At 46.0% G+C, this 287,303-nt stretch overlaps 2 protein-coding genes, 1 long non-coding RNA gene and 2 other non-coding genes across 5 annotated transcripts; 3 read left to right on the top strand and 2 right to left on the bottom strand.

The window, feature by feature from the left end:
* Positions 1-35,592: 35,592 nt before the first annotated feature.
* Positions 35,593-38,382, top strand: LOC143172126 (uncharacterized). Its single transcript, XR_012997300.1, has 2 exons — positions 35,593-35,682; positions 38,195-38,382. It is a non-coding gene; the product is annotated as an uncharacterized LOC143172126 (long non-coding RNA).
* Positions 38,383-40,290: 1,908 nt separating this feature from the next.
* LOC143172124 (small conductance calcium-activated potassium channel protein 2-like) lies at positions 40,291-79,751 on the bottom strand. Its single transcript, XM_076361380.1, is given in 4 exon segments — positions 40,291-40,713; positions 78,002-78,097; positions 78,720-79,613; positions 79,615-79,751. Coding segments are annotated over 4 exon segments (1,536 nt in total). The 5' UTR covers positions 79,738-79,751.
* Positions 79,752-81,380: 1,629 nt separating this feature from the next.
* TRNAK-CUU (transfer RNA lysine (anticodon CUU)) lies at positions 81,381-81,453 on the top strand. The gene has a single exon. It is a non-coding gene; the product is annotated as a tRNA-Lys (tRNA).
* Positions 81,454-123,279: 41,826 nt separating this feature from the next.
* TRNAK-CUU (transfer RNA lysine (anticodon CUU)) lies at positions 123,280-123,352 on the bottom strand. The gene has a single exon. It is a non-coding gene; the product is annotated as a tRNA-Lys (tRNA).
* A 1,643-nt stretch (positions 123,353-124,995) lies between these two features.
* LOC143172075 (small conductance calcium-activated potassium channel protein 2-like) lies at positions 124,996-272,979 on the top strand. The gene is given in 9 exon segments (XM_076361317.1): positions 124,996-125,121; positions 125,123-126,016; positions 126,639-126,734; positions 156,642-157,060; positions 198,015-198,156; positions 242,267-242,377; positions 243,910-244,037; positions 249,555-249,624; positions 272,682-272,979. Coding segments are annotated over 9 exon segments (2,271 nt in total). The 3' UTR covers positions 272,967-272,979.
* The last annotated feature ends 14,324 nt before the right edge of the window (positions 272,980-287,303 follow it).

Raw genomic sequence — 287,303 nt, 5'->3', positions numbered from 1 at the left:
AGCAATGGCGGTAGCGCCTCTGTGGTAACATATTTAAGAAGGGGAAAAAAACCTGCTGCGCAACAGCAGCCAGAAGAGAGGAGTGAGAATATGTGAGAGAAACAACTCTGCAGACACCAAGGTCAGTGAAGAAGGAGGGGGAGGAGGTGCTCCAGGAGCCGGAGCAGAGATTCCCCTGCAGCCCGTGGTGAAGACCATGGTGAAGCAGGCTGTCCCCCTGCAGCCCATGGAGGTCCACGGTGGAGCAGATATCCACCTGCAGCCCATGGAGGACCCCACGCCGGAGCAGGTGGATACACCCCAAGGAGGCTGTGTCCCTGTGGAGAGCCCGTGTTGGAGTAGGCTCCTGGCAGGACCTGTGGCCCCGTGGGGCACCCACGCTGGAGCATTCTGTTCCTGAAGGACTGCACCCCATGGAAAGGACCCATACTGGAGCAGCTCATGAAGAACTGCAGCCCATGGGAAGGACCCACGTTGGAGAAGTTCGTGAAGAACTGTCTCCCATGAGTGGGACCCCACAGTGGAGCAGGGGAAGAGAGTGAGGAGGAAGTAGTGACAGAGACAACGTGTGATGAACTGACCACAACCTCCATTCCCCGTCCCCCTGTGCTGCTCGGGGGGAGGAGGTAGAGAAGTAGAGAGTGAAGTTGAGCCCGGGAAGAAGGGAGGGGTGGGGGGAAGGTGTTTTAAGATTTGGTTTTATTTCTCATTATCCTGCTCTGTGATTAATTGGCAATAACTTAAATTAATTTCCCCGAGTCGAGTCTGTTTTGCCTGTGATGGCAATTGCTGAGTGATTTCCCTGTCCTTATCTCAACCTACGAGCCTTTTATCGTATTTTTCTCCCCTGTCCAGCTGAGGAGGGGGAGAGATAGAGCAGCTTGGTGGGCACCTGGCATTCAGCCATGGTCAACCCACCACACTTTCCCTTGCTCTCTCTCACTCTCTCTCACTTTCTCACACTCCCACTCTCTTGTGCGTGCTCCCTCACTCTTTTGCGCTAGCGCGCTGTCATTCACTTTTCCACTCTCACTTTCTCATGCTTGCTTTCACTGCCACTTTCTCTTTCGATGCTCTCTCTTGCTTTCTCTCTATCACATATTCACTTTCTCATGCTTGCTCTCTCTCATGCTGTCCTGGTTTCGGCAGGGATAGAGTTAATTTCTTTCTAGTAGCTGGTACAGTGTTTTGGATTTAGGATGAGAACAAAGTTGATAACGCACCGATGTTTTAGTTGTTGCTAGATAATGCTAACACTAGCCAAGGACTTTTTAGTTTCCCATGCTCTACCGACTGAGAAGGCTGGAGGTGCACAAGAAGCTGGGAGGGGGCACAGCCAAACTGACCAAAGGGACATTCCATACCATGTGACGTCATGTGCAGTACATAAACTGGGGAAAGCTGGCCGGGGGGACCGCTGCTCGGGTCTGGGCATCGGTCGATGGGTGGTGAGCAATTGTACTGTGCATCATTGCTTTGTGTATTATTATTATTATCATCATATTATTATTATTATTATTATTTTATTTCAATTATTAAACTGTTTTTATCTCAACCCACGACTTTTTCTCACTTGTGCTCTTCCCATTCTCTCCCCCATCCCACCGGGTGGGGGGGTGTGAGAGAGCGGCTGCATGGTGCTTAATTTCCGACTGAGGTTAAACCACGACAGTCCTTTTTGGCGCCCAATGTAGGGCACGAAGGGTTTGAGATAATAACAGATTAACAGGAGTGTATTAAGGAACTTATATCTGTTAATAGTTGTGGGTCACAATGTTGGTTTCTCTGTTCTCGATAGTGATTTGTATAATCTGCATCGTGCTCTTTTCCCTGCTGTACATGTTAAAGATTGGTGTTGGGTTTTGCAGTTTGCTGTGGTCTGCAGTGAGTAGTGATGTCTCGCTTGTGAGGTTTGTTTTTAGAACATTGACCTTGACGTTAGTGTGGTATGTAAACTTCGCAATGAAGCCGTTACTGTACCATGGATACCATTTCGTGGAGACAACTAGCAATTGCAGTAACTTTTCTGAGAGTTTTTTTATGGAGGAAATGCAGAATGGCAGTGTCACTACCTTCTTCTATGATGTTTCCTCCTTCATTACAGTAACTTCTCAGAATTTTGAACATCCTTGGGCAGTTAAGATACTTCTATTAATACTTCTTGGGAATATTGTTTCGGTGTTGTCTAAAGTTGGTAAGCAATTTAAGAATATCATCCAGAGATCTGCCCCAAGGCTGCATAGTTATGAGTGGCAGGGTGTGTGGGACAAGATGGGCAAGTACCTAGGCCAATGGGCACCCCCAGTGTTTTGGAACTTCACCCCTGAGCAAGTGCAGAATCCAGAAAAGTTAGTAGAATATTTGGACAAAGTATGCTGTCACCCTGGCAACTCCAGAGAGATGCAGATCATTGCAACGTGCTGGGGCCTGGCCCATGCCTACCAAGCCCTGTTCAACACCATTCAGTACCCTCAAAGGGAAGAGAAGGTCTCTGGCTCTGACAATAAAACAACACGCACTGCGGCCACTCAGACCCCGGCGACATGCACTGCAGCCACTCCAACCCCAGCGACAGGTCCTGCGGCCACTCAGACCCCGGCGACATGCACTGCAACCAATCCAACCCCGGCAACAGGCCCTGCAGCCACTCCAACCCCGGCGACAGTCACCCCTGTAGACAAGAAGAAATCTTGGAAGCGGAAGTCGGCTCGTTTAGTAAGGGAGGAAGAACCTTCTTCTAAAAGGGGGCTGGAGGAAGAAGTGGACGAGACAGACGACCCTGGAGAAGGGCCATCACGAGAACAACAGGAGGAGAGCCGGCCGCTGATCAGGGAGGAAGAAGAGGAAGAACTCATAAACAAGGCAGTGACCACCCGATCTCTATCCCTGAGTGAGCTGCGAGATATACGAAAAGATTTCAGCGGTCATCCAGGCGAGCACATTGTCACCTGGCTGCTCCGATGCTGGGATAATGGGGCCAGTAGCCTGGAATTAGAGGGTAGGGAAGCCAAGCAGCTGGGATCCCTTTCCAGGGAAGGGGGCATTGACAAAGCGATTGGAAAAGGGACACGAGTCCTCAGCCTTTGGAGGCGACTCTTGTCAAGCGTGAAGGAAAGGTATCCCTTCAAGGAAGATGTCATATGTCGCCCAGGCAAGTGGACCACCATGGAGAAGGGTATCCAGTTTCTGAGAGAATTAGCTGTGCTGGAGGTGATTTATGATGACCTGAACAATGAACAGCTATCCAAAGATCCAGACGAAGTCAAGTGCACAAGACCCATGTGGCGGAAGTTTATAAGGAGCTCACCATCGTCATACGCCAATTCATTGGCAGTGATGACCTGGAAAGATGGAGAGGAACAAACAGTGGATGAATTGGCTGGTCAGCTCCGGCAATATGAGGAAAGTCTTTCTTCCTCCCCCATCTCGGCTGTGGAGAAACTGTCCGAAAAACTGTCCCGGGAGTACAGAGTAGAAGGGCTGATCTTACTCCTGATTTTAATGAAGAGACTTCTGACTCGTACATACAAGACATGAGAAATGAGTACTGTGATGAGGACTAGAGGGGCCCTGCCTCCAGCCAGGGGGAGGAAAGGGACAACCGGGTTTACTGGACTGTGTGGATTCGGTGGCCTGGCACATCAGCCCCACAGAAGTATAAGGCTCTGGTAGACACCGGTGCACAGTGTACCCTAATGCCATCAAGCTATATAGGGGCAGAACCCATCTGTATTTCTGGGGTGACGGGGGGATCCCAACAGCTAACTGTATTGGAAGCCGAAGTGAGTCTAACTGGGAATGGGTGGCAGAAGCACCCCATTGTGACTGGCCCAGATGCTCCGTGCATCCTTGGCATAGGCTACCTCAGGAGAGGGTATTTCAAGGACCCAAAAGGGTACCAGTGGCCCTTTGGTATAGCTGCCTTGGAGATGGAGGAAATTAAACAGCTGTCCACCTTGCCTGGTCTCTCGGAGGACCCCTCTGTTGTGGGGTTGCTGAAGGTCAAAGACCAACAGGTGCCAATCGCTACCACCACGGTGCACCGGCAGCAATATCGCACCAACCGAGACTCCCTGATTCCCATCCATAAGCTGATTCGTCGACTGGAGATCCAAGGAGTGGTCAGCAAGACTCGCTCACCCTTTAACAGTCCCATATGTCCAGTGCGGAAGTCTAATGGAGAGTGGAGACTTACAGTAGACTATCGTGGCCTAAATGAAGTCACGCCACCGCTGAGTGCTGCTGTGCCAGACATGCTAGAACTTCAGTACGAACTGGAGTCAAAGGCAGCCAAGTGGTATGCCACAATTGATATCGCTAATGCGTTCTTCTCAATCCCTTTGGCAGCAGAGTGCAGGCCACAGTTTGCTTTCACTTGGAGGGGCGTTCAGTACACCTGGAACCGACTGCCCCAGGGGTGGAAACACAGCCCCACCATTTGCCATGGACTGATCCAGACTGCACTGGAACAGGGTGAGGCTCCAGAACATCTGCAATACATTGATGATATCATCGTGTGGGGCAACACAGCAGGAGAAGTTTTTGAGAAAGGGAAGGAAATAGTCCAAATCATGCTGAAGGCCGGTTTTGCCATAAAACAAAGTGAGGTCAAGGGACCTGCACAGGTTATCCATTTTTTAGGAATAAAATGGCAAGATGGACGTCGTCAGATCCCAATGGATGTGATCAACAAAATAACAGCCATGTCTCCACCAACTAGCAAAAAGGAAACACAAGCTTTCTTAGGCGTCGTGGGTTTTTGGAGAATGCATAATCCAAATTACAGTCTGATCGTAAACCCTCTTATCAAGTGACCCGAAAGAAGAACGATTTCAAATGGGGCCCTGAGCAACGACAAGCTTTTGAACAAATTAAAGAGGAGATAGTTCATGCAGTAGCCCTGGGGCCAGTCCAGCCAGGGCAAGATGTAAAAAATGCGGTCTACACCGCAGCCGGGGAGAATGGCCCTACCTGGAGCCTCTGGCAGAAAGCACCTGGGGAGACTCGAGGTCGTCCCCTAGGGTTTTGGAGTCGGGGATACAGAGGATCCGAGGCCCGCTATACTCCAACTGAAAAAGAGATATTGGCAGCCTATAAAGGGGTTCGAGCTGCTTCGGAAGTGATCGGCACTGAAGCACAGCTCCTCCTGGCACCCCGACTGACGGTGCTGGGCTGGATGTTCAGAGGGAGGGTCCCCTGTACACATCATGCAACTGATGCTACGTGGAGTAAGTGGGTCGCACTGATCACACAACGGGCTCGAATAGGAAACCCCAGTCGCCCAGGAATCCTGGAAGTGATCATGGATTGGCCAGAGGGCAAAGATTTTGGAATATCGCCAGAGGAGGAGGTGACGCGTGCTGAGGAGGCCCTACTGTATAATAAACTACCAGAAAATGAGAAGCCATATGCTCTGTTCACTGATGGGTCCTGTCGTATTGTGGGAAAGAATCGGAGGTGGAAAGCTGCTGTACTGACTCATGGATGGTGGCAAATGCCCTGTGGGGGTGGTTGCAGCAATGGAAGCAGAGCAACTGGCAGCGCAGAGGCAAACCCATCTGGGCTGCCGCATTGTGGCAAGATATTGCTGCCCGGGTGGAGAACCTGGTTGTAAAAGTCCGTCACGTAGATGCTCACGTACCCAAGAGTCAGGCCACTGAAGAATATCAAAACAACCAGCAGGTGGATCAGGCTGCTAAGATTGAAGTGGCTCAGGGGGATCTGGACTGGCCACATAAGGGTGAATTGTTTATAGCTCGGTGGGCCCATGACACCTCAGGGTGCCATCAAGGAAGAGATGCAACATACAGATGGGCTCGTGATCGAGGGGTGGACTTGACCACGGACACTATTGCGCAGGTTATCCATGAATGCGAAACATGCGCTGCGATCAAGGAAGCCAATTGGTTAAAGTCTCTCTGGTATGGAGGACGATGGCTGAAATATAAACATGGGGAGGCCTGGCAGATTGATTATCTCACACTCCCACAAACCTGCCAAGGCAAGCGCCACGTGCTTACAATGGTGGCGGCAACCACTGGATGGCTGGAAACATATCCCGTGCCCCATGCCACTGCCCGGAACACTATCCTGGGCCTTGAAAAGCAAGTCCTATGGCGACATGGCACCCCAGAAAGAATTGAGTCAGACAACGGGACTCATTTCCGAAACAACCTCATGGACACCTGGGCCAAAGAGCACGGCATTGAGTGGGTATATCACATCCCCTGTCATGCACCAGCCTCCGGGAAAATTGAACGATACAATGGACTGTTAAAGACTACGCTGAGAGCAATGGGTGGCGGGACGTTCAAACATTGGGATACGCATTTCGCAAAGGCCACCTGGTTAGTCAACACGAGGGGATCTGCCAATCGAGCTGGCCCTGCCCAGTCAGAACTTTTACGTACTGTAGATGGGAATAAAGTCCCTGTAGTGCACATAAAAAATATGCTGGGGAAGACAGTCTGGGTTATTCCTGCCTCGGGCAGAGGCAAACCAATGATCTGAATTATGTGATGTTAAGTACTAATTATAGTTATAATAGTTATGCTAATAATACACAGATATACTAATCATACTAATAATATTATATGCCATACTAATGTTATTACAATAAGAATCACCCAGACTAATGAAGAATAACTTCAGTGAAACCAAGCAAAGCACAGTGATGATGGTACCAGAACTGACTTCAACATGAAACAATCCAACACTGCAAACCATCTCCATTTTTCCTGCCCTGGAAGATTATTATGACAGATGGAGCCCGAAGTCATGGACTAAATGAACTCACCGAACGTTTTAGAGGGATGGCCCACAGACTAAGGGAATGATATCTCTGTGTGTGTGTGTGTGTGTGTGTGTGTGTGTGTATTAAAAAAAAAAAGAAAGGGGGTGGTGATTAATGAAAATGTACTGGAAAATATGAGACGAGCATGACGCAGATGGTATAGAATAAGGGGTGGATATTGTCCTGGTTTCAGCAGGGATAGAGTTAATTTCCTTCCTAGTAGCTGGTACAGGGCTGTGTTTTGGATTTAGGATGAGAACAAAGTTGATAACGCACTGATGTTTTAGTTGTTGCTAGGTAATGCTTACACTAGCCTAGGACTTTTCAGCTTCCCATGCTCTACCGACTGAGAAGGCTGGAGGTGCACAAGAAGCTGGGAGGGGGCACAGCCAAACTGGCCAAAGGTACATTCCATACCATGTGACGTCATGCGCAGTACATAAACTGGGGAAAGCTGGCCGAGGGGGCCGCTGCTCGGGGAGTGGCTGGGCATCGGTTGGCGGGTGGTGAGCAATTGCACTGTGCATCACTTGCTTTGTTGTTTATTATTATTATTATTATTATTATTATTATTATTATTATTATCATATTATTATTATTATCATTTTATTTCAATTATTAAACTGTTTTTATCTCAACCCACGAGTTTTTCTCACTTGTGCTCTTCTAATTCTCTCCCCCATCCCACTGGGGGTGGGGGGCGCCAGCGGCTGCGTGGTGCTTAGTTGCCGACTGAGATTAAACCACGACACATGCTTTCTCGCTGTCTCACTTTCTCGCACTCGCTTTCTTGCTCTCTCTCCCACTCTTGCTTTCCCTCTTGGTCTTGCTCTCTCTCAATCTCTTTCTCTCTCTCGTGCTCTTGCTTTCACTTATGAACACGCATTCGCTTTCCCGCTCTTGCACCCGCTCTCACTCTCGGTCTCTCTTGCTCTCTCTTGCTTCTTCTCACTCCTCGCTCTTGCTCACTCTCGCTCACTGTCTTGCGCTCACTTTCTCTCTCTTGCTCTCTGACTCTCGTGCTCACGCCTTTACTCCCACTCTCTTGCTCTCTCGCTCATGTTCTGTTGCTCTCACCCTCTCATCTGCAGTCTCACCCACACTCGCTTTCTCTCACTAAAGCTTGCTCTTGCTTTTTCGTTTGCTTTCCTTCATTGCTCTCACTCTGTCTTTCCCTTTCTTTTGCTTTCTCAGGCATTCTCACACTTTCTCACACTCTCACGCTCTCTCATGCTTTTACTCTCACGCAAGATCACACTTGCTTTCCTTTGATTTCTGTTTCTCCGGCTTGCACTCACACATGCTTGCTTCCTTGCTTGTGCTCACTTGTTCGTACATTACCACTTGTGTTTTCCCTCACAATCTTGCTCTTCTTGCTTTTGTGCTCTCTCCTGCACACTTTCTTGTACTCTTGCTCACTCTCGCTTGATTTCTCTCGCTCTCTCTTGCTCTTGCGTTCTCACACTCTAATTTTCTCTTGCTTTCTGCCTCTTGCTCTCTCATGTTCGCTCTCCAGCGCTCGCTTTAATGTACTCACACTTGCTTTCTCGCTACCACTTTCTCATGCTCGCACTTTCTCACTCGCAAGCTCATTTTCTTGCTTTCTTGATTTCTTGTGCTCTCACTATGTTGCTCTTTCTCTTGCTTGCTCTATTGCACTTGCTTTCTAGCTCACTGTCACTTTTTCTCATGCTTTCTCATTCATGCTCTTGTTTGCTTTCTCACGCTCTCACTTTTTCACGCTCAATTTCTCACTTTAATGTTTTCTTGCTTAATCACTTTTGTGCTTGCTTTCTTGCTCTCTCTCACCTCGCAATCACCTTTGTTGCCTCCTCTGGATGCATTCGAGTACCTTAACATCCTGAAAACCAGGTAGGGCCACCTAGAGCAAATTACCCAGGACTGTGTCGAGATGACTTTTGAATATCTCCCCAAGGAGGGAGACTCCACAACCTCTCAGGGCAACCTGTGCCAGTGCTCAGTCACCTTCACAGGAAAAAAGGGTTTCCTGATGTTCAGATGGAACCTCCCGTGTTTCCATTTGTGCCCATTGCCTCTTGTCCCGTCGCTGGGCACCAGTGAAAAGAGCCTGGCTCCATCTTCTTTGCACCCTCCCTTCAGGTGTTTAGATACATTGATGAGATGCCCCTCTGAGCCTTCTCTTCTCTAGGCTAAACAGTCCCAGCTCTTTCAGCCTTTCCTCATAGGAGAGATGCTCCAGTCCCTTCATCATCTTTGTGGTCCTTCATTGGACTCTCTCCAGTATGTCCATGTCTCTTGTACTGAGGAGCCCAGAACTGGACACGGGACTCCAGATGTGGCCTCACCAGTGCTGAGTAGATCCCTCGAATTGCTGGCAACACTCCTCCTAAGGGAGCCCAGGATACCATTAGTCGTCTTTGCTGCAAGGGCACATTGCTGGCTCATGTTCAACTCGGTGTCCACCAGGACAAGGCCGGACCCAGTATTGACCCCTGGGGTACACCGCTAGTTACTGGCCTCCAACTAGACTTCGTGCCACTGATCACCATGCTCTGGGCCCAGGCGTTCAGCTAATTTTCAGTCCACCTTACTGTCTGCTCATACAGCCCATACTTCAGCAGCTTCTCTATGAGGATCTTCTGGAAGACAGTGTCAAAGGCCTTACTGGAGTCGAGGTAGACAATGTCCACTCCTCTCCCCTCATCTACCAGGCTAGTTATTTCACCTCGAAGGATATATCTCAAAAGATATCGAGTTGGTCAAGTATGATTTCCCCTTGGTGAATCCATGCTGACTACTTGTGCCTGCTCGTGCTCTCTCTCGTGTGCTTTCTTGCCCACACACTCTTGCTTTACCACTCTCGCTCTCTTTCTTTCTCGCTGTGGTGGGTTGACTTTGGCTGGCTGCCAGGTGCCCACCAAGCTGCTCTCTCACTCCCCCGCCTCAGCAGGACAGGGGGTGAAAATAAGATGAAAAAAAGCTCGTGGGTCAAGATAAGGACAGAGAGATCGCTCACCAATTACCGTCACAGGCAAAAAAGATTCGACTTGGGGAAGATTAATTTAATTTATTGCCAATTAAAAAAAGAGTAGAATAGTGAGAAAGACAGACAAAACTAAAAACATCTTCCCTCCCTGCTCCCGCTTCTTCCCAGGCTCAACTTCACTCCTTCATTCCTGACTCTTCTACCTCCTCCCAACCGAGTGGAGCAGGGGGATGGGGAAACAGTTTTTTTTTTTTTTCTTTGATCCAAGCTATTGAAAAGACCTTTTTCATTAAAACTATGTATGATTTGGAAAACAGAATTCATACACATTGCATTTGATATGACTGATCCAATGAAAAAGAAAGAAACAAGTTAAATATGAATAAAAGGAAGCACCATTATTAACATATAGTATTTCCTGACACTATCACAGGAGACCTAGATTTTAGGAGGATTCAAAACTGAATTGAGTTATATGCATAACAAGAACAACCAAGGTTGCAGTAGCAAGATAAAAATGTATAAAAGATATTAATCTTAAGGTTTCATAGCACAAGGCAAATACTAAATTTCAGGGATTAGGATGAATTTTTGCCTATAGGCAGCTATGACGTATCTGTTAATCTGTTTGTGACTCACATCTGATTTAAAGCAGAAATAATGATAAAAATGAATGATATAAACCTCTACCTTTAAAAGCAGAAGGAGTTAGTTGCAAAGTTATACCTCATGGCAGGGCAGCAACATGCCAAGCATTGTCTTTAAAATCTTTAAAATCCAGCACTGCAGACAAAGCCTGAAAGGCATGAATCCTTCAAAGTGGTAAAAGAGGAAGCTGGAATAAGCAAGCAGGAACAACCAGTGTAGGCCCATGACTGGATACGACTCTATGTCTAGACTTGGGAGCCAGAATGCACTTCTGAGTTTCTGAATCTGAGCCTGAGCCCTGGTCACATCCCACCCCCACAACAGAGCAAGAGCCAGGCCTATGCCACCGACACACGCATATGCACACGCGCGCACACACACCCACCCCCACCCCCACCCCCCGTGCTAATGGAAACCCTTGCAGCCAGCCAGGTAGAAGCCTCAAGGTCCTCACTGCACACAGATTCTGGCACAGCCAGCACAACATAAATGGCTTTTGGGACCAGAGAACTTGATTCAAGAGGAGAAATATCCGTTTTCATAACTTGGCAGGCACAAAAGGGAAAAATGAATGCTATAACCTGTCCTTAAAGGGAATGTGTATACAAAAAATGGTAGAGGAAGGTGTTTTTCCTATTGAGATGGACAAATGAGTAAGAAGGAAGAAGCCAGTTTTTCAAGTCCAAAAGGTTTTCTGTTCCGTGTATTAAGACCTGAGAGCTTCAGAACAATTATGTTCTTCATGGAGCTTATTTACCCTATATTGCTTTTTCCTTAAAGTAATTTCTGGGAATTTTATATGAACTGTCTCAAAGAGGAAAAAAATAACAAAAACAGAACCCTCAAACCCAGAAAAAAAATCTCAAAATATTCTTCGCAGCTGTTGTTCAAATCACCAAATCACCAAATTCTCTTACCCTGTAAATCAGCAGAAAAGAAAAAGGATCAGGTTAATTGTTGCTAAACACGACTCATTTAAATCAAAAACACACAAGAGAAATAGAAAACAAAGTAAAGCCAGTAAGAATACCTCTTTCTCTCTCTCAGAGACTATAGCTGGGACTAACAATAATAGCGTCATTAAGGTTACATGACTGAATTTTCCCATTTCAGAAAACATATTAATTATCCTTTGTTCAAAACTTTGACAAATGTTAATTATTTGGGCTATTTTTTTTTTCTATTCAGACAATGTTTTTTTCCCGGTAGATCTAGCTTCCATAAGGAAGCTATGGACCAGGCTCAGGGATGCAGCTTTTACCAGCTCTGTTGAAATTCATTTATATTTGGTGTTATTCTTTGTGTCCAATAAAAACAGAAACAGTTGTCATATGTTCCATAGAGTTGCCCTAGATTTTAAAAACCCAACTGCCTAGCCTTTCCCAACTCCTATAAAGATGTCCAGACTGTACAGAGTAACTAAACATGCTTGTGCTGGGTTGACCTTGGCTGGCCACCAGGTGCCTACCAAGCCACTCTATCACTCCCCTGCCTCAGCAGGACACAGGGGAGAAAATACGATGAAAAGCTCGGGGGTCGAGATAAGGACAGGGAGATCACTTACCAGTTATCATCACAGACAAAACAGACTCGACTTGGGGAAGACTAATTTAATTTATTGCCAATTAAAAATACAGTAGAACAGTGAGAAACAAAGACAAAACTAAAAACACCCCCCCACACACCCCTCCCTTCTTCCCAGGCTCAACTTTACTCCTAACTCCTCTACCTTCTTAACCCACCGAGCAGCACAGGGGGGATGGGGAATAGGGGTTGCGGTCAGTCCATAACACTTCATCTCTGTCACTGCTTCCTCCTCACGCTCTTCCCCTGCTCCAGCGTGGGGTCCCTCCCACGGGATACAGTCCTTCAGGAACAGACTGCTCCAGCGTGGGTCCCCCACGGGGCCACAGTCCTGACAGAAAACCTGCTCCTGCATGGGCTCCTTTCCACGGGCTGCCGTTCCTGCCAGGAGCCCGCTCCGGCGTAGGCTCTCCACAAGGTAACAGCTTCCTTCAGGGCACATCCACCTGCCCCGGCGTGGGGTCCTCCACGGGCTGCAGGGTGGATATCTGCTCCACCATGGACCTCCATGGGCTGCAGGGGGACAACCTGTGTCACCATGGTCTTCTCCACGGGCTGCAGGGGAATCTCTGCTCCGGCGCCTGGAGCACCTCCTCCCCTCTTTCTTCACCAACCTTGGTGCCTGCAGGGCTGTTTCTCTCACATTTTTTCTCACTCCTCTCTCCCAGCTGCTGTTGTGCAGCTTTTTTTACCCTTTCTTAAATATGTCATCACAGAGGCGCTACCAACGCCACTGATTGGCTCAGCTTTGGCCAGCGGCGGCTCTGTCTTGGAGCTGGCTGGAACTGGCTCTGTCCGACATGGGGGCAGCCCCTGATCTCTTCTCACAGAAGCCACCCCTGCAGCTCCCCACCCCCCGCTACTAAAGCCTTGCCATGTAAACCCAGTACAGTGCTCTATACCACTCTGGTCTGGCAAACTCAGACTCCAGTGATTGTTTTCAGTTGTTTGAGCAAAAGCATCAATAGGCACCAAAACAGTAAGGACTGGAGCAATCTTAATTCCTCCTCTTTGGGCACGTGTATTATGATGCACTAACTCCATGATCATATGCTAGCTACTTTTTACCCTTCCAAAAACCACGCTATTAAGTTTTTCAGTGCAAAGTACAGCTCTGCACCAGGGATGGACAACAGTAGCACAAAATACTTTACTTTCATACAGTTTCCTGCCTCATTTTTTGGAAATGAAAAATCAGATTTTAATTTTTCATAGCGCTCTGACAGACTTGCTGCATGAAGTTAGCCACATGTGCTACAGCTCTTTGTTGTTGTTGTCTTCACATTCTAAGCTTTCAGATCCATACTTCAGAGTTTGAGTTGCCGAAGACCTGGATCCTCAAAGCTGCAACTAAAAACCAATGAACTTAAAGTTCTCTGTCATGGCAAGTATGTTTCAAAATAAGAAGCTATGTTTCTTAAATTAGACATGCAAAAGTTGCATAGCAAAAAAATTCTTCACTTGGCCAAAAATACTGGCATTGCCCAAAGCACCAAAATAGCCTTTCAAATGCCTCAGTATCCATAAACCAATCAACATGGATGGAAAAATTCATAGAGAACAACTAACTGATCAGGCTTCCTACAACACACAGGAAAATGAGCTGTTGATACCTTTTTTTTTCTTCTAGCAGCTCAACAATCAGATCATTCACCATGGATAGCAAACTTGTTTTAAGTCTCTTCTCAAGCACAAAGCTGATTCAGCTCAACATCTCCATCTTACTGTCCTAGCTATTAGGATACAGGTTGTGAAATCACCTCAGACTTTCTTTTTGAAGCTATTTCAACTTTAAATTCAATTAAAAATGGAGAGAGCATGACTCTCCAATACAGTGGACAGAGATATTGCCTAAAAGGATCAGGGCCAGAGTTGGGGAAGGGGACATGTCAATTCTAATCCTTGACAAACCACTCCGAGTAAACAATAGTTCTGCTTTCAAAGCAAAGTTCAGCAAGTAATCGAGAAAGTACAGAGACCACACACACATTGACTAATAGAAATAAAATCCAAAATACCCAAGAGCTGCTCTTTCTGTAGTTCTGTATATCATCTTTATCAAATGAGGTTCAGTAAGAGAAGCTACTGTAAATAGACATTCAGTTAAAAGAATATTCTAATGCATGAATATAAGTGAACCAAACTGAAGTGACATAAGCAACCTTAAAGCAAAATTTTATTTGAGTGTTCTAATTTGTAATTGTATTTTTAAACATATAAATATATGCATATATATTTCCTTTCTGCAGCCATAATTTTGTAACACAGTATAATGTTTGAAATTTGTTGATACAGTAAGAATGAATCTTATTTTTCACAAGATGATTGCTTTAATTTTTCAAAGTTAAAGCTGCATTATTATTGGAATATCAATCATTCAAAATCAAAGGAAGTTCCTTAATGAGCTCTACTGTGATTCATTTGTTATAACACCTCGAATACTGTGTTCAGTTTTGGGCCCCTCACTACAAGAAGGACATTGAGGTGCTGGAGCGCGTCCAGAGAAGGGCAACGAGTCTGGTGAAGGGTCTGGAGAATAAGTCTTATGAGGAGCGGCTGAGGGAACTGGGACTATTTAGTCTGGAGAAGAGGAGGCTGAGGGGAGACCTCATCGCTCTCTACAACTACCTGAAAGGAGGTTGTAGCGAGGTGGGTGTTGGTCTCTTCTCCCAAGTAACTAGCGATAGGACGAGAGGAAACGGCCCCAAGTTGCGCCAGGGGAGGTTTAGATTGGACGTGAGGAAAAATTTCTTTACTGAAAGAGTGGTTAAACATTGGAACAGGCTGCCCAGGGAAGTGGTGGAGTCCCCATCCCTGGAGGTATTTAAAAGACGAGTAGATGAGGCGCTTAGGGACATGGTTTAGTGGGCATGGTGGTGTTGGGTCGACGGTTGGACTCGATGATCTTAGAGGTCTTTTTCAACCTTAATGATTCTATGATTCTATGATTCTATATTCACTAGCAACTACTTCACTCCTAAAATTTTCCTTTATCTTGCATTTTACATTTTCTCTGGAGATACTGTGCTCCTACTTTATACGCAGCCCCCCCCCCCCCCCCAGAAGGAGGAAGGGTTTGTGTTCTGTTTTTTGGTTGTTTGTTTGTTTGTTTGTTTGTTTTTAAAGTTGAGATCATCAACTGGAATCAATTGACATCTAAAGAATCTGAAGTAATTTGCTGAAGAAAAAGTTCAGAAATAGAAGCTTTAGAAATTAGAAACAGAACTAATCATTATGCACTTAAAACTAAGCCGACTACCATTTTTTCTGACATAACATAGCAGAACTAGATAAAGGTTTTTTTTAGTGAAGTACAAGCTCACATTAATAAAATTTGTTCTTTATGCCCAAACTTCTCAAAAATATAAACTTTTTTTTTTAAGAGACGCTATAAGTAGCTGCCGTCTCCAGCACCTCCAGGCCCAGGGATTTGTCCTGTCTGGCTGCTGGAGCCCAGACCAGAGGGTCTCTGCCCCAGGCCAATGGATGCACTTTGCAGGTTCAACCAGTAGTAAAGCTGAGCATGTAGCCCAGAGACACACACGTACACACGAAGGATACACATAGGACATTGACACGGCCAGCTACACAGACTGCCACAGACAAGGCACTGCCTTCAACAGCACCGACATGTAGGGCTCACATAAAACATAAGCATAGACAGCCAAGTCCCCTTCCTCTTCTTTGGATGGTAGAGATGGAAGGTCACTAGTGAAGGCACACACACGACACTCTCCAGATTCACAGCCACTGGCGCTGAGCCCCTCACTTGCCTCACTCGTGCCGGTCCCTCCCAGTAGCTGGCACTTGGGACACACACTGGTCCCATGCTGGGTGCTGGAGACCCTTACTCCCTCCAGCCACTAGCACTGAGACCCCCCACTCGCTCCAGTTGCTGACACCACAGGCCAGGGTGCCTACATCCTTGGCTTGACTCCAGTTGCTGCCACCAAATCCACTCACACTGGTCCCCCCAGTAACTGGCACTCCGGACACAAAGTCTGTAGGATGCATCTGGGTGCTCCTAATGTTGTAAATAGTTGTAAGATAAACTGCTGGATTAATCAAGCATGCGTCAAACATACAAGGCCCAAGCTAACGAGCACATCACATACAAGGCCCAAGCTAACGAGCACATCGTGAGATAGATAAATACTAGCAGAAACCAGACAAGGACAACCAGAACTGTGGCAAACGGCAGTGATGAGCCAATTTGTGACCATATAAGGAGAAGGGCCCAAAGGTTCAAGAAAAGTTCACCTCCTGCAAAGACCACAAGAGACCACCAGAGACCACCAGAGACCACCTAAGACACCTGAAGATGCTCCTAAGGACTCAAAACGCATGCGTGAAAGACTATGCAGATATTATAATTAGTTCTTAGAAATATAATGAATATGTATGAGTATTCCAAGAAATTATTACGAATATGTATATCGAAGAGCCATATAAGGGACGGTTGATGCAACATACGGTGTGCATGCTAGGAGGAGAGATCCCCCATGCACCCGGCCGAATAAAGTAATGCCTGCTCTTTAATACACCCAGTGTTAAGGAGTTTCATTCCCGATGTTCGGTGACACTAAGAGCTATAGCCCCTCCAAGTACTAAAGCCGAGACCCTCGCTCGCTCCAGGTGCTGGCACCACAGGCCTGGGGGCGCCTACACCCCTGGTCTGACTCCAGTTGCTGGCCCCAAATCCACTCATGCCGGTCTCACCATTAGCTGGCACCTCATCCTTACAGCACTCACACACACGGGATAGAGAGTGAGATTACACAGATAGTTAAGAAAGGATTTAATAAGAAGATAGGACAGACTGCAGTGATCAAGCACACGGCTCAGTCAGACAAGCATACTGACCCACCACAGTTTACATGTGACCAGCCCCTTTTATACCCCTTTCTGTCTATTCCTCTGCTGTTCCTCCTTGTTTCCCTTTCCCTGAGGGAAAACTCCTTCATCAGTTTGCATAGTTCCACCGACACCCGCCGTGCCCGCGCCCCCTCCCCCCCCAATATCCGGGACCGGAGGTTTGCATCCTTATCAGTTGCAAAGTCCAGGTTGGCCCTCTTTGAAGTGATGCCTACAGTTTCTTGATAGCCCGTCAATTAGTGTGACTGAAAAGGTTGGTTTCTCGTCTTTGTCCCCATTATGTTTGTCTGTCAGGTCTGTGCCTCCCCCTTTTCCTTACCATCCCATTTGACAAAGACCTCAATCAGATAATCTTACTGAAATAAACATTCTCACGCTCCACATGCCCTTATCAATTAGTGCAACTGACCAGGTTTGGTTCTTGTTATTGTCTCTGTTAAAGTTTGTCAGTCAGCTTTGTGCCTCTATATGTATTGCTTCCCCCTTTTCCTTGTCATCCCATTTGATAAGGTCCTTGGTCAGATAACCTTAAGGGAGCAGATGCTCTCTCATGCACGTACCTTACAAATTTTACCAACATGAACATGTTTGCTAATGAAAAGCACACTGGAAACAGATGACAATATGAAGGCCAAGCCAATATAATTTTCCTTAGAGTTAAAAAACAAAATAATCTACAGATTCATCAAAATGTATGTTCTAGAAACACAGGAGAGTAAAACTATACCCTATATAGTACAGCACTGTGGAAGAAACCATTTTACGAAATCTAGGCAGAATTATTTTTGGCTAACTTTGGGTCTGAGCCAAAGCCTGTGGTCAGTGGAAACAATTTCATTGACTGCCTCAGATTTTGGACTAGGCTCATGCCCCATATCATGGGCAATGCTAGAGCCATGTATTTATCTTAAATCAATGCAAACTATACTTGCTCCTTGAATATATTTTAATGTCTTTTATGAAAAGATGAAAGGTTATATTTAGTTTAATGCTTCCATAAGTCACACTGCTTGAAACTAGACATATTTTACTGAATATTTATGAAGACAATTCCAAACATGAAGTGTGTACTTGAGAGTCATCCAAAAGTTATGCCAGATTTCATTAACAATCTGTTACTAATGTATGGGGACAATTGGTACATTTAATTTTATGAAATATAAGGAAGTATAAAAACATAACTATATATTGCTAGAAAGCAAATGAAGCAAAGAAAGCATTTTTATGCATGAAACATGAGCATGAGGCTGTCAATATTTTTTTAAAAAAACTGTTCTCCCTTTTTCGATTCTGTTCTTTTCATCACACTGATGAGAAGGCTAGAAAAATACTTCAAGGTGAGTTTCCGTGATGGTATGAATCTTAAAAACAAAACAAACCTAGTAGTATTAGTCATTTTACAGCCACATTAACATATAGGATTTAGGATGAGAATAATGTTGATAACACACCGATGTTTTAGTTCTTGCTAAGTCATGCTTACACTAGTCAAGGACTTTTCAGCTTCCCATGCTCTACCGACTGAGAAGGCTGGAGGTGCACAAGAAGCTGGGAGGGGGCACAGCCAGGACAGCTGACCCAAACTGGCCAAAGGGACATTCCATACCATGGGACGTCATGCTCAGTACATAAACTGGGGGAAAGCTGGCCGGGGGGGCCACTGCTCGGGGACTTGCTGGGCATCGGTCGGTGGGTGGTGAGCAATTGCATTGTGCATCATTTGCTTTGTATATTATTATTATCATTATTACATTATTATTATTATTGCTATCATTATTTTATTTCAATTATTAAACTGTTTTTATCTCAACCCACGAGTTATTCTCACTTCTACTCTTCCGATTCTCTCCCCCATCCCACCGGGGTGGGGGGGGAGTGAGCGAGCAGCTGTGTGGTGCTCAGTTGGTTAAACCACGACAGTCCTTTTTGGCACCCAACGTGGGTCACAAAGGGTTTGAGATAATAACAGATTAACCAGAGTGTATTAAGGAATTTATATCTGTTAACATTTGTGGGTCACAACGTTGGTTCCTCTGTTCTCGATATTGATTTGTCTAATCTGCATCATGCTCTTTTCTTTTTTGCTGTACATGTTAGAGATTGGTGTTGGTTTTTGCAGTTTGCTGTGGTCTGCAGTGATGGGTGATGTTTCACTTGGGAGGTTTATTTTTAACACACTGACCTTGGGCGTAAGTTTTTATCTGAGTGTCGTGCTGAAGCCATTACTGTATGACGGATACCACTTCGTGGAGACAACTAGCAATTACAGTTCTTCCTCTGAGAGTTTTTTTCGGAGGAAATACAGGATGGCACTGTCACTACCTTCTTCTATGATGTTTCCTCTTTCATTACAGTAACTTTTCAGCATTTTGAACAGCCTTGGGTCGTTAAGATACTTCCATTGGTACTTCTTAGGAATATTGTTTCGGTGTTGTCTAAAGTTGGTAAGCAATTTAAGAATATCATTCAGAGATCTGCCCCAAGGCTGCATAGTTATGAGTGGCAGGGTGTGTGGGACAAGATGGGCAAGTACCTAGGCCAATGGGCACCCCCAGTGTTTTGGAACTTCACCCCTGAGCAAGTGCAGAATCCTGAAAAGTTAGTAGAATATTTGGACAAAGTATGCTGTCACCCTGGCAACTCCAGAGAGATGCAGATCATTGCAACGTGCTGGGGCCTGGCCCATGCCTACCGAGCCCTGTTCAACACTATTCAGTACCCTCAAAGGGAAGAGAAGGTCTCTGGCTCTGACAGTAAAACGACACGCCCTGCGGCCACTCCGAACCCAGCAACAGGCCCTGTGGCCACTCAGACCCCGGCAACACGCTCTGCGGCTGAAGCAAAAAGCCAACCTGTGCCGGTATCAGTCGACCCTATACACAAGAAGAATTCTTGGAAGCAGAAGTCGGCTCGTTTAGTAAGGGACGAAGAAGAGGAAGAATTCATAACAGAGGCAGTAACCACCCAATCTCTATCCCTGAGTGAGCTGCGAGATATACGAAAAGATTTCAGCCGTCGTCCAGGCGAGCATATTGTCACCTGGCTGCTCCGATGCTGGGATAATGGGGCCAGTAGCCTGGAATTAGAGGGTAGGGAAGCCAAGCAGCTGGGATCCCTTTCTAGGGAAGGGGGCATTGACAAAGCGATTGGAAAAGGGACACGAGTCCTCAGCCTTTGGAGGCGACTCCTGTGAAGCGTGAAGGAAAGGTATCCCTTTAAGGAAGATGTCATATGTCGCCCAAGCAAACGGATCACCATGGAGAAGGGTATCCAGTTCCTGAGGGAATTAGCTGTGCTGGAGGTGATTTATGATGACCTGAACAATGAACAGCTATCCAAAGACCCAGACGAAGTCAAGTGCACACGACCCATGTGGCGGAAGTTTGTAAGGAGCTCACCATCGTGATATGCCAACTCATTGGCAGTGATGACCTGGAAAGATGGAGAGGAACAAACAGTGGATGAATTGGCTGGCCGACTCTGGCAATAAAAAGAAAGTCTCTCTTCCGCCCTCTTCTCAGCTGCGGAGAAACTATCCGAAAAACTGTCCCGGGAGTTCCAGCAACTCAAAGAGGATAGGTCCTACTCGCCACCTGTATGGACCAGTATCTCGGCTATTAGGAGTCAGCGTTCTTTTGCTCAAGAGAGAGAATATAAAGGATACACACCACGGGGCACCCTATGGTTTTACCTGCGTGACCACGGAGAGGACATGAGGAAGTGGGATGAAAAAACTACTGCAGCCCTAGGAGCACGGGTACATGAGTTGCAAGGGAAAAAAATCACAAAAGGGGGTTCTTCCAGGAAAACTGCTGCTCCAGTTTCCAGCGGGCAGTTCCCCAGACAGGGTAGAAGGGCCGATCTTACTTCTGATCTTAATGAAGAAACTTCTGACTCGTACGTACAAGAAATGGGAAATGAGTACTGTGACTAGGATTAGAGGGGCCCTGCCTCCAGCCAGGGGGAGGAAAGGGACAACCGGGTTTACTGGACTGTGTGGATTCGGTGGCTGGGCACATGGCACCCACAGGAGTATAAGGCTCTGGTAGACACCGGTGCACAGTGTACCCTAATGCCATCAAGCTATATAGGGGCAGAACCCATCTGTATTTCTGGGGTGACGGGGGGATCCCAACAGCTAACTGTATTGGAAGCCGAAGTGAGTCTAACTGGGAATGAGTGGCAGAAGCACCCCATTGTGACTGGCCCAGAGGCTCCGTGCATCCTTGGCATAGACTACCTCAGGAGAGGGTATTTCCAGGACCCAAAAGGGTACCGGTGGGCTTTTGGTATAGCTGCCTTGGAGACGGAGGAAATTAAACAGCTTCCACCTTGCCTGGTCTCTCGGAGGACCCCTCTGTTGTGGGGTTGCTGAAGGTCGAAGACCAACAGGTGCCAATCGCTACCACCATGGTGCACCGCCAGCAATATCACACCAATCGAGAATCCTTGATTCCCATCCATAAGCTGATTCGTCGACTGGAGAGCCAAGGAGTGATCAGCAAGACTCGCTCACCCTTTAACAGTCCCATATGGCCAGTGCAGAAGTCTAATGGAGAGTGGAGACTGACAGTAGACTATCGTGGCCCAAATGAAGTCACGCCACCGCTGAGTGCTGCCGTGCCAGACATGCTAGAACTTCAGTACGAACTGGAGTCAAAGGCAGCCAAGTGGTATGCCACAGTTGATATTGCTAATGCGTTTTTCTCAAGCCCTTTGGCAGCAGAGTGCAGGCCACAGTTTGCTTTCACTTGGAGGGGCGTCCAGTACACCTGGAACCGACTGCCCCAGGGGTGGAAACACAGCCCCACCATTTGCCATGGACTGATCCAGACTGCACTGGAACAGGGTGAGGCTCCAGAACATCTGCAATACATTGATGATATCATCGTGTGGGGCAACACAGCAGGAGAAGTTTTTGAGAAAGGGAAGGAAATAGTCCAAATCCTGCTGAAGGCCGGTTTTGCCATAAAGCAAAGTGAGGTCAAGGGACCTGCACAGGAGATCCAATTTTTAGGAATAAAATGGCAAGATGGACGTCGTCAGATCCCAATGGATGTGATCAACAAAAGAACAGCCATGTCTCCACCAACTAGCAAAAAGGAAACACAAGCTTTCTTCGGCGTCGTGGGTTTTTGGAGAATGCACATTCCAAATTACAGGCTGATTGTAAGCCCTCTCTATCAAGTGACCCGAAAGAAGAACGATTTCAAGTGGGGCCCTGAGCAACGACAAGCTTTTGAACAAATTAAACGGGAGATAGTTCATGCAGTAGCCCTGGGGCCAGTCCGGGCAGGACAAGAGGTAAAAAATGTGCTCTATACCGCAGCCGGGGAGAATGGCCCTGCCTGGAGCCTCTGGCAGAAAGCACCAGGGGAGACTCGAGGTCGACCCCTAGGGTTTTGGAGTCGGGGAGACAGAGGATCCGAGGCCCGCTATACTCCAACTGAAAAAGAGATATTAGCAGCCTATGAAGGGGTTCGAGCTGCTTCGGAAGTGATCGGCACTGAAGCACAGCTCCTCCTGGCACCCCGACTGACGGTGCTGGGCTGGATGTTCAGAGGGAGGGTCCCCTGTACACATCATGCAACTGATGCTACGTGGAGTAAGTGGGTCGCACTGATCACACAACGGGCTCGAATAGGAAACCCCAGTCGCCCAGGAATCCTGGAAGTGATCATGGATTGGCCAGAGGGCAAAGATTTTGGAATATCGCCAGAGGAGGAGGTGACGCGTGCTGAGGAGGCCCCAATGTATAATGAACTACCAGAAAATGAGAAGCCATATGCTCTGTTCACCGATGGGTCCTGTCATATTGTGGGAAAGCATCGGAGGTGGAAAGCTGCTGTATGGAGTCCTATGCGACAAGTGGCAGAAACTGCTGAAGGAGAAGGTGAATCGAGCCAATTTGCAGAAGTAAAGGCCATCCAGCTGGCTTTAGACATTGCTGACCGAGAGAAGTGGCCAGTGCTCTATCTCTGTACTGACTCATGGATGGTGGCAAATGCCCTGTGGGGGTGGTTGCAGCAATGGAAGCAGAGCAACTGGCAGCGCAGAGGCAAACCCATCTGGGCTGCCGCATTGTGGCAAGATATTGCTGCCCGGGTGGAGAACCTGGTTGTAAAAGTCCGTCACGTAGATGCTCACATACCTAAGAGTCAGGCGACTGAAAAACATCAAAACAACCAGCAGGTAGATCAGGCTGCTAAGATTGAAGTGGCACAGGTGGATCTGGACTGGCAACATAAGGGTGAATTGTTTATAGCTCGGTGGGCCCATGGCACCTCAGGGTGCCATCAAGGAAGAGATGCAACATACAGATGGGCTCGTGATCGAGGGGTGGACTTGACCACGGACACTATTGCACAGGTTATCCATGAATGCGAAACATGCGCTGCAATCAAGCAAGCCAATCGGTTAAAGCCTCTCTGGTATGGAGGACGATGGCTGAAATATAAATATGGGGAGGCCTGGCAGATCGATTATATCACACTCCCACAAACCTGCCAAGGCAAGCGCCACGTGCTTACAATGGTGGCGGCAACCACCGGATGGCTGGAAACATATCCCGTGCCCCATGCCACTGCCCGGAACACTATCCTGGGCCTTGAAAAGCAAGTCCTATGGCGACATGGCACCCCAGAAAGAATTGAGTCAGACAATGGGACTCATTTCTGAAACAACCTCATGGACACCTGGGCCAAAGAGCATGGCATTGAGTGGGTATATCAGATCCCCTATCATGCACCAGCCTCCGGGAATATCAGAAGATACAATGGACTGTTAAAGACTATGCTGAGAGCAATGGGTGGTGGGACATTCAAAAATTGGGATACACATTTAGCAAAGGCCACCTGGTTAGTCAACACGAGGGGACCTGCCAATCGAGCAGGCCCTGCCCAGTCAGAACTTTTACGTACTGTAGATGGGAATAAAGTCCCTGTAGTTCCCATAAATATATGTTGGGGAAAACAGTTTGGGTTATTCCTGCCTCGGGCAAAGGCAAACCCATCCGTGGGATTACTTTTGCTCAAGGACCTGGGTGCACTTGGTGGATAATGCGGAAGGATGGGGAAGTCCGATGTGTACCTCAAGGGGATTTGATTTTGGGTGAGAACAGCCAATCGTAGTATCATAGAATCATAGAATCATTAAGGTTGGAAGAGACCTTTAAGATCATCGAGTCGAACCGTCGACCCAACACCACCATGCCCACTAAACCATGTCCCTAAGCGCCTCATCTACTCGTCTTTTAAATACCTCCAGGGATGGGGACTCCACCACTTCCCTGGGCAGCCTGTTCCAATGTTTAACCACTCTTTCAGTAAAGAAATTTTTCCTCACGTCCAATCTAAACCTCCCCTGGCGCAACTTGAGGCCATTTCCTCTTGTCCTATCGCTTGTTACTTGGGAGAAGAGACCGACACCCACCTCGCTACAGCCTCCTTTCAGGTAGTTGTAGAGCGCGATGAGGTCTCCCCTCAGCCTCCTCTTCTCCAGACTAAACAGTCCCAGTTCCCTCAGCTGCTCCTCATAAGACTTGTTCTCCAGACCCCTCACCAGCTTCGTTGCCCTTCTCTGGACACGCTCAAGCACCTCAACGTCCTTCTTGTAATGAGGGGCCCAAAACTGAACACAGTAGTCGAGGTGCGGCCTCACCAGTGCCGAGTACAGGGGCACGATCACTTCCCTACTCCTGCTGGCCACACTATTTCTGATACAGGCCAGGATGCCATTGGCCTTCTTGGCCACCTGGGCACACTGCCGGCTCATGTTCAGCCGGCTGTCGACCAACACCCCCAGGACCTTTTCCGCCAGGCAGCTTTCCAGCCACTCTTCCCCAAGCCTGTAGCGTTGCATGGGGCTGTTGTGGCCGAAGTGCAGGACCCGGCACTTGGCCTTGTTGAATCTCATACAGTTGGCCTCGGCCCATCGATCCAGCCTGTCCAGGTCCCTCTGCAGAGCCTTCCTACCCTCGAGCAGATCAACGCTCCCGCCCAACTTGGTGTCGTCTGCAAACTTCCTGAAGGTGCGCTCCATCCCCTCGTCCAGATCATTGATAAAGATATTGAGCAAGACCGGCCCCAAAACTGAGCCCTGGAGAACACCGCTCGTGACCGGCCGCCAACTGGATTTAACTCTATTCACCACAACTCTCTGGGCCCGGCCATCCAGCCAGCTTTTGACCCAGCGCAGAGTACACCTGTCTAAGCCGTGAGCCGCCAGCTTCTCTAGGAGAATGCTGTGGGAGACGGTGTCAAAGGCCTTGCTGAAGTCCAGGTAGACCACATCCACAGCCTTTCCCTCATCCACTAGGCGGGTCACCTGGTCATAGAAGGAGATCAGGTTGGTCAAGCAGGACCTGCCTCTCATGAACCCGTGCTGGCTGGGCCTGATCCCCTGGTTGTCCCGCTCGTGCCTTGTGAGCGCCCTCAAGATGAACCGCTCCATAATCTTCCCCGGCACCGAGGTCAGGCTGACAGGCCTGCAGTTCCCCGGATCCTCCTTCCAGCCCTTGTTGTAGATGGGCATCACATTGGCAAGCCTCCAGTCGTCCGGGACCTCCCCCATTAACCAGGACTGCTGATAAATGATGGAGAGTGGCTTGGCGAGCACCTCCGCCAGCTCCCTCAGCACTCTCGGGTGGATCCCATCCGGCCCCATAGACTTGTGAGCGTCCAGGTGGCGTAGCAGGTCGTTGACTGCTTCCTCTTGGATTATGGGGGGTTCATCCTGCTCGCCGTCCCTGTCTTCCAGCTCGGGGGGCTGAGTACCCTGAGGATAACTGATCTGCCTGTTAAAGACTGAGGCAAAGAAGGCATTAAGTACCTCAGCCTTTTCCTCATCCTCGGTGACAATGTTCCCCCCTGCATCCAATAAAGGATGGAGATTCTCCTTGGCTCTCTTCTAGTCATTAATATATTTGTAAAAACATTTTTTGTTGTCTCTAACGACAGCGGCCAGATTGCGTTCCAGCTGGGCTTTTGCCTTTCTCATTTCCTCTCTGCACGACCTAACGAGATCCCTGTACTCTTCTTGAGTCGCCTGCCCCTTCTTCCACAAGTGGTAAACTCTCCTTTTTTTCCTGAGTCCCAGCAAGAGCTCCCCGTTCAGCCAGGCCGGTCGTCTTCCCCGCCCATTCTTCTTACGGCGTATGGGGACAGCCTGCTCCTGCGCCTTTAAGACTTCCTTCTTGAAGATCGTCCAGCCTTCCTGGACCCTTTTGCCCTTCAGGACTGTCTCCCAAGGGACCCTCTCAACCAGTGTCCTGAACAAGCCAAAGTCCGCCCGCCGGAAGTCCATGGTTGTGGTTTTGCTGGCCCCCCTCCTTACTTCACCGAGAATCGAGAATTCCACCATTTCATGGTCGCTAAGCCCAAGACGGCCTCCGACCACCACATCTCCCACCAGTCCTTCTCTGTTTGTAAACAGCAGGTCGAGCGAGGCACCTCCCCTGGTAGGCTCACTTACCAGCTGTGTCAGGAAGTTGTCTTCCACACACTCCAGGAACCTCCTAGACTGCTTCCTCTCTGCCGTGTTGTATTTCCAGCAGACGTCCGGGAAGTTGAAGTCCCCCACAAGAACAAGGGCTAGCGATTGAGAGACTTCTGCCAGCCGCTTGTAGAACGCTTCATCCGCCTCTTCATCCTGGTTGGGTGGTCTATGACAGACTCCCAGCAGGATATCTGCCTCGTTGGCCTTCCCCCTCATCCTTACCCATAAACACTCGACCTTATCATCATCACAATTGTTGAGCTCTAGACAATCGAAACACTCCCCAACATACAGAGCCACCCCACCGCCTCTCCTTCCTCGCCTGTCCCTTCTGAAGAGTTTATAGCCATCCATTGCAGCACTCCAATCATGAGAGTCACCCCACCATGTTTCTGTGATGGCGACGAAGTCATAGCTATCCCGCTGCACAATGGCTTCCAGCTCCTCCTGTTTGCCGCCCATGCTGCGTGCATTGGTGTAGATGCACTTGAGCTGGGCTATCAATTTCGCCCCCAGCATTGGCATGCCACCCCTAGGCTCATCTCTAGTGAGTAATGACCACTAGCTTATAGGTCGAAGACACCTTATTCCATTAGCAAAAATCCGTAACATTAAAGAAAAAACAAGTCATAGATACACTGCAGAATAAGTTTTGTTTGGGAGAGGAAGAAGAGGATTAGACACAGAACTGAAGATGTGTGTCCCTCTAGTAGAGTTGGGACCACTTTATACATATGTAGTATTTCTGGAACTACAAAACATTCATTACAATAATGGATAGACAAGACAAATTTAAGACAGAAGAAAAACTTTCCTCTGATAGTAGAACTACATTTGAATGTTACCTTTTATAGAATTCAAGAAAAGATGTGAGTAAAGGTCAAATTACTGGAAAAATAGTCTTAGGCCGCTCTAGATTGCAACTTTTGAGTTCAAGAAACTGAGTCATGATTCCCTCAAGGGAGAAGAGCACAAAGACTTCCAACTACATTGATCAGAAATCCCTTAAAAATGTATTAGGATCCAAAGTCTTACTTTTCCACTCCACCCAGCTCCAGTTAATTTCTCCTTTAGGTTTAGGAGCTGTGATCAAACAGAAGTAGGAACAGAGCTGTAGTACAGTCACAAAGCCTTCTGCAAAGGATGGCCCACATTTCCTGAATATCTTCCCCAAAAAATAAGAAAGCATAATGTAAGTGTACAGAATAACCACATTTCCTGCACTTTCACGCCTCCTCTGGACCCCCTCTGTTGGTGTGACCGGTACCCCCTGCTCCTGACCCCTGGTAATATGGTTAGCACATAACTAACGCCATTTTATAAGGCAAACGGCCATTCTCTGTGACTGAGCGGGTCACGTATTAGTCCCCTTTCCCCTCATTATCAGGCCCTGAAGGTCCTGTGAACCAAGTAGGCAAATCAAACAGATTTCTTCTTCTTCCCCTCCTTGTCGGCCTCAAGATTCCTGGGCGCCAGGCCGACTACTCCCCTCCTTACCAGCCTTGAAGGTCCCAGGCACCCGGCCAACCAGGTGGTGGTGATGACCCCGTCACAGAACAGGGAAGCGCAACAGCACACAGAGCACTGTCTATAAAATCAAGCAGTTACAAGTCCTAAGTGGGAACTTGGACCGGAACTGCTGCTGGACAGTGAGACCCGTGACCTCCCGGTGGCCAGGGACGCCTCCACCGTCGTCTGCTTCCTCCAAGGATTGAGTAAGTGACTCGTATTCTTTTATGTGCTTTTGAGTCTAGATTATGATTGTTATATTGATATGGCAAGCCAAGTATTAAGATTTGACCCGATCTGCAGAGGGTCCAGGTGATTAGAAACCATAAGCTAAGTGGTGCTATAAAATTCTGTGCTATGCTACTTATAAAATTGTGCTACACTGATTCTGCTTGTAGAAAGCCTGTGCTATTCTGATCATAAATTCTATGCTATGCTAATCATAAAAACCTGTTAAAAAAATAAAGCTTCAATTGTAACTACAACTTAGTGCCATCATCATTCTGCCAAGGATCCCTAAAAGAACCTGTCTGTCCCCTTGGTGTCGGGTGATAGTTGGGTAAGTTCAAACCATTTTATTATTCAGTATAAGGATACCACACCAAACAATAAAGATTATTATTATATGCATGGAACAGACAAACACAGCTTAAGTGACTTTGTTCAAGGTCACAACATATCTATAGGATGGATTCTCTATCTATCACTTTTAATTTTCTATATTTTTATGAATTTATAAATTATTTGTACACATCTAGCATACTCTGGTCAGTATACTAAAACCTTCACTTCAGTGTTCTATACTATCCATAAAACTATAGCCTGTTACCTGAATGATAGCAAAGTATTAGGGTTGATCCTATTAAAACCATACTAACGTTCTTTGAGTCTACATTTTTTATTTTCCTTCTGAAGAAAATGAAAATGAACTGCTCTACTGTGCAGTTCCTGGTGCAGATTGTTGTGTCTCCAACGGACACCGGAACATCATGCCACAGCATCTGCTTCTTGACTGATTGTCTGTGCAAGATCTCATTTTCTAAAAATCAAGAGAAATCACACGCCTCGCCTTCAGAAATACAATCACTGAAGGTACACTGATTGCATCAGCAGGTCTTCTGCCTCCCAACAAACAAAGAACAAGGAAGGCAGTCAATGCCATCTGCTTGCAAGGAGATGTAACCATTAGAGCAAATACCACTCTAAATGCAGTATTATCAAGAATTATCAAGCAAAAGTTTTGTCAAATGCTGGTATGCTTGGAAAAGGAAGAAAATTAATGCTGCAAGTATTACTGAGCTGAAAAGCCTCTTTGGTGTTAAATTAACTAAATGTAACATCATGTTTTGAATGCCTTGGAAAGAATCAACTGCAAAAGATTCCACTTTCACATCAAAGTTTAAACAGGCAAGGATACAATTTTAGAAGCTCATTAGTCTGAAGGTGTATGATGATTTTCTGAAAAGATGAATGATTAAAAATAAAGTAAAAAGAAAAAGACATTTGGTCACAAATATTTGATCTGAAATCTCACTGTTCAATTTCAGATAATGTTGCATCTCTACGATTATGGATTGTGGGAAGATTTTCAGGCTATTATCTAATGCATTCTTCAAAATACAGGATAACATAAGAGATCACCTTTAACTCAAGGAATTAGAACAGCAGGTAACTTCTTTCTAAGACACAGGTAAGAGAGAACTTGTTTTTTATTAAAGACCATTACTTCATGTAAATCATTTGCAATGTCATTTCCCGCATATGCTACTGGAGACTCATAAATATGCAGCCTAGCCCCTGGTCGACACTTAGGTCACAAAGGAAAACATTTTGGATAATTCTCAGGTCAAGACAATTAAACTAACTGACTACACAACTGATAAATTTAGGTTATTCAGTAACAACAGAGAATGTGTCTGACTGAAAGAAAAGGGACACAGATTAACATCATCCCTTGGTAACTACCAGAAGCAAGCCTGAAGCAGCAAATGGATGGTGTGCTTGCCAAACAGCACCTGCAATAGTGTAAACTCCACATTCTCCTACCACAACCCCACTGCAAACCCAGCAGTTGGCATGCAATGTTTTATAATCACGTTTAAGCTTCCCCCTGAGATGTACCATAGTCAAATATTAAATTTGAAAAGAAGCCATTGAACTTTCTGACACGACTGATTATTAACCAAGATACTTTCCATGTTCTTCCATGCTCTTCTCCAGAGTTGGAAAGAGAGAGCAGCTTCTCTTTAAATCTCATGTCCTGTGCCAGTCCTACTAGAGAGGTGGCAGCAGTAGAAAACAAGCCCAAACAAGGAAAACTAGTGTTCAGCCAACATCCTCCTCTCCCCTCCAACAGCATCAAGCTGCAATGGGACTAATATTTTTCTTCTCTCTTTCACATCAAATCCTTCTGTTGAACACTTACACCAGCAAACCTTCTGTCCTAATGCTTTATCTTTAATCATTCTGTCATTTCTTATTTATGTATAACAATATGTTGTATTGTTTCAAAGACAGCATACACTATGTATTTTACAGGTATTTTCACCTTCTGCAGTTCACAGACTACCTTCTGTGTAATCTTCTGCAAGTCAAAGTTACTTGTAAATATTTAGTGTATTAATGGAAAAAAAAGTCTTTAAAAAACAAATTAAAAAAATCAAATAGCTGTTCTATTTCATAGTAACTGTCAGACATCTCTCCCTCTCCCTCTGATAAACACACCAAGACAATTATAAATTGCTCTTCATGCACACCTGTGGTGGGCTGACCTTGGCTGGTCACCAGGTGCCCACCAAGCCGCTCTATCACTCCCCCTCCTCAGCAGGACATGGGGGAGAAAATACGACGAAAAGCTCGCGGGTCAAGATGAGGACAGGGAGATCACTCAGCAATTACCGTCACGGGCAAAACAGACTTGATTTGGGGAAGATTAATTTAATTTATTGCCAATTAATCACAGAGTAGGATAATGAGAAATAAAAACAAATCTAAAACCACCTTCCCCCCCCTCCCTTCTTCCCAGGCTCAACTTCACTCCTAACTCTTCTACCTCCTCCTCCCCCTCCTTCTTCACTGACCTTGGTATCTGCAGGGTTGTTTTTCTCACATATTCTCACTCCTCTCTCACAGCTGTTGTGCAGTGTTTTTTACCCTTTCTTAAATATGTTATCGCAGAGGCGCTACCAACGTTGCCGATTGGCTCAACTTTGGCCAGCGGCAGGTCCATCTTGCAGCTGGCTGGAACTGGCTCTGTCCGACATGGGGGCAGCTTCTGGCGTCTTTTCACAGAAGCCATCCCTGCAGCCTGCCCCCCCCCCCGCAAAACACCTCGCCACGTAAACCCAATACATGTCAGTAACAGTGGTTGCAGATTTTTTTCTGCCATGCATCCCAATGTCACAGAATCACAGAATGGTTGAGGTTGGAAGGGATCTCTGGTCCAGCCTCCGTGCTCAAGCAGGGCCACCTAGAGCCAGTTGCCCAGGGCCATGTCCAGATGGCTTTTGAATATCTCCAAGGAGGGAGACTCCACAACCTCTCAGGGCAACCTGTTCCAGTGCTCAGTCACCTTCACAGTAAAAAAGTGTTTCCTGATGTTCAGACAGAACCTCCTGTGTTTCCATTTGTGCCCATTGCCTCTTGTCCTGTCACTGGGCACCACTGAAAAGAGCCTGGCTCTGTCATCTTTGCACCCTCCCTTCAGGTGTTTATATACATTGATGAGATCCCCCCTGAGCCTTCTCTTCTCTAGGCTAAACAGTCCCAGCTCTCTCAGCCTTTCCTCATAGGAGAGATGCTCCAGTCCCTTAATCATTTCCTAGCATTACAAAGCATATTTTCAGACATGTACACAATTCCTTACAACTGACACTTAAGTTTGTATCCAAGGCTCATCCCAACCACTTGGCATGATTTGCATGAATACACAGTGGACACAACCATTTTTGCATCCACAGGTTTCGCATCAGCTTCCAAACCAGGCTGTAGCCCTGTGACACTAACATCATCTATTCCTGTTCCTGCTGTCATCCTAGTCAGGTAGCTGGCACTCTGGGGCATAAGAAATATTTTTTTTATCCTTCTTCCCAGTGGTCAGGGACTGGTCTCTTTTGCTGTCTCAGCTTGGCATCAGAAGATATCAGAAATAGTGTGGCCAGTAGGAGTAGGGAAGTGATCGTGCCCCTGTACTCGGCCCTGGTGAGGCCGCACCTCGAATACTGTGTTCAGTTTTGGGCCCCTCACTACAAGAAGGACATCGAGGCGCTGGAGCGTGTCCAGAGAAGGCCAACGAGGCTGGTGAGGGGTCTGGAGAACAAGTCTTATGAGGAGCGGCTGAGGGAACTGGGGTTGTTTAGCCTGGAGAAAAGGAGGCTGAGGGGAGACCTCATCGCTCTCTACAACTACCTGAAAGGAGGTTGTAGCGAGGTGGGTGTCGGTCTCTTCTCCCAAGTAACTAGCGATAGGACAAGAGGAAATGGCCTCAAGTTGCGCCAGGGGAGGTTTAGATTGGATGTAAGGAAAAATTTCTTTACTGAAAGAGCGGTGAAACATTGGAACAGGCTGCCCAGGGAAGTGGTGGAGTCCCCATCCCTGGAGGTATTTAAAAGACGAGTAGATGAGGCGCTTAGGGACATGGTTTAGTGGGCATGGTGGTGTTGGGTCGACGGTTGGACTCGATGATCTTAGAGGTCTTTTCCAACCTCAGTGATTCTATGATTCTATGATATGCTTATGCACTTTGTCCCACATTGGCCACACACACCCCATAAATGAGAGCATAGCGCAGAGACACCTGCTTAGTGCCAGCCCGTTCCAACTCAACCTGATATATGTTCACAGCATAGCATTGTGCATAGTGCTAGTACAGATCTAAAAGGAGTAAAATTGATTGACATTACTAAATGGTGGATTTTAAGGTCCCACCACCCGGCGGATGTGTTCCCCTCTGTGAGTGAATTAAGACTACGGACTCTCACCTCAGCCTTCTCCACTTCAGGCAGCATGTTTCCAAGGAGAAAACAATGCCGAGTTCGGGCATTACTCCTGCCTGGGCAGTGTTCTCAGCACAAGCTGTCAGCACACTCAGCATCAATCGAAACTGAATAGTTAGTCTTAAACTGCTATATCAGCACATGCAAGCATTCATCTTCATCTGAACATCAGGAGCTTTCAGAAGTGTTTAGCTCTTATTCCCCCCCCCCCCCAAAAAAAAAATTATTACATTTATTAGTACTGCAATATATTATATGGAAGTGTTATTCTCCGATACCACTGTGCTAAGCAGCGTGCAACATAGAACAAAGATAGCCCCTGACCCAAAAGCTCGCAACTTAAGTAATCTGAAATAGTTGTCCAATTTATGTTGCAGCAATAGATTCAGTTTTCAATTAACATACTTGGATTCAGTGGACCACTCATGGAAACCCATAGGAATTTTACCAATGGATTTTATTTAATACAGAACAAAGCTTAAAAACAAATATTGGATATCACTGAGATAAACCCACTGTTTTATAGAAAAATAACTACAAGTTAATTCATGTTCTATGTTCTAATTCAGGAATGTTTTTGATTGATCAACCTACGAGCTCTGTACGGGTATAACATCACTGTTATACTAGTATAAACAAAGTTCAAAAAGGTGTCTGGCTTTCAGTGCAGAAATAAAATTGAACCTTTCCGGAAATACTAGTGTCAGAATATTGGAATTCCTGTATTTTGGGCCAAAATGAGAGAGCGCCTTGTCACTTGCAATGAATTTAGAAGGCAAAACATCTTTCCTTCTAACACTTTGTTACTTCTTGTACTGCATTTACGTGGCAAGGTTTTTGGTAGCGGGGCGGGGGAAACCACAGGGGTGGCTTCTCCGAGAAGACACCAGAAGCTGCCCCCACATCAGATAGAGCCAGTTCCAGCCAGCTCCAAGACGGATCTGCCGCTGGCCAAAGCTGAGCCCATCAGCGATGCTGTTGGTGCCTCTCTGATAACATATTTAAGAAAGGGTAAAAAATGCTGCACAGCAGCTGTGAGAGAGAGAAGAGAGAAAATGTGAGAGAAACAACTATGCAGACACCAAGGTCAGTGAAGAAGGAGGGGGAGGAGGTGCTCCAGGTGCCAGAGCAGAGATTCCCCTGTAGACCGTGGAGAAGACCATGGTGAAGCAGGCTGTCCCCCTGCAGCCCATGGAGGACCCCACACCGGAGCAGATATCCACCCTGCAGCCCGTGGAGAGCCCATGCCGAAGCAGGCTCCTGGCAGGAACTGTGACCCTGCGGGGGACCCACGCTGGAGCAGTCTGTTCCTGAAGGACTGCACCCCGTGGAAAGGACCCATGCTGGAGCAGTTCGTGAAGAACTGTAGCCTGTGGGAAGGACCCACAATGGAGCAGTTCATGAAAGACTGTATCCCGTGGGAGGGACCCCACGCTGGAGCAGAGGAACAGCATGAGGAGGAAGGAGTGGCAGAGACAAAGCATTATGAACTGACCGCATCCCCCGTTCCCCAACCCCCCTGTGCTGCTCAGTGGGGGAGGAGGTAGAAGAGTCAGGAGTGAAGTTGAGCCTGGGAAGAAGGGGGTGGGGGGAAGGTGTTTTTAGTTTTGTCTTTGTTTCTCACTGTCCTACTGTATTTTTAATTGGCAATAAATTAAATTAATCTTCCCCAAGTCAAGTCTGTTTTGCCCATGACAGTAATTGCTGAGTGATCTCCCTGTCCTTATGTTGACTCACAAGCTTTTTCGTCGTATTTTCTCCCCCCATCCTGCTGAGGAGGGGGAGTGAGAACGCGGCTGGGTGGGCGCCTGGTGGCCAGCCAAGGTCAACCCACCCCTAGAATGTTCCTTCTGTCCCAGGTATGGGAAATATTTTGAAACTATAATATGTCACTGTTAACATTTTCAGAACATGATTAGTCTTGCCATAACATAATTGAACAACATTGACACTAAGCATCTACTGTAACAAACTGCATTCTACAATTCTGGCAATATTAACAATAAAAGCAGCAATGTCAAGATAATATCTACATTCAGTTTATAAGATAAGCTATTTTTCTCCATAACAAATTGAGAAGTAATGCAATGAATAACTTCCAAAAGTAACCTGACCATAACAGTCAGCTTGCATTTTAACTGCTGATTTATATCAGCTAGCTGTCACAAATAACTCCCCTAAACAGCTTCCAAAGTGGACAAACAGGGAAAGGAAGAGGAAAAACAACATGTCTCTTTCTCGCTTTCTCTATCTTTCGCTAGCCTTTCTCTCTCTCTAGCTTTTTCTCTATCTCGCCTTTTCATTCACTCCCAGTCTCGCACACACATTGTCGCTTTTGCTTTCTCCCTCTCTTGCTCTCTCCCCCCATTTCGCTGCCTCTTCCCTTCTCGCTTTCTTTCTCACTCTCTCTTCCTCTAGCTTTTGCTCTTGCTCTCACACGGTGTGGGATAATAACGGAAGACTGGTGAGGAGGATTGTAAACACGCTCAAGTGACTTGCAGCTGGGGTGTAGAAAAACACATATATCATTCTAATTGTTGTTTATCCTTGTGTGTTTGACAAGTAGAACATCTGTGTTTAGATAACATAGGCCTGTGATAGACTCAGAGGCACCCTGTCAAACGTGCTTGAGATTCCTGCCCTGCTACGGGAAAGATCAAAGCACAGTGGTAAACTATGCCTGTGCGAATCCCTGATAAACAGGCGAAAACAGCAGGTTTGGCGATCCTCCAGCATGGACCGAGCTCCACGGTGCCTGCGTTCCCACTTGTGTGCCTCTGCCCGGGTGCTGCTTCGGGGATCCCCCGGTTGGCGAGGTAACGAAAATAAATTTACTCTTTGCATTTCATCCGTGGTTTTGTGGCTGTTCCTGCGCCCTGCCTGTGCTGACCCACACATTTGGCATAGTTGGCAGGATCCAGGAACAGCCATGCCACGGCCGGCAAAAAAATCAGGGACTGGGGAAGCCACGACGGTGACTCTCCATATTCCAGGATGGCCCACTACTCAGCGCTGGACCCCCATGGCCGCTTTCCTGGCTACATTGGCTCCGCCGGAAGCATGGCCTGAAATAGATGACGGGGCGGTGGTTACCCCCCCCGAGACAATTGAAACGGCTATGCGCAGATTGCCATGGAAAGCGGCATCGGAGTCTTCTCGCAAATTAGCGGGGAGATTGGGATGGTTATTAGTTACCAGTCTTAGAGCTCTTGATCGTGAAGTTATGGCATTACGGAGTAAAATGAGAGAGTTGGAAAGGGAAGTCGGGGCTTTACAAGATACAAAGGCAATCGCACAAGAAGTAATTACTACTCAAGCAGAGCTGTGCCATGGACTGCAAGGTACTGTAGAGCGGTTGGTAGCGCGTATTGCTAATAAACAAGGGGACGTTTGGAGTGATGGCATTTGTCTTCCCAAGTTACCGTTACGCATGATGGAGCCCTGCTTTCCTGGAGATGGCTGAACACCTGCCTGCCGATGGGAAGGAGTGAATGAATTCCTTGTTTTGCTTTGCTTGCATGTGCAGCTTTTGCTTTACCTATTAAACTGCCTTTACCTCAACCCATGAGTTTTCTCACTTTTACCCTTCTGATTCTCTCCCCCATCCCACGGGGGGGGGGGGGTGAGCGAGCGGCTGTGTGGTGCTTAGTTGCCGGCTGGGGTTAAACCACGACAGTCCTTTTTGGCGCCCAACGTGGGGCTTGAAGGGTTCAAGATAACGACAGATTTAATTGGAATGCGCTAGATTGAATTTATAGCTGTTATTGCTGTTTAGCTATTAATTGGCAGGCTCCTGTGCTTGCCATGGGGCTTGCTTGCCTTACTGTATATTAGAGTCTAGTGCTCGTTAGTGGCTGCTTTTTGCTTTCGCTGCTTGCTGCACTGCTTAGCATCTTACTCTGCTGCGCCTGGGAATATTTTGATAACAGCAATGGCAGTGCACCTGGGCTGGCAGATGGCCAGGGCATCGCTGCTGTTTCTGTGCTGCTGTACTGGACAGGTTGGAACTCCAGTGTCAACTCGAGTCGAAGGGACTGTCACCTGTGGATGAGTCCACATGGGAGCAGGACACCCTGAAACGTCTGTGGCCATGGTTATGTCTGTGCCGCAGCAGGTATACCTCTGAAGGGATTGTGGCAGATGACTGGGCCGACATTGGCCCCCTGCCCCCATCGAGGGGGTGGTGATATGTATCCACTGCTGTGGATACAGTGTCAGGACTCTTTTTTGCTAAACCCACCAAATATGCTAATCAACATAACACAACTGAAGCATTAGAACAACTCATTCATCAATACGGACCTCCTCACCAAATACAAAGTGACCAAGGAACACACTTTAGTGGACATAATGTCCAAGATTGGGCTCAAGGGCTAGGGATAGATTGGATATTCCACGTTGCCTACCATCCTCAAGCCAATGGCTTGATTGAAAGAATGAATGGGATGTTGAAGGAACAATTAAAAAAAGCTAACCAGTACTAAAATTTTACAACATTGGAGTTCACGTCTTACTAAAGCAGGTTTTTTGTTAAACAGCCGGAATATTCATAATCAAACACCCTATGATCGTATTACAACACATCCAGTACAAAACATGGTGAGGATTGAAATTCTTCCAGATGGTATCTCTCCCAAAATATTAACTACAGGGGAAATGGAATTGTTTACACCGACTGATTGCGTGGTGGGACTGCGACCTATTAGTCTAGATGTGAAGATTCATATAATAACCCCTGAGAATGCCGTATGGTTCTGTACCCCAACTTCTCCTCTTATTTTACATCCTCTGTTGATATCAGATTCTTGTATTTCAGGTATCTTCAATGAATACCTGTGTCTTATCTAGAGGAGATAGCATTGGAACAGTGTTATTGGTGTCACGAACCCAACATCGAGTTGAAGTTCAATCTGAAAAAGCACAAGCCATAGCTCTTCGATCTGTGTGGGCAATTACCCCACATCAGGTTATCAAACCCAGAGTAATATTAGCTGAAGGAGCTGGAGCAACGGCATATGTATTACTGGAAGGAGATGACACTCCTGTTTTCCTCCCTTATCACAGGTTGGCTCGTCGTGCTTTGTAGTGTTGTACTACAAGCACATGCCCTGGATACATTTCCACAAGATCAACATGTAAATACTTGGATTTGGTTGGCCTCTACTGTAACTAATTCATCTGCCTTTTGTATTGAGGGAGGATTAACAGCTGCAGATCTCTTGACAACGTGTTTCATCAGCGTGCCGACCCCAGTAGCTGTATTACAGAATTATACTGTGCTAAGTGCTTTTGATATTAATGTTCCTCATTGTTATTCTTTCCGAGTAGGTAATGGCTGTACGCCAAGGAACATTACAAAAATCAGTTGGCGGTGGACTATCTCCTTCTTCGACACCATAAACGCTGCTCCGATTTTGAAGGCATGTGTTGCTTCAGCTGATGAATCGGCCAGCGTAGAGGACGACATTCAACATCTCCAGGACTTAATGCATCAAATGAAACAATCTACTGGTGGTGCCTGGCTAGCTGAGTGGTTTAATTCCCTGACAGGATGGGTGGGACACCTGATTCAAAGCATTATTGTAGGGATATGTTTATTTCTTTTTCTATATGTGTTTATTACGTGCCTCTGTAAGTTACCCTGCCCTACACCCCGCAAGCCCAAATGGACACCTGCGCCCTGCCTGTGCCGACTCACACACACGGTTTCTTACTTTTGCTCCATCGCGTTCTCTCTTTTCCTCTCTTGCTCTCTCTCGCTCAGTCTCTTGCTTTTGCCCCTCGCTTTCTCTCTCTCTCTCTCTCGCTCAGTATTTCTCTCTCTCCCACTTTTTTCTCTCTTCAACTCGCTTTGTCTCTTGTGTGCTTTCTCATGCTTTCTCTCTCTCTCACACTCTCGCTTTTGCTGTCTCTCTTGGTTTGTCTGTCTGCTCTCCCTCTCCCCCCCCCTTCTCCCTCCCTTTCTCTTTCTCTCTTCCTATCTTACTCTCCCTCTCTTTCCTTCTCTCTCTCTCTCCCCCCCCCTAACTTTTTATCTTTCTTTTAGTAGCTCTCTTTTCTGTTCCTCTTTTTCTCTCTTTCACTCTCTCTACCTCTCTCTTCCCCCCCCCTCTTTCTCCCCGTTTCTCTTTTTCTCTCCCTTCCCCCTTCTCTTTCTTTCTCTGTCTCTTTCTAACTTTTCCTTTCTCCTTCTTTGTCTCTCTGTTGCTCGCTGTCTTTCTTTCTTTTTTTTTATTTCTCTCCATCTCTTTCTCACCCCCTATTTATCTCTCTTCCCCTCTGTTTCTCTCTCTCTCTCTCTCTCCCCCCCCCCTCCCTCCCCCTGTTCCTCTTTGCCTCTGTTGTGGGTTAACCCCAGTAGGCAGCTAAGCCCCACACAGCCGCTTGCTCAGCCCCCCCCAGTGGGAGGGGGAAGAGAATTGGAAGGGTAAAAGCGCAAAAACGCATGGGTTAAGACAAAGACAGTTTAATAGGGAAAGCAAAAGCTGTACGCACAAGCAAAGCAAAATAGGAATTCATTCACTACTTCCCATCTTACTTTTCCAGGAAAGCAGGGCTCCATCACATGTAACGGTTACTTGGGAAGACAAATGCCATATCTCCAAACTTCCCCCCTTCCTCCTTCTTTCCCCCAGCTTTTATTGCTGAGCATGATGGTATATGGTATGGAATATCCCTTTGGTCAGTTGGGGTCAGCTGTCCTGGCTGTGTCCCCTCCCAATCTCTTGTGCACCCCTCGCTGGGGGTGGGCAGAGTGAGAAACAGAGAAGGTCTTGACGCTGTGTAAGCACTGTTCAGCAATAGCTAAAACATTGGTGTGCTATCAACGCTATTTTGGTCACAAATCCAAAACATAGCCCCATACGAGCTGCTATGAAGAAAATTAACTCTATCCCAGTCAAAACCAGTGCATCACCCTTTCTTGATCTTGCCAACTCCCCAACAACATTTTTTCACTTTTCTTTTTTTGAAGAAACAGGACAATAAAAGTCTAATTGAAAAAAAAAATACATTTTCCATTGGAATTTTCCATAGCTATTTTAGCTATGCTACTCTCAATAAATTTAACTCGCAAACACAATAAATGAAAGCTGTTATCAACACAGAACATCAACAGCTGTAACTGTTGTTAAAAGACATTTTATGGTATCCCACTGTGTTTTAGCAAAGTTAAATGAAAACATTGAAATCGACTTGCAATACTACAATAAATGTTGTAGCACAAACTTCTCTACATAAATGCTTCAGATTAAAAGGCAAAGCACTCCTGACAATCTGTGACAGAGTGAAATCCAACCAGCACTCAACATATCAAAGACCAGGAAGCTCCATTCCATTAAATATTTAGGTCCTTCGAATACAAAACCAAAGAAGCAAAACAAGACAGACAGACTAACCGACCCAACCAACCAAACAGAACAACCTTACCTTTCACAAGCTCGGACAGTCCACGCAGCAATTATCCATAATGAGATACTAAAAACCAACAGTACAGTTCCTGGACATATTGTCATTAAAGTCTTCATAACAAAACGGGTATTGAAGTTTATCTTATTTAATGCTCCAATGCTTCTAGATGATGCATCAGTGAAAAGTTTGCTGTGCAAAAGCATAACTCTGGCAATAAGATACAGCCTTAAGAACATTGGTATAGATAAAATAATATCCACATCAGCTGTTGTTGTGGATGGAGCATAAGAAAAGGCAAGCCGGGCTGTCCATGTGAATGTATAGTTCCCAGGTATGGGATGTATAGCACATACAAGTATTTCCAAGCAGATAAAGAAAATACGCTCATAAGTCATGGCTATTCTCCAGTCATCTGCTCCATTGTCCACCATGAATAACTGAAATGATAAAATATAAGGTTAACTTTAGTATGCCATTAACAAACGTTGTTATAATTCCATTTTAAAATACCATTGTTTTCAGAGCTGCTAATGACCACCAAAACCAAAATAAATATGCCATTTCAGCAAATGACATTACTAAGTCACTACTAAGTGAATGTGATTTTGGTTAAGCCAAAAAGAATGTTTTTGTGCATTATTTTTAAAACTGTATATGAAACTGAATTTCCACATATTATTTACTAAGATTTTTTCATATTTTTGTTTAATTGTCATTTTTGATAAAACAAAACCCTGTGCCAATTTAAACCTCATCCCTTCAAAATCAATTGCTTATTCAAAGTTCATAGAATTAAGAAGAAGTTAAGAAAGGTTTTTCAGGATGAAAAATCTAAATTACAAATTGAAAATACTTTCTGCAGTACAACGTTAAGACTTCTTTAGAGCACATCGACGCTTCAGACAGGAGAGATTATAGCTTCAGTAGAACTATTCAAGCTTTCTTCAAACTTCAGGTACCAATATAGACCAATGCAGGCTGCAAAACCAGCCAAGAAACTACATAAAGACTCTAAAAGATAACTCATAGTGAAAAATCAGTGCAACTGTACCTCAACTACTAGCAATACCTGAACTAGCTGTTTTAAAGCTAGGTTGACCACGTCTAAATGAACTGGAGTCACACCTTCAAAAAACCAAAAATGAAAAGCAGAGGCCTGCAAACACCAGAGTAGCCTAGGCAGCCAGGTGAGGTCTATTAGCTGAAAATTAAATGCACATGTATGTAGGTCCTTGCAGAATCAAAGCCTTCAGTTTACCACCCAGGAACAAAAGTAATAAAACACTTCACACTGTTTAGTAAATGTTGTTCCTGAAGATTTACTAACTAAATACTTAATTGAACAATATTGGTCACTAGTAGAGAGTAGGGATATGCAAGGTAACTTTTCAAAAAAGGAAAATAATCCATAATGACAAAGAACATATAATCTCAGCAACAGGAGAAGACCTTCACACCACTTCACTTCTAGTCTGAATCTAGACAAGGCTGTTCAGTAAATATGTAATCGGAAATAAAAAACTTTTGCAGGATTTTTAAAATTAGATTATTCAAAAACTTAGAAGTAATTTAAGGGGTGAGAAGGTGAAATACACAAAGAATGTCCTTCTGAACGTAAGAAAAGTATTTCCAGCATGCTACACACCGTATACAGGGCCAAACAAGCAATTCCTCATCTGCATTGCTTTTTGTCCCTTTCCATCCGTCAGAAGTTTAGAAATGCAAGCCTGAACTCTCTGTATATGTCCTTTAGAGATCCAAAACCACATTCTACATCTTCCTCCCAACACATTCAGTTTGTCTTCCAGAAAATTGCTCCAGTTCTTTGTTTAAGAAAGTGATAACAATAAATTAACTTTATTGTAGTTGGAGTGACACTAAAAGAAAGAAAGAAGTTAACCACAGTAAGAAACAAACAAAACAAAAAAACCCTACCCAAATTCTTTTATTTTTGGACCTGATTTTTGCTCCTTCGTGTTCCTTCTCTTTATCTTCGGTATAGTACTTACCTCCACTGCAATACTATTAAAGCCAAAGAAACACAGTGTTGAATTAAGCTAAAGAAACACACTCAGTGAATGCAATGTATGCAACATGAGCACATACACTTTCTTTTACCTGTGGTCTTTCTGAAGACTTTGTATGCTAGATATAAAAATGAAATTCATACTGGTAGGAAGGCAAATCTATCTATCTATCTATTTATTACCAAAAGACAGCTGGTTTGCACTTAGCAAATGTACTATTTGATATAAAGGGCCAAACTTTCAAAATACAACGAGGCTCAAGTGCATTTGGTTCTTGTGATTAGCCTGTAAATACTGTCAGTCAGATCACACAAATGGTAAAACAGCTATAAAGAGGGCCAGGTATTGAGAGCACCCAGAATACAGATGTCCTGGTTTTGGCAGGGATAGAGTTAATTTCCTTCCTAGTAGCTGGTACAGTGCTGTGTTTTGGATTTAGGGTGAGAACAATGTTGATAACACACCGATGTTTTAGTTGTTGCTAGGTAGTGCTTACACTAGCCAAGGACTTTTCAGCTTCCCATGCTCTACCGACTGAGAAGGCTGGAGGTGCACAAGAAGCTGGGAGGGGGCACAGCCAGGACAGCTGACCCAAACTGGCCAAAGGGATATTCCATACCATGTGACGTCATGCTCAGTACATAAAGCTGGGGGAAGAAGGGGGGAGGGGAGGGGAGGGGAGGGGGAGGGGGAGGGGGGAAGGAGGGGAGGGGGAGGGGGAGGGGGAGGGGGAGGGGGAGGGGAGGGGGGAAGGAGGGGAGGGGGAGGGGGAGGGGGGAAGGAGGGGAGGGGGAGGGGGAGGGGGAAGGAGGGGGGAGGGGAGGGGGGGGAAGGAGGGGGGGGAAGGAGGGGGGGGGGAGGGGGAGGGGGGAAGGAGGGGAGGGGAGGGGAGGGGGGGAGGGAATGTTATGTTTGGAGTGATGGTGTTTGTCTTCCCAAGTAACCGTTACGCGTGATGGAGCCCTGCTTTCCTGGAGATGGCTGAACACCTGCCTGCCGATGGGAAGTAGTGAATGAATTCCTGGTTTTGCTTTGCTTGCGTGCGCGGCTTTTGCTTTACCTGTTAAACTGTCTTTATCTCAACCCATGAGTTTTCTCACTTTTACCCTTCCGATTCTCTCCCCCATCCCACCGGGGGGGGAGCGAGCGAGCGGCTGCGTGGTGCTTAGTTGCCGACTGAGATTAAACCACGACAACAGATTAATAGTAACCAGTTTAACTGAATATGAGATAGATAATATCAAATCCCTCAAATGTTGTGTGGTTTTCTGAAGGAAAGAATAAATGAATGACACAGCTGACCATTTCAGTTCTCAGATAAATATCAAACACATGTTAAATCAGCAGTGTTTTAAAATGTCTTTTAAAGTTGCAGAATATGCTGGAAAAGCAATGGTCTTTTGTCCTCCCTTTTTACCTACCGTCTTCACAGATTTCAATATGAATACTATATGCAGAAAGGCAATTCAAGAAAAATTATACCTTAAGTATTGATTCGATTCAAAAGATGAGAATAGAAGAATGTTGAGTTAAACTTAGACATCAAAATTTGATCTTACAATTTTCATAAAAGAAAATGATATTTAATCACTTTTTAAAAAACTTTAGGATATCATTATGAAAAATATACTTAAGAACATATTCAGTTGTCAGCAGAAGAAATCCTAATATGCTACAAAGAAAGAAGTTTCTCAGTAGTGCTAAGTGGAATGGGTTATGTTTGCAGGCACAGAAAATCCTTATCAACTTCCCTTGACTTTGGCTAAGCCAATTGCTTCTAAGAAAAATAATATTTGAAAGTGATAATGTCTTCAGTTGTCACATAATGAGATTTAGGAGGTGAAAACACAGAAGGTAGAAAGCACCAGAAGCCACAGAGGACCACAGATCCAGTACAAATATTCCTATTTTAAAAAATAGTAACATTTCAAAATCATATTTATGAGGTAAATTTCCATACAAATCCGTGTCTCTAAATTCAGTCCATGAAATACAGGAATATCAAATATTCTGGAACAAAATAGGCTGTGGATAACAAGTTGGGATGTACTGAAAATAGATAGAAATTAGTACAGGATTTCATGTACATTTTATATGCTTGCAATTATGCAACCTACTAAATGCAATTGTTAATTTTTAATTTGGAAAATGCAGTGGTATTTGCGTGTTCCTGCTTGCTTGGTTGTGTACTTTTACTATTCAGAAAGCAAGGAGGGAAAATGAATGAAGGCGAGAAAGAACAGCTGAACAGCACAATTTAAAGGGGGTGTGTGTATATTTTTTTATATTTTTATATATATATACACACCCTCTCAGCTGCTTTCAGTCAATTCTGTTATAATAACCATGCATTCATTTTATGATACTACTCCCCATTCGAATGGGGAATGGTGCTAGTAATAAAAAGAGAACAAGCTCTTCCTATAAAATCGAGTCCTGCAGCCTATGCAGAAGGCCAAACTCCAGTCAAGGTCAAAGATGTTATGCCTGCTCATAGCTTTCAAATTTCTTATTAATTATTAGTCTAACATTGAAATCTAATTTAAGTTCTTCATCGATGTTCTCTAAAGCTTCTTCAAATACAGAACTACCATCTACCTTTACTAAGCCTGCACCCTGTAAGACAAATTAAAAAAAGTTATTTTCATTTGAAATTATATAATGCATTTCCAACGTGTGGTATGTAACAATAAGACATGAATCTTAAACTATAAACAAACTTGATGTTTCTAACACCACACAGTATAAATGTAAAAATAGATAGCACATCATAGATATTAATGGGTTTTTCTGTATTTACATAACAATTTGTGTTAAATTCATATAACACCAGATTAGAAAAAGAGAAACAAATTCAGAGTAGACAGATTGCACACAACGACAACTTAGATCAGAGACTCCCTGAAGCTACTTAAAAGAAAAGTAGAGAAATTAATTTTGTAAATCATTAGTATATCAAAACAAATTCCTAGCAGGCTATCTGAGGATGCTGGTGAATGCAAAGTACAAGGAAATTGGCCAGTTTCTTTACAATCCCGGTAGAAGAACAAATGTGAAAACAGTATTGCTGCTCTGCTGTAAGGAATAAAAAGGAAGCGATAAACAATGATAAAGTAGCATCAGCTGTACTCCTTGAGGCATTCCTTGCAGAAGGAGAATCAACTGTACTCACAAAGGCATTGTGGCAATTGTTTAATTTAAAAATCCAAATTTTAAATGGTTAAATACTGGAGTTGCTTTACCCTTATAAAAGAACTGATGGAACTATGACACAGACTAGCAAAATATAGCCTCTGTGGCTGCTGTTCTACCAAATTTTTGACCAAACAGTTTTCTATAGCTTCTAGTCCCCAAAATATCACTTATGTAACTAAAAACAGCATTATAGTCCTCAGAGAGGAAGAAGGTATTAAGTACAAATGGTTGAAAATCATATGGTGGTTGGAGATAGACATCTCAAGCTTTTCCCTAACTAGGGGATGAAAAACACCACCTTCCATCATCAGAAGGCATATAATCAAATGGTCTATAAATTATCCAAAGGCCTGTCCTCGATCTTGGAGAGCCTGTAGGAATTCCTGAGGACTCTACATCCTGAATACAGTGCCACAGAGCAGAGAAGTTAGTAAGTTTAAGTCTTATATAAAGCCATGAGGCATCAAACACCTTCTGCATGCAAAGCACAGAAGGCAAAGAATAATGCTTTTCACAAAACTACATGAAAGCCTTGTTATCTTATATTTTCCAGAGTGTTTCCCGCATCCAGAGTTAAGACCAAATTTTCTAGTAGGTCATTAGAAATCAATCCACAAGATCTTGTGGATATAGCTATCTACACGAATGAAACATTCTTAGTGTGTTCAAATGGGGAAGTTAGACTATTCTATCATTCATATATGTATATTGCACATACACCCACCCCTAATTATAAAAATGCCAATTTAAAAGAATGATTGTAAAAGTCTGGTACTTAGTTTCATCATAAAAATGATTTTTTGCATAGTATATTTATTTAAATTTGGTATCTCTATGCAAAATGAGTTTTTCATGGTTATTGATATCTTGCTATACACACTGTGTATGTCAGTGCATGTAAAGAAAATTTCACGTTAATGTGTGCCGGTGGCTAAGTAGGCTTGAAATGCTTCCCTCAAAGACAGCATTAAATCTGACCATCTCAGGAAGAGATGTGTAACTGAGGCTCAGACTACTTATGGTCTTTGTGTACCATATTTTCCAATGTGCAGCATCAAAAACTGCACATTAAAATACACCTGAATAATATACATCATAGTTACTATGACAGGGCACACGCAGAGAGGAACATAGCCACAACCATTTCAATAAACATATATGTGTTACTCAACACACTTATCAGGTTTGTCCATGTCTTTTTTAACCTCTGTCCCTCAGATCATTATCAAAACACTAGCCCAAATACTCTATGAGATAACAAAGAAAGGACACGATCACATAAACTAACATAAGGTTAAATTCTGCCTCCCCATATTTTCCTTCTGTTCTAAATCAGATGCTGACAGTATTCTTTTTTGCTTTCTCTCTCCAAAGATATTCTGAGGCATTGCTCAATATTTTTAAATGCTACAGGCCAGACTTTCAGCTCTATCATTTGTCTCAAACAACTGTGAAATGGCTTAATCCCTGACAGCCTGTGGTGCCAAGGAACCATTACAACACTCAGCAATTGCTGGGACATATGGAATTTCTTTTCAGGTAGTTCTCCCTGTATGTATGTGCTTCAGGGACCCAAAGAGGGTGAGATGCTCCTAAAACTGCCATTCTTTCTTCCCAATAACCTTCTATGCATGTGATAGTGTCAAGAAGTGAAATCCAAGGACTCCAAGGAAGAGAAAAAAGGGATGTTCCTAGATATCCAGATTTCTTCCCCAGTGCTATAGAGAAGAAGAAACTCCTGAGAAAAGCATTATTAAAAAGATATTTCATGAGGCAATCTCCTACTTTAGTTTGGACTCTTGATGGAACAATCACACTCGAGCTTCCTCAGATTTTTAAACAATGGTGAGATATTTACTTATATGAATTTTTATGAGCCTTTGAACCAAATCAGAGGTCCAGAAATAGAAGCCCACCACTTGGGGTTACCATATTCATTTGAGATACTCATTAGACCCATCAGTGACTGAATTAAAGTTACTGAATAAGGAGTTCTTTCAAAGTCAGTGTCCACTAAAGGTATTTCTTCATTTAAATAATATGCTTCATTTAACACTTATTCTATTATATAATATATTCAGACCCCACTCCCTCCAGCAGGGTAAAACACAATGAGAATAAGCTCCTTAAGTTACAACATTTAGAAAACTTCCATCCAGCACCAACAGTTCCCAAAAGCTCCTGTGACTGGGGTTGACAGTCAAAAATGTTCTCCAAGCAGATGCAGAAGGAACATGACTTAGTAAAGCTCTGAATATAGCATAAGTGGAGGAAGATTAATACAGAAAGAACAGTTTAGGTAGGAGTCCTGTTCCTTTCCTTTGCACAAACACACAAAACGGGAAAATGGGACCAGTGCACTAAAGAAGTATTTTTAGTGTTTTATACTATGTATTGTTCTGTTATTTAAAAAAGTAAAGAATAAAAAAGAAAAGGAAATGTATGTTATTACATAACAGATATGTTTACTAGTAAATAGACGGGGTGACCCAGAGCAATCCAGAGTAGCTGCTCCATACAATTGATAGAGGTGGAATGAAAAACATACATAGTTTTAAAACCATACTGTTGTTCCCAGGAATCTAAGGACAGAGCAGGTTATTTGCCTGTAGCAAATCTTTACAAAACATTCCACCAGCTAAGATAACTTAAATACAACTTGTTTAGAACCCGACTTCCATCTGCTGACACTCCACACTACCCACTACCCCTACAGAGTGAGCCTGTTCTGGATCACTCTCACTGCTGAGAGTGCAGCTGGACATTAGCTATGCCAGCTTTATTACACCTGAAAGGGAAAGTGGCAAAGAAATATTGAATGGATTGCTTAGGTTCCCTTTGCACCTTCACAAATACGAACAACAAATGACCACATTGAAAAAATTAGTACAGTACTAAAATATTTCCAAAACAAAAACAACTCTTTAAAAACCTTTTCTGGTCTTGCAGGTGGTCTGCTATAACTAGTGCGCTGTCGTGGTTTAACCTCAGTCGGCAACGAAGCACCACGCAGCCGCTCGCTCACTCCCCCCGCCCCCCAGTGGGATGGGGGAGAGAATTGGAAGAGCACAAGTGAGAAAAACTCGTGGGTTGAGATAAAAACAGCTCAACAATTAAAATAAAATGATGGTAATAATAATATGATAATAATAATAATACACAAAGCAAGTGATGCACAGCACAATTGCTCACCACCCGCCGACCGATGCCCAGCCAGTCCCCGAGCAGCGGTCCCCCCCGGCCAGCTTTCCCCAGTTTATGTACTGAGCATGACGTCACATGGTATGGAATGTCCCTTTGGCCAGTTTGGGTCAGCTGTCCCGGCTGTGCCCCCTCCCAGCTTCTTGTGCACCTCCAGCCTTCTCAGTCAGTAGAGCATGGGAAACTAAAAAGTCCTTGGCTAGTGTAAGCATTACCTAGCAACAACTAAAACATCGGTGCGTTATCAACTTTGTTCTCATCCTAAATCCAAAACACAGCCCTGTACCAGCTACTAGGAAGGAAATTAACTCTGTCCCTGCCGAAACCAGGACAATATCCACCCCTTATTCTATACCATCTGCGTCATGCTCAAGTCTCATATTTTCCAGTACATTTTCATTAATCACCACCCCCCTTTTTTTCTATATATACACACACACACACACACACACACACACAGAGATATCATTCCCTTAGTCTGTGGGCCATCCCTCTAAAACGTTCGGTGAGTTCATTTAGTCCGTGACTTCGGGCTCCATCTGTCCTAATAATCTTCCAGGCCAGGAAAGATGGAGATGGTATGTGGTGTTGGATTGTTTCATGTTGAAGTCAGTTCTGGTACCATCATCACTGTGCTTTGCTTGGTTTCACTGAAGTTATTCTTCATTAGTCTGGGTGATTCTTATTGTAATAACATTAGTATGGCATATAATATTATTAGTATGATTAGTATATCTGTGTATTATTAGCATAACTATTATAACTATAATTAGTACTTAACATCACATAATTCAGATCATTGGCTATTCTCACCCAAAATCAAATCCCTTTGAGGTACACATCGGACTTCCCCATCCTTCCGCATTATCCACCAAGTGCACCCAGGTCCTTGAGCAAAAGCAATCCCACGGATGGGTCTGCCTCTGCCCGAGGCAGGAATAACCCAAACTGTTTTCCCCAGCATATTTTCTTTCATGTGCACTACAGGGACTTTATTCCCATCTACAGTACGTAAAAGTTCTGACTGGGCAGGGCCAGCTCGATTGGCAGATCCCCGAGTGTTGACTAACCAGGTGGCCTTTGCTAAATGCGTATCCCAATGTTTGAATGTCCCGCCACCCATTGCTCTCAGCATAGTCTTTAACAGTCCATTGTATCGTTCAATTTTCCCGGAGGCTGGTGCATGATAGGAGATGTGATATACCCACTCAATGCCGTGCTCTTTGGCCCAGGTGTCCATGAGGTTGTTTCGGAAATGAGTCCCGTTGTCTGACTCAATTCTTTCTGGGGTGCCATGTCGCCATAGGACTTGCTTTTCAAGGCCCAGGATAGTGTTCCGGGCAGTGGCATGGGGCACGGGATATGTTTCCAGCCATCCGGTGGTTGCCTCCACCATTGTAAGCACGTGGCGCTTGCCTTGGCGGGTTTGTGGGAGTGTGATATAATCGATCTGCCAGGCCTCCCCATATTTATATTTCAGCCATCGTCCTCCATACCAGACGGGCTATAACCGCTTGGCTTGCTTGATTGCAGCGCATGTTTCGCATTCATGGATAACCTGCGCAATGTAGTGCGTGGTCAAGTCCACCCCTCGATCACGAGCCCATCTGTATGTTGCATCTCTTCCTTGATGGCACCCTGAGGTGCCATGGGCCCACCGAGCTATAAACAATTCACCCTTATGTTGCCAGTCCAGATCCACCTGAGCCACTTCAATCTTAGCAGCCTGATCCACCTGCTGGTTGTTTTGATGTTCTTCAGTGGCCCGACTCTTAGGTATGTGAGCATCTACGTGACGGACTTTTACAACCAGGTTCTCCACCCGGGCAGCAATATCTTGCCACAATGCGGCAGCCCAGATGGGTTTGCCTCTGCGCTGCCAGTTGCTCTGCTTCCATTGCTGCAACCACGCCCACAGGGCATTTGCCACCATCCATGAGTCAGTACAGAGACAGAGCACTGGCCACTTCTCTCGGTCAGCAATGTCTAAAGCCAGCTGGATGGCCTTTACTTCTGCAAATTGGCTCGATTCACCTTCTCCTTCAGCAGTTTCTGCCACTTGTCGCATAGGACTCCATACAGCAGCTTTCCACCTCCGATGCTTTCCCACAATATGACAGGACCCATCGGTGAACAGGGCATATGGCTTCTCATTTTCTGGTAGTTCATTATACATTGGGGCCTCCTCAGCACGCGTCACCTCCTCCTCTGGCGATATTCCAAAATCTTTGCCCTCTGGCCAATCCATGATCACTTCCAGGATTCCTGGGCGACTGGGGTTTCCTATTCGAGCCCGTTGTGTGATCAGTGCGACCCATTTACTCCACGTAGCATCAGTTGCATGATGTGTACAGGGGACCCTCCCTCTGAACATCCAGCCCAGCACCGGCAGTCGGGGTGCCAGGAGGAGCTGTGCTTCAGTGCCGATCACTTCCGAAGCATCTCGAACCCCTTCATAGGCTGCTAATATCTCTTTTTCAGTTGGAGTATAGCGGGCCTCGGATCCTCTGTATCCCCGACTCCAAAACCCTAGGGGTCGACCTCGAGTCTCCCCTGGTGCTTTCTGCCAGAGGCTCCAGGTAGGGCCGTTCTCCCCGGCTGTGGTGTAGAACACATTTTTTACATCTTGCCCTGGCTGGACTGGCCCCAGGGCTACTGCATGAACTATCTCCTCTTTAATTTGTTCAAAAGCTTGTCGTTGCTCAGGGCCCCATTTGAAATCGTTCTTCTTTCGGGTCACTTGATAGAGAGGGTTTACAATCAGACTGTAATTTGGAATATGCATTCTCCAAAAACCCACGACGCCTAAGAAAGCTTGTGTTTCCTTTTTGCTAGTTGGTGGTGTCGTGGTTTAATCTCAGTCAGCAATTAAGCACCACGCAGCCGCTCGCTCACTCCCCCCAACCCGGTGGGATGGGGGAGAGAATTGGAAGAGCACAAGTTAGAAAGACTCGTGGGTTGAGATAAAAACAGTTTAATAATTGAAATAAAATGATAATAATAATATGATAATAATAATAATAATACACAAAACAAGTGATGCACAGCACAATTGCTCACCACCCGCTGACCGATGCCCAGCCAGTCCCCGAGCAGCGGCCCCCCCGGCCAGCTTTTCCCAGTTTATGTACTGAGCATGACGTCACATGGTATGGAATGTCCCTTTGGCCAGTTTGGCTGTGCCCCCTCCCAGCTTCTTGTGCACCTCCAGCCTCCTCAGTCAGTAGAGCATGGGAAGCTGAAAAGTCCTTGGCTAGTGTAAGCATTACCTAGCAACAACTAAAACATGGGTGTGTTATCAACTTTGTTCTCATCCTAAATCCAAAACACTGTACCAGCTACTAGAAAGGAAATTAACTCTATCCCTGCCGAAACCAGGACAATATCCACCCCTTATTCTATACCATTTGCATCATGCTCAAGTCTCACATTTTCCAGTACATTTTCATTAATCACCACCCCCTTTTATATATATATATACACACATACACAGATATCATTCCCTTCATCTGTGGGCCATCCCTCTAAAATGTTCGGTGAGTTCATTTAGTCCATGACTTCAGGCTCCATCTGTCATAATAATCTTTCAGGGCAGGAAAAAATGGAGATGGTATGTGGTGTTGGATTGTTTCAGGTTGAAGTCAGTTCTGGTACCATCATCACTGTGCTTTGCTTGGTTTCACTGAAGTTATTCTTCATTAATCTGGGTGATTCTTATTATAATAACATTAGTATGGCATATAATATTATTAGTATTATTAGTATATCTGTGTATTATTAGTATAACTATTATAACTATAATTAGTACTTAACATCACATAATTCAGATCATTGGCTATTCTCACCCAAAATCAAATCCCCTTGAGGCACACATCGGACTTCCCCATCCTTCCGCATTATCCACCAAGTGCACCCAGGTCCTTGAGCAAAAGCAATCCCACGGATGGGTCTGCCTCTGCCCGAGGCAGGAATAACCCAGACTGTCTTCCCCAGCATATTTTTTATGGGCACTACAGGGACTTTATTCCCATCTACAGTACGTAAAAGTTCTGACTGGGCAGGGCCTGCTCGATTGGCAGATCCCCGAGTGTTGACTAACCAGGTGGCCTTTGCTAAATGCGTATCCCAATGTTTGAACGTCCCACCACCCATTGCTCTCAGCGTAGTCTTTAACAGTCCATTGTATCGTTCAATTTTCCCGGAGGCTGGTGCATGATAGGGGATGTGATACACCCACTCAATGCCGTGCTCTTTGGCCCAGGTGTCTATGAGGTTGTTTCGGAAATGAGTCCCATTGTCTGACTCAATTCTTTCTGGGGTGCCATGTCGCCATAGGACTTGCTTTTCAAGGCCCAGGATAGTGTTCCGGGCAGTGGCATGGGGTACGGGATATGTTTCCAGCCATCCGGTGGTTGCCTCCACCATTGTAAGCACGTGGCGCTTGCCTTGGCGGGTTTGTGGGAGTGTGATATAATCGATCTGCCAGGCCTCCCCATATTTATATTTCAACCATCGTCCTCCATACCAAAAAGGCTTTAACCGTTTGGCTTGCTTGATTGCAGCACATGTTTCGCATTCATGGATAACCTGGGCTATAGTGTCCATGGTCAAGTCCACCCCTCGATCACGAGCCCATCTGTATGTTGCATCTCTTCCTTGGTGACCTGAGGTGTCATGGGCCCACCGAGCTAGAAATAATTCACCCTTATGTTGCCAGTCCAGATCCACCTGAGCCACTTCAATCTTAGCAGCCTGATCCACCTGCTGGTTGTTTTGATGTTCTTCAGTGGCCCGACTCTTGGGTACGTGAGCATCTACGTGACGGACTTTTACAACCAGGTTCTCCACCCGGGCAGCAATATCTTGCCACAATGCGGCAGCCCAGATGGGTTTGCCTCTGCGCTGCCAGTTGCTCTGCTTCCATTGCTGCAACCACCCCCACAGGGCATTTGCCACCATCCATGAGTCAGTATAGAGATAGAGCACTGGCCACTTTTCTCGATCAGCAATGTCTAAAGCCAGCTGGATGGCCTTTACTTCTGCAAATTGGCTTGATTCACCTTCTCCTTCAGCCGTTTCTACAACTTGTCGCATAGGACTCCATACAGCAGCTTTCCACCTCCGATGCTTTCCCACAAGACGACAGGACCCATCAGTGAACAGGGCATATTGCTTCTCATTTTCTGGTAGTTCATTATACATTGGGGCCTCCTCAGCACGCGTTACCTCCTCCTCTGGCAATATTCCAAAATCTTTGCCCTCTGGCCAATCCATGATCACTTCCAGAATTCCTGGGCGACTGGGGTTTCCTATTCGAGCCCGTTGTGTGATTAGTGCGACCCACTTACTCCATGTAGCATCAGTTGCATGATGTGTACAGGGGACCCTCCCTCTGAACATCCAGCCCAGCACCGGCAGTCGGGGTGCCAGGAGGAGCTGTGCTTCAGTGCCGATCACTTCTGAAGCAGCTCGAACCCCTTCATAGGCTGCTAATATCTCTTTTTCAGTTGGAGTATAGCGGGCCTCGGATCGTCTGTATCCCCGACTCCAAAACCCTAGGGGTCGACCTCGAGTCTCCCCTGGTGCTTTCTGCCAGAGGCTCCAGGTAGGGCCATTCTCCCCGGCTGCGGTATAGAGCACATTTTTTACATCTTGCCCTGCCCGGACTGGCCCCAGGGCTACTGCATGAACTATCTCCCGTTTAATTTGTTCAAAAGCTTGTCGTTGCTCAGGGCCCCATTTGAAATCGTTCTTCTTCCGGGTCACTTGATAGAGAGGGTTTACAATCAGACCGTAATTTGGAATGTGCATTCTCCAAAAACCCACCACGCCTAAGAAAGCTTGTGTTTCTTTTTTGCTAGTTGGTGGAGACATGGCTGTTATTTTGTTGATCACATCTATTGGGATCTGACGACGTCCATCTTGCCATTTTATTCCTAAAAACTGGATCTCCTGTGCAGGTCCCTTGACCTTACTTTGTTTTATGGCAAAACCGGCCTTCAGCAGGATTTGGACTATTTCCTTCCCTTTTTCAAAAACTTCTCCTGCTGTGTTGCCCCACACGATGATATCATCAATGTATTGCAGGTGTTCTGGAGCTCCACCCTGTTCTAATGCAGTCTGGATCAGTCCATGGCAAATGGTAGGGCTGTGTTTCCACCCCTGGGGCAGTCGGTTCCAGGTGTACTGAACGCCCCTCCAAGTGAAAGCAAACTGTGGCCTGCACTCTGCTGCCAAAGGGATTGAGAAAAATGCATTAGCAATATCAATTGTGGCATACCACTTGGCTGCCTTTGATTCCAATTCATATTGAAGTTCTAGCATGTCTGGCACAGCAGCACTCAGCGGTGGCGTGACTTCATTTAGGCCACGATAGTCTACTGTTAGTCTCCACTCTCCATTAGACTTCCGCACTGGCCATATGGGACTGTTAAAGGGTGAGTGGGTCTTGCTGATCACTCCTTGGCTCTCCAGTCGACGAATCAGCTCATGAATGGGAATCAGGGAGTCTCGGTTGGTGCGATATTGCCGCCGGTGCACTGTGGTGGTAGCGATTGGCACTTGTTGGTCTTCGACCTTCAGCAACCCCACAACAGAAGGGTCCTCCGAGAGACCAGGCAAGGTGGACAGCTGTTTAATCTCCTCCGTCTCCAAGGCAGCTATACCAAAAGCCCACCTGTACCCTTTTGGGTCCTTGAAATACCCTCTCCTGAGGTAGTCTATGCCAAGGATGCACGGAGCCTCTGGGCCAGTCACAATGGGGTGCTTCTGCCACCCATTCCCCGTTAGACTCACTTCGACTTCCAATACAGATAGCTGTTGGGATCCCCCCGTCACCCCAGAAATATAGATGGGTTCTGTTCCTATATATCTTGATGGCATTAGGGTACACTGTGCACCAGTGTCTACCAGAGCCTTATACTTCTGTGGGTCTGATGTGCCAGGCCACCGAATCCACACAGTCCAGTAAACCCGGTTGTCCCTTTCCTCCCCCTGGCTGGAGGCAGGGCCCCTCTAATCCTCATCACAGTACTCGTTTCTCATTTCTTGTACGTATGAGTCAGAAGTTTCTTTATTAAGATCAAGAGTAAGATCAGCCCTTCTACTCTCTCTGGGGAACTGCCCGCTGGAAACTGGAGCAGCAATTTTCCTGGAAGAACCTCTTTCTGTGATTGTTTTCCCTTGTAATTCACGTACCCGTGCCCCTAGGGCTGCAGTAGGTTTCCCATCCCACTTCCTCATGTCCTCTCCGTGGTCACGCAGGTAAAACCATAGGGTGCCCCGTGGTGTGTATCCTTTATATTCTCTCTCTTGAGCAAAAGAACGCTTACTTCTAATAGCCGAGATACTGGTCCGTATAGGTGAGGAGTAGGACCTATCCTCTCTGAGTTGCTGGATCTCCCGGGACAGTTTTTCGGACAGTTTCTCCACAGCCGAGACGATGGAGGAAGAAAGACTTTCCTCGTATTGCCGGAGTTGACTAGCCAATTCATCCACTGTTTGTTCCTCTCCATCTTTCCAGGTTATCACTGCCAATGAATTGGCGTATGACGATGGTGCGCTCCTTATAAACTTCCGCCACATGGGTCGTGTGCACTTGACTTCGTCTGGATCTTTGGATAGTTGTTCATTGTTCAGGTCATCATAAATCACCTCCAGCACAGCTAATTCTCTCAGAAACTGGATACCCTTCTCCATGGTGGCCCACTTGCTTGGGCGACATATGACATCTTCCTTAAAGGGATACCTTTCCTTCACGCTTGACAAGAGTCGCCTCCAAAGGCTGAGGATACGTGTCCCTTTTCCAATTGCTTTGTCAATGCCCCCTTCCCTAGAAAGGGATCCCAGCTGCTTGGCTTCCCTACCCTCTAATTCCAGGCTACTGGCCCCATTATCCCAGCATCGGAGCAGCCAGGTGACAATATGCTCACCTGGACGGCGGCTGAAATCTTTTCGTATATCTCGCAGCTCACTCAGGGATAGAGATCGGGTGGTCACTGTCTCGTTTATGAGTTCTTCCTCTTCCTCCTCCCCGATCAGCGGCCGGCTTTCCTCCTCCCGTTCTCGTGATGGTCCTTCTCTAGGGTCATCTGTCTCGTATACTTCTTCCTCCGGTTCCCTTTTAGAAGAAGCTTCTTCCTCCCTTACTAAACGAGCTGACTTCCGCTTCCAAGATTTCTTCTTGTGTACAGGGGCGACTGATACTGGCACAGGCTCGTTCTTTGGTTCAGCCACAGGGCGTGTTGCTGGGGTTGGAGTGGCCGCAGTGCAAGTGCATGTCACCGGAGTCTGAGTGGCCGCAGGGCCTGTTGCTGGGGTTGGAGTGGCCGCAGTGCATGTCGCTGGGGTTGGAGTGGCCGCAGTGCATGTCGCCGGGGTTGGAGTGGCCGCAGTGCAAGTGCATGTCACCGGAGTCTGAGTGGCCGCAGGGCCTGTTGCTGGGGTTGGAGTGGCCGCAGTGCAAGTGCATGTCACCGGAGTCTGAGTGGCCGCAGGGCCTGTTGCCGGGGTTGGAGTGGCCGCAGTGCATGTCGCCGGGGTTGGAGTGGCCGCAGGGCCTGTCGCCGGGGTCTGAGTGGCCGCAGGGCCTGTCGCCGGGGTCTGAGTGGCCGCAGAGCCTGTCGCCGGGGTTGGAGTGGCCGCAGTGCATGTCACCGGGGTTGGAGTGGCCGCAGGGCCTGTCGCCGGGGTTGGAGTGGCCACAGGGCCTGTCGTCGGGGTCTGAGTGGCCGCAGAGCCTGTCGCCGGGGTTGGAGTGGCCGTAGTGCGTGTTGCCCGGGTTTGAGTGGCTGCACGGCCTGTTGCCCGGGTCTGAGTGGCCGCAGTGCGTGTCGTTTTACTGTCAGAGCCAGAGACCTTCTCTTCCCTTTGAGGGTACTGAATGGTGTTGAACAGGGCTCGGTAGGCATGGGCCAGGCCCCAGCACGTTGCAATGAGTTGCATCTCTCTAGAGTTGCCAGGGTGACAGCATACTTTTTCCAAATATTCTACTAACTTTTCAGGATTCTGCACTTGCTCAGGAGTGAAGTTCCAAAACACTGGGGGTGCCCATTGGCCTAGGTACTTGCCCATCTTGTCCCACACACCCTGCCACTCATAATTATTCAGCCTTGGGGCAGATCTCTGGATGATATTCTTAAATTGCTTACCAACTTTAGACAAAACCGAAACAATATTCCCAAGAAGTATTAATAGAAGTATCTTAACTGCCCAAGGATGCTCAAAATACTGAAAAATTACTGTAATGAAGGAGGAAACATCATAGAAGAAGGTAGTGACACTGCCATTCTGTATTTCCTCCGTAAAAAAACTCTCAGAAAAGTTACTGCAATTGCTAGTTGTCTCCACGATATGGTATCCATGTTACAGTAACGGCTTCATTGCGAAGTTTACATACCACAGAAACGTCAAGGTCAATGTTCTAAAAACAAACCTCACAAGCGAGACATTACTATTCACTGCAGACCACAGCAAACTGCAAAACCCAACACCAATCTTTAACATGTACAGCAGGAAAAAGAGCGCGATGCAGATTATACAAATCAATATCGAGAACAGAGAAACCAACATTGTGACCCTCAACTATTAACAGATATAAGTTCCTTAATACACTCCGGTTAATCTGTTATTATCTCAAACCCTTCGTGCCCCACGTTGGGCGCCAAAAAGGACTGTCGTGGTTTAATCTCAGTCAGCAATTAAGCACCACGCAGCCGCTCGCTCACTCCCCCCCACCCGGTGGGATGGGGGAGAGAATTGGAAGAGCACAAGTTAGAAAGACTCGTGGGTTGAGATAAAAACAGTTTAATAATTGAAATAAAATGATAATAATAATATGATAATAATAATAATAATACACAAAACAAGTGATGCACAGCACAATTGCTCACCACCCGCTGACCGATGCCCAGCCAGTCCCCGAGCAGCGGCCCCCCCGGCCAGCTTTTCCCAGTTTATGTACTGAGCATGACGTCACATGGTATGGAATGTCCCTTTGGCCAGTTTGGCTGTGCCCCCTCCCAGCTTCTTGTGCACCTCCAGCCTCCTCAGTCAGTAGAGCATGGGAAGCTGAAAAGTCCTTGGCTAGTGTAAGCATTACCTAGCAACAACTAAAACATGGGTGTGTTATCAACTTTGTTCTCATCCTAAATGCAAAACACTGTACCAGCTACTAGAAAGGAAATTAACTCTATCCCTGCCGAAACCAGGACAGGTAGAGACATGGCTGTTATTTTGTTGATCACATCCATTGGGATCTGACGACGTCCATCTTGCCATTTTATTCCTAAAAATTGGATCTCCTGTGCAGGTCCCTTGACCTCACTTTGCTTTATGGCAAAACCGGCCTTCAGCAGGATTTGGACTATTTCCTTCCCTTTTTCAAAAACTTCTCCTGCTGTGTTGCCCCACACGATGATGTCATCAATGTATTGCAGATGTTCTGGAGCCTCACCCTGTTCCAGTGCAGTCTGGATCAGTCCATGGCAAATGGTGGGGCTGTGTTTCCACCCCTGGGGCAGTCGGTTCCAGGTGTACTGGACGCCCCTCCAAGTGAAAGCAAACTGTGGCCTGCACTCTGCTGCCAAAGGGCTTGAGAAGAACGCATTAGCGATATCAGTTGTGGCATACCACTTGGCTGCCTTTGACTCCAGTTCGTACTGAAGTTCTAGCATGTCTGGCACGGCAGCACTCAGCGGTGGCGTGACTTCATTTAGGCCACGATAGTCTACTGTCAGTCTCCACTCTCCATTAGACTTCCGCACTGGCCACATGGGACTGTTAAAGGGTGAGCGAGTCTTGCTGATCACTCCTTGGCTCTCCAGTCGATGAATCAGCTCATGAATGGGAATCAAGGAGTCTCGGTTGGTGCGATATTGCCGCCGGTGCACCGTGGTGGTAGCGATTGGCACCTGTTGGTCTTCGACCTTCAGCAACCCCACAACAGAGGGGTCCTCCGAGAGACCGGGCAAGGTGGACAGCTGTTTAATTTCTTCCGTCTCCAAGGCAGCTATACCAAAGGGCCACCGGTACCCTTTTGGGTCCTTGAAACACCCTCTCCTGAGGTAGTCTATGCCAAGGATGCACGGAGCCTCTGGGCCAGTCACAATGGGGTGCTTCTGCCACCCATTCCCCGTTAGACTTACTTCGGCTTCCAATACAGTTAGCTGTTGGGATCCCCCCGTCACCCCAGAAATACAGATGGGTTCTGCCCCTATATAGCTTGATGGCATTAGGGTACACTGTGCACCCGTGTCCACTAGAGCCTTATACTCCTGTGGGTGCGATGTGCCAGGCCACCGAATCCACACAGTCCAGTAAACCTGGTTGTCCTTTTCCTCCCCCGGCTGGAGGCAGGGCCCCTCTAGTCCTCATCACAGTACTCATTTCTCATTTCTTGTACGTACGAGTCAGAAGTTTCTTCATTAAGATCAGAAGTGAGATCAGCCCTTCTACTCTCTCTGGGGAACTGCCCGCTGGAAACTGGAGCAGCAATTTTCCTGGGAGAACCCCTTTCTGTGATTGTTTTCCCTTGCAGTTCACGTACCCGTGCCCCTAGGGCTGAGGTAGGTTTCCCATCCCACTTCCTCATGTCCTCTCCGTGGTCACGCAGGTAAAACCATAGGGTGCCCCGTGGTGTGTACCCTTTATATTCTCTCTCGAGCAAAAGAACGCTGACTCCTAATAGCCGAGATACTGGTCCGTACAGGTGGGGAGTAGGACCTATCCTCTCTGAGTTGCTGGAACTCCCAGGACAGTTTTTCCACAGCCGAGATGAGGGAGGAAGAGAGAATTTCCTCATATTGCCGGAGTTGACTAGCCAATTCATCCACTGTTTGTTCCTCTCCATCTTTCCAGGTCATCACTGCCAATGAGTTGGCGTATGACGATGGTGAGCTCCTTATAAACTTCCGCCACATGGGTCATGTGCATTTGGCTTCATCTGGATCTTTGGATAGCTGTTCATTGTCCAGGTCACCATAAATCACCTCCAGCACAGCTAATTCTCTCAGAAACTGGATACCCTTCTCCATGGTGGCCCACTTGCCTGGGCGACTTATGACATCTTCCTTGAAGGGATACCTTTCCTTCACGCTTGACAAGAGTCGCCTCCAAAGGCTGAGGACTCGTGTCCCTTTTCCAATCGCTTTGTCAATGCCCCCTTCCCTGGAAAGGGATCCCAGCTGCTTGGCTTCCCTACCCTCTAATTCCAGGCTACTGGCCCCATTATCCCAGCATCGGAGCAGCCAGGTGACACTATGCTCGCCTGGACGGCGGCTGAAATCTTTTCGTGTATCTCGCAGCTCACTCAAGGATAGAGATCGGGTGGTCACTGCCTTGTTTATGAGTTCTTCCTCTTCTTCCTCCCCGATCAGCGACCGGCTCTCCTCCTCCTGTTCTCATGATGGCCCTTCTCCAGGGTCGTCTGTCTCGTACACTTCTTCCTCCAGCCCCCTTTTAGAAGAAGCTACATCCTCCCTCTACTAAACTAGCCGACTTCCGCTTCCAAGATTTCTTCTTGTGTACAGGGGCGACTGATACCGGCACAAGCTGGTTCTTTGGTTCAGCCGCAGGGCCTGTTGCCGGGGTCTGAGTAGCCACAGTGCCTGTCACCGGGGTCTGAATGGCCGCAGGGCCTGTTGCCGGAGTCTGAGTAGCTGCAGTGCATGTCGCCGGGGTCTGAGTGTTCGCGCGGCCTGTTGCTGGGGTCTGAGTAGCCGTAGAGCATGTTGCTGGGGTCGGAGTGGCCGCAGAGCATGTCACCGGGGTCTGAGTGGCTGCATGGCGTGTCGCTGGGGTCGGAGTGGCTGCAGGGCGTGTTGCCCGGGTCTGAGTGGCCGCAGTGATTGTCGTTTTACTGTCAGAGCCAGAGACCTTCTCTTCCCTTTGAGGGTACTGAATAGTGTTGAACAGGGCTCGGTAGGCATGGGCCAGGCCCCAGCACGTTGCAATGATCTGCATCTCTCTGGAGTTGCCAGGGTGACGGCATACTTTGTCCAAATATTCTACTAACTTTTCAGGATTCTGCACTTGCTCAGGGGTGAAGTTCCAAAACCCTGGGGGTGCCCATTGGCCTAGGTACTTGCCCATCTTGTCCCACACACCCTGCCACTCATGACTATGGAATCCCCATCCCTCGAGGTATTTAAAAGACGAGTAGATGAGGCACTTAGGGACATGGTTTAGTGGGCATGGTGGTGTTGGGTCGACGGTTGGACTCGATGATCTTAGAGGTCTTTTCCAACCTCAATGATTCTATGATTCTATGATTCTATACTAGGAAGGAAATTAACTCTATCCCTGCCGAAACCAGGACATGCACTAATCTTAGCAGTACTGGGATAGAAACATTAGTCAGATTCCAGATTTGGGAATTAATTTAGTTTTGCACTGAAGCAGCAATTCCAAGACTGTGTATGAAGAACATAGTGCATCTTCCCACAAAATATCAGTACTTTTATACAGAACTAATTTTAGAATGCATCTTGTAAGAAACCTAGTGCTCTCTGTCATATTTTTCCCCATTTCAAGTATCTCAGAAATAAAGTAACTCTAATTCTACAATATTCTTGTGGAAGTAAAATTCACTGAGGAGAAGTATCTACATTTCAGTATTTTTATGTTGTTAATTTTAAATTATCATTTTACAGTTCTTGATTTAGGATTTGTTTTTCTTCATTCATCACAAAAATGAATTTGTTCTACAGATCACTGCATGAAGAACTGCCATCTCCCAACACGGCTGCCATCAGCCGCTGTTCCCAATGTGAGAGAAGCCTTACTCTCTTCAGGGAAGATCAGCTTCATTACTACTGGGAAAACTAGAACCAATTAAAAAAAGGATATATTCACTGAAGAAATTGGCAATATTTTTGCAAGGGAATAGGGGAAAGGAAGAAATACTGAATCTGAAGCTAGATAAAATGAGCTAATTTATTCATTCTGCCAAAGGAGTACACCTGTGACTCTAGACTTAAGAACATCTTTTTAAGGAAAGATAAACCTGATGTCCTGATAAACTTCTAACAGCCTCACTAAAAAATGCTCGGAACAAGGGTGCATTTGAATGGACAATGCTAGGTATTGTCAGGCCAACCATTCAGTGGCCTGACCATTAGATACAACCTCCTCCTATGTCCTAAGGGAGGCTGTTGGAAACAAGCATCTTCTACATTTAACTTCAATGCAAAAGGCCTCAGATCCTTTCAGCCACTGTTCATTAGATGCTTGACCAATGTTAAAGGATTTTCTATCCTGCCTTCTGTGTCTTATGCATTACAGTGCTGCTTTTCAGAGACAGTGGGCACCTGTAACTTTTCCTGGGTCAACATGTTCTGCAGATATAATCTATTCAAAAATGTACTGAATGGAAATAAAACTAAATATTTATCAAATAAAACTCCTAAAGTGATAATTTAACAGTTATGATGTCTCTAGATTTCTTATAATCAGCATGCTTTTCTGTTGTATGGAATGTGTATTAAGCTTCACTGGTACAAGGTAATTTTCAAGCCTATACATGAAGCTACTGTATCCTGGACCAAAACTGGCACGTGATGAGATTTGTTGTCGCCTGATCCAAGGCCTATTAAAATAAACAGAAAAATTTCAGTACTTTTCAACAGGTTTTAGATCAGAATAAAATTATCACTCGAGGTTTATTTATTGATTTTCACCTGTTATTCAACAGACTTGCTTTCTGTTCTCTTAATCTTCATTTGTTTTTGCAGCAGCCATCTTAGCTGATGATTCAGCGTACTTAAGCAAAGGCAAGCTAGACTTTTGTTTCTTTTGGCATGGAGTCAACAGAAGAAGAAAGACAATGAGATAAACATGTACCACCACAGTGAAGGCAAAAGGATTACATAGATATAAACAATTTTGCCTGCAGAATACCCATTAGTGCTTGTGATGGGAAACTGTAAGGGAGTTTAACTTCATATTTCTTAGGGAATGCAGGATTTTTTCTGAAGAACTTTCCAATAAGATAATTAAAGCCCCATAAGCAGTGTTTATTAGTATCATGCATTATGGAATTTATTTGCACAATAAATAAGTCAAGAAATGTATTTATTAACATCCACTTATGTTTCCTAGTACTGCCTGTTCCATTTCTTCAAGTTTTCAGGAGACAGGGAAAAGGAGAAAAGACTCTTGAGTCTTCAGCAAGATATTTGGGCTCACATGTGTGATAGTTTTCCATAATGTTAACGAAGACTGAAAATGTTTCATTCCAAATCCATCAGTATCACGTGATTTTCCCACCACTTCAGAACAATCTAGGGACTGAGGGTGCTTTCTCCCTGGAGACCTGGAAAGTGATGGACTGAATTCTAAAAATGAACTCTGCTGTGACAACAATGGCTTAACCTTAACTTTGACGTTTGCATGACTTTCCATAGGAGTTCTACTTGAGCATGAACTGACAGTCCAATTTATAAGTGTTTAGAAATCTCAATTCACATACAAAAAATGAAGATTTCTATTCATTTCTGCCAAATATCAACAATTTTCATTTTTCTGTATGAGTGAGAGCATCTATATCGAGGAAAGAGGGAGAAGAGGTTCAGATTCAGTCCAGAAGAACACAGATTACCATTATTCAAGAAAAGCAATAGAAGGGCAACATTTATTTACAGAAGGGATACCCTAAGTAGTCCAGCACCAAAGCAAAAGTATCCCAGTGGACATAGTCCTCCTACCCTGTGACAGCCATCTTTCAAGAAATACCAGGCTGTGACAGAATACCCAAGAAAGGGGATTAAAGGCATCTTATTAGCAACCTTAGAGAATTTTGGTTTTAATCCTTTGTTTTGAGTAATATAAGGAAGTGCCAGTAAAACTTCAGGAACATTTAAAAAGCATTTCTATCTCCAGCAGTACAAGAGAGAGACAGAGAGGTCTACTTTCTCAGTAAAAGTAGAAAAAAAATGCAGCTTTACCATGTGAACTGTTATCAAAAAGTTTCTTAACTTCCATCTGATTATTAATCTAACAGCAAATTGCATTAGGGAAATGTGGAATGGAACAATAAGTTGTCTAGAAACAACAATTTTAGTCACGTTGTATGCTGCTATTTTAATTATGTAAAATATCATGAAGTAACAAACTGTTTATGCATGAAGTGGGCAATTTATACATTGTAAATTATTATGATAATCGGATGATACTATCTTCTTAGCTCTTCCCTCCTCCACCTCTTCGAAAGTGTATTTCTCAACTGGAACAGTAGTCGGAGAAATACCTGTTCTAGGCTGGGATAACAATGAGCTACATTTTTCCTACCGGTCTTCCAAACTGAATCAACAACCACACAAGCTTAGAGAGCGAGTAATGAATATTTCATAATCTCCCAAGTGTGATGTTTTTAACAACATTACAAGCATGACAACAATGAACCAAAAGGAGAATACACAGATTTGGGGTTGTCACCATACTTGGCTCCAACATCATTACTGTTGTTCATCTGGCTTTTTTCCTGGGAGAGGGAGGGAGGTGAAGGAAGCATTGTTTGTGTTTTTATCCTCTTTTCTGGAAATGATAATGTAGGCTAAGAATTATCATTTAAAACTACCTGGTTTAATTTGATTGTTGTTATAGTCTTAACATTGTCACATTTAATAAATATAATAGCTCCTGAATAACAGGATAACTAATACATTAACTAATAATAATAATACATAATAACACTAATAACTAATAATACAGAATAACTAATAATAACACTAATTGTACTTATACTTATTATTATACTAATAATAACACTCATAGCACAACACTCATAATACAGAATAACTAATACACTGCAATCACTGAAAACCTGTTTGAAGAAAGCATTTTAACATTCCCAATATTTCACAAAACTGCACAGCAGCCAAACAGTTATTTTTGTCTAAATACTGCAGCTATGCCATTCTGGAGACTTTGGTCTGTCAAATGCAGAGCTGTTTCATAGAATACAAAAATGAATCTGTTTTGCTAATAGGTTTAGAATGCAAGGCTAAAAATATGTCGAAAGTTATGCATGTGCCGTCAGGCAGCAGGAGAACTCACCTGGCTGTGCTGCGGGAGGGAAGCTGGGGAGGCTGGCAGCCGCCCTCCCCGCAGCACAGGTTGCTCTGAGCCAAGCCCAGCCCAGCCAAGGGCGCCCCGGATAATGTGCAAGGTGCGGAGCTGTCTGCGGTGCTGAAAAGGAGGCGGAGGACACACACCCCACCCCACCCCACCCCTTATATACTGAAGGTGCTCCTGTTCCTCTACCGCTTACAAACTAAAAAAGAAAAAAAGAAGAAAACAAAAAAAGGAAAAAAAAAAAAGCCCATTTATCTCACATCCATATAATATTCTTGTAAAGAATCCCTATAAGTCTTCTTAAATCTCCCTTCCAACTCCCTTAAAATAGGATGTTCAGCAGGTCTGGGACAAGCAAACTCAGTTTGGTTTAACTGACGAGTTGACTGTTTTCAAAACAGTCAGGTTTTGAATAGGCAAGGTCATTTAAATGGACAGACTACAGTCACCTGCTATACTGTTAGGCACTACCATAGAGTTGCTTGCAGCATGGCTGTTCAGACTTCCTACCAAGAAATCAAGGGCACAGACTACTGAAGAAAAAAGCAGCAGCTGATTTTGGTCAGCAGACATTTTATGTCACCAGGTGCTTCTAAATATTAAATCTGCAAGCACTACTAATTGCTAAACTTTCATCTTATTTCCCAACATATTTTAGTTCATGTTTTGCAGGAAAAATCTATTTTTCTTTCAGGTAGGTTTGCTTCTATCAGACTATGAAACATACCACACTGCAAGCAAAATACATTGCCATTCTGTTCTGTACAACAAAATTTATTGTCTTGATGTATTCCTGCAAATTTACACTATACTTGCTGATAAAGTCTAAGTACCTTTCAGAGAAGAATAAGAAAGGAATGATCAAAGTTGAACAAGATCAGCAAACAGCTGGTGCTCCAGGACACAATCAACCATCTATGGGCATGATTCTACAGACCTGATTCAAGAAATATTCCACTGCACATTGCAGGATATTTGCCTGAATTAAAGGCAAATATTCCTTCAGAAAACAGTCAGTTTTAAAGATTATTTTAAAATCGTTACATTATCGGGCTTACGCAGTATTTTCTTTCACTTGGAGTAGGTTCTGTACATTTCTAAGCTTAAGTATTTTAAGGATACTTCTTGTTTTCAGAGTTAAGGTGTCACATAAATTTAGCACCATAGATGGATGTAAATATTTCTCTGTGTGTTTTTCATCTTATTTTTTAAAAAGTCAAGTGTGCGTATATAAACATACTGTGCCTAAATTAAAAATCTATCAGATATCTAACAGCTAAGGGTGGTACAATGGCCTTTCCTTCCAGTAGTGTACCTGAAAACAAAACTTCCCTTTCATTTTCAAGATGAATGACAGAGCCGCTTGGAGCTGCAGCTTACTCCAGGCTCTGACATGAGTACTGCAGCCTACAGTGTCTCTCAGACAAAAACATAGAGTATTACTGTTTTACAAACAGATATGCTTGTATTCTGTACTGTCAGGCAGTGTTGAAAACTACATGAACCTTGATTAAGTCACATGATTGCACAACTCCTTCCATGTAGTCTCATACATGAAGGAGTTCTTTAAAATGATCAATTAAAAAAAATATCAGAAATAAAACTGAAGTTCTTTAAAAGATTGATTTTTCTGATCCATAACAAATCTCTCTGTCCTGGTTTCGTCTGGGATAGAGTTAATTTCCTTCCTAGTAGCTGGTACAGGGCTGTGTTTTGGATTTAGTAGGAGAATAATGTTGATAACACAGGGATGTTTTAGTTGTTGCTAAGTCATGGTTACACTAGTCAAGGACTTTTCAGCTTCCCATGCTCTACCGACTGAGAAGGCTGGAGGTGCACAAGAAGCTGGGAGGGGGCACAGCCAGGACAGCTGACCCAAACTGGCCAAAGGGATATTCCATACCACGTGACGTCATGCTCAGTACATAAACTGGGGGAAAGCTGGCCGGGGGGGCCGCTGCTCGGGGACTGGCTGGGCATCAGTCGGCGGGTGGTGAGCAATTGCATTGCGCATCACTTGCTTTGTATATTATTATTATTATTATTATTATTTTATTTTATTTCAATTATTAAACTGTTCTTATCTCAACCCATGAGTTTTCTCACTTCTACTCTTCCAATTCTCTCCCCCATCCCACCGGGGAGGGGGGAGTGAGTGAGCGGCTGTGTGGTGCTCAGTTGCCGACTGAGGTTAAACCACGACAGTCCTTTTTGGCGCCCAACGTGGGGCTCAAAGGGTTTGAGATAACAACGGATTAACCAGAGTGCATTAAGGAATTTATATCTGTTAACAGTTGCGGATCACAATGTTGGTTCATCTGTTCTCGATATTGGTTTGTCTAATCTGCGTCATGCTCTTTTTTTTTCCTGTACATGTTAAAGATTGGTGTTGGTTTTTGCAGTTTGCTGTGGTCTGCAGTGACTAGTGATGTTTTGCCTGGGAGGTCTGATATTAAAACACTGACCTTGAGCTTAATCTGGTATTTGAGCTTTGTACTGAAGCCATTACTGTACTTCGGGTACCACTTCGTGGAGACAATTAGCAATTATAGTTCCTCCTCTGAGAGGTTTTTATGGAGGAAATACAGGATGGCACCATCGCTACCTTCTTCTATGATGTTTCCTCCTTCATTACACTAACTTGTAAGTATCTTGAACATCCTTGGGTAGTTAAGATACTTCTATTGGTATCTCTTGGGAATATTGTTTTGCTTTTGTCTAAGGTTAATAAGCAATTTAAGAACATCATCCAGAGATCTGCCCCAAGGCTGCAAAGTTATGAGTGGCAGGGTGTGTGGGACAAGATGGGCAAGTACCTAGGCCAATGGGCACCCCCAGGGTTTTGGAACTTCACCCCTGAGCAAGTGCAGAATCCTGAAAAGTTAGTAGAATATTTGGACAAAGTATGCCGTCACCCTGGCAACTCCAGAGAGATGCAGATCATTGCAACGTGCTGGGGCCTGGCCCATGCCTACCGAGCCCTGTTCAACACTATTCAGTACCCTCAAGGGGAAGAGAAGGTCTCTAGATCTGACGATAAAATGACAGTCACTGCGGCCAATCCAAGCCCGGCGACAGACACTGCGGCCTCTCCAACCTCAGCAACAGGCACTGCGGCCACTCCGACCCCGGCGACAGGCCCTGTGGCTGAACCAAAGAACCAGCCTGTGCCGGTATCAGTCGCCCCTCTACACAAGAAGAAATCTTGGAAGCGGAAGTCGGCTCGTTTAGTAAGGGAAGAAGAACCTTCCTCTAAAAGGGAGCCAGTGGAAGAAGTGGACGAGGCAGACTACCCCAGAGAAGGGCCATCACGAGAACAGGAGGAGGAGAGCCAGCTGCTGCTCGGGGAGGAAGAATAGATTCATAGAATCATAGAATCATAGAATCATTGAGGTTGGAAAAGATCTCTAAGATCATCGAGTCCAACCAGCAACCCAACACCACCACCCACTAAACCATGTCCCTAAGCGCCTCATCTACGTGTCTTTTAAATACCTCCAGGGATGGGGACTCAACCACTTCCCTGGGCAGCCTGTTGCAATGTTTAACCACTCTTTCAGTAAAGAAATTTTTCCTTACATCCAATCTAAACCTCCCCTGGCGCAACTTGGGGCCATTTCCTCTCGTCCTATCGCTAGTTACTTGGGAGAAGAGACTGACACCCACCTCGCTACAGCCTCCTTTCAGGTAGTTGTAGAGCGCGATGAGGTCTCCCCTCAGCCTCCTTTTCTCCAGGCTAAACAACCCCAGTTCCCTCAGCCGCTCCTCATAAGACTTGTTCTCCAGACCCCTCACCAGCCTCGTTGCCCTTCTCTGGACACGCTCCAGCACCTCAATGTCCTTCTTGTCGTGAGGGGCCCAAAACTGAACACACTATTCGAGGTGTGGCCTCACCAGTGCCGAGTACAGGGGCACGATCACTTCCCTACTCCTGCTGGCCACACTATTTCTGATACAGGCCAGGATGCCATTGGCCTTCTTGGCCGCCTGGGCACACTGCCGGCTCATGTTCAGCCGGCTGTCGACCAGCACCCCCAGGTCCTTTTCCGCCAGGCAGCTTTCCAGCCACTCTTCCCCAAGCCCTGTAGCGCTGCATGGGGTTGTTGTGGCCGAAGTGCAGGACCCGGCACTTGGCCTTGTTGAACCTCATACAATTGGTCTGGGCCCATCGATCCAGCCTGTCCAGGTCCCTCTGCAGAGCCTTCCTACCCTCGAGCAGATCAACGCTCCCGCCCAACTTGGTGTCGTCTGCAAACTTCCTGAGGGTGCACTCAATCCCCTCGTCCAGATCATCGATAAAGATATTAAACAAGACCGGCCCCAAAACTGAGCCCTGGGGAACACCGCTCGTGACCGGTCGCCAACTGGATTGAACTCCATTCACCACAACTCTCTGGGCCCGGCCATCCAGCCAGCTTTTGACCCAGCGCAGAGTACACCTGTCTAAGCCGTGAGCCGCCAGCTTCTCTAGGAGAATGCTGTGGGAGACGGTGTCAAAGGCCTTGCTGAAGTCCAGGTAGACCACATCCACAGCCTTTCCCTCATCCACTAGGCGGGTCACCTGGTCATAGAAGGAGATCAGGTTGGTCAAGCAGGACCTGCCTCTCATGAATCCGTGCTGGCTGGGCCTGATCCCCTGGTTGTCCCGCTCATGCCTTGTGAGCGCCCTCAAGATGAACCGCTCCATAATCTTCCCCGGCACCGAGGTCAGGCTGACAGGCCTGTAGTTCCCCGGATCCTCCTTCCGGCCCTTCTTGTAGATGGGCGTCACATTGGCAAGCCTCCAGTCGTCCGGGACCTCCCCCGTCAACCAGGACTGCTGATAAACGATGGAGAGTGGCTTGGCGAGCACCTCCGCCAGCTCCCTCAGCACTCTCGGGTGGATCCCATCCGGCCCCATAGACTTGTGAGCGTCCAGGTGGCGTAGCAGGTCATTGACTGCTTCCTCTTGGATTATGGGGGGTTCATCCTGCTAGCCGTCTCTGTCTTCCAGCTCGGGGGGCCGAGTACCCTGAGGATAACTGGAAGAACTCATAAATGAGGCGGTAACCACCTGATCCCTATCCCTGAGTGAGCTGCGAGATATACGAAAAGATTTCAGCGGTCATCCAGGCGAGCACATTGTCACCTGGCTGCTCCGATGCTGGGATAATGGGGCCAGTAGCCTGGAATTAGAGGGTAGGGAAGCCAAGCAGCTGGGATCCCTTTCTAGGGAAGGGGGCATTGACAAAGCGATTGGAAAAGGGACAGGAGTCCTCAGCCTCTGGAGGCGACTCTTGTCAAGCGTGAAGGAAAGGTATCCCTTCAAGAAAGATGTCATATGTCGCCCAGGCAAGTGGACCACGATCGAGAGAGGTATACAGTTTCTGAGAGAATTAGCTGTGCTGGAGGTGATTTATGGTGACCTGGACAACGAGCAGTTATTCAAAGATGCAGATGAAGTCCAGAGCATGCGACCCATGTGGCGGAATTTTATAAGGAGCGTACCATCGTCATACGCCAACTCATTGGCAGTGATGACCTGGAAAGACGGAGAGGAACAAACAGTGGATGAATTGGCTGGTCAACTCGGGCAATACGAAGAAAGTCTCTCTTCCTCCCCCGTCTCGGCTGCGGAGAAACTGTCCCAGGAGTTCCAGCAACTCAGAGAGGATAGGTCCTACTCCTCACCTGTACGGACCAGTATCTCGGCTATTAGGAGTCAGCGTTCTTTTGCTCGAGAGAGAGAATATAAAGGGTACACACCACGGGGCACCCTATGGTTTTACCTGCGTGACCACGGAGAGGACATGAGGAAGTGGGATGGGAAACCTACCTCAGCCCTAGGGGCACGGGTACGTGAACTGCAAGGGAAAACAATCACAGAAAGAGGTTCTCCCAGGAAAATTGCTGCTCCAGTTTCCAGCGGGCAGTTCCCCAGACAGGGTAGAAGGTTTGATCTTACTCCTGATCTTAATGAAGAAACTTCTGACTCGTATTTACAAGAAGTGAGAAACGAATACTGTGACAAGGACTAGAGGGGCCCTGCCTCCAGCCAGGGGGAGGAAAGGGACAACCGGGTTTACTGGACTGTGTGGATTCGGTGGCCTGGCACATCAGACCCACAGGAGTATAAGGCTCTAGTGGACACTGGTGCACAGTGTACCCTAATGCCATCAAGCTATATAGGGGCAGAACCCATCTGTATTTCTGGGGTGACGGGGGGATCCCAAAAGCTAACTGTATTGGAAGCCGAAGTAAGTCTAATGGGAAATGGGTGGCAGAAGCACACCATTGTGACTGGCCCAGAGGCTCCGTGCATCCTTGGCATAGACTACCTCAGGAGAGGGTGTTTCAAGGACCCAAAAGGGTACCGGTGGCCCTTTGGTATAGCTGCCTTGGAGACGGAGGAAACTAAACAGCTGTCCACCTTGCCTGGTCTCTCGGAGGACCCCTCTGTTGTGGGGTTGCTGAAGGTCGAAGACCAACAGGTGCCAATCGCTACCACCACGGTGCACCGGCGGCAATATCGCACCAACCGAGACTCCCTGATTCCCATTCATGAGCTGATTCGTCGACTGGAGAGCCAAGGAGTGATCAGCAAGACTCGCTCACCCTTTAACAGTCCCATATGGCCAGTGCGGAGGTCTAATGGAGAGTGGAGACTGACAGTAGACTATCGTGGCCTAAATGAAGTCACGCCGCTGCTGAGTGCTGCCGTGCCAGACATGCTAGAACTTCAGTACGAACTGGAGTCAAAGGCAGCCAAGTGGTATGCCACAACTGATATCGCTAATGCGTTCTTCTCAAGCCCTTTGGCAGCAGAGTGCAGGCCACAGTTTGCTTTCACTTGGAGGGGCGTCCAGTACACCTGGAACCGACTGCCCCAGGGGTGGAAACACAGCCCCACCATTTGCCATGGACTGATCCAGACTACACTGGAACAGGGTGAGGCTCCAGGACACCTGCAATACATTGATGACATCATCGTGTGGGGCAACACAGCAGGAGAAGTTTTTGAAAAAGGGAAGGAAATAGTCCAAATCCTGCTGAAGGCCGGTTTTGCCATAAAGCAAAGTGAGGTCAAGGGACCTGCACAGGAGATCCAGTCTTTAGGAATAAAATGGCAAGATGGACGTTGTCAGATCCCAATGGATGTGATCAACAAAATAACAGCCATGTCTCCACCAACTAGCAAAAAGGAAACACAAGCTTTCTTAGGCGTCGTGGGTTTTTGGAGAATGCATATTCCAAATTACAGTCTGATTGTAAACCCTCTCTATCAAGTGACCCGAAAGAAGAACGATTTCAAATGGGGCCCTGAGCAACGACAAGCCTTTGAACAAATTAAAGAGGAGATAGTTCATGCAGTAGCCCTGGGGCCAGTCCGGGCAGGACAAGATGTAAAAAATGTGCTCTATACCGCAGCCGGGGAGTATGGCCCTACCTGGAGCCTCTGGCAGAAAGCACCAGGGGAGACTCGAGGTCGACCCCTAGGGTTTTGGAGTCGGGGAGACAGAGGATCCGAGGCCCGCTATACTCCAACTGAAAAAGAGATATTGGCAGCCTATGAAGGGGTTCGAGCTGCTTCGGAAGTGATCGGCACTGAAGCACAGCTCCTCCTGGCACCACGACTGACGGTGCTGGGCTGGATGTTCAGAGGGAGGGTCCCCTGTACACATCATGCAACTGATGCTACGTGGAGTAAGTGGGTCGCACTGATCACACAACGAGCTCGAATAGGAAACCCCAGTCGCCCAGGAATCCTGGAAGTGATCATGGATTGGCCAGAGGGCAACAATTTTGGAATATCGCCAGAGGAGGAGGTGACGCGTGCTGAAGAGGCCCCACTGTATAATAAACTACCAGAAAATGAGAAGCCATATGCTCTGTTCACTGATGGGTCCTGTCGTATTGTGGGAAAGCATCGGAGGTGGAAAGCTGCTGTATGGAGTCCTATGCGACAAGTGGCAGAAACTGCTGAAGGAGAAGGTGAATCGAGCCAATTTGCAGAAGTAAAGGCCATCCAGCTGGCTTTAGACATTGCTGACCGAGAAAAGTGGCCAGTGCTCTATCTCTGTACTGACTCATGGATGGTGGCAAATGCCCTGTGGGGGTGGTTGCAGCAATGGAAGCAGAGCAACTGGCAGCGCAGAGGCAAACCCATCTGGGCTGCCGCATTGTGGCAAGATATTGCTGCCCGGGTGGAGAACCTGGTTGTAAAAGTCCGTCACGTAGATGCTCACATACCCAAGAGTCGGGCCACTGAAGAACATCAAAACAACCAGCAGGTGGATCAGGCTGCTAAGATTGAAGTGGCTCAGGTGGATCTGGACTGGCAACATAAGGGTGAATTGTTTATAGCTCGGTGGGCCCATGACACCTCAGGGTGCCATCAAGGAAGAGATGCAACATACAGATGGGCTCGTGATCGAGGGGTGGACTTGACCACGGACACTATTGCGCGGGTTATCCATGAATGTGAAACATGCGCTGCGATCAAGCAAGCCAAGCGGTTAAAGCCTCTCTGGTATGGAGGGCGATGGCTGAAATATAAATATGGGGAGGCCTGGCAGATCGATTATATCACACTCCCACAAACCCGCCAAGGCAAGCGCCACGTGCTTACAATGGTGGCGGCAACCACCGGATGGCTGGAAACATATCCCGTGCCCCATGCCACTGCCCGGAACACTATCCTGGGCCTTGAAAAGCAAGTCCTATGGCGACATGGCACCCCAGAAAGAATTGAGTCAGACAACGGGACTCATTTCCGAAACAACCTCATGGACACCTGGGCCAAAGAGTATGGCATCGAGTGGGTGTATCACATCCCCTATCATGCACCAGCCTCCGGGAAAATTGAACGATACAATGGACTGTTAAAGACTACGCTGAGAGCAATGGGTGGCGGGACGTTCAAACATTGGGATACGCATTTCGCAAAGGCCACCTGGTTAGTCAACACGAGGGGATCTGCCAATCGAGCAGGCCCTGCCCAGTCAAAAGTTTTATGTACTGTAGATGGGAATAAAGTCCCTGTAGTGCACATGAAAGAAAATATGCTGGGGAAGACAGTCTGGGTTATTCCTGCCTTGGGCAAAGGCAGACCCATCCGTGGGACTGCTTTTGCTCGAGGACCTGGGTGCACTTGGTGGATAATGCGGAAGGATGGGGAAGTCCGAGGTGTACCTCAAGGGGATTTGATATTGGGTAGGTATAGCCAATGATTTGAGCTGTATGATGTTAATTGCTACGTAATATTATATGCCATATCAACAGTATTACAAAAAGAATCACCCAGATTAATGAAGAATGAACTTTGATGAAACCGAACAAAGCACAGTGATGATGGTACCAAAACTGACTTCAGCATGAAAGAATCCAACACCGCATACCATCTCCATCTTTCCTGGCCTGAAAGATTATTATGACAGATGGAGCCCAAAGTCATGGACTAAATGAACTCAACGGACATTTTAGAGCGATGGCCCACAGGCTAAGGGAATGATATCTGTGTGTATATATATATCAAAAGACAGGAAAAGGCATGGTGATTAATGGGAATGTATTGGAAAGTGGGGGACCCGGGCATCACGTAGATGGTATAGAATAAGGGGTGGATACTGTCCTGGTTTCGTCTGGGATAGAGTTAATTTCCTTCCTAGTAGCTGGTACAGGGCTGTGTTTTGGATTTAGTAGGAGAATAATGTTGATAACACACCGATGTTTTAGTTGTTGCTAAGTCATGCTTACACTAGCCAAGGACTTTTCAGCTTCCCATGCTCTACCGACTGAGAAGGCTGCAGGTGCACAAGAAGCTGGGAGTGGGCACAGCCAGGACAGCTGACCCAAACTGGCCAAAGGGATATTCCATACCATGGGACGTCATGCTCAGTACATAAACTGGGGAAAGCTGGCCGGGGTGACTGCTGCTCGGGGACTGTCTGGGCATCGGTCGGCGGGTGGTGAGCAATTGCATTGTACATCACTTGCTTTGTATATTCTTTTATTGTTGTTGTTATTATTATTTTATTTCAATTATTAAACTGTTCTTATCTCAACCCACAAGTTTTCTCACTTTTACTCTTCCGATTCTATCCCCCATCCCACCGGGGCAGGGGAGAGTGAGCGAATGGCTGTGTGGTGCTCAGTTGCCGGCTGAGGTTAAACCACGACACTCTGAAAGAATGAAAATGTGTATCTAATTAGCTTAAAAAAAATATGCAAATGTTGGAGTAACTACCTACTGTAAGCATATGCATACAGAAACCTATGACTATTTGGTTGTCTTGTGTATTGTTTTCTATTTAAGGTTTCTTGAAAATACATAGAATAATTCAAATACTTACAGAGCTTGGTTTTTTCAGCTTTGTTCTTAGTGCCTCAAGCACCACTGATAGCAAGGTACACTGGAGAACAAGGCTCCCACATCGCAGCAGCTGCATTTATTTATTTTTACACAAATAAAGAAACCTCTTCGTCAGTATTCCAATAGTTTATAGTGATACTCTGTCACCAGATGCTTATTGAGTACAATAATGGTAAACAGCTGCCCATCTTTGATATTAATGCAAAGAAACTGGGTTCTGAGCCAGAAATAGTGTTTTTCATATGTAAGGACTGCAGGACAGGATCCCATTTGGCAAAGAGTCTTCAGTAACGCAATACTTCTCTAGCAGTAGTCTAAGTAGGAGACTATGGTGCCCTTTCATATTAGAACTACAGCATATGTCCTCGTTTCGGCAGGGATAGAGTTAATTTCCTTCCTAGTAGCTGGTACAGTGCTGTGTTTTGGATTTAGGGTGAGAACAATGTTGATAACACACCGATGTTTTAGTTGTTGCTAGGTAGTGCTTACACTAGTCAAGGACTTTTCAGCTTCCCATGCTCTACCGACTGAGAAGGCTGGAGGTGCACAAGAAGCTGGGAGGGGGCACAGCCAGGACAGCTGACCCAAACTGGCCAAAGGGATATTCCATACCATGTGACGTCATGCTCAGCATATAAAGCTGGGGGAAGAAGAAGGAAGGGGGGGAACGTTCGGAGTGATGGTGTTTGTCTTCCCAAGTAACCATTACGCGTGATGGAGCCCTGCTTTCCTGGAGATGGCTGAACACCTGCCTGCCGATGGGAAGTAGTGAATGAATTCCTTGTTTTGCTTTGCTTGCGTGCGCAGCTTTTGCTTTACCCATTAAACTGTCTTTATCTCAACCCACGAGTTTTCTCACTTCTACTCTTCCGATTCTCTCCCCCATCCCACCGGGGGGGGGAGTGAGCGAGCGGCTGTGTGGTGCTTAGTTGCCGGCTGAGGTTAAACCACAACAGCATAGAAGAAGGGTACTATACAATTCTTAATTTCTCTTTTTTGTTAATTGGTACTGCTGAAGAAGACATCTTTGCCCTTGAAAACTGTCATTTCTGCCTGTAGCCCAAGGTATCTCTAATTAGACATAGCAAAAACACCAATGTATCTACAAATAAGGTATTTTTCACTTCAAAACTTTGAAAACTCTCTCTTATATGTTTCAATTTAACTGAAATGTCAAATTGTAATTTCTTGATCAAAAAAAAAAAAGACAACTGAAATTAGAACTAAGTACCTGGGACAGGACATGTGACAGTATTTTTAGACTTACTCTATAGCTTTGATCATTAAATTCCCCCTACCTTTAGCCCTACCTTTCTTGACAGCTTTCCTCTGTCACATTTCCTAGTGGCTGTAATTTCTATGGCATTAAATAAAACAAATCCAACATAAGGTTTCCCCCTCTTTTTAAATATTCTTCTAGTGTATGCTAGTATCTGAAACAGCACAGTGAAGATTACATACCTAGAAGTTACTGATGCCTCTTTCCTAATAATTAGCCCTGCTATCCAGAGAAAATGCACAGCATGACATTTAGTCACTGGGAAATAAAAGACTGTTGCCCTACATCTGCTACAGAAGACAGCAGGTATGTCATAGAGAAAGTGTGCTATAACCTCAGAACTAAGTGATCCTACTAGCATAATCGCAGGTAACAGTCCCTAACAGGCAATGCTTCCTAGCATGAATGTGTCCATGTAGCCTATCTTATTTCTCTCCAGGGATGAAATACATTCACTGAACTTCAGGAAGCACTAAGTGATTATTTTTGTTTTCTGAATCAGCGGGAAGTGCAAAGTGCTTACCACAATAAAGCCTTTAGAAAAACTGACTCTGCAACCACAGATATGTAAACACTCAGCAATTCGTAAAGTGAAACATTACCTGAATTTCCCTTGCATGGTATACAATAATGAGCCCAAGCAGGATAATCGTGGAGAGGCTAATAAGGCATTTTAGAGCGAGGGAATACAGAGACTCCTGCAACAGAAAGACACCACTGTCCGTCAGAGACCCACCCACACGCACGGGACCGTTTCCGCCCCGCCGGGCTCCCCAGCCCCACTGCGAGCAGCGGAGCCCGGACTGGGAGGGGAGGGAGGGTCGCCTCGCCTTACGGTGTCGGGGGGTGCCTCACGGCGGGGCCGGGGGAGGGGGACACCTCGCCTCACGGTTGCGGAACCGCGGGGGGAGCATCTCGTCTCAGGGCGGAGGACCAGTGGGCCCCACACGGCGGTGCCGGGGGGTCAGGGCACCTCTCCTCAGGGCGAGGGACGCCTCACGGCAGGGCCGGGCGAGGGCCGAACAGTCCCGCCGCGCTGGGCTCTAAGAGAAACGAAGTGACGTCGGGGCCGGGCGGCAGCCGCCTTTCCGCGAGGACGGCGGCGCGGGGCGGCTAGACCGCACGGATTTGAACGGCTGACAGAAGAGTGCAGCTGGCTGCGGAGCCGCCTTCCCGCGAGCCGGCCTCGCCCGCGGGCCGGGGCGGACACGGAGCCCGCGGCAGGGGCACGGGACGGGAGGGGACGGGGGGGGTCGTGGGTCGGGCTGCGCCGACGGCGCCGAGAGCGAGAGGAAGGCGGTCCGACGGCGTGGCAAGTACCTTCGTGTAGGCGCCCCAGGACAGCTCTGTCTCGATCACCATGACTACGATGCCGAACATGCCGAAGATGAGCGCGTAGTCGCTGAGGCGCTTGCGCTTCTCGAAGAGCGCCCGGCGGTGCCCCAGCTTGTAGCCGATGTTCTGGTTCTTCTTCTTGCTGGACTTGCCCCCGCCGTTGTTCGTGCCGCCGGAGCCGTAGAGCGCCAGGTTGTTGGAGTTGTTGTGCTCGGGCTTGGAGACCACGATCTCCGGGGCAGCGGCTATGGGGCTGGCGAGCGGCGGCTGGAGCGGCTGAGACTCGGAGTCAAGCTCGTGCAGGTTCCTGCGGGATGAGCTCAGGTTGCTGAGCGGCCGCATGATGCCGCCGTTGTACCTGCAGCTGCTCATGGCTATTTCGGCGAAGGGATTGCTCTCCCGACGCTGCTGGTAGTGGTGGTGGCGAGTGCTGCCGCTGCTGACACTGCTGCTGGGACTGGCTGCCTGCTGCTGCTGCAGGCTATGGCACTGGTGGTACTGGGGGTACTGGTGGGGCTGCCTGGACGAGCCGGCATGGCTGGAGGGGGTGAGCTCGCTGACGTTCAACTGGCTGCCCTGCCGGGAGGAGGCGGAGATGGAGAGCGGCGAGGAGTGAGTCCTGAAGGCGCCCGAGAGGGGCGAAGAAGTGCGGAGCAGCGAGGGCAGGTTAGCCCCCGCTGCCGCAGCGGCCCCATAGTAGGTACAGTTGTTGCACTGGAGGCATGGGCGCTGCTGCTGCTGCTGTGGCTGCTGGAGAAGACTCTGCTTGTCCTGGCCGTGCTGCTGCTGCTCGGAGCGGAAGCCCGGCTGGAACTGCAATGGTGTTTCCATGTCAGAGGCGTTAAAGCCGCAGGAGGACCAAGTGGTGGTGGTGCATGCACCCTGCGCAATGCGTTATGGTCGGCAGGGGAGAGTCCTGCTGCCGCCACGAAGGGCCCATCCCGGTTTCCGTAGAATCCAGCCGCTGCGTCCGATTGGTCGGGCGGACCAAAACAAGGAGCATCTCGTCGGGGGAGACCGGCTGCGGCGTGAGGCGGCGGAGAGATCCCCCATCCGCCCTGCCCCCTCCCGCGCGGGGATCCCGTCTCCCACCACTCCCGCAGGTAAGGGTTACCCTCGCTCTCCGCCCCGCCGCCGGGATGCCCCATGCCACAGAAACCCGGGGGGTCCCGAGGTGGGCGGGGAGAGCGCTCGCTGAGCTCGCTTCCGGGATCCCCCTCTGCGAGGAAAGGGCCGCCGCGGCGGGGCTTCCCGGCCCCGACGCCGCCGCACACATCTGCGCCGTCTCCAGAACATGGGCACTGCGCTGCGCTCCGGAGCTGTCCAGCGACGCCCCGCCGCTTTCCCGGAGCAGCGCCCTCGCTCCGAGGCCCTCGCCGCGGCCCCGGGGAGGAGGCGGCTCTCGGGGCCTGGCGCGGCCGACGCCCAGCACGGAGAGGAGCTGGGCCGGGCTGCGGCCTCAGGCCGTGCTCACAGGCCATCAGAGAGGTCACAGGAGATCTCTCCTCTCCTGAAACTCGGGAGAGCCCAGGGCCCGGGACAGGGCCCAGGGCCCACTGCCTTCCAGGGCCCGCAGGGCCCGGGGTGGCAGTGAGAGCTAACCGCTCAGGGGCCATCCTTTGGCATTTGGTTACATATAGTAATTTCCGATATTTTTCAGACCTATAATAAAGGGGAGGATTTCTTTTGGCCACTCTTTTTCTGAACTAAAAAAGGAAGAAACTAGTCACTGGAAGTTTCATAGGGTTTTAGGTCATCAGCTGAGGATGCAATACAAGGTGATTTATAGGTTAGGGACTTATTCTAATGGGTTACCAGAAGCTTTAACAGTGAAACAGGATCATTTTCATTAAGTAATTGAGTTTTTGTCTGGATCCATTTTCCTGAAAATCTGTTCCACAGCAATCTTTTAAGTTTGTCACCTGCTACCATTTTGCCTCTTCACCTTCCTTTCTCTCCCAAACTCTCACTGAATTATGGCAACTCCCTTAGACAGAGTGTCCTGGTTTCGGCAGGGATAGAGTTAATTTCCTTCCTAATAGCCGAGATACTGGTCCGTACAGGTGAGGAGTAGGACCTATCCTCTCTGAGTTGCTGGATCTCCCGGGACAGTTTCTCCACAGCCGAGACGGGGGAGGAAGAGAGACTTTCCTCATATTGCCGGAGTTGACTAGCCAATTCATCCACTGTTTGTTCCTCTCCATCTTTCCAGGTCATCACTGCCGATGAGTTGGCGTATGACGATGGTGAGCTCCTTATAAACTTCCGCCACATGGGTCGTGTGCACTTGACTTCATCTGGATCTTTGGATAGCTGTTCATTGTCCAGGTCACCATAAATCACCTCCAGCACAGCTAATTCTCTCAGAAACTGGATACCCTTCTCCATGGTGGTCCACTTGCCTGGGCGACATATGACATCTTCCTTGAAGGGATACCTTTCCTTCACGCTTGACAAGAGTCGCCTCCAAAGGCTGAGGACTCGTGTCCCTTTTCCAATCGCTTTGTCAATGCCCCCTTCCCTAGAAAGGGATCCCAGCTGCTTGGCTTCCCTACCCTCTAATTCCAGGCTACTGGCTCCATTATCCCAGCATCGGAGCAGCCAGGTGACAATATGCTCACCTGGACGGCTATGGACAATATGCTCGCCCGGCTAGCTCAGTCAGTAGAGCATGGGACTCTTAATCCCAGGGTCGTGGGTTCGTGCCCCACGTTGGGCACCAAAAAGGACTGTAGTGGTTTAACCTCAGTCGGCAACTGAGCACCACGCAGCCGCTCGCTCACTCCCCCCTCCCCTGGTGGGATGGGGGAGAGAATTGGAAGAGCACAAGTGAGAAAAACTCGTGGGTTGAGATAAAAACAGCTCAACAATTGAAATAAAATGATGATAATAATAATATGATAATAATGATAATACACAAAGCAAGTGATGCACAATGCAATTGCTCACCACCCGCCGACCGATGCCCAGACAGTCCCTGAGCAGTGGCCCCCCCGGCCAGCTTTCCCCAGTTTATGTACTGAGCATGACGTCACATGGTATGGAATGTCCCTTTGGCCACTTTGGCTGTGCCCCCCTCCCAGCTTCTTGTGCACCTGCAGCCTTCTCAGTCGGTAGAGCATGGGAAGCTGAAAAGTCCTTGGCTAGTGTAAGCACTACCTAGCAACAACTAAAACATCGGTGCGTTATCAACTTTGTTCTCATCCTAAATCCAAAACACAGCCCTGTACCAGCTACAAGGAAGGAATTTAACTCTATCCCTGCCGAAACCAGGACACAGAGCAATGTCTGAACCAGATAAAGTCTCTTTTCTGCATTTATTTAAGGAAAGATTCTTTACGGAAAGAGCCGTGAAAAAAGTAAGTGATTTACTTTATAGCTATATAATACCCTGCCGGGCTACTCCCAGGCCCATCACAGGGGCCATCAGTTGATCAAAGGCCCATCTGCACAAGTCCAGAGGAGCACAGGGGCACAAAATACCAGACGGGAACCCAAATCAAGGACTCCCGAGGAATGAACACCTTCTCCGGGCCCCTCCCAGGGCTGTCCCAGCAGAGCCATCAGACCCATTGTTGTCCTGGTTTCGGCTGGGGTAGAGTTAATTTTCTTCCTAGTAGCTGGTACAGGGCTGTGTTTTAGATTCAGGATGAGAACAATGTTGATAACACACCGATGTTTTAGTTGTTGCTAAGTCATGCTTACACTAGCCAAGGACTTTTCAGCTTCCCGTGCTCTACCGACTGAGAAGGCTGGAGGTGCACAAGAAGCTGGGAGGGGGCACAGCCAGGACAGCTGACCCAAACTGGCCAAAGGGCTATTCCATACCACGTGACGTCATGCTCAGTACATAAACTGGGGGAAAGCTGGCCGGGGGGGCCGCTGCTCGGGGACTGGCTGGGCATCGGTCGGCGGGTGGTGAGCAATTGCATTGTGCATCACTTTGTATATTATTATTATTATTATTATTTTATTCTATTTCAATTATTAAACTGTTCTTATCTCAACCCACGAGTTTTCTCACTTCTACTCTTCCGATTCTCTCCCCCATCCCACCGGGGTGGGGAGGAGTGAGCGAGCGGCTGCGTGGTGCTCAGTTGCCGACTGAGGTTAAACCACGACACCATCCCACTGGGGGTGGGGGTGGAGTGAGCAAACGAACGGCTGTGTGGCGTTTAGCTGCCTGCCGGGTTAAACCACAACAGCACCCAAGACCAAAAAGGGAAGCTTTTCATTTTAAGAATGAACACGCTGTTTAACAGAGCTTCAGTTCTTCCAATGTTTGTTTGAAAAAACATGGTGTCATAATTGTTTCTCAGTGGTCCTATTTTGCCTGTGTTTTCAAACACATCTGAATCGCATGGGTCTTATAAAATGAAAATCTTAGGGAACCTATGTTCTTTTCACTGCGTAGATAAAAGTCCTGCACGAATGTACTGTCAGGATATATGTTTTGTGAAGTAATTAAAGATTTAGATATGCTTAGCTTTCATCCTTCCTTCTCTGTTCAATGCCATGTCTTTAATATTTGCTTAAAGATACTTTTAAGTGTCCTCTTTAACAGAAGATAAAGTTCTCAGGATCTAGTTTACCCTGAAAGATTCTTAAGAAATTTGTAAATCTGCATGTTTTATTTAGAAGCCAACAATTTCATCTACTCTGATCATGCAAGATTATTGATCTTTTAAAAATCTTGGTAAACTAAAATATGTGACTGTTGTGTTCTGTATGGGGAAATGATTGCATTTGTTTCATATATATATCAGTCACCAATCCCAATTTTAATATATCTACTGCTGATAGCCTATTTATTTGTAGAACTCGGCAAGGACACTGCTGTTACTGTCTTTTGGATATTTCATCTACTTGCTTGATAGTTTCATTATGCCAATAAACAAATTAATATTCTCATGTTTACCACAAGAAGTCAGACTAATCATACAGCATGTTCTAAAACTAATCAGAGGTTTTATTTAAGTTCCATTGTACAATTGGGAAATCTTATCACAGTTTCAAGGTCTAAAATAGGAATTGGTAACAGTTTGCTTCTTCACAGTGAGAGAGGTAAACCTTCCTCTCTATGACAGTGATAAATGAACCGGAATAGAAAGATGCAATTTAATTTAACATCTCTCCTTTTTAAATATTTTTAAAGTTTACTTTTAAAAATGAGTGTATTAAATTTCAGAAATAAAATAAATTATTGATGTGAATTGAATTGTTATATTCCTCCATATCACAAAGAAATTAGCATGGACAGCTCAGAACTGCTAAGACATTAAGACAAACATCTGTTTTGGTTTGGGTTGTGGTTTTTCTCTACCTTTTCATTAGACACTGGGTGGAACTACTCTTACTGATTGCCATAGGTCCTGCTGCTGCTTTGCCAAAGAGGCTGTTTTTACATATATACATATGTGTGTGTGTGTATGTGTTTGTATAAAGTGAGAGAGAGAGAGAGAATTACTGCAGATCTCATTTGACAATGATTATTATTGGAATTATTATTATTGGAAAACAGATTTTTTTTTTCTGAACCCACTAATTGCAAGCACAAGATAAATACTTAAGCAAACCTATACCAATAGCAGGACAGGAAGTTCAACAGACAGGAAAAATTAGATTTCTGAGAGGAAAAGAAACACTATAAAATATCTGAAGTGACAGCTAATGGCTAGTCATTTTAAAAGCTCACATAACAACATCCAATGAAGATACAATACCTACAGGCTACAATAAAAGGTATTAGAAAGCTGTTTTGGCTCTTATCCTATTACCCCTATTCATGCCAGGCTCCTGTTAAAGTCGCTGAGAATTCTGTGCTCATAAAGATGTCCAAAGATATAGAAAGATAGTTAGAAAAAGGAAACAAAAGAAATGGGAAAAAAAGCAAGGAAATTCCATTCTATAACAGTATTTTGGACTGAAAGCATATTCTGCACAAGATCTAGGAGTTTTTAGAAAGCACTAAAGGAAACAGTCTTGTCCAAGCAAGTATATATATATGCTGAGTATATACACAGAAAGATGCCATTCAGTGAAAGCAGAGTCACAGTAAGAAAAATACATTTCCAAAATAGATTAAAAGAAAAATATTGTCTGTGAGCAAAAAAAGCAACAATGAAACGTTAAAAAGGGGGTAGTATTTAGCGTATTAAAAAAAGGTGCAATTTGATTTTTGGTAAGAGCAAAGATGGTTAAGACCTTGCAGCAGTAACTTGGCTGGGTGTCCAAATATGAATTTCCAAATGATGGTGTATGAAATCCTTTCCACAGTGTTGTACCTGCCAAAATCCTCACTTCCTTCAGGAAGTCCAGGATTTCACTTGGCTTGTTTCCTTCTGTGCTCATCTCTGGGCATTCGGCTAGAAATAAAAAAGGGAATCATTTCAGATTTTCTTCCTGCTTTCCCACTTGAGAATGGACTCTCATGTTCTGGGTGGCACCCATGGCAAGTTGCTCATCAATAGTCAGTCTAAAATCTCCTAAACTGATGTCGTCCAGAGATCAAGGGTGAGGCCAGACTTTCCCTTGTGGGAAAGAGAGGATGAAAACCTTCAGTTACTCTTCCATTGCTCCTGAGTGAATAGAACAAAGCAAGGTGAAGTTATGGAAGTTTACAAACAAAAAACTTTCTGTAACAGAAATGCTATGGTGTCTGTCATAGTATAGTAGAAGAAAGCAAGTGAAAAGCTCAGATAAAACTGTTGTGTATCCAAAATGGGATAATTCATTATCTGTGTTGAAGAATAGCCTCTATACTTCATTTAATAAGAATAAAAGAAATTGTGAGCTTTTCTTTCTAATTAAAGACATGTTCATGGTACAGTGGATAAATGACTCAAACATCAAGGAAGGTGATCTTGAAAATACGGAGGGAGTTAGATGAGAGAAAAAGTAAGTGGCATAGTGGCATTCAGTCAGATATCTTCTGGTGGCTCATCCAAATCTCACCGAAATAGGTGGTTTCTGTAGGTTTTTATATTTACCTTTTTAGAGGGTGAAATATTTTTAACCTAGGAAAAATGACTTTATAGATTATAGAAGCCAGCCCTCCGCCGTAGATGGCCCCAGTTTCATAAAATGTAGGTAGTAGCTGCCTCTTGAAATCGGTTAAACTTCTTGTCATCACTATTCCTATTGAGGGGCTTCTCTAGAAAATTATTCCTATAGTATTGAAGAAAGCAACTGGCCCCCTCCCTGCACCTATTTTCTAACTGGGAAAGCTATTTTTATTAAATACAAAAGCAACCAATGTGTCTAGATATGAAGTAGCTTGAATCCTCCATTTCTGTAATTAATCCAAACTAAAATCTTCAACTGAAACTTTCACAGACTCAAAAGTTCAATTTGTATGCAAGTTGATCACCTCTGTTATTCAAATATAGAACTGACATTTAGTGGTAATTTGGTTTAGAAAAGCTAGATGTTTGTTTAACCTGTCATTACACTTTGCATAGACATATGAGTTATTTGAAGTGTCAAATATACACAGTACCTATCCAAAAAGTCTTTGATTATTTTTTTCTTTTTTTCTGTTTTGTTTCCTTTTATGTGTAATGTGGCTGACACAGGACATCAGGGACTTGCCGGGCTACTTGCATAAACTGCTGATAAGGTTTGAAATAACATTTTGCAATTGGTAGCTCTAACAACTAGCATCTTCTCTGGATAAAACACAGAAGGGAACCCTCTAACATGCTAAATGGTGGGTTACACATTTCTTTTGGCCAAAGAAACCTCGATGTATATACATGATGTGTGCCATAGCTCTTTCAGTTTAGGATTAAAATTAATGTCTTCCAGCTGTTTCATCAGGAATTGAACTGGAGGGTTGTACTAGGTCTGGCTGGGATGGAGTTAACTTTCTTCATAGCAGCCCGTATGGTGCTGTGTTTTGCATTTGCGGCTAAAGCAGTGTTGGTAACACACCACTGTTTTGGCTATTGCTGAACAGTGCTTGCACACTGTCAAGGCTTTCACTCTCTCCCCCCCCCCCAGCAAGTAGGCTGGGGGTGGGCAAGAGGTTGGTAGGGGGCATAGCCAAGACAGCGGACCCCAACTGACCAATATGATGTTGCACTCAGCAATAAAAGCTCAGGGGAAAGAGGAGGATGGGGAGACATTCGTGATTATGGCATTTGTCTTCCCAAGCAACCGTTAAGCGTGATGAGGGCCTGCTCTCCAGGAAGTGGCTGGACATCTGCCTGCCGATGGGAAGTAGTGAATGAATTCCTCTTTTTTATTTGCTTGCGTGAACAGCTTTTGCTTTCCTTATTTAACTGTCATTATCTCAATCCACGAGTCGTCTTGCCTTCTTTCTATTTTCTCCCCATCCCGCAGGAGAGGGGAGTGAGCAAGAGGCAGGGTGGGTGTTTGGCTGCTGGCCAGGGTCAACCCACCACGGGGGTTCAGTGCTGAAAGTACGGACTACTATAGCTTCGGGTAAGAAGCTAAGGATTTTGTAGGAGGGGACCGGTGTGAATGTTCACTGTCTGCTTTATACCAGTTGTGGATCTGGACCACAGCACATTTCATTAAGATATTTCCTAGTTGTACAGTTTGGAAATAACATGACTTTAGAGTGGCTGCTTTAGCAGATCATTAATAATTGGTGAAAAGGCTGCCTCTGTACAATTCGCTGTAACGAAGAGCCAAGTGTCAGTTGCGAACCAAACCTGCTCTATTATAAAGGAAAAGGGCTGTTTCCCTCTCTCCCTGCTTGCTTTCTCTCCTCACCCCCCACATCACCCCTTCCCCTTCCCATATGATTTCCCTGTAAGACTGGGATCTGACTCTGAGGGATCTTCATCGTGCAGTGGCAGGGCTGGGCAGCATGAATTGGGAGCCTGACATGCAGCTGACTCTGCTGGGACCTCCTCTCCCACTTTATTGTTATTCTAGCAGGCCCTAATCAAACTCTCTCTCTCTGCCATTGCTTACATCAGAGATGAAAAATGAACCAGCCTGGGGTTCATATATCATATGGGGATTCTGTTGTCCCTCCTTCTGCAGGTGGCAGGTGTGAGAACTGCTGTCAACTTCAGCGCCTCTGTGAAGTTGAGTTGAGACTCTGGCTGAGTCTCAGTATTGCAAAACTTGAGCTTGATATCTGCTCCTAGGCACAAAAACAGTACGAACCCAGAAGCTGTGGTAGGAAGGCAATTTTGTTGCCACTTGCTCCTTAAATTATTAAAAGGATACCCTCTTTCTGTTGTGTATATATTTCTGAGATAAAACAGCTCTGGAGTAGGCTGTGAGGGATGATGTGGATGAGAGAAAGGGATATCTTATGTGTCTTGTCCTTGCTGTGAACGAGCTGGTGCTCTCTATCAGATGTGCTGTGAGGCACAGAGCATATTTGTGACTGCTACTTGCACAGAAAGTATGTGGCATAGCAGGGCCCTGAAGCTCAACTTCCTGATCACCCTAATTCTTGAACTTCTTTTTAAGAAGATGCCCTCCCTCCAGCCTGCCCTGCTCCCTCACTGGAGGCAGTAGGACAAGCCCTGGTTGGCGAGGCCCATGCCCTGCTGGCCTGGGGATTCTCCCTCTGTGACCCCCAGGGAGCTGTTGGCCCTCGCAGTGCCCTAAAATTACTGATCAGCCTCATCCAGACTTCATTTTGCTGTAGCACACTGTATTGGGTTTATGTGACAAGGTTGGGGGGGGGTGTGTGATGCAGGGGTGGCCTCTGTGAGAAGGCGGCCAGGGGCTGCCCCGTGCCAGACACAGACGGTTCCAGCTGGCTTGGCAACGGACCAACCGCTGGCCAAAGCTGAGCCAATCAGCAAAGCTGGTGGTGCCTCTGTGAAAACATATTTAAGAAAGGGCAAAACGCTGCATGGCAATGTGAGGAGTGATGGGAAAAAAAATGTGAGAAACAACCCTGCGAACACCAAGGTCAGAGAAGAAGGAGAGGGAGGAGGTGCTCCAGGCACTGGAGCAGAGATTCCCCTGCAGCCCGTGGAAGAGACCATGGTGGAACATGTATTCCCTGCAGCCTGTGGAGGACCCCACATCAGAGCAGGTGGATATTCCCTGAAGGAAACTGCAGCCTGTGGACAGGCCATGCTGGAGCAGGCTCTCGTGACAGGAACTGCGGCCCGTGGAGGACCCATGCTGGAGCAGGCTTATACTGAAGGACTGTAGCCCGTGGAGAGGACCCACACTGGAGCAGGGGAAAAGTGTGAGGAGGAAGGCATGGCAGAGAGGAACTGTTACAGATTGTATTAGTAAGCTGTTCAGCTATTAGCAAGTTTTCTGAAAGGTTAGGATGTTATCGCTGTCATAACATCCACCAACATGCAGCAGAGACTGAAGAGGGTGGGGTTTTTTGTCTTCCTAGGTGGCTGTTGTTCAGAGACTGGCTGGGCATTGGTCTGCTTGTGGGAGGTGGTGAGTGATTGTTTTTGCATGGCTTGTTTTGTTTTTTTCTTTCTTTTTCCTTCACTTATTCAACTGTCTTTATCTCAACCCACAAGTTTTCTTGCTTTTGCTCTTCCTATTCTCTCCCCCATCCTGCTGTGGGGGTGAGGGAAGCGAGCAAGTGGCTGTGTGGGTGCTTAGCTGCTGGCCAGGGTCAACCTACCCCACATTCACCCCGGCAACTTGTGTCACTTATTTATATGCTCTAATTGGAATCCCACCGCTGCTGGACCTGTGCTGATTTCTAAGACTTTATGATACCATTCCACAATAGTGGAGGAAGGAGAAGAAATACCAAATAATTATTCCACACAGATAGCACAATTACATATTAGAAGGAGGCATGCTTTACAATTTCTACTTTTGATTTCTTACTCTTCCACTAATCTGCACATCCCTCTGCTCCTCCAGTGCATCACCAATGAAAATGCAGATTTGCTCTAGATCAAAACCATCATGCATTATAAGGGACATTTAGGATAAGCAAAAGATAAGGACACTGGATTGACAGCTCTAAAATTCTGACCAAGATTTTCAAAATGGGGATTGCCTTAGTTCATGGGGGTGGAGCTTAAGAAATAACAAGAGAGAATTGCTGCATGCCTTTCCTCCAGTAAAGGGTCCCTCCTCAAGGGATGGAGTTTTTTCGGGCTAACAAAACTTTATTACTATTAAGCATGTTGAAAATAATGGATGGGACCACAGAACAGCTGGGAAAACCATTTCTTCCCTTAATTCACTTATCCATCCTTTCTGGATGTCTTTACAGAACTTGGAGATCACACAAACTTAATGACTTCCTTTCTTGTCCCTGCTTTTTTTTTTCTCATTATCAGTGGATCCTGCCACCTATGAGGAATGTCTTACCTAGCTAATTGCATCAGCTTTAATACTATTTTGCACAGCCATTGCAGGCGCTCAGCAGGTGACTATTACATCATTCTTAATCTAACTACCTTTTTATTAGTAGTATTCTCACAATTTGGTGCAATTTTGTAAGAGAACTTTAACTCGGTACAATTACTGATATCATAATACATGCAATATTTCTATTTCAGCCTATGCAAAAGCAGAGAGGGACTTGGCGGGGGGGGGGGGGATATCAAGTGTATGACCTTACTTTTAACTTTACAGAATCCAATATCTGAAGAATTTTGACCCATTAAGCCCAGTGAGACAGTGTTACATCTAAATATAAGATCATACCTTGTAAAGTTGGCAGTGTGCAAGTTGAAGATGTTAGCAGCACTTTTCATCTCCATAAAATATATGTAATTTCTGATTCATGTAGCAATTGATTCTAAATAATTAAATTTTATTTGCCCATATTTGAAAAATAAATATTTTTTCCGTTGATACTTTAGCATCAGTGCTTTCATTTTACCATCAAAACATAGTTACCATGGATTTACACTGGCATTGCTGTAGTTGAAAAAGTCATTCTAGCTTGCTTAATAACATGATCCCTTATTAAACTGTAAAACGCGAAAGGTGGACTTTCCTTTTATCACATGACAGATGTATGGTGTGTATAGTTGCTTTCAGATCTTAAATGCACTGTATATAAGGTTCTTACACCTATAGTCAATAGCCCTCCCAATTCAAAACATGTGTGAAGTGTAAGGCTGATTCATTGTGTTTATTGGGGGCTTTTAAATTTGTTTCTACAGTTCTGATTCTCTGAAAGACTCTACAAATTCTACAAAACATTGAAATTCCATGTCACAAGAGTGCATCTGCTTGTTGTTGTCACCATCATGCCTAAATCATACCTAAAGCCCTTTGGATACATTCATATCACATACTAATGTCAATTTATGTTGTGGCCCCATTTGTAGAAATCATATCTCTGAGAAGTTTGCAAAATTCATATACTTACAGAATAAATGGAAGCAGGGGAAGAGATGAAAGCTAATGTCCAGTTTTATGTCACCTGCAGTACCACATTCTACTTGACACACACTTAATTGTATTTGTGTGATTGGTTTTTCAATTTATGAGATGGCTCACTTGGGGAATAAGTTTGGGACAGAGGAATGGAACTGTGACTGAGGGAAGAGCATCTCACTTCTCCCTTCCTAGCTAGGTTGATCTGCCGCACCTCCCCTCCCCTCCCCTCTCCTCCCTTCCCCCTTATCCCTTTTGACGCATTGTCCTGCATATAACAGGGTCTTCTTCACCCCCTTCCTTACTACAGAGGTTATAGGGCACTTACTTTTATGGTGACTGACAGCACCTCCAGTTCAGACAATGGAAGACAGGGAAGAATTATGCTGCTCTTCAACTGTTGTCAAAGTAGGTAGTTATTAAAGCAATCTGTACTTCAAGCTGGCTCTGGTTTCATAAGTTCAGCAACCGAACAACTATTTGAAGTGATATCCCTTTCGTGTGTAACTAATGAGTACAATGGTGGGGAAGCCAGGCAAATATGGGGAAAAATGAGATATTTCCATTTATATGTGGAGAAGGGAAGAGAGGAGAAGAGAGGGAAGTCTCAGAAGGATATAGATGATTTCTCGCTAGCCTCTGTGTAAGAAAGACGACTGAGGAAATGGAACAAAGCTGTCTGTCTTCCCTGCTAGATCACCTACAAGCTCAGGACAAAGGATCTCATCCAAACCCTTCTGAGGTCAGTATTGACTCCTGTAGTTTTTAATTGCATTTGAGAGATCTAGTAGGAGGAACTGTACATGCTGGAAAGTTTTATGGAAATGTTCCTTCCCTGAAGTATAATTCTTCTCGCTTCTCTCCTTTATTCCCTATATTTCCATGTGTCCTGGTTTCGGCAGGGACAGAGTTAATTTCCTTCCTAGTAGCGGGTACAGTGCTGTGTTTTGGATTTAGGATGAGAACAAAGTTGATAACGCACCGATGTTTTAGTTGTTGCTAGGTAATGCTTACACTAGCCAAGGACTTTTTAGTTTCCCATGCTCTACCGACTGAGAAGGCTGGAGGTGCACAAGAAGCTGGGAGGGGGCACAGCCAAACTGGCCAAAGGGACATTCCATACCATGTGACATCATGCTCAGTACATAAACTGGGGGAAAGCTGGCCAGGGGGGGCCGCTGCTCGGGGACTGTCTGGGCATCGGTCGGCAGGTGGTGAGCAATTGTACTGTGCATCACTTGTTTTGTGTATTATTATCATGTTATTATTATCATCATTTTATTTCAATTGTTGAGCTGTTTTTATCTCAACCCACGAGTTTTTCTCACTTCTGCTTTTCCAATTCTCTCCCCCATCCCACCGGGGAAGGGGGAGTGAGCGAGCGGCTGCGTGGTGCTCAGTTGCCGACTGAGGTTAAACCACGACAGTCCTTTTTGGCGCCCAACGTGGGGCACGAAGGGTTTGAGATAATAACAGATTAACCAGAGTGTATTAAGGAACTTATATCTGTTAATGGTTGTGGGTCACAATGTTGGTTTCTCTGTTCTCGATATTGATTTGTATAATCTGCATTGTGCTCCTTTTTTTTCCTGTACATGTTAAAGATTGGTGTTGGTTTTTGCAGTTTGCTGTGGCCTGCAGTGAGTAGTGATGTCTCGCTTGTGAGGTTTGTTTTTAGAACATTGACCTTGACGTTAGTGTGGTATGTAAGTTTCGCAATGAAGCCGTTACTGTACCACGGATACCATTTCGTGGAGACAACTAGCAATTACAGTGACTTTTCTGAGAGTTTTTTTACGGAGGAAATACAGAATGGCAGTGTCACGACCTTCTTCTATGATGTTTCCTCCTTCATTACAGTAACTTTTCAGCATTTTGAACAGCCTTGGGTCGTTAAGATACTTCTATTGGTACTTCTTGGGAATATTGTTTCGGTGTTGTCTAAAGTTGGTAAGAAATTTAAGAATATCATCCAGAGATCTGCCCCAAGGCTGCAAAGTTATGAGTGGCAGGGTGTGTGGGACAAGATGGGCAAGTACCTAGGCCAATGGGCACCCCCAGTGTTTTGGAACTTCACCCCTGAGCAAGTGCAGAATCCTGAAAAGTTAGTAGAATATTTGGACAAAGTATGCCGTCACCCTGGCAACTCCAGAGAGATGCAGATCATTGCAACGTGCTGGGGCCTGGTCCATGCCTACCGAGCCCTGTTCAACACCATTCAGTACCCTCAAAGGGAAGAGAAGGTCTCTGGCTCTGACAGTAAAACGACACGCACTGCGGCCACTCAGACCCAGGCGACGCCCTGCAGCCACTCCGACCCCAGCGACACGCCGTGCAGCCACTCAGACTCCGGCGACAGGCCCTGCGGACACTCAGACCCCGGCGACAGGCCCTGCGGCTGAACCAAAGAACCAGCCTGTGCCGGTATCAGTCGCCCCTGTACACAAGAAGAAATCTTGGAAGCGGAAGTCGGCTCGTTTAGTAAGGGAGGAAGAAGCTTCTTCTAAAAGGGGTCTGGAGGAAGAAGTGTACGAGACAGACGACCCTGGAGAAGGGCCATCATGAGAAGAGGAGGAGGAGAGCCGGCCGCTGATCGGGGAGGAAGAAGAGGAAGAACTCATAAACAAGGCAGTGACCACCCGATCTCTATCCCTGAGTGAGCTGCGAGATACACGAAAAGATTTCAGCCGTCGTCCAGGCGAGCATAGTGTCACCTGGCTGCTCCGATGCTGGGATAATGGGGCCAGTAGCCTGGAATTAGAGGGTAGGGAAGCCAAGCAGCTGGGATCCCTTTCTAGGGAAGGGGGCATTGACAAAGCGATTGGAAAAGGGACACGAGTCCTCAGCCTTTGGAGGCGACTCTTGTCAAGCGTGAAGGAAAGGTATCCCTTCAAGGAAGATGTCATATGTCGCCCAGGCAAGTGGGCCACCATGGAGAAGGGTATCCAGTTTCTGAGAGAATTAGCTGTGCTGGAGGTGATTTATGGTGACCTGAACAATGAACAGCTATCCAAAGATCCAGACGAAGCCAAATGCATGACCCACAAGAGGCTTGTGGGTGATAGGGGATGTGATACACCCAGTCAGTGCCGTGATTCTTGGCCCAGGAGTCTATGAGGTTGTTTTGGAAATGAGTCCCAGCCAATACGGATTTATTGAGACTAATAATGTCAAATCAAGCTAATTTCCTTCTATGATGGGTTAAAAGCCTTGTAGATGGACAAAAGACAGTAGATGCAGTAAGTCTTACTTTGGGAAGGCTGTTGACTGTCTCTGATGACCTTTTTGCAAGTATGTTACAGAAATAGTCTAGGAGGGAGCTATTCATGAGACTAAAGTCTCACTTGCTCTCCAATGCTTCCAAGTATGTGACTCATGCCCAAGAGGCCCCACTGTACAATAAATTACCAGAAAATAAGAAACAATATGCTCTGTTTACTGATGGGTCCTGTCATATTGTGGGAAACCATCAGAAGTGGGAAGCTGCTATATGGAGTCCCACACAACTAATTAAAAAGGGTCCTGGTCCACTCAGAGCCCATTTAATGTCAGCCCCACGTGGGCCCAGCTATTACAAAAAGTAGTTTCTGCTATGCCCGTTCTGTTTTCTTCCCATCTCCCTGAAGATGCAGCTATAGTTACCACCAAACCCCCTTGTGTCCGGGTACTTAAAAATCCCCCTAAGCCTGTGCGAAAGGGCCGTGACCCAAAGCACCCTGAAGTGTGGAAAGCCTGTTTGGCCCTGGGCATTCCCCGACAGGCAATCCACAGAGTCCCATCATCAGTGTTATTGGCTCTTGCCAACAACCCCCACCATGCCACACATCCTCCCACTGGAGGTGAGGGCCCAAGTGCCCCTCCTGCCGTTCCATGAGCTGGAAACCCGGAAACTGGACACCACTCACCACCCCCCAGCTTTGCGTTACCCAGATTTATCAGACATACGATTAACATCATCGGGTGGGCCAGTCAGAATCCACCGATCCCTCTGAGGTGGCATGGAGGGTGTGGCTTATAGGGACTTCCGATCCGGAGGTAGATGTCACCATCAATGGTAAACTGCATTTGCATTGCCTCATTGATACGGGTGCTCAAATTTCTGTCATCAATAGATCACACTGGAGGGGAGCACTTCCCTCACGCTCTGTAGTAGTCCATGGGTTAACAGGACCCGCCTCAGCCCTTCCCGTAGTCACAGTCAAGTGTGACTTCCCTAATGGACGCACGGCCTGAGGATCTGCAGTTTTGGGAGATTCTAACGCCCAAGGTATGTGTATTGGGTCCGGCTGGGTTGGAGTTAACTTTCCTCATAGCAGCCCCAAGTGCAGCCTCATAGCAGTCACACTTGACATCACAGGTTTTGCCGTCCAGCAGCAGTTCCAGTCCAAGTCCCACTTAGGACCTGCAACTGCTTGATTTTATAGACAGTGCTCTGTGTGCTGTTACGCTTCCCTGTTCTTTGACGGGGTCATCAACAACACCTGGTTGGCCAGGTGCCTGGGACCTTCAAGGCCGGTAAGGAGGGAAGAAGTTGGCCTGGCACCCAGGAACCTTGAGGCCGATAGGGAGGGGGAGAAGAAGTCTGCCTGGTGCGCAGGACCTTCAAGGCCTGATGAGGAGGGGAAAGGGGACTGATACGTGACCAGCTCGGTCACAGAGAATGGCCATTTGCCTTATAAAATGGCGTTAGTTATGCTAACCATATTTCCAGGGGTCAGGAGCAGGGGGTACTGGTCACACTTACATTTTAAGAGGAGAAGACAACTGTTGATGGTGTTTAAAAGAAAATGCCTCTCCATCAGGAGCAAGTTCAAGGCTGTGAAAACTGAATAGGAGAGCCATCAGTTAAGTGTTGGTCTTGAGGTAGCATCCCTATCCTCAGTTCGTATTCCTGACTAGCTCAAACTCTGCATACTGACTTTTGTTAACCCCTCTAATTCGTGGGCTTGAATTCTGCGGTAGGGGTCAGGTGCCTAGAAACAAGGTGTGTGGAGGTGTATGTAGCTGTTACATCTACATCTTTCTGAGAATACTGGCTGTAATTACTTATGTGCACCTGGCTGAATACTGGAGTTCTGTCCTTAAAAATAAATTGTCTGCATTATTGAGTACTATGTGACAACTTGAGAACTTGTCACTCTCCACATTGTCTGACATCTGCATTGCAATTTCCCAAGATGGTTGTGCTGGTTTTGGCTGGGATAGAGTTAATTTTCTTCCTAGTAGCTAGTATGGGGCTATGTTTTGGATTTGTGCTGGAAACAGTGTTGATAACACAGGGATGTTTTAGTTGTTGCTAAGTAGTGCTTACACTAGTCAAGGACTTTTCAGCTTCCTATGCTCTGCCAGAGAGGAGGTGCACAAGAAGCTGGGAGGGAGCATAGCCAGGACAGCTGACCCAAACTGGCCAAAGGGGTATTCCATACCATGTGACGTCATGCTCAGTATATAAACTGGGGGGAGTTGGCCGGGGGGCGGCGATCACTGCTCAGGGACGAGCTGGGCATCGGTTGGCGGGTGGTGAGCAATTGCGTTGTGCATCACTTGTTTTGTATATTCTTTTATCATTATTATTATTATTATTATTTTCTCTTCCTTTTCTGTCCTATTAAACTGTCTTTATCTCAACCCACGGGTTTTACTTTTTTTTTCCCAATTCTCTCCCCCATCCCACCGGGGGGGGGGGGGGAGGGGGGAGGGTGAGCGAGCGGCTGTGTGGTACTTAGTTGCTGACTGGGGTTAAACCATGACAATGGTACAGGAAGGTCTCTTACCTTATTTGCTCTACAGTAATGATCACAAATGGGAAAATGGATTCCTACCACAACTATGGGTGGCTTTCTTAACCAGAGGATACCTAATTAGGTTTTTGTGAGACAGAAAACCTAGTTTTATTCAGACCAGCTTGATAACCGATACATTTTTAATATTAAGAAAATTAGTATGAGAAAGAACTTCTAGGACATACTTTATAATAGTTACAGCAGAGACTTCATAATTAAAGCTAGAAGATCTTCCCCATTTTAAACTTGATTTTGACCTTCCAAAAAGATAAAGAATCCAAAATGCTTGCCAGGAGTGAAGAAACCATACTTTCTGTGTACTTCCTGTTTCTGCATCAGACTACTCTAATGTAGTCCCTCTATAGAGAATATATTTTGAATGCGTGACTGTGTAGATAGAATGCAAAAAGTGGTAGATCTTCTTTTGAGAAACGGTCTGGTTCACCTAGCTTTTTTAAGCAGTCTACAGTGTTATATGTATTTTAAAATGTCAATTTGCTAATACAAGAGCTACTAATCTGATGTATTGAGCTTCAGAGATGGATTTTACTCAGCTGAAGTGCAGGAAGTTTAATTCTCTAGAAATGATTTCTGTGAATGGGTTAAGATTTTATGGGCTATGTGAAAAGTGTTAATCCTTTTCTCCTTAAACTTACTTTTTATAATTAAAACTGTCTAGTCTTTTCCTCAAAAACACAATTAATTTTTGGTTGAGTAGCATGGTGTCGTGGTTTAACCTCAGTCGGCAACTAAGCACCACGCAGCCGCTCGCTCACTCTCCCCTCCCCCGGTGGGATGGGGGAGAGAATTGGAAGAGCACAAGTTAGGAAAACTCGTGGGTTGAGATAAAAACAGCTCAACAATTGAAATAAAATGATGATAATAATAACATGATAATAATAATAATACACAAAACAAGTGATGCACAGTACAATTGCTCACCACCCGCCGACCGATGCCAGACAGTCCCCGAGCAGCCGCCCCCCCTGGCCAGCTTTCCCCCAGTTTATGTACTGAGCATGACGTCACATGGTATGGAATGTCCCTTTGGCCAGTTTGGCTGTGCCCCCTCCCAGCTTCTTGTGCACCTGCAGCCTTCTCAGTCGGTAGAGCATGGGAAACTAAAAAGTCCTTGACTAGTGTAAGCATTACCTAGCAACAACTAAAACATCGGTGCGTTATCAACTTTGTTCTCATCCTAAATCCAACACACAGCATTATACCCGCTACTAGGAAGGAAATTAACTCTGTCCCTGCTGAAACCAGGACAATATCCACCCCTTATTCTATGCCATCTGCGTCATGCTCGTCTCATTTTCCAGTACATTTTCATTAATCACCACCACCTTTTTTTATATATATATATATATATACACACAGAGATATCATTCCCTTAGTCTGTGGGCCATCCCTCTAAAACGTTCGGTGAGTTCATTTAGTCCATGACTTCGGGCTCCATCTGTCATAATAATCTTTCAGGGCAGGAAAAATGGAGATGGTGTGCGGTGTTGGATTGTTTCATGTTGAAGTCAGTTCTGGTACCATCATCACTGTGCTTTGCTTGGTTTCACTGAAGTTATTCTTCATTAGTCTGGGTGATTCTTATTGTAATAACATTAGTATGGCATATATTATTAGTATGATTAGTATATCTGTGTATTATTAGTATAACTATTATAACTATAATTAGTACTTAACATCACATAATTCAGATCATTGGCTATTCTCACCCAAAATCAAATCCCCTTGAGGTACACATCGGACTTCCCCATCCTTCCGCATTATCCACCAAGTGCACCCAGGTCCTTGAGCAAAAGCAATCCCACGGATGGGTTTGCCTTTGCCCGAGGCAGGAATAACCCAAACTGTTTTCCCCAACATATTTTTCATGTGCACTACAGGGACTTTATTCCCATCTACAGTACGTAAAAGTTCTGACTGGGCAGGGCCTGCTCGATTGGCAGATCCCCGAGTGTTGACTAACCAGGTGGCCTTTGCGAAATGCGTATCCCAATGTTTGAACGTCCCGCCACCCATTGCTCTCAGCGTAGTCTTTAACAGTCCATTGTATCGTTCGTTTTTCCCGGAGGCTGGTGCATGACAGGGGATGTGATATACCCACTCAATGCCGTGCTCTTTGGCCCAGGTGTCCATGAGGTTGTTTTGGAAATGAGTCCCGTTGTCTGACTCAATTCTTTCTGGGGTGCCATGTCGCCATAGGACTTGCTTTTCAAGGTCCAGGATAGTGTTCCGGGTGGTGGCATGGGGCACGGGATATGTTTCCAGCCATCCGGTGGTTGCCGCCACCATTGTAAGCACGTGGCGCTTGCCTTGGCGGGTTTGTGGGAGTGTGATATAATCGATCTGCCAGGCCTCCCCATAGTTATATTTCAGCCATCGTCCTCCATACCAGAGAGGCTATAACCGCTTGGCTTGCTTGATTGCAGCGCATGTTTCGCATTCATGGATAACCTGCGCAATGTAGTGCGTGGTCAAGTCCACCCCTCGATCACGAGCCCATCTGTATGTTGCATCTCTTCCTTGATGGCACCCTGAGGTGCCATGGGCCCACCGAGCTATAAACAATTCACCCTTATGTTGCCAGTCCAGATCCACCTGAGCCACTTCAATCTTAGCAGCCTGATCCACCTGCTGGTTGTTTTGATGTTCTTCAGTGGCCCGACTGTTAGGTATGTGAGCATCTACGTGACGGACTTTTACAACCAGGTTCTCCACCCGGGCAGCAATATCTTGCCACAATGCGGCAGCCCAGATGGGTTTGCCTCTGCGCTGCCAGTTGCTCTGCTTCCATTGCTGCAACCACCCCCACAGGGCATTTGCCACCATCCATGAGTCAGTACAGAGACAGAGCACTGGCCACTTCTCTCGGTCAGCAATGTCTAAAGCCAGCTGGATGGCTTTCACTTCTGCAAACTGACTCCATTCACCTCCTTCAGGAGTTTCTGTGACTTGTCGCATAGGACTCCATACAGCAGCTTTCCACCTCCGATGCTTTCCCACAATACGACAGGACCCATCGGTGAACAGGGCATATGGCTTCTCATTTTCTGGTAGTTCATTATACATTGGGGCCTCCTCAGCACGCGTCACCTCCTCCTCTGGCGATATTCCAAAGTCTTTGCCCTCTGGCCAATCCATGATCACTTCCAGGATTCCTGGGCGACTGGGGTTTCCTGTTCGAGCCCGTTGTGTGATCAGTGCGACCCATTTACTCCATGTAGCATCAGTTGCATGATGTGTACAGGGGACCCTCCCTCTGAACATCCAGCCCAGCACCGGCAGTCGGGGTGCCAGGAGGAGCTGTGCTTCAGTGCCGATCACTTCCGAAGCAGCTCGAACCCCTTCATAGGCTGCTACTCTTTTTCAGTTGGAGTATAGCGGGCCTCGGATCCTCTGTATCCCCGACTCCAAAACCCTAGGGGTCGACCTCGAGTCTCCCCTGGTGCTTTCTGCCAGAGGCTCTAGGTAGGGCCATTCTCCCCGGCTGCGGTGTAGAGCACATTTTTTACATCTTGCCCTGGCTGGACTGGCCCCAGGGCTACTGCATGAACTCCCTCCTCTTTAATTTGTTCAAAGGCTTGTCGTTGCTCAGGGCCCCACTTGAAATCGTTCTTTCGGGTCACTTGATAGAGAGGGTTTACAATCAGACTGTAATTTGGAATATGCATTCTCCAAAAACCCACGACGCCTAAGAAAGCTTGTGTTTCCTTTTTGCTAGTTGGTGGAGACATGGCTGTTATTTTGTTGATCACATCCATTGGGATCTGACGACGTCCATCTTGCCATTTTATTCCTAAAAATTGGATCTGATGTGCAGGTCCCTTGACCTCACTTTGCTTTATGGCAAAACCGGCCTTCAGCAGGATTTGGACTATTTCCTTCCCTTTTTCAAAAACTTCTCCTGCTGTGTTGCCCCACACGATGATGTCATCAATGTATTGCAAGTGTTCTGGAGCCTCACCCTGTTCCAGTGCAGTCTGGATCAGTCCATGGCAAATGGTGGGGCTGTGTTTCCACCCCTGGGGCAGTCGGTTCCAGGTGTACTGGACGCCCCTCCAAGTGAAAGCAAACTGTGGCCTGCACTCTGCTGCCAAAGGGCTTGAGAAGAACGCATTAGCGATATCAATTGTGGCATACCACTTGGCTGCCTTTGACTCCAGTTCGTACTGAAGTTCTAGCATGTCTGGCACAGCAGCACTCAGCGGTGGCGTGACTTCATTTAGGCCACGATAGTCTACTGTTAGTCTCCACTCTCCATTAGACTCCATTAGACTTCCGCACTGGCCATATGGGACTGTTAAAGGGTGAGCGAGTCTTGCTGATCACTCCTTGGCTCTCCAGTCGACGAATCAGCTCATGAATGGGAATCAGGGAGTCTCGGTTGGTGCGATATTGCCGCCGGTGCACCGTGGTGGTAGCGATTGGCACCTGTTGGTCTTCGACCTTCAGCAACCCCACAACAGAGGGGTCCTCCGAGAGACCAGGCAAGGTGGACAGCTGTTTAGTTTCCTCCGTCTCCAAGGCAGCTATACCAAAGGGCCACCGGTACCCTTTTGGGTCCTTGAAACACCCTCTCCTGAGGTAGTCTATGCCAAGGATGCACGGAGCCTCTGGGCCAGTCACAATGGGGTGCTTCTGCCACCCATTCCCCGTTAGACTTACTTCGGCTTCCAATACAGTTAGCTGTTGGGATCCCCCCGTCACCCCAGAAATACAGATGGGTTCTGCCCCTATATAGCTTGATGGCATTAGGGTACACTGTGCACCCGTGTCTACTAGAGCCTTATACTTCTGTGGGTCTGATGTGCCAGGCCACCGAATCCACACAGTCCAGTAAACCCGGTTGTCCCTTTCCTCCCCCTGGCTGGAGGCAGGGCCCCTCTAATCCTCATAACAGTACTCATTTCTCATTTCTTGTCCGTACGAGTCAGAAGTCTCTTCATTAAGATCAGGAGTAAGATCAGCCCTTCTACCCTGTCTGGGGAACTGCCCGCTGGAAACTGGAGCAGCAATTTTCCTGGGAGAAACCCTTTCTGTGATTGTTTTCCCTTGCAGTTCACGTACCCGTGCCCCTAGGGCTGAGGTAGGTTTCCCATCCCACTTCCTCATGTCCTCTCCGTGGTCACGCAGGTAAAACCATAGGGTGCCCCGTGGTGTGTACCCTTTATATTCTCTCTCTCGAGCAAAAGAACGCTGACTCCTAATAGCCGAGATACTGGTCCGTACAGGTGAGGAGTAGGACCTATCCTCTCTGAGTTGCTGGATCTCCCAGGACAGTTTCTCCACAGCCGAGATGGGGGAGGAAGAGAGACTTTCCTCATATTGCCGGAGTTGGCCAGCCAATTCATCCACTGTTTGTTCCTCTCCGTCTTTCCAGGTCATCACTGCCAATGAGTTGGCGTATGACGATGGTGAGCTCCTTACAAACTTCCGCCACATGGGTCGTGCATTTGGCTTCCTTCCCTTCAAGGAAGATGTCATATGTCGCCCAGGCAAGTGGGCCACCATGGAGAAGGGTATCCAGTTTCTGAGAGAATTAGCTGTGCTGGAGGTGATTTATGGTGACCTGAACAATGAACAACTATCCAAAGATCCAGACGAAGCCAAATGCACGACCCATGTGGCGGACAACAAACAGTGGATGAATTGGCTGGCCAACTCCGGCAATATGAGGAAATTCTCTCTTCCTCCCCCATCTCGGCTGTGGAGAAACTGTCCTGGGAGATCCAGCAACTCAGAGAGGATAGGTCCTACTCCTCACCTGTACGGACCAGTATCTCGGCTATTAGGAGTCAGCGTTCTTTTGCTCGAGAGAGAGAATATAAAGGGTACACACCACGGGGCACCCTATGGTTTTACCTGCGTGACCACGGAGAGGACATGAGGAGGTGGGATGGGAAACCTACCTCAGCCCTAGGGGCACGGGTACGTGAACTGCAAGGGAAAACAATCACAGAAAGGGTTTCTCCCAGGAAAATTGCTGCTCCAGTTTCCAGCGGGCAGTTCCCCAGACAGGGTAGAAGGGCTGATCTTACTCCTGATCTTAATGAAGAGACTTCTGACTCGTACGGACAAGAAATGAGAAATGAGTACTGTTATGAGGATTAGAGGGGCCCTGCCTCCAGCCAGGGGGAGGAAAGGGACAACCGGGTTTACTGGACTGTGTGGATTCGGTGGCCTGGCACATCAGACCCACAGAAGTATAAGGCTCTAGTAGACACGGGTGCACAGTGTACCCTAATGCCATCAAGCTATATAGGGGCAGAACCCATCTGTATTTCTGGGGTGACGGGGGGATCCCAACAGCTAACTGTATTGGAAGCCGAAGTAAGTCTAACGGGGAATGGGTGGCAGAAGCACCCCATTGTGACTGGCCCAGAGGCTCCGTGCATCCTTGGCATAGACTACCTCAGGAGAGGGTGTTTCAAGGACCCAAAAGGGTACCGGTGGCCCTTTGGTATAGCTGCCTTGGAGACGGAGGAAACTAAACAGCTGTCCACCTTGCCTGGTCTCTCGGAGGACCCCTCTGTTGTGGGGTTGCTGAAGGTCGAAGACCAACAGGTGCCAATCGCTACCACCACGGTGCACCGGCGGCAATATCGCACCAACCGAGACTCCCTGATTCCCATTCATGAGCTGATTCGTCGACTGGAGAGCCAAGGAGTGATCAGCAAGACTCGCTCACCCTTTAACAGTCCCATATGGCCAGTGCGGAAGTCTAATGGAGTCTAATGGAGAGTGGAGACTAACAGTAGACTATCGTGGCCTAAATGAAGTCACGCCACCGCTGAGTGCTGCTGTGCCAGACATGCTAGAACTTCAGTACGAACTGGAGTCAAAGGCAGCCAAGTGGTATGCCACAATTGATATCGCTAATGCGTTCTTCTCAAGCCCTTTGGCAGCAGAGTGCAGGCCACAGTTTGCTTTCACTTGGAGGGGCGTCCAGTACACCTGGAACCGACTGCCCCAGGGGTGGAAACACAGCCCCACCATTTGCCATGGACTGATCCAGACTGCACTGGAACAGGGTGAGGCTCCAGAACACTTGCAATACATTGATGACATCATCGTGTGGGGCAACACAGCAGGAGAAGTTTTTGAAAAAGGGAAGGAAATAGTCCAAATCCTGCTGAAGGCCGGTTTTGCCATAAAGCAAAGTGAGGTCAAGGGACCTGCACATCAGATCCAATTTTTAGGAATAAAATGGCAAGATGGACGTCGTCAGATCCCAATGGATGTGATCAACAAAATAACAGCCATGTCTCCACCAACTAGCAAAAAGGAAACACAAGCTTTCTTAGGCGTCGTGGGTTTTTGGAGAATGCATATTCCAAATTACAGTCTGATTGTAAACCCTCTCTATCAAGTGACCCGAAAGAACGATTTCAAGTGGGGCCCTGAGCAACGACAAGCCTTTGAACAAATTAAAGAGGAGGGAGTTCATGCAGTAGCCCTGGGGCCAGTCCGGGCAGGGCAAGATGTAAAAAATGTGCTCTACACCGCAGCCGGGGAGAACGGCCCTGCCTGGAGCCTCTGGCAGAAAGCACCAGGGGAGACTCGAGGTCGACCCCTAGGGTTTTGGAGTCGGGGGTACAGAGGATCCGAGGCCCGCTATACTCCAACTGAAAAAGAGTAGCAGCCTATGAAGGGGTTCGAGCTGCTTCGGAAGTGATCGGCACTGAAGCACAACTCCTACTGGCACCCCGACTGCCGGTGCTAGGCTGGATGTTCAGAGGGAGGGTCCCCTGTACACATCATGCAACTGATGCTACGTGGAGTAAGTGGGTCGCACTGATCACACAACGAGCTCGAACAGGAAACCCCAGTCGCCCAGGAATCCTGGAAGTGATCATGGATTGGCCAGAGGGCAAAGACTTTGGAATATCGCCAGAGGAGGAGGTGACGCGTGCTGAGGAGGCCCCAATGTATAATGAACTACCAGAAAATGAGAAGCCATATGCCCTGTTCACCGATGGGTCCTGTCGTATTGTGGGAAAGCATCGGAGGTGGAAAGCTGCTGTATGGAGTCCTATGCGACAAGTCACAGAAACTGCTGAAGGAGAAGGTGAATCGAGCCAATTTGCAGAAGTAAAGGCCATCCAGCTGGCTTTAGACATTGCTGACCGAGAGAAGTGGCCAGTGCTCTGTCTCTGTACTGACTCATGGATGGTGGCAAATGCCCTGTGGGGGTGGTTGCAGCAATGGAAGCAGAGCAACTGGCAGCGCAGAGGCAAACCCATCTGGGCTGCCGCATTGTGGCAAGATATTGCTGCCCGGGTGGAGAACCTGGTTGTAAAAGTCCGTCACGTAGATGCTCACATACCTAACAGTCGGGCCACTGAAGAACATCAAAACAACCAGCAGGTGGATCAGGCTGCTAAGATTGAAGTGGCTCAGGTGGATCTGGACTGGCAACATAAGGGTGAATTGTTTATAGCTCGGTGGGCCCATGGCACCTCAGGGTGCCATCAAGGAAGAGATGCAACATACAGATGGGCTCGTGATCGAGGGGTGGACTTGACCACGCACTACATTGCGCAGGTTATCCATGAATGCGAAACATGCGCTGCAATCAAGCAAGCCAAGCGGTTATAGCCTCTCTGGTATGGAGGACGATGGCTGAAATATAACTATGGGGAGGCCTGGCAGATCGATTATATCACACTCCCACAAACCCGCCAAGGCAAGCGCCACGTGCTTACAATGGTGGCGGCAACCACTGGATGGCTGGAAACATATCCCGTGCCCCATGCCACTGCCCGGAACACTATCCTGGACCTTGAAAAGCAAGTCCTATGGCGACATGGCACCCCAGAAAGAATTGAGTCAGACAACGGGACTCATTTCCAAAACAACCTCATGGACACCTGGGCCAAAGAGCACGGCATTGAGTGGGTATATCACATCCCCTGTCATGCACCAGCCTACGGGAAAAACGAACGATACAATGGACTGTTAAAGACTACGCTGAGAGCAATGGGTGGCGGGACGTTCAAACATTGGGATACGCATTTCGCAAAGGCCACCTGGTTAGTCAACACTCGGGGATCTGCCAATCGAGCAGGCCCTGCCCAGTCAGAACTTTTACGTACTGTAGATGGGAATAAAGTCCCTGTAGTGCACATGAAAAATATGTTGGGGAAAACAGTTTGGGTTATTCCTGCCTCGGGCAAAGGCAAACCCATCCGTGGGATTGCTTTTGCTCAAGGACCTGGGTGCACTTGGTGGATAATGCGGAAGGATGGGGAAGTCCGATGTGTACCTCAAGGGGATTTGATTTTGGGTGAGAATAGCCAATGATCTGAATTATGTGATGTTAAGTACTAATTATAGTTATAATAGTTATACTAATAATACACAGATATACTAATCATACTAATAATATATGCCATACTAATGTTATTACAATAAGAATCACCCAGACTAATGAAGAATAACTTCAGTGAAACCAAGCAAAGCACAGTGATGATGGTACCAGAACTGACTTCAACATGAAACAATCCAACACCGCACACCATCTCCATTTTTCCTGCCCTGAAAGATTATTATGACAGATGGAGCCCGAAGTCACGGACTAAATGAACTCACCGAACGTTTTAGAGGGATGGCCCACAGACTAAGGGAATGATATCTCTGTGTGTATATATATATATATATATAAAAAAAGGTGGTGGTGATTAATGAAAATGTACTGGAAAATGAGACGAGCATGACGCAGATGGCATAGAATAAGGGGTGGATATTGTCCTGGTTTCAGCAGGGACAGAGTTAATTTCCTTCCTAGTAGCGGGTATAATGCTGTGTGTTGGATTTAGGATGAGAACAAAGTTGATAACGCACCGATGTTTTAGTTGTTGCTAGGTAATGCTTACACTAGTCAAGGACTTTTTAGTTTCCCATGCTCTACCGACTGAGAAGGCTGCAGGTGCACAAGAAGCTGGGAGGGGGCACAGCCAAACTGGCCAAAGGGACATTCCATACCATGTGACGTCATGCTCAGTACATAAACTGGGGGAAAGCTGGCCAGGGGGGGCGGCTGCTCGGGGACTGTCTGGCATCGGTCGGCGGGTGGTGAGCAATTGTACTGTGCATCACTTGTTTTGTGTATTATTATTATTATCATGTTATTATTATCATCATTTTATTTCAATTGTTGAGCTGTTTTTATCTCAACCCACGAGTTTTCCTAACTTGTGCTCTTCCAATTCTCTCCCCCATCCCACCGGGGGAGGGGAGAGTGAGCGAGCGGCTGCGTGGTGCTTAGTTGCCGACTGAGGTTAAACCACGACACCATGCTACTCAACCAAAAATTAATTGTGTTTTTGAGGAAAAGACTAGACAGTTTTAATTATAAAAAGTAAGTTTAAGGAGAAAAGGATTAACACTTTTCACATAGCCCATAAAATCTTAACCCATTCACAGAAATCATTTCTAGAGAATTAAACTTCCTGCACTTCAGCTGAGTAAAATCCATCTCTGAAGCTCAATACATCAGATTAGTAGCTCTTGTATTAGCAAATTGACATTTTAAAATACATATAACACTGTAGACTGCTTAAAAAAGCTAGGTGAACCAGACCGTTTCTCAAAAGAAGATCTACCACTTTTTGCATTCTATCTACACAGTCACGCATTCAAAATATATTCTCTATAGAGGGACTACATTAGAGTAGTCTGATGCAGAAACAGGAAGTACACAGAAAGTATGGTTTCTTCACTCCTGGCAAGCATTTTGGATTCTTTATCTTTTTGGAAGGTCAAAATCAAGTTTAAAATGGGGAAGATCTTCTAGCTTTAATTATGAAGTCTCTGCTGTAACTATTATAAAGTATGTCCTAGAAGTTCTTTCTCATACTAATTTTCTTAATATTAAAAATGTATCGGTTATCAAGCTGGTCTGAATAAAACTAGGTTTTCTGTCTCACAAAAACCTAATTAGGTATCCTCTGGTTAAGAAAGCCACCCATAGTTGTGGTAGGAATCCATTTTCCCATTTGTGATCATTACTGTAGAGCAAATAAGGTAAGAGACCTTCCTGTACCATTGTCATGGTTTAACCCCAGTCAGCAACTAAGTACCACACAGCCGCTCGCTCACCCTCCCCCCTCCCCCCCCCCCCGGTGGGATGGGGGAGAGAATTGGGAAAAAAAAAGTAAAACCCGTGGGTTGAGATAAAGACAGTTTAATAGGACAGAAAAGGAAGAGAAAATAATAATAATAATAATAATGATAAAAGAATATACAAAACAAGTGATGCACAACGCAATTGCTCACCACCCGCCAACCGATGCCCAGCTCGTCCCTGAGCAGTGATCGCCGCCCCCCGGCCAACTCCCCCCAGTTTATATACTGAGCATGACGTCACATGGTATGGAATACCCCTTTGGCCAGTTTGGGTCAGCTGTCCTGGCTATGCTCCCTCCCAGCTTCTTGTGCACCTCCTCTCTGGCAGAGCATAGGAAGCTGAAAAGTCCTTGACTAGTGTAAGCACTACTTAGCAACAACTAAAACATCCCTGTGTTATCAACACTGTTTCCAGCACAAATCCAAAACATAGCCCCATACTAGCTACTAGGAAGAAAATTAACTCTATCCCAGCCAAAACCAGCACAACCATCTTGGGAAATTGCAATGCAGATGTCAGACAATGTGGAGAGTGACAAGTTCTCAAGTTGTCACATAGTACTCAATAATGCAGACAATTTATTTTTAAGGACAGAACTCCAGTATTCAGCCAGGTGCACATAAGTAATTACAGCCAGTATTCTCAGAAAGATGTAGATGTAACAGCTACATACACCTCCACACACCTTGTTTCTAGGCACCTGACCCCTACCGCAGAATTCAAGCCCACGAATTAGAGGGGTTAACAAAAGTCAGTATGCAGAGTTTGAGCTAGTCAGGAATACGAACTGAGGATAGGGATGCTACCTCAAGACCAACACTTAACTGATGGCTCTCCTATTCAGTTTTCACAGCCTTGAACTTGCTCCTGATGGAGAGGCATTTTCTTTTAAACACCATCAACAGTTGTCTTCTCCTCTTAAAATGTAAGTGTGACCAGTACCCCCTGCTCCTGACCCCTGGAAATATGGTTAGCATAACTAACGCCATTTTATAAGGCAAATGGCCATTCTCTGTGACCGAGCTGGTCACGTATCAGTCCCCTTTCCCCTCCTCATCAGGCCTTGAAGGTCCTGCGCACCAGGCAGACTTCTTCTCCCCCTCCCTATCGGCCTCAAGGTTCCTGGGTGCCAGGCCAACTTCTTCCCTCCTTACCGGCCTTGAAGGTCCCAGGCACCTGGCCAACCAGGTGTTGTTGATGACCCCGTCAAAGAACAGGGAAGCGTAACAGCACACAGAGCACTGTCTATAAAATCAAGCAGTTGCAGGTCCTAAGTGGGACTTGGACTGGAACTGCTGCTGGACGGCAAAACCTGTGATGTCAAGTGTGACTGCTATGAGGCTGCACTTGGGGCTGCTATGAGGAAAGTTAACTCCAACCCAGCCGGACCCAATACACATACCTTGGGCGTTAGAATCTCCCAAAACTGCAGATCCTCAGGCCGTGCGTCCATTAGGGAAGTCACACTTGACTGTGACTACGGGAAGGGCTGAGGCGGGTCCTGTTAACCCATGGACTACTACAGAGCGTGAGGGAAGTGCTCCCCTCCAGTGTGATCTATTGATGACAGAAATTTGAGCACCCGTATCAATGAGGCAATGCAAATGCAGTTTACCATTGATGGTGACATCTACCTCCGGATCGGAAGTCCCTATAAGCCACACCCTCCATGCCACCTCAGAGGGATCGGTGGATTCTGACTGGCCCACCCGATGATGTTAATCGTATGTCTGATAAATCTGGGTAACGCAAAGCTGGGGGGTGGTGAGTGGTGTCCAGTTTCCGGGTTTCCAGCTCATGGAACGGCAGGAGGGGCACTTGGGCCCTCACCTCCAGTGGGAGGATGTGTGGCATGGTGGGGGTTGTTGGCAAGAGCCAATAACACTGATGATGGGACTCTGTGGATTGCCTGTCGGGGAATGCCCAGGGCCAAACAGGCTTTCCACACTTCAGGGTGCTTTGGGTCACGGCCCTTTCGCACAGGCTTAGGGGGATTTTTAAGTACCCGGACACAAGGGGGTTTGGTGGTAACTATAGCTGCATCTTCAGGGAGATGGGAAGAAAACAGAACGGGCATAGCAGAAACTACTTTTTGTAATAGCTGGGCCCACGTGGGGCTGACATTAAATGGGCTCTGAGTGGACCAGGACCCTTTTTAATTAGTTGTGTGGGACTCCGTATAGCAGCTTCCCACTTCTGATGGTTTCCCACAATATGACAGGACCCATCAGTAAACAGAGCATATTGTTTCTTATTTTCTGGTAATTTATTGTACAGTGGGGCCTCTTGGGCATGAGTCACATACTTGGAAGCATTGGAGAGCAAGTGAGACTTTAGTCTCATGAATAGCTCCCTCCTAGACTATTTCTGTAACATACTTGCAAAAAGGTCATCAGAGACAGTCAACAGCCTTCCCAAAGTAAGACTTACTGCATCTACTGTCTTTTGTCCATCTACAAGGCTTTTAACCCATCATAGAAGGAAATTAGCTTGATTTGACATTATTAGTCTCAATAAATCCGTATTGGCTGGGACTCATTTCCAAAACAACCTCATAGACTCCTGGGCCAAGAATCACGGCACTGACTGGGTGTATCACATCCCCTATCACCCACAAGCCTCTTGTGGGTCATGCATTTGGCTTCGTCTGGATCTTTGGATAGCTGTTCATTGTTCAGGTCACCATAAATCACCTCCAGCACAGCTAATTCTCTCAGAAACTGGATACCCTTCTCCATGGTGGTCCACTTGCCTGGGCGACATATGACATCTTCCTTGAAGGGATACCTTTCCTTCACGCTTGACAAGAGTCGCCTCCAAAGGCTGAGGACTCGTGTCCCTTTTCCAATCGCTTTGTCAATGCCCCCTTCCCTAGAAAGGGATCCCAGCTGCTTGGCTTCCCTACCCTCTAATTCCAGGCTACTGGCCCCATTATCCCAGCATCGGAGCAGCCAGGTGACACTATGCTCGCCTGGACGACGGCTGAAATCTTTTCGTGTATCTCGCAGCTCACTCAGGGATAGAGATCGGGTGGTCACTGCCTTGTTTATGAGTTCTTCCTCTTCTTCCTCCCCGATCAGCGGTCGGCTCTCCTCCTCCTCTTCTCATGATGGCCCTTCTCCAGGGTCGTCTGTCTCGTACACTTCTTCCTCCAGACCCCTTTTAGAAGAAGCTTCTTCCTCCCTTACTAAACGAGCCGACTTCCGCTTCCAAGATTTCTTCTTGTGTACAGGGGCGACTGATACCGGCACAGGCTGGTTCTTTGGTTCAGCCGCAGGGCCTGTCGCCGGGGTCTGAGTGTCCGCAGGGCCTGTCGCCGGAGTCTGAGTGGCCGCAGGGCCTGTCGCCGGAGTCTGAGTGGCTGCACGGCGTGTCGCTGGGGTCGGAGTGGCTGCAGGGCGTCGCCTGGGTCTGAGTGGCCGCAGTGCGTGTCGTTTTACTGTCAGAGCCAGAGACCTTCTCTTCCCTTTGAGGGTACTGAATGGTGTTGAACAGGGCTCGGTAGGCATGGACCAGGCCCCAGCACGTTGCAATGATCTGCATCTCTCTGGAGTTGCCAGGGTGACGGCATACTTTGTCCAAATATTCTACTAACTTTTCAGGATTCTGCACTTGCTCAGGGGTGAAGTTCCAAAACACTGGGGGTGCCCATTGGCCTAGGTACTTGCCCATCTTGTCCCACACACCCTGCCACTCATAACTTTGCAGCCTTGGGGCAGATCTCTGGATGATATTCTTAAATTTCTTACCAACTTTAGACAACACCGAAACAATATTCCCAAGAAGTACCAATAGAAGTATCTTAACGACCCAAGGCTGTTCAAAATGCTGAAAAGTTACTGTAATGAAGGAGGAAACATCATAGAAGAAGGTCGTGACACTGCCATTCTGTATTTCCTCCGTAAAAAAACTCTCAGAAAAGTCACTGTAATTGCTAGTTGTCTCCACGAAATGGTATCCGTGGTACAGTAACGGCTTCATTGCGAAACTTACATACCACACTAACGTCAAGGTCAATGTTCTAAAAACAAACCTCACAAGCGAGACATCACTACTCACTGCAGGCCACAGCAAACTGCAAAAACCAACACCAATCTTTAACATGTACAGGAAAAAAAAGGAGCACAATGCAGATTATACAAATCAATATCGAGAACAGAGAAACCAACATTGTGACCCACAACCATTAACAGATATAAGTTCCTTAATACACTCTGGTTAATCTGTTATTATCTCAAACCCTTCGTGCCCCACGTTGGGCGCCAAAAAGGACTGTCGTGGTTTAACCTCAGTCGGCAACTGAGCACCACGCAGCCGCTCGCTCACTCCCCCTTCCCCGGTGGGATGGGGGAGAGAATTGGAAAAGCAGAAGTGAGAAAAACTCGTGGGTTGAGATAAAAACAGCTCAACAATTGAAATAAAATGATGATAATAATAACATGATAATAATAATAATACACAAAACAAGTGATGCACAGTACAATTGCTCACCACCTGCCGACCGATGCCCAGACAGTCCCCGAGCAGCGGCCCCCCCTGGCCAGCTTTCCCCCAGTTTATGTACTGAGCATGATGTCACATGGTATGGAATGTCCCTTTGGCCAGTTTGGCTGTGCCCCCTCCCAGCTTCTTGTGCACCTCCAGCCTTCTCAGTCGGTAGAGCATGGGAAACTAAAAAGTCCTTGGCTAGTGTAAGCATTACCTAGCAACAACTAAAACATCGGTGCGTTATCAACTTTGTTCTCATCCTAAATCCAAAACACAGCACTGTACCCGCTACTAGGAAGGAAATTAACTCTGTCCCTGCCGAAACCAGGACACATGGAAATATAGGGAATAAAGGAGAGAAGCGAGAAGAATTATACTTCAGGGAAGGAACATTTCCATAAAACTTTCCAGCATGTACAGTTCCTCCTACTAGATCTCTCAAATGCAATTAAAAACTACAGGAGTCAATACTGACCTCAGAAGGGTTTGGATGAGATCCTTTGTCCTGAGCTTGTAGGTGATCTAGCAGGGAAGACAGACAGCTTTGTTCCATTTCCTCAGTCGTCTTTCTTACACAGAGGCTAGCGAGAAATCATCTATATCCTTCTGAGACTTCCCTCTCTTCTCCTCTCTTCCCTTCTCCACATATAAATGGAAATATCTCATTTTTCCCCATATTTGCCTGGCTTCCCCACCATTGTACTCATTAGTTACACACGAAAGGGATATCACTTCAAATAGTTGTTCGGTTGCTGAACTTATGAAACCAGAGCCAGCTTGAAGTACAGATTGCTTTAATAACTACCTACTTTGACAACAGTTGAAGAGCAGCATAATTCTTCCCTGTCTTCCATTGTCTGAACTGGAGGTGCTGTCAGTCACCATAAAAGTAAGTGCCCTATAACCTCTGTAGTAAGGAAGGGGGTGAAGAAGACCCTGTTATATGCAGGACAATGCGTCAAAAGGGATAAGGGGGAAGGGAGGAGAGGGGAGGGGAGGGGAGGTGCGGCAGATCAACCTAGCTAGGAAGGGAGAAGTGAGATGCTCTTCCCTCAGTCACAGTTCCATTCCTCTGTCCCAAACTTATTCCCCAAGTGAGCCATCTCATAAATTGAAAAACCAATCACACAAATACAATTAAGTGTGTGTCAAGTAGAATGTGGTACTGCAGGTGACATAAAACTGGACATTAGCTTTCATCTCTTCCCCTGCTTCCATTTATTCTGTAAGTATATGAATTTTGCAAACTTCTCAGAGATATGATTTCTACAAATGGGGCCACAACATAAATTGACATTAGTATGTGATATGAATGTATCCAAAGGGCTTTAGGTATGATTTAGGCATGATGGTGACAACAACAAGCAGATGCACTCTTGTGACATGGAATTTCAATGTTTTGTAGAATTTGTAGAGTCTTTCAGAGAATCAGAACTGTAGAAACAAATTTAAAAGCCCCCAATAAACACAATGAATCAGCCTTACACTTCACACATGTTTTGAATTGGGAGGGCTATTGACTATAGGTGTAAGAACCTTATATACAGTGCATTTAAGATCTGAAAGCAACTATACACACCATACATCTGTCATGTGATAAAAGGAAAGTCCACCTTTCGCGTTTTACAGTTTAATAAGGGATCATGTTATTAAGCAAGCTAGAATGACTTTTTCAACTACAGCAATGCCAGTGTAAATCCATGGTAACTATGTTTTGATGGTAAAATGAAAGCACTGATGCTAAAGTATCAACGGAAAAAATATTTATTTTTCAAATATGGGCAAATAAAATTTAATTATTTAGAATCAATTGCTACATGAATCAGAAATTACATATATTTTATGGAGATGAAAAGTGCTGCTAACATCTTCAACTTGCACACTGCCAACTTTACAAGGTATGATCTTATATTTAGATGTAACACTGTCTCACTGGGCTTAATGGGTCAAAATTCTTCAGATATTGGATTCTGTAAAGTTAAAAGTAAGGTCATACACTTGATATCCCCCCCCCCCCCGCCAAGTCCCTCTCTGCTTTTGCATAGGCTGAAATAGAAATATTGCATGTATTATGATATCAGTAATTGTACCGAGTTAAAGTTCTCTTACAAAATTGCACCAAATTGTGAGAATACTACTAATAAAAAGGTAGTTAGATTAAGAATGATGTAATAGTCACCTGCTGAGCGCCTGCAATGGCTGTGCAAAATAGTATTAAAGCTGATGCAATTAGCTAGGTAAGACATTCCTCATAGGTGGCAGGATCCACTGATAATGAGAAAAAAAAAAGCAGGGACAAGAAAGGAAGTCATTAAGTTTGTGTGATCTCCAAGTTCTGTAAAGACATCCAGAAAGGATGGATAAGTGAATTAAGGGAAGAAATGGTTTTCCCAGCTGTTCTGTGGTCCCATCCATTATTTTCAACATGCTTAATAGTAATAAAGTTTTGTTAGCCCGAAAAAACTCCATCCCTTGAGGAGGGACCCTTTACTGGAGGAAAGGCATGCAGCAATTCTCTCTTGTTATTTCTTAAGCTCCACCCCCATGAACTAAGGCAATCCCCATTTTGAAAATCTTGGTCAGAATTTTAGAGCTGTCAATCCAGTGTCCTTATCTTTTGCTTATCCTAAATGTCCCTTATAATGCATGATGGTTTTGATCTAGAGCAAATCTGCATTTTCATTGGTGATGCACTGGAGGAGCAGAGGGATGTGCAGATTAGTGGAAGAGTAAGAAATCAAAAGTAGAAATTGTAAAGCATGCCTCCTTCTAATATGTAATTGTGCTATCTGTGTGGAATAATTATTTGGTATTTCTTCTCCTTCCTCCACTATTGTGGAATGGTATCATAAAGTCTTAGAAATCAGCACAGGTCCAGCAGCGGTGGGATTCCAATTAGAGCATATAAATAAGTGACACAAGTTGCCGGGGTGAATGTGGGGTAGGTTGACCCTGGCCAGCAGCTAAGCACCCACACAGCCACTTGCTCGCTTCCCTCACCCCCACAGCAGGATGGGGGAGAGAATAGGAAGAGCAAAAGCAAGAAAACTTGTGGGTTGAGATAAAGACAGTTGAATAAGTGAAGGAAAAAGAAAGAAAAAAACAAAACAAGCCATGCAAAAACAATCACTCACCACCTCCCACAAGCAGACCAATGCCCAGCCAGTCTCTGAACAACAGCCACCTAGGAAGACAAAAAACCCCACCCTCTTCAGTCTCTGCTGCATGTTGGTGGATGTTATGACAGCGATAACATCCTAACCTTTCAGAAAACTTGCTAATAGCTGAACAGCTTACTAATACAATCTGTAACAGTTCCTCTCTGCCATGCCTTCCTCCTCACACTTTTCCCCTGCTCCAGTGTGGGTCCTCTCCACGGGCTACAGTCCTTCAGTATAAGCCTGCTCCAGCATGGGTCCTCCACGGGCCGCAGTTCCTGTCACGAGAGCCTGCTCCAGCATGGCCTGTCCACAGGCTGCAGTTTCCTTCAGGGAATATCCACCTGCTCTGATGTGGGGTCCTCCACAGGCTGCAGGGAATACATGTTCCACCATGGTCTCTTCCACGGGCTGCAGGGGAATCTCTGCTCCAGTGCCTGGAGCACCTCCTCCCTCTCCTTCTTCTCTGACCTTGGTGTTCGCAGGGTTGTTTCTCACATTTTTTTTCCCATCACTCCTCACATTGCCATGCAGCGTTTTGCCCTTTCTTAAATATGTTTTCACAGAGGCACCACCAGCTTTGCTGATTGGCTCAGCTTTGGCCAGCGGTTGGTCCGTTGCCAAGCCAGCTGGAACCGTCTGTGTCTGGCACGGGGCAGCCCCTGGCCGCCTTCTCACAGAGGCCACCCCTGCATCACACACCCCCCCCCAACCTTGTCACATAAACCCAATACAGTGTGCTACAGCAAAATGAAGTCTGGATGAGGCTGATCAGTAATTTTAGGGCACTGCGAGGGCCAACAGCTCCCTGGGGGTCACAGAGGGAGAATCCCCAGGCCAGCAGGGCATGGGCCTCGCCAACCAGGGCTTGTCCTACTGCCTCCAGTGAGGGAGCAGGGCAGGCTGGAGGGAGGGCATCTTCTTAAAAAGAAGTTCAAGAATTAGGGTGATCAGGAAGTTGAGCTTCAGGGCCCTGCTATGCCACATACTTTCTGTGCAAGTAGCAGTCACAAATATGCTCTGTGCCTCACAGCACATCTGATAGAGAGCACCAGCTCGTTCACAGCAAGGACAAGACACATAAGATATCCCTTTCTCTCATCCACATCATCCCTCACAGCCTACTCCAGAGCTGTTTTATCTCAGAAATATATACACAACAGAAAGAGGGTATCCTTTTAATAATTTAAGGAGCAAGTGGCAACAAAATTGCCTTCCTACCACAGCTTCTGGGTTCGTACTGTTTTTGTGCCTAGGAGCAGATATCAAGCTCAAGTTTTGCAATACTGAGACTCAGCCAGAGTCTCAACTCAACTTCACAGAGGCGCTGAAGTTGACAGCAGTTCTCACACCTGCCACCTGCAGAAGGAGGGACAACAGAATCCCCATATGATATATGAACCCCAGGCTGGTTCATTTTTCATCTCTGATGTAAGCAATGGCAGAGAGAGAGAGTTTGATTAGGGCCTGCTAGAATAACAATAAAGTGGGAGAGGAGGTCCCAGCAGAGTCAGCTGCATGTCAGGCTCCCAATTCATGCTGCCCAGCCCTGCCACTGCACGATGAAGATCCCTCAGAGTCAGATCCCAGTCTTACAGGGAAATCATATGGGAAGGGGAAGGGGTGATGTGGGGGGTGAGGAGAGAAAGCAAGCAGGGAGAGAGGGAAACAGCCCTTTTCCTTTATAATAGAGCAGGTTTGGTTCGCAACTGACACTTGGCTCTTCGTTACAGCGAATTGTACAGAGGCAGCCTTTTCACCAATTATTAATGATCTGCTAAAGCAGCCACTCTAAAGTCATGTTATTTCCAAACTGTACAACTAGGAAATATCTTAATGAAATGTGCTGTGGTCCAGATCCACAACTGGTATAAAGCAGACAGTGAACATTCACACCGGTCCCCTCCTACAAAATCCTTAGCTTCTTACCCGAAGCTATAGTAGTCCGTACTTTCAGCACTGAACCCCCGTGGTGGGTTGACCCTGGCCAGCAGCCAAACACCCACCCTGCCTCTTGCTCACTCCCCTCTCCTGCGGGATGGGGAGAAAATAGAAAGAAGGCAAGACGACTCGTGGATTGAGATAATGACAGTTAAATAAGGAAAGCAAAAGCTGTTCACGCAAGCAAATAAAAAAGAGGAATTCATTCACTACTTCCCATCGGCAGGCAGATGTCCAGCCACTTCCTGGAGAGCAGGCCCTCATCACGCTTAACGGTTGCTTGGGAAGACAAATGCCATAATCACGAATGTCTCCCCATCCTCCTCTTTCCCCTGAGCTTTTATTGCTGAGTGCAACATCATATTGGTCAGTTGGGGTCCGCTGTCTTGGCTATGCCCCCTACCAACCTCTTGCCCACCCCCAGCCTACTTGCTGGGGGGGGGGGAGAGAGTGAAAGCCTTGACAGTGTGCAAGCACTGTTCAGCAATAGCCAAAACAGTGGTGTGTTACCAACACTGCTTTAGCCGCAAATGCAAAACACAGCACCATACGGGCTGCTATGAAGAAAGTTAACTCCATCCCAGCCAGACCTAGTACAACCCTCCAGTTCAATTCCTGATGAAACAGCTGGAAGACATTAATTTTAATCCTAAACTGAAAGAGCTATGGCACACATCATGTATATACATCGAGGTTTCTTTGGCCAAAAGAAATGTGTAACCCACCATTTAGCATGTTAGAGGGTTCCCTTCTGTGTTTTATCCAGAGAAGATGCTAGTTGTTAGAGCTACCAATTGCAAAATGTTATTTCAAACCTTATCAGCAGTTTATGCAAGTAGCCCGGCAAGTCCCTGATGTCCTGTGTCAGCCACATTACACATAAAAGGAAACAAAACAGAAAAAAAGAAAAAAATAATCAAAGACTTTTTGGATAGGTACTGTGTATATTTGACACTTCAAATAACTCATATGTCTATGCAAAGTGTAATGACAGGTTAAACAAACATCTAGCTTTTCTAAACCAAATTACCACTAAATGTCAGTTCTATATTTGAATAACAGAGGTGATCAACTTGCATACAAATTGAACTTTTGAGTCTGTGAAAGTTTCAGTTGAAGATTTTAGTTTGGATTAATTACAGAAATGGAGGATTCAAGCTACTTCATATCTAGACACATTGGTTGCTTTTGTATTTAATAAAAATAGCTTTCCCAGTTAGAAAATAGGTGCAGGGAGGGGGCCAGTTGCTTTCTTCAATACTATAGGAATAATTTTCTAGAGAAGCCCCTCAATAGGAATAGTGATGACAAGAAGTTTAACCGATTTCAAGAGGCAGCTACTACCTACATTTTATGAAACTGGGGCCATCTACGGCGGAGGGCTGGCTTCTATAATCTATAAAGTCATTTTTCCTAGGTTAAAAATATTTCACCCTCTAAAAAGGTAAATATAAAAACCTACAGAAACCACCTATTTCGGTGAGATTTGGATGAGCCACCAGAAGATATCTGACTGAATGCCACTATGCCACTTACTTTTTCTCTCATCTAACTCCCTCCGTATTTTCAAGATCACCTTCCTTGATGTTTGAGTCATTTATCCACTGTACCATGAACATGTCTTTAATTAGAAAGAAAAGCTCACAATTTCTTTTATTCTTATTAAATGAAGTATAGAGGCTATTCTTCAACACAGATAATGAATTATCCCATTTTGGATACACAACAGTTTTATCTGAGCTTTTCACTTGCTTTCTTCTACTATACTATGACAGACACCATAGCATTTCTGTTACAGAAAGTTTTTTGTTTGTAAACTTCCATAACTTCACCTTGCTTTGTTCTATTCACTCAGGAGCAATGGAAGAGTAACTGAAGGTTTTCATCCTCTCTTTCCCACAAGGGAAAGTCTGGCCTCACCCTTGATCTCTGGACGACATCAGTTTAGGAGATTTTAGACTGACTATTGATGAGCAACTTGCCATGGGTGCCACCCAGAACATGAGAGTCCATTCTCAAGTGGGAAAGCAGGAAGAAAATCTGAAATGATTCCCTTTTTTATTTCTAGCCGAATGCCCAGAGATGAGCACAGAAGGAAACAAGCCAAGTGAAATCCTGGACTTCCTGAAGGAAGTGAGGATTTTGGCAGGTACAACACTGTGGAAAGGATTTCATACACCATCATTTGGAAATTCATATTTGGACACCCAGCCAAGTTACTGCTGCAAGGTCTTAACCATCTTTGCTCTTACCAAAAATCAAATTGCACCTTTTTTTAATACGCTAAATACTACCCCCTTTTTAACGTTTCATTGTTGCTTTTTTTGCTCACAGACAATATTTTTCTTTTAATCTATTTTGGAAATGTATTTTTCTTACTGTGACTCTGCTTTCACTGAATGGCATCTTTCTGTGTATATACTCAGCATATATATATACTTGCTTGGACAAGACTGTTTCCTTTAGTGCTTTCTAAAAACTCCTAGATCTTGTGCAGAATATGCTTTCAGTCCAAAATACTGTTATAGAATGGAATTTCCTTGCTTTTTTTCCCATTTCTTTTGTTTCCTTTTTCTAACTATCTTTCTATATCTTTGGACATCTTTATGAGCACAGAATTCTCAGCGACTTTAACAGGAGCCTGGCATGAATAGGGGTAATAGGATAAGAGCCAAAACAGCTTTCTAATACCTTTTATTGTAGCCTGTAGGTATTGTATCTTCATTGGATGTTGTTATGTGAGCTTTTAAAATGACTAGCCATTAGCTGTCACTTCAGATATTTTATAGTGTTTCTTTTCCTCTCAGAAATCTAATTTTTCCTGTCTGTTGAACTTCCTGTCCTGCTATTGGTATAGGTTTGCTTAAGTATTTATCTTGTGCTTGCAATTAGTGGGTTCAGAAAAAAAAAATCTGTTTTCCAATAATAATAATTCCAATAATAATCATTGTCAAATGAGATCTGCAGTAATTCTCTCTCTCTCTCTCACTTTATACAAACACATACACACACACACATATGTATATATGTAAAAACAGCCTCTTTGGCAAAGCAGCAGCAGGACCTATGGCAATCAGTAAGAGTAGTTCCACCCAGTGTCTAATGAAAAGGTAGAGAAAAACCACAACCCAAACCAAAACAGATGTTTGTCTTAATGTCTTAGCAGTTCTGAGCTGTCCATGCTAATTTCTTTGTGATATGGAGGAATATAACAATTCAATTCACATCAATAATTTATTTTATTTCTGAAATTTAATACACTCATTTTTAAAAGTAAACTTTAAAAATATTTAAAAAGGAGAGATGTTAAATTAAATTGCATCTTTCTATTCCGGTTCATTTATCACTGTCATAGAGAGGAAGGTTTACCTCTCTCACTGTGAAGAAGCAAACTGTTACCAATTCCTATTTTAGACCTTGAAACTGTGATAAGATTTCCCAATTGTACAATGGAACTTAAATAAAACCTCTGATTAGTTTTAGAACATGCTGTATGATTAGTCTGACTTCTTGTGGTAAACATGAGAATATTAATTTGTTTATTGGCATAATGAAACTATCAAGCAAGTAGATGAAATATCCAAAAGACAGTAACAGCAGTGTCCTTGCCGAGTTCTACAAATAAATAGGCTATCAGCAGTAGATATATTAAAATTGGGATTGGTGACTGATATATATATGAAACAAATGCAATCATTTCCCCATACAGAACACAACAGTCACATATTTTAGTTTACCAAGATTTTTAAAAGATCAATAATCTTGCATGATCAGAGTAGATGAAATTGTTGGCTTCTAAATAAAACATGCAGATTTACAAATTTCTTAAGAATCTTTCAGGGTAAACTAGATCCTGAGAACTTTATCTTCTGTTAAAGAGGACACTTAAAAGTATCTTTAAGCAAATATTAAAGACATGGCATTGAACAGAGAAGGAAGGATGAAAGCTAAGCATATCTAAATCTTTAATTACTTCACAAAACATATATCCTGACAGTACATTCGTGCAGGACTTTTATCTACGCAGTGAAAAGAACATAGGTTCCCTAAGATTTTCATTTTATAAGACCCATGCGATTCAGATGTGTTTGAAAACACAGGCAAAATAGGACCACTGAGAAACAATTATGACACCATGTTTTTTCAAACAAACATTGGAAGAACTGAAGCTCTGTTAAACAGCGTGTTCATTCTTAAAATGAAAAGCTTCCCTTTTTGGTCTTGGGTGCTGTTGTGGTTTAACCCGGCAGGCAGCTAAACGCCACACAGCCGTTCGTTTGCTCACTCCACCCCCACCCCCAGTGGGATGGTGTCGTGGTTTAACCTCAGTCGGCAACTGAGCACCACGCAGCCGCTCGCTCACTCCTCCCCACCCCGGTGGGATGGGGGAGAGAATCGGAAGAGTAGAAGTGAGAAAACTCGTGGGTTGAGATAAGAACAGTTTAATAATTGAAATAGAATAAAATAATAATAATAATAATAATATACAAAGTGATGCACAATGCAATTGCTCACCACCCGCCGACCGATGCCCAGCCAGTCCCCGAGCAGCGGCCCCCCCGGCCAGCTTTCCCCCAGTTTATGTACTGAGCATGACGTCACGTGGTATGGAATAGCCCTTTGGCCAGTTTGGGTCAGCTGTCCTGGCTGTGCCCCCTCCCAGCTTCTTGTGCACCTCCAGCCTTCTCAGTCGGTAGAGCACGGGAAGCTGAAAAGTCCTTGGCTAGTGTAAGCATGACTTAGCAACAACTAAAACATCGGTGTGTTATCAACATTGTTCTCATCCTGAATCTAAAACACAGCCCTGTACCAGCTACTAGGAAGAAAATTAACTCTACCCCAGCCGAAACCAGGACAACAATGGGTCTGATGGCTCTGCTGGGACAGCCCTGGGAGGGGCCCGGAGAAGGTGTTCATTCCTCGGGAGTCCTTGATTTGGGTTCCCGTCTGGTATTTTGTGCCCCTGTGCTCCTCTGGACTTGTGCAGATGGGCCTTTGATCAACTGATGGCCCCTGTGATGGGCCTGGGAGTAGCCCGGCAGGGTATTATATAGCTATAAAGTAAATCACTTACTTTTTTCACGGCTCTTTCCGTAAAGAATCTTTCCTTAAATAAATGCAGAAAAGAGACTTTATCTGGTTCAGACATTGCTCTGTGTCCTGGTTTCGGCAGGGATAGAGTTAAATTCCTTCCTTGTAGCTGGTACAGGGCTGTGTTTTGGATTTAGGATGAGAACAAAGTTGATAACGCACCGATGTTTTAGTTGTTGCTAGGTAGTGCTTACACTAGCCAAGGACTTTTCAGCTTCCCATGCTCTACCGACTGAGAAGGCTGCAGGTGCACAAGAAGCTGGGAGGGGGGCACAGCCAAAGTGGCCAAAGGGACATTCCATACCATGTGACGTCATGCTCAGTACATAAACTGGGGAAAGCTGGCCGGGGGGGCCACTGCTCAGGGACTGTCTGGGCATCGGTCGGCGGGTGGTGAGCAATTGCATTGTGCATCACTTGCTTTGTGTATTATCATTATTATCATATTATTATTATCATCATTTTATTTCAATTGTTGAGCTGTTTTTATCTCAACCCACGAGTTTTTCTCACTTGTGCTCTTCCAATTCTCTCCCCCATCCCACCAGGGGAGGGGGGAGTGAGCGAGCGGCTGCGTGGTGCTCAGTTGCCGACTGAGGTTAAACCACTACAGTCCTTTTTGGTGCCCAACGTGGGGCACGAACCCACGACCCTGGGATTAAGAGTCCCATGCTCTACTGACTGAGCTAGCCGGGCGAGCATATTGTCCATAGCCGTCCAGGTGAGCATATTGTCACCTGGCTGCTCCGATGCTGGGATAATGGAGCCAGTAGCCTGGAATTAGAGGGTAGGGAAGCCAAGCAGCTGGGATCCCTTTCTAGGGAAGGGGGCATTGACAAAGCGATTGGAAAAGGGACACGAGTCCTCAGCCTTTGGAGGCGACTCTTGTCAAGCGTGAAGGAAAGGTATCCCTTCAAGGAAGATGTCATATGTCGCCCAGGCAAGTGGACCACCATGGAGAAGGGTATCCAGTTTCTGAGAGAATTAGCTGTGCTGGAGGTGATTTATGGTGACCTGGACAATGAACAGCTATCCAAAGATCCAGATGAAGTCAAGTGCACACGACCCATGTGGCGGAAGTTTATAAGGAGCTCACCATCGTCATACGCCAACTCATCGGCAGTGATGACCTGGAAAGATGGAGAGGAACAAACAGTGGATGAATTGGCTAGTCAACTCCGGCAATATGAGGAAAGTCTCTCTTCCTCCCCCGTCTCGGCTGTGGAGAAACTGTCCCGGGAGATCCAGCAACTCAGAGAGGATAGGTCCTACTCCTCACCTGTACGGACCAGTATCTCGGCTATTAGGAAGGAAATTAACTCTATCCCTGCCGAAACCAGGACACTCTGTCTAAGGGAGTTGCCATAATTCAGTGAGAGTTTGGGAGAGAAAGGAAGGTGAAGAGGCAAAATGGTAGCAGGTGACAAACTTAAAAGATTGCTGTGGAACAGATTTTCAGGAAAATGGATCCAGACAAAAACTCAATTACTTAATGAAAATGATCCTGTTTCACTGTTAAAGCTTCTGGTAACCCATTAGAATAAGTCCCTAACCTATAAATCACCTTGTATTGCATCCTCAGCTGATGACCTAAAACCCTATGAAACTTCCAGTGACTAGTTTCTTCCTTTTTTAGTTCAGAAAAAGAGTGGCCAAAAGAAATCCTCCCCTTTATTATAGGTCTGAAAAATATCGGAAATTACTATATGTAACCAAATGCCAAAGGATGGCCCCTGAGCGGTTAGCTCTCACTGCCACCCCGGGCCCTGCGGGCCCTGGAAGGCAGTGGGCCCTGGGCCCTGTCCCGGGCCCTGGGCTCTCCCGAGTTTCAGGAGAGGAGAGATCTCCTGTGACCTCTCTGATGGCCTGTGAGCACGGCCTGAGGCCGCAGCCCGGCCCAGCTCCTCTCCGTGCTGGGCGTCGGCCGCGCCAGGCCCCGAGAGCCGCCTCCTCCCCGGGGCCGCGGCGAGGGCCTCGGAGCGAGGGCGCTGCTCCGGGAAAGCGGCGGGGCGTCGCTGGACAGCTCCGGAGCGCAGCGCAGTGCCCATGTTCTGGAGACGGCGCAGATGTGTGCGGCGGCGTCGGGGCCGGGAAGCCCCGCCGCGGCGGCCCTTTCCTCGCAGAGGGGGATCCCGGAAGCGAGCTCAGCGAGCGCTCTCCCCGCCCACCTCGGGACCCCCCGGGTTTCTGTGGCATGGGGCATCCCGGCGGCGGGGCGGAGAGCGAGGGTAACCCTTACCTGCGGGAGTGGTGGGAGACGGGATCCCCGCGCGGGAGGGGGCAGGGCGGATGGGGGATCTCTCCGCCGCCTCACGCCGCAGCCGGTCTCCCCCGACGAGATGCTCCTTGTTTTGGTCCGCCCGACCAATCGGACGCAGCGGCTGGATTCTACGGAAGCCGGGATGGGCCCTTCGTGGCGGCAGCAGGACTCTCCCCTGCCGACCATAACGCATTGCGCAGGGTGCATGCACCACCACCACTTGGTCCTCCTGCGGCTTTAACGCCTCTGACATGGAAACACCATTGCAGTTCCAGCCGGGCTTCCGCTCCGAGCAGCAGCAGCAGCACGGCCAGGACAAGCAGAGTCTTCTCCAGCAGCCACAGCAGCAGCAGCAGCGCCCATGCCTCCAGTGCAACAACTGTACCTACTATGGGGCCGCTGCGGCAGCGGGGGCTAACCTGCCCTCGCTGCTCCGCACTTCTTCGCCCCTCTCGGGCGCCTTCAGGACTCACTCCTCGCCGCTCTCCATCTCCGCCTCCTCCCGGCAGGGCAGCCAGTTGAACGTCAGCGAGCTCACCCCCTCCAGCCATGCCGGCTCGTCCAGGCAGCCCCACCAGTACCCCCAGTACCACCAGTGCCATAGCCTGCAGCAGCAGCAGGCAGCCAGTCCCAGCAGCAGTGTCAGCAGCGGCAGCACTCGCCACCACCACTACCAGCAGCGTCGGGAGAGCAATCCCTTCGCCGAAATAGCCATGAGCAGCTGCAGGTACAACGGCGGCATCATGCGGCCGCTCAGCAACCTGAGCTCATCCCGCAGGAACCTGCACGAGCTTGACTCCGAGTCTCAGCCGCTCCAGCCGCCGCTCGCCAGCCCCATAGCCGCTGCCCCGGAGATCGTGGTCTCCAAGCCCGAGCACAACAACTCCAACAACCTGGCGCTCTACGGCTCCGGCGGCACGAACAACGGCGGGGGCAAGTCCAGCAAGAAGAAGAACCAGAACATCGGCTACAAGCTGGGGCACCGCCGGGCGCTCTTCGAGAAGCGCAAGCGCCTCAGCGACTACGCGCTCATCTTCGGCATGTTCGGCATCGTAGTCATGGTGATCGAGACAGAGCTGTCCTGGGGCGCCTACACGAAGGTACTTGCCACGCCGTCGGACCGCCTTCCTCTCGCTCTCGGCGCCGTCGGCGCAGCCCGACCCACGACCCCCCCCGTCCCCTCCCGTCCCGTGCCCCTGCCGCGGGCTCCGTGTCCGCCCCGGCCCGCGGGCGAGGCCGGCTCGCGGGAAGGCGGCTCCGCAGCCAGCTGCACTCTTCTGTCAGCCGTTCAAATCCGTGCGGTCTAGCCGCCCCGCGCCGCCGTCCTCGCGGAAAGGCGGCTGCCGCCCGGCCCCGACGTCACTTCGTTTCTCTTAGAGCCCAGCGCGGCGGGACTGTTCGGCCCTCGCCCGGCCCTGCCGTGAGGCGTCCCTCGCCCTGAGGAGAGGTGCCCTGACCCCCCGGCACCGCCGTGTGGGGCCCACTGGTCCTCCGCCCTGAGACGAGATGCTCCCCCCGCGGTTCCGCAACCGTGAGGCGAGGTGTCCCCCTCCCCCGGCCCCGCCGTGAGGCACCCCCCGACACCGTAAGGCGAGGCGACCCTCCCTCCCCTCCCAGTCCGGGCTCCGCTGCTCGCAGTGGGGCTGGGGAGCCCGGCGGGGCGGAAACGGTCCCGTGCGTGTGGGTGGGTCTCTGACGGACAGTGGTGTCTTTCTGTTGCAGGAGTCTCTGTATTCCCTCGCTCTAAAATGCCTTATTAGCCTCTCCACGATTATCCTGCTTGGGCTCATTATTGTATACCATGCAAGGGAAATTCAGGTAATGTTTCACTTTACGAATTGCTGAGTGTTTACATATCTGTGGTTGCAGAGTCAGTTTTTCTAAAGGCTTTATTGTGGTAAGCACTTTGCACTTCCCGCTGATTCAGAAAACAAAAATAATCACTTAGTGCTTCCTGAAGTTCAGTGAATGTATTTCATCCCTGGAGAGAAATAAGATAGGCTACATGGACACATTCATGCTAGGAAGCATTGCCTGTTAGGGACTGTTACCTGCGATTATGCTAGTAGGATCACTTAGTTCTGAGGTTATAGCACACTTTCTCTATGACATACCTGCTGTCTTCTGTAGCAGATGTAGGGCAACAGTCTTTTATTTCCCAGTGACTAAATGTCATGCTGTGCATTTTCTCTGGATAGCAGGGCTAATTATTAGGAAAGAGGCATCAGTAACTTCTAGGTATGTAATCTTCACTGTGCTGTTTCAGATACTAGCATACACTAGAAGAATATTTAAAAAGAGGGGGAAACCTTATGTTGGATTTGTTTTATTTAATGCCATAGAAATTACAGCCACTAGGAAATGTGACAGAGGAAAGCTGTCAAGAAAGGTAGGGCTAAAGGTAGGGGGAATTTAATGATCAAAGCTATAGAGTAAGTCTAAAAATACTGTCACATGTCCTGTCCCAGGTACTTAGTTCTAATTTCAGTTGTCTTTTTTTTTTTTGATCAAGAAATTACAATTTGACATTTCAGTTAAATTGAAACATATAAGAGAGAGTTTTCAAAGTTTTGAAGTGAAAAATACCTTATTTGTAGATACATTGGTGTTTTTGCTATGTCTAATTAGAGATACCTTGGGCTACAGGCAGAAATGACAGTTTTCAAGGGCAAAGATGTCTTCTTCAGCAGTACCAATTAACAAAAAAGAGAAATTAAGAATTGTATAGTACCCTTCTTCTATGCTGTTGTGGTTTAACCTCAGCCGGCAACTAAGCACCACACAGCCGCTCGCTCACTCCCCCCCCCGGTGGGATGGGGGAGAGAATCGGAAGAGTAGAAGTGAGAAAACTCGTGGGTTGAGATAAAGACAGTTTAATGGGTAAAGCAAAAGCTGCGCACGCAAGCAAAGCAAAACAAGGAATTCATTCACTACTTCCCATCGGCAGGCAGGTGTTCAGCCATCTCCAGGAAAGCAGGGCTCCATCACGCGTAATGGTTACTTGGGAAGACAAACACCATCACTCCGAACGTTCCCCCCCTTCCTTCTTCTTCCCCCAGCTTTATATGCTGAGCATGACGTCACATGGTATGGAATATCCCTTTGGCCAGTTTGGGTCAGCTGTCCTGGCTGTGCCCCCTCCCAGCTTCTTGTGCACCTCCAGCCTTCTCAGTCGGTAGAGCATGGGAAGCTGAAAAGTCCTTGACTAGTGTAAGCACTACCTAGCAACAACTAAAACATCGGTGTGTTATCAACATTGTTCTCACCCTAAATCCAAAACACAGCACTGTACCAGCTACTAGGAAGGAAATTAACTCTATCCCTGCCGAAACGAGGACATATGCTGTAGTTCTAATATGAAAGGGCACCATAGTCTCCTACTTAGACTACTGCTAGAGAAGTATTGCGTTACTGAAGACTCTTTGCCAAATGGGATCCTGTCCTGCAGTCCTTACATATGAAAAACACTATTTCTGGCTCAGAACCCAGTTTCTTTGCATTAATATCAAAGATGGGCAGCTGTTTACCATTATTGTACTCAATAAGCATCTGGTGACAGAGTATCACTATAAACTATTGGAATACTGACGAAGAGGTTTCTTTATTTGTGTAAAAATAAATAAATGCAGCTGCTGCGATGTGGGAGCCTTGTTCTCCAGTGTACCTTGCTATCAGTGGTGCTTGAGGCACTAAGAACAAAGCTGAAAAAACCAAGCTCTGTAAGTATTTGAATTATTCTATGTATTTTCAAGAAACCTTAAATAGAAAACAATACACAAGACAACCAAATAGTCATAGGTTTCTGTATGCATATGCTTACAGTAGGTAGTTACTCCAACATTTGCATATTTTTTTTAAGCTAATTAGATACACATTTTCATTCTTTCAGAGTGTCGTGGTTTAACCTCAGCCGGCAACTGAGCACCACACAGCCATTCGCTCACTCTCCCCTGCCCCGGTGGGATGGGGGATAGAATCGGAAGAGTAAAAGTGAGAAAACTTGTGGGTTGAGATAAGAACAGTTTAATAATTGAAATAAAATAATAATAACAACAACAATAAAAGAATATACAAAGCAAGTGATGTACAATGCAATTGCTCACCACCCGCCGACCGATGCCCAGACAGTCCCCGAGCAGCAGTCACCCCGGCCAGCTTTCCCCAGTTTATGTACTGAGCATGACGTCCCATGGTATGGAATATCCCTTTGGCCAGTTTGGGTCAGCTGTCCTGGCTGTGCCCACTCCCAGCTTCTTGTGCACCTGCAGCCTTCTCAGTCGGTAGAGCATGGGAAGCTGAAAAGTCCTTGGCTAGTGTAAGCATGACTTAGCAACAACTAAAACATCGGTGTGTTATCAACATTATTCTCCTACTAAATCCAAAACACAGCCCTGTACCAGCTACTAGGAAGGAAATTAACTCTATCCCAGACGAAACCAGGACAGTATCCACCCCTTATTCTATACCATCTACGTGATGCCCGGGTCCCCCACTTTCCAATACATTCCCATTAATCACCATGCCTTTTCCTGTCTTTTGATATATATATACACACAGATATCATTCCCTTAGCCTGTGGGCCATCGCTCTAAAATGTCCGTTGAGTTCATTTAGTCCATGACTTTGGGCTCCATCTGTCATAATAATCTTTCAGGCCAGGAAAGATGGAGATGGTATGCGGTGTTGGATTCTTTCATGCTGAAGTCAGTTTTGGTACCATCATCACTGTGCTTTGTTCGGTTTCATCAAAGTTCATTCTTCATTAATCTGGGTGATTCTTTTTGTAATACTGTTGATATGGCATATAATATTACGTAGCAATTAACATCATACAGCTCAAATCATTGGCTATACCTACCCAATATCAAATCCCCTTGAGGTACACCTCGGACTTCCCCATCCTTCCGCATTATCCACCAAGTGCACCCAGGTCCTCGAGCAAAAGCAGTCCCACGGATGGGTCTGCCTTTGCCCAAGGCAGGAATAACCCAGACTGTCTTCCCCAGCATATTTTCTTTCATGTGCACTACAGGGACTTTATTCCCATCTACAGTACATAAAACTTTTGACTGGGCAGGGCCTGCTCGATTGGCAGATCCCCTCGTGTTGACTAACCAGGTGGCCTTTGCGAAATGCGTATCCCAATGTTTGAACGTCCCGCCACCCATTGCTCTCAGCGTAGTCTTTAACAGTCCATTGTATCGTTCAATTTTCCCGGAGGCTGGTGCATGATAGGGGATGTGATACACCCACTCGATGCCATACTCTTTGGCCCAGGTGTCCATGAGGTTGTTTCGGAAATGAGTCCCGTTGTCTGACTCAATTCTTTCTGGGGTGCCATGTCGCCATAGGACTTGCTTTTCAAGGCCCAGGATAGTGTTCCGGGCAGTGGCATGGGGCACGGGATATGTTTCCAGCCATCCGGTGGTTGCCGCCACCATTGTAAGCACGTGGCGCTTGCCTTGGCGGGTTTGTGGGAGTGTGATATAATCGATCTGCCAGGCCTCCCCATATTTATATTTCAGCCATCGCCCTCCATACCAGAGAGGCTTTAACCGCTTGGCTTGCTTGATCGCAGCGCATGTTTCACATTCATGGATAACCCGCGCAATAGTGTCCGTGGTCAAGTCCACCCCTCGATCACGAGCCCATCTGTATGTTGCATCTCTTCCTTGATGGCACCCTGAGGTGTCATGGGCCCACCGAGCTATAAACAATTCACCCTTATGTTGCCAGTCCAGATCCACCTGAGCCACTTCAATCTTAGCAGCCTGATCCACCTGCTGGTTGTTTTGATGTTCTTCAGTGGCCCGACTCTTGGGTATGTGAGCATCTACGTGACGGACTTTTACAACCAGGTTCTCCACCCGGGCAGCAATATCTTGCCACAATGCGGCAGCCCAGATGGGTTTGCCTCTGCGCTGCCAGTTGCTCTGCTTCCATTGCTGCAACCACCCCCACAGGGCATTTGCCACCATCCATGAGTCAGTACAGAGATAGAGCACTGGCCACTTTTCTCGGTCAGCAATGTCTAAAGCCAGCTGGATGGCCTTTACTTCTGCAAATTGGCTCGATTCACCTTCTCCTTCAGCAGTTTCTGCCACTTGTCGCATAGGACTCCATACAGCAGCTTTCCACCTCCGATGCTTTCCCACAATACGACAGGACCCATCGGTGAACAGGGCATATGGCTTCTCATTTTCTGGTAGTTCATTATACATTGGGGCCTCTTCAGCACGCGTCACCTCCTCCTCTGGCGATATTCCAAAATCTTTGCCCTCTGGCCAATCCATGATCACTTCCAGGATTCCTGGGCGACTGGGGTTTCCTATTCGAGCTCGTTGTGTGATCAGTGCGACCCACTTACTCCACGTAGCATCAGTTGCATGATGTGTACAGGGGACCCTCCCTCTGAACATCCAGCCCAGCACCGGCAGTCGTGGTGCCAGGAGGAGCTGTGCTTCAGTGCCGATCACTTCCGAAGCAGCTCGAACCCCTTCATAGGCTGCCAATATCTCTTTTTCAGTTGGAGTATAGCGGGCCTCGGATCCTCTGTCTCCCCGACTCCAAAACCCTAGGGGTCGACCTCGAGTCTCCCCTGGTGCTTTCTGCCAGAGGCTCCAGGTAGGGCCATTCTCCCCAGCTGCGGTGTAGAGCACATTTTTTACATCTTGTCCTGCCCGGACTGGCCCCAGGGCTACTGCATGAACTATCTCCTCTTTAATTTGTTCAAAGGCTTGTCGTTGCTCAGGGCCCCATTTGAAATCGTTCTTCTTTCGGGTCACTTGATAGAGAGGGTTTACAATCAGACTGTAATTTGGAATATGCATTCTCCAAAAACCCACGACGCCTAAGAAAGCTTGTGTTTCCTTTTTGCTAGTTGGTGGAGACATGGCTGTTATTTTGTTGATCACATCCATTGGGATCTGACAACGTCCATCTTGCCATTTTATTCCTAAAGACTGGATCTCCTGTGCAGGTCCCTTGACCTCACTTTGCTTTATGGCAAAACCGGCCTTCAGCAGGATTTGGACTATTTCCTTCCCTTTTTCAAAAACTTCTCCTGCTGTGTTGCCCCACACGATGATGTCATCAATGTATTGCAAGTGTTCTGGAGCCTCACCCTGTTCCAGTGCAGTCTGGATCAGTCCATGGCAAATGGTGGGGCTGTGTTTCCACCCCTGGGGCAGTCGGTTCCAGGTGTACTGGACGCCCCTCCAAGTGAAAGCAAACTGTGGCCTGCACTCTGCTGCCAAAGGGCTTGAGAAGAACGCATTAGCGATATCAATTGTGGCATACCACTTGGCTGCCTTTGACTCCAGTTCGTACTGAAGTTCTAGCATGTCTGGCACAGCAGCACTCAGCGGTGGCGTGACTTCATTTAGGCCACGATAGTCTACTGTCAGTCTCCACTCTCCATTAGACCTCCGCACTGGCCATATGGGACTGTTAAAGGGTGAGCGAGTCTTGCTGATCACTCCTTGGCTCTCCAGTCGACGAATCAGCTCATGAATGGGAATCAGGGAGTCTCGGTTGGTGCGATATTGCCGCCGGTGCACTGTTGTGGTAGCGATTGGCACCTGTTGGTCTTCGACCTTCAGCAACCCCACAACAGAGGGGTCCTCCGAGAGACCAGGCAAGGTGGACAGCTGTTTAGTTTCCTCCGTCTCCAAGGCAGCTATACCAAAGGGCCACCGGTACCCTTTTGGGTCCTTGAAACACCCTCTCCTGAGGTAGTCTATGCCAAGGATGCACGGAGCCTCTGGGCCAGTCACAATGGGGTGCTTCTGCCACCCATTTCCCATTAGACTTACTTCGGCTTCCAATACAGTTAGCTTTTGGGATCCCCCCGTCACCCCAGAAATACAGATGGGTTCTGCCCCTATATAGCTTGATGGCATTAGGGTACACTGTGCACCAGTGTCCACTAGAGTCTTATACTTCTGTGGGTCTGATGTGCCAGGCCACCGAATCCACACAGTCCAGTAAACCCGGTTGTCCCTTTCCTCCCCCTGGCTGGAGGCAGGGCCCCTCTAGTCCTTGTCACAGTATTCGTTTCTCACTTCTTGTAAATACGAGTCAGAAGTTTCTTCATTAAGATCAGGAGTAAGATCAAACCTTCTACTCTGTCTGGGGAACTGCCCGCTGGAAACTGGAGCAGCAATTTTCCTGGAAGAACCTCTTTCTGTGATTGTTTTCCCTTGCAGTTCACGTACCCGTGCCCCTAGGGCTGAGGTAGGTTTCCCATCCCACTTCCTCATGTCCTCTCCGTGGTCACGCAGGTAAAACCATAGGGTGCCCCGTGGTGTGTACCCTTTATATTCTCTCTCTCGAGCAAAAGAACGCTGACTCCTAATAGCCGAGATACTGGTCCGTACAGGTGAGGAGTAGGACCTATCCTCTCTGAGTTGCTGGAACTCCTGGGACAGTTTCTCCGCAGCCGAGACGGGGGAGGAAGAGAGACTTTCTTCGTATTGCCCGAGTTGACCAGCCAATTCATCCACTGTTTGTTCCTCTCCGTCTTTCCAGGTCATCACTGCCAATGAGTTGGCGTATGACGATGGTACGCTCCTTATAAAATTCCGCCACATGGGTCGCATGCTCTGGACTTCATCTGCATCTTTGAATAACTGCTCGTTGTCCAGGTCACCATAAATCACCTCCAGCACAGCTAATTCTCTCAGAAACTGTATACCTCTCTCGATCGTGGTCCACTTGCCTGGGCGACATATGACATCTTTCTTGAAGGGATACCTTTCCTTCACGCTTGACAAGAGTCGCCTCCAGAGGCTGAGGACTCCTGTCCCTTTTCCAATCGCTTTGTCAATGCCCCCTTCCCTAGAAAGGGATCCCAGCTGCTTGGCTTCCCTACCCTCTAATTCCAGGCTACTGGCCCCATTATCCCAGCATCGGAGCAGCCAGGTGACAATGTGCTCGCCTGGATGACCGCTGAAATCTTTTCGTATATCTCGCAGCTCACTCAGGGATAGGGATCAGGTGGTTACCGCCTCATTTATGAGTTCTTCCAGTTATCCTCAGGGTACTCGGCCCCCCGAGCTGGAAGACAGAGACGGCTAGCAGGATGAACCCCCCATAATCCAAGAGGAAGCAGTCAATGACCTGCTACGCCACCTGGACGCTCACAAGTCTATGGGGCCGGATGGGATCCACCCGAGAGTGCTGAGGGAGCTGGCGGAGGTGCTCGCCAAGCCACTCTCCATCGTTTATCAGCAGTCCTGGTTGACGGGGGAGGTCCCGGACGACTGGAGGCTTGCCAATGTGACGCCCATCTACAAGAAGGGCCGGAAGGAGGATCCGGGGAACTACAGGCCTGTCAGCCTGACCTCGGTGCCGGGGAAGATTATGGAGCGGTTCATCTTGAGGGCGCTCACAAGGCATGAGCGGGACAACCAGGGGATCAGGCCCAGCCAGCACGGATTCATGAGAGGCAGGTCCTGCTTGACCAACCTGATCTCCTTCTATGACCAGGTGACCCGCCTAGTGGATGAGGGAAAGGCTGTGGATGTGGTCTACCTGGACTTCAGCAAGGCCTTTGACACCGTCTCCCACAGCATTCTCCTAGAGAAGCTGGCGGCTCACGGCTTAGACAGGTGTACTCTGCGCTGGGTCAAAAGCTGGCTGGATGGCCGGGCCCAGAGAGTTGTGGTGAACGGAGTTCAATCCAGTTGGCGACCGGTCACGAGCGGTGTTCCCCAGGGCTCAGTTTTGGGGCCGGTCTTGTTTAATATCTTTATCGATGATCTGGACGAGGGGATTGAGTGCACCCTCAGGAAGTTTGCAGACGACACCAAGTTGGGCGGGAGCGTTGATCTGCTCGAGGGTAGGAAGGCTCTGCAGAGGGACCTGGACAGGCTGGATCGATGGGCCCAGACCAATTGTATGAGGTTCAACAAGGCCAAGTGCCGGGTCCTGCACTTCGGCCACAACAACCCCATGCAGCGCTACAGGGCTTGGGGAAGAGTGGCTGGAAAGCTGCCTGGCGGAAAAGGACCTGGGGGTGCTGGTCGACAGCCGGCTGAACATGAGCCGGCAGTGTGCCCAGGCGGCCAAGAAGGCCAATGGCATCCTGGCCTGTATCAGAAATAGTGTGGCCAGCAGGAGTAGGGAAGTGATCGTGCCCCTGTACTCGGCACTGGTGAGGCCACACCTCGAATAGTGTGTTCAGTTTTGGGCCCCTCACGACAAGAAGGACATTGAGGTGCTGGAGCGTGTCCAGAGAAGGGCAACGAGGCTGGTGAGGGGTCTGGAGAACAAGTCTTATGAGGAGCGGCTGAGGGAACTGGGGTTGTTTAGCCTGGAGAAAAGGAGGCTGAGGGGAGACCTCATCGCGCTCTACAACTACCTGAAAGGAGGCTGTAGCGAGGTGGGTGTCAGTCTCTTCTCCCAAGTAACTAGCGATAGGACGAGAGGAAATGGCCCCAAGTTGCGCCAGGGGAGGTTTAGATTGGATGTAAGGAAAAATTTCTTTACTGAAAGAGTGGTTAAACATTGCAACAGGCTGCCCAGGGAAGTGGTTGAGTCCCCATCCCTGGAGGTATTTAAAAGACACGTAGATGAGGCGCTTAGGGACATGGTTTAGTGGGTGGTGGTGTTGGGTTGCTGGTTGGACTCGATGATCTTAGAGATCTTTTCCAACCTCAATGATTCTATGATTCTATGATTCTATGAATCTATTCTTCCTCCCCGAGCAGCAGCTGGCTCTCCTCCTCCTGTTCTCGTGATGGCCCTTCTCTGGGGTAGTCTGCCTCGTCCACTTCTTCCACTGGCTCCCTTTTAGAGGAAGGTTCTTCTTCCCTTACTAAACGAGCCGACTTCCGCTTCCAAGATTTCTTCTTGTGTAGAGGGGCGACTGATACCGGCACAGGCTGGTTCTTTGGTTCAGCCACAGGGCCTGTCGCCGGGGTCGGAGTGGCCGCAGTGCCTGTTGCTGAGGTTGGAGAGGCCGCAGTGTCTGTCGCCGGGCTTGGATTGGCCGCAGTGACTGTCATTTTATCGTCAGATCTAGAGACCTTCTCTTCCCCTTGAGGGTACTGAATAGTGTTGAACAGGGCTCGGTAGGCATGGGCCAGGCCCCAGCACGTTGCAATGATCTGCATCTCTCTGGAGTTGCCAGGGTGACGGCATACTTTGTCCAAATATTCTACTAACTTTTCAGGATTCTGCACTTGCTCAGGGGTGAAGTTCCAAAACCCTGGGGGTGCCCATTGGCCTAGGTACTTGCCCATCTTGTCCCACACACCCTGCCACTCATAACTTTGCAGCCTTGGGGCAGATCTCTGGATGATGTTCTTAAATTGCTTATTAACCTTAGACAAAAGCAAAACAATATTCCCAAGAGATACCAATAGAAGTATCTTAACTACCCAAGGATGTTCAAGATACTTACAAGTTAGTGTAATGAAGGAGGAAACATCATAGAAGAAGGTAGCGATGGTGCCATCCTGTATTTCCTCCATAAAAACCTCTCAGAGGAGGAACTATAATTGCTAATTGTCTCCACGAAGTGGTACCCGAAGTACAGTAATGGCTTCAGTACAAAGCTCAAATACCAGATTAAGCTCAAGGTCAGTGTTTTAATATCAGACCTCCCAGGCAAAACATCACTAGTCACTGCAGACCACAGCAAACTGCAAAAACCAACACCAATCTTTAACATGTACAGGAAAAAAAAAGAGCATGACGCAGATTAGACAAACCAATATCGAGAACAGATGAACCAACATTGTGATCCGCAACTGTTAACAGATATAAATTCCTTAATGCACTCTGGTTAATCCGTTGTTATCTCAAACCCTTTGAGCCCCACGTTGGGCGCCAAAAAGGACTGTCGTGGTTTAACCTCAGTCGGCAACTGAGCACCACACAGCCGCTCACTCACTCCCCCCTCCCCGGTGGGATGGGGGAGAGAATTGGAAGAGTAGAAGTGAGAAAACTCATGGGTTGAGATAAGAACAGTTTAATAATTGAAATAAAATAAAATAATAATAATAATAATAATAATATACAAAGCAAGTGATGCGCAATGCAATTGCTCACCACCCGCCGACTGATGCCCAGCCAGTCCCCGAGCAGCGGCCCCCCCGGCCAGCTTTCCCCCAGTTTATGTACTGAGCATGACGTCACGTGGTATGGAATATCCCTTTGGCCAGTTTGGGTCAGCTGTCCTGGCTGTGCCCCCTCCCAGCTTCTTGTGCACCTCCAGCCTTCTCAGTCGGTAGAGCATGGGAAGCTGAAAAGTCCTTGACTAGTGTAACCATGACTTAGCAACAACTAAAACATCCCTGTGTTATCAACATTATTCTCCTACTAAATCCAAAACACAGCCCTGTACCAGCTACTAGGAAGGAAATTAACTCTATCCCAGACGAAACCAGGACAGAGAGATTTGTTATGGATCAGAAAAATCAATCTTTTAAAGAACTTCAGTTTTATTTCTGATATTTTTTTTAATTGATCATTTTAAAGAACTCCTTCATGTATGAGACTACATGGAAGGAGTTGTGCAATCATGTGACTTAATCAAGGTTCATGTAGTTTTCAACACTGCCTGACAGTACAGAATACAAGCATATCTGTTTGTAAAACAGTAATACTCTATGTTTTTGTCTGAGAGACACTGTAGGCTGCAGTACTCATGTCAGAGCCTGGAGTAAGCTGCAGCTCCAAGCGGCTCTGTCATTCATCTTGAAAATGAAAGGGAAGTTTTGTTTTCAGGTACACTACTGGAAGGAAAGGCCATTGTACCACCCTTAGCTGTTAGATATCTGATAGATTTTTAATTTAGGCACAGTATGTTTATATACGCACACTTGACTTTTTAAAAAATAAGATGAAAAACACACAGAGAAATATTTACATCCATCTATGGTGCTAAATTTATGTGACACCTTAACTCTGAAAACAAGAAGTATCCTTAAAATACTTAAGCTTAGAAATGTACAGAACCTACTCCAAGTGAAAGAAAATACTGCGTAAGCCCGATAATGTAACGATTTTAAAATAATCTTTAAAACTGACTGTTTTCTGAAGGAATACTTGCCTTTAATTCAGGCAAATATCCTGCAATGTGCAGTGGAATATTTCTTGAATCAGGTCTGTAGAATCATGCCCATAGATGGTTGATTGTGTCCTGGAGCACCAGCTGTTTGCTGATCTTGTTCAACTTTGATCATTCCTTTCTTATTCTTCTCTGAAAGGTACTTAGACTTTATCAGCAAGTATAGTGTAAATTTGCAGGAATACATCAAGACAATAAATTTTGTTGTACAGAACAGAATGGCAATGTATTTTGCTTGCAGTGTGGTATGTTTCATAGTCTGATAGAAGCAAACCTACCTGAAAGAAAAATAGATTTTTCCTGCAAAACATGAACTAAAATATGTTGGGAAATAAGATGAAAGTTTAGCAATTAGTAGTGCTTGCAGATTTAATATTTAGAAGCACCTGGTGACATAAAATGTCTGCTGACCAAAATCAGCTGCTGCTTTTTTCTTCAGTAGTCTGTGCCCTTGATTTCTTGGTAGGAAGTCTGAACAGCCATGCTGCAAGCAACTCTATGGTAGTGCCTAACAGTATAGCAGGTGACTGTAGTCTGTCCATTTAAATGACCTTGCCTATTCAAAACCTGACTGTTTTGAAAACAGTCAACTCGTCAGTTAAACCAAACTGAGTTTGCTTGTCCCAGACCTGCTGAACATCCTATTTTAAGGGAGTTGGAAGGGAGATTTAAGAAGACTTATAGGGATTCTTTACAAGAATATTATATGGATGTGAGATAAATGGGCTTTTTTTTTTTTCCTTTTTTTGTTTTCTTCTTTTTTTCTTTTTTAGTTTGTAAGCGGTAGAGGAACAGGAGCACCTTCAGTATATAAGGGGTGGGGTGGGGTGGGGTGTGTGTCCTCCGCCTCCTTTTCAGCACCGCAGACAGCTCCGCACCTTGCACATTATCCGGGGCGCCCTTGGCTGGGCTGGGCTTGGCTCAGAGCAACCTGTGCTGCGGGGAGGGCGGCTGCCAGCCTCCCCAGCTTCCCTCCCGCAGCACAGCCAGGTGAGTTCTCCTGCTGCCTGACGGCACATGCATAACTTTCGACATATTTTTAGCCTTGCATTCTAAACCTATTAGCAAAACAGATTCATTTTTGTATTCTATGAAACAGCTCTGCATTTGACAGACCAAAGTCTCCAGAATGGCATAGCTGCAGTATTTAGACAAAAATAACTGTTTGGCTGCTGTGCAGTTTTGTGAAATATTGGGAATGTTAAAATGCTTTCTTCAAACAGGTTTTCAGTGATTGCAGTGTATTAGTTATTCTGTATTATGAGTGTTGTGCTATGAGTGTTATTATTAGTATAATAATAAGTATAAGTACAATTAGTGTTATTATTAGTTATTCTGTATTATTAGTTATTAGTGTTATTATGTATTATTATTATTAGTTAATGTATTAGTTATCCTGTTATTCAGGAGCTATTATATTTATTAAATGTGACAATGTTAAGACTATAACAACAATCAAATTAAACCAGGTAGTTTTAAATGATAATTCTTAGCCTACATTATCATTTCCAGAAAAGAGGATAAAAACACAAACAATGCTTCCTTCACCTCCCTCCCTCTCCCAGGAAAAAAGCCAGATGAACAACAGTAATGATGTTGGAGCCAAGTATGGTGACAACCCCAAATCTGTGTATTCTCCTTTTGGTTCATTGTTGTCATGCTTGTAATGTTGTTAAAAACATCACACTTGGGAGATTATGAAATATTCATTACTCGCTCTCTAAGCTTGTGTGGTTGTTGATTCAGTTTGGAAGACCGGTAGGAAAAATGTAGCTCATTGTTATCCCAGCCTAGAACAGGTATTTCTCCGACTACTGTTCCAGTTGAGAAATACACTTTCGAAGAGGTGGAGGAGGGAAGAGCTAAGAAGATAGTATCATCCGATTATCATAATAATTTACAATGTATAAATTGCCCACTTCATGCATAAACAGTTTGTTACTTCATGATATTTTACATAATTAAAATAGCAGCATACAACGTGACTAAAATTGTTGTTTCTAGACAACTTATTGTTCCATTCCACATTTCCCTAATGCAATTTGCTGTTAGATTAATAATCAGATGGAAGTTAAGAAACTTTTTGATAACAGTTCACATGGTAAAGCTGCATTTTTTTTCTACTTTTACTGAGAAAGTAGACCTCTCTGTCTCTCTCTTGTACTGCTGGAGATAGAAATGCTTTTTAAATGTTCCTGAAGTTTTACTGGCACTTCCTTATATTACTCAAAACAAAGGATTAAAACCAAAATTCTCTAAGGTTGCTAATAAGATGCCTTTAATCCCCTTTCTTGGGTATTCTGTCACAGCCTGGTATTTCTTGAAAGATGGCTGTCACAGGGTAGGAGGACTATGTCCACTGGGATACTTTTGCTTTGGTGCTGGACTACTTAGGGTATCCCTTCTGTAAATAAATGTTGCCCTTCTATTGCTTTTCTTGAATAATGGTAATCTGTGTTCTTCTGGACTGAATCTGAACCTCTTCTCCCTCTTTCCTCGATATAGATGCTCTCACTCATACAGAAAAATGAAAATTGTTGATATTTGGCAGAAATGAATAGAAATCTTCATTTTTTGTATGTGAATTGAGATTTCTAAACACTTATAAATTGGACTGTCAGTTCATGCTCAAGTAGAACTCCTATGGAAAGTCATGCAAACGTCAAAGTTAAGGTTAAGCCATTGTTGTCACAGCAGAGTTCATTTTTAGAATTCAGTCCATCACTTTCCAGGTCTCCAGGGAGAAAGCACCCTCAGTCCCTAGATTGTTCTGAAGTGGTGGGAAAATCACGTGATACTGATGGATTTGGAATGAAACATTTTCAGTCTTCGTTAACATTATGGAAAACTATCACACATGTGAGCCCAAATATCTTGCTGAAGACTCAAGAGTCTTTTCTCCTTTTCCCTGTCTCCTGAAAACTTGAAGAAATGGAACAGGCAGTACTAGGAAACATAAGTGGATGTTAATAAATACATTTCTTGACTTATTTATTGTGCAAATAAATTCCATAATGCATGATACTAATAAACACTGCTTATGGGGCTTTAATTATCTTATTGGAAAGTTCTTCAGAAAAAATCCTGCATTCCCTAAGAAATATGAAGTTAAACTCCCTTACAGTTTCCCATCACAAGCACTAATGGGTATTCTGCAGGCAAAATTGTTTATATCTATGTAATCCTTTTGCCTTCACTGTGGTGGTACATGTTTATCTCATTGTCTTTCTTCTTCTGTTGACTCCATGCCAAAAGAAACAAAAGTCTAGCTTGCCTTTGCTTAAGTACGCTGAATCATCAGCTAAGATGGCTGCTGCAAAAACAAATGAAGATTAAGAGAACAGAAAGCAAGTCTGTTGAATAACAGGTGAAAATCAATAAATAAACCTCGAGTGATAATTTTATTCTGATCTAAAACCTGTTGAAAAGTACTGAAATTTTTCTGTTTATTTTAATAGGCCTTGGATCAGGCGACAACAAATCTCATCACGTGCCAGTTTTGGTCCAGGATACAGTAGCTTCATGTATAGGCTTGAAAATTACCTTGTACCAGTGAAGCTTAATACACATTCCATACAACAGAAAAGCATGCTGATTATAAGAAATCTAGAGACATCATAACTGTTAAATTATCACTTTAGGAGTTTTATTTGATAAATATTTAGTTTTATTTCCATTCAGTACATTTTTGAATAGATTATATCTGCAGAACATGTTGACCCAGGAAAAGTTACAGGTGCCCACTGTCTCTGAAAAGCAGCACTGTAATGCATAAGACACAGAAGGCAGGATAGAAAATCCTTTAACATTGGTCAAGCATCTAATGAACAGTGGCTGAAAGGATCTGAGGCCTTTTGCATTGAAGTTAAATGTAGAAGATGCTTGTTTCCAACAGCCTCCCTTAGGACATAGGAGGAGGTTGTATCTAATGGTCAGGCCACTGAATGGTTGGCCTGACAATACCTAGCATTGTCCATTCAAATGCACCCTTGTTCCGAGCATTTTTTAGTGAGGCTGTTAGAAGTTTATCAGGACATCAGGTTTATCTTTCCTTAAAAAGATGTTCTTAAGTCTAGAGTCACAGGTGTACTCCTTTGGCAGAATGAATAAATTAGCTCATTTTATCTAGCTTCAGATTCAGTATTTCTTCCTTTCCCCTATTCCCTTGCAAAAATATTGCCAATTTCTTCAGTGAATATATCCTTTTTTTAATTGGTTCTAGTTTTCCCAGTAGTAATGAAGCTGATCTTCCCTGAAGAGAGTAAGGCTTCTCTCACATTGGGAACAGCGGCTGATGGCAGCCGTGTTGGGAGATGGCAGTTCTTCATGCAGTGATCTGTAGAACAAATTCATTTTTGTGATGAATGAAGAAAAACAAATCCTAAATCAAGAACTGTAAAATGATAATTTAAAATTAACAACATAAAAATACTGAAATGTAGATACTTCTCCTCAGTGAATTTTACTTCCACAAGAATATTGTAGAATTAGAGTTACTTTATTTCTGAGATACTTGAAATGGGGAAAAATATGACAGAGAGCACTAGGTTTCTTACAAGATGCATTCTAAAATTAGTTCTGTATAAAAGTACTGATATTTTGTGGGAAGATGCACTATGTTCTTCATACACAGTCTTGGAATTGCTGCTTCAGTGCAAAACTAAATTAATTCCCAAATCTGGAATCTGACTAATGTTTCTATCCCAGTACTGCTAAGATTAGTGCATGTCCTGGTTTCGGCAGGGATAGAGTTAATTTCCTTCCTAGTATAGAATCATAGAATCATAGAATCATTGAGGTTGGAAAAGACCTCTAAGATCATCGAGTCCAACCGTCGACCCAACACCACCATGCCCACTAAACCATGTCCCTAAGTGCCTCATCTACTCGTCTTTTAAATACCTCGAGGGATGGGGATTCCATAGTCATGAGTGGCAGGGTGTGTGGGACAAGATGGGCAAGTACCTAGGCCAATGGGCACCCCCAGGGTTTTGGAACTTCACCCCTGAGCAAGTGCAGAATCCTGAAAAGTTAGTAGAATATTTGGACAAAGTATGCCGTCACCCTGGCAACTCCAGAGAGATGCAGATCATTGCAACGTGCTGGGGCCTGGCCCATGCCTACCGAGCCCTGTTCAACACTATTCAGTACCCTCAAAGGGAAGAGAAGGTCTCTGGCTCTGACAGTAAAACGACAATCACTGCGGCCACTCAGACCCGGGCAACACGCCCTGCAGCCACTCCGACCCCAGCGACACGCCATGCAGCCACTCAGACCCCGGTGACATGCTCTGCGGCCACTCCGACCCCAGCAACATGCTCTACGGCTACTCAGACCCCAGCAACAGGCCGCGCGAACACTCAGACCCCGGCGACATGCACTGCAGCTACTCAGACTCCGGCAACAGGCCCTGCGGCCATTCAGACCCCGGTGACAGGCACTGTGGCTACTCAGACCCCGGCAACAGGCCCTGCGGCTGAAGCAAAGAACCAGCCTGTGCCGGTATCAGTCGCCCCTGTACACAAGAAGAAATCTTGGAAGCGGAAGTCGGCTAGTTTAGTAGAGGGAGGATGTAGCTTCTTCTAAAAGGGGGCTGGAGGAAGAAGTGTACGAGACAGACGACCCTGGAGAAGGGCCATCATGAGAACAGGAGGAGGAGAGCCGGTCGCTGATCGGGGAGGAAGAAGAGGAAGAACTCATAAACAAGGCAGTGACCACCCGATCTCTATCCTTGAGTGAGCTGCGAGATACACGAAAAGATTTCAGCCGCCGTCCAGGCGAGCATAGTGTCACCTGGCTGCTCCGATGCTGGGATAATGGGGCCAGTAGCCTGGAATTAGAGGGTAGGGAAGCCAAGCAGCTGGGATCCCTTTCCAGGGAAGGGGGCATTGACAAAGCGATTGGAAAAGGGACACGAGTCCTCAGCCTTTGGAGGCGACTCTTGTCAAGCGTGAAGGAAAGGTATCCCTTCAAGGAAGATGTCATAAGTCGCCCAGGCAAGTGGGCCACCATGGAGAAGGGTATCCAGTTTCTGAGAGAATTAGCTGTGCTGGAGGTGATTTATGGTGACCTGGACAATGAACAGCTATCCAAAGATCCAGATGAAGCCAAATGCACATGACCCATGTGGCGGAAGTTTATAAGGAGCTCACCATCGTCATACGCCAACTCATTGGCAGTGATGACCTGGAAAGATGGAGAGGAACAAACAGTGGATGAATTGGCTAGTCAACTCCGGCAATATGAGGAAATTCTCTCTTCCTCCCTCATCTCGGCTGTGGAAAAACTGTCCTGGGAGTTCCAGCAACTCAGAGAGGATAGGTCCTACTCCCCACCTGTACGGACCAGTATCTCGGCTATTAGGAGTCAGCGTTCTTTTGCTCGAGAGAGAATATAAAGGGTACACACCACGGGGCACCCTATGGTTTTACCTGCGTGACCACGGAGAGGACATGAGGAAGTGGGATGGGAAACCTACCTCAGCCCTAGGGGCACGGGTACGTGAACTGCAAGGGAAAACAATCACAGAAAGGGGTTCTTCCAGGAAAATTGCTGCTCCAGTTTCCAGCGGGCAGTTCCCCAGACAGGGTAGAAGGGCCGATCTTACTCCTGATCTTAATGAAGAAACTTCTGACTTGTACGTACAAGAAATGAGAAATGAGTACTGTGATGAGGACTAGAGGGGCCCTGCCTCCAGCCGGGGGAGGAAAAGGACAACTGGGTTTACTGGACTGTGTGGATTCGGTGGCCTGGCACATCGCACCCACAGGAGTATAAGGCTCTAGTGGACACGGGTGCACAGTGTACCCTAAAGCCATCAAGCTATATAGGGGCAGAACCCATCTGTATTTCTGGGGTGACGGGGGGATCCCAACAGCTAACTGTATTGGAAGCTGAAGTAAGTCTAACGGGGAATGGGTGGCAGAAGCACCCCATTGTGACTGGCCCAGAGGCTCCGTGCATCCTTGGCATAGACTACCTCAGGAGAGGGTGTTTCAAGGACCCAAAAGGGTACCGGTGGCCCTTTGGTATAGCTGCCTTGGAGACGGAAGAAATTAAACAGCTGTCCACCTTGCCCGGTCTCTCGGAGGACCCCTCTGTTGTGGGGTTGCTGAAGGTCGAAGACCAACAGGTGCCAATCGCTACCACCACGGTGCACCGGCAGCAATATCGCACCAACCGAGACTCCTTGATTCCCATTCATGAGCTGATTCATCGACTGGAGAGCCAAGGAGTGATCAGCAAGACTCGCTCACCCTTTAACAGTCCCATGTGGCCAGTGCGGAAGTCTAATGGAGAGTGGAGACTGACAGTAGACTATCGTGGCCTAAATGAAGTCACGCCACCGCTGAGTGCTGCCGTGCCAGACATGCTAGAACTTCAGTACGAACTGGAGTCAAAGGCAGCCAAGTGGTATGCCACAATTGATATTGCTAATGCATTCTTCTCAATCCCTTTGGCAGCAGAGTGCAGGCCACAGTTTGCTTTCACTTGGAGGGGCGTCCAGTACACCTGGAACCGACTGCCCCAGGGGTGGAAACACAGCCCCACCATTTGCCATGGACTGATCCAGACTGCACTGGAACAGGGTGAGGCTCCAGGACACCTGCAATACATTGATGACATCATCGTGTGGGGCAACACAGCAGGAGAAGTTTTTGAAAAAGGGAAGGAAATAGTCCAAATCCTGCTGAAGGCCGGTTTTGCCATAAAGCAAAGTGAGGTCAAGGGACCTGCACAGGAGATCCAATTTTTAGGAATAAAATGGCAAGATGGACGTTGTCAGATCCCAATGGATGTGATCAACAAAATAACAGCCATGTCTCCACCAACTAGCAAAAAGGAAACACAAGCTTTCTTAGGCGTCGTGGGTTTTTGGAGAATGCACATTCCAAATTACAGTCTGATTGTAAACCCTCTCTATCAAGTGACCCGAAAGAAGAACGATTTCAAATGGGGCCCTGAGCAACGACAAGCTTTTGAACAAATTAAAGAGGAGATAGTTCATGCAGTAGCCCTGGGGCCAGTCCAGCCAGGGCAAGATGTAAAAACTGTGTTCTACACCACAGCCGGGGAGAACGGCCCTACCTGGAGCCTCTGGCAGAAAGCACCAGGGGAGACTCGAGATCGTCCCCTAGGGTTTTGGAGTCGGGGAGACAGAGGATCCGAGGCCCGCTATACTCCAACTGAAAAAGAGATATTGGCAGCCTATGAAGGGGTTCGAGATGCTTCGGAAGTGATCGGCACTGAAGCACAGCTCCTCCTGGCACCCCGACTGCCGGTGCTGGGCTGGATGTTCAGAGGGAGGGTCCCCTGTACACATCATGCAACTGATGCTACGTGGAGTAAGTGGGTCGCACTGATCACACAACGGGCTCGAATAGGAAACCCCAGTCGCCCAGGAATCCTGGAAGTGATCATGGATTGGCCAGAGGGCAAAGATTTTGGAATATCGCCAGAGGAGGAGGTGACGCGTGCTGAGGAGGCCCCAATGTATAATGAACTACCAGAAAATGAGAAGCCATATGCCCTGTTCACCGATGGGTCCTGTCATATTGTGGGAAAGCATCGGAGGTGGAAAGCTGCTGTATGGAGTCCTATGCGACAAGTGGCAGAAACTGCTGAAGGAGAAGGTGAATCGAGCCAATTTGCAGAAGTAAAGGCCATCCAGCTGGCTTTAGACATTGCTGACCGAGAGAAGTGGCCAGTGCTCTGTCTCTGTACTGACTCATGGATGGTGGCAAATGCCCTGTGGGAGTGGTTGCAGCAATGGAAGCAGAGCAACTGGCAGCGCAGAGGCAAACCCATCTGGGCTGCCGCATTGTGGCAAGATATTGCTGCCCGGGTGGAGAACCTGGTTGTAAAAGTCCGTCACGTAGATGCTCACATACCTAAGAGTCGGGCCACTGAAGAACATCAAAACAACCAGCAGGTGGATCAGGCTGCTAAGATTGAAGTGGCTCAGGTGGATCTGGACTGGCAACATAAGGGTGAATTGTTTATAGCTCGGTGGGCCCATGGCACCTCAGGGTGCCATCAAGGAAGAGATGCAACATACAGATGGGCTCGTGATCGAGGGGTGGACTTGACCACGCACTACATTGCACAGGTTATCCATGAATGCGAAACATGCGCTGCAATCAAGCAAGCCAAGCGGTTATAGCCCGTCTGGTATGGAGGACGATGGCTGAAATATAAATATGGGAAGGCCTGGCAGATCGATTATATCACACTCCCACAAACCCGCCAAGGCAAGCGCCACGTGCTTACAATGGTGGCGGCAACCACCGGATGGCTGGAAACATATCCCGTGCCCCATGCCACCACCCGGAACACTATCCTGGGCCTTGAAAAGCAAGTCCTATGGCGACATGGCACCCCAGAAAGAATTGAGTCAGACAACGGGACTCATTTCCGAAACAACCTCATGGACACCTGGGCCAAAGAGCACGGCATTGAGTGGGTGTATCACATCCCCTATCATGCACCAGCCTCCGGGAAAATTGAACGATATAATGGACTGTTAAAGACTACGCTGAGAGCAATGGGTGGCGGGACGTTCAAACATTGGGATACGCATTTAGCAAAGGCCACCTGGTTAGTCAACACGAGGGGATCTGCCAATCGAGCAGGCCCTGCCCAGTCAAAAGTTTTATGTACTGTAGATGGGAATAAAGTCCCTGTAGTGCACATGAAAGAAAATATGCTGGGGAAAACAGTTTGGGTTATTCCTGCCTCGGGCAGAGGCAGACCCATCCGTGGGATTGCTTTTGCTCAAGGACCTGGGTGCACTTGGTGGATAATGCGGAAGGATGGGGAAGTCCGATGTGTACCTCAAAGGGATTTGATTTTGGGTGAGAATAGCCAATGATCTGAATTATGTGATGTTAAGTACTAATTATAGTTATAATAGTTATGCTAATAATACACAGATATACTAATCATACTAATAATATTATATGCCATACTAATGTTATTACAATAAGAATCACCCAGACTAATGAAGAATAACTTCAGTGAAACCAAGCAAAGCACAGTGATGATGGTACCAGAACTGACTTCAACATGAAACAATCCAACACCGCATACCATCTCCATCTTTCCTGGCCTGGAAGATTATTAGGACAGATGGAGCCCGAAGTCACGGACTAAATGAACTCACCGAACGTTTTAGAGGGATGGCCCACAGACTAAGGGAATGATATCTCTGTGTGTGTGTGTGTGTGTGTGTGTGTGTGTATATATAGAAAAAAAGGGGGGTGGTGATTAATGAAAATGTACTGGAAAATATGAGACTTGAGCATGACGCAGATGGTATAGAATAAGGGGTGGATATTGTCCTGGTTTCGGCAGGGACAGAGTTAATTTCCTTCCTAGTAGCTGGTACAGGGCTGTGTTTTGGATTTAGGATGAGAACAAAGTTGATAACGCACCGATGTTTTAGTTGTTGCTAGGTAATGCTTACACTAGCCAAGGACTTTTTAGTTTCCCATGCTCTACTGACTGAGAAGGCTGGAGGTGCACAAGAAGCTGGGAGGGGGCACAGCCGGGACAGCTGACCCAAACTGGCCAAAGGGACATTCCATACCATGTGACGTCATGCTCAGTACATAAACTGGGGAAAGCTGGCCGGGGGGGACCGCTGCTCGGGGACTGGCTGGGCATCGGTCGGCGGGTGGTGAGCAATTGTGCTGTGCATCACTTGCTTTGTGTATTATTATTATTATCATATTATTATTACCATCATTTTATTTTAATTGTTGAGCTGTTTTTATCTCAACCCACGAGTTTTTCTCACTTGTGCTCTTCCAATTCTCTCCCCCATCCCACTGGGGGGCGGGGGGAGTGAGCGAGCGGCTGCGTGGTGCTTCGTTGCCGACTGAGGTTAAACCACGACAGCGCACTAGTTATAGCAGACCACCTGCAAGACCAGAAAAGGTTTTTAAAGAGTTGTTTTTGTTTTGGAAATATTTTAGTACTGTACTAATTTTTTCAATGTGGTCATTTGTTGTTCGTATTTGTGAAGGTGCAAAGGGAACCTAAGCAATCCATTCAATATTTCTTTGCCACTTTCCCTTTCAGGTGTAATAAAGCTGGCATAGCTAATGTCCAGCTGCACTCTCAGCAGTGAGAGTGATCCAGAACAGGCTCACTCTGTAGGGGTAGTGGGTAGTGTGGAGTGTCAGCAGATGGAAGTCGGGTTCTAAACAAGTTGTATTTAAGTTATCTTAGCTGGTGGAATGTTTTGTAAAGATTTGCTACAGGCAAATAACCTGCTCTGTCCTTAGATTCCTGGGAACAACAGTATGGTTTTAAAACTATGTATGTTTTTCATTCCACCTCTATCAATTGTATGGAGCAGCTACTCTGGATTGCTCTGGGTCACCCCGTCTATTTACTAGTAAACATATCTGTTATGTAATAACATACATTTCCTTTTCTTTTTTATTCTTTACTTTTTTAAATAACAGAACAATACATAGTATAAAACACTAAAAATACTTCTTTAGTGCACTGGTCCCATTTTCCCGTTTTGTGTGTTTGTGCAAAGGAAAGGAACAGGACTCCTACCTAAACTGTTCTTTCTGTATTAATCTTCCTCCACTTATGCTATATTCAGAGCTTTACTAAGTCATGTTCCTTCTGCATCTGCTTGGAGAACATTTTTGACTGTCAACCCCAGTCACAGGAGCTTTTGGGAACTGTTGGTGCTGGATGGAAGTTTTCTAAATGTTGTAACTTAAGGAGCTTATTCTCATTGTGTTTTACCCTGCTGGAGGGAGTGGGGTCTGAATATATTATATAATAGAATAAGTGTTAAATGAAGCATATTATTTAAATGAAGAAATACCTTTAGTGGACACTGACTTTGAAAGAACTCCTTATTCAGTAACTTTAATTCAGTCACTGATGGGTCTAATGAGTATCTCAAATGAATATGGTAACCCCAAGTGGTGGGCTTCTATTTCTGGACCTCTGATTTGGTTCAAAGGCTCATAAAAATTCATATAAGTAAATATCTCACCATTGTTTAAAAATCTGAGGAAGCTCGAGTGTGATTGTTCCATCAAGAGTCCAAACTAAAGTAGGAGATTGCCTCATGAAATATCTTTTTAATAATGCTTTTCTCAGGAGTTTCTTCTTCTCTATAGCACTGGGGAAGAAATCTGGATATCTAGGAACATCCCTTTTTTCTCTTCCTTGGAGTCCTTGGATTTCACTTCTTGACACTATCACATGCATAGAAGGTTATTGGGAAGAAAGAATGGCAGTTTTAGGAGCATCTCACCCTCTTTGGGTCCCTGAAGCACATACATACAGGGAGAACTACCTGAAAAGAAATTCCATATGTCCCAGCAATTGCTGAGTGTTGTAATGGTTCCTTGGCACCACAGGCTGTCAGGGATTAAGCCATTTCACAGTTGTTTGAGACAAATGATAGAGCTGAAAGTCTGGCCTGTAGCATTTAAAAATATTGAGCAATGCCTCAGAATATCTTTGGAGAGAGAAAGCAAAAAAGAATACTGTCAGCATCTGATTTAGAACAGAAGGAAAATATGGGGAGGCAGAATTTAACCTTATGTTAGTTTATGTGATCGTGTCCTTTCTTTGTTATCTCATAGAGTATTTGGGCTAGTGTTTTGATAATGATCTGAGGGACAGAGGTTAAAAAAGACATGGACAAACCTGATAAGTGTGTTGAGTAACACATATATGTTTATTGAAATGGTTGTGGCTATGTTCCTCTCTGCGTGTGCCCTGTCATAGTAACTATGATGTATATTATTCAGGTGTATTTTAATGTGCAGTTTTTGATGCTGCACATTGGAAAATATGGTACACAAAGACCATAAGTAGTCTGAGCCTCAGTTACACATCTCTTCCTGAGATGGTCAGATTTAATGCTGTCTTTGAGGGAAGCATTTCAAGCCTACTTAGCCACCGGCACACATTAACGTGAAATTTTCTTTACATGCACTGACATACACAGTGTGTATAGCAAGATATCAATAACCATGAAAAACTCATTTTGCATAGAGATACCAAATTTAAATAAATATACTATGCAAAAAATCATTTTTATGATGAAACTAAGTACCAGACTTTTACAATCATTCTTTTAAATTGGCATTTTTATAATTAGGGGTGGGTGTATGTGCAATATACATATATGAATGATAGAATAGTCTAACTTCCCCATTTGAACACACTAAGAATGTTTCATTCGTGTAGATAGCTATATCCACAAGATCTTGTGGATTGATTTCTAATGACCTACTAGAAAATTTGGTCTTAACTCTGGATGCGGGAAACACTCTGGAAAATATAAGATAACAAGGCTTTCATGTAGTTTTGTGAAAAGCATTATTCTTTGCCTTCTGTGCTTTGCATGCAGAAGGTGTTTGATGCCTCATGGCTTTATATAAGACTTAAACTTACTAACTTCTCTGCTCTGTGGCACTGTATTCAGGATGTAGAGTCCTCAGGAATTCCTACAGGCTCTCCAAGATCGAGGACAGGCCTTTGGATAATTTATAGACCATTTGATTATATGCCTTCTGATGATGGAAGGTGGTGTTTTTCATCCCCTAGTTAGGGAAAAGCTTGAGATGTCTATCTCCAACCACCATATGATTTTCAACCATTTGTACTTAATACCTTCTTCCTCTCTGAGGACTATAATGCTGTTTTTAGTTACATAAGTGATATTTTGGGGACTAGAAGCTATAGAAAACTGTTTGGTCAAAAATTTGGTAGAACAGCAGCCACAGAGGCTATATTTTGCTAGTCTGTGTCATAGTTCCATCAGTTCTTTTATAAGGGTAAAGCAACTCCAGTATTTAACCATTTAAAATTTGGATTTTTAAATTAAACAATTGCCACAATGCCTTTGTGAGTACAGTTGATTCTCCTTCTGCAAGGAATGCCTCAAGGAGTACAGCTGATGCTACTTTATCATTGTTTATCGCTTCCTTTTTATTCCTTACAGCAGAGCAGCAATACTGTTTTCACATTTGTTCTTCTACCGGGATTGTAAAGAAACTGGCCAATTTCCTTGTACTTTGCATTCACCAGCATCCTCAGATAGCCTGCTAGGAATTTGTTTTGATATACTAATGATTTACAAAATTAATTTCTCTACTTTTCTTTTAAGTAGCTTCAGGGAGTCTCTGATCTAAGTTGTCGTTGTGTGCAATCTGTCTACTCTGAATTTGTTTCTCTTTTTCTAATCTGGTGTTATATGAATTTAACACAAATTGTTATGTAAATACAGAAAAACCCATTAATATCTATGATGTGCTATCTATTTTTACATTTATACTGTGTGGTGTTAGAAACATCAAGTTTGTTTATAGTTTAAGATTCATGTCTTATTGTTACATACCACACGTTGGAAATGCATTATATAATTTCAAATGAAAATAACTTTTTTTAATTTGTCTTACAGGGTGCAGGCTTAGTAAAGGTAGATGGTAGTTCTGTATTTGAAGAAGCTTTAGAGAACATCGATGAAGAACTTAAATTAGATTTCAATGTTAGACTAATAATTAATAAGAAATTTGAAAGCTATGAGCAGGCATAACATCTTTGACCTTGACTGGAGTTTGGCCTTCTGCATAGGCTGCAGGACTCGATTTTATAGGAAGAGCTTGTTCTCTTTTTATTACTAGCACCATTCCCCATTCGAATGGGGAGTAGTATCATAAAATGAATGCATGGTTATTATAACAGAATTGACTGAAAGCAGCTGAGAGGGTGTGTATATATATATAAAAATATAAAAAAATATACACACACCCCCTTTAAATTGTGCTGTTCAGCTGTTCTTTCTCGCCTTCATTCATTTTCCCTCCTTGCTTTCTGAATAGTAAAAGTACACAACCAAGCAAGCAGGAACACGCAAATACCACTGCATTTTCCAAATTAAAAATTAACAATTGCATTTAGTAGGTTGCATAATTGCAAGCATATAAAATGTACATGAAATCCTGTACTAATTTCTATCTATTTTCAGTACATCCCAATTGACTTGTTATCCACAGCCTATTTTGTTCCAGAATATTTGATATTCCTGTATTTCATGGACTGAATTTAGAGACACGGATTTGTATGGAAATTTACCTCATAAATATGATTTTGAAATGTTACTATTTTTTAAAATAGGAATATTTGTACTGGATCTGTGGTCCTCTGTGGCTTCTGGTGCTTTCTACCTTCTGTGTTTTCACCTCCTAAATCTCATTATGTGACAACTGAAGACATTATCACTTTCAAATATTATTTTTCTTAGAAGCAATTGGCTTAGCCAAAGTCAAGGGAAGTTGATAAGGATTTTCTGTGCCTGCAAACATAACCCATTCCACTTAGCACTACTGAGAAACTTCTTTCTTTGTAGCATATTAGGATTTCTTCTGCTGACAACTGAATATGTTCTTAAGTATATTTTTCATAATGATATCCTAAAGTTTTTTAAAAAGTGATTAAATATCATTTTCTTTTATGAAAATTGTAAGATCAAATTTTGATGTCTAAGTTTAACTCAACATTCTTCTATTCTCATCTTTTGAATCGAATCAATACTTAAGGTATAATTTTTCTTGAATTGCCTTTCTGCATATAGTATTCATATTGAAATCTGTGAAGACGGTAGGTAAAAAGGGAGGACAAAAGACCATTGCTTTTCCAGCATATTCTGCAACTTTAAAAGACATTTTAAAACACTGCTGATTTAACATGTGTTTGATATTTATCTGAGAACTGAAATGGTCAGCTGTGTCATTCATTTATTCTTTCCTTCAGAAAACCACACAACATTTGAGGGATTTGATATTATCTATCTCATATTCAGTTAAACTGGTTACTATTAATCTGTTGTCGTGGTTTAATCTCAGTCGGCAACTAAGCACCACGCAGCCGCTCGCTCGCTCCCCCCCCGGTGGGATGGGGGAGAGAATCGGAAGGGTAAAAGTGAGAAAACTCATGGGTTGAGATAAAGACAGTTTAACAGGTAAAGCAAAAGCCGCGCACGCAAGCAAAGCAAAACCAGGAATTCATTCACTACTTCCCATCGGCAGGCAGGTGTTCAGCCATCTCCAGGAAAGCAGGGCTCCATCACGCGTAACGGTTACTTGGGAAGACAAACACCATCACTCCAAACATAACATAACATTCCCTCCCCCCCTCCCCTCCTTCCCCCCTCCCCCTCCCCCTCCCCCCCCCCCTTCCCCCCCCTCCCCCTCCCTCCTTCCCCCCCCTCCCCTCCTTCCCCCCCCTCCCCTCCCCCCCCTCCTTCCCCCCTCCCCCTCCCCTCCCCTCCCCTCCTTCCCCCCTCCCCTCCCCCTCCCCCTCCCCCTCCCCTCCTTCCCCCCTCCCCCTCCCCTCCCCTCCCCTCCCCCCTTCTTCCCCCAGCTTTATGTACTGAGCATGACGTCACATGGTATGGAATATCCCTTTGGCCAGTTTGGGTCAGCTGTCCTGGCTGTGCCCCCTCCCAGCTTCTTGTGCACCTCCAGCCTTCTCAGTCGGTAGAGCATGGGAAGCTGAAAAGTCCTTGGCTAGTGTAAGCACTACCTAGCAACAACTAAAACATCGGTGTGTTATCAACATTGTTCTCACCCTAAATCCAAAACACAGCACTGTACCAGCTACTAGGAAGGAAATTAACTCTATCCCTGCCAAAACCAGGACATCTGTATTCTGGGTGCTCTCAATACCTGGCCCTCTTTATAGCTGTTTTACCATTTGTGTGATCTGACTGACAGTATTTACAGGCTAATCACAAGAACCAAATGCACTTGAGCCTCGTTGTATTTTGAAAGTTTGGCCCTTTATATCAAATAGTACATTTGCTAAGTGCAAACCAGCTGTCTTTTGGTAATAAATAGATAGATAGATAGATTTGCCTTCCTACCAGTATGAATTTCATTTTTATATCTAGCATACAAAGTCTTCAGAAAGACCACAGGTAAAAGAAAGTGTATGTGCTCATGTTGCATACATTGCATTCACTGAGTGTGTTTCTTTAGCTTAATTCAACACTGTGTTTCTTTGGCTTTAATAGTATTGCAGTGGAGGTAAGTACTATACCGAAGATAAAGAGAAGGAACACGAAGGAGCAAAAATCAGGTCCAAAAATAAAAGAATTTGGGTAGGGTTTTTTTGTTTTGTTTGTTTCTTACTGTGGTTAACTTCTTTCTTTCTTTTAGTGTCACTCCAACTACAATAAAGTTAATTTATTGTTATCACTTTCTTAAACAAAGAACTGGAGCAATTTTCTGGAAGACAAACTGAATGTGTTGGGAGGAAGATGTAGAATGTGGTTTTGGATCTCTAAAGGACATATACAGAGAGTTCAGGCTTGCATTTCTAAACTTCTGACGGATGGAAAGGGACAAAAAGCAATGCAGATGAGGAATTGCTTGTTTGGCCCTGTATACGGTGTGTAGCATGCTGGAAATACTTTTCTTACGTTCAGAAGGACATTCTTTGTGTATTTCACCTTCTCACCCCTTAAATTACTTCTAAGTTTTTGAATAATCTAATTTTAAAAATCCTGCAAAAGTTTTTTATTTCCGATTACATATTTACTGAACAGCCTTGTCTAGATTCAGACTAGAAGTGAAGTGGTGTGAAGGTCTTCTCCTGTTGCTGAGATTATATGTTCTTTGTCATTATGGATTATTTTCCTTTTTTGAAAAGTTACCTTGCATATCCCTACTCTCTACTAGTGACCAATATTGTTCAATTAAGTATTTAGTTAGTAAATCTTCAGGAACAACATTTACTAAACAGTGTGAAGTGTTTTATTACTTTTGTTCCTGGGTGGTAAACTGAAGGCTTTGATTCTGCAAGGACCTACATACATGTGCATTTAATTTTCAGCTAATAGACCTCACCTGGCTGCCTAGGCTACTCTGGTGTTTGCAGGCCTCTGCTTTTCATTTTTGGTTTTTTGAAGGTGTGACTCCAGTTCATTTAGACGTGGTCAACCTAGCTTTAAAACAGCTAGTTCAGGTATTGCTAGTAGTTGAGGTACAGTTGCACTGATTTTTCACTATGAGTTATCTTTTAGAGTCTTTATGTAGTTTCTTGGCTGGTTTTGCAGCCTGCATTGGTCTATATTGGTACCTGAAGTTTGAAGAAAGCTTGAATAGTTCTACTGAAGCTATAATCTCTCCTGTCTGAAGCGTCGATGTGCTCTAAAGAAGTCTTAACGTTGTACTGCAGAAAGTATTTTCAATTTGTAATTTAGATTTTTCATCCTGAAAAACCTTTCTTAACTTCTTCTTAATTCTATGAACTTTGAATAAGCAATTGATTTTGAAGGGATGAGGTTTAAATTGGCACAGGGTTTTGTTTTATCAAAAATGACAATTAAACAAAAATATGAAAAAATCTTAGTAAATAATATGTGGAAATTCAGTTTCATATACAGTTTTAAAAATAATGCACAAAAACATTCTTTTTGGCTTAACCAAAATCACATTCACTTAGTAGTGACTTAGTAATGTCATTTGCTGAAATGGCATATTTATTTTGGTTTTGGTGGTCATTAGCAGCTCTGAAAACAATGGTATTTTAAAATGGAATTATAACAACGTTTGTTAATGGCATACTAAAGTTAACCTTATATTTTATCATTTCAGTTATTCATGGTGGACAATGGAGCAGATGACTGGAGAATAGCCATGACTTATGAGCGTATTTTCTTTATCTGCTTGGAAATACTTGTATGTGCTATACATCCCATACCTGGGAACTATACATTCACATGGACAGCCCGGCTTGCCTTTTCTTATGCTCCATCCACAACAACAGCTGATGTGGATATTATTTTATCTATACCAATGTTCTTAAGGCTGTATCTTATTGCCAGAGTTATGCTTTTGCACAGCAAACTTTTCACTGATGCATCATCTAGAAGCATTGGAGCATTAAATAAGATAAACTTCAATACCCGTTTTGTTATGAAGACTTTAATGACAATATGTCCAGGAACTGTACTGTTGGTTTTTAGTATCTCATTATGGATAATTGCTGCGTGGACTGTCCGAGCTTGTGAAAGGTAAGGTTGTTCTGTTTGGTTGGTTGGGTCGGTTAGTCTGTCTGTCTTGTTTTGCTTCTTTGGTTTTGTATTCGAAGGACCTAAATATTTAATGGAATGGAGCTTCCTGGTCTTTGATATGTTGAGTGCTGGTTGGATTTCACTCTGTCACAGATTGTCAGGAGTGCTTTGCCTTTTAATCTGAAGCATTTATGTAGAGAAGTTTGTGCTACAACATTTATTGTAGTATTGCAAGTCGATTTCAATGTTTTCATTTAACTTTGCTAAAACACAGTGGGATACCATAAAATGTCTTTTAACAACAGTTACAGCTGTTGATGTTCTGTGTTGATAACAGCTTTCATTTATTGTGTTTGCGAGTTAAATTTATTGAGAGTAGCATAGCTAAAATAGCTATGGAAAATTCCAATGGAAAATGTATTTTTTTTTTCAATTAGACTTTTATTGTCCTGTTTCTTCAAAAAAAGAAAAGTGAAAAAATGTTGTTGGGGAGTTGGCAAGATCAAGAAAGGGTGATGCACTGGTTTTGACTGGGATAGAGTTAATTTTCTTCATAGCAGCTCGTATGGGGCTATGTTTTGGATTTGTGACCAAAATAGCGTTGATAGCACACCAATGTTTTAGCTATTGCTGAACAGTGCTTACACAGCGTCAAGACCTTCTCTGTTTCTCACTCTGCCCACCCCCAGCGAGGGGTGCACAAGAGATTGGGAGGGGACACAGCCAGGACAGCTGACCCCAACTGACCAAAGGGATATTCCATACCATATACCATCATGCTCAGCAATAAAAGCTGGGGGAAAGAAGGAGGAAGGGGGGAAGTTTGGAGATATGGCATTTGTCTTCCCAAGTAACCGTTACATGTGATGGAGCCCTGCTTTCCTGGAAAAGTAAGATGGGAAGTAGTGAATGAATTCCTATTTTGCTTTGCTTGTGCGTACAGCTTTTGCTTTCCCTATTAAACTGTCTTTGTCTTAACCCATGCGTTTTTGCGCTTTTACCCTTCCAATTCTCTTCCCCCTCCCACTGGGGGGGGCTGAGCAAGCGGCTGTGTGGGGCTTAGCTGCCTACTGGGGTTAACCCACAACAGAGGCAAAGAGGAACAGGGGGAGGGAGGGGGGGGGGAGAGAGAGAGAGAGAGAGAAACAGAGGGGAAGAGAGATAAATAGGGGGTGAGAAAGAGATGGAGAGAAATAAAAAAAAAGAAAGAAAGACAGCGAGCAACAGAGAGACAAAGAAGGAGAAAGGAAAAGTTAGAAAGAGACAGAGAAAGAAAGAGAAGGGGGAAGGGAGAGAAAAAGAGAAACGGGGAGAAAGAGGGGGGGGGAAGAGAGAGGTAGAGAGAGTGAAAGAGAGAAAAAGAGGAACAGAAAAGAGAGCTACTAAAAGAAAGATAAAAAGTTAGGGGGGGGGAGAGAGAGAGAGAAGGAAAGAGAGGGAGAGTAAGATAGGAAGAGAGAAAGAGAAAGGGAGGGAGAAGGGGGGGGGAGAGGGAGAGCAGACAGACAAACCAAGAGAGACAGCAAAAGCGAGAGTGTGAGAGAGAGAGAAAGCATGAGAAAGCACACAAGAGACAAAGCGAGTTGAAGAGAGAAAAAAGTGGGAGAGAGAGAAATACTGAGCGAGAGAGAGAGAGAGAGAAAGCGAGGGGCAAAAGCAAGAGACTGAGCGAGAGAGAGCAAGAGAGGAAAAGAGAGAACGCGATGGAGCAAAAGTAAGAAACCGTGTGTGTGAGTCGGCACAGGCAGGGCGCAGGTGTCCATTTGGGCTTGCGGGGTGTAGGGCAGGGTAACTTACAGAGGCACGTAATAAACACATATAGAAAAAGAAATAAACATATCCCTACAATAATGCTTTGAATCAGGTGTCCCACCCATCCTGTCAGGGAATTAAACCACTCAGCTAGCCAGGCACCACCAGTAGATTGTTTCATTTGATGCATTAAGTCCTGGAGATGTTGAATGTCGTCCTCTACGCTGGCCGATTCATCAGCTGAAGCAACACATGCCTTCAAAATCGGAGCAGCGTTTATGGTGTCGAAGAAGGAGATAGTCCACCGCCAACTGATTTTTGTAATGTTCCTTGGCGTACAGCCATTACCTACTCGGAAAGAATAACAATGAGGAACATTAATATCAAAAGCACTTAGCACAGTATAATTCTGTAATACAGCTACTGGGGTCGGCACGCTGATGAAACACGTTGTCAAGAGATCTGCAGCTGTTAATCCTCCCTCAATACAAAAGGCAGATGAATTAGTTACAGTAGAGGCCAACCAAATCCAAGTATTTACATGTTGATCTTGTGGAAATGTATCCAGGGCATGTGCTTGTAGTACAACACTACAAAGCACGACGAGCCAACCTGTGATAAGGGAGGAAAACAGGAGTGTCATCTCCTTCCAGTAATACATATGCCGTTGCTCCAGCTCCTTCAGCTAATATTACTCTGGGTTTGATAACCTGATGTGGGGTAATTGCCCACACAGATCGAAGAGCTATGGCTTGTGCTTTTTCAGATTGAACTTCAACTCGATGTTGGGTTCGTGACACCAATAACACTGTTCCAATGCTATCTCCTCTAGATAAGACACAGGTATTCATTGAAGATACCTGAAATACAAGAATCTGATATCAACAGAGGATGTAAAATAAGAGGAGAAGTTGGGGTACAGAACCATACGGCATTCTCAGGGGTTATTATATGAATCTTCACATCTAGACTAATAGGTCGCAGTCCCACCACGCAATCAGTCGGTGTAAACAATTCCATTTCCCCTGTAGTTAATATTTTGGGAGAGATACCATCTGGAAGAATTTCAATCCTCACCATGTTTTGTACTGGATGTGTTGTAATACGATCATAGGGTGTTTGATTATGAATATTCCGGCTGTTTAACAAAAAACCTGCTTTAGTAAGACGTGAACTCCAATGTTGTAAAATTTTAGTACTGGTTAGCTTTTTTTAATTGTTCCTTCAACATCCCATTCATTCTTTCAATCAAGCCATTGGCTTGAGGATGGTAGGCAACGTGGAATATCCAATCTATCCCTAGCCCTTGAGCCCAATCTTGGACATTATGTCCACTAAAGTGTGTTCCTTGGTCACTTTGTATTTGGTGAGGAGGTCCGTATTGATGAATGAGTTGTTCTAATGCTTCAGTTGTGTTATGTTGATTAGCATATTTGGTGGGTTTAGCAAAAAAGAGTCCTGACACTGTATCCACAGCAGTGGATACATATCACCACCCCCTCGATGGGGGCAGGGGGCCAATGTCGGCCCAGTCATCTGCCACAATCCCTTCAGAGGTATACCTGCTGCGGCACAGACATAACCATGGCCACAGACGTTTCAGGGTGTCCTGCTCCCATGTGGACTCATCCACAGGTGACAGTCCCTTCGACTCGAGTTGACACTGGAGTTCCAACCTGTCCAGTACAGCAGCACAGAAACAGCAGCGATGCCCTGGCCATCTGCCAGCCCAGGTGCACTGCCATTGCTGTTATCAAAATATTCCCAGGCGCAGCAGAGTAAGATGCTAAGCAGTGCAGCAAGCAGCGAAAGCAAAAAGCAGCCACTAACGAGCACTAGACTCTAATATACAGTAAGGCAAGCAAGCCCCATGGCAAGCACAGGAGCCTGCCAATTAATAGCTAAACAGCAATAACAGCTATAAATTCAATCTAGCGCATTCCAATTAAATCTGTCGTTATCTTGAACCCTTCAAGCCCCACGTTGGGCGCCAAAAAGGACTGTCGTGGTTTAACCCCAGCCGGCAACTAAGCACCACACAGCCGCTCGCTCACCCCCCCCCCCCGTGGGATGGGGGAGAGAATCAGAAGGGTAAAAGTGAGAAAACTCATGGGTTGAGGTAAAGGCAGTTTAATAGGTAAAGCAAAAGCTGCACATGCAAGCAAAGCAAAACAAGGAATTCATTCACTCCTTCCCATCGGCAGGCAGGTGTTCAGCCATCTCCAGGAAAGCAGGGCTCCATCATGCGTAACGGTAACTTGGGAAGACAAATGCCATCACTCCAAACGTCCCCTTGTTTATTAGCAATACGCGCTACCAACCGCTCTACAGTACCTTGCAGTCCATGGCACAGCTCTGCTTGAGTAGTAATTACTTCTTGTGCGATTGCCTTTGTATCTTGTAAAGCCCCGACTTCCCTTTCCAACTCTCTCATTTTACTCCGTAATGCCATAACTTCACGATCAAGAGCTCTAAGACTGGTAACTAATAACCATCCCAATCTCCCCGCTAATTTGCGAGAAGACTCCGATGCCGCTTTCCATGGCAATCTGCGCATAGCCGTTTCAATTGTCTCGGGGGGGGTAACCACTGCCCCGTCATCTATTTCAGGCCATGCTTCCGGCGGAGCCAATGTAGCCAGGAAAGCGGCCATGGGGGTCCAGCGCTGAGTAGTGGGCCATCCTGGAATATGGAGAGTCACCGTCGTGGCTTCCCCAGTCCCTGATTTTTTTGCCGGCCGTGGCATGGCTGTTCCTGGATCCTGCCAACTATGCCAAATGTGTGGGTCAGCACAGGCAGGGCGCAGGAACAGCCACAAAACCACGGATGAAATGCAAAGAGTAAATTTATTTTCGTTACCTCGCCAACCGGGGGATCCCCGAAGCAGCACCCGGGCAGAGGCACACAAGTGGGAACGCAGGCACCGTGGAGCTCGGTCCATGCTGGAGGATCGCCAAACCTGCTGTTTTCGCCTGTTTATCAGGGATTCGCACAGGCATAGTTTACCACTGTGCTTTGATCTTTCCCGTAGCAGGGCAGGAATCTCAAGCACGTTTGACAGGGTGCCTCTGAGTCTATCACAGGCCTATGTTATCTAAACACAGATGTTCTACTTGTCAAACACACAAGGATAAACAACAATTAGAATGATATATGTGTTTTTCTACACCCCAGCTGCAAGTCACTTGAGCGTGTTTACAATCCTCCTCACCAGTCTTCCGTTATTATCCCACACCGTGTGAGAGCAAGAGCAAAAGCTAGAGGAAGAGAGAGTGAGAAAGAAAGCGAGAAGGGAAGAGGCAGCGAAATGGGGGGAGAGAGCAAGAGAGGGAGAAAGCAAAAGCGACAATGTGTGTGCGAGACTGGGAGTGAATGAAAAGGCGAGATAGAGAAAAAGCTAGAGAGAGAGAAAGGCTAGCGAAAGATAGAGAAAGCGAGAAAGAGACATGTTGTTTTTCCTCTTCCTTTCCCTGTTTGTCCACTTTGGAAGCTGTTTAGGGGAGTTATTTGTGACAGCTAGCTGATATAAATCAGCAGTTAAAATGCAAGCTGACTGTTATGGTCAGGTTACTTTTGGAAGTTATTCATTGCATTACTTCTCAATTTGTTATGGAGAAAAATAGCTTATCTTATAAACTGAATGTAGATATTATCTTGACATTGCTGCTTTTATTGTTAATATTGCCAGAATTGTAGAATGCAGTTTGTTACAGTAGATGCTTAGTGTCAATGTTGTTCAATTATGTTATGGCAAGACTAATCATGTTCTGAAAATGTTAACAGTGACATATTATAGTTTCAAAATATTTCCCATACCTGGGACAGAAGGAACATTCTAGGGGTGGGTTGACCTTGGCTGGCCACCAGGCGCCCACCCAGCCGCGTTCTCACTCCCCCTCCTCAGCAGGATGGGGGGAGAAAATACGACGAAAAAGCTTGTGAGTCAACATAAGGACAGGGAGATCACTCAGCAATTACTGTCATGGGCAAAACAGACTTGACTTGGGGAAGATTAATTTAATTTATTGCCAATTAAAAATACAGTAGGACAGTGAGAAACAAAGACAAAACTAAAAACACCTTCCCCCCACCCCCTTCTTCCCAGGCTCAACTTCACTCCTGACTCTTCTACCTCCTCCCCCACTGAGCAGCACAGGGGGGTTGGGGAACGGGGGATGCGGTCAGTTCATAATGCTTTGTCTCTGCCACTCCTTCCTCCTCATGCTGTTCCTCTGCTCCAGCGTGGGGTCCCTCCCACGGGATACAGTCTTTCATGAACTGCTCCATTGTGGGTCCTTCCCACAGGCTACAGTTCTTCACGAACTGCTCCAGCATGGGTCCTTTCCACGGGGTGCAGTCCTTCAGGAACAGACTGCTCCAGCGTGGGTCCCCCGCAGGGTCACAGTTCCTGCCAGGAGCCTGCTTCGGCATGGGCTCTCCACGGGCTGCAGGGTGGATATCTGCTCCGGTGTGGGGTCCTCCATGGGCTGCAGGGGGACAGCCTGCTTCACCATGGTCTTCTCCACGGTCTACAGGGGAATCTCTGCTCTGGCACCTGGAGCACCTCCTCCCCCTCCTTCTTCACTGACCTTGGTGTCTGCATAGTTGTTTCTCTCACATTTTCTCTCTTCTCTCTCTCACAGCTGCTGTGCAGCATTTTTTACCCTTTCTTAAATATGTTATCAGAGAGGCACCAACAGCATCGCTGATGGGCTCAGCTTTGGCCAGCGGCAGATCCGTCTTGGAGCTGGCTGGAACTGGCTCTATCTGATGTGGGGGCAGCTTCTGGTGTCTTCTCAGAGAAGCCACCCCTGTGGTTTCCCCCGCCCCGCTACCAAAAACCTTGCCACGTAAATGCAGTACAAGAAGTAACAAAGTGTTAGAAGGAAAGATGTTTTGCCTTCTAAATTCATTGCAAGTGACAAGGCGCTCTCTCATTTTGGCCCAAAATACAGGAATTCCAATATTCTGACACTAGTATTTCCGGAAAGGTTCAATTTTATTTCTGCACTGAAAGCCAGACACCTTTTTGAACTTTGTTTATACTAGTATAACAGTGATGTTATACCCGTACAGAGCTCGTAGGTTGATCAATCAAAAACATTCCTGAATTAGAACATAGAACATGAATTAACTTGTAGTTATTTTTCTATAAAACAGTGGGTTTATCTCAGTGATATCCAATATTTGTTTTTAAGCTTTGTTCTGTATTAAATAAAATCCATTGGTAAAATTCCTATGGGTTTCCATGAGTGGTCCACTGAATCCAAGTATGTTAATTGAAAACTGAATCTATTGCTGCAACATAAATTGGACAACTATTTCAGATTACTTAAGTTGCGAGCTTTTGGGTCAGGGGCTATCTTTGTTCTATGTTGCACGCTGCTTAGCACAGTGGTATCGGAGAATAACACTTCCATATAATATATTGCAGTACTAATAAATGTAATAATTTTTTTTTTGGGGGGGGGGGGGAATAAGAGCTAAACACTTCTGAAAGCTCCTGATGTTCAGATGAAGATGAATGCTTGCATGTGCTGATATAGCAGTTTAAGACTAACTATTCAGTTTCGATTGATGCTGAGTGTGCTGACAGCTTGTGCTGAGAACACTGCCCAGGCAGGAGTAATGCCCGAACTCGGCATTGTTTTCTCCTTGGAAACATGCTGCCTGAAGTGGAGAAGGCTGAGGTGAGAGTCCGTAGTCTTAATTCACTCACAGAGGGGAACACATCCGCCGGGTGGTGGGACCTTAAAATCCACCATTTAGTAATGTCAATCAATTTTACTCCTTTTAGATCTGTACTAGCACTATGCACAATGCTATGCTGTGAACATATATCAGGTTGAGTTGGAACGGGCTGGCACTAAGCAGGTGTCTCTGCGCTATGCTCTCATTTATGGGGTGTGTGTGGCCAATGTGGGACAAAGTGCATAAGCATATCATAGAATCATAGAATCACTGAGGTTGGAAAAGACCTCTAAGATCATCGAGTCCAACCGTCGACCCAACACCACCATGCCCACTAAACCATGTCCCTAAGTGCCTCATCTACTCGTCTTTTAAATACCTCCAGGGATGGGGACTCCACCACTTCCCTGGGCAGCCTGTTCCAATGTTTCACCGCTCTTTCAGTAAAGAAATTTTTCCTTACATCCAATCTAAACCTCCCCTGGCGCAACTTGAGGCCATTTCCTCTTGTCCTATCGCTAGTTACTTGGGAGAAGAGACCGACACCCACCTCGCTACAACCTCCTTTCAGGTAGTTGTAGAGAGCGATGAGGTCTCCCCTCAGCCTCCTTTTCTCCAGGCTAAACAACCCCAGTTCCCTCAGCCGCTCCTCATAAGACTTGTTCTCCAGACCCCTCACCAGCCTCGTTGGCCTTCTCTGGACACGCTCCAGCGCCTCGATGTCCTTCTTGTAGTGAGGGGCCCAAAACTGAACACAGTATTCGAGGTGCGGCCTCACCAGGGCCGAGTACAGGGGCACGATCACTTCCCTACTCCTACTGGCCACACTATTTCTGATATCTTCTGATGCCAAGCTGAGACAGCAAAAGAGACCAGTCCCTGACCACTGGGAAGAAGGATAAAAAAAATATTTCTTATGCCCCAGAGTGCCAGCTACCTGACTAGGATGACAGCAGGAACAGGAATAGATGATGTTAGTGTCACAGGGCTACAGCCTGGTTTGGAAGCTGATGCGAAACCTGTGGATGCAAAAATGGTTGTGTCCACTGTGTATTCATGCAAATCATGCCAAGTGGTTGGGATGAGCCTTGGATACAAACTTAAGTGTCAGTTGTAAGGAATTGTGTACATGTCTGAAAATATGCTTTGTAATGCTAGGAAATGATTAAGGGACTGGAGCATCTCTCCTATGAGGAAAGGCTGAGAGAGCTGGGACTGTTTAGCCTAGAGAAGAGAAGGCTCAGGGGGGATCTCATCAATGTATATAAACACCTGAAGGGAGGGTGCAAAGATGACAGAGCCAGGCTCTTTTCAGTGGTGCCCAGTGACAGGACAAGAGGCAATGGGCACAAATGGAAACACAGGAGGTTCTGTCTGAACATCAGGAAACACTTTTTTACTGTGAAGGTGACTGAGCACTGGAACAGGTTGCCCTGAGAGGTTGTGGAGTCTCCCTCCTTGGAGATATTCAAAAGCCATCTGGACATGGCCCTGGGCAACTGGCTCTAGGTGGCCCTGCTTGAGCACGGAGGCTGGACCAGAGATCCCTTCCAACCTCAACCATTCTGTGATTCTGTGACATTGGGATGCATGGCAGAAAAAAATCTGCAACCACTGTTACTGACATGTATTGGGTTTACGTGGCGAGGTGTTTTGCGGGGGGGGGGGCAGGCTGCAGGGATGGCTTCTGTGAAAAGACGCCAGAAGCTGCCCCCATGTCGGACAGAGCCAGTTCCAGCCAGCTGCAAGATGGACCTGCCGCTGGCCAAAGTTGAGCCAATCGGCAACGTTGGTAGCGCCTCTGCGATAACATATTTAAGAAAGGGTAAAAAACACTGCACAACAGCTGTGAGAGAGGAGTGAGAATATGTGAGAAAAACAACCCTGCAGATACCAAGGTCAGTGAAGAAGGAGGGGGAGGAGGAGGTAGAAGAGTTAGGAGTGAAGTTGAGCCTGGGAAGAAGGGAGGGGGGGGAAGGTGGTTTTAGATTTGTTTTTATTTCTCATTATCCTACTCTGTGATTAATTGGCAATAAATTAAATTAATCTTCCCCAAATCAAGTCTGTTTTGCCCGTGACGGTAATTGCTGAGTGATCTCCCTGTCCTCATCTTGACCCGTGAGCTTTTCGTCGTATTTTCTCCCCCATGTCCTGCTGAGGAGGGGGAGTGATAGAGCGGCTTGGTGGGCACCTGGTGACCAGCCAAGGTCAGCCCACCACAGGTGTGCATGAAGAGCAATTTATAATTGTCTTGGTGTGTTTATCAGAGGGAGAGGGAGAGATGTCTGACAGTTACTATGAAATAGAACAGCTATTTGATTTTTTTAATTTGTTTTTTAAAGACTTTTTTTTCCATTAATACACTAAATATTTACAAGTAACTTTGACTTGCAGAAGATTACACAGAAGGTAGTCTGTGAACTGCAGAAGGTGAAAATACCTGTAAAATACATAGTGTATGCTGTCTTTGAAACAATACAACATATTGTTATACATAAATAAGAAATGACAGAATGATTAAAGATAAAGCATTAGGACAGAAGGTTTGCTGGTGTAAGTGTTCAACAGAAGGATTTGATGTGAAAGAGAGAAGAAAAATATTAGTCCCATTGCAGCTTGATGCTGTTGGAGGGGAGAGGAGGATGTTGGCTGAACACTAGTTTTCCTTGTTTGGGCTTGTTTTCTACTGCTGCCACCTCTCTAGTAGGACTGGCACAGGACATGAGATTTAAAGAGAAGCTGCTCTCTCTTTCCAACTCTGGAGAAGAGCATGGAAGAACATGGAAAGTATCTTGGTTAATAATCAGTCGTGTCAGAAAGTTCAATGGCTTCTTTTCAAATTTAATATTTGACTATGGTACATCTCAGGGGGAAGCTTAAACGTGATTATAAAACATTGCATGCCAACTGCTGGGTTTGCAGTGGGGTTGTGGTAGGAGAATGTGGAGTTTACACTATTGCAGGTGCTGTTTGGCAAGCACACCATCCATTTGCTGCTTCAGGCTTGCTTCTGGTAGTTACCAAGGGATGATGTTAATCTGTGTCCCTTTTCTTTCAGTCAGACACATTCTCTGTTGTTACTGAATAACCTAAATTTATCAGTTGTGTAGTCAGTTAGTTTAATTGTCTTGACCTGAGAATTATCCAAAATGTTTTCCTTTGTGACCTAAGTGTCGACCAGGGGCTAGGCTGCATATTTATGAGTCTCCAGTAGCATATGCGGGAAATGACATTGCAAATGATTTACATGAAGTAATGGTCTTTAATAAAAAACAAGTTCTCTCTTACCTGTGTCTTAGAAAGAAGTTACCTGCTGTTCTAATTCCTTGAGTTAAAGGTGATCTCTTATGTTATCCTGTATTTTGAAGAATGCATTAGATAATAGCCTGAAAATCTTCCCACAATCCATAATCGTAGAGATGCAACATTATCTGAAATTGAACAGTGAGATTTCAGATCAAATATTTGTGACCAAATGTCTTTTTCTTTTTACTTTATTTTTAATCATTCATCTTTTCAGAAAATCATCATACACCTTCAGACTAATGAGCTTCTAAAATTGTATCCTTGCCTGTTTAAACTTTGATGTGAAAGTGGAATCTTTTGCAGTTGATTCTTTCCAAGGCATTCAAAACATGATGTTACATTTAGTTAATTTAACACCAAAGAGGCTTTTCAGCTCAGTAATACTTGCAGCATTAATTTTCTTCCTTTTCCAAGCATACCAGCATTTGACAAAACTTTTGCTTGATAATTCTTGATAATACTGCATTTAGAGTGGTATTTGCTCTAATGGTTACATCTCCTTGCAAGCAGATGGCATTGACTGCCTTCCTTGTTCTTTGTTTGTTGGGAGGCAGAAGACCTGCTGATGCAATCAGTGTACCTTCAGTGATTGTATTTCTGAAGGCGAGGCGTGTGATTTCTCTTGATTTTTAGAAAATGAGATCTTGCACAGACAATCAGTCAAGAAGCAGATGCTGTGGCATGATGTTCCGGTGTCCGTTGGAGACACAACAATCTGCACCAGGAACTGCACAGTAGAGCAGTTCATTTTCATTTTCTTCAGAAGGAAAATAAAAAATGTAGACTCAAAGAACGTTAGTATGGTTTTAATAGGATCAACCCTAATACTTTGCTATCATTCAGGTAACAGGCTATAGTTTTATGGATAGTATAGAACACTGAAGTGAAGGTTTTAGTATACTGACCAGAGTATGCTAGATGTGTACAAATAATTTATAAATTCATAAAAATATAGAAAATTAAAAGTGATAGATAGAGAATCCATCCTATAGATATGTTGTGACCTTGAACAAAGTCACTTAAGCTGTGTTTGTCTGTTCCATGCATATAATAATAATCTTTATTGTTTGGTGTGGTATCCTTATACTGAATAATAAAATGGTTTGAACTTACCCAACTATCACCCGACACCAAGGGGACAGACAGGTTCTTTTAGGGATCCTTGGCAGAATGATGATGGCACTAAGTTGTAGTTACAATTGAAGCTTTATTTTTTTAACAGGTTTTTATGATTAGCATAGCATAGAATTTATGATCAGAATAGCACAGGCTTTCTACAAGCAGAATCAGTGTAGCACAATTTTATAAGTAGCATAGCACAGAATTTTATAGCACCACTTAGCTTATGGTTTCTAATCACCTGGACCCTCTGCAGATCGGGTCAAATCTTAATACTTGGCTTGCCATATCAATATAACAATCATAATCTAGACTCAAAAGCACATAAAAGAATACGAGTCACTTACTCAATCCTTGGAGGAAGCAGACGACGGTGGAGGCGTCCCTGGCCACCGGGAGGTCACGGGTCTCACTGTCCAGCAGCAGTTCCGGTCCAAGTTCCCACTTAGGACTTGTAACTGCTTGATTTTATAGACAGTGCTCTGTGTGCTGTTGCGCTTCCCTGTTCTGTGACGGGGTCATCACCACCACCTGGTTGGCCGGGTGCCTGGGACCTTCAAGGCTGGTAAGGAGGGGAGTAGTCGGCCTGGCGCCCAGGAATCTTGAGGCCGACAAGGAGGGGAAGAAGAAGAAATCTGTTTGATTTGCCTACTTGGTTCACAGGACCTTCAGGGCCTGATAATGAGGGGAAAGGGGACTAATACGTGACCCGCTCAGTCACAGAGAATGGCCGTTTGCCTTATAAAATGGCGTTAGTTATGTGCTAACCATATTACCAGGGGTCAGGAGCAGGGGGTACCGGTCACACCAACAGAGGGGGTCCAGAGGAGGCGTGAAAGTGCAGGAAATGTGGTTATTCTGTACACTTACATTATGCTTTCTTATTTTTTGGGGAAGATATTCAGGAAATGTGGGCCATCCTTTGCAGAAGGCTTTGTGACTGTACTACAGCTCTGTTCCTACTTCTGTTTGATCACAGCTCCTAAACCTAAAGGAGAAATTAACTGGAGCTGGGTGGAGTGGAAAAGTAAGACTTTGGATCCTAATACATTTTTAAGGGATTTCTGATCAATGTAGTTGGAAGTCTTTGTGCTCTTCTCCCTTGAGGGAATCATGACTCAGTTTCTTGAACTCAAAAGTTGCAATCTAGAGCGGCCTAAGACTATTTTTCCAGTAATTTGACCTTTACTCACATCTTTTCTTGAATTCTATAAAAGGTAACATTCAAATGTAGTTCTACTATCAGAGGAAAGTTTTTCTTCTGTCTTAAATTTGTCTTGTCTATCCATTATTGTAATGAATGTTTTGTAGTTCCAGAAATACTACATATGTATAAAGTGGTCCCAACTCTACTAGAGGGACACACATCTTCAGTTCTGTGTCTAATCCTCTTCTTCCTCTCCCAAACAAAACTTATTCTGCAGTGTATCTATGACTTGTTTTTTCTTTAATGTTACGGATTTTTGCTAATGGAATAAGGTGTCTTCGACCTATAAGCTAGTGGTCATTACTCACTAGAGATGAGCCTAGGGGTGGCATGCCAATGCTGGGGGCAAAATTGATAGCCCAGCTCAAGTGCATCTACACCAATGCACGCAGCATGGGCGGCAAACAGGAGGAGCTGGAAGCCATTGTGCAGCGGGATAGCTATGACTTCGTCGCCATCACAGAAACATGGTGGGGTGACTCTCATGATTGGAGTGCTGCAATGGATGGCTATAAACTCTTCAGAAGGGACAGGCGAGGAAGGAGAGGCGGTGGGGTGGCTCTGTATGTTGGGGAGTGTTTCGATTGTCTAGAGCTCAACGATTGTGATGATGATAAGGTCGAGTGTTTATGGGTAAGGATGAGGGGGAAGGCCAACGAGGCAGATATCCTGCTGGGAGTCTGTCATAGACCACCCAACCAGGATGAAGAGGCGGATGAAGCGTTCTACAAGCGGCTGGCAGAAGTCTCTCAATCGCTAGCCCTTGTTCTTGTGGGGGACTTCAACTTCCCGGACGTCTGCTGGAAATACAACACGGCAGAGAGGAAGCAGTCTAGGAGGTTCCTGGAGTGTGTGGAAGACAACTTGCTGACACAGCTGGTAAGTGAGCCTACCAGGGGAGGTGCCTCGCTCGACCTGCTGTTTACAAACAGAGAAGGACTGGTGGGAGATGTGGTGGTCGGAGGCCGTCTTGGGCTTAGCGACCATGAAATGGTGGAATTCTCGATTCTCGGTGAAGTAAGGAGGGGGGCCAGCAAAACCACAACCATGGACTTCCGGCGGGCGGACTTTGGCTTGTTCAGGACGCTGGTTGAGAGGGTCCCTTGGGAGACAGTCCTGAAGGGCAAAAGGGTCCAGGAAGGCTGGACGATCTTCAAGAAGGAAGTCTTAAAGGCGCAGGAGCAGGCTGTCCCCATACGCCGTAAGAAGAATGGGCGGGGAAGACGACCGGCCTGGCTGAACGGGGAGCTCTTGCTGGGACTCAGGAAAAAAAGGAGAGTTTACCACTTGTGGAAGAAGGGGCAGGCGACTCAAGAAGAGTACAGGGATCTCGTTAGGTCGTGCAGAGAGGAAATGAGAAAGGCAAAAGCCCAGCTGGAACGCAATCTGGCCGCTGTCGTTAGAGACAACAAAAAATGTTTTTACAAATATATTAATGACTAGAAGAGAGCCAAGGAGAATCTCCATCCTTTATTGGATGCAGGGGGGAACATTGTCACCGAGGATGAGGAAAAGGCTGAGGTACTTAATGCCTTCTTTGCCTCAGTCTTTAACAGGCAGATCAGTTATCCTCAGGGTACTCAGCCCCCCGAGCTGGAAGACAGGGACGGCGAGCAGGATGAACCCCCCATAATCCAAGAGGAAGCAGTCAACGACCTGCTACGCCACCTGGACGCTCACAAGTCTATGGGGCCGGATGGGATCCACCCGAGAGTGCTGAGGGAGCTGGCGGAGGTGCTCGCCAAGCCACTCTCCATCATTTATCAGCAGTCCTGGTTAATGGGGGAGGTCCCGGACGACTGGAGGCTTGCCAATGTGATGCCCATCTACAACAAGGGCTGGAAGGAGGATCCGGGGAACTGCAGGCCTGTCAGCCTGACCTCGGTGCCGGGGAAGATTATGGAGCGGTTCATCTTGAGGGCGCTCAAAAGGCACGAGCGGGACAACCAGGGGATCAGGCCCAGCCAGCACGGGTTCATGAGAGGCAGGTCCTGCTTGACCAACCTGATCTCCTTCTATGACCAGGTGACCCGCCTAGTGGATGAGGGAAAGGCTGTGGATGTGGTCTACCTGGACTTCAGTAAGGCCTTTGACACCGTCTCCCACAGCATTCTCCTAGAGAAGCTGGCGGCTCACGGCTTAGACAGGTGTACTCTGCGCTGGGTCAAAAGCTGGCTGGATGGCCGGGCCCAGAGAGTTGTGGTGAATAGAGTTAAATCCAGTTGGCGGCCGGTCACGAGCGGTGTTCTCCAGGGCTCAGTTTTGGGGCCGGTCTTGCTCAATATCTTTATCAATGATCTGGACGAGGGGATGGAGCGCACCCTCAGGAAGTTTGCAGACGACACCACGTTGGGCGGGAGTGTTGATCTGCTCGAGGGTAGGAAGGCTCTGCAGAGGGACCTGGACAGGCTGGATCGATGGGCCGAGGCCAACTGTATGAGATTCAACAAGGCCAAGTGCCGGGTCCTGCACTTCGGCCACAACAGCCCCATGCAACGCTACAGGCTTGGGGAAGAGTGGCTGGAAAGCTGCCTGGCGGAAAAGGTCCTGGGGGTGTTGGTCGACAGCCGGCTGAACATGAGCCGGCAGTGTGCCCAGGTGGCCAAGAAGGCCAATGGCATCCTGGCCTGTATCAGAAATAGTGTGGCCAGCAGGAGTAGGGAAGTGATCATGCCCCTGTACTCGGCACTGGTGAGGCCGCACCTCGAATACTGTGTTCAGTTTTGGGCCCCTCACTACAAGAAGGACGTTGAGGTGCTTGAGCGTGTCCAGAGAAGGGCAACGAAGCTGGTGAGGGGTCTGGAGAACAAGTCTTATGAGGAGCAGCTGAGGGAACTGGGACTGTTTAGTCTGGAGAAGAGGAGGCTGAGGGGAGACCTCATCGCGCTCTACAACTACCTGAAAGGAGGCTGTAGCGAGGTGGGTGTCGGTCTCTTCTCCCAAGTAACTAGCGATAGGGCGAGAGGAAATGGCCTCAAGTTGCGCCAGGGGAGGTTTAGATTGGACGTGAGGAAAAATTTCTTTACTGAAAGAGTGGTTAAACATTGGAACAGGCTGCCCAGGGAAGTGGTGGAGTCCCCATCCCTCGAGGTATTTAAAAGACGAGTAGATGAGGCGCTTAGGGACATGGTTTAGTGGGCATGGTGGTGTTGGGTCGACGGTTGCACTCGATGATCTTAAAGGTCTCTTCCAACCTTAATGATTCTATGATTCTATGATACTACGATTGGCTGTTCTCACCCAAAATCAAATCCCCTTGAGGTACACATCGGACTTCCCCATCCTTCCGCATTATCCACCAAGTGCACCCAGGTCCTTGAGCAAAAGTAATCCCACGGATGGGTTTGCCTTTGCCCGAGGCAGGAATAACCCAAACTGTTTTCCCCAACATATATTTATGGGCACTACAGGGACTTTATTCCCATCTACAGTACGTAAAAGTTCTGACTGGGCAGGGCCTGCTCGATTGGCAGGTCCCCTCGTGTTGACTAACCAGGTGGCCTTTGCTAAATGTGTATCCCAATGTTTGAATGTCCCACCACCCATTGCTCTCAGCATAGTCTTTAACAGTCCATTGTATCGTCTGATATTCCCGGAGGCTGGTGCATGATAGGGGATCTGATATACCCACTCAATGCCATGCTCTTTGGCCCAGGTGTCCATGAGGTTGTTTCAGAAATGAGTCCCATTGTCTGACTCAATTCTTTCTGGGGTGCCATGTCGCCATAGGACTTGCTTTTCAAGGCCCAGGATAGTGTTCCGGGCAGTGGCATGGGGCACGGGATATGTTTCCAGCCATCCGGTGGTTGCCGCCACCATTGTAAGCACGTGGCGCTTGCCTTGGCGGGTTTGTGGGAGTGTGATATAATCGATCTGCCAGGCCTCCCCATATTTATATTTCAGCCATCGTCCTCCATACCAGAGAGGCTTTAACCGATTGGCTTGCTTGATTGCAGCGCATGTTTCGCATTCATGGATAACCTGTGCAATAGTGTCCGTGGTCAAGTCCACCCCTCGATCACGAGCCCATCTGTATGTTGCATCTCTTCCTTGATGGCACCCTGAGGTGTCATGGGCCCACCGAGCTATAAACAATTCACCCTTATGTTGCCAGTCCAGATCCACCTGTGCCACTTCAATCTTAGCAGCCTGATCTACCTGCTGGTTGTTTTGATGTTTTTCAGTCGCCTGACTCTTAGGTATGTGAGCATCTACGTGACGGACTTTTACAACCAGGTTCTCCACCCGGGCAGCAATATCTTGCCACAATGCGGCAGCCCAGATGGGTTTGCCTCTGCGCTGCCAGTTGCTCTGCTTCCATTGCTGCAACCACCCCCACAGGGCATTTGCCACCATCCATGAGTCAGTACAGAGATAGAGCACTGGCCACTTCTCTCGGTCAGCAATGTCTAAAGCCAGCTGGATGGCCTTTACTTCTGCAAATTGGCTCGATTCACCTTCTCCTTCAGCAGTTTCTGCCACTTGTCGCATAGGACTCCATACAGCAGCTTTCCACCTCCGATGCTTTCCCACAATATGACAGGACCCATCGGTGAACAGAGCATATGGCTTCTCATTTTCTGGTAGTTCATTATACATTGGGGCCTCCTCAGCACGCGTCACCTCCTCCTCTGGCGATATTCCAAAATCTTTGCCCTCTGGCCAATCCATGATCACTTCCAGGATTCCTGGGCGACTGGGGTTTCCTATTCGAGCCCGTTGTGTGATCAGTGCGACCCACTTACTCCACGTAGCATCAGTTGCATGATGTGTACAGGGGACCCTCCCTCTGAACATCCAGCCCAGCACCGTCAGTCGGGGTGCCAGGAGGAGCTGTGCTTCAGTGCCGATCACTTCCGAAGCAGCTCGAACCCCTTCATAGGCTGCTAATATCTCTTTTTCAGTTGGAGTATAGCGGGCCTCGGATCCTCTGTCTCCCCGACTCCAAAACCCTAGGGGTCGACCTCGAGTCTCCCCTGGTGCTTTCTGCCAGAGGCTCCAGGTAGGGCCATTCTCCCCGGCTGCGGTATAGAGCACATTTTTTACATCTTGTCCTGCCCGGACTGGCCCCAGGGCTACTGCATGAACTATCTCCCGTTTAATTTGTTCAAAAGCTTGTCGTTGCTCAGGGCCCCACTTGAAATCGTTCTTCTTTCGGGTCACTTGATAGAGAGGGTTTACAATCAGCCTGTAATTTGGAATGTGCATTCTCCAAAAACCCACGACGCCTAAGAAAGCTTGTGTTTCCTTTTTGCTAGTTGGTGGAGACATGGCTGTTATTCTGTTGATCACATCCATTGGGATCTGACGACGTCCATCTTGCCATTTTATTCCTAAAAATTGGATCTCCTGTGCAGGTCCCTTGACCTCACTTTGCTTTATGGCAAAACCGGCCTTCAGCAGGATTTGGACTATTTCCTTCCCTTTCTCAAAAACTTCTCCTGCTGTGTTGCCCCACACGATGATATCATCAATGTATTGCAGATGTTCTGGAGCCTCACCCTGTTCCAGTGCAGTCTGGATCAGTCCATGGCAAATGGTGGGGCTGTGTTTCCACCCCTGGGGCAGTCAGTTCCAGGTGTACTGGACGCCCCTCCAAGTGAAAGCAAACTGTGGCCTGCACTCTGCTGCCAAAGGGCTTGAGAAGAACGCATTAGCGATATCAATTGTGGCATACCACTTGGCTGCCTTTGACTCCAGTTCGTACTGAAGTTCTAGCATGTCTGGCACAGCAGCACTCAGCGGTGGCGTGACTTCATTTAGGCCACGATAGTCTACTGTTAGTCTCCACTCTCCATTAGACTTCTGCACTGGCCATATGGGACTGTTAAAGGGTGAGCGAGTCTTGCTGATCACTCCTTGGCTCTCCAGTCGACGAATCAGCTTATGGATGGGAATCAAGGAGTCTCGGTTGGTGCGATATTGCTGCCGGTGCACCGTGGTGGTAGCGATTGGCACCTGTTGGTCTTCGACCTTCAGCAACCCCACAACAGAGGGGTCCTCTGAGAGACCAGGCAAGGTGGACAGCTGTTTAATTTCCTCCGTCTCCAAGGCAGCTATACCAAAAGCCCACCGGTACCCTTTTGGGTCCTGGAAATACCCTCTCCTGAGGTAGTCTATGCCAAGGATGCACGGAGCCTCTGGGCCAGTCACAATGGGGTGCTTCTGCCACTCATTCCCAGTTAGACTCACTTCGGCTTCCAATACAGTTAGCTGTTGGGATCCCCCCGTCACCCCAGAAATACAGATGGGTTCTGCCCCTATATAGCTTGATGGCATTAGGGTACACTGTGCACCGGTGTCTACCAGAGCCTTATACTCCTGTGGGTGCCATGTGCCCAGCCACCGAATCCACACAGTCCAGTAAACCCGGTTGTCCCTTTCCTCTACCTGGCTGGAGGCAGGGCCCCTCTAATCCTAGTCACAGTACTCATTTCCCATTTCTTGTACGTACGAGTCAGAAGTTTCTTCATTAAGATCAGAAGTAAGATCGGCCCTTCTACCCTGTCTGGGGAACTGCCCGCTGGAAACTGGAGCAGCAGTTTTCCTGGAAGAACCCCCTTTTGTGATTTTTTTCCCTTGCAACTCATGTACCCGTGCTCCTAGGGCTGCAGTAGTTTTTTCATCCCACTTCCTCATGTCCTCTCCGTGGTCACGCAGGTAAAACCATAGGGTGCCCCGTGGTGTGTATCCTTTATATTCTCTCTCTTGAGCAAAAGAACGCTGACTCCTAATAGCCGAGATACTGGTCCATACAGGTGGCGAGTAGGACCTATCCTCTTTGAGTTGCTGGAACTCCCGGGACAGTTTTTCGGATAGTTTCTCCGCAGCTGAGAAGAGGGCGGAAGAGAGACTTTCTTTTTATTGCCAGAGTCGGCCAGCCAATTCATCCACTGTTTGTTCCTCTCCATCTTTCCAGGTCATCACTGCCAATGAGTTGGCATATCACGATGGTGAGCTCCTTACAAACTTCCGCCACATGGGTCGTGTGCACTTGACTTCGTCTGGGTCTTTGGATAGCTGTTCATTGTTCAGGTCATCATAAATCACCTCCAGCACAGCTAATTCCCTCAGGAACTGGATACCCTTCTCCATGGTGATCCGTTTGCTTGGGCGACATATGACATCTTCCTTAAAGGGATACCTTTCCTTCACGCTTCACAGGAGTCGCCTCCAAAGGCTGAGGACTCGTGTCCCTTTTCCAATCGCTTTGTCAATGCCCCCTTCCCTAGAAAGGGATCCCAGCTGCTTGGCTTCCCTACCCTCTAATTCCAGGCTACTGGCCCCATTATCCCAGCTTCAGAGCAGCCAGGTGACAATATGCTCGCCTGGACGACGGCTGAAATCTTTTCGTGTATCTCGCAGCTCACTCAGGGATAGAGATTGGGTGGTTACTGCCTCTGTTATGAATTCTTCCTCTTCTTCGTCCCTTACTAAACGAGCCGACTTCTGCTTCCAAGAATTCTTCTTGTGTATAGGGTCGACTGATACCGGCACAGGTTGGCTTTTTGCTTCAGCCGCAGAGCGTGTTGCCGGGGTCTGAGTGGCCACAGGGCCTGTTGCTGGGTTCGGAGTGGCCGCAGGGCGTGTCGTTTTACTGTCAGAGCCAGAGACCTTCTCTTCCCTTTGAGGGTACTGAATAGTGTTGAACAGGGCTCGGTAGGCATGGGCCAGGCCCCAGCACGTTGCAATGATCTGCATCTCTCTGGAGTTGCCAGGGTGACGGCATACTTTGTCCAAATATTCTACTAACTTTTCAGGATTCTGCACTTGCTCAGGGGTGAAGTTCCAAAACCCTGGGGGTGCCCATTGGCCTAGGTACTTGCCCATCTTGTCCCACACACCCTGCCACTCATAACTATGCAGCCTTGGGGCAGATCTCTGAATGATATTCTTAAATTGCTTACCAACTTTAGACAACACCGAAACAATATTCCTAAGAATTACCAATGGAAGTATCTTAACGACCCAAGGCTGTTCAAAATGCTGAAAAGTTACTGTAATGAAAGAGGAAACATCATAGAAGAAGGTAGTGACAGTGCCATCCTGTATTTCCTCCGAAAAAAACTCTCAGAGGAAGAACTGTAATTGCTAGTTGTCTCCACGAAGTGGTATCCGTCATACAGTAATGGCTTCAGCACGACACTCAGATAAAAACTTACGCCCAAGGTCAGTGTGTTAAAAATAAACCTCCCAAGTGAAACATCACCCATCACTGCAGACCACAGCAAACTGCAAAAACCAACACCAATCTCTAACATGTACAGCAAAAAAGAAAAGAGCATGATGCAGATTAGACAAATCAATATCGAGAACAGAGGAACCAACGTTGTGACCCACAAATGTTAACAGATATAAATTCCTTAATACACTCTGGTTAATCTGTTATTATCTCAAACCCTTTGTGACCCACGTTGGGTGCCAAAAAGGACTGTCGTGGTTTAACCAACTGAGCACCACACAGCTGCTCGCTCACTCCCCCCCCACCCCGGTGGGATGGGGGAGAGAATCGGAAGAGTAGAAGTGAGAATAACTCGTGGGTTGAGATAAAAACAGTTTAATAATTGAAATAAAATAATGATAGCAATAATAATAATAATGTAATAATGATAATAATAATATACAAAGCAAATGATGCACAATGCAATTGCTCACCACCCACCGACCGATGCCCAGCAAGTCCCCGAGCAGTGGCCCCCCCGGCCAGCTTTCCCCCAGTTTATGTACTGAGCATGACGTCCCATGGTATGGAATGTCCCTTTGGCCAGTTTGGGTCAGCTGTCCTGGCTGTGCCCCCTCCCAGCTTCTTGTGCACCTCCAGCCTTCTCAGTCGGTAGAGCATGGGAAGCTGAAAAGTCCTTGACTAGTGTAAGCATGACTTAGCAAGAACTAAAACATCGGTGTGTTATCAACATTATTCTCATCCTAAATCCTATATGTTAATGTGGCTGTAAAATGACTAATACTACTAGGTTTGTTTTGTTTTTAAGATTCATACCATCACGGAAACTCACCTTGAAGTATTTTTCTAGCCTTCTCATCAGTGTGATGAAAAGAACAGAATCGAAAAAGGGAGAACAGTTTTTTTAAAAAAATATTGACAGCCTCATGCTCATGTTTCATGCATAAAAATGCTTTCTTTGCTTCATTTGCTTTCTAGCAATATATAGTTATGTTTTTATACTTCCTTATATTTCATAAAATTAAATGTACCAATTGTCCCCATACATTAGTAACAGATTGTTAATGAAATCTGGCATAACTTTTGGATGACTCTCAAGTACACACTTCATGTTTGGAATTGTCTTCATAAATATTCAGTAAAATATGTCTAGTTTCAAGCAGTGTGACTTATGGAAGCATTAAACTAAATATAACCTTTCATCTTTTCATAAAAGACATTAAAATATATTCAAGGAGCAAGTATAGTTTGCATTGATTTAAGATAAATACATGGCTCTAGCATTGCCCATGATATGGGGCATGAGCCTAGTCCAAAATCTGAGGCAGTCAATGAAATTGTTTCCACTGACCACAGGCTTTGGCTCAGACCCAAAGTTAGCCAAAAATAATTCTGCCTAGATTTCGTAAAATGGTTTCTTCCACAGTGCTGTACTATATAGGGTATAGTTTTACTCTCCTGTGTTTCTAGAACATACATTTTGATGAATCTGTAGATTATTTTGTTTTTTAACTCTAAGGAAAATTATATTGGCTTGGCCTTCATATTGTCATCTGTTTCCAGTGTGCTTTTCATTAGCAAACATGTTCATGTTGGTAAAATTTGTAAGGTACGTGCATGAGAGAGCATCTGCTCCCTTAAGGTTATCTGACCAAGGACCTTATCAAATGGGATGACAAGGAAAAGGGGGAAGCAATACATATAGAGGCACAAAGCTGACTGACAAACTTTAACAGAGACAATAACAAGAACCAAACCTGGTCAGTTGCACTAATTGATAAGGGCATGTGGAGCGTGAGAATGTTTATTTCAGTAAGATTATCTGATTGAGGTCTTTGTCAAATGGGATGGTAAGGAAAAGGGGGAGGCACAGACCTGACAGACAAACATAATGGGGACAAAGACGAGAAACCAACCTTTTCAGTCACACTAATTGACGGGCTATCAAGAAACTGTAGGCATCACTTCAAAGAGGGCCAACCTGGACTTTGCAACTGATAAGGATGCAAACCTCCGGTCCCGGATATTGGGGGGGGAGGGGGCGCGGGCACGGCGGGTGTCGGTGGAACTATGCAAACTGATGAAGGAGTTTTCCCTCAGGGAAAGGGAAACAAGGAGGAACAGCAGAGGAATAGACAGAAAGGGGTATAAAAGGGGCTGGTCACATGTAAACTGTGGTGGGTCAGTATGCTTGTCTGACTGAGCCGTGTGCTTGATCACTGCAGTCTGTCCTATCTTCTTATTAAATCCTTTCTTAACTATCTGTGTAATCTCACTCTCTATCCCGTGTGTGTGAGTGCTGTAAGGATGAGGTGCCAGCTAATGGTGAGACCGGCATGAGTGGATTTGGGGCCAGCAACTGGAGTCAGACCAGGGGTGTAGGCGCCCCCAGGCCTGTGGTGCCAGCACCTGGAGCGAGCGAGGGTCTCGGCTTTAGTACTTGGAGGGGCTATAGCTCTTAGTGTCACCGAACATCGGGAATGAAACTCCTTAACACTGGGTGTATTAAAGAGCAGGCATTACTTTATTCGGCCGGGTGCATGGGGGATCTCTCCTCCTAGCATGCACACCGTATGTTGCATCAACCGTCCCTTATATGGCTCTTCGATATACATATTCGTAATAATTTCTTGGAATACTCATACATATTCATTATATTTCTAAGAACTAATTATAATATCTGCATAGTCTTTCACGCATGCGTTTTGAGTCCTTAGGAGCATCTTCAGGTGTCTTAGGTGGTCTCTGGTGGTCTCTGGTGGTCTCTTGTGGTCTTTGCAGGAGGTGAACTTTTCTTGAACCTTTGGGCCCTTCTCCTTATATGGTCACAAATTGGCTCATCACTGCCGTTTGCCACAGTTCTGGTTGTCCTTGTCTGGTTTCTGCTAGTATTTATCTATCTCACGATGTGCTCGTTAGCTTGGGCCTTGTATGTGATGTGCTCGTTAGCTTGGGCCTTGTATGTTTGACGCATGCTTGATTAATCCAGCAGTTTATCTTACAACTATTTACAACATTAGGAGCACCCAGATGCATCCTACAGACTTTGTGTCCGGAGTGCCAGTTACTGGGGGGACCAGTGTGAGTGGATTTGGTGGCAGCAACTGGAGTCAAGCCAAGGATGTAGGCACCCTGGCCTGTGGTGTCAGCAACTGGAGCGAGTGGGGGGTCTCAGTGCTAGTGGCTGGAGGGAGTAAGGGTCTCCAGCACCCAGCATGGGACCAGTGTGTGTCCCAAGTGCCAGCTACTGGGAGGGACCGGCACGAGTGAGGCAAGTGAGGGGCTCAGCGCCAGTGGCTGTGAATCTGGAGAGTGTCGTGTGTGTGCCTTCACTAGTGACCTTCCATCTCTACCATCCAAAGAAGAGGAAGGGGACTTGGCTGTCTATGCTTATGTTTTATGTGAGCCCTACATGTCGGTGCTGTTGAAGGCAGTGCCTTGTCTGTGGCAGTCTGTGTAGCTGGCCGTGTCAATGTCCTATGTGTATCCTTCGTGTGTACGTGTGTGTCTCTGGGCTACATGCTCAGCTTTACTACTGGTTGAACCTGCAAAGTGCATCCATTGGCCTGGGGCAGAGACCCTCTGGTCTGGGCTCCAGCAGCCAGACAGGACAAATCCCTGGGCCTGGAGGTGCTGGAGACGGCAGCTACTTATAGCGTCTCTTAAAAAAAAAAGTTTATATTTTTGAGAAGTTTGGGCATAAAGAACAAATTTTATTAATGTGAGCTTGTACTTCACTAAAAAAAACCTTTATCTAGTTCTGCTATGTTATGTCAGAAAAAATGGTAGTCGGCTTAGTTTTAAGTGCATAATGATTAGTTCTGTTTCTAATTTCTAAAGCTTCTATTTCTGAACTTTTTCTTCAGCAAATTACTTCAGATTCTTTAGATGTCAATTGATTCCAGTTGATGATCTCAACTTTAAAAACAAACAAACAAACAAACAAACAACCAAAAAACAGAACACAAACCCTTCCTCCTTCTGGGGGGGGGGGGGGGGCTGCGTATAAAGTAGGAGCACAGTATCTCCAGAGAAAATGTAAAATGCAAGATAAAGGAAAATTTTAGGAGTGAAGTAGTTGCTAGTGAATATAGAATCATAGAATCATAGAATCATTAAGGTTGAAAAAGACCTCTAAGATCATCGAGTCCAACCGTCGACCCAACACCACCATGCCCACTAAACCATGTCCCTAAGCGCCTCATCTACTCGTCTTTTAAATACCTCCAGGGATGGGGACTCCACCACTTCCCTGGGCAGCCTGTTCCAATGTTTAACCACTCTTTCAGTAAAGAAATTTTTCCTCACGTCCAATCTAAACCTCCCCTGGCGCAACTTGGGGCCGTTTCCTCTCGTCCTATCGCTAGTTACTTGGGAGAAGAGACCAACACCCACCTCGCTACAACCTCCTTTCAGGTAGTTGTAGAGAGCGATGAGGTCTCCCCTCAGCCTCCTCTTCTCCAGACTAAATAGTCCCAGTTCCCTCAGCCGCTCCTCATAAGACTTATTCTCCAGACCCTTCACCAGACTCGTTGCCCTTCTCTGGACGCGCTCCAGCACCTCAATGTCCTTCTTGTAGTGAGGGGCCCAAAACTGAACACAGTATTCGAGGTGTTATAACAAATGAATCACAGTAGAGCTCATTAAGGAACTTCCTTTGATTTTGAATGATTGATATTCCAATAATAATGCAGCTTTAACTTTGAAAAATTAAAGCAATCATCTTGTGAAAAATAAGATTCATTCTTACTGTATCAACAAATTTCAAACATTATACTGTGTTACAAAATTATGGCTGCAGAAAGGAAATATATATGCATATATTTATATGTTTAAAAATACAATTACAAATTAGAACACTCAAATAAAATTTTGCTTTAAGGTTGCTTATGTCACTTCAGTTTGGTTCACTTATATTCATGCATTAGAATATTCTTTTAACTGAATGTCTATTTACAGTAGCTTCTCTTACTGAACCTCATTTGATAAAGATGATATACAGAACTACAGAAAGAGCAGCTCTTGGGTATTTTGGATTTTATTTCTATTAGTCAATGTGTGTGTGGTCTCTGTACTTTCTCGATTACTTGCTGAACTTTGCTTTGAAAGCAGAACTATTGTTTACTCGGAGTGGTTTGTCAAGGATTAGAATTGACATGTCCCCTTCCCCAACTCTGGCCCTGATCCTTTTAGGCAATATCTCTGTCCACTGTATTGGAGAGTCATGCTCTCTCCATTTTTAATTGAATTTAAAGTTGAAATAGCTTCAAAAAGAAAGTCTGAGGTGATTTCACAACCTGTATCCTAATAGCTAGGACAGTAAGATGGAGATGTTGAGCTGAATCAGCTTTGTGCTTGAGAAGAGACTTAAAACAAGTTTGCTATCCATGGTGAATGATCTGATTGTTGAGCTGCTAGAAGAAAAAAAAAGGTATCAACAGCTCATTTTCCTGTGTGTTGTAGGAAGCCTGATCAGTTAGTTGTTCTCTATGAATTTTTCCATCCATGTTGATTGGTTTATGGATACTGAGGCATTTGAAAGGCTATTTTGGTGCTTTGGGCAATGCCAGTATTTTTGGCCAAGTGAAGAATTTTTTTGCTATGCAACTTTTGCATGTCTAATTTAAGAAACATAGCTTCTTATTTTGAAACATACTTGCCATGACAGAGAACTTTAAGTTCATTGGTTTTTAGTTGCAGCTTTGAGGATCCAGGTCTTCGGCAACTCAAACTCTGAAGTATGGATCTGAAAGCTTAGAATGTGAAGACAACAACAACAAAGAGCTGTAGCACATGTGGCTAACTTCATGCAGCAAGTCTGTCAGAGCGCTATGAAAAATTAAAATCTGATTTTTCATTTCCAAAAAATGAGGCAGGAAACTGTATGAAAGTAAAGTATTTTGTGCTACTGTTGTCCATCCCTGGTGCAGAGCTGTACTTTGCACTGAAAAACTTAATAGCGTGGTTTTTGGAAGGGTAAAAAGTAGCTAGCATATGATCATGGAGTTAGTGCATCATAATACACGTGCCCAAAGAGGAGGAATTAAGATTGCTCCAGTCCTTACTGTTTTGGTGCCTATTGATGCTTTTGCTCAAACAACTGAAAACAATCACTGGAGTCTGAGTTTGCCAGACCAGAGTGGTATAGAGCACTGTATTGGGTTTACATGGCAAGGCTTTAGTAGCGGGGGGTGGGGAGCTGCAGGGGTGGCTTCTGTGAGAAGAGATCAGGGGCTGCCCCCATGTCGGACAGAGCCAGTTCCAGCCAGCTCCAAGACAGAGCCGCCGCTGGCCAAAGCTGAGCCAATCAGTGGCGTTGGTAGCGCCTCTGTGATGACATATTTAAGAAAGGGTAAAAAAAGCTGCACAACAGCAGCTGGGAGAGAGGAGTGAGAAAAAATGTGAGAGAAACAGCCCTGCAGGCACCAAGGTTGGTGAAGAAAGAGGGGAGGAGGTGCTCCAGGCGCCGGAGCAGAGATTCCCCTGCAGCCCGTGGAGAAGACCATGGTGACACAGGTTGTCCCCCTGCAGCCCATGGAGGTCCATGGTGGAGCAGATATCCACCCTGCAGCCCGTGGAGGACCCCACGCCGGGGCAGGTGGATGTGCCCTGAAGGAAGCTGTTACCTTGTGGAGAGCCTACGCCGGAGCGGGCTCCTGGCAGGAACGGCAGCCCGTGGAAAGGAGCCCATGCAGGAGCAGGTTTTCTGTCAGGACTGTGGCCCCGTGGGGGACCCACGCTGGAGCAGTCTGTTCCTGAAGGACTGTATCCCGTGGGAGGGACCCCACGCTGGAGCAGGGGAAGAGCGTGAGGAGGAAGCAGTGACAGAGATGAAGTGTTATGGACTGACCGCAACCCCTATTCCCCATCCCCCCTGTGCTGCTCGGTGGGTTAAGAAGGTAGAGGAGTTAGGAGTAAAGTTGAGCCTGGGAAGAAGGGAGGGGTGTGTGGGGGGGTGTTTTTAGTTTTGTCTTTGTTTCTCACTGTTCTACTGTATTTTTAATTGGCAATAAATTAAATTAGTCTTCCCCAAGTCGAGTCTGTTTTGTCTGTGATGATAACTGGTAAGTGATCTCCCTGTCCTTATCTCGACCCCCGAGCTTTTCATCGTATTTTCTCCCCTGTGTCCTGCTGAGGCAGGGGAGTGATAGAGTGGCTTGGTAGGCACCTGGTGGCCAGCCAAGGTCAACCCAGCACAAGCATGTTTAGTTACTCTGTACAGTCTGGACATCTTTATAGGAGTTGGGAAAGGCTAGGCAGTTGGGTTTTTAAAATCTAGGGCAACTCTATGGAACATATGACAACTGTTTCTGTTTTTATTGGACACAAAGAATAACACCAAATATAAATGAATTTCAACAGAGCTGGTAAAAGCTGCATCCCTGAGCCTGGTCCATAGCTTCCTTATGGAAGCTAGATCTACCGGGAAAAAAACATTGTCTGAATAGAAAAAAAAAATAGCCCAAATAATTAACATTTGTCAAAGTTTTGAACAAAGGATAATTAATATGTTTTCTGAAATGGGAAAATTCAGTCATGTAACCTTAATGACGCTATTATTGTTAGTCCCAGCTATAGTCTCTGAGAGAGAGAAAGAGGTATTCTTACTGGCTTTACTTTGTTTTCTATTTCTCTTGTGTGTTTTTGATTTAAATGAGTCGTGTTTAGCAACAATTAACCTGATCCTTTTTCTTTTCTGCTGATTTACAGGGTAAGAGAATTTGGTGATTTGGTGATTTGAACAACAGCTGCGAAGAATATTTTGAGATTTTTTTTCTGGGTTTGAGGGTTCTGTTTTTGTTATTTTTTTCCTCTTTGAGACAGTTCATATAAAATTCCCAGAAATTACTTTAAGGAAAAAGCAATATAGGGTAAATAAGCTCCATGAAGAACATAATTGTTCTGAAGCTCTCAGGTCTTAATACACGGAACAGAAAACCTTTTGGACTTGAAAAACTGGCTTCTTCCTTCTTACTCATTTGTCCATCTCAATAGGAAAAACACCTTCCTCTACCATTTTTTGTATACACATTCCCTTTAAGGACAGGTTATAGCATTCATTTTTCCCTTTTGTGCCTGCCAAGTTATGAAAACGGATATTTCTCCTCTTGAATCAAGTTCTCTGGTCCCAAAAGCCATTTATGTTGTGCTGGCTGTGCCAGAATCTGTGTGCAGTGAGGACCTTGAGGCTTCTACCTGGCTGGCTGCAAGGGTTTCCATTAGCACGGGGGGTGGGGGTGGGGGTGGGTGTGTGTGCGCGCGTGTGCATATGCGTGTGTCGGTGGCATAGGCCTGGCTCTTGCTCTGTTGTGGGGGTGGGATGTGACCAGGGCTCAGGCTCAGATTCAGAAACTCAGAAGTGCATTCTGGCTCCCAAGTCTAGACATAGAGTCGTATCCAGTCATGGGCCTACACTGGTTGTTCCTGCTTGCTTATTCCAGCTTCCTCTTTTACCACTTTGAAGGATTCATGCCTTTCAGGCTTTGTCTGCAGTGCTGGATTTTAAAGATTTTAAAGACAATGCTTGGCATGTTGCTGCCCTGCCATGAGGTATAACTTTGCAACTAACTCCTTCTGCTTTTAAAGGTAGAGGTTTATATCATTCATTTTTATCATTATTTCTGCTTTAAATCAGATGTGAGTCACAAACAGATTAACAGATATGTCATAGCTGCCTATAGGCAAAAATTCATCCTAATCCCTGAAATTTAGTATTTGCCTTGTGCTATGAAACCTTAAGATTAATATCTTTTATACATTTTTATCTTGCTACTGCAACCTTGGTTGTTCTTGTTATGCATATAACTCAATTCAGTTTTGAATCCTCCTAAAATCTAGGTCTCCTGTGATAGTGTCAGGAAATACTATATGTTAATAATGGTGCTTCCTTTTATTCATATTTAACTTGTTTCTTTCTTTTTCATTGGATCAGTCATATCAAATGCAATGTGTATGAATTCTGTTTTCCAAATCATACATAGTTTTAATGAAAAAGGTCTTTTCAATAGCTTGGATCAAAGAAAAAAAAAAAAAACTGTTTCCCCATCCCCCTGCTCCACTCGGTTGGGAGGAGGTAGAAGAGTCAGGAATGAAGGAGTGAAGTTGAGCCTGGGAAGAAGCGGGAGCAGGGAGGGAAGATGTTTTTAGTTTTGTCTGTCTTTCTCACTATTCTACTCTTTTTTTAATTGGCAATAAATTAAATTAATCTTCCCCAAGTCGAATCTTTTTTGCCTGTGACGGTAATTGGTGAGCGATCTCTCTGTCCTTATCTTGACCCACGAGCTTTTTTTCATCTTATTTTCACCCCCTGTCCTGCTGAGGCGGGGGAGTGAGAGAGCGACTTGGTGGGCGCCTGGCAGTGAGCCACATTTAACCCACCACATATTGTATGGAATATCACTTTGGTCAGTTTGGGTCAGTTGTCTTGGCTATGTACCCTCCCAACATCTTGCCCACCCCCAGCCTGCTTGCTTTGAGGATGGAGATGGGGAGAGAAAGCATTGATGCTGTGCAAGCACTGTTCAGCAATAGCCCAAACATTGCTGTATTATCAACACTGTTTTAGCCACAAATCCAAAGCACAGCACTGTACTGGCTGCTATGAAGGAAGTTAACTCCATCCCAGTCAGACCCAGTACAGTCATGTAAGGCAAGCCCTCAGTCCTGGTGTTTCCAACTAACTACTAAAATTTATTGAATCTAGACCTACATTGTTTTTATGTATTCTTTTTTGTAATTATTTATTCTTTTTTCTGTACATTTCTATAATTATCAACCATGTAGAGCTGAAATTTTGTCAAGATGTAACAATTTGCACAAAATGTAGAAAAAACCCAAAAGCATTGCTTCCTATTTTCATCTTCATAAGAAAAGAGTTTTCTGTCTGAAGTACAGAAATGGTCATGTTCAAAACCCAAACATGGGTATTGAAGAAATGTCTTTTACATATTTGTGTAAGCGTTTATTTGTATTTAAGTCAGTTACAAGCTCTAGAAAATTTATTGTGGCTTTAGGTCATTTTTGTGAGCTCATCCAATCAGGTCATGTCACTTACGTGATATTCTGAAGGGACTTGTATGATACATAGGCTTTCTTCTGCCCTCCTGAATGGCATGAATATATTTCTCTCTGTGTATCCATATATTTCATGCCTGTAATTTGCAAGGTTCATTAAGTGAAGACTGAAATCCATAACATTTAATGTAGATTGGGGGAAAAAAGCAATGCCAGATCTCTCTGTGTTGTGCAGAGCTCTGTGTTGATGAGTTAAATCAGATTTGCTGGTGTTTTTGTTGCTACTCCTGTAGCTGTGTGGTGGGTTGACTCCAGCCAGCAACTAAGCACCCAAAAGCTGCTCGCTCACTATCCCCCACCGCAGGATGGGGGCGAGAATGAGAAGGGGAAAAGTGAGAAAAACTTGTGGGTTGGGATAAAGACATTTTTATAAGTGAAGCAAAGAAAAAAGAAAAAAATCAAGTGGTGCAAAGGCAGTGCCTCACCATCTCTCACCAGTAGAACAATGCACAGCCAGTCTCCAAGCAACGGCTACTTTAGAAAGACTACCCTCCAGGTTTTATTGCTGAGCATGATGTTATATGGCACGAAATATCCCTTTGGTCACTTAGGGTAAGCTGTCCTTGCTGTCTCCCCTCCAAACCTCTTTCCCACCCCTAGCCTACTTGCTGCGGGTGCAGAGTGAGAAACAGAGAAGACCTTGATTCTGTGCAAGCACTGTTCAAGAAATAGCAAAAACACTAGTGTGTTATCAACACTGTTTTGGTCACAAATCTAAAACACAGCACCATACAGGCTGCTAGAAAGAAAGTTAACTCCATCCCAGCCAGACCCAGTACAATCTCCACCCTTTATTCCATACCATTTGCAGCATGCTCAGGTCCCACATTGTCTGATACATCTAAGTATCCTCTGACTGCCCCATTCAGATATTGTTTCATTCCTATACCCTACTCAAACCTTTCCACTTACTTACCTAACCCACACTGCATTACAATATTTGATCCTTCTATCCCATACCTTTCTTTTCCCTTCCCATTCTATCTATTTCTCATTCCTGAAATTCCCTCTTACCAACACTTACAGCTTATACTACATACTTAAACCATCTTTACATCCAACAGTCAGGTTTATACATCCTCATTAACCACCATCCGCTGTCCCTTGACATATACACAGATATTATTCCCCCATTGCATGGGCCCCCTACCAAATGTCCGTAAGAACAGTCAATGACTTGGGCCCCATCTGTCAAGGACGGGAGAAGCAGAGTGTTGGATTGTTGGGCACCAAGAACGGCTTGGGTTGGGTCACCGCCGCACTCACCTGGTTCCTTGTGAGGCTCATTCTTTGTCAGTTCAGGTGGTTCCTGATGTAGTACTTCCTATAACATACGACTCAAATAAAGGATTATTTTCCCCCGAGGTTAAATCTCCTTGAGGTACACACCGGGTCTCCCCATCCTTCTGCATTACCCACCAAGTACACCCGGGTCCTTGAGCGAAAGCAATCCCACGAATGGGCTTGCCTTTTCCCAAGGGAGGAGCAGCCCACACTGTCTTTCCTAACCACTTCCCTACATGCACTATGGGGACCTTATCTCCTCCCACAGCATGTAGGGGCTTTGTTTGGGCAGGACCAGGGCGGTTAGCAGATCCTTTGATGTTAACCAGTGTCCTGGTTTCGGCAGGGATAGAGTTAATTTCCTTCCTAGTAGCTGATACAATGCTGTGTTTTGGATTTAGGAGGAGAACAAAGTTGATAACGCACCGATGTTTTAGTTGTTGCTAGGTAATGCTTACACCAGCCAAGGACTTTTCAGCTTCCCATGCTCTACTGACTGAGAAGGCTGGAGGTGCACAAGAAGCTGGGAGGGGGCACAGCCAAACTGGCCAAAGGGACATTCCATACCATGGGACGTCATGCTCAGTACATAAACTGGGGAAAGCTGGCCGGGGGGGGCCGCTGCTCGGGGACTGGCTGGGCATCGGTCGGCGGGTGGTGAGCAATTGTACTGTGCATCTCTTGCTTTGTGTATTATTATTATTATCATATTATTATTATTATTATCATTTTATTTCAATTGTTGAGCTGTTTTTATCTCAACCCACGAGTTTTTCTCACTTGTGTTCTTCCAATTCTCTCCCCCATCCCACCGGGGTGGCGGGGAGTGAGCAAGCGGCTGCGTGGTGCTCAGTTGCCGACTGAGGTTAAACCACGACAACCAGCCAAGTGGCTTCTGCTAAATTTACACCCCAGTGCTTCCATGCCCCCAGTGCCCAATGCTCTCAGCTCATCAGTTCATTATATTGTTCGATCTTTCCAGAGGCTTGTGGGTGATAGGGGATGTGATACACCCAGTCAGTGACGTGTTTCTTGGCCCAGGAGTCTGTGAGGTTCTTTCAGAAATGAGTTCTGTTGTCTGATTCAATTCTTTCTGGGGTACTGTGTTGTCACAGAACTTGCCTTTCCAGGCCCAGGCCGGTGTTTCAATTGGTGGCATGGTTCACAGGGTATTTCTAGCCACCCGGTAGTCGCTTCCACCATGGTGAGCATGTGGCACTTGCCTTGGCGTGTTTGTGCCAGTGGTCCAATATAATCGATCTGCCAGGCCTCCCCATATTGATATCCCGGCCACCATCCTCTATTCCAGGGCGACTTTACTCATGTGGCTCGCTTGATTGCAGCACATGTTCCTCATTCATGGGTGACCTGCGTGATGGCCTCCATGGTCAGGTCCACCCCTCAGTCACGAGCCCATCTGTATATTGCATTTCTCCCTAGATATCCCGATGTTTTGTGGGCCCATCGAGCTACAAATAGCTCACCCTTATGCTCCCAGTCCAGGTCTACCTGAGCCGCTTCAATTCTTGCAGCCTGGACTACCTGCTCATTGTTTTGATGTTCTTCAGTGGCATAGCTATTGGGCATGTTAGCATCTACATGATGTATCTTTACCTTACAGCAGTGTTTTCTACCCATGCAGTGATGTCTTGCCACAATGCGGCAGCCCAGATGGGTTTGCCTCTGCGCTGCCAGTTGCTCTGCTTCCATTGCTGCAACCACCCCCACAGGGCATTTGCCACCATCCATGAGTCAGTACAGAGATAGAGCACTGGCCACTTTTCTCATTCCGCAATCTCTAAGGCTAGTTCAATGGCTTTCACTTCTGCAAACTGACTCGATTTGCCTTTTCATTTGATGGTTTCTGCTACTCGTCGTGTAGGCCTCCTCCTTCCTTTAAACATCCAGTTCAGCACAGGCAATCGTGGTGCCAAGAGGAGCTGTGTTTCTGTACTGACTACTTCTGAAGCAATTTGAACCCCTTCATATGCTGCTAATATCTCTTTTTTTAGTCGGCATGTAGCAGGCCTCAAATCCTCTATACCCCCAGCTCCAAAACCATAGAGGTCAACCTCAAGTCTCTCTGGGTGCTTTCTACCAGAGGCTCCAGGTGAAGCCATGCTCCCTGGCTGTGGTGTAGAGCACATTTCTCACATCTGGTCCTGTCTGGATTGGCCCAAGGGCTACCGCATGAACTATCTCCTGGTTAATCTGTTCAAAAGCTTGTCACTGCTCAGGGCCGCAGTCAAAACAGTTCTTCTTTTAGGTTATTCGATAGAGAGGGCTCACAAACTGACTGTAATTCAGAATATGTGTTCTCCAGAAGCCCACAACAGCTAGAAAAGCTTGGGGCAGTTGATTCCAGTTGTATTGGACACCCCTCCACATGAAAGCAAACTGTGGCCTACACTCTGCTGCCAAAGGAATTGAGAAAAATGCACTGGCATATTAGTTGTAGCATACCACTTGGCAGCCTTCAACTCCAGTTGATATTGGAGTTCTAGCATGTTCGGTATGGCAACACTCAATGGTGGCATGACCTCATTCAGGCCACAATAGACCGCTGTTACCTTCCACTCTCTGTCAGACTTTTGCACTGGCCATATGGGACTATTAAAGGGTGTGTGAGTCTTGCTGATCACTCCTTGGCTCTCCAGTCAATGAATCAGCTCATGGATGGGAACCAGGGAGTCTCAGCTGGTGCAATATTGCTGTCAGTGCACTGTCATGGTAGCAGTCAGCACCTGCTCTTCTTCAACAGGCAGACAATCCCCCAACAGAAGGATCCTCTGAGAAGCCGGGCAAGATAGACAGCTGTTTAATCTTCTGTGTTCACAGTGGCTACAATAAAGGCCCACCGGTACCATTTGTGTCCTTGAAGTACCCTCTCCTGAGGTAGTCTATACCAAGAATACACTGGGCATCTGGGCAAGTCACAATGGGGTGCTTTTGCCACTTGTCCCCTGTTAAGCTCACCTCAGCCTCTAGACAGACAACTGTTGGGATCCCCCTGTCACTCCAGAGATCCAGATGGGTTCCGTGCCCTTATACCCTGATGTCATTAGGGTACGCTGTGCACCAGTGTCCACCAAAGCCTTATACTTCTGTGGATCTGATGTGCCAGGCCATTGAATCCATACAATCCAGTAAACCCGGTCATCCCTTTCTTCCACCTGGCTGGAGGCAGGGCCCCTCTATTCCTGTTTGGAGCATTCATTACCTGTCTCCTGGAACTGCAAACCAGAAGTCCCTTTATCAGGATCAGAAGTAGGATCAGCCCTTCCACTGTGTCTGGGGAATTGCTCTACAGCAAACGGAGCAGTCATCTTCCTGGATGGACACTTTTTGTCTGCTGTTTTTCCTCACAGTGGGCTTCTAGGTTTGAGGTAGGTGCACCGTCCCACTTCCTCATGTCCTCCTCGTGGTTGCGCAGCTAGAACCACAGGGTAGAACGCGGCATGCGTACATGGTTCCCTTTCCCTTGAGCAGAGAAAGGCTGACTCCATGTGCTATGCTTGATAGCTGAGACGCTGGACTGTAGGGACAAGGAGGAAGACATATTCTCTTTGAATTGCTGGAACTGTTGAGACAGTTTCTCCACAGCCGAGATGTAGACCCATAGGGTTGGGGAAGAAGAGAGATTCTCTTTGAATTCCTGGAGCTGACAGGCCAGTTTATCCACTGTTGGTGCCTCAATGTCTGTCCAGTCCATTATTGCCAGGGTGCTGGCATACAATGTCAATATGTTCCAGTACAAACTTCCAACACATGGACCACATGCACTAGACATCATCTGGATCTTTGGAGGCCTGGTTGTTGTCCAGGTTGCTGTAGATCACCTCCACCACCGTTAAGTCCCTAAGATACTGGACACCTTCCTCAACAGTGGTCCACTTGCCTTGGTAGTTTACAAGATCTTCCTTGAGGGGATACCTTGCCTTCATGCTCTACAGGAGCTGCTTCCAGAGGCTGCGGATTGTTGTTCCTCTTCCAATCCCTTTGTCAGTTCCCCGGTCCCTAGCGAGGGATCCCAGCTGCTGTACTTCCCTACCCTCTAATTCCTGACTGTTGACTCCAGTATCCCAGCACTGGAGCAACGAGGTGATAATTTGCTTGCCTGGCTGGTGGCCGTAATCTTTCTACATATCTTACAGCTCACTCGGGATAGGTATCAGGTATTTTCTGACTTGTTTATGATTTCTGTCTCTTCCCTCTCCTGTTATTGCGGCTGCTCTGCTGCAGAACAGGCTGTCTCTTCTGATTCTTCCTCCTGCTCCTTCTCAGGAGGAGCTTCTTCCTCCCTTACTAACCGAGTTGACCTCTGCTTCCATTGTTTTTTCTTTACAGGAGTGACTGTTATAGTCGAGGGTTGGGTCTCTGGCTTAGCCACAGTGTCCGTTTGTATGTCCTCAGGTCCAGAGACCCTCTTGTCCCTTTGAGGTTGCTGGACACAGGCTCAGTATATGTAGGCAAGGCCCCAACACAGTGCTAGAAGTTGTGTCTCTTTGGTATAGGCAAGGCATCCTTCCTTCCAGTGGTCTTCCACTTCAACAGGATTCCATGCCTGTTTGGGTGTGAAGTCCCAGACCATCGGAGGTGAAAATCGCTCTAAGCATCTGCCCAAATTCTCCCACGCACCTTGCCACCCATGACTCAACTGCCTCAGAGCACAACCCTGTGTGGCATTTCCAAGCAGTTGGTTAACTTTAGGGAAAGCTGAAATCAGATTTATGGCACACACTAATATGAGCATTCTGGTTATGCAGGAATGTTCAAGAAGCTGAAGGGCCATTGCAACAAGGCAGGAAACATCTTGTGTGGAGAAGAAAGGGGAGGTGCCATTCTTTATTTTCCCCACCATGTGTCTCCTGGAGGCTGATTGTCTCCATGAGATGGTTCCCAGAGTACTGGAATGGCAGCAGTGCAGGGCCCAAATACCAGATTAGGCTCCAGGCCAGTGCTTTTATCATAGCTCTCCGAGGCGAAACACAACAAAGTGATAAACAGCACAGCAAACAGCAAAAGCCAAAAGCAGCCATTAACAAGCCCTGGAGTTTGATGTACAGCAAGAGAGGGAGCACTCCAAGGAGCAGGTGAGGGACCAAATAAACCAGCACTGAGAGCAAACAAGTCACCATCATGACCAGCAACAGCATAGTCAAGATAAAACCAGTTTAATAAGTGAAAGGGGGAAAAAAAAAAACCCAAACAAGTGATGCAAAGGCAGTCACTCACCACCTTTCACCAGCAGACCGATGCCCAGCCAGTCCCTAAGTAATGACTACTTTGGAAAGACTCCCCCCCCCAGTTTTATTGCTGAGCATAACTTTATATGGTATGGAATATCCCTTTGGTTAATTCGGGTGAGCTGTCCTAGCTGTGTTCCTTCCCAGCCTCTTACCTACCTCTAGCCTATTCACTGCAGGGGCAGAATGGGAAACAGAGAAGGCCTTGAAGCTGTGCAAGCACTGTTCAGCAATAGCTAAAGCATCCATGTGTTAACACTGTTTTGGTCACAAATCAAAAACACAGCACCATATGAGCTACTATGAAGAAAATTAACTCCATCCCAGCCAGACCTAGTATAAGCTGTTGTGATTATCATTATTTGTGTCACTGTCATCCTTAGGAGCTCCAGCTGTGGACTGCTACTGCATTGTTCTAGATGCTGCAATAACAGAAAAACCTACAAAAGCTTGTATAAAGTATGTGAGAAAGACAACATTGACACCAACAGAGGGAAGAGTGTAGGCAAATAGAAAATAGAACAATTTAGTTTGGAATGATCGCTGCAGTCTTTGGCAGTCCAAGAGTTTTTAGGTTTTTGTAACCATTAGGGCATAGGTGAGACTTTGAAGAACAGAATGAAGGTATTTTGCAGATATTTATAGGGAATATATTGCAAGTCAGAGAACAGGGAATTTCCTGAGAGCGTCTTTGTGCTCACTCTGCATTTCTGCTCCATCATTCAGAGTGAGGTCCGGAAAGGAAGAAAACTGAAGTAATTATTTCAGTGGTGGAAAGCAGGTTGCCTGTGGATTTATGAGCTAATTACCTAGTGGCACTCTGTGACCCACTGTGAGACAGTGATTTGGAGACTGGTTAAAATAATACCCTTGAGGATCCAACAGCATAGATAACTAACCTGAGGTTTCACAGCAGCTGCAGGGGTTATTTCAACCTTGAGGCTGCAGTAGCAGCCAGGTAGTCTCTGTTGCAGAGCTACTCTGTGTCTGGGAAGCAAAATTCCATCTACATTAATGTTAGGCCTTTTTTCCTCACAGAGTGAGTGGTAACAGCAGGTTTCATACCTAAAACATGTCCTTATGGCTTCCCAGTTGAGTTGATATACATGTAATGTGAAGACTAGATTATTCATTTAAGCTTGTTTTCTTTAAAGGAAAAAATGAACACATTCCATTAGAATGGTAAAACTAAGACAACAAATAGCACATCAGGAAATTACATTCAGTACTTGACTTTAACACAAAAGGGAGGTTTTTCTTATTTTTAAGGTGAAGATCTTGTGATGACAAGGAATACAGTGGCATACAGTTCTATTTATCTTAAACATGCTGAAGGAGAGTGAAGATCCTAGGTTGTTTAATTCAGCATTCACATGACAGTTCATTATTAGATTACTGATTACAGACTTAAATTTAGGCCAAGGAGATAGAGATCTGCTCTGCTCTCTGCTTGTCCACACATCCATTTCTGCCTTCCATATATGCTTCAGACTGGAGCAACTATAGTAGACTGATGTCTTATACAACTGCAGAGGATCAACAGGACTTGTACCCCCTATGAAAAGATTCTCTTAAAAAACAAGAGGTTTCTGCTATTTTAATAGTAATAACAATACTAAAATATAAAATGGAATTAATATCTGTACTACTTGTGCTATTGTATCTTCTGTTTCTTTACTGTCAATATAATTGTATTTGAGTTTTATATAATCACTTATAAGTGGTTTTACAAAGAAATAACTGTAGATTACAAGAATAGCTTTATTGCCAGTGTATTGGGTGTATATGGCAAGGTTTTGGGAATGGGGGGGACTGCAGGGGTGGCATCTGTGCTGGACACAGCCGGTTCCAGCTGGCTTGGCAATGGACCCACTACAGGCCAAAGCTGAGCCAATCAGCGAAGTTGGTGGTGCCTGTGTGAAAACATATTTAAGAAAGGGCAGAAAATGCTGCATGGGCAGAAAACACTGCATAGGCAGAGGAGAAGAGAAAAAGAGAGTGAGAAACAGCAGTGCGAACACCAAGGTCAGAGAAGGAGAGAGAGAAGGTGCTCCAGGCACCAGAGCAGAGATTCCCCTGCAGCCCGTGGAAGAGACCATGACAGATCAGGTATTCCCCTGCAGCCCATGGAGAGGTCACACACTGGATCAGGGGAAAAGTGCGAGAAGGAAGAAGTGGCAGAGACGAACTGTTATGTTGTTGTGGGTTAACCCCGGTAGACAGATAAGCACCACGCAGTCATTTGCTCACTCCCCCCCCCAGTGGGATGGGGGAAGAGGAAAGGAAGGATAAAAACAAGAAAACTTGGGGGTCAAGATAAAACAAACAAACAATTAATAAGTGAATGATAAGTGGAAGAAGAGGGAAGAAAACAAAACAAGTGATACAAAAGCAATCACTCACCACCTCCCATGGGCAGCCTGATGCCCAGCCAGTTCCCGAGCAAAAGATGGCTAACCCTCTAAAGCCCCTTCTTTTCCCTTTTATTGCTCAGCATGACATTATATGATATGGAATATCTCTTTGGTTAGTTCAGGTCATCTGCCCAGTTGTGTCCCCTCCCAGCCTATTGCGCAACTCCTCCTCCCCCAATCTATTCACTGGGAGGACAGAGTGAGAAACAGAGAAGGCCTTGATGCTGTGCAAACACTGTTCAGCAATAGCTAGAATATTAGTGTGTTATCAGTACTGTTTTGGTAAAAAATCCAAAACACAGCACCATATGAGCTGCTTTGAAGAAAATTAACTCTATCCTAGCCAGGCCTAGTACATATATACTGACTGTAACCCCCATCCCCTCTGCGATGCTTGGGGGGACAGGTAGAAGAGTTGGGAGTGAAGGAGTGAAGTTGAGCCTGGGAAATGGGAGGTTGGAGGGAGGTGATTTTTTAGTTTTTATTTTTGTTTCTCATTACACAAACCTATTTTGTCCCCCCTGTCTTGCTGAGCAGGGAGGTGTGAGTGGCTGGGTCGGTGTTTGGCTGTTAGCCAAGGTCGATCCACCGCACACCAGTTAGTGAGATTTCTTTCTGACAGCACAAAAATTTAACAGAACTTTTCATTATAAAGAAATTGTTTTCTTTTTCTTTTCAGGTACCATGATCAACAGGATGTTACAAGCAACTTCCTTGGAGCAATGTGGTTGATTTCAATAACGTTTCTATCCATTGGATATGGTGACATGGTACCTAATACATACTGTGGGAAAGGAGTCTGTTTACTCACTGGAATCATGGTGAGAGTTTCAGAACTTATTCACTGGATATGAGATTAAGTTTGCTGGAATTAATCCCCAAACTCATGGTAGTCATAACAGAAACATTTATTTGGTAACTTTTAAAGTATATAGGCTTACTTGCACCGTTCCATGGTCTCTCATTCCATGGTAATGGAATGGAAGGCTTTCATCCTCTGTAGGTAGAATGAAGAGCTGCATAATAAAATACAGAGAAGCAATTCCACCCTGATGCCATTCTCAGCTTCAAAATCTCAATAGAGTCTTTCATTAAATGTTAGGATATCACATCTTCTTGACTGTCTTTGGACATGTGTAATTGGACCACTTATAATAACAAATCTACAGTTCCGATATTTGCTTCTTAATGAAGTTACTTGCAGGTGTAGAATTGTGATGGTGGCTAGTCTCCTAAAGCATTTTGCTTGTGCATAGTTTTCTACATTGTTTCTTATAAGTCTAATAACATATGGTCCATAGTTTTCCATTGCTTTAAGTGGATTTATGTAGTGCAGTTTTCATTGTAAGAGTTTTTGTTACCATTGATTTAATTGTTAGACCATACATATTCAGTACATATTTATTAGCTGTACTTCATATCTAATTTCAATTTTTTTTGTATTGTAGCATTTGGTCCAAGTTAGGTAGGGAGTAGGGCAATAAATTATAATGGAAATTTCTGCATATTTACAGTAAATTCGAAGTAAAAAAGCTCCTGATCCTGCCACTTTTATTTGTATCAAGCTCCCATGTAAATTTCCCTGTGAGTGAGAAGTTCAGGATGGGCATCATATATAATATATATGACAGTAAGATCCATTGACCATAAAAGTAATGCAGCTTCAATATCTACCTTCTGTTAAAACAGGTATATTGGGATTATGGCTGAAAACAAATGGTGGCAAGAAGTTTCCCTTTTTGAGCAGGTGTTTTAGTAAATCTGTTGTTTATAAATTATGTATTTTATGTTCAGAGAGTAAAATAGATCAATGCATTTTTGTAGTGTTGAAGACTTTTTTCCAAATGCTTTTTTTTTTATTTTTTAACATCTGACAGGTTTCAGGTCATTGACCTTTACTGAGAAAGACTTCCAGTAAATTTTGGTAGTGTCAAATGCATATCTCTTTAAATACAGAGTTTGCAATCTGGTGAAAATACAGGCGGAAAGCACAGGAATGACTCAGAAGGCTTTTCTAAAGGCTGTTGACTAAACTCATATCTGCTGTCTTCTGGGGTATTTGCCTTTGTTCTTCATTCTGAGCTGGATTTTGATGCCAGATAGAATAAAAAGTGGCCATAAGTTCATTAGGAAAAGAAGAGAACATGCAGCATATATCGCCACAGGGATGTGCAGAACAAGTACAGAACCCTGTTATAATGCTTTCCTTCTTCCCAGACGCTGTTCAGAAATAAGAAGCAAATGCTTCAAGATGCAGATATTAGATCATTATCCCTCCTCATTATCATCTCTGATTACATCCTTGACAACAGATCTCTTGACAACAGCTAAATTCTAGGTTAACTTGCCTTGAATATTTACTCAAAACAAATTGTTCAGGATTCTTGGCATTTTCAGTATGAAAAAAAATTACTGTAACAGAAATCTTAGAGTTTCCAAGCCCTGCAGAAGTGCAATGAAAATGTTAGTATTGATACTAATCATCCACGGGTTTCACACTGCTATTGGGTTTATATTGATGCAAATGACAGCAGCATCTGGACTGGTCTTAAAATTTTAATGGTTTGTGGGTAGGCTGTATGATTTTATTTTGATGAAAACAAGGTAAAAATAAAATAACAGAAACAGTCTCCAGGTTATTGCAAGTTTTTTCTACGCGCTTATGAATGAACCACACAGAAGGTGAAATTCTAAGCTGTATTTGTCATTTTTCTTATGACAGCGCCATTTGGAATCAGGTGTAAAATTATTTACAGCAGCTGTTTCCATTGCTTTAGTGAAAAGCTACAGTACTGGTTAATATATACTGATTACGCACATAGCATTTCTTTTTCACAACTGAAACAAGATCCCTTTGAAAATTAGGTTTGTAAAAGGTACAGATGATATTCACCTTCATGTCTTTGATTGGTTTTTATGATTAAAAATTCTGCAGCTACATTTGAAGCAGTAAGACTCCAAACACTCAGTAGTACTTACATAGTCAGGATGGCATGATAAGTTTGGGATAAATACCTCCAGAGACAGAAAGCATTCTTAACAAAAAAGGGGTCAGGTAGTGTGTGATGGTAGTTAAAACAGTAATGAAAATCTGACCCCTAATTAAATTTTAAAGGACATCAGCAATATGGCTTTGGCAAACTGTCATCTTTGAGAAGAAAATTATGAAGCAAAGTGAGAAATTTGGATGTTGAAATTGCTGCTTTTTTTTTGGTAAAGGATCTGAAAGATATGAAGTGTGAAACAGAACATATTAATGAACATATCCTCCAGCCTAAACTCCAAGACCAAAAAGTTCATAGCTCTTAAATATAATTCTTTAAAAACAGCTATTCTTCTGAAACTTGTACAGTAACTAATTTATGCTTTTTGTGGAAAAGATAAGATCCTAAAAGAACAGACTTACCTATTTCTATTTCAAGATGAATGATTGATAGTCTAATTAAACGACACAGAATAACTGTTGAATGACTATAACAAGTAAAATCAAACCATCTATGTGATTTCAAGAGGAAAAATTTAATTCCCTAGCATCTAAAGTAGCAAGTAGATTACTGTGATCAATACCCAATACCACTGAATTTTTGCGTTTGGATAAGGCCCCTGTTAAAAAGTATAGAAGGGAAAATAAATAGAAATACTTACGAATACATGTTTAAGTTCAGGGAAACATCTGTAAATGACTGGTTACAAGAGTGGTTACACAGACCGCTGAAGAGTTAATATTGGCTTTGCAGAACTGGTGGCCCAAGGAGGGCTCCTTTTGTGTCTTGACCCCATAGAAGGGAGAGCGCCCAGGTATGCCCTGGCTCTCCTCCCACTTTTGCCTCAGGAGCTGGTTTCTGTGGGATGGAAATTGGACTGCTCAGGCTAAAACCTGCATTGTGCTTCTGCCAGGGAAGTAGACTTTATGCAGTCTGCTGATGGCACCAAGTTGTGCTGGCTATTAAAACTGAAGCTATTGCTATCTTGAGACACTGGTTCAAGTGACATGTTTTAAATTCTTCTGGAAAATAGGAAAATCTTTACATATTATTCTGATGATACTAAAAGAAAATAAGCAGTTGAGAATCATTAAGAGTAAGCCAGTAAAGAAGTCTAATTAATGTATTAGAAAAATTAAAATAAGCAAAAAAGAAAACTGTGAACCATTTGTATTCTTGAAAATATAAGGTAAATATTTAAAGAATGTGTTCTGTCATATTGAACAATTTATTTTTGATCTTGCAAAGCACTTAAATATGTGAATCTTTAATGAAAATATTGAAACAGTGCAGTACAGAGTTGGTGGCACTGGTAAATGCAGAGGCTGTTTATATACTGGCAAGAGAAACTGAACTGGGTACCTCTCTAAATCACCTATCAGTGTTTTTCTGATGAGACTTCACTAGGAAGCAGTCTATTCAGACTATGCAGTCTATGCAGACTAGCAGACTATGGACCAGGTAGATGATAAATTGGATAGTAAATGTGCCCTCTGCCTTCTCTATACATTAATTAGGCCTGCAGAGAGTGATTGATGAATAGAAATATGAGTGCCATCTTCTGTATCAGAACAGGATATAGAACAGATGGGGAGACCCACACCATTTTCACCAGGCCATGCAACTTGTCTGAGTTTTGGCTACCCACTGAATATGCAGTGGTTATCAATGCATACCCGCCAGATCTCTCAGTTCTTGGTCAGCAGGCTGAGCTCAGCTACAGGTGGAGCAATTTATTTGTGCTGTTATTAACTTCAGTGGCACCACTTATACATGGATAGTATTTTCACCTACTTAACTATTTTATAGAGTCAGGGCCTTGGAGTGTTTTGCCAATTTTTCCTTGCTTTATGAGGAGTATATAATGAAGATAACAAAAATGTAAAGAAGGGAAGTAGAAATTGGTAGAAGTAAAAGGAGAGGCAATCATGAGAAGCTATGGAAAGATGCATAATTACTGACTGTGGGATGGGAAGAATTGGAATGAATGAATGAAGTATTAAAAATATATGAAGAATATGGAGGATATTGAATAGCTCCTGGTCTAGTATGAGAATAGGGAGTTTGTCTATATTAAAAGTCATTGCATTTGGAACAAATAAGTAGAAGTAAGATAAAATGGATGAGTTACAATTAACTGCTTTATCACAGGATGCACAAAGTAGTTGGCTATAGCTTGAATGAAGATTGCTTTCAATGAAATAGATATCCTGTAGGATTTTCATGTTGGCCTCGCTGTTGCTGAAATTGCAGCTTACATGTTTCTCATTGAAATTAATTCCAAAAAGATCATTAAGCCTATCAAAGAAGCAAAAATATTATGAGGATATTCTTAAAGTTGCATCATAGAGGTGGGCGAGGAGATTAGATGTTTCTTTTGGAAAATTTTTAAGTAGCATCTTTTAACTATCGGATCTGAACCCCACCCATGTAGGTGAATAATTCTTATTGGCGCAGTCACAATGGAGTCAGTGTGTACAATCTAGCCTTCAGAATACTAGCTTTTTAATTCTAAATACTGAATTAAAAATTACTCAGATACAATTTTAAAACTTCTCTTATGGCAATTTTTAAAGTCCGTGCAGAAGTCTGCATTTGGTTTAAAAGAATTGCAGCTCCTTTCCCACACGTGCTAAAAAAGCCACCAGAATGAGGTGTTTATGCTGTATGACAAGAGGAACTTTTCATATAAGGTTAAATTGTGTTGTTTGCTCATGGGGTTTCATCTCAGATCACCCTGGTCTTATCAACAAATATAAAGAAACATGCTGTCTGCATGAGGAACATGGTACCTAGAATAGCATAATTTTGAAACATCTGATTTCTGTTGGTAGCAAAATCTGATCTGTAACATCTTTGAAATTTAATAGTTACTAGATTTTAAGAAAAACAGAAAAAAGCAGATTCTAGCTTCAGAGCTAACATTGGCTCAAGATCTTCTGGGAAGATTCCTAAACAAAAGAAAAAGAAGGTAAACATCAGATCTGAGCAGTGAAATGTGAAAATTATTTTATAGAACCTTCTATGGATAATGTACATAAAGGTCATAAATTATTTTGCATTGTAATGCCCAGAACATTGTGGGATTTTTAGGAAAACTTTTCTTTACACTGTTTAATTCTGTAATTATTTGCAGAAACACAGAATTGTTTATGAAACACAAAAATGTATTTGGAATTATGCTCAAAGCGCTGAAAAGGTATGATTAATACACTGCCTTGTGGGTAGATATGTATGACTGAACTGATAGAAGCAACTCAATTTTCTGTGATAAAAGTAAAAGAATAATAGACTCTATTGCCATTTAAAGGTTTACTTAGAACATTTTGCACATTTATCAAGAATCTATAATATTTTTAGCATTTCTAGTGTCTGGTGGCAAAAGGTCAAAGCAATGTGGTGAATAGTTTTGTCGATGAGAATCTCAAAAATCTAGAACACAGCTCAGTTTTTATTTCCTGAGAGTATAGGAAAATGTGAAAAGCAGATTGCTAGCATTTCAGGTCCACTTCTCAGATATATGGTAGAATATAATTAATTTGATTCTGAGAATTCAATAATAAACATCAGTGACCTCAGGATTCAGAACAGTTTGTGTTTAATCCTTCTAAAACAATACAATCTAACTGGAAAATCTGTCAATAAGAAACATAAAATGGAAAAGACAGTTAAGGATGCTTGAATTATTAGGGATGAAACTATTAAAAGTTGGGCTGGTCAGAATTTCTTTAGCTCTTTTATTATTGTTGTTCCAGCACATCAATTTGCCAAAGTGGAAACTTTTCTCAGGAACACTTATCTCTTCTGTGTTATTTTATGGCTGTGGCTTCTTGGGATGAAATTTCTAATTGAAGTAAAGAAAAGAGAACATATAATGATTAAAATGAAGTTGAGTAGCTACAGAAAGATTGAGCAATCAGTCCCTGAGGCAGTAGTGGTTAATGCAGTAATCTGGAATGTGAGAGAACAGCAGAGGCTTTCTTCTACCTCTATTTGAGTAAAAAAAATCTTCTGGAAGATGTAACCATCTTTTAGAATTAGAAAACAAAACAAAACAAAACGGTCCCTCAGAAGCTCTTCATTTCATCCCAAAAGAATAGGGAAGATTGTCGTGGTTTAATTTCAGTCGGCAACTAAGTACCACGCAGCCGCTCGCTCACTCCCCCCCACCCGGTGGGATGGGGGAGAGAATTGGAAGAGCACACGTTAGAAAAACTCGTGGGTTGAGATAAAAACAGTTTAATAATTGAAATAAAATGATAATAATAATATGATGATAATAATAATAATAATACACAAAGCAAGTGATGCACAGTACAATTGCTCACCACCCGCCGACCAATACCCAGCCAGTCCCCGAGCAGCGGCCCCCCCGGCCAGCTTTCCCCAGTTTATGTACTGAGCATGACGTCCCATGGTATGGAATGTCCCTTTGGTCAGTTTGGCTGTGCCCCCTCCCAGCTTCTTGTGCACCTTCAGCCTTCTCAGTCGGTAGAACATGGGAAGCTGAAAAGTCCTTGGCTAGTGTAAGCATTACCTAGCAACAACTAAAACATCGGTGCGTTATCAACTTTGTTCTCATCCTAAATCCAAAACACTGTACCAGCTACTAGAAAAGAAATTAACTCTATCCCTGCCGAAACCAGGACAATATCCACCCCTTATTCTATACCATCTGCGTCATGCTCAAGTCTCATATTTTCCAGTACATTTTCATTAATCACCACCCCTTTATATATATATATATACACACACACACACACAGAGATATCATTCCCTTCATCTGTGGGCCATCCCTCTAAAATGTTCGGTGAGTTCATTTAGTCCATGACTTCGGGCTCCATCTGTCATAATAATCTTTCAGGGCAGGAAAAATGGAGATGGTATGTGGTGTTGGATTGTTCCATGTTGAAGTCAGTTCTGGTACCATCATCACTGTGCTTTGCTTGGTTTCACTGAAGTTATTCTTCATTAGTCTGGGTGATTCTTATTGTAATAACATTAGTATGGCATATAATATTATTAGTATTATTAGTATATCTGTGTATATTAGTATAACTATTAAAACTATAATTAGTACTTAATATCACATGATTCAGATCATTGGCTATTCTCACCCAAAATCAAATCCCCTTGAGGTACACATAGGACTTCCCCATCCTTCCGCATTATCCACCAAGTGCACCCAGGTCCTTGAGCAAAAGCAATCCCATGGATGGGTCTGCCTCTGCCTGAGGCAGGAATAACCCAGACTGTCTTCCCCAGCATATTTTTTATGTGCACTACAGGGACTTTATTCCCATCTACAGTACGTAAAAGTTCTGACTGGGCAGGGCCTGCTCGATTGGCAGATCCCCTAGTGTTGACTAACCAGGTGGCCTTTGCTAAATGTGTATCCCAATGTTTGAATGTCCCGCCACCCATTGCTCTCAGTGTAGTCTTTAACAGTCCATTATATCGTTTAATTTTCCCGGAGGCTGGTGCATGATAGGGGATGTGATACACCCACTCAATGCCGTGCTCTTTGGCCCAGGTGTCTATGAGGTTGTTTCGGAAATGAGTCCCATTGTCTGACTCAATTCTTTCTGGGGTGCCATGTCGCCATAGGACTTGCTTTTCAAGGCCCAGGATAGTGTTCCGGGCAGTGGCATGGGGCACAGGATATGTTTCCAGCCATCCAGTGGTTGCCTCCACCATTGTAAGCACGTGGCGCTTGCCTTGGCGGGTTTGTGGGAGTGTGATATAATCGATCTGCCAGGCCTCCCCATATTTATATTTCAGCCATCGTCCTCCATACCAGAGAGGCTTTAACCGCTTGGCTTGCTTGATTGCAGCGCATGTTTCGCATTCATGGATAACCTGGGCTATAGTGTCCATGGTCAAGTCCACCCCTCGATCACAAGCCCATCTATATGTTGCATCTCTTCCTTGGTGGCCTGAGGTGTCATGGGCCCACCGAGCTAGAAATAATTCACCCTTATGTTGCCAGTCCAGATCCACCTGTGCCACTTCAATCTTAGCAGCCTGATCTACCTGCTGGTTGTTTTGATGTTCTTCAGTGGCCCGACTCTTAGGTATGTGAGCATCTACGTGACGGACTTTTACAACCAGGTTCTCCACCCGGGCAGCAATATCTTGCCACAATGCGGCAGCCCAGATGGGTTTGCCTCTGCGCTGCCAGTTGCTCTGCTTCCATTGCTGCAACCACCCCCACAGGGCATTTGCCACCATCCCTGAGTCAGTACAGAGACAGAGCACTGGCCACTTTTCTCGGTCAGCAATGTCTAAAGCCAGCTGGATGGCCTTTACTTCTGCAAATTGGCTCGATTCACCTTCTCCTTCAGCAGTTTCTGCCACTTGTCGCATAGGACTCCATACAGCAGCTTTCCACCTCTGATGCTTTCCTAGAATACGACAGGACCCATCAGTGAACAGGGCATATGGCTTCTCATTTTCTGGTAGTTCATTATACATTGGGGCCTCTTCAGCACGCGTCACCTCCTCCTCTGGCGATATTCCAAAATCTTTGCCCTCTGGCCAATCCATGATCACTTCCAGGATTCCTGGGCGACTGGGGTTTCCTATTCGAGCCCGTTGTGTGATCAGTGCGACCCACTTACTCCATGTAGCATCAGTTGCATGATGTGTACAGGGGACCCTACCTCTGAACATCCAGCCTAGCACCGGCAGTCGGGGTGCCAGGAGGAGCTGTGCTTCAGTGCCGATCACTTCTGAAGCAGCTCGAACCCCTTCATAGGCTGCTAATATCTCTTTTTCAGTTGGAGTATAGCGGGCCTCGGATCCTCTGTATCCCCGACTCCAAAACCCTAGGGGTCGACCTCGAGTCTCCCCTGGTGCTTTCTGCCAGAGGCTCCAGGTAGGGCCATTCTCCCTGGCTGCGGTGTAGAGGACATTTTTTACATCTTGTCCTGCCCGGACTGGCCCCAGGGCTACTGCATGAACTATCTCCCGTTTAATTTGTTCAAAAGCTTGTCGTTGCTCAGGGCCCCATTTGAAATCGTTCTTCTTTCGGGTCACTTGATAGAGAGGGTTTACAATCAGACTGTAATTTGGAATGTGCATTCTCCAAAAACCCACGACGCCTAAGAAAGCTTGTGTTTCCTTTTTGCTAGTTGGTGGAGACATGGCTGTTATTTTGTTGATCACATCCATTGGGATCTGACGACGTCCATCTTGCCATTTTATTCCTAAAAATTGGATCTCCTGTGCAGGTCCCTTGACCTCACTTTGCTTTATGGCAAAACCGGCCTTCAGCAGGTTTTGGACTATTTCCTTCCCTTTCTCAAAAACTTCTCCTGCTGTGTTGCCCCACACGGTGATATCATCAATGTACTGCAGGTGTTCTGGAGCTCCACCCTGTTCTAGTGCAGTCTGGATTAGTCCATGGCAAATGGTAGGGCTGTGTTTCCACCCCTGGGGCAGTCGGTTCCAGGTGTACTGAACGCCCCTCCAAGTGAAAGCAAACTGTGGCCTGCACTCCGCTGCCAAAGGGATTGAGAAAAACGCATTAGCAATATCAACTGTGGCATACCACTTGGCTGCCTTTGATTCCAATTCGTATTGAAGTTCTAGCATGTCTGGCACGGCAGCACTCAGCGGTGGCGTGACTTCATTTAGGCCACGATAGTCTACTGTTAGTCTCCACTCTCCATTAGACTTCCGCACTGGCCATATGGGACTGTTAAAGGGTGAGCGGGTCTTGCTGATCACTCCTTGGCTCTCCAGTCGACGAATCAGCTTATGGATGGGAATCAGGGAGTCTCGGTTGGTGCGATATTGCCGCCGGTGCACTGTGGTGGTAGCAATTGGCACTTGTTGGTCTTCGACCTTCAGCAACCCCACAACAGAGGGGTCCTCCGAAAGACCAGGCAAGGTGGACAGCTGTTTAATTTCCTCCATCTCCAAGGCAGCTATACCAAAAGCCCACCGGTACCCTTTTGGGTCCTTGAAATACCCTCTCCTGAGGTAGTCTATGCCAAGGATGCACGGAGCCTCTGGGCCAGTCACAATGGGGTGCTTCTGCCACCCATTCCCCGTTAGGCTTCCTTCGGCTTCCAATACAGTTAGCTGTTGGGATCCCCCCGTCACCCCAGAAATACAGATGGGTTCTGCCCCTATATAGCTTGATGGCATTAGGGTACACTGTGCACCCGTCTCCACTAGAGCCTTATACTTCTGTGGGTCTGACGTGCCAGGCCACCGAATCCACACAGTCCAGTAAACCCGGTTGTCCCTTTCCTCCCCCTGGCTGGAGGCAGGGCCCCTCTAATCCTCATCACAGTACTCATTTCTCATTTCTTGTACGTACGAGTCAGAAGTTTCTTCATTAAGATCAAGAGTAAGATCAGCCCTTCTACTCTGTCTGGGGAACTGCCCGCTGGAAACTGGAGCAGCAATTTTCCTGGAAGAACCTCTTTCTGTGATTGTTTTCCCTTGCAATTCGCGTACCCGTGCCCCTAGGGCTGCAGTAGGTTTCCCATCCCACTTCCTCATGTCCTCTCCGTGGTCACGCAGGTAAAACCATAGGGTGCCCCGTGGTGTGTATCCTTTATATTCTCTCTCTTGAGCAAAAGAACGCTGACTCCTAATAGCCGAGATACTGGTCCGTACAGGTGAGGAGTAGGACCTATCCTCTCTGAGTTGCTGGATCTCCCAGGACAGTTTTTCGGACAGTTTCTCCACAGCCGAGACGATGGAGGAAGAAAGACTTTCCTCGTATTGCCGGAGTTGACTAGCCAATTCATCCACTGTTTGTTCCTCTCCATCTTTCCAGGTTATCACTGCCAATGAATTGGCGTATGACGATGGTGAGCTCCTTATAAACTTCCGCCACATGGGTCGTGTGCACTTGGCTTCGTCTGGATCTTTGGATAGTTGTTCATTGTTCAGGTCATCATAAATCACCTCCAGCACAGCTAATTCTCTCAGAAACTGGATACCCTTCTCCATGGTGGCCCATTTGCTTGGGCGACATATGACATCTTCCTTGAAGGGATACCTTTCCTTCACGCTTGACAAGAGTCGCCTCCAAAGGCTGAGGATACGTGTCCCTTTTCCAATTGCTTTATCAATGCGCCCTTCCCTAGAAAGGGATCCCAGCTGCTTGGCTTCCCTACCCTCTAATTCCAGGCTACTGGCCCCATTATCCCAGCATCGGAGCAGCCAGGTGACAGTATGCTCACCTGGACGGCGGCTGAAATCTTTTCGTATATCTCGCAGCTCACTCAGGGATAGAGATCGGGTGGTCACTGCCTTGTTTATGAGTTCTTCCTCTTCTTCCTCCCCGATCAGCGGCCGGCTCTCCTCCTCCCGTTCTCGTTATGGCCCTTCTCCAGGGTAGTCGTACAGTTCTTCCTCCGGTTCCCTTTTAGAAGAAGCTTCTTCCTCCCTTACTAAACGAGCCGACTTCCGCTTCCAAAATTTCTTCTTGTGTACAGGGGCGACTGATACCGGCACAGGCTGGTTCTTTGGTTCAGCCACAGGGCCTGTTGCCGGGGTTGGAGTGGTCGCAGTGCATGTCGCCGGGGTTGGAGTGACCGCAGTGGAAGTGCATGTCACCGGAGTCTGAGTGGCTGCAGGGCCTGTTGCCGGGGTTGGAGTGGCCACAGTGCATATTAACGGGGTTGGAGTGGCCACGGGGCCTGTCGCCGGGACTGGAGTGGCCGCAGTGCATGTCACCGGAGTCTGAGTGGCCGCAGGGCCTGTTGCCGGGGTTGGAGTGGCCGTAGTGCGTGTTGCCCAGGTTTGAGTGACCGCAGTGTATGTCGCCGGGGTCTGAGTGGCCTCAGTGCATGTCGCCGGGGTCTGAGTGACCGCAGTGCATGTTGCTGGGGTCTGAGTGGCCGCAGTGCATGTCGCTGGGGTCTGAGTGGCCTCAGTGCATGTCGCCGGGGTCTGAGTGACCGCAGTGCATGTCGCTGGGGTCTGAGTGACCACAGTGCATGTCACTGGAGTCTGAGTGGCCGCAGTGCATGTCGCCGGGGTCTGAGTGGCCACAGTGCATGTCGCTGGGGTCTGAGTGGCTGCAGTGCATGTCGCCGGGGTTGGAGTGGCCGTAGTGCGTGTTGCCCAGGTTTGAGTGGCCGCAGGGCCTGTTGCCGGCGTCTGAGTAGCTGCAGTGCATGTTGCTGGGGTCGGAGTGGCTGCAGGGCCTGTTGCTGGGGTCTGAGTGGCTGCACGGCCTGTCGCTGGGGTCGGAGTGGCCACAGGGCACGTTGCCCGGGTCTGAGTGGCCGCAGTGCGTGTCGTTTTACTGTCAGATCCAGAGACCTTCTCTTCCCTTTGAGGGCACTGAATGGTGTTGAACAGGGCTCAGTAGGCATGGGCCAGGCCCCAGCACGTTGCAATGAGCTGCATCTCTCTGGAGTTGCCAGGGTGACAGCATACTTTGTCCAAATATTCTACTAACTTTTCAGGATTCTGCACTTGCTCAGGGGTGAAGTTCCAAAACACTGGGGGTGCCCATTGGCCTAGGTACTTGCCCATCTTGTCCCACACACCCTGCCACTCGTAATTATTTAGCCTTGGGGCAGATCTCTGGATGATATTCTTAAATTGCTTGCCAACTTTAGACAAAACCGAAACAGTATTCCCAAGAAGTATTAATAGAAGTATCTTAACTGCCCAAGGATGTTCAAAATACTGAAAAATTACTGTAATGAAGGAGGAAACATTATAGAAGAAGGTAGTGACACTGCCATTCTGTATTTCCTCCGTAAAAAAACTCTCAGAAAAGTTACTGCAATTGCTAGTTGTCTCCACGAAATGGTCTCCGTGGTACAGTAACGGCTTCATTGCGAAGTTTACATACCACACTAACGTCAAGGTCAATGTTCTAAAAACAAACCTCACAAGCGAGACATTACTATTCACTGCAGACCACAGCAAACTGCAAAACCCAACACAAATCTTTAACATGTACAGCAGGAAAAAGAGCGCGATGCAGATTATACAAATCAATATCGAGAACAGAGAAACCAACATTGTGACCCACAACTACTAACAGATATAAGTTCTTTAATACACTCCGGTTAACCTGTTATTATCTCAAACCCTTCGAGCCCCACGTTGGGCGCCAAAAAGGACTGTCGTGGTTTAATTTCAGTTGGCAACTAAGCACCACGCAGCCGCTCGCTCACTCCCCCCCACCCGGTGGGATGGGGGAGAGAATTGGAAGAGCACACGTTAGAAAAAATCGTGGGTTGAGATAAAAACAGTTTAATAATTGAAATAAAATGATAATAATAATATGATGATGATAATAATAATAATACACAAAGCAAGTGATGCACAGTACAATTGCTCACCACCCGCCGACCGATGCCCAGCCAGTCCCCGAGCAGCGGCCCCCCCCGGCCAGCTTTCCCCAGTTTATGTACTGAGCATGACGTCACATGGTATGGAATGTCCCTTTGGCCGGTTTGGCTGTGCCCCCTCCCAGCTTCTTGTGCACCTTCAGCCTTCTCAGTCGGTAGAGCATGGGAAGCTGAAAAGTCCTTGGCTAGTGTAAGCATTACCTAGCAACAACTAAAACATCGGTGCGTTATCAACTTTGTTCTCATCCTAAATCCAAAACACTGTACCAGCTACTAGAAAAGAAATTAACTCTATCCCTGCCGAAACCAGGACAGTGTCAGAGGACAGGAAAAAACTGTTTCCAATTTAGATCTAATTAGAAATTACAGTTGCATTTCATCAAGTTCAAAGGCAGTCAGTTACTGACTGGAATAAACAGCAATTCTCCCAAGATATCTTTTTTCTACATAAATATGACTGGAACTGACTGATTTATGGAAAAACCTTTGTTTTGAAAAAATGTAACTTGGTTTGGTTCCATCTGCAATAACTTTGCATTTTAATGGAACAATTTTTTAATATACCTTTACATGTATTTTCATGAAACTTTTGTATTTACACTGTCTGGGTTGCATGATTTTCTATGACAGATGTTGGACAAGAGCATCCTTGGTAGCCATCATCCTGAAATATTAAACTAATGTTTATCATCAGCATTATAGGCTGTTCTGCCTGCTGGTTAAGGGAAATCAAATTTCACCTCCTTGCTCAGAAGAAAAGTTTTTGCATGCCAGGTGGAAAGATTTCACCATGACTGTCATGATCTCCGGGGAGCTTTTCAGTTGTTATGACCATTGAAGGTTTCCCAGAAGCCTAGCTATCAGCATGTGTTCAGTTCTTGGGCTTGTCTGAGTTAGCACTACCATTGCTTACAGGTTCCCTCGTAGAATAGAGAGTGTCTTTGTTTTATAAACTGTTAATTTCTATGCTCTCACAGGAGCCTTTCCCAGTACTCATCTTGCATTATTTAAAAAAAAAAAGTTTACTTCACACTTATCTCCTGCACCAGTACACCTTACTGTGTCTGGGAGTATCTAATCAATTTCATAATTTGTATATGACATTTAATACTCTTCATACGATCTTTTTTTATTTTTTGCAACATTGCTAAAAACCTTACAGACTAATGAGAAGTAAAGGAATCTGTTAATCTGCTGTATTAGAGATTAGAAGCTGTTTAAATTTTGGAAACAAATTCTAGCTGTGTTACAGACAGACAAACTCTACTGAACACAACAGTAGTCAGAAAAATATTGAATATATGAAAGTATAAATAATGAAAAACTATTTTAGCTCACACTTTTGGCTGAAATGGTATAGTTCTCCTATTATTCATCCTACTCTGTTTCAGTGATGCAATGTTACATGTCTCTCCCAGTAAACAACAATGACAAATGAAAACTGCATTTATATGGCACCATTTCCATAGCCTCTGTCTGTCTCATGGATGTATTCCTCCCTTAACTTTTCCATTGCTTGTTTTGGAGAAGTTTTTTTTACTTCAAGCAAGATCTTTTCTTATTATTTTTATTGTATTGGGTCTGGCTGGGATGGAGTTAACTTTCCCCATAGCAGCCCTCATAGTGCTGTGCTTTGTATTTGTAGCTAGAACAGTGCTGATAACACACCAATGTTTTGGCTACTGCTGAGTAGTGCTCCCACAGCATCAAGGCTGCCTCCAACATTTCCCCCCGCATCGTGGTTTAAACTCAGTCGGCAACTTAGTACCACACAGCCACTCGCTCACGCCCCCCCCCCGGCCCTGGTGGGATGGGGGAGAGAATTGGAAGAGCACAAGTGAGAAAAACTCGTGGGTTGAGATAAAAACAGTTTAATAATTGAAATAAAATAATAATGTAATAATACTAATAATAATACACAAAGCAAGTGATGCACAGTGCAATTGCTCACCACCCGCCGACCGATGCCCAGCCAGTCCCCGAGCAGCGGCCCCCCCGGCCAGCTTTCCCCAGTTTATGTACTGAGCATGACGTCACGTGGTATGGAATGTCCCTTTGGCCGGTTTGGCTGTGCCCCCCTCCCAGCTTCTTGTGCACCTCCAGCCTTCTCAGTCGGTAGAACATGGGAAACTAAAAGGTCCTTGGCTAGTGTAAGCATTACCTAGCAACAACTAAAACATCGGTGCGTTATCAACTTTGTTCTCATCCTAAATCCAAACCACAGCCCTGTATCAGCTACTAGGAAGGAAATTAACTCTATCCCAGCCGAAACCAGGACACCCCCTCACCAATAGGCTGTGGGTGGGCAAGATCTTGGGAGGGGACATAGCCAGGACAGCTGACCCAAACTGACCAAAGGGATAATCCATACCATATGACGTCATGCTCAGCAGTAAAAGCTAAGAGAAAGGAGGAGGGAAGGGGGGGCATTCATTATTAAGGCATTTGTCTTCCAAAGCAACTGCTATGCATACTGAGGCCCTACTTCACAGGAAGTGGCTGGACATCGCCTGCTGATGGGAAGTAGAGAATAAATCTTTTTTTGTTTCCTTTGCTTCCATGTGCAGCCTTTGCTTTTGCTTTATTAAACTGCCTTTATCTCAACCCAGGAGTTTTTCCATCTTATTTTCTCCCCCCTGTTCCACTGAGGAGGGGGAGTGATAGAGCGGCTTGGTGGACACCTGGCAGCCAGCCAAGGTTAACCTGTAAGCTCACCTTCTAGAGAGCCAAATGAACAGTGAATCTGTTAAAATTCATACAGGCTTTTCATTTTATGCAGAGCAGCAGGAAGAATGTTGTGCCTTTTCTGGTGCAGAGCTAAGTTTCCCACCAGAGCCATATGTCTGCAAAGCAGACCTTCTCTCTCCCTCAGTGGATCCCAAGGGAAATGAGAAATAAATGTGGCAGCTGCCTTCTTTCAGCTACAGATAAGTACAGCAGGACATTTTTGTGACAACTACAGCACTAAACACTGCAATTCACTTCCAGTCCAGCTAAACCAAAGCTGCCAGGAGACTTTCAGCTAGCCACTGATACACCATATTGCTTCCTTTCTCACCAATAGCACCCTCCAGGCATATATATCACCTCCAGGCAGTCAATGTGGTTGCAGAAATTTTTCAATTCATTGTTGTCATTTTAATAGAATCATAGAATGATTTGGGTTGGAAGGGAACTTCAAAGATCATCAAGTCCAACTCCCCTGCCGTGGGCAGGGACATCTTTTACTAGATCAGGTTGCTCAAAGCCCCGTCCAACCTGACCTTGAACACTTCCAATGATGGGGCATCCACAACTCCTTTGGGCAACCTGTTCCTATGTCTCAGCACCCTCATCGTAAAAAATTTCTTCCTTATGTCCAATCTAAATCTACCCTCTTTCACTTTAAAACCTTTTCCCCTTGTCTTGTCACTACGGGTCTTGGTAATAAGTCTGTCCCCATCTTTCTTAGAAGCCCGCTTTATATATTGAAGGCCACAATAAGGCCTCTCCCTGGAGCCTTCTCTTCTCCAGGTTGAACAACTCCAACTCTCTCAGCCTTTCCTCATAAGGAGAGGTGTTCCAGCCCTCTTATCATTTTCGTGGCCCTCCTCTGGACAAGCTCTAACAGGTCCATGTCTTTCTTATGCTGAGGACCCCAGAGCTGGACGCAGTACTCCAGGTGGGGTCTCACCAGAGCGGAGTAGAGGGGGAGAATCACCTCCTGCAACGTGTTGGCCATGCTTCTTTTGATGCAGACCAGGATACAACTGGCCTCCTGGGCTGCAAGCACACATTGCCAGCTCATGTCTAATGTTCATCCACCAGTACCCCCAAGTCCTTCTCGGCAGGGCTGCTCTCAATCCCTTCATCCCCCAGCCTGTATTGATACCGGGGGTTCCCCCAATCCAGGTGCAGGACCTTGCACTTGGCCTTGTTGAACTTCATGAGGTTCGCATGGGCCCACTTCTCAAGCCTGTCAAGGTCCTTCTAGTGAATCAGCTGCACCACTCAGCTTGGTGTCATCTGCAAACTTGCTGAGGGTGCACTCGATCCCACTGTCTGTGTCATTGATGAAGGTATTAAATATTATTGGTCCCAGTACAGACCCTTGAGGGACACCACTTGTTACTGGTTTCCACTTGGACATTGAGCTGTTGACTGTAACTCTTTGGACGCAGACATCCAGCAATTCCTTATCCATCTAACAGTCCATTCATCAAACCCATATCTCTCCAATTTAGAGGTAATAACGTTGTGGGGGACCATATCAAAGGCGTTACAGAAGTCCAGGTAGATGACATCCGTAGCTCTTCCCTTGTCCACCGATGCAGTCACTCCATCGTAGAAGGCCGCTAGACTAGTCAGGCATGATTTGCCCTTGCTGAAGCCATGTTTGCTGTCTCTAATCACCTCCCTGTCTTCCATATGGCTTCAGCATAACTTCCAGAAGGATCTGTTCCATGAGCTTACTGGACACGGAAGTGAGGCTGACTGGTCGGTATTTCCCAGTGTCCTCCTTATTACCCTTTTGAAAAATGGGTGGGATGTTTCCCTTTTCTCCAGTCACTGGGGACTTTGCCTGAGTGCCATGACTTTTCAGATATGATGGAGAGTGGCTTGGCAACTACATCAGCCAATTCCCTCAGGACCCTGGGATGCATCTCATCGGGTCCCATGGACTTGTGTATGTCCAGGTTCCTCAGGTGGTCTTGAACCTGATCTTCTATGATGGGAGGGACTTCATTCCCCCAGTCCCTGCCTTGAGGTTCAGGGACTTCAGAGAGATTACCACTGAAAACTGAGGCAAAAAGATTGTTGAGTACCTCAGCCTTCTCCGTGTTGGTTGTCAACAGTTCTCCTGTCGTATTTAGCAAGGGGATGTACATTTTCTTTGTCTTCCTTTCTGACCAACGTACCTGTAGAAGCCCTTCTTATTATTCTTCGCATCCCTTGCCAAATTCAGCTCCAACTGTGCCTTAGCTTTCCTAATCCCATCCCTACTCATCCGGGCAGCGTCCCTATATTCTTCCCAGGATACATGTCCCTTGTTTCACTGCCTGTGCATTTCCTTCTTACGCTGTAGTTTGACCAGGAGGTCCTTCCCCAGCCTTGCTGGTCTCCTGCCTTCCTTGCCCGATTTCATTCACATGGTAGTTGAGAGCTCTTATGCTCTAAGAAAAATGTCCTTAAAGAGCTGCCAGCTCTGTTCAGTTCCTTTATCCCTGAGGGCAGCTTCCCAGGGGGTCCCATCCACTAATTCCTTAAACAACTGGAAGTTCACTCTCCTAAAATTCAGGGTCTTGACTTTACTTATCGCCTGGCCCACACGTCTTGAGACTGTGAATTCCATAAGGGCATGATCACTGCGGCCCAGACTGCCACCAGTCTTGACCTCTCCAATTAGTTCATCTGTGTTTGTAAGCAACAGGTCCAGTAACGCTTCTCCTCTGGTTGGGCTGTCTATCACCTGGATTAAGAATTTATCCTCAACGCACTCCAAGAGTCTCCTGTACTGCTTACAGCTTGCTGTGCTGCTTTTCCAGCACATGTCAGGGTGATTGAAGTCCCCCAGCAGGATCAGAGCCTGCAAGCGTGATGCTTCCTGTAGTTTAAATAAGAATACTTTGTCAACATCCTCCCCTTGACTGGGCAGCCTGTAGTAAACACCAGCCATGAGGTTTTCTTTGTTGGCTTGGTCTCTAATTTTCACTCATAAGCTCTTGACCTATGCACTGCTGTTTTTCAAAGACAGCTCTGTGCAATCAATCCATTTTTTTTACATAGAGGGCAACCCCCCCGCCCCTCCTTCCTTGCCTGTTCCTCCTGAACAGGTTACAGCCATCAATTGCAACGCTCCAGTCATGTGATTCATCCCACCACGTTTCAGTGATAGCAATTAGATCGTAGCTTTCTAGCTGCACAGTGGCTTCCAGCTCCTCCTGTTTGTTACCCATGGTGCATGCATTGGTATAGAGGCACTTCAGCTGGGCTATTGACCTTGTCACCTTTTTAGAGAATCATAGAATGGTTTGGGTTGGAAGGGACCTCTAAAGGTCATCTAGTCCAACCCCCCTGCCGTGGGCAGGGACATCTTCAACTAGATCAGGTTGCTCAGAGCTCCGTCCAACTTGACCTTAAATGTTTCCAGGGATGGGGCATCTACCACCTCTCTGGGCAACCTGTGCCAGTGTTTCACCACCCTCACAGTAAAGAATTTCTTCCTTGTATCTAGTCTGAATCTAACCTCTTTTAGTTTAAAAACATTAGCCCTTGTCCTGTCGCAACAGGCCCTATGAAAAAGTCTCTCTTCATCTTTCTTAGAAGCCCCCTTTAAGTATTGAAAGGCCGCAATAAGGTCTCCCCGGAGCCTTCTCTTCTCCAGGCTGAACAACCCCAACTCTCTCAGCCTTTCCTCATAAGGAGAGGTGTTCCATCCCCCTGATCATTTTTGTGGCCCTCCTCTGGACCAGCTCTAACAGGTCCATGTCTTTCTTATGCTGAGGACTCCAGAGCTGGACGCAGTACTCCAGGTGGGGTCTCACCAGAGCAGAGGAGAGGGGCAGAATCACCTCCCTCAACCTGCTGGCCACGCTTCTTTTGATGCAGCCCAGGATACGATTGGCCTTCTGGGCTGCGAGCGCACATCGTCGGCTCATGTCCATCTTTTCATCCACCAGTACCCCCAAGTCCTTCTCGGCAGGGCTGCTCTCAATCCCTTCATCCCCCAGCCTGTGTTGAGACCGGGGATTACCCCGACCCAGGTGCAGGACCTTGCACTTGGCCTTGTTGAAGTTCATGAGGTTCACATGGGCCCACTTCTCGAGCTTGTCCAGGTCCCTCTGGATAGCGTCCAGGTCCCTCTGGATGGCATCCCATCCCTCAGGCGTGTCAACCGCACCATTCAGCTTGGTGTCATCTGCAAACTTGCTGAGGGTGCACTCGATCCCACTGTCTGTGTCATTGATGAAGATATCAAATAGTATTGGTCCTAGTACAGACCCTTGAGGGACACCACTCGTTACTGGTTTCCACTTGGACATTGAGCTGTTGACTGTAACTCTTTGGATGCGGCCATCCAGCCAGTTCCTTATCCATCTAACAGTCTATCCCTCAAATTCATCTCTCTCCAATTCAGAGGCAAGAACGTTGTGGGGGACTATATCAAAGGCATTACAGAAGTCCAGGTAGATGACATCCGTAGCTCTTCCCTTGTCCATCGATGCAGTCACTCCATCGTAGAAGGCCACTAGGTTAGTCAGGCAAGACTTGCCGTTGGTGAAGCCATGCTGGCTCTCTCAAATCACCTCCCTGTCCTCCATGTGCCTTAGCATAGCTTCCAGGAGGATCTGTTCCATGATCTTCCCAGGCACAGAGGTGAGGTTGACAGGTTGGTAGTTCCCAGGGACCTCCATTCTACCCTTTTTAAAAATGGGTGCAATGTTTCCCTTTTTCCAGTCAGTGGAAAGGAGTTCTTCCAGCTGAGCACACTTGCAGCTATGACATCCACCGCTGCCTTCAGGTGCTAGGGGGACTTCCAGGTGCTGGAGCTCCATGCAACGTAAGGTCTGGACAGCTATTTCAGTCCTTGGGAGGTCTGTTTGGGTGGAGACATGAGCATAGGTAAGCTGTAGTGCTTCTGTTTGAGTTTTAGCCTCAGCCTTGCAGTTGTGGCAGGTGGACATCATTTTCTTTCAGCAGGTCACAGTCTCCTTATATTTCTCAGAAAAATAGCCCACTTATAAAATGGTAATTCTTTTGAAAGAGGTAATCCTTCTAATTCTAATTCCCTGGAGACCTCAAGCTTCTGGGTAGGCTTGCACAGCCACCAGTTAGTTGGGGTGACCGTTGGGGCTGCAGCCTAAGCCTGCTGGTGAGTAGAGCAGGCAGCAGCCCACTAACTGGCAGAGTGTGCAGCCGTTCCCGCACGAACTGCCGCACAAACTGCTGACGCCACTCCCTGTTTGCCAATCCTGGCCGCTGGCGCTCCCTAGGGGCCGGTTATATGCGGCTTCCCACGGTTTGAACTGGTCGCGGGGACAGCCGGCACCGCCCAACTCTCGCCCGCCCCTCTCGTGAGACCTGCCGCCTGCCGGACGGTCCCTCCCACACACACAGCCCAAGGGTGCCGGGGGCCCAGAAACCCCCCCCTCAGACACCCCCGGGGGACATCACAAACCTCGAACTCCTCTCAGCACGCGGCAACTACTGGGTTTGGAACTTTACCAAAGAAAGAACCAAGTGGAAACGCAAGAGGCATTTACTTTGAGGAGTATAGGGTTTCTCTGCGTCCCACATTTTTAAACTGATGACCAAATGCTGTTTTCAGTGTGGCTTCTCTGGCAGTGCTAATGATTCTTTGCCTTAGATTTTAAAAGACAAAAAAAACAACCCCCAAACTTAACCCTTTAGTTTAAGAGTTGCAAGCACTTCTCTCTGCTTATCACTAAAAGTGGGCCCTTACCAAAATGCTAGTCCCAAATGCTAGACTTTGTTGAAGTCTGAGTCTGAACCTTTGTCGTGGTTTAACCTCAGCCGGCAACTGAGCACCACACAGCCGCTCGCTCACTCCCCTCACAGTGGGATAGGGGAGAGAATTGGAAGGGTAAAAGTGAGAAAACTCGTGGGTTGAGATAAAGACAGTTTAATAATTAAATAACAACAACAACAACAATAATAAATTGTAAGAAAAAAACATAACAAAGAGAGAGAAAAATAAAACCCAAGAAAGACAGGTGATGCAAATGAAAACAATTGCTCACCACTTGCCGACCGATGCCCAACCAGTCCCGGAGCAGTGGCCCCCCCGCCAACCTCCCCCCTAGTTTTATTGCTGAGCATGACATCATACGGTATAGAATATCCCTTTGGTCAGGTGGGGTCAGCTGTCCCACCTGTGTCCCCTCCCAACTTCTTGTGCACCCCCAGCCTACTCGCTGGTGGGGTGGCGTGAGAAGCAGAAAAGGCCTTGACCCTGTGTGAGCACTGCTCAGCAATAACAAAAGCATCCCTGTGTTATCAACACTGTTTTAATCACAAATCCAAAACATAGCCCCATACTAGCTACTATGAAGAAAATTAAGTCTATCCCAGCCAAAACCAGCACAACCTTGCAGTTTTGCAGTCACTATATATTGCATCAGTATGAACCCTCAGTCCAAGCACTTGTGAACTGGGAAGGCATGATCCGGATCCAAACTTCATAGCCTCATCCTCGTCAGATATGATTTCTGTAATTTTAGTCACTCTGGGCAACAATGGCTTTTTCCCTCTAGAACAGCTGCCGTAGCTATGTCTGCTGCAGTCTACCATAATGTACAATTATCTGTGATAGCTTTAAATTAGTTATCTCAGGACTGGAGGTCCTGGTGATAACAGCAGAAAGCTCAGGGTGGGCTGCATCAGTAAAGAGAAGGACAGAGGACCGCGATTAGATTGCTACAGGTGCCTCGGCTTAGTATATAATATGGATATTGTTATATATCTCAGCAGAGCACAGTGGGATCTGAAGGATAAAAAAAGACCAAGTCAGATCTAGTATTATGATATGTACAGTACAGTTGGTGATACAGAACTACAATCTTCATTTATTGTTATTTATATTACTGTAGCACTTCCATTGATACAGGTACTGTATAAAAACAGAAGAGAAAAATATAGTCTTAGTTCCCAAACAGCTTACAGTCCCCATATAGGAAAGAGAGTGGGGAACAATGAGGCATCATTAGTATGATACTATCATAACAAGTGATCTTGGCACACCAGAAATCTAAGTATTGTCACTGGTTTTGGTAGGTTTTGTAGTAAATAATATTCTAAAAAAGGAGGGGGGGGACTTGAAAGAAACCCATATATCAGATCTGTACATGTTTTCATGGAGCTTTTACTAAGCCAAGAGATGATGCAAAGGTGGGTTTTTTTAATGTTGTAGTAGTGGGGAATGTACGGTGGCATCATGGACTTCTTAGAGCCAAGATCTATTGCCTCTATATTGATGGGATGGAAGAGCCCGAGGTCATAAAATATCAAGACTGAGATTGATGAGATCCCCCCTGAGCCTTCTCTTCTCTAGGCTAAACAGTCCCAGCTCTCTCAGCCTTTCCTCATAGGAGAGGTGCTCCAGTCCCTTAATCATCTTAGTGGCCCTGTTTTGCACTGGGAGGTTCTGGTCCGTTATGATCCCAGTAAGAAAGGCACTTAGACTCTGTAAGGTATCATTTAAAATGCTATTTATCTAACACTATAAGGAGAGAATAGCATCCCTTTAGATGCTGGGAACCCTGAGTGGTGTATCATTGAACAGGACTCCAACCCACGTGCAGCATGCCATGCAGACCCCGTCCATAGCCGAGATTATCCCCTTTTGGTCTTTCAAGCCATTATAGGATTTTCTTACAAGGAAACAACTCTATTTATAATTTCTACTGTCAAAGAGAAAGGATGTTCACATAAGAACTTCTTGCTGTGCTTGTAGATAAAGGCAAAGCCACGCAAGTGACATAATCACCAGTACCAACTGGGAGCTGCCTGCAGGATCCTCTGTTACAATGGGCTGGCTGAGTTTATCCTGCGGCCAAGGGATTTGTGCAGCATAACACAGGCCTGAAGGCCATGCTGTATGTGCACCATAGTGCAGCATGGCACAGCATAGCACAGGCCTGAGCCCAGAACTGTACACAGGACTCCAGGTGTGGCCTCACCAGTGCTGAGTAGAAGGGAAGGATCACCTCCCTCAACCTGCTGGCAACACTTTGTCTAATGCAGCCCAGGATACCATTAGCCACCTTTGCCATGAGGGCACACTGCTGGCTCATGTTCAACTTGGTGTCCACCAGAAACCCCAGGGCTTTTTTGTGTAGAACTGCTTTCCAGCTGGGCAGCCCCCAGCATATACTGGTTGTTCCTCCCCAAGTGCAGGACTTGGCACTTCCCCTTGTTGAACTGCATGAGGTTCCTGTCAGCCCACTTCTCCAGCCCGTCGAGGTCCCTCTGGATGGCAACACGACCCTCTGGCGTATTAGCCACCATCATCTGTGAACTTGCTGAGGGTACGCTCTGCCCCATCGTCCAGATCATTAATGAAGGTGTTGAACAGGATCGGACCCAGTATTGACCGCTTGGGTACACTGCTAGTTACTGGCCTCCAACTAGACTTCGTGCCACTGATCACTACCCTCTGGGCCCAGCTGTTCAGCCAGTTGTCTGCACATCCAGCCCAAATTTCAACAGCTTCTCTATGAGGATCTTCTGGAAGACAGTGTCGAAGGCCTTTTACTGGAGTCGAGGTAGACAATATCCACTGCTCTCCCCTCATCTACCAGGCCAGTCGTTTCATCATAGAAGGTTATCAAGTTGGTCAAGCATGACTGACTTCCCCTTGGTGAATCCTTGCTGACAACTTCTGATGTCCTTCATGTGCCTAGAGATGGTTTCCAGGATTAGCTGTTCCATCACCTTCCCAGGGACGGAGGTGATGCTGACCGGCCTGTAGTTCCCCGGTCCTCCTTCTTGCCCTTCTTGAAGATAGGAGTGACATTTGCTTTCCTCCAGTCCTCGGGCACTTCTCCCAATTGCCGTCATTGTTCAAAGATTATTGACAGTGGCCTTGCAATGACATCAGCCAACTCCCTGAGTACTCAAGGGTGCATCTCATCAGGGCCCATGGACTTATGTATGCTTAAGTATTCCCTGACCTGATCCTCTTCCACCAAGGCTAAGTCTTCCTTGCTCCAGACTTTCCCCCTGGTCTCTGGGACCTGGGATTCCTGAAGGCTGATCTTGCTAGTAAAGACTGAGGCAAAGAAGGCATTCAGTACCTCAGCCTTTTCCATGTCCTGTGTCACCAAGGCCCCTGCCCCATTCAGCAGCAGGCCCACATTTTCCCTAGCCTTCCTTTTGTCACCTGTGTACTTATAGAAGCCATTCTTGTTGTCTTCAACATCCCTTGCCAGATTCAATTCCAGGTAGGCTTTGGCTTTCCTCACTGTATCTCTGCATGCCTGGAAAACATCTCTGTATTCCTCCCAGGTTACCTGTCCCTGCTTCCACCCTCTGTATACTTCCTTTTTTATGTGTGAGTTCTGCCAGGAGCTCCTTGTTCGTCCACGCAGGCCTCCTGGCATTTTTCAATCATAGAATCATAGAATAGCCCAGGTTGGAAGGGACCTCGAAAGATCATCTGGTCCAACAGATCATGGGAAAGGGAGCCTAGATGAGATTATCTAGCATCCTGTCCAATCACGTCTTGAAAACCTCTGGTGATGGGGACTCTACCACAACCCTGGGGAGGTTGTTCCAGTGATTCCAGTGGTTCTCACTGTAAAAATTTCCTTCTTATGTCAAGATGAAACCTCTCCTGGTGCAACTTGTGCCAGTTGCCCCTTGTCTTCTCCATGTGACTCCTTGTGAAGAGAGACCCTCCGTCCTCTTCGTAGCCACCCTTTACGTACTGGAATACTGTGATGAGGTCGTCCCCCCCGAGCCTACTCTTCTCCAGCAAGAAAAGACCTAACTCCTTCAGTTGCTTTTTGCCTGACTTCCTGCTTGTTGGGATGGACTGCTCTTGAGCTTGGAGGAGGTGATCCTTGAACATTAACCAGCTTTCTTGGGCCCCTCTTCCCTCTGGGGCCTTATCCCATGGGACTCTACCAAGCCAGTACCTGAAGAGGCCAAAGTCTGCTCTCCTGACATCCAGGGTTGTGATCTGGCTTTTTGCCCTGCTCCCTCCCCTCAGGATCCTGAACTCTACCATCTCGTGGTCATTGTAGCCAAGGCTGCCTTTGACCTTCTCATCTCCAACGAGCCCTTCCTTGTTTGTGAGTATGAGGTCCAGCAGAGCACCTCTCCTCGGTCACTCCTTTGTCGCTTGGATCAGGAAGTTGTCGTCGATGCTCTTCAGGTATCTCGTGGATTGCTTATGCCCTGCTGTGTTGTTCCTCCAGCAGATATTGGGGTGGTTAGAGTCTCCCATGAAGACCAGGGCCTACGAACGTGAGGCAGCTCCTAGTTGTCTGTAGAGGGCCTCATTCGCTTGTTCTTCCTGATCAGGGGGCCTATAGCAGGCAACCACTACAATGCCACCCTTACCTGTCTTGTCTTTCATCCTTACCCATAATCTCTCAGCTGTCTCCTCATCCATCCCCAGGCAGAGCTCCATGCATTCCAGCTGCTCTCTCACATAAAGGGCAACTCCTCCTCCTCGTCTTCCTGGCCTGTCTTTCCTAAAAGTACTGTATCCTTCCATTGCAACACTCCAGTCATGGGAGCTATCCCACCACGTCTCTGTGATCCCAACAAGATCATAGCCCTGCACCTGCATGCAGAGCTCTAATTCCTCATGTTTATTCCCTATGCTATGTGCATTAGTGTACATGCACTTCAGAGAGGCACCCCAGCATGCTGATTTCCCAGAAAGAATCTGTTGGGGTTTTTTTTACCATAATGGTGCCTTGTAGGCACTTCCTTGCTTACATGCAAATGTTGGAGGTAACGCCGTTTAAGCCCTATTTTGTTGATTTTGCATTCCCTTTCAGTCATATCACTCCAGGCATTTTGCTCGTCAACCCTGTCTATCACTCCCGTACAGGGCTGCTGGTAACTCCCTCACCTGTCGTTCCCAGTTTAAAGCTCTCCTTACTGCGTCAGCCATCATACTGGCAAAGATACTTTTTCCCCACTTGGTGAGGTGGAGCCCATATCTCCCAAGCACACGTTCATCCTCAAACAGGGTCCCATGGTCATAGAAACCAAAAGCCTGTTGCTTACACAAGCTCCACAACCAATTGTTGACATGCTGTATCAGTGCCCTCCTCCTTACACCCTTTCCCCTCACCGACAGGATTGAGGAGAATACCACCTGGGACTCTAAAAAGCTAGGAAGTTAGTTAGTTAGGAAAGCTAAAGCCCTGATAGAATTAAATCTGGCCAGGGACGTCAAGGGCAACAAGAAAAGATTCTATAGGTACGTCGGGGGTAAAAGGAAGACGAGAGAAAATGTGGGCCCTCTCCGGAAGGAAACGGGAGACCTGGTTACCCGGGACACGGAGAAGGCAGAGGTACTCAATGACTTTTTTGCCTCGGTCTTCACCAGCAAGTGCTCGAGCCTCACTGCCCAAGCCGCAGAAGGCAAAGGCAGGGACTGGGAAAATGAAGAGCTGCCCACTGTGGGAGAACATCAGGTTCAAGACCATCTAAGGCACGTGAAGGTGCACAAGTCCATGGGACCCGATGAGATCCATGCGCGGGTCCTGAAGGAACTGGCGGATGAAGTTGCTAAGCCACTATCCATCGTATTTGAGAAGTCGTGGCAGTCCGGTGAAGTTCCCACTGACTGGAAAAGGGGAAACATAACCCCCATTTTGAAGAAGGGAAAAAAGGAAGACCCGGGGAGCTACAGGCCAGTCAGTCTCACGTCTGTGCCTGGGAAGACCATGGAACAGATCCTCCTGGAAGCTATGCTAAGGCACATGGAGGACAGGGAGGTGATTCGAGACAGCCAGCGCGGCTTCACCAAGGGCAAGTCCTGCCTGACTAACCTAGTGGCCTTCTATGATGGAGTGACTACATCAGTGGACACGGGAAGGGCTACAGATGTCGTCTATCTGGACCTCTGTAAGGCCTTTGACACGGTCCCCGACAACATCCTTCTCTCTAAACTGGAGAGGTATGGATTTGATGGGTGGGTGAGGAATTGGTTAGATGGTCGCATCCAGAGGGTAGTGGTCAACGGCTCAATGTCCAGATGGAGATTGGTGATGAGTGGCGTCCCGCAGGGGTCCGTATTGGGACGGGTACTGTTTAATATCTTCATCAATGCCATAGACAGTGGGATCGAGTGCACCCTCAGCAAGTTTGCAGATGACACCAAGCTGAGTGGTGCGGTCGACACGCCAGAGGGACGGGATGCCATCCAGAGGGACCTGGACAAGCTCGAGAAGTGGGCCCGTGTGAACCTCATGAGGTTTAACAAGGCCAAGTGCAAGGTCCTGCCCCTGGGTCGGGGCAACCCCCAGTCTCAACACAGGCTGGGGGATGAAGGGATTGAGAGCAGCCCTGCCGAGAAGGACTTGGGGGTACTGGTGGATGAAAAGATGGACATGAGCCGACGATGTGCGCTCGCAGCCCAGAAGGCCAATCGTATCCTGGGCTGCATCAAAAGAAGCGTGGCCAGCAGGTTGAGGGAGGTGATTCTGCCCCTCTACTCTGCTCTGGTGAGACCCCACCTGGAGTACTGTGTCCAGCTCTGGAGCCCTCAGCATAAGACACGGACCTGTTGGAGCGGGTCCAGAGGAGGGCCACGAAAATGATCAGGGGGATGGAACACCTCTCCTTATGAGGAAAGGCTGAGAGAGTTGGGGTTGTTCGGCCTAGAGAAGAGAAGGCTTCGGGAAGACCTTATTGCAGCCTATCAGTACTTAAAGGGGGCTTCTAAGAAAGATGGCGGCAAACTTTTTAGCAGGGCCTGTTGCGACAGGACAAGGGGGAATGGCTTTAAACTAAAGGGGGGGAGATTTAGACTAGATATAAGGAAGAAATTCTTTACTGTGAGGGTGGTGAAACACTGGCACAGGTTGCCCAGAGAGGTGGTGGATGCCCCATCCCTGGAAACATTCAAGGTCAGGCTGGACGGGGCTCTGAGCAACCTGATCTAGTTGAAGATGTCCCTGCCCACGGCAGGGGGGTTGGACTAGATGACCTTTAGAGGTCCCTTCCAACCCAAACCATTCTATGATTCTATGATTCTATGACTCCATGTCCCTGACTATCACCCCCAAAGCTCAATAGTCACTTTTGATGCTCTCCTGGTTGCCCCTGGCACTGTCATTGTTTCCCACACGGTAGAAGAGCAGGGGGTAATAGTCAGAGGGTTGGACAAGCTTCAGCAGTCTCTCCACAACGTCCTGGATCCAGGCCCCCAACAAGCAACAAACTTCTCTAGACAATAGGTCAGGTCTGCAGATCGGTGCCTCTGTCTCCTACAGCAGGGAGTCGCCCATTACTATCACTCACCACTTCCTCCTCGTGGTCTTGCATGGTTCAGGGTCAGTTGGTCCAGATGCTTCGCTTGAAAGCACATCCAGCTCCTCCTCAGCTTTGAGGACAGTGAACCTATTTTATAGTTGTAAGCCCTTAGGTGGAGCAGGAGCCTTCCTCTTGGTGCCGAAAGTCACCAGCTTCCATTCTTCACCTTCCCCAGAGGTTGCACTTACCATTCTGCTAGGGACAGACTGCTTGTGTCTCCATCGCACCTGGGGTCTGGGGCTCTTGAAGCTGTTGCGTCTCTGAGAAGACACTGTCTCTCTCTCTCATCCTCTCTGATGCTGTGCAGCCTGCTGACTTCCTATTGTAACTTCTTCAGGATGGAGTTCTATTAGTGAGAAAATATTTTTATATATATACACACACATATGTACAATGTGGAACTGTGGTGGGTTGACCTTGGGCGGCTGCCAGACCCCCACCCAGTCACTCTCTTACCCCCCCCTCCTCAAACAAGACAGGGGGAGAAAATAAGATGAAAAAGCTTGTGGGTCGAGATAAAGACAGGGTGATCGCTTGCCAATTACTGTCACAGGCAAAACAGACTCAACTTGAGGAAGATTAATTTAATTTATTTCCAATTAAAAATAGAGTAGGATAGTGAGAAACAAAGACAAAAACTAAAACACCTTCCCCTCACCCCACCTTTTTCCCAGGCTCAACTTGTCCAAGCAGCACAGGGGTAATGGGGTTAGTGTCAGTTCATAACAGTTCCTCTCTGCTGCTCCTTCCTCCTTACACTTTTCCCCTGCTCCAGCATGGGTTCTCTCCACGGGCTGCAGTCCTTCAAGAAAAAATCTGCTCCAGCGTGGATTCTCCATGGGCCACAGTTCCTTCAGGAAATAACCATTTTCTCCAGTGTGGGGTCCTCCATGGACTGCAGTGTGAATATCTGCTCTGGTGTGGTCTCTTCCACGGGCTGCAAGGGAACATCTGCTCCAGTGCCTGGAGTACCTCCTCCCCCTACTTTTTCTATGACCCTAGTGTTTGCAGGGTTGTTTCTCACACTTTTTTTCCTCACTCCTCACTGCCTGTCCAGCGTTCTTGCCCTTTCTTAAATATGCTTTCACAGAGGCACCACCAGCTTCACTGAGTGGCTCAGCTTTGGCCAGCAGTGGATCTGTTGCCGAGCTGGCTGGAACCATCTGTGCCCAGCACAGGGCAGCCCCTTATCTCTTCTCACAGACGCCACCCCTGCAGCCCGCCCCCGCTACCAAAACCTTGCCACTTACACCCAATACATGATCCTTCCAGCAGCTGGGCTCAGATACTCAGTCTGACCAGTAGCTCCCCTTGGAACCCACTGTCCCCAGTTGCTGCCACCTAGATATATGAGCCCCCGAGGCCACAGCCCTACTCCAGTTGTTGGTACAGACTATCTCGCGCACATATGCACACACGCACAGACCTGGCTGGGGCTCCCCTGATTCTCTGGTAGTCAACCCCCCTCATGGTCTCGCCCTTAGAGACACCCCCCCCCCAGCAGGTTTCATCCATAGAGACACACAACCCCCCCCATCCTCCCAGCATCTGGCTGGAACTCCCCTGGTCCTTCTAATAGCCAGCTCCTCCGGTGGTCTTACCTTTAGACACATTCACCACCACCCCCCGCCTGACTCTCAGGCCACTTCACCTACTCACAGGCTAGTCCGGCTTGATCTTTGCTAATACTCACACACTCACTCACACACCACAGTTGTTCCAGTTACTGGCACCACAGACACATGGACCTCTGGCTCCTGGTCCCACTTCAGGGGGACTTGGTTTCACTCACTCTGGTCTCTCTAGTTGCTGGCAACACACACACACACACACACACACAAAGAGGCCCTCCGAGCCATGGTCTGACTCCAGGTGCTGGCACTCACACTCCTATACACATGCATGCACACCGAACAGAGAGTCCCTCACCCAGGAAAAGAGTTAGAAAGGAATTTAATAAGATAGGACAAACTGCGTTGATCAGGTGCAGGGCATAGCCAGACAAGCGTACCAACCAGCAAACTATTTGCACACAACCAGCCCTTTTTATCCCCTTACCCCTCCATTTTCCCACACTTGTTCCTCCCCAAATCACCTAGATCCCTTCCTTTCCCAGCCTTTGGTTCCTTCCCTAAACATCCCATAATGAGTCCTGTGCAATCCCAAAATACTCTTCCCCTGCATCCTATAATGTGTCCCATACCCCAAGGCAGCAACACCCCTCAGTCCAAAACATGTTCCAGCATTGACTCATCTTGATGGGTTTCACACCTGGACACTGGGGCTGAGGCTCTCCTCGGACAACTCTGGGAGGGGCCTGGACAGGGGCTCCCTTCCTCTGAGTCCTTAATTTGGGTTCCTGCCTGCCATTGCAATCAGCCCAGCTGATTGCAACGGACACGCGTATATATTACCCAGCGGGCAGGCGCGCAGCAGCATGGCGACCACCTGGCAAAAAGCCGTGTCCTCTGCTTCTCCTGAGCTTCTAGCACCCGGTAAAACCAATGCAGCCACACAGACAGAGCTCCTGTCAAAGCATGTGACCTCACAGGCTTCAGACTGCAGGGTGTGTGCAGGGATATTTCTGGAGATGGAGGGTGATAGCAAGCACGCCTGTGGGAGGTGTGACCAGGTAGATGAACTGCTCTGCCTGGTGGCCCAGCTTCAGGAGGAGGTGGGCAGACTGAGGAGCATCCGAGAGTCTGAGAAGGAGATTAACCAATGGAGCTGTGCTCTGCCATCTCTGATACACAGAAGCCAACTCAGCGTGGCCACTACGGAGGTAGGTCCAGGATCTGTTCTGTACCAGGAGGAAGGCAGCGTTACAAGGGATAGGGACAGGTGGAAGCAGGTTACTGTACGGAGCTGTAAGAGGAACCCCTCCTTACCCTCTCAGCTACCTTTACAGAATAGGTATGAGGCCCTGGGTACGGTAGACGAAGCGCATAATGAGATAGAAGAGGAGGAACCTATGCAAGCACTCTCACCAAAGTCAGATCAACCAACCCCTCGCAACAAGACCTGCATTGACACCAGCGCCAAGAAGAAACAATGGCAAGTTATGGTCATTGGTGACTCCCTCCTGAGCAGAACGGAAGCATCGATTTGCAGATTGGACCCTTGTTGTGGTTTAACCTGGCAGGCAGCTAAAGACCACACAGCCATTTGCTCACTCCCCCCCCACCCCCAGTGGGATGGGGGAGAGAATTGGGAAAAAAAAAAGTAAAATTCATGGGTTGAGATAAAGACAGTTTAATAGGACAGAAAAGGAAGGGAAAATAATAATAATAATAATAATAATAATAATAATAATAATAATAATTGGAACAGGCTGCCCAGGGAAGTGGTTGAGTCACCATCCCTGGAAGTATTTAAAAGACGTGTAGATGAGGCGCTTAGGGACATGGTTTAGTGGGCATGGTGGTGTTGGGTTGACGGTTGGACTCGATGATCTTAGAGGTCTTTTCCAACCTTAATGATTAATGATTAATGATTCTATGATTATAATAATAATAATAATAGAATATACAAAATAAGTGATGCACAATGCAATTGCTCACCACCCGCCGACCGATGCCCAGCCAGTTCCCGAGCAGTGGTCACCCCCCCGGCTAACTCCCCCCAATTTATATACTGAGCATGATGTCACGTGGTATGGAATAGCCCTTTGGCCAGTTTGGGTCAGCTGTCCTGACTGTGCCCCCTCCCAGCTTCTTGCTGGCAGGGCATAAGAAGCTGACATTACACTTGACTAGTGTAAGCACTACTTAGCGACAACTAAAGCAGCAGCGTGTTATCAACATTATTCTCATCCTAAATCCAAAACACAGCACTATACCAGCTACTAGGAAGAAAATTAACTCTATCCCAGCCGAAACCAGGACAACCCTCTTTTCAGAGAAGTTTGCTGCCTCCCTGGGGCCCGAATCAGGGATGTCACCAGACGACTGAAGAACTTAGTACAGCCTTTGGACTATTACCCACTCCGGCTATTTCATGTGGGTACTAATGATGTTGCAACAAGAAGTCCAAGGTGGTTCAAAAGAAATTTCAGGGCCCTGGGAAGAATGCTAAAAGATTCAGGAGCACAGGTAGCGTTTTCCTCGATCCTCCCAGTAATGGGGAGAGACTTTGGAAGAAACAGACGAACCCAAGAAACCAATACCTGTGACTTTCCATTTGTGGACACTGAAATTGTAAGGGACCAGCTGTATCAGCTGAATGTTCACAAGTCCATGGGGCCTGATGGGATGGATCCCAGAGTACTGAAGGAGCTAGTGGATGTTACGGCAGGACCCCTCTCGATCATCTACCAAAGGTCTTGGGAGTCTGGGGAGGTCCCTGCTGACTGGAAGCTAGCCAACATTATTCCACTTTACAAGAAGGGCGTGAGGGAAGACCCAGGGAACTACAGACCTGTTAGTCTAACCTCAGCACCTGGAAAAATTATGGAGAAGATCATACTGGGTGCTATTGAAAGGCATTTAAAGAACAATGCAATCCTCAGGCACAGTCAACATGGGTTCACAAATAGAAAGTCCTGTTTAACCAGTTTGATAGCCTTCTACGATAAGGTCACCCGCCTAGTGGATGAAGGGAAGGCGGTGGATGTAGTTTTTCTGGATTTTATTAAGTCTTTTGATACTGTCCCTCACAGCATCCTTCTGGACAAGTTGTCCAACTGTGAAATGAGCAGGTTTACAGTGCGCTGGGTGAAGAACTGGCTGAACGGCAGGTTTCAAAGGGTTGTAGTGAATGGGGCTACATCTGGCTGGCGACTGGTCACCAGCGGTGTTCCTCAGGGCTCAATTCTAGGGTCAGTTCTGTTTAATATTTTCATCAATGATCTGGATGCAGGAGTTGAATGCACCATTAGCTAGTTTGCTACTAAACTGGGAGGTGCTGTTGGCTCTCTTGAGGGACAAGAGGCCTTGCAGAGGGATCTAGATAGATTGGAGCATTGGGCAACCATCAATGGCATGAAATTTAGCAAGAACAAATGCTGGATTCTGCACCTGGCACAGAGTAACGCTGGGCACAAGTCTAGATTGGGAGAGGAGTGGCTGGAGAGCAGCCCTGCAGAAAGGGATCTGGGGGTGCTGGTTGACAGTAGGCACTGGGGCTGAGGCTCTCCTGGGCATACCTTTTGCTTCAGGAGTGCACTACTCACAAATATAATTTTTGCATCTTCATCACAGATTTGATGCCACTATGCAGTCAAAGCCAATCTAATATTTGTTGCTCTGCCCTATTGAAATAATAAGAATGTGTCATGTTTGTTTTCAGTCTTCTTGCTTTTACTGAAGTCTAATACATGCCATTTCATATCAAGCAGGAAATACTGTGCATTCAGGATGAGGTTCATGTGCTTTAATTTCAGATCACTGCAAATAGAAAACAGTCATTGCTCAGCTCATGGGTGGAGTCCCAGTCTTGTCATTTCATAGAAGCCCATTTCCAACTCTCTAATCTTTTAGGGCTTCTCCTGGTTTAGTAGATATTTTTGTACATGCTTTCTGGAGAGTAAAAAAAATCCAGGTAGATCAGCTTTTAAATGTGGTGGTTGCTGGCAAACCCTTGATATTACAGTACTTAAAAGAAAGCAGATGCTGGATGGTTATTCTGTTATTAGTTCATTGTATTTTTCCATTAAATGGAGTAAATGAGCAATAAATGTAGGCAAACTTTTAACTCTGGCTTGCCTACATTGCTTACACTATTTGTGCTATAATCGTTTGTGTCCAGGTTTTTAACAGCTGTGTCTAAATTTGTCAAAACAGTTTGTGACTGTTTAATGCTTCAATCATGGGAACAGATCGTGTAAAACATGCATAGAAAAAAGAATTTTGTAGTTTTGAGAATCTATAAAAGCTGAAGTGTCTGTCTTTCAATTTTACCTCAAATCATTCAAAATGAATAGCTAGAATGAATTAATTTTTTTTTTGTAATTTTGTCCCTTTTATGAAAGAGTCTTAAGTCAGAACATTTAGTTCTGATGTACATAGTTGTGAGCAACATTTATTAACTAACACAAACTGCTGCTTTTTATTTCTTTGAAATCTGCTACTTGCCTTTGCATTTTTTATTTTAACCACCCCTTGAATTACAGTTCAGTGGGGTGGAAGTCGAGTGGCTTTCAAGTATATGCAGCTGAAGTTTCAGTGGAGTGATGATGGAATGTTATAAATATTCTTTTTATTCTTTTTTCTCTCCAGGTTTGACATATTGGAAGTGTCCTTAAAATCAGGCTGTTTACCAACACAAAATATAAAATTTAAAATAACACTGTAATGGAAGAGTCAGACAGGGGACTGTCAAGAGAATCTGGGGACTCCAACTGCGTAATAACACAAGTACAATTTAGGATGGGTCAGATGGAATCTTTATTGACTATGATCATAGTGAGAGAACATTCGGACAGCATGTCCCCCTCTGCTCCCCTGTTCTCTGCCAAGTGATTGCAGACACCCAATCTATATATGGTTTCATATATAAAAAAAGAAAGAGGTGAGGAAAAACAACCCTTTCAATGTTAACAAAGCCAGGTATCCATCTCTGGGAGGGATGGACTCCTTAAGTAGCTTGCTAACTGCCACTATTCTAAGGAATCCAAAAGTAAATAACATGACAATATGGAGAGATGGCTCTTGGTGGAGCCTATCGGAGTGGCACACCCAGTATTATCTTAGCTCAGAAGTGGGCAGTTGGAAACAATCACAGACTGTTAGCTTTTAGTCTAAATGTTCTTTTAGTAAAGATAACTTCTTAGCCAGACCTCTCAATCTTATATATTAATAATTTTACCACCACAGGACTGAGTGCAAATTCCAAATAGAATTAATTGCTGCTTTAATACTTGAAAATCTGTGCGTTCATCTCTTTTTCCTTTGTTTTTATTGATCTATAATTCCCCTGAAAGTTGAGCAGGAGCTTGAAGCAGTGATTTACACCATTATTGTCGTGGTTTAACCCCAGCCGGCAACTAAGCACCACACAGCCGCTCGCTCACTCCCCCCCCCCCGCTGCCCCGGTGGGATGGGGGAGACAATCGGAAGAGTAAAAGTGAGAAAACTCGTGGGTTGAGATAAAGACAGTTTAATAATTAAATAACAACAACAACAACAATAATAAATTGTAAGAAAAAAACATAACAAAGAGAGAGAAAAATAAAACCCAAGAAAGACAGGTGATGCAAATGAAAACAATTGCTCACCACTTGCCGACCGATGCCCAACCAGTCCCGGAGCAGTGGCCCCCCCGCCAACCTCCCCCCTAGTTTTATTGCTGAGCATGACATCATACGGTATAGAATATCCCTTTGGTCAGGTGGGGTCAGCTGTCCCACCTGTGTCCCCTCCCAACTTCTTGTGCACCCCCAGCCTACTCGCTGGTGGGGTGGCGTGAGAAGCAGAAAAGGCCTTGACCCTGTGTGAGCACTGCTCAGCAATAACAAAAGCATCCCTGTGTTATCAACACTGTTTTAATCACAAATCCAAAACATAGCCCCATACTAGCTACTATGAAGAAAATTAAGTCTATCCCAGCCAAAACCAGCACAATTATTTACTTTAAAACAGGATAAAAGGAATGGTATTGGAAATTATAAAATCCATTAATGTAAAATAAGACATTTTTAGACTTTTATTCTCAGAAGAGACTTTCTTTGAGATGAAATAATATGGTACTTGCACTTAGCCTAAGTTATTTTGGTAAAAAAAGGGCTTCTGCAGCATGTAGTAGTGATATAAGAAAAAAACTGGGTGCATGAGCATGAATTAATTAAATTCATGTTACTGATTTTCACGTGAATAGGGATATTCAAAAACATAGTGAGTATGATGCTACCATCATGATGCTACCATCAATGTTACCCAATAACAGTATTTGGATCCCAAGATTTGGGATAATTCACACTTTATTAGTATTTTTAAGGATGCTGAGATCAACAGAGGAACCATATAAAAGTGCAGAGCACTGTAACATAAATTATTAATTAGAATATATACTTGTATTAGGTCTGGCTGGGATGGAGTTAACTTTCCCCATAGCAGCCCTCATAGTGCTGTGCTTTGTATTTGTAGCTAGAAAGGTGTTGATAACACACCAATGATTTGGCTACTGCTGAGCAGTGCTCACACAGCATCAAGGCTGCCTCTCCATCCCCCTCACCCCCAGAGGCCAGTAGGCTGTGGGTGGGCAAGAGGTTGGGAAGGGACACAGCCAGAACAGCTGACCCAATCTGATGAAAGGGTTATTACATACCATATGATGCCTGCTCAGCAATAAAAGCTAAGAGAAAGGAGGAGGGAAGGGGGGCATTCATTATTAGGACATTTGTCTTCTGGTGCAACCGCTACACATACTGAAGCCCTACTTCCTGGGAAGTGGCTGGACATCGCCTGCTGATGGGAAGTCGAGAATAAAATCTTTTGTTTTCCTTTGCTTCCACGCATGGCCTTTGCTTTTGCTTTATTGAACTGCCTTTATCTTGACCCATGGGTTTTTTCCATCTTATTTTCTCCCCTCCCTGTCCTGCTGAGGAGAGGAGTGATAGAGCAGCTTGGTGGGCACCTGGCATCCAGTGAAGGCCAACCCACCACAGTCCTTTAAGTAGGATTTCAATGTGTTATTTCTGTAAGCTGTTAGTCATTTAAAGAATGAGCATAATGTTTTTTTCCCTCCAGGTACTGCAAAAAATAAACATGAAGATAGTAATTTACTTCTATCTTTTGTTGAAATGCTAAAACAGCCCATTTTAAAATCCTGAGATCTTGTCATATCCCACGAAGCCAAGAGGTGTAGTCTGAATCTAGAATACCTTGCAGTAAAGTGTTCTGGTAATAAGGAAGACAGCAGACAGGTATAATAAACCACAGAGGTGGTTTCCAGAGCCTATCAGTGACTTTGTTCATAGAATCATTAAGGTTGGAAAAGACCTCTAAGATCATCGAGTCCAACCGTCGACCCAACACCACCATGCCCACTAAACCATGTCCCTGAGCGCCTCATCTACTCGTCTTTTAAATACCTCCAGGGATGGGGACTCAACCACTTCCCTGGGCAGCCTCTTCCAATGTTTAACCACTCTTTCAGTAAAGAAATTTTTCCTCACGTCCAATCTAAACCTCCCCTGGCGCAACTTGAGGCCATTTCCTCTTGTCCTATCGCTAGTTACTTGGGAGAAGAGACCGACACCCACCTCGCTACAACCTCCTTTCAGGTAGTTGTAGAGAGCGATGAGGTCTCCCCTCAGCCTCCTCTTCTCCAGGCTAAACAGTCCCAGTTCCCTCAGCCCCTCCTCATAAGACTTGTTCTCCAGACCCTTCACCAGCCTCATTGCCCTTCTCTGGACACGCTCCAGCACCTCAATGTCCTTCTTGTAGTGAGGGGCCCAAAACTGAACGCAGTATTCGAGGTGCGGCCTCACCAGTGCCGAGTACAGGGGCACGATCACTTCCCTACTCCTGCTGGCCACACTATTTCTGATACAGGCCAGGATGCCATTGGCCTTCTTGGCCGCCTGGGCACACTGCCGGCTCATGTTCAGCCAGCTGTCAACCAGCACCCCCAGGTCCTTTTCCGCCAGGCAGCTTTCCAGCCACTCTCCCCCAAGCCTGTAGCGTTGCATGGGGTTGTTGTGGCTGAAGTGCAGGACCCGGCGCTTGGCCTTGTTGAATCTCATACAGTTGGCCTCGGCCCATCGATCCAGCCTGTCCAGGTCCCTCTGCAGAACCTTCCTACCCTCGAGCAGATCAACACTCCCGCCCAACGTGGTGTCGTCTGCAAACTTACTGAGGGTGCACTCGATCCCCTCGTCCAGATCATCGATAAAGATATTAAACAAGACCGGCCCCAAAACCGAGCCCTGGGGAACACCGCTCGTGACCGGCCGCCAACTGGATTTAACTCCATTCACCACAACTCTCTGGGCCCGGCCGTCCAGCCAGCTTTTGACCCAGTGCAGAGTACACCTGTCTAAGCCGTGAGCTGCCAGCTTCTCTAGGAGAATGCTGTGGGAGACGGTGTCAAAGGCCTTGCTGAAGTCCAGGTAGACCACATCCACAGCCTTTCCCTCATCCACTAGGCGGGTCACCTGGTCATAGAAGGAGATCAGGTTGGTCAAGCAGGACCTGCCTCTCATGAATCCGTGCTGGCTGGGCCTGATCCCCTGGTTGTCCCGCTCGTGCCTTGTGAGCGCCCTCAAGATGAACCGCTCCATAATCTTCCCCGGCACCGAGGTCAGGCTGACAGGCCTGCAGTTCCCCAGATCCTCCTTCCGGCCCTTCTTGTAGATGGGCGTCACATTGGCAAGCCTCCAGTCGTCCAGGACCTCCCCTGTTAACCAGGACTGCTGACAAATGATGGAGAGTGGCTTGGCGAGCTCCTCCACCAGCTCCCTCAGCACTCTCGGGTGGATCCCATCCAGCCCCATAGACTTGTGAGCGTCCAGGTGGTGTAGCAGGTCATTGACTGCTTCCTCTTGGATTATGGGGGGTTCATCCTGCTCACCGTCCCTGTCTTCCAGCTCAGGGGGCCGAGTACCCTGAGGATAACTGGTCTGCCTGTTAAAGACTGAGGCCAAGAAGGCATTGAGTACCTCAGCCTTTTCCTCATCCTCGGTGACAATGTTCCCCCCCCACATCCAATAAAGGATGGAGATTCTCCCTGGCTCTCTTCTTGTCATTAATATATTTGTAAAAACATTTTTTGTTGTCTCTAACGACAGCGGCCAGATTGCGTTCTAGCTGGGCTTTTGCCTTTCTCATTTCCTCTCTGCATGACCTAACGAGATCCCTGTACTCTTCTTGAGTTGCCTGCCCCTTCTTCCACAAGTGGTAAACTCTCCTTTTTTTCCTGAGTCCCAGCAAGAGCTCCCTGTTCAGCCAGGCCGGTCGTCTTCCCCGCCCATTCTTCTTACGGCGTATGGGGACAGCCTGCTCCTGCGCCTTTAAGACTTCCTTCTTGAAGAACGTCCAGCCTTCCTGGACCCTTTTGCCCTTCAGGACTGTCTCCCAAGGGACCCTCTCAACCAGCGTCCTGAACAGGCCAAAGTCCGCCCTCCAGAAGTCCATGGTTGTGGTTTTGCTGGCCCCCCTCCTTCCTTCACCGAGAATCGAGAATTCCACCATTTCATGGTCGCTAAGCCCAAGACGGCCTCCGACCACCACATCTCCCACCAGTCCTTCTCTGTTTGTAAACAGCAGGTCGAGCGAGGCTCCTCCCCTGGTAGGCTCACTTACCAGCTGTGTCAGGAAGTTGTCTTCCACACACTCCAGGAACCTCCTAGTCTGTTTCCTCTCTGCCGTGTTGCATTTCCAGCAGACGTCCGGGAAGTTGAAGTCCCCCATGAGAACAAGGGCTAGCAATTGTGAGGCTTCTGCCAGCCGCTTGTAGAATGCTTCATCCGCCCCTTCATCCTGGTTGGGTGGTCTATAACAGACTCCCAGCAGGATATCTGCCTCATTGGCCTTCCCCCTCATCCTTACCAATAAACACTCGACCGTATCATCATCACAATTGTTGAGCTCTAGACAATGTTCTAGTGCTGCAGGCAATGTCTTTCATATGAGACATAAAGCTACTGTCTTTAACAGCTTTTGGTCATTATAGCTGCTGTGACACTTTAAGTAAGCATGAGAGTTCATCCTAAAGGCCTGGAATAATTTCAAATCAGTCTGAATTGCTTTTGTCTGTTGCGTTTCCTCTAGCCTTTTTTTGAGGGGGGGAGAGGTTTTTTTTCTAATATTGCTCTTCCGTGGTAGCTTTTGTGCCACTTTGCAAGTGGTAAGGAAGCCACTCTGTATTATTAATCTCATACCATCTTGGCATTCTTGCTCTAAGCAGGTGCAATTCAGAGTTATGCCATTGAATCAACATTTGGCCCAGAGTGTTTTCCTGACTTACTGGGCCAAAAGACTTCTTTTTTTCTCTTCCTGTTCTTGCCATATATACCAAATACACTATTGTATGGAGTAATTTTCTTTTCCTCTCAGAGAAGCCTCCTGAATATTACTTGTTCCTTCCTGCCTTCCTTCACAAGAAGGAGACAGAAGAAGAGTTGTCTGTTTTCTGAGGAGGTTCTTTCTGTTGTATCATATAGGGTAGGGCAGCTCCTGCCTAGTCCTCTTGTCAAAAGGCCGGGTGCATTTCTGAAATGCTCAGCTGCACTGGCCGTCTTCCTCCTCTTTTGCTCTTTGTGGGATGTGAGGAAGCAAAGAAACTGTTATTATCCCACTTTTCCCCTCATCTCATTAGAGAGTGAGACTCTGGCTATTTTTTCCACGAACTTCACTCAACATGGGGATGGAGAACACGGGGAGAAGGAACAGCAAAGCTAGAAATATTGGTATGGAGGACAGGAGAGAAATGGGATGGGGAAATGCAGCAAAATTACAAGGGAATTTTTTGAGGGATTCTTGAGGGCTGTTGGGCACAGAAACTTTGATAGCTCAGAACTAATTGAAGAGGATTGGGTCTTAGTGAGGGAGCAGATGAATTTATTGAAACAATCTATCAGTGGAGTGAAATTGGAGACTAATTAATTGGAAGCTTTTGCAAAATTCATTGGGTGCATCAGTAAGTAAGTAGAAAGTGCAGATACATTTTTTTTTTTGCAGACAGTATGTGAATAACAATTTCCAGTGAGTTAGTTTATTTTTCTGTTTAGTAGTGGAATTTGTATTTAGGAAGCTAGATTCAGAAATGATGTTCTGTATTTTCTGGAGATAGTAAAGCAGGTATAGAGGAGGAATAGGGAGAGAGTAAATTAATGGGAGAAATACATTAAGAATGGAAGAAAGCTGTGTGACTAAAAATCTAGTAAGCTTCAACGTGAAACAAGGCTGCTTTACACACTAACAGCTAAATTTAGGTGAACTTGAAAGTTAAACACAGCCTCAGTATATTTAATGTCATTTTATTTTTATTTTTTTAAAGAATCTGTGAAGCTTGGTTTAAAAAAAATACTAAAGCAGCAGAATTTAGTAATGGTGTCAGACTAAATGATAGCTGGAGCTGTGTGCAATACATGCTGTTTCTGGTTACCTGATTAATTTTAGCCTCCTCTCCTTTCCCTTAAAAAAATTAAATTTGTGATGCTGATAAAAGTGCTGTCATTTCAAAGGAACTTGCACCTTCTTGCTTTGGCCTGTTATGAACGTGCATGTCTGTGCATATACACGTGTATACATACATACATACACAGCACAAACCAGAAACTTGCAACTTTCTCCATGTAAGTTTTGAAGAAATGGTGCTGTGTATGTGTGCTGTTTCTAATGAGAAACAGAAATACTATAGGAAAAGATCATTGTAGGCCTCAGAAAACAACTGCCCGAATTGCCCCATGAGACAACACACATACAAGTTCTAACATAATAAAGTCGGTAACAACTCCCACCCTGCTATCAAAAATATTCTCACCCCATAAGAATAAAACATGGCAACTCCACTAAAATCCAACCGAACAGAAAACATTCCCCCAATATCTACAGTAACCACCCCAAACTTTCAAAACTCAACAAAACACCCAACAGCCATCCCTACATGAAGCACCAAGACAAACCCTACACCATATCCCACAACACGTCAATCCCCTCAAGCCTCAGGAAAAGGCTCAGCTGCCAGAGACATAGAATAAACAAAGACTACTAGCATCCCTCCTAAATAAACCATAAACAACACCAAAGATACAAAAGAAATCCCTAAACTCAACCACCATCCACACCCCATAACAGACACTAGTATGAAACCAACCACTCTATAATAGAGACAGATTAGACGCTACTGCCAGCCCCCCAAAAACAAAACACAATGCTAAAAAAAGCACAACGTAAGTCATAGTAGTTCCTGCTTGGCTTTTCTTCAAGGTCTATGGCCTGAAAAACTGTCGTTGTCTCAACCACAGGAACCCATAAAGCACATTCCCCCCCCCAACATTTTATGTATAATTGTACATTAATTTATTTACCCCATATACTACATTAGCTCAGGGAATGCATTCAATATATAGACTATACTCATTATTATGTAGAGCATACCTCCCTCCTCCCCATCCTACTTTCAGGGGATTTGCAGTCCATGCTTGATAGGTAAGAATCAATATCTGTACTACAGTCATCCATTGGTGTACTGTACATATACTGAAGTGATGAAATGCTAAATTTATGATAACTTTATCTTTAGGCCTTAAAGAACATCCTAAGAAATCTTTCTTTTTGTGTGATAAATACTAATGTAATCTTATTTCTTCTTTAGCAATTCCTGTACACTCTAGACAATTGTTAAGAACGGTATTCTGCATTTATTTACTAATATTCTGGGTTTTAAAATTGTTCTGATCACCCCCTTTGTTTATGCACTAGAAATGGGATGTGTTTGATTTTTCAACCCCTGAAGGAAAAAAAGCTGCTCACCAATTATTTTGATGCCTTGGCAGTTTACTAGCCTGCAATTGCTGACTTCTATTATTCTGAACTGAAATAGCTGTAGCATGTTTATCAGGGATAAATCACCTGATGCCTGCCATATTCCTACAGCAAAGGAGAAACTTCCATTAAAAACTCTGCAAAATGGAGTAGTAACATCTTGGGGGTTTGTTTTATTGTTTTCAGGGTGCTGGGTGCACTGCACTGGTGGTAGCTGTGGTTGCAAGGAAGTTAGAACTTACCAAAGCTGAAAAACATGTGCATAATTTCATGATGGACACCCAGCTAACTAAAAGAGTAAGTCACACTTTATATTCATAACTGAAAAGGAAATGTGTGTTAAATTTATTTCTGCATTTGTTTTAAATGGTTTCATGCTCCATTCTCTTATTGAACTTTTTCATGGGTGTGATCTTGCAAGGTGCTATGTGGAGGAATTGAATGCCCTGAGCTTCTCTTTGAAGTTGAGGGCAACAGCAGGTTCTCAGAAGATTTTGAGGATTTGAATATTATTCTATAGAGGGTCCTTGCAGCTGGAAGATAATTGATGTAACCAACAGTTAAAAGCTGTGAAACTAGAGACTAATATATTAAACTGACAAACTTTCATGCAGCATATGAGAAGAATATATAGAATTTTAAGGTTTATTCTATTCAGCTATCCTTCATATAAATCTAAATATCAGTTTAATAGTGTATCCAAGTGGTGTTTTGGTAGTTTCAGACTCATGAAACTCAAAGGAAATGAAAAGCAAACAAAACAAGCAACCAAATCTGAGATGTACCTCAGATCACAAACCCATTACACAGATATTAGAGAAGTTTCCTCACAGCCTGAAGATAGCCAGATCTTGTGGAAATGCAAGGACTAGAGATCTTGAGGAAGTCTCTAAAATCTGATTCTGCTTCCACTGAAGTCAGGACCAAGGTTCTCCTATGCTTTTATGGTTTCAAGGTTGGGAGCTCCTGCTGGGAAGAGCTACTGCATAGCATTCCTAAAATGTCTTTACCTATACATTGGATTAGCTCTGACACTGCAGTGACTGGCATGATATAAAGCCAGAGGGAGAGAAAATACAGATCAATAATAACTGTTTGCCTTTGCAAGTAGCCTAGTAATTCTGTCATTAATCAACATTGCATTGAAATTCTTTGTCTATTGCTTTCAAGTATTCTTGGGAATATTGGAGGGCCTAGGAAGGAACTGCAGGTATTCTTATGTTTAACATTTTATAGAAAGCCTCATTTAAAAAAACTTCAAAGCACTCATCAAATAGAACACTGGCTACATTTATTGACAAGTTGTTTTTTCATGTCCTCTTAGAAAGGTAAGAAAGAAACCAGAATAAGGAAAAATATAAAAAACAAAACAAACAAAAAACCCTGTTCTAGCAGCTCTGAAAATTTAAAAGACTGTTAAATTGCCAAGAGAAACAAAGGTAATAATGATACACCAAGAAAGAGAGAAATTTTATGGTCCTATAAAATGCATCTGGTTAATTGCCATACAGATAAGAAATTAATAATCCTTCACTGTAATTTATATTGTCATAAACAACAAATGGTCCTAACTCTTTTCAAAAGGGAGAAGTAATTCCCAGATGCAAAGACAGCTTGTCCCAATATCACTTTTATAAACAACATGGAAATTGCTCAGCAATCCCTTTGGTCTGATAATTGCTTTCTGGCCTCACTGCTGCAGCTTCTTCATGTACCCACTTCCCACAGCTAGGCAGTCTTAAGTGCTTTAGAAAGACTTTACATTAGAAAAGATAAAAAAAACCATAATGCTATTTCTGTCAGCCTGGTGTTTTTCTTTTATGAAACAGGTGAAAAATGCAGCGGCCAATGTACTCAGGGAAACATGGTTAATTTATAAAAGTACAAAGCTGGTTAAAAAGATAGACCATGCAAAAGTAAGGAAACATCAACGAAAATTCTTGCAAGCTATTCATCAGTAAGTACAATTTTACTTTGTTTTTCCTGTCCAAGCACTCTCTTTCGTCCCCTCTCATTCTCTTTTCCTCATTCTCTCTTTCTTGCTCTCATTCTGCCTCGTTTTCTCTCATTCCCTTTCTGTATCTCTTCCTCTTTCTCATTTCCCCTCTCATTCTCTTTCACTCTCTCATTCTCTTTCGCATTATCTCTTTCTTGTTTTCGTTATCTCTCTTTCTCTCTCTCACCCTCTCTTTCCCTCTGTTTCAATACCTCTTTCTTTCTCTCACTCTCTCTTTCTCACTCTCTCTCATTCTTTATTTTTCTGTCTTTTTGCTCATTTTCTTATTATTTTTTATCTCTTACTCTTTCTCCTCTCTCCCCCCCCCTTTGCTCCTGTTTCTTTCTCCCTTTTTCCCCCTCTCTCCCTTTTTATCTCTCTCCATCTCTCATGTGTGTCCCCCATCGTTCTCTCTTCCCCTTCCCTGTCTTTCTCTCTCTGTCTCTCTCCCTTTCTCTTGTTTACTTTTTCCCTTTCATTCTCTGTTTTGTTCTCTCCTTCTCTCTCTTTCTTCCTCTCTCTTTCTCGCTCCCGCTGTTTCTTTCTGACAAAATCGCACGCGCTCTCCCCCCCAATCTCTCTCCTTTACATTGTCTTGTGTTCTGTCTCTTCGCCTCTCTGTTTCTTGTTCTCTCTCTTTCTCCTCCTCTTTGGTCCTCTTTCTCCCCCCCCCCTTTCTTCCTCTCTTGCCACTTCTCTTCCCCCCTTCCCTCATCATCACTCGTTCTTTATTGCTCTTGCTTTCTAGACCTTGGTTTCTCTTTTGCTTTCTCGCTCTCTTCCTCACTCTCCCCCTCCCGCTTTCCCTCTCTTCCTCCTTTTCTTTCTCTTGCACATGCTCTTCCTCCTCTTTGCATGCTCTTCCTCTCTTGCACACACTCTCCTTCCCTCACACATGCACTCTCTCTCTTCCTAGAATTGTGCTCTTGAGTTTGAATTTTCTCTTTCTTTCAGAGTAAGACAAAGATAAGGTTTTACTGTAGTATCTATTTAGAAAAGAAAATACTCTGGTTATGTGCAGCACAGGGTAATGCAGAATTGTTGAGAGTGTTTGTAGGAGTTTTCTAAGTCACAGCCAGCTAAAATTGTACAGTGATTCAGTTACTCATCCTTGGACTACATGGGAGAAATAAAAAGACTTTTGTCCCCAGCAGCCACAGACTCATCATAAGGAACATCCAGGACCCATGCTGCTATTTGTCTGTTCTATCTGAGATCCCTATCCAGCCTGTGGCAGCCTTTTGTATGACCTGTGAAATGGGTTTTCCATGACATATTGGGGAGATGTAGATCGATTAAGGTTCATTTTGAACTGATGTTTTGATAATTTCTAAGTATGTGTCTGTGTGTGACCCAGGCTGTGAGGAGAGCTGGGGGCAGCATCCAGCTGACCCACCTACATTCCTGAAAAAGATTCCTATGTGTCATCATCTTGCATAAAAGAGAGGAAGGGAAGGCTAGGTTATCAAATTTCCTATTAGTAAATTGAGGATAACAGTCATCGGTTCTCTGTGTCATAGCAATGTTGTAAGGACTAGGTAGCTAAGCTTTGAAGATATGAAGTATTCTACAAACCTTAATTGCTATATCATATTTAGCAAACTTTCAGGGTTAAATGTTACTGTGATCTTTTAGAAAAACTTGAGGCAATAGAGTCCACAAAAGCTGAAGCATTTTTGGGTAGATAAAAAGGGGTTTTAATCAGTTCTGTCATCCTGCTTATCTTAAAGGATTGGGAGGATGAGAGGAGTGGCAGGGGTTGTGGGGTAGAAGGTGGCATGTCCTGTATGTCCTTTGCTGGACTTGACTCCCTGATTGCAAAAGTTACTCCATAACATTTTAACCTTGCTATTTATTGTGTGTGTGTGTGCATGTACACACACTTGTGCATGAAAAGAGGAATCTAAATTAAAAAGCATAGGAGATTTGATCTGCAACTTTATATATCATTCAACCTCGAAGAACTTCACAAGTCATAAAGTGGTGTTCTGCACCTGCCTTAAAAATTTATTAATTATGTAGGGGGTGGGGTGAAGGTGGCACCAGTGATATTTTCCTAGCTGTGTCAGCCAAACTTTGAACACCTATGTTAAGGACAACAAGTCCTTTAGCACTTTGCTTCTCATTCCAAAACTTGTTGTATTTAAGCAAGAAAATGGGATAATTTTCTCAGTATGCTGAGGAATGGACCATGGATAGAAACATTGCTCTAGCAGTCTTCTTTCTTCCAGCTGCAGAAGAGTATTTTGTGCAATTTGTTTTCTCTCCCCTTGCATCTTTGAACTTTTCTCAAGGGAACAAGGGACCTCGTAGTAGCAAATGGCTGTCTTCCATCTTTCTGGATTCTTAAGTTTTTTATTGGTTCCCCTCCCCCACCTTCCCAATCATTGGGATGGAGACAGGAATAAAAGGTGTGAAGTTTCAAGGCCAATTTTATACAAGAAATCAGAGTAGATAATAATAACAGTCTCAAACTCACAATCACATCCCTAAAAGGTCTAAAAATATTGTCTGTGACTGCTACCTTCAGCTGGTCTCAGTCTTTTTTCTTTCTTGTGCACACTTAATAAGGTGAAGGTGAAATGAGTACTCTAAACAATAATATTAAAAGACATTTTATATATTGTATAAAGAAGAAAATCTGCAGGGGATAGTTAATGGGAAGGTTTGAAGGTACCATGGATTCCCTCATCATGAACATGAGAGAATTGGACTCCAAATGCGGCAGTTACTGATTGGAAGCAATAGCAACTCCGTAGGACTTTCCACCTGCTGAATAGAGTCCACTGCGCTCATTTGGTTGTTTTAGTATATTTTACAGTTTGTCTTCTTCTGTTTTGTCTTTTTATTTCAACAAAATGAAAATAGAGCTCGGAAGTAAGTTGTATGAGCTGTTCCTTCCTAAATTTGCAGAATTTATCACTGTCTGCATGCAAAAAATAGTCTTTATTTGTGAACTTCAATGATCTGATTGCTGCAATGGAAACACAATCCAGAATCATGATCTTTTGCCGTGATAAGTGAAGTTCATAAAATCAAGATGTTTCATATTTCCTCGTAATGAATTTAAGAACAAAAGTCTGCCATTTTTATTTTAATCTGGCTGCTGCAGCTAAAGACTTACCGTTACCTAGAGATACGTTTTCCAGTCTGTGCCAGGTTTTGGGTTGGTTACCATTAGGTATTATCACATTGATGTCAGCTGGTACTTTTTTTTTTCTTTCTACAATAACAAAGGATTGCTCAAAATTTTAAAATTTGGCATACTAACTGGCAAATAGATGTTTCAAAGAATCTTAAGAAAAGCAGAAAATATATATTCTGCAAATTGTTTGAGTGCTCACCTAAACATTAGGATTATCATTCTCTAGTCAAATCATTACATGCTTATCTCTGAGTAAATATTTTGTTCTGGGGCAGTAATGATATAACTCATTACTTTGGAGACTCCTCCATAATATTTGCTTTAGAATACCTCCAGCTTGTAGCCTCTGAAAGCACTATTTCTATAAATTGCATTTACATTGTGCTCTGAAGGAAGCCTCCAGGGGAAGAAGAGTATATGACATTCCAGTAACAAGCTGCTGGAATTTCAATTTTATATGAACAATTGATTTCTACCTTAACAGAGTTATTCCCACATATTAAGAAAAATATTTCACAGCATTCTTTTTCATGGAGGTTAGCCTAGATGTGAAAGGAAAATGTATGGTAACTAAATATCTGACACAAACTTCTAATTTTGGAGTATCTCCCCAAAGGCTTTTATTTTAAAAAAACGTAAAAAAAACCCCAACTTGATACATTGTTGAACTTAGCAGCCTTCATCTGCTTCTCAGAATTTAAGTGGTAATTTGTATACATTTTCCCCAATTTAGTTTAGAAAAATAAATGTCCCTGAATAGGACTCTTTCCCTCCAATTCTGCATTCAGGTTAAAATAATTTATAGGCATCTTGGAAACATCAAGCTATTTGAGATGAACAGATTGGTTGGCTTCCAGGAGTTTAAGGAAATAATCCTGATTCCACTGAAGGCCTTGGAAGTTTTGTCATTAATTTAAATAGGGTCAGAATTTCATCCCCCATTATCAAAATTCAGAGAAGGCAAAATGATTTTTCACATTAGGGTTCAGTTGGAGCACTTTGAGGCATACAAAGCCTTGAAGTGAAAAAGAATACCTCCTTTGCAACTGCTGTGGCTGTACTATCCAGGCTGGCAGTGGCATGGAGCTCTTCTGTGCCATTGCCAGAGTTTTAGTTTTTGTTTTACAAGAACAGTTTTATATGCTTTTGTGCAGTCTTTATAAGATATATATAGCTAAGACGATAAATGAGAACTAGGCAGAGTATGTGTTAGCAACCTATGTGCCACAAAATGCTGCCAACCTTATTTTCATTTGATAGTTAACCAAATGGATAGCTTGATTGCCTGTTGAGCTACTAGTAGACTGCATGGCATCTATCATACGTTTTATAAATTGATTTGTTGCTTTTGAAAAATGCTATTTCTTGCTTAGAACATCTATCAGAAAAATCATTGAAAGTCCAAGTAATTCTACTTTAGGAAACATTAAAAAAACCCACTTATACTTAAGAGATAAATTGCTTATTTTTGAAAATCACATATAAAAACCACTCATTTAGTAGTTAATCTGAAAAACATGGAGTTTGATTCAGGGAACACATAGGAAAGGTCAATTACATATCTTTCAGAGTATATGCATCACTAATTAATAATAACGCAGTTAGCTAAGCATTAAAGAGAAAATATACCCTTGATTCTTCTTTCATAATTTTTACAGCAGTCTAGTTTAAATAGTGCATTGGAAAGGTATGTCTAATGTAAGTTTAAAATGTAACCATATTTAAATTCACAAATGTTCAGAGCAGTAAGAAAATTAAATGTATTGGCAAGTATGTTGGTTATTTAGCTGCCGGTCAGATGGAAGTTCTATTTAAAGTAATGAGAAACTCACTTATCACTGTATTTCCATCAGGTTAAGACACCTGCTAATCTAATCCATTTCTGACAGAACAGAGCTAATACCTGTATCTAGTCATGTAGGCATGGGAAGATTCTTGATTGCTACAACAGTAACGACAAAAAAGCATTTGTTCTATGTTTCTTCCTATATCTACTTGTAATGATACTGAGGCTTTGAGGAATGTTTTGGCTTTCTTTCATATAGTCTGGATAAATTGTTATCTCCCTTTTTGAATGCAACTTTACCCATGGCAATCAGTAGTCTCAAGGACATGACATTTCCTTGCTCTTTTTCTTTTGCGGTGTTGAAGAGGCATGCTTCTCATTGTACCAGACACATGAACAATTCTGACTTTATACAAAGTACTTGAGGCATTGTCCATGCAGTTATCTGTTCTTGTAAGTTTTATGCATGCTTTTTAGAAGTCCTTAGATGACCACACTGGTACACACACGCACACATAAAAATCTGACTTAAAATTCTACTTTTTAGATTAAGAAGTGTAAAAATGGAACAAAGGAAACTGAACGATCAAGCCAACACTTTGGTGGACCTGGCAAAGGTTAGTAGGCAATTATTGTTGTTTTGTATCAACATTCATCCTTTCCAAATGAAGAGTTTGTAAGTGAAAATGTTAGGAATTATACATGCAAATATTGTTAACAAGTTTGTTAATTCTAGAAAATGAAAACATATATCTGGTTTGGGTTAACATTTATTAAGTGAAACATCTTGTTTATGGCTCTGACCAAGGTTTGAATGTACCTTTTATATTTTGAACATTTGGAAAAGATTTCATAACTGAGGGGCTGAACCTGAGCGCTGCTGAAACAGACTGCAGTGATTATGGCAAATGATTAGGATGAACTTTGACTAGGCAATGTTTGTGTAGTCCTGTATAATAAAGAGGTTTCTTGTCTGGAGACAGACTATGCTGTGAGGGATTATAGTTCACACAGACTGAACTTAGGGGCTGTGGTTTTCCATTCCTGTTCTCTGATGAAGCAGTGACTTTAGACAAATAACTTTAGGTCTGTATTTGTTCCAAGTTTTTATAATGAATAATAACTGCCCACTTTGCTGTTATATTATAAGGATTTGTTATTCTTTTTAAAGCTATTTGAGATCAACTAAAAGACTATTCAATTGCAAACTGTTAGTGGAAAAACATTAAGCGAGGTCCAGCAGTCCGAGAGAGGCAAGGCTGCTGCAGCTCCATGGCCCAGGTCCAACCATTAGTGAAGCTGAAGATGTATTCCCAGTAGTCACACGCACACAGGGCAGATATATACATCGCATATATACACGGCTGGCCACATAGATCACAGACAAACACACACAGAGCACTCATACGAACACAGAGAGCACCAACGGCCTCATGCTGCTCTCCCCTCTGGCTGAGCAGGATCACAGAATCACAGAATCATAGAATCATAGAATCATAGAATAGTTTGGGTTGGAAGGGACCTCTAAAGGTCATCTAGTCCAACCCCCCTGCCGTGGGCAGGGACATCTTCAACTAGATCAGGTTGCTCAGAGCCCCGTCCAGCCTGACCTTGAATGTTTCCAGGGATGGGGCATCCACCACCTCTCTGGGCAACCTGTGCCAGTGTTTCACCACCCTCACAGTAAAGAATTTCTTCCTTATATCTAGTCTAAATCTCCCCCCCTTTAGTTTAAAGCCATTCCCCCTTGTCCTGTCGCAACAGGCCCTATGAAAAAGTCTCTCTTCATCTTTCTTAGAAGCCCCCTTTAAGTATTGAAAGGCCGCAATAAGGTCTCCCCAGAGCCTTCTCTTCTCTAGGCCGAACAACCCCAACTCTCTCAGCCTTTCCTCATAAGGAGAGGTGTTCCATCCCCCTGATCATTTTCGTGGCCCTCCTCTGGACCCGCTCCAACAGGTCCGTGTCTTATGCTGAGGGCTCCAGAGCTGGACACAGTACTCCAGGTGGGGTCTCACCAGAGCAGAGGAGAGGGGCAGAATCACCTCCCTCAACCTGCTGGCCACGCTTCTTTTGATGCAGCCCAGGATACGATTGGCCTTCTGGGCTGCGAGCGCACATCGTCGGCTCATGTCCAGCTTTTCATCCACCAGTACCCCCAAGTCCTTCTCGGCAGGGCTGCTCTCAATCCCTTCATCCCCCAGCCTGTGTTGAGACTGGGGGTTGCCCCGACCCAGGGGCAGGACCTTGCACTTGGCCTTGTTAAACCTCATGAGGTTCACACGGGCCCACTTCTCGAGCTTGTCCAGGTCCCTCTGGATGGCATCTCGTCCCTCTGGCGTGTCGACCGCACCACTCAGCTTGGTGTCATCTGCAAACTTGCTGAGGGTGCACTCGATCCCACTGTCTATGGCATTGATGAAGATATTAAACAGTACCCGTCCCAATACGGACCCCTGCGGGACGCCACTCATCACCAATCTCCATCTGGACATTGAGCCGTTGACCACTACCCTCTGGATGCGACCATCTAACCAATTCCTCACCCACCGGACAGTCCACCCATCAAATCCATACCTCTCCAGTTTAGAGAGAAGGATGTTGTCGGGGACCGTGTCAAAGGCCTTACAGAGGTCCAGATAGACGACATCTGTAGCCCTTCCCGTGTCCACTGATGTAGTCACTCCATCATAGAAGGCCACTAGGTTAGTCAGGCAGGACTTGCCCTTGGTGAAGCCGCGCTGGCTGTCTCGAATCACCTCCCTGTCCTCCATGTGCCTTAGCATAGCTTCCAGGAGGATCTGTTCCGTGATCTTCCCAGGCACAGACGTGAGACTGACTGGCCTGTAGCTCCCCGGGTCTTCCTTTTTTCCCTTCTTCAAAATGGGGGTTATGTTTCCCCTTTTCCAGTCAGTGGGAACTTCACCGGACTGCCACGACTTCTCAAATACGATGGATAGTGGCTTAGCAACTTCATCCGCCAGTTCCTTCAGGACCCGCGCATGGATCTCATCGGGTCCCATGGACTTGTGCACCTTCACGTGCCTTAGATGGTCTCAAACCTGATCTTCTCCCACAGTGGGCAGCTCTTCATTTTCCCAGTCCCTGCCTTTGCCTTCTGCGGCTTGGGCGATGAGGCTCGGGCACTTGCCGGTGAAGACCGAGGAAAAGAAGTCATTGAGTACCTCTGCCTTCTCCGTGTCCCGGGTAACCAGGTCTCCCGTTTCCTTCCAGAGAGGGCCCACATTTTCTCTCGTCTTCCTTTTACCCCCGACGTACCTATAGAATCTTTTCTTGTTGCCCTTGACGTCCCTGGCCAGATTTAATTCTATCAGGGCTTTAACTTTCCTAACCTGATCCCTGGCTGCTCGGACAATTTCTCTGTATTCCTGCCAGGCTGCCTGTCCTTGCTTCCACCCTCTGTAGGCTTCCTTTTTGTGTTTGAGTTTTTCCAGGAGCTCCTTGTTCATCCACGCAGGCCTCCTGGTGTTTTTGCCTGACTTCCTCTTTGTTGGGATGCATCGCTCCTGAGCTTGAAGGAGGTGATCCTTGAGTATTACCCAGCTTTCTTGGGCCCCTCTTCCCTCCAGGGCTTTGTCCCGTGGCACTCTATCAAGCAGATCCCTGCAGAGACCAAAGTCTGCTCTTCTGAAGTCCAGGGTAGTGAGCTTGCTGTGCGCCCTCCTTGGTGCCCTAAGGATCTTGAACTCCACCATTTCGTGGTCACTGCAGCCCAGGCTGTCCTTGAGCTTCACATTCCCCACCAGCCCCTCCTTGTTGGTGAGAACAAGGTCCAGCATAGCACCTCTCGTCGTTGGCTCCTCTACCACCTGGAGAAGGAAGTTATCATCGATGCATTCCAGGAACCTCCCGGATTGCTTATGCCCTACCGTGTTGTCCCTCCAACAGATGTCGGGGTGGTTGAAGTCCCCCATGAGGACTAGGGCTTGTGAGCGTGAGGCTGCTCCCATCTGTCTATAGAGGGCCTCATCCACTCGGTCTTCCTGGTCAGGTGGCCTGTAGCAGACCCCCACCGTAATGTCACCTGTCCCTGCCTTCCCTTTAATCCTGACCCATAAGCTCTCGGTCGGCTCCTCATCCATCCCCAGGCAGAGCTCCATGCACTCTAATTTTTCATCCACCAGTACCCCCAAGTCCTTCTCGGCAGGGCTGCTCTCAATCCCTTCATCCCCCAGCCTGTATTGATACCGGGGGTTCCCCCAATCCAGGTGCAGGACCTTGCACTTGGCCTTGTTGAACTTCATGAGGTTCGCATGGGCCCACTTCTCAAGCCTGTCAAGGTCCTTCTAGTGAATCAGCTGCACCACTCAGCTTGGTGTCATCTGCAAACTTGCTGAGGGTGCACTCGATCCCACTGTCTGTGTCATTGATGAAGGTATTAAATATTATTGGTCCCAGTACAGACCCTTGAGGGACACCACTTGTTACTGGTTTCCACTTGGACATTGAGCTGTTGACTGTAACTCTTTGGACGCAGACATCCAGCAATTCCTTATCCATCTAACAGTCCATTCATCAAACCCATATCTCTCCAATTTAGAGGTAATAACGTTGTGGGGGACCATATCAAAGGCGTTACAGAAGTCCAGGTAGATGACATCCGTAGCTCTTCCCTTGTCCACCGATGCAGTCACTCCATCGTAGAAGGCCGCTAGACTAGTCAGGCATGATTTGCCCTTGCTGAAGCCATGTTTGCTGTCTCTAATCACCTCCCTGTCTTCCATATGGCTTCAGCATAACTTCCAGAAGGATCTGTTCCATGAGCTTACTGGACACGGAAGTGAGGCTGACTGGTCGGTATTTCCCAGTGTCCTCCTTATTACCCTTTTGAAAAATGGGTGGGATGTTTCCCTTTTCTCCAGTCACTGGGGACTTTGCCTGAGTGCCATGACTTTTCAGATATGATGGAGAGTGGCTTGGCAACTACATCAGCCAATTCCCTCAGGACCCTGGGATGCATCTCATCGGGTCCCATGGACTTGTGTATGTCCAGGTTCCTCAGGTGGTCTTGAACCTGATCTTCTATGATGGGAGGGACTTCATTCCCCCAGTCCCTGCCTTGAGGTTCAGGGACTTCAGAGAGATTACCACTGAAAACTGAGGCAAAAAGATTGTTGAGTACCTCAGCCTTCTCCGTGTTGGTTGTCAACAGTTCTCCTGTCGTATTTAGCAAGGGGATGTACATTTTCTTTGTCTTCCTTTCTGACCAACGTACCTGTAGAAGCCCTTCTTATTATTCTTCGCATCCCTTGCCAAATTCAGCTCCAACTGTGCCTTAGCTTTCCTAATCCCATCCCTACTCATCCGGGCAGCGTCCCTATATTCTTCCCAGGATACATGTCCCTTGTTTCACTGCCTGTGCATTTCCTTCTTACGCTGTAGTTTGACCAGGAGGTCCTTCCCCAGCCTTGCTGGTCTCCTGCCTTCCTTGCCCGATTTCATTCACATGGTAGTTGAGAGCTCTTATGCTCTAAGAAAAATGTCCTTAAAGAGCTGCCAGCTCTGTTCAGTTCCTTTATCCCTGAGGGCAGCTTCCCAGGGGGTCCCATCCACTAATTCCTTAAACAACTGGAAGTTCACTCTCCTAAAATTCAGGGTCTTGACTTTACTTATCGCCTGGCCCACACGTCTTGAGACTGTGAATTCCATAAGGGCATGATCACTGCGGCCCAGACTGCCACCAGTCTTGACCTCTCCAATTAGTTCATCTGTGTTTGTAAGCAACAGGTCCAGTAACGCTTCTCCTCTGGTTGGGCTGTCTATCACCTGGATTAAGAATTTATCCTCAACGCACTCCAAGAGTCTCCTGTACTGCTTACAGCTTGCTGTGCTGCTTTTCCAGCACATGTCAGGGTGATTGAAGTCCCCCAGCAGGATCAGAGCCTGCAAGCGTGATGCTTCCTGTAGTTTAAATAAGAATACTTTGTCAACATCCTCCCCTTGACTGGGCAACCTGTAGTAAACACCAGCCATGAGGTTTTCTTTGTTGGCTTGGTCTCTAATTTTCACTCATAAGCTCTTGACCTATGCACTGCTGTTTTTCAAAGACAGCTCTGTGCAATCAATCCATTTTTTTTACATAGAGGGCAACCCCCCCGCCCCTCCTTCCTTGCCTGTTCCTCCTGAACAGGTTACAGCCATCAATTGCAACGCTCCAGTCATGTGATTCATCCCACCACGTTTCAGTGATAGCAATTAGATCGTAGCTTTCTAGCTGCACAGTGGCTTCCAGCTCCTCCTGTTTGTTACCCATGGTGCATGCATTGGTATAGAGGCACTTCAGCTGGGCTATTGACCTTGTCACCTTTTTAGAGAATCATAGAATGGTTTGGGTTGGAAGGGACCTCTAAAGGTCATCTAGTCCAACCCCCCTGCCGTGGGCAGGGACATCTTCAACTAGATCAGGTTGCTCAGAGCTCCGTCCAACTTGACCTTAAATGTTTCCAGGGATGGGGCATCTACCACCTCTCTGGGCAACCTGTGCCAGTGTTTCACCACCCTCACAGTAAAGAATTTCTTCCTTGTATCTAGTCTGAATCTAACCTCTTTTAGTTTAAAAACATTAGCCCTTGTCCTGTCGCAACAGGCCCTATGAAAAAGTCTCTCTTCATCTTTCTTAGAAGCCCCCTTTAAGTATTGAAAGGCCGCAATAAGGTCTCCCCGGAGCCTTCTCTTCTCCAGGCTGAACAACCCCAACTCTCTCAGCCTTTCCTCATAAGGAGAGGTGTTCCATCCCCCTGATCATTTTTGTGGCCCTCCTCTGGACCAGCTCTAACAGGTCCATGTCTTTCTTATGCTGAGGACTCCAGAGCTGGACGCAGTACTCCAGGTGGGGTCTCACCAGAGCAGAGGAGAGGGGCAGAATCACCTCCCTCAACCTGCTGGCCACGCTTCTTTTGATGCAGCCCAGGATACGATTGGCCTTCTGGGCTGCGAGCGCACATCGTCGGCTCATGTCCATCTTTTCATCCACCAGTACCCCCAAGTCCTTCTCGGCAGGGCTGCTCTCAATCCCTTCATCCCCCAGCCTGTGTTGAGACCGGGGATTACCCCGACCCAGGTGCAGGACCTTGCACTTGGCCTTGTTGAAGTTCATGAGGTTCACATGGGCCCACTTCTCGAGCTTGTCCAGGTCCCTCTGGATAGCGTCCAGGTCCCTCTGGATGGCATCCCATCCCTCAGGCGTGTCAACCGCACCATTCAGCTTGGTGTCATCTGCAAACTTGCTGAGGGTGCACTCGATCCCACTGTCTGTGTCATTGATGAAGATATCAAATAGTATTGGTCCTAGTACAGACCCTTGAGGGACACCACTCGTTACTGGTTTCCACTTGGACATTGAGCTGTTGACTGTAACTCTTTGGATGCGGCCATCCAGCCAGTTCCTTATCCATCTAACAGTCTATCCCTCAAATTCATCTCTCTCCAATTCAGAGGCAAGAACGTTGTGGGGGACTATATCAAAGGCATTACAGAAGTCCAGGTAGATGACATCCGTAGCTCTTCCCTTGTCCATCGATGCAGTCACTCCATCGTAGAAGGCCACTAGGTTAGTCAGGCAAGACTTGCCGTTGGTGAAGCCATGCTGGCTCTCTCAAATCACCTCCCTGTCCTCCATGTGCCTTAGCATAGCTTCCAGGAGGATCTGTTCCATGATCTTCCCAGGCACAGAGGTGAGGTTGACAGGTTGGTAGTTCCCAGGGACCTCCATTCTACCCTTTTTAAAAATGGGTGCAATGTTTCCCTTTTTCCAGTCAGTGGAAAGGAGTTCTTCCAGCTGAGCACACTTGCAGCTATGACATCCACCGCTGCCTTCAGGTGCTAGGGGGACTTCCAGGTGCTGGAGCTCCATGCAACGTAAGGTCTGGACAGCTATTTCAGTCCTTGGGAGGTCTGTTTGGGTGGAGACATGAGCATAGGTAAGCTGTAGTGCTTCTGTTTGAGTTTTAGCCTCAGCCTTGCAGTTGTGGCAGGTGGACATCATTTTCTTTCAGCAGGTCACAGTCTCCTTATATTTCTCAGAAAAATAGCCCACTTATAAAATGGTAATTCTTTTGAAAGAGGTAATCCTTCTAATTCTAATTCCCTGGAGACCTCAAGCTTCTGGGTAGGCTTGCACAGCCACCAGTTAGTTGGGGTGACCGTTGGGGCTGCAGCCTAAGCCTGCTGGTGAGTAGAGCAGGCAGCAGCCCACTAACTGGCAGAGTGTGCAGCCGTTCCCGCACGAACTGCCGCACAAACTGCTGACGCCACTCCCTGTTTGCCAATCCTGGCCGCTGGCGCTCCCTAGGGGCCGGTTATATGCGGCTTCCCACGGTTTGAACTGGTCGCGGGGACAGCCGGCACCGCCCAACTCTCGCCCGCCCCTCTCGTGAGACCTGCCGCCTGCCGGACGGTCCCTCCCACACACACAGCCCAAGGGTGCCGGGGGCCCAGAAACCCCCCCCTCAGACACCCCCGGGGGACATCACAAACCTCGAACTCCTCTCAGCACGCGGCAACTACTGGGTTTGGAACTTTACCAAAGAAAGAACCAAGTGGAAACGCAAGAGGCATTTACTTTGAGGAGTATAGGGTTTCTCTGCGTCCCACATTTTTAAACTGATGACCAAATGCTGTTTTCAGTGTGGCTTCTCTGGCAGTGCTAATGATTCTTTGCCTTAGATTTTAAAAGACAAAAAAAACAACCCCCAAACTTAACCCTTTAGTTTAAGAGTTGCAAGCACTTCTCTCTGCTTATCACTAAAAGTGGGCCCTTACCAAAATGCTAGTCCCAAATGCTAGACTTTGTTGAAGTCTGAGTCTGAACCTTTGTCGTGGTTTAACCTCAGCCGGCAACTGAGCACCACACAGCCGCTCGCTCACTCCCCTCACAGTGGGATAGGGGAGAGAATTGGAAGGGTAAAAGTGAGAAAACTCGTGGGTTGAGATAAAGACAGTTTAATAATTAAATAACAACAACAACAACAATAATAAATTGTAAGAAAAAAACATAACAAAGAGAGAGAAAAATAAAACCCAAGAAAGACAGGTGATGCAAATGAAAACAATTGCTCACCACTTGCCGACCGATGCCCAACCAGTCCCGGAGCAGTGGCCCCCCCGCCAACCTCCCCCCTAGTTTTATTGCTGAGCATGACATCATACGGTATAGAATATCCCTTTGGTCAGGTGGGGTCAGCTGTCCCACCTGTGTCCCCTCCCAACTTCTTGTGCACCCCCAGCCTACTCGCTGGTGGGGTGGCGTGAGAAGCAGAAAAGGCCTTGACCCTGTGTGAGCACTGCTCAGCAATAACAAAAGCATCCCTGTGTTATCAACACTGTTTTAATCACAAATCCAAAACATAGCCCCATACTAGCTACTATGAAGAAAATTAAGTCTATCCCAGCCAAAACCAGCACAACCTTGCAGTTTTGCAGTCACTATATATTGCATCAGTATGAACCCTCAGTCCAAGCACTTGTGAACTGGGAAGGCATGATCCGGATCCAAACTTCATAGCCTCATCCTCGTCAGATATGATTTCTGTAATTTTAGTCACTCTGGGCAACAATGGCTTTTTCCCTCTAGAACAGCTGCCGTAGCTATGTCTGCTGCAGTCTACCATAATGTACAATTATCTGTGATAGCTTTAAATTAGTTATCTCAGGACTGGAGGTCCTGGTGATAACAGCAGAAAGCTCAGGGTGGGCTGCATCAGTAAAGAGAAGGACAGAGGACCGCGATTAGATTGCTACAGGTGCCTCGGCTTAGTATATAATATGGATATTGTTATATATCTCAGCAGAGCACAGTGGGATCTGAAGGATAAAAAAAGACCAAGTCAGATCTAGTATTATGATATGTACAGTACAGTTGGTGATACAGAACTACAATCTTCATTTATTGTTATTTATATTACTGTAGCACTTCCATTGATACAGGTACTGTATAAAAACAGAAGAGAAAAATATAGTCTTAGTTCCCAAACAGCTTACAGTCCCCATATAGGAAAGAGAGTGGGGAACAATGAGGCATCATTAGTATGATACTATCATAACAAGTGATCTTGGCACACCAGAAATCTAAGTATTGTCACTGGTTTTGGTAGGTTTTGTAGTAAATAATATTCTAAAAAAGGAGGGGGGGGACTTGAAAGAAACCCATATATCAGATCTGTACATGTTTTCATGGAGCTTTTACTAAGCCAAGAGATGATGCAAAGGTGGGTTTTTTTAATGTTGTAGTAGTGGGGAATGTACGGTGGCATCATGGACTTCTTAGAGCCAAGATCTATTGCCTCTATATTGATGGGATGGAAGAGCCCGAGGTCATAAAATATCAAGACTGAGATTGATGAGATCCCCCCTGAGCCTTCTCTTCTCTAGGCTAAACAGTCCCAGCTCTCTCAGCCTTTCCTCATAGGAGAGGTGCTCCAGTCCCTTAATCATCTTAGTGGCCCTGTTTTGCACTGGGAGGTTCTGGTCCGTTATGATCCCAGTAAGAAAGGCACTTAGACTCTGTAAGGTATCATTTAAAATGCTATTTATCTAACACTATAAGGAGAGAATAGCATCCCTTTAGATGCTGGGAACCCTGAGTGGTGTATCATTGAACAGGACTCCAACCCACGTGCAGCATGCCATGCAGACCCCGTCCATAGCCGAGATTATCCCCTTTTGGTCTTTCAAGCCATTATAGGATTTTCTTACAAGGAAACAACTCTATTTATAATTTCTACTGTCAAAGAGAAAGGATGTTCACATAAGAACTTCTTGCTGTGCTTGTAGATAAAGGCAAAGCCACGCAAGTGACATAATCACCAGTACCAACTGGGAGCTGCCTGCAGGATCCTCTGTTACAATGGGCTGGCTGAGTTTATCCTGCGGCCAAGGGATTTGTGCAGCATAACACAGGCCTGAAGGCCATGCTGTATGTGCACCATAGTGCAGCATGGCACAGCATAGCACAGGCCTGAGCCCAGAACTGTACACAGGACTCCAGGTGTGGCCTCACCAGTGCTGAGTAGAAGGGAAGGATCACCTCCCTCAACCTGCTGGCAACACTTTGTCTAATGCAGCCCAGGATACCATTAGCCACCTTTGCCATGAGGGCACACTGCTGGCTCATGTTCAACTTGGTGTCCACCAGAAACCCCAGGGCTTTTTTGTGTAGAACTGCTTTCCAGCTGGGCAGCCCCCAGCATATACTGGTTGTTCCTCCCCAAGTGCAGGACTTGGCACTTCCCCTTGTTGAACTGCATGAGGTTCCTGTCAGCCCACTTCTCCAGCCCGTCGAGGTCCCTCTGGATGGCAACACGACCCTCTGGCGTATTAGCCACCATCATCTGTGAACTTGCTGAGGGTACGCTCTGCCCCATCGTCCAGATCATTAATGAAGGTGTTGAACAGGATCGGACCCAGTATTGACCGCTTGGGTACACTGCTAGTTACTGGCCTCCAACTAGACTTCGTGCCACTGATCACTACCCTCTGGGCCCAGCTGTTCAGCCAGTTGTCTGCACATCCAGCCCAAATTTCAACAGCTTCTCTATGAGGATCTTCTGGAAGACAGTGTCGAAGGCCTTTTACTGGAGTCGAGGTAGACAATATCCACTGCTCTCCCCTCATCTACCAGGCCAGTCGTTTCATCATAGAAGGTTATCAAGTTGGTCAAGCATGACTGACTTCCCCTTGGTGAATCCTTGCTGACAACTTCTGATGTCCTTCATGTGCCTAGAGATGGTTTCCAGGATTAGCTGTTCCATCACCTTCCCAGGGACGGAGGTGATGCTGACCGGCCTGTAGTTCCCCGGTCCTCCTTCTTGCCCTTCTTGAAGATAGGAGTGACATTTGCTTTCCTCCAGTCCTCGGGCACTTCTCCCAATTGCCGTCATTGTTCAAAGATTATTGACAGTGGCCTTGCAATGACATCAGCCAACTCCCTGAGTACTCAAGGGTGCATCTCATCAGGGCCCATGGACTTATGTATGCTTAAGTATTCCCTGACCTGATCCTCTTCCACCAAGGCTAAGTCTTCCTTGCTCCAGACTTTCCCCCTGGTCTCTGGGACCTGGGATTCCTGAAGGCTGATCTTGCTAGTAAAGACTGAGGCAAAGAAGGCATTCAGTACCTCAGCCTTTTCCATGTCCTGTGTCACCAAGGCCCCTGCCCCATTCAGCAGCAGGCCCACATTTTCCCTAGCCTTCCTTTTGTCACCTGTGTACTTATAGAAGCCATTCTTGTTGTCTTCAACATCCCTTGCCAGATTCAATTCCAGGTAGGCTTTGGCTTTCCTCACTGTATCTCTGCATGCCTGGAAAACATCTCTGTATTCCTCCCAGGTTACCTGTCCCTGCTTCCACCCTCTGTATACTTCCTTTTTTATGTGTGAGTTCTGCCAGGAGCTCCTTGTTCGTCCACGCAGGCCTCCTGGCATTTTTCAATCATAGAATCATAGAATAGCCCAGGTTGGAAGGGACCTCGAAAGATCATCTGGTCCAACAGATCATGGGAAAGGGAGCCTAGATGAGATTATCTAGCATCCTGTCCAATCACGTCTTGAAAACCTCTGGTGATGGGGACTCTACCACAACCCTGGGGAGGTTGTTCCAGTGATTCCAGTGGTTCTCACTGTAAAAATTTCCTTCTTATGTCAAGATGAAACCTCTCCTGGTGCAACTTGTGCCAGTTGCCCCTTGTCTTCTCCATGTGACTCCTTGTGAAGAGAGACCCTCCGTCCTCTTCGTAGCCACCCTTTAAGTACTGGAATACTGTGATGAGGTCGTCCCCCCCGAGCCTACTCTTCTCCAGCAAGAAAAGACCTAACTCCTTCAGTTGCTTTTTGCCTGACTTCCTGCTTGTTGGGATGGACTGCTCTTGAGCTTGGAGGAGGTGATCCTTGAACATTAACCAGCTTTCTTGGGCCCCTCTTCCCTCTGGGGCCTTATCCCATGGGACTCTACCAAGCCAGTACCTGAAGAGGCCAAAGTCTGCTCTCCTGACATCCAGGGTTGTGATCTGGCTTTTTGCCCTGCTCCCTCCCCTCAGGATCCTGAACTCTACCATCTCGTGGTCATTGTAGCCAAGGCTGCCTTTGACCTTCTCATCTCCAACGAGCCCTTCCTTGTTTGTGAGTATGAGGTCCAGCAGAGCACCTCTCCTCGGTCACTCCTTTGTCGCTTGGATCAGGAAGTTGTCGTCGATGCTCTTCAGGTATCTCGTGGATTGCTTATGCCCTGCTGTGTTGTTCCTCCAGCAGATATTGGGGTGGTTAGAGTCTCCCATGAAGACCAGGGCCTACGAACGTGAGGCAGCTCCTAGTTGTCTGTAGAGGGCCTCATTCGCTTGTTCTTCCTGATCAGGGGGCCTATAGCAGGCAACCACTACAATGCCACCCTTACCTGTCTTGTCTTTCATCCTTACCCATAATCTCTCAGCTGTCTCCTCATCCATCCCCAGGCAGAGCTCCATGCATTCCAGCTGCTCTCTCACATAAAGGGCAACTCCTCCTCCTCGTCTTCCTGGCCTGTCTTTCCTAAAAGTACTGTATCCTTCCATTGCAACACTCCAGTCATGGGAGCTATCCCACCACGTCTCTGTGATCCCAACAAGATCATAGCCCTGCACCTGCATGCAGAGCTCTAATTCCTCATGTTTATTCCCTATGCTATGTGCATTAGTGTACATGCACTTCAGAGAGGCACCCCAGCATGCTGATTTCCCAGAAAGAATCTGTTGGGGTTTTTTTTACCATAATGGTGCCTTGTAGGCACTTCCTTGCTTACATGCAAATGTTGGAGGTAACGCCGTTTAAGCCCTATTTTGTTGATTTTGCATTCCCTTTCAGTCATATCACTCCAGGCATTTTGCTCGTCAACCCTGTCTATCACTCCCGTACAGGGCTGCTGGTAACTCCCTCACCTGTCGTTCCCAGTTTAAAGCTCTCCTTACTGCGTCAGCCATCATACTGGCAAAGATACTTTTTCCCCACTTGGTGAGGTGGAGCCCATATCTCCCAAGCACACGTTCATCCTCAAACAGGGTCCCATGGTCATAGAAACCAAAAGCCTGTTGCTTACACAAGCTCCACAACCAATTGTTGACATGCTGTATCAGTGCCCTCCTCCTTACACCCTTTCCCCTCACCGACAGGATTGAGGAGAATACCACCTGGGACTCTAAAAAGCTAGGAAGTTAGTTAGTTAGGAAAGCTAAAGCCCTGATAGAATTAAATCTGGCCAGGGACGTCAAGGGCAACAAGAAAAGATTCTATAGGTACGTCGGGGGTAAAAGGAAGACGAGAGAAAATGTGGGCCCTCTCCGGAAGGAAACGGGAGACCTGGTTACCCGGGACACGGAGAAGGCAGAGGTACTCAATGACTTTTTTGCCTCGGTCTTCACCAGCAAGTGCTCGAGCCTCACTGCCCAAGCCGCAGAAGGCAAAGGCAGGGACTGGGAAAATGAAGAGCTGCCCACTGTGGGAGAACATCAGGTTCAAGACCATCTAAGGCACGTGAAGGTGCACAAGTCCATGGGACCCGATGAGATCCATGCGCGGGTCCTGAAGGAACTGGCGGATGAAGTTGCTAAGCCACTATCCATCGTATTTGAGAAGTCGTGGCAGTCCGGTGAAGTTCCCACTGACTGGAAAAGGGGAAACATAACCCCCATTTTGAAGAAGGGAAAAAAGGAAGACCCAGGGGAGCTACAGGCCAGTCAGTCTCACGTCTGTGCCTGGGAAGATCACGGAACAGATCCTCCTGGAAGCTATGCTAAGGCACATGGAGGACAGGGAGGTGATTCGAGACAGCCAGCGCGGCTTCACCAAGGGCAAGTCCTGCCTGACTAACCTAGTGGCCTTCTATGATGGAGTGACTACATCAGTGGACACGGGAAGGGCTACAGATGTCGTCTATCTGGACCTCTGTAAGGCCTTTGACACGGTCCCCGACAACATCCTTCTCTCTAAACTGGAGAGGTATGGATTTGATGGGTGGACTGTCCGGTGGGTGAGGAATTGGTTAGATGGTCGCATCCAGAGGGTAGTGGTCAACGGCTCAATGTCCAGATGGAGATTGGTGATGAGTGGCGTCCCGCAGGGGTCCGTATTGGGACGGGTACTGTTTAATATCTTCATCAATGCCATAGACAGTGGGATCGAGTGCACCCTCAGCAAGTTTGCAGATGACACCAAGCTGAGTGGTGCGGTCGACACGCCAGAGGGACGAGATGCCATCCAGAGGGACCTGGACAAGCTCGAGAAGTGGGCCCATGTGAACCTCATGAGGTTTAACAAGGCCAAGTGCAAGGTCCTGCCCCTGGGTCGGGGCAACCCCCAGTCTCAACACAGGCTGGGGGATGAAGGGATTGAGAGCAGCCCTGCCGAGAAGGACTTGGGGGTACTGGTGGATGAAAAGCTGGACATGAGCCGACGATGTGCGCTCGCAGCCCAGAAGGCCAATCGTATCCTGGGCTGCATCAAAAGAAGCGTGGCCAGCAGGTCGAGGGAGGTGATTCTGCCCCTCTCCTCTGCTCTGGTGAGACCCCACCTGGAGTACTGTGTCCAGCTCTGGAGCCCTCAGCATAAGACACGGACCTGTTGGAGCGGGTCCAGAGGAGGGCCACGAAAATGATCAGGGGGATGGAACACCTCTCCTTATGAGGAAAGGCTGAGAGAGTTGGGGTTGTTCGGCCTAGAGAAGAGAAGGCTTCGGGAAGACCTTATTGCAGCCTATCAGTACTTAAAGGGGGCTTCTAAGAAAGATGGCGGCAAACTTTTTAGCAGGGCCTGTTGCGACAGGACAAGGGGGAATGGCTTTAAACTAAAGGGGGGGAGATTTAGACTAGATATAAGGAAGAAATTCTTTACTGTGAGGGTGGTGAAACACTGGCACAGGTTGCCCAGAGAGGTGGTGGATGCCCCATCCCTGGAAACATTCAAGGTCAGGCTGGACGGGGCTCTGAGCAACCTGATCTAGTTGAAGATGTCCCTGCCCACGGCAGGGGGGTTGGACTAGATGACCTTTAGAGGTCCCTTCCAACCCAAACCATTCTATGATTCTATGATTCTATGACTCCATGTCCCTGACTATCACCCCCAAAGCTCAATAGTCACTTTTGATGCTCTCCTGGTTGCCCCTGGCACTGTCATTGTTTCCCACACGGTAGAAGAGCAGGGGGTAATAGTCAGAGGGTTGGACAAGCTTCAGCAGTCTCTCCACAACGTCCTGGATCCAGGCCCCCAACAAGCAACAAACTTCTCTAGACAATAGGTCAGGTCTGCAGATCGGTGCCTCTGTCTCCTACAGCAGGGAGTCGCCCATTACTATCACTCACCACTTCCTCCTCGTGGTCTTGCATGGTTCAGGGTCAGTTGGTCCAGATGCTTCGCTTGAAAGCACATCCAGCTCCTCCTCAGCTTTGAGGACAGTGAACCTATTTTATAGTTGTAAGCCCTTAGGTGGAGCAGGAGCCTTCCTCTTGGTGCCGAAAGTCACCAGCTTCCATTCTTCACCTTCCCCAGAGGTTGCACTTACCATTCTGCTAGGGACAGACTGCTTGTGTCTCCATCGCACCTGGGGTCTGGGGCTCTTGAAGCTGTTGCGTCTCTGAGAAGACACTGTCTCTCTCTCTCATCCTCTCTGATGCTGTGCAGCCTGCTGACTTCCTATTGTAACTTCTTCAGGATGGAGTTCTATTAGTGAGAAAATATTTTTATATATATACACACACATATGTACAATGTGGAACTGTGGTGGGTTGACCTTGGGCGGCTGCCAGACCCCCACCCAGTCACTCTCTTACCCCCCCCTCCTCAAACAAGACAGGGGGAGAAAATAAGATGAAAAAGCTTGTGGGTCGAGATAAAGACAGGGTGATCGCTTGCCAATTACTGTCACAGGCAAAACAGACTCAACTTGAGGAAGATTAATTTAATTTATTTCCAATTAAAAATAGAGTAGGATAGTGAGAAACAAAGACAAAAACTAAAACACCTTCCCCTCACCCCACCTTTTTCCCAGGCTCAACTTGTCCAAGCAGCACAGGGGTAATGGGGTTAGTGTCAGTTCATAACAGTTCCTCTCTGCTGCTCCTTCCTCCTTACACTTTTCCCCTGCTCCAGCATGGGTTCTCTCCACGGGCTGCAGTCCTTCAAGAAAAAATCTGCTCCAGCGTGGATTCTCCATGGGCCACAGTTCCTTCAGGAAATAACCATTTTCTCCAGTGTGGGGTCCTCCATGGACTGCAGTGTGAATATCTGCTCTGGTGTGGTCTCTTCCACGGGCTGCAAGGGAACATCTGCTCCAGTGCCTGGAGTACCTCCTCCCCCTACTTTTTCTATGACCCTAGTGTTTGCAGGGTTGTTTCTCACACTTTTTTTCCTCACTCCTCACTGCCTGTCCAGCGTTCTTGCCCTTTCTTAAATATGCTTTCACAGAGGCACCACCAGCTTCACTGAGTGGCTCAGCTTTGGCCAGCAGTGGATCTGTTGCCGAGCTGGCTGGAACCATCTGTGCCCAGCACAGGGCAGCCCCTTATCTCTTCTCACAGACGCCACCCCTGCAGCCCGCCCCCGCTACCAAAACCTTGCCACTTACACCCAATACATGATCCTTCCAGCAGCTGGGCTCAGATACTCAGTCTGACCAGTAGCTCCCCTTGGAACCCACTGTCCCCAGTTGCTGCCACCTAGATATATGAGCCCCCGAGGCCACAGCCCTACTCCAGTTGTTGGTACAGACTATCTCGCACACATATGCACACACGCACAGACCTGGCTGGGGCTCCCCTGATTCTCTGGTAGTCAACCCCCCTCATGGTCTCGCCCTTAGAGACACCCCCCCCCCAGCAGGTTTCATCCATAGAGACACACAACCCCCCCCATCCTCCCAGCATCTGGCTGGAACTCCCCTGGTCCTTCTAATAGCCAGCTCCTCCGGTGGTCTTACCTTTAGACACATTCACCACCACCCCCCGCCTGACTCTCAGGCCACTTCACCTACTCACAGGCTAGTCCGGCTTGATCTTTGCTAATACTCACACACTCACTCACACACCACAGTTGTTCCAGTTACTGGCACCACAGACACATGGACCTCTGGCTCCTGGTCCCACTTCAGGGGGACTTGGTTTCACTCACTCTGGTCTCTCTAGTTGCTGGCAACACACACACACACACACACACACAAAGAGGCCCTCCGAGCCATGGTCTGACTCCAGGTGCTGGCACTCACACTCCTATACACATGCATGCACACCGAACAGAGAGTCCCTCACCCAGGAAAAGAGTTAGAAAGGAATTTAATAAGATAGGACAAACTGCGTTGATCAGGTGCAGGGCATAGCCAGACAAGCGTACCAACCAGCAAACTATTTGCACACAACCAGCCCTTTTTATCCCCTTACCCCTCCATTTTCCCACACTTGTTCCTCCCCAAATCACCTAGATCCCTTCCTTTCCCAGCCTTTGGTTCCTTCCCTAAACATCCCATAATGAGTCCTGTGCAATCCCAAAATACTCTTCCCCTGCATCCTATAATGTGTCCCATACCCCAAGGCAGCAACACCCCTCAGTCCAAAACATGTTCCAGCATTGACTCATCTTGATGGGTTTCACACCTGGACACTGGGGCTGAGGCTCTCCTCGGACAACTCTGGGAGGGGCCTGGACAGGGGCTCCCTTCCTCTGAGTCCTTAATTTGGGTTCCTGCCTGCCATTGCAATCAGCCCAGCTGATTGCAACAGACACGCGTATATATTACCCAGCGGGCAGGCGCGCAGCAGCATGGCGACCACCTGGCAAAAAGCCGTGTCCTCTGCTTCTCCTGAGCTTCTAGCACCCGGTAAAACCAATGCAGCCACACAGACAGAGCTCCTGTCAAAGCATGTGACCTCACAGGCTTCAGACTGCAGGGTGTGTGCAGGGATATTTCTGGAGATGGAGGGTGATAGCAAGCACGCCTGTGGGAGGTGTGACCAGGTAGATGAACTGCTCTGCCTGGTGGCCCAGCTTCAGGAGGAGGTGGGCAGACTGAGGAGCATCCGAGAGTCTGAGAAGGAGATTGACCAATGGAGCTGTGCTCTGCCATCTCTGATACACAGAAGCCAACTCAGCGTGGCCACTACGGAGGTAGGTCCAGGATCTGTTCTGTACCAGGAGGAAGGCAGCGTTACAAGGGATAGGGACAGGTGGAAGCAGGTTACTGTACGGAGCTGTAAGAGGAACCCCTCCTTACCCTCTCAGCTACCTTTACAGAATAGGTATGAGGCCCTGGGTACGGTAGACGAAGCGCATAATGAGATAGAAGAGGAGGAACCTATGCAAGCACTCTCACCAAAGTCAGATCAACCAACCCCTCGCAACAAGACCTGCATTGACACCAGCGCCAAGAAGAAACAATGGCAAGTTATGGTCATTGGTGACTCCCTCCTGAGCAGAACGGAAGCATCGATTTGCAGATTGGACCCTTGTTGTGGTTTAACCTGGCAGGCAGCTAAAGACCACACAGCCATTTGCTCACTCCCCCCCCACCCCCAGTGGGATGGGGGAGAGAATTGGGAAAAAAAAAAGTAAAATTCATGGGTTGAGATAAAGACAGTTTAATAGGACAGAAAAGGAAGGGAAAATAATAATAATAATAATAATAATAATAATAATAATAATAATAATAATAATAATAATTGGAACAGGCTGCCCAGGGAAGTGGTTGAGTCACCATCCCTGGAAGTATTTAAAAGACGTGTAGATGAGGCGCTTAGGGACATGGTTTAGTGGGCATGGTGGTGTTGGGTTGACGGTTGGACTCGATGATCTTAGAGGTCTTTTCCAACCTTAATGATTAATGATTAATGATTCTATGATTATAATAATAATAATAATAGAATATACAAAATAAGTGATGCACAATGCAATTGCTCACCACCCGCCGACCGATGCCCAGCCAGTTCCCGAGCAGTGGTCACCCCCCCGGCTAACTCCCCCCAATTTATATACTGAGCATGATGTCACGTGGTATGGAATAGCCCTTTGGCCAGTTTGGGTCAGCTGTCCTGACTGTGCCCCCTCCCAGCTTCTTGCTGGCAGGGCATAAGAAGCTGACATTACACTTGACTAGTGTAAGCACTACTTAGCGACAACTAAAGCAGCAGCGTGTTATCAACATTATTCTCATCCTAAATCCAAAACACAGCACTATACCAGCTACTAGGAAGAAAATTAACTCTATCCCAGCCGAAACCAGGACAACCCTCTTTTCAGGGAAGTTTGCTGCCTCCCTGGGGCCCGAATCAGGGATGTCACCAGACGACTGAAGAACTTAGTACAGCCTTTGGACTATTACCCACTCCGGCTATTTCATGTGGGTACTAATGATGTTGCAACAAGAAGTCCAAGGTGGTTCAAAAGAAATTTCAGGGCCCTGGGAAGAATGCTAAAAGATTCAGGAGCACAGGTAGCGTTTTCCTCGATCCTCCCAGTAATGGGGAGAGACTTTGGAAGAAACAGACGAACCCAAGAAACCAATACCTGTGACTTTCCATTTGTGGACACTGAAATTGTAAGGGACCAGCTGTATCAGCTGAATGTTCACAAGTCCATGGGGCCTGATGGGATGGATCCCAGAGTACTGAAGGAGCTAGTGGATGTTACGGCAGGACCCCTCTCGATCATCTACCAAAGGTCTTGGGAGTCTGGGGAGGTCCCTGCTGACTGGAAGCTAGCCAACATTATTCCACTTTACAAGAAGGGCGTGAGGGAAGACCCAGGGAACTACAGACCTGTTAGTCTAACCTCAGCACCTGGAAAAATTATGGAGAAGATCATACTGGGTGCTATTGAAAGGCATTTAAAGAACAATGCAATCCTCAGGCACAGTCAACATGGGTTCACAAATAGAAAGTCCTGTTTAACCAGTTTGATAGCCTTCTACGATAAGGTCACCCGCCTAGTGGATGAAGGGAAGGCGGTGGATGTAGTTTTTCTGGATTTTATTAAGTCTTTTGATACTGTCCCTCACAGCATCCTTCTGGACAAGTTGTCCAACTGTGAAATGAGCAGGTTTACGGTGCGCTGGGTGAAGAACTGGCTGAACGGCAGGTTTCAAAGGGTTGTAGTGAATGGGGCTACATCTGGCTGGCGACTGGTCACCAGCGGTGTTCCTCAGGGCTCAATTCTAGGGTCAGTTCTGTTTAATATTTTCATCAATGATCTGGATGCAGGAGTTGAATGCACCATTAGCTAGTTTGCTACTAAACTGGGAGGTGCTGTTGGCTCTCTTGAGGGACAAGAGGCCTTGCAGAGGGATCTAGATAGATTGGAGCATTGGGCAACCATCAATGGCATGAAATTTAGCAAGAACAAATGCTGGATTCTGCACCTGGCACAGAGTAACGCTGGGCACAAGTCTAGATTGGGAGAGGAGTGGCTGGAGAGCAGCCCTGCAGAAAGGGATCTGGGGGTGCTGGTCGACAGCAGACTCAATAGGAGTCAGCAGTGTGCCCTGGCAGCCAAGAGGGCAAACCGCATCCTGGAGTGCATCAAACACAGCATAACCAGCCAGTCAAAAGAGGTAATTATCCCACTGTATTCAGCGTTGGTGTGGCCTCACCTTGAGTACTGTGTGCAGTTCTGGGCCCCACAATTTAAGAAGGATGTGAAGGTCCTTGAATGCATCCAGAGGAGGGCAACAGAGCTGGTGAAAGGGCTGGAAGGCATGTCCTATGAGGAGCGGCTAAGGACTTTGGGTTTGTCTAGTTTGGAGAAAAGGAGGCTGAGGGGAGTCCTCATTGCTCTCTACAGCTTCCTGAGGAGGGGAAGTGGAGAGGGAGGTGCTGATCTCTTCTCCCTGGTATCCAGTGACAGGACATGTGGGAATGGTTCAAAGCTGCGTCAGGGGAGGTTCAGACTTGACATTAGGAAGCATTTCTTTACCGAGAGGGTGGTCAAACACTGGAACAGGCTTCCTAGAGAGGTGGTCAATGCCCCATGCCTGTCAGTGTTTAAGAGGCATTTGGACAATGCCCTTAACAACATGCTTTAACTTTTGGTCAGCCCTGAAGAAGTGGTCAGGCAGTTGGACTAGATGATCGTTGTAGGTCCCTTCCAACTGAACTATTCTATTCAATTCAGTTTGATTCGATTCGATTCTATTCTGCCCCTGTGCTCCTCTGGCGTTGTGGAGATGGGCCCGTTATGGGCTGCTGGCTCCTTTTATGGGCCTGGGAGTAGCCATGGCAGGGTATTATTCAGCTCCCCCACCTGCCATTGTCTGTCTATGCTCATTTGTGGGTGTGCAGATGAGATTTTATCACATAACCTAACACACACTACTTGCCTGTTAAATGTTGCTTTTTAAAAAAACATAAAACAATAACGAGACTTACAGTGCTGAGCTGAGAGCATTCGATGTTTCACATTAGACTGCAGTATATAACAATTATTTTATATGAACTTCATTTGAAGCTTCATTAGAAGTATTTATACACTTTTCCCAAGGGTTTCTCATACAAATGTCTTCAGGCACCTCAAAACCTAGATCAATTTAAAATGCAACATCAAGCAAACATAAAACTCTTCAGTGTTTGTTCCTCTTTTGCAGTAGAGAGCCACTTGACAACTTCAGTTACTGAAAATACATTTCACTCTGCTTCTGGAAACCGATAAGCACTTTTCAGATATTATTTAATGTAGATTAGTTTTCTTTCAACAATTATGCTAGCATCTTGAAACAGGGCAGAGAAAATGCATTATAGGCACTTGTCTGATACTTCCGTGCTTTGCATTTCAGGTAGTCATTCAATTAATTTTTCATTCCTTTATAATGGATTATAAACTTCAGCCAGTTTATCTACTGAATTATGACCAGTTATTTTAAATTTAGGTTATGTCTAATCTGAAGTCTCAATCTACAAGAGGGAGAAATTCAGTCATTAGTTTTAGTAATTTCCCTGCATGAATTGCAAGAGAAACAAATGGAAGTCAAATAGAAAGTGACAGACTTTATGAAATAACATACTTCAGATTCTATCTGTACTAAGCATTATGACATTTTAAAGTTTACCCCATAGACTTTCTGATACCAAACACAATTTTGTAGAGGACAGATAGATAGGGGAAGGTAGAAGTAGAGGAGCGTACACTTGAGTTTTTACTCCTTGCTCTACATTTCAAAAACAATCCACCCAACTACTCTTATTACAACAGGTTCAAGCACAGTTTAAGGAGAAAACAAGCAAATTGTTTTCTTTTTAAAAGTATGAAGGTGTTTAAAAGTCAGAGGAAATAGAAAAAAGTGAAGGGCGCATCACTGTGCTTTGGAACTTTTATTCTGCTTGTGACTTACACAACTAATTCTGTTCACAAATCTTATGATGGTGCATTTCTAAGCATCTACACTTCTAAAAATGTCTGGTGTTTTGTCAAATTCAATGAGAGCTTGACATTTAAAATGCTACTCAAAATATCAATGTTACATTTCTGCTCAATAAATTTAGCACCAGTAGGGAGTCTGTCATGCATTTGCAAGTAAAATTATTTCACAAGACTAGATTTTGTTAGAATACTCATATCTTCTTTTTGTGAAATGCAAAAGCATTTAAGAACCCTTGTAGAGTTGCACTGCATGTTACAATATCTGTAAGATCTCTCTAAACCTTTTTTACATCCTTCTACTTTCAGACTCAAAACATCATGTATGACATGATTTCTGACTTAAATGAAAGAAGTGAAGATTTTGAGAAGAGAATTGTTACTCTGGAAACTAAACTGGAAACTTTAATTGGTAGCATTCAAGCTCTCCCTGGACTGATTAGCCAGACAATCAGCCAACAACAGAGGGATCTCCTCGAGGCTCAGATACAAAATTATAAACATGTTGCCTACAGTGCTGAGCGATCATGGTCTTTGTCAAGAAGAAGGAGATCCTCCTCTACAGCACCACCAACTTCATCAGAGAGTAGCTAGAAGAGAATAAGTTAACCACAAAAAAAAAAAAAAAAGACTTTTTGCCATCATATGGTCAATATTTTAGCTTTTATTGTAAAGCCCTATGGTTCTAATCAGTGTTATCTGGGTTCTGATGTCGGAATCCTGGAAACCTGGACACAACATTTAAGGCCAAAATGAGTGAAAACTGTTCCCCCCCCCAGATGCACAGTGAATGCACTTATTATTGCTATATTAGATTGTTCCTCCTGTAATTTCACTATCTTTTTATTCATGCACTTCAAACAAACTTTATTACTACAGTATATAATAATAATAAAAAGGTGAATTTCTGCACATATTTGCTTAGTTTTTGGACTTCAACAGTTAAAAAAAATCTCATGATCAAAAGGCTTAATTCTAAAACTTTAAGAAACAAAATTCAAGCGTAATTATCCTCTCAGTATGAAAACTCATTCTCTAAACTTTGCACTGGAGGGGGGGAAAATATAAATCAAAACAAAAATAAAAAAATCAATGTTCATCTAACACTGTGCTGTGTATGTATAGTCATTTTAAAAGGTCACTGACAGCTTCATTTTCTGAAGTGATTAATTAAAAATATAATTTACCCTAGAAATCAGAAAGACAGTAATGCAGAAAGTCAGAGCAGAGACGTGCTAGGCAAGACAGAAGAGCTGTTCTCCCAAACACCCAAAATTCCACAAACCAAATACATTACCTTTCATAATCTGAAAACCAGCACGCACTTTAGGCCTATTTATAATAAAGGTTTTGCCTTTTTGGTATAAAGTATATAACTGATGAACATAAGTTACATCCATAGGCATTGCTTGGTTATAAAAAGCTCGAGAGTTTCTCCAATACCTTTTCTGTCCTTGGGAAAGATAATGACTTCACAGTATTTTTCCCCCCTAGATGAGCAGCATGGTTGCATGCCTTGGGAGTGTTATCTGTATAGATGGTGGTATTTTGTGACTGGAAATAATAAGCCCTATGCACAGTATTTACAGTTCTGCTTTTGTTTTTGTGAAGTTCATCTCTTTTGAATTACCAAAGGAAAAGATGGATATAGTGCTACTGTTGTGCTAGCTCAGTTCAGCTAGATGAGATTTTTGAAAAGTCATGAGGCCATCTCATTTACACTATTGGCAGGATTAGACTTATTGATTAATAATATTGGGATTTAATAGTTAAGTATCAGAATTTTTTTCTTGAAGATTTTTATTTTTCCATTCTCCCATTTTTCATGTATGATTTCAAATATTTTTCCTGTTACTGAATGTGAAATGCCCTTTCTGTAGATTAAATGCGTTGCTTTTTGTCTTGCCAGCATGAACTAGCTCTTTTCTTGCTTACAAAAACATAATCTTTTTTATATTTGTAAATTTTTTTTTTTTCAATTTTTCCTCATCTAGATTGTGTAACATTTTTTAAAGAACTATAGTTCCATATTGAAAATTCTTGCCAATCTGTGACAATTAATTCTAAGTTAAGATCTGACTACAAGTATTGAGCTGGTTTGTCCTGCTGTGAAAGAGCAACTGTCATCTTTCACCTCTCAATTCTCTGTTACACAGTAGGACTCAGGAGCCTGAAAGTAATAAATTTTTTCTGTAGCTTTATGCAAGCAGGGGTGTTAGATGTAATGGGACTATTCACATCAACAGGATTTTATAATAGTCTGCAAAATTCTTTTGTGTTCCTTTTTTTTTAAAGCAAACAACAAATGATGACACCATTGAATACTCTGGTTCAATTTCTTAATTTACTCTAAAGTACACTACAGATATTTTATCTTTTATTAGTTACTTTGGAGTCTTGTTGCTAATCTCTGCATTTTTAATGACTCTTAGCAAAGGTATCTTGCCTGTAAAGACTTAAACATAATATCACAAACAGGCCCATTCGCCATGCTTAAAACTAAGTACATTAATTTAAATAGTATTTTTAAGTTATATTTAAGTCTTTGCAGGATCAGAATAATACGTTCACAGCATAATATGCTTGCAAAATGCTCTGCAGATCTTTATTCTGCAAATCAGTATCTATTGTAAGTCTGCAGATCTTCCCAGATAGACCTGGGCAACTCAGCTTTTCTTTACCTCCCACAGCTCCATAAAGTTGGCATTGATGCAGAAGGAGCTTCATTATCTAAAAGTTAAAGATCCAGCTTAGGAGCTCTGAACACCTTCTGGAAGCCCATACATTTCCTCATGAGCTATTTAAAACTTTTGGCTACCTAGACTGGGTGCTCTGAATCACTGTCATCATTAGAGGTCAAAGATAGGGAATAGGCATATTGATTTACTGCTGTTCAGTTTTTAAGACTCTTTCCATGTCAAATCATACATGGACATTCAAAGGGATGCATTAGATACTAAAACAATATTTAAGCATAAAAGAATAAATGGTTTAAATATGAATGCCTAATATCTAGAATAAAACCTATTACCCACATCAGTTCTACAAATGCAAATTGCCTGAAAGCTCTTTCCCCCTCATTAAGTTATGAAAAATTCTCAATAAGTTTTATCTTCAGAAAGAATATTTTCTCATTAGTAAGTTTGTTCTCTCCATTTATCAAAGTTGTTGTTGCTCATATGGTTTCTTCTTTTTTTTTTAAAAGGCAGAATAAAAAAAAAAAGTAAGCACCTCCTTTGGCCTTTCTACTCCACCCTTCTCAAAATAATTATTATTTGGATGTTTCTCACCACTTAAAGAGGGAAATGGAGGAAAGAGCTAAAACTGCAGTGTCTCACTTTTAAAAACCTAGTCCCTAGAAGCATATCTACATGCTCAGGTAGAAACGGTAACAAATTTCCTCCACCAACAGTCCTGACTACCTAGATACACACCAGATGTAGCCCAGGAAGAGCATTGCCATATTAGTATAGTCCTGAGGTGGAGCTTATACACATTCAGAGCCAACCATTTATGTATGTTGAACTCTATGTATGCATAATAATAAAATTAACCTACATTGGTCAATCAGGGCTTAAGCCAATAGGGATGCACTGTTTGTGTTTAACAGTATCCATCACCTTATACAGAGAAAGTTGTCAAACTATTACGAAAGTGTGAGGGCTGCTCATCACACAAAAATGAAATGATTTTTTTAAAAAAAGAACTCAAAATCTATAGTAGAAAGAAGGAGAAAACATGAAAGAGCTTGTGGTAGATTAACATCTCAAAAGCCAATCTTGCCAGGCATCTAGCCTCCAGAAAAATTGCAAGAGATGAGGTTTCAAGTGCTCTCAAAACAAAAAAATTAAAAAAACCCCTACCTCAGGAGCAGCTTTGGACTCTTGAAAATGTCCTTTAAAAAACCTTCACAATGTTCTGAGTAGCAAAAGTCTGCCCAAAATGAAGCGTGGCAGTACTCTAACACTCCAAAGTGAGCGAGAATCCAGATTCCTTTATGAGAAGCTAGAAAGGTCTACGGAAACATGGTCAGCACATGAACTTCACGTGTGTGTATAAGAAAAAGAAATCTTAAGAATCAGCCCTAAATTTAACCTGCAGTTTCAAATACTTGTGGCATACAGGGTGTGGTGGGCTGACCCAGGCCAGCAAGCCAAACATCCACCCTGCCTCTTGCTCACTCCCCTCTCCGAGGGGATTGGGAGAAAAATAGAAGGAAGGCAAAAAGACACATGGATTGAGATAATGGCAGTGTGATAGGGAAAGCAAAAGCTACACGCACAAGCAAAGCAAAAAGAGGAATTCATTCACTACTTCCCACTGGCAGGCAGGTGTCCAGCCACTTCCTGGAAAGCAGAGCCTCAGCATGTGTAAGTTACTTGGGAAGACAAACACCCTAACCACGAACGTACTCCCTTTCTCCTCCTTTCCCTGAGCTTTTATTGCTGAGCATGATGTTATATGGTATGGAATATCACTTTGATCAGTTTGGGTCAGCTGTCTTGGCTATGTCCCCTCCCAACCTCTTGCCCACCCCCAGCCTACTGGCCTTTGTGGATGGGGAGAGAAAGCCTTGACATTGTGCAAGCACTGTTCAGCAACAGCTAAAACACTGGTCTGTTATCAACACTTTTAGCCACAAATGCAAAGCGCAGCACCATATGGGCTTCTATGAAGAAAGTTAACTTCATGAATTCATCCCAGCCGGACCCAATAAATAGTGTCGTGGTTTAACCTCAGCCGGCAACTAAGCACCACACAGCCGCTCACTCACTCCCCCCACAGTGGGATGGGGGAGAGAATCGGAAGGGTAAAAGTGAGAAAACTCGTGGGTTGAGATAAAGACAGTTTAATAGGGAAAGCAAAAGCTGCGCACGCAAGCAAAGCAAAACCAGGAATCCATTCACTACTTCCCATGGGCAGGCAGGTGTTCAGCCATATCCAGGAAAGCAGGGCTCCATCACGCGTAACGGTTACTTGGGAAGACAAACGCCATCACTCCAAACGTTCCCCCCCTTCCTTCTTCTTCCCCCAGCTTTATATACTGTGCATGACGTCACATGGTATGGAATATCCCTTTGGCCAGTTTGGGTCAGCTGTCCTGGCTGTGCCCCCTCCCAGCTTCTTGTGCACCTCCAGCCTTCTCAGTCGGTAGAGCATGGGAAGCTGAAAAGTCCTTGACTAGTGTAAACGCTACCTAGCAACAACTAAAACATCGGTGTGTTATCAACATTGTTCTCACCCTAAATCCAAAACACAGCGCTGTACCAGCTACTAGGAAGGAAATTAACTCTATCCCTGCCGAAACCAGGACAGTATCCACCCCTTATTCTATACCATCTACGTCATGCTCAAGTTCCATATTTTCCAGTGCAACCTCATTAACCACCCACCCCGCTTTCCATCCTTTGATATAACACACAGATATCATTCCCTTAGTCTATGGACCACCCTTGTGGAATGTCTGTAAAATGTCCAGAAATGTCCATGAAATATCCATTGAGTTCATTTAGTCCGTGACTTTGGGCTCCATCTGTGATGGTGGTCACTCAGGACAGGAGAGGTGGTGTGTTGCGTGGAGTTACTGGGTACCAAAGCCAGCTCAGGTCGGGTCACTGCTGCACTTGCACTGCTTCTTGTAAGGCTTGTCCTCCACTGTTTCGGGTGGTTCCTGCTATAGTAATTTCTATAACATGCAACTCAAATCATGGGTTACAACAATTTAAAGGTGTTTCCCTTACAATCTCCACCCCTGGTCCCTTTGGGCCAGGTTATAGGGTTTAACATTGCAATGAACTCCTCCCCTTGCTCCTAGCCTGGCTAGCAACAAGGGGTTCCTGCTATAGTAATTCCTATAACATGCAACTCAAATCATGGGTTACAACAATTTAAAGGTGTTTCCATTACAATCTCCACCCCTGGTCCCTTCGGATCAAACCATAGGGTTTAACATTGCAATGAACTCCTCCCCTTGCCCCTGCTCCGGCTTGGACTTATCCACAGACTGCAGTCCCTTAGGGGTGTACCTGCTCCAAGTGGAGCCTTATCTATGAGCCACAGTCTCTCCAGGGGTACGCCTGCTGCGGCATAGACTTATCCACAGTCACTTTGAGGTGCACCTGTTCCAGCACGGCCTTCTCCATGGGCCACAATGTCTTCAGAGATATACCTGCTCCAGCGTGGCCTTACTCGCAGCCACAGTCCCTTCAGAAGTAAACCTGCTGTAGCACAAACATAACCGCGGCCACAGATGCTTCGAGATGTACCTGCTCTGGCATGGACTTATCCACGGCCACAGACGCTTTGGGGTGTCCTGCTCCCGCATGGACTCATCCACAGGTGACAGTCCCTTCGACTTGAGTTCACACTGGAGTTCCAGCCTGTCCAGTACAGCAGCACAGAAACAGCAGCGATGCCCTGGCCATCTGCCAGCCCAGGCACATCGCCATTGCTGTTATCAAAATGTTCCCAGGCACAGTAGAATATGATGATAAGCAGTACAGCAGTACAGCAAGCAGCGAAAGCAAAAAGCAGCCACTAACGAGCACTAGACTCTAATATACAGTAAGGCAAGCAAGCCCCATGGCAAGCACAGGAGCGTGCCAATTAATAGCTAATCAGCTATAACAGGTATAAATTCGATCTAGCATATTCCAATCAAACCTGTCATTATCTCGAACCCTTCGAGCCCCACGTTGGGCGCCAAAAAGGACTGTCATGGTTTAACGTCAGTCGGCAACTGAGCACCACGCAGCCGCTCGCTCACTCCTCCCCACCCCCCCACACTGGGATGAAGGAGAGAATTGGAAGTTATTCTTCATTAATCTGGGTGATTCTTATTGTAATATCATTTCTATGGCATATAATATTAGGTAGTATTTAACATCACAAAATTCAGATCATTGGCTATTCTCACCCAAAATCAAATCCCCTTGAGGTACACATCGGACTTCTCCATCCTCCCGCATTATCCACCAAGTGCACCCAGGTCCTTGAGCAAAAGCAATCCCATGGATGGGTCTGCCTCTGCCCGAGGCAGGAATAACCCAAACTGTTTTCCACAGCATATTTTTTATGGGCACTGCAGGGACTTTATTCCCATCTACAGTACGTAAAAGTTCTGACTGGGCAGGGCCTGCTCAATTGGCAGATCCCCTAGTGTTGACTAACCAGGTGGCCTTTGCTAAATGTGTATCCCAATGTTTTAATGTCCCGCCACCCATTGCTCTCAGCGTAGTCTTTAACAGTCCATTGTATCGTCTGATATTCCCGGAGGCTGGTGCATGATAGGGGATCTGATACACCCACTCAATGCCGTGCTCTTTGGCCCAGGTGTCTATGAGGTTGTTTCGGAAATGAGTCCCATTGTCTGACTCAATTCTTTCTGGGGTGCCATGTCGCCATAGGACTTGCTTTTCAAGGCCCAGGATAGTGTTCCGGGCAGTGGCATGGGGCACGGGATATGTTTCCAGCCATCCGGTGGTTGCCGCCACCATTGTAAGCACGTGGCGCTTGCCTTGGCGGGTTTGTGGGAGTGTGATATAATCGATCTGCCAGGCCTCCCCATATTTATATTTCAGCCATCGTCCTCCATACCAGAGGGGCTTTAACCGCTTGGCTTGCTTGATTGCAGCGCATGTTTCGCATTCATGGATAACCTGTGCAATAGTGTCCATGGTCAAGTCCACCCCTCGATCACGAGCCCATCTGTATGTTGCATCTCTTCCTTGGTGACCTGAGGTGTCATGGGCCCACCGAGCTATAAACAATTCACCCTTATGTTGCCAGTCCAGATCCACCTGAGCCACTTCAATCTTAGCAGCCTGATCCACCTGCTGGTTCTTTTGATGTTCTTCAGTGGCCCGACTGTTAGGTATGTGAGCATCTACGTGACGGACTTTTACAACCAGGTTCTCCACCCGGGCAGCAATATCTTGCCACAATGCGGCAGCCCAGATGGGTTTGCCTCTGTGCTGCCAGTTGCTGCGCTTCCATTGCTGCAACCACCCCCACAGGGCATTTGCCACCATCCATGAGTCAGTATAGAGATAGAGCACTGGCCACTTTTCTCGGTCAGCAATGTCTAAAGCCAGCTGGATGGCCTTTACTTCTGCAAATTGGCTCGATTCACCTTCTCCTTCAGCAGTTTCTGCCACTTGTCGCATAGGACTCCATACAGCAGCTTTCCACCTCCGATGCTTTCCCACAATATGACAGGACCCATCGGTGAACAGAGCATATGGCTTCTCATTTTCTGGTAGTTCATTATACATTGGGGCCTCCTCAGCACGCGTCACCTCCTCCTCTGGCGATATTCCAAAATCTTTGCCCTCTGGCCAATCCATGATCACTTCTAGGATTCCTGGGCGACTGGGGTTTCCTATTCGAGCCTGTTGTGTGATCAGTGCGACCCACCTACTCCACGTAGCGTCAGTTGCATGATGTGTACAGGGGACCCTCCCTCTGAACATCCAGCCTAGCACCGGCAGTCGGGGTGCCAGGAGGAGCTGTGCTTCAGTGCCGATCACTTCCGAAGCAGCTCGAACCCCTTCATAGGATGCCAATATCTCTTTTTCAGTTGGAGTATAGCGGGCCTCGGATCCTCTGTATCCCCGACTCCAAAACCCTAGGGGTCGACCTCGAGTCTCCCCAAGTGCTTTCTGCCAGAGGCTCCAGGTAGGGCCATTCTCCCCGGCTGCGGTGTAGAGCACATTGTTTACATCTTGCCCTGCCCGGACTGGCCCCAGGGCTACTGCATGAACTATCTCCCGTTTAATTTGTTCAAAAGCTTGTCGTTGCTCAGGGCCCCATTTGAAATCGTTCTTCTTTCGGGTCACTTGATAGAGAGGGTTTACAATCAGACTGTAATTTGGAATGTGCATTCTCCAAAAACCCACGACGCCTAAGAAAGCTTGTGTTTCCTTTTTGCTAGTTGGTGGAGACATGGCTGTTATTTTGTTGATCACATCCTTTGGGATCTGATGACGTCCATCTTGCCATTTTATTCCTAAAAACTGGATAACCTGTGCAGGTCTCTTGACCTCACTTTGTTTTATGGCAAAACCAGCCTTCAGCAGGATTTGGACTATTTCCTTCCCTTTTTCAAAAACTTCTCCAGCTGTGTTGCCCCACACAATGATGTCATCAGTGTATTGCAGGTGTCCTGGAGCCTCACCCTGTTCCAGTGCAGTCTGGATCAGTCCATGGCAAATGGTGGGGCTGTGTTTCCACCCCTGGGGCAGTCGGTTCCAGGTGTACTGGACGCCCCTCCAAGTGAAAGCAAACTGTGGCCTGCACTCTGCTGCCAAAGGGCTTGAGAAGAATGCATTAGCGATATCAGTTGTGGCATACCACTTGGCTGCCTTTGACTCCAGTTCCTATTGAAGTTCTAGGATGTCCGGCACGGCAGCACTCAGCGGTGGCATGACTTCATTTAGGCCATGATAGTCTACTGTTAGTCTCCACTCTCCATTAGACTCTCCAGCTTATGGATGGGAATCAGGGAGTCTCGGTTGGTGCGATATTGCCGCCGGTGCACTGTGGTGGCAGCGATTGGCACCTGTTGGTCTTCGACCTCCAGCAACCCCACTACAGAAGGGTCCTCCGAGAGACCAGGCAAGGTGGGACAGCTGTTTAATTTCCTCCGTCTCCAAGGCAGCTATACCAAAAGCCCACCGGTACCCTTTTGGGTCCTTGAAATACCCTCTCCTGAGGTAGTCTATGCCAAGGATGCACGGAGCCTCTGGGCCAGTCACAATGGGGTGCTTCTGCCACCCATTCCCCGTTAGGCTTCCTTCGGCTTCCAATAGCGTTAGCTGTTGGGATCCCCCCGTCACCCCAGAAATACAGATGGGTTCTGCCCCTATATAGCTTGATAGCATTAGGGTACACTGTGCACCGGTCTCCACTAGAGCCTTATACTCCTGTGGGTCCGATGTGCCATGCCACCGAATCCACACAGTCCAGTAAACCCGGTTGTCCCTTTCCTCCCCCTGGCTGGAGGCAGGGCCCCTCTAGTCCTAGTCATAGTGTTCGTTTCTCATTTCTTGTACATACGAGTCAGAAGTTTCTTCATTAAGATCAAGAGTAAGATCGGCCCTTCTACCCTGTCTGGGGAACTGCCCGCTGGAAACTGGAGCAGCAATTTTCCTGGAAGAACCTCTTTCTGTGATTGTTTTCCCTTGCAACTCACGTACCCGTGCCCCTAGGGCTGCGGTAGGTTTTCCATCCCACTTCCTCATGTCCTCTCCGTGGTCACGCAGGTAAAACCATAGGGTGCCCCGTGGTGTGTACCCTTTATATTCTCTCTCTTGAGCAAAAGAACGCTGACTCCTAATAGCCGAGATACTGGTCCGTACAGGTGGGGAGTAGGACCTATCCAGAAACTGGATACCCTTCTCCATGGTGATCCACTTGCCTGGGTGACATATGACATCTTCCTTGAAGGGATACCTTTCCTTCACGCCTGACAGGAGTCGCCTCCAGAGGCTGAGGACTCGTGTCCCTTTTCCAGTTGCTTTGTCCATGCCCCCTTCCCTGGAAAGGGATCCCAGCTGCTCGGCTTCCCTACCCTCTAATTCTAGGCTACTGGCCCCATTATTCCAGCAACAGAGCAGCCAGGTGACAATATGCTCACCTGGACGACGGCTGAAATCTTTTCGTATATCTCACAGCTCACTCAGGTATAGAGATCGGGTGGTCACTGCCTCATTCATGAATTCTTCCTCTTCTTCCTCCCCGAGCAGTGGCCGGCCCTCCTCCTCCTGTTCTCATGATGGTCCTTCTCCAGGGTAGTCTGCCTCGTAAACTTCTTCCTCCGGCTCCCTTTTAGAAGAAGTTTCTTCCTCCCTTACTAAACGAGCCGACTTCCACTTCCAAAATTTCTTCTTGTGTATAGGGGCAACTGATACTGGCACAGGTTGGCTTTTTGGTTCAGCCACAGGGCATGTTGCCGGGGACTGAGTAGCCGCAGTGCCCGTTGCCGGGGTCTGAGTGGCCACAGTGCCTGTCGCTGGGGTCTGAGTGGCCGCAGGGCGTGTCGCTCGGGTCAGAGTGGCCGCAGGGCGTATCGTTTTACTGTCAGATCCAGAGACCTTCTCTTCCCTTTGAGGGTACTGAGTAGTGTTGAACAGGGCTCGGTAGGCATGGGCCAGGCCCCAGCACGTTGCAATGATCTGCATCTCTCTGGAGTTGCCAGGGTGACAGCATACTTTGTCCAAATATTCTACTAACTTTTCAGGATTCTGCACTTGCTCAGGGGTGAAGTTCCAAAACACTGGGGGTGCCCATTGGCCTAGTTACTTGCCCATCTTATCCCACACACCCTGCCACTCATAACTATGCAGCCTTGGGGCAGATCTCTGGATGATATTCTTAAATTGCTTATTAACTTTAGAAAAAAGCGCAACAATATTCCAAGGAAATACCAATAGAAGTATCTTAACTGCCCAAGGATGTTCAAAATACTGAAAAGTTACTGTAATGAAGGAGGAAACATCATAGAAGAAGGTAGTGACACTGCCATTCTGCATTTCCTCCGTGAAATACTCTCAGAAAAGTTACTGTAATTCCTAGTTGTCTCCAGAAAGTGGTATCCGTGGTACAGTAATGGCTTCATTGCAAAATTCAGATACCAAATTAAGCCCAAGGTCATTTTTTTAAAAATAAACCTCCCAAGCGGAATATCACCCATCACTGCAGACTGCAGCAAACTGCAAAAACCGACACCAATCTCTAACATGTACAGCAAAAAAAAGAGCGCGATGCAGATTAGACAAATCAATATGGAGAACAGAGGAACCAACATTGTGACCCACAACTGTTAACAGATATAAATTCCTTAATACACTCCGGTTAATCTGTTATTATCTCAAACCCTTCGAGCCCCACGTTGAGCGCCAAAAAGGACTGTTGTGGTTTAACCTTAGTCAGCAACTGAGCACCACACAGCCGCTCGCTCACTCATCGCCCCGACCCCCGGTGGGATGGGGGAGAGAATTGGAAGAGCATAAGTGAGAAAAACTCGTGGGTTGAGATAAGAACAGTTTAATAATTGAAATAAAATTTTAATAGCAATAATAATAATAATGTAATAATAATAATGATAATAATAATAATACACAAAGCAAGTGATGCACAGTACAATTGCTCACCACCCGCCGACCAATGCCCAGCCAGTCCCCGAGCAGCGGCCCCCCCGGCCGGCTTTCCCCAGTTTATGTACTGAGCATGACGTCACATGGTATGGAATGTTTCTTTGGCCAGTTTGGCTGTGGCCCCTCCCAGCTTCTTGTGCACCTCCAGCCTTCTCAGTTGGTAGAGCATGGGAAGCTGAAAAGTCCTTGACTAGTGTAAACACTACCTAGCAACAACTAAAACATCGTTGTGTTATCAACATTGTTCTCCTCCTAAATCCAAAACACAGCACTGTACCAGCTACTAGGAAGAAAATTAACTCTATCCCTTCCGAAACCAGGACACTGTCAAAAATCTTGATGGCAAGTAAATTAATATTTCAGTTGCATGCCCTGGCAGTCTGTACCATTTCTGGTAGATAACTCACCCAAGAAAGAGGAGTCACAGAGAACAATAGGTTTATCTATCCAAATTAATCTATACGACACACTGCCCTGAGATTAGATTTCTATCCCCTCAGGGGTGGATGTACATAACCCATACCTCTTAATACACTTGGTGTTCAGTTCTTCTGCCCAAAAAGTTTCCTCTGGTTGTCTGAGGGAAAAACAGTTGAAATAACCCAAAAGCTGGTTTTAAGGGCAGTCATAGGCAAGGAAGATTTTTCATTTCTGCAAGAGGATTTGGTTCAACTGTCTCATTTTCTATATGTGCTCAGATGACCAGAATATGACGATACTTACTAGAGCAAGAACCGGCATGCAGATTTCTTCTCCAGTTCTTTTCCAGGTGCATGCTATAATGGCTGCACATCAGTCAGCTTCATTTTACCTGTGACACAATGCTCTTCCCTAGAGAGCAGGAAGGCTGGGCTAAAATTGCCATAGATAATAAGAAAGTATCAAGTACATATTTCCCAACAGTCTCTCTCTTGTTTTACTGGATAGGAGGAAGCCCTGGCGACTTGGTGCTTTGCTCCTTCCTCTTTATGGAGTCAGAGACTGTCTAAACATTTGTATTGGGCAACACTCTGCAAGTGTAATATTGAAAAGAATAAAGCAGTTTCTGGTGGGATTTGGAAGTGAACTGGACACAGAGTAGCTCAATGATACAAGTGCCAGCAATGCTGTGGTGGGTTGACCCTGTATGGCTGCCAGGTGCCCACCAAGCCGCTCTATCACTCCCCCTCCTCAACTGGACAGGGGAAGAAAAATACGACAAAAGGCTCGTGGGTCGAGATAAGTACAGGGAGATCACTCAGCAATTACTGTCACGGGCAAAACAGACTCGACTCAGGGAAATTAATTTAATTTATTACCAATCAAATCAGATTAGGATAATGAGAAATAAAAACAAATCTTAAAACACCTTTCCCCCCACCCCTCCCTTCTTCCTGGGCTCAACTTCACTCCCGACTTCTCTATCTCTTCCCCCTGAGCAGCACAAGGGGACAGGGAACGGGGGTTGCAGTCAGTTCATCACGTTGTCTCTGCCGCTCCTTCCTCCTCACACTCTTCCCCTGCTCCAGCATGGGGTCCCACTCATGGGAGACAGTCCTCCACGAACTTCTCCAACGTGGGTCCTTCCCATGGGCTACAGTTCTTCATGAACTGCTCCAGCGTGGGTCCTTTCCACGGGGTGCAGTCCTTCAGGAACAGAATGCTCCAGCATGGGTCCTCTGCAGGGTCACGGGTCCTGCCAGAAGACCTGTTCCAGCGCAGGCTCTCCACAGGGTCACAGCCTCCTTCGGGCACATCCACCTACTCCGGCGTGGGGTCCTCCATGGGCTGCAGGGTGGATATCTGCTCCACCATTAACCTCCATGGGCTGCAGGGGGACAGCCTGCTTGTCGTGGTTTAACCTCAGCCGGCAACTAAGCACCACACAGCCGCTCACTCACTCCTCCCCCCCCAGGTGGGAAGGGGGAGAGAATCGGAAGAGTAAAAGTGAGAAAACCCGTGGGTTGAGATAAAGACAGTTTAATAGGGAAAGCAAAAGCCGCGCACGCAAGCAAAGCAAAACCAGGAATCCATTCACTACTTCCCATGGGCAGGCAGGTGTTCAGCCATCTCCAGGAAAGCAGGGCTCCATCACGCGTAACGGTTACTTGGGAAGACAAACGCCATCACTCCAAACGTTCCCCCCCTTCCTTCTTCTTCCCCCAGCTTTATATACTGTGCATGACGTCACATGGTATGGAATATCCCTTTGGCCAGTTTGGGTCAGCTGTCCTGGCTGTGCCCCCTCCCAGCTTCTTGTGCACCTCCAGCCTTCTCAGTCGGTAGAGCATGGGAAGCTGAAAAGTCCTTGACTAGTGTAAACGCTACCTAGCAACAACTAAAACATCGGTGTGTTATCAACATTGTTCTCACCCTAAATCCAAAACACAGCGCTGTACCAGCTACTAGGAAGGAAATTAACTCTATCCCTGCCGAAACCAGGACACTGCTTCACCATGGTCTTCACCATGGGCTGCAGGGGAATCTCTGCTCTGGCGCCTGGAGCACCTCCTCCCCTTCCTTCTTCACTGACCTTGGTGTCTGCAGAGTTGTTTCTCTCACATATTCTCACTCCTCTCTTCCGGCTGCTGTTGCGCAGCAGTTTTTCCCCCTCTTAAATATGTTATCACAGAGGCGCTACCACCGTCGCTGATTGGCTCAGCTTTGGCCAGCGGCAGGTCCGTCTTGGAGCCGGCTCAAACTGGTTCTATCAGACATGGGGGAATCTTCTGGCATCTTCTCACAGAAGCCCCCCCTGTAGCCCCCCTGCTACCAAAACCTTGCCACGCAAACCCAA

The sequence above is a fragment of the Aptenodytes patagonicus genome, chromosome W, assembly GCF_965638725.1.
Source record: "Aptenodytes patagonicus chromosome W, bAptPat1.pri.cur, whole genome shotgun sequence".
Lineage (NCBI taxonomy): Eukaryota > Metazoa > Chordata > Aves > Sphenisciformes > Spheniscidae > Aptenodytes > Aptenodytes patagonicus.
This window is presented reverse-complemented; position numbering and strand designations above follow the sequence as displayed.